The sequence below is a fragment of the Setaria viridis genome, chromosome 7, assembly GCF_005286985.2.
Source record: "Setaria viridis chromosome 7, Setaria_viridis_v4.0, whole genome shotgun sequence".
Taxonomy (NCBI): Eukaryota; Viridiplantae; Streptophyta; class Magnoliopsida; order Poales; family Poaceae; genus Setaria; species Setaria viridis.
The window spans coordinates 33,907,863-34,180,541 of NC_048269.2; the positions used below are offsets into that span (position 1 = coordinate 33,907,863).

Below are 272,679 nucleotides of genomic sequence, written 5' to 3' on the forward strand. Positions count from 1 at the left end.
TAGACTACACTGCTACAAAACTATTACCATAAGCTACCTCTCGTTTGTTAAATATTCGAACACAATATTTATGTAGATATATACTTAATATCTTCATCCAATTGTGATCGATTTTAGTTAGTAATTACTCTATAATATTTTCAACCTCATTTATAATCTTTAACTTTTCACTTTGCACCGCAGGTATGCGCTTGAATTTATTTAATGAACCCTAAGTTTGAGATACAATTTTAGCATAGAAATCTATATTATCATCATTTTATATCCCTATAAATGGTGACACACATCATGCGTATAGACCTTAATTGTTATATCATATACCAATAGTGAAAGATATAGATGATTTAGAATCATATATTGCTGTATATTTTTAATTAAGGTTATTTGATTCAAATGTAGGGTTACCTCATGTTATTTTTAATAATGGCATATGTGGGTAATATAGATGCAAATTTGAGGGGTTACTTTAAGTTTAAACTTTGGTAGGCAATTCAATTGCAAATTAGGGGGTTATTTTAAATATTGTTTATAACAGCATAAGTAGGTAATTTGGATAAAGATTAGGGGGCTACTTTAATTTATTTTATATAATAGCAGAGGTGGGTAATTTATATATAGATTTAGGGGGTTACTTTAGGCTATTTTCATAATGGCATAGGTGGGTAATTTTTTAAAAAACATAGTAGATCCAATGGCTATGATGATTTGAATCTATCGATTGATGGTTGGATGTTTTGCTTTTTTGAGAGAATTTTTAGGATTTCTCTCTTTTTCTAGAGTGTCTACCTAGGAATCCTAGGTGGCTTCACCTGGAAGCTTCAAAAGGAGCCTCCAATTAGTAATAGTAGATGTTTAGTTTTTCTGATTAGCACCTTAACATTCGATGTGATCAGAGCTAAACTTTAACCTAAGATCCAAACACGCCCACATTCGATGTGATCAGACCTAAACTTTAACCTAAGATCCAAACACGCCCTAAGCGAGTACCGTTGCCATGTTCAGCGTAGGGTTCATCAAAAAGAAATAAAAAAAGCTTATATCTCGTAGTGGACACAAGGAGTACCTCGAAATTTGCTTCGATGATTATAAAGGGTTAATTAGATATATGTCATTACAATTTTCGCTTGCCCATTGTCTTCTTCCTTGCCCCTTCTCTCACCTTCATCTCTCCTTTTTTCCCACCGGAGCAGCCACCAAATCCAAGCTCCGCAGCCGCATCTCCTTCGTGCTCCCCGTCACAGAGCGCGACCGCGACGACCGCTCCAGTAGCGACGGTGCCAGCACCGCCTCCCCGTCCCCGTCCCCGTCCCCGCGCAAGGACGCCGACGCCGCCGCGCCCGCCGTGGTCCGCACCACCGCCGCCGAGTTCGTGCGCCGGTACGCGCAGGGTCGGGAGCTCGGCCGCCCCCGCCACGGGGAATGCCGGCGCGTCGCCGGGGCAGGACAGGGCGGCGCACGCGGTGGACGTGCAGCGGGAGGTGGCCATCATGTGCCGCATGTTGGCCCGCGGCGGTGCACTCGCGAGGCAGGGGCGGAGCTCGGCAGATTTGGTGGCGGTGGTTGCAGCCTCCGTCGGAAGAAGACTGGGGATTGGGGAAGAAAGGAAAGAGGAGGGGAAGAGGAAGAAGACAGGGGCAATTTGGTCCGAATGTTTTGAGAAACGAAGGGGGTAAGTAATAGCATATATAAGATAAAGAACGAATTGTGATGATACAGTTACGAATAGGCGAATATAAGACAAAGAACGAATTGTAATGGTACGATTATGAACGAATTGTAATGGTACGGTTATGAATAGCCGAATATAAGATAAAGAACGAATTGTAATGGCACGATTACGAATAGGCGAATAGTAATAACATATCTCCTAGACGCGAAAATTGTAATGGCATATATCCTATTAACCTATTATACAACGATCGAAGAAGTTGTTACTGCTAGCAGTGACTTCAATGTGGAGGACCCAGCCCACTCGTTCAGCAAACAGAGGTACGGGGGCAAAGCCCAAGCCTCCAGCGTTGCTTAATTTCGTGGCCCCGGAAACGCAGTCCCAGCATCAATCACTTTGATCTGTGAATGGCTTTGCCTGCATTCATCTCATGCCCGGTGGTTAGGAGCAAGTAACGACCAATTCTCTACCCTAGCTTTCCTATATCATGTTCATACAGCTAAGAAGACACGAGCAAGACATCAGCTGCACTGTTGCTCTTTCTGATGGCGATGGCGAGACCATGCATGCAGAGTTGCAAACGACGCAGATCATCCAATCCAATGCATGGTGCCAACAAGCGTGAGCACGAGACAACCCGTTTGCATCGCCAGCCATGAGACAAGTTCATTCTGCATGCACCAAGCTCAAGCAAGTTGGGCATCCCATCCCATATACCGAAAGGTGAGTGTGCTGTTCCCCCTTTCCCCATCAGGTCTCCCTCCATTCACTCACAGCCACGTCAATCTCACACTGCATCAGATTCTCCTCGCTCTCATGCACCTTTCGGTTGCCCAGAAAATCGGCAAACCGGACCAAACCTCCACAAACAATTTAACTATTATCACCAAAATTGAAAATTCTTGTATTCCAAATGGGCATTACATTCTCTGCCACCTGTCGATCAAATGCTGCAGAATGCATTCCAAATGAGCTTTAGAATCAGAACAAGCAGTTGTTATGTGCAGGAAAATCTAAAGCAAACATAAGCCCTTCACCATATAATAAAACCACATTATCGAAACATGACAGAGATGAAATATTGGCTGATAATTACTTTTCCATTTCTTTGTCTGCTACCCCTCCTGCTGTTCTACTACAAGGATGAAAAGAAGAGCAAAAGGTGGATGCACAGACCCAAGGAGTGCTGCAACTGCAAGCATACATGACAACAGCAATGGGCAAAATAGGACACAGATGAGGGGTCCCTGCTGAATTGCTCATGTGAGTGCTCCGGTCCCAGCAGTACCCCCTCTCGTCGCGTCACTTTTCCTTGTGCTGTTGTGCAGCTGCAGCACCATGACCGTCTGGCTTTTGTCCACTCCTCTACCTCTCTAGCAGTCTAGCCTCTGTTTTCTTTGGATGTCTGTATGCAGCCATGTCACTTCACTGCAACTGGCTGCCAGGACTACTACACCATCTACGGTTTAATGACCTGTATCATTCTGAGATCCATACTACAAACGAGCATACCGGATGGACCTTTGATCTTTGTTCTTGATACCGGCAGGAGCTACTAAACGACTATTATTTATAGGGCTACTATCATATACTTAGACCTAGAGCTAAAACAACCTAGACTTGTTTCTTTGTTGCTGTTGCTGTTGCTGTTCCCTCCCTGACGATACACCTATTATTTGTTAAAGCTTTCTTCTACCCTTTCCTCCACTTGATGGGGTCATGATAGTCCCTGCAGGCAGCACATCAATAAACAATGACAGGACTATCAGGAGGGGGAGGCTAATTTTATATGCATCATGATTGAGCAGCTGATTGTTACAGCACTCTCATAAAGAAAGACAGGGCAGTTGATACTTACTCCCAGATTAGAGGAAAGGGGACCCCTTTTGCTCTGTATTCACAGGCCAATGGCTTCATGCCCAGGAGCAAACCTGAAGAAAAACAGAGGTAAAACAATCTTTCTTATCACATAAATAGCAATAAGAAAACATCCTGCTGTTAACCTATAACTTCTAAGAAACACCCATGTATAAAATCCGATTTTTTCCCAACCCTACCCATGACCGATGAGGTTGAGTCCATGTATGCATAGCACCTCTATTAATTCGTATGGGTGCTAACTCATAGCACTATGTTTGAAGAGCTAATAGGTTCGCCCAACCTATCTAGACTACCAAGGTTCAACTAATTCGACCACAATGAAATATTTTAGGTTACACAAACCGAAACTACAAATAGAAAGGGACAAGGGTATTACAAAAGATTATGCTTTACTCAAACAGTTATGGACAAGCCAAAACTTACGAACAGTATGAACAAGAGTATGAAAGATTAAATTACTGAATATTTACCTGGGCACCTGAAAGAAGCAGGAGTTGTATGGGGGCAGCTCAAGGGTGGATGTAGGTGGGAAGAGGGATGAAGCCACATGATGAGGGTTGCTGTTGCTGATGTTACCATTTTGACCTGTCGTAGAAGTATCAGTGAAGGCCTTGGTGGGTGATGCAAAGGGGCTCTCAGGCAAAATGTGCTCCACCACGCCACTACAATTCAAACAAACAAGGAACATATCAATCCTGGAAAGATCAAGACCAAACCCAAAGAAAGGGAACAAGTTACAACAAGATACGGCTTAAAAATAGCCATTAGTTTCGTTTCTCCTTTCCCCTACCCTTTACTATGGCTTTTCTTTTCCCCTTTTGTTACTTCCAATCAAGAGAACAAATCATCAGCCACCCTAACAGCCTATATACCTCACCTCCATTAACAATTCGTCAATTCCTTTTAGAGGAGTGTTAGCTTTAGGCCAGAGAATAAATAGATCATAGACAAAAAAAAACATTTTCATTCAACTATCACATATTGCCAAATCTTTGCTAAACTATAACCACGGATAAGTTTCCAACAATTTGTTAGCAGTGGCAAATTTAGAGCAATGACAGATGGCAAAAGTGTGGCATGGCTACGTTTACATTTATCAACCAGCCAAACATGCCCAAAGAAAGGAAAAATTAAGCAGGCCAGCTTTGTTTCTCTATGCTGCCTTTTCTCCATTCCTTTCCCCTAAAAGAAATACCAACTAGCGTACCCATTTGGTAAATATTTAACTCCACAACAACAATCTTACCTTTCTTGGAATGCGCAAGCAACATTGGGTGTTGCTGTCACAGGACCAGATTCCCTCTTCTCTTCCCCAGGGTTGACCACCTGCTTGGGACTGGCATCACCATCCTCTTCCTGCTGCTCCTCGTGCCTGCCTTCTGCATCAGTTGCAGAGACAGCAGCAGCTGCAGGCGCACTCATTGCAAGAATTGTACTGTTCATCTTGCTATCTACAATCATGGATTCAAAGTCACGACCTCTAAACCTGCAAGCACCTCACCAATGCAAGAGAGCCAAGAACTTGTCAGGGTCAAGAAGTAGACCTTGGATGGTGACATCCTCCATATGGACGGCATTGCCATTCCCATTGATGCTGCCTTTGCCATCAGCTTGTCCCAGAGGCACGGGGGAGCCGAGATGGTGACCCCTGCTCTTGAGGTCAAGGAGTTGCAGCCTCACGAACCGGCGTCCCTCGAGCTCAATGGCTTGCTGCAGCTCGGCCGCCTGCTGCTGCTCTTCCAGCTTCCTCCTCAGAAACGCCTCATGGTTAGCAATGTTCCCGTACATCATCCTTGGTCCTAGCAATTGCAAGATCAACAAGTCAAAACACCTGCAATCTGCAACAGAAATGACACATGCATGCAGAAAATGAGAACGGTTACTACTCACCAATCTGCGGCTGCTGCAGATCGAAAGGGTCCCTGGAATCGAGCAATCCAGTGGGCGAGGTGCAGCCAACGAAGTCGCCGTGGTGCGCGTGCTGCAGCTTCCTGCAATCAAACAAAAAAACAAAGCAAAAGAAAAGTTGCTTTAGAGGAACAGAAACCGCCAAGCAACGTGCAATGTAGGATGGATTGGGACGGACGGACCTGAACCTGTCTGGGACCTTTCCCTTCTCCTTGTATGGCTTGACGAGCACGCGCGCGTTGCACACGAAATGCGGGTTGCCCTTGTTGAGGATGATCTTCACCGTCTCCGCGTAGACGAAGGTGACGAAGCCGAACATGCGCTTCTGCTGGTAGGGGATGCGCACGTCCTGCACCGGTCCGTACATGCTGCTCGATCGAAATCAAAGGCAATCGATTTCGTTCATTATTGGTGACAATCCAAACAAAACAGAAGCTATAATAATGGCGGCGTGCTTGGTACCTGAAGTAGTTGGACACGTCCTCCTCGCTGAAGGTGGAGTCGGCCGGGAAGGTCAGGTAGATCTGCCGCGCCGCGGGGCTGCCGATGAGCTCGCCGCGGTCCATCCGAGGCGACCGCACCGGGAACCTGTGCATGTCCTCGCCGCCGAGCAGAATGCCCGCCGCCGCCGCTCTGAAACAGCAACGCCAAATCAGGAAAGGTGGGCACAAGACCCAAACCAAAATGCAATCTTTGCAGGTAAAAATGGCACCTTTGGTGCTCGTGCTGCTGCTGCTGCTGGAGCAGGAAGTTGAGGCTGACGCCTTTGGGCGGCGACGGCGAGAAGGGGAACGCGGACGCCGTGAGCTGCTGCGACCGCGCGGCGGCCAAGGCCTTGGCGCGCATGACCGCCATCTCCCGCTCCGCCGCCACCGCCGCGTCGTCCTCGGGCAGGCCGTGCAGGAACCTGCAGGAGGAGCCGTTCTTGCAGTAGCCGCGCGCGAAGTACATGCACGGCCTCCACGCGCCCACCTCGGCGTCGCTCAGCGAGAAGCTCCGGCGGTGACCGCCGCTCGCCGGCGACCAGCAGTCGTACTCGCCCTCGGGGTAGAACGCGTCGCCGCTGTCGGAGCCCACCTGGTCGGCGGCGAACGGCGACTGATGGTCACCTCCCCCGGGGCTCGGGACGCCGCCCCAGGGCGAGCCAAGCACGGGCGACGGCGGGGACGCGGGCTTGGCGGCGAGCTCGGCGCGGGCGGTGGCGACGAAGGCGTGGAGGAGGTGGTCGGGGCCGAAGGCGAGGCGGATGAGCTCCTTGTCGCTGTTGTCCTGGATGAGGAACAGGCCCATGATCTTGGAGGCGTTGTCGGGGTCTAGCGCGCGCACCCGGTCGAACACCACCTTAGTGGCCTCCCAGGCGTCCATGGCGTCCGCCGCGGGGAGCAGGAGCAGCGCGGCGGTTCTTCCGCTTCTTGAAGGGGGGAGATCGATGGAGACGGACGGGAGGTGAAAAGCAGCGAAGGTGAAAACAGGGAGGGGAGGGGAGCGGGATGTGGGGGCACGGTTGTAAAAAGCTAGCACAGCAGCACAGTGAATTAAATAGGCTGGTTGTGGTTGGGTTGGAGACGGTGCACACCCAAACTGGCCCCTTCGGTTTCCCTCCATCAATGTTTCGGGGAAATTTTTGGTGGGGAGTTTGAATTGAGCGGTTGTTTTGCTTGCGTGACAAGGAGTCAAGGACCCAAGAGATAATATTTTCAAAGAAAAAAAAATACCCCAGGGATACTATACTTTGATTTGAAATTTGGATTGTAAGATGACGCGACATTCAAATTCGAGTGTTAATAGTTGCATACCTAGTTTGATTTTATTCATTTTTTGTGTTATCAATCTTTCAGATGTAAATAAGTAGAGTAGTATTAGTATTGCTCAATCTATAAGTAAAACCACTCCGCGTAAGGAGTTCAAAATTTGAACCATCGATATTCGACGGAGAACTCGAGGAGCGGTGCTTTCAATTTTTTTCCCATGTTTAATAGTCATGATTACCTAACGGTAGCTGTAGTTGGCGTATGCAGTTTCACTTTGAACGGTCTTTTTGTGCGTTACTATTTGTTGGCGTATATGTCTTTACTTGAGCAGTTTTACAGCCCCCTCATGCGAATAGATGCGGTATCCGATGAACACCTCAATAATTAGGATGGTTGGCCAATTTTTTTACAAATTAGAATCCAATGTAGAAAAGACATAGGTGCTATGCTTCATGAATTTAGGTTGCGCTAGTACTCATACTGCAAACAACACATGCGAGGGCTTTTCATGTATTAGTTTTTTTTTAAGACTCGGCTATATGTTCAAAATTGTATATCTTATTTTAGAAGCTCTTTGAGTCAAAGTACTCAAAGGGCCAAGAGATGCTTGATTACGAACTTGGCTTGAATGATCACTAGAGGTTCAAGTTTTGGTGCTAATAGGTGCATAATCTAATTTGATATTAATCAAATTTCCGTGCTACGAGGACTCGAGCAGTTTACCGTCCTATCTTCTCTGCCTTTGCGCGAAACAAGCATGCATGCCATCTTTGCTCTACTGCTACATCATTTTCTCTGCTCCAATCATCAAAACTGAAGTGATAGTAGTATATTACGGCATCGAGTCCTCTTTCTCCCCAGCCATCATCTCGAATTATATTGTTGCAAACTCGTATGCTACACTTGTTTCGTTTGTGTCGTGTACTTGTGTGCATGCTTGCCTGATCTCTTGAGGCATCGCTTTATTTAATCATCATACTGTTACATACTTGGTTGCATACACAACGAGGCCTTTGTTAAACCTGGAACTTCCATTAGTATCACTAATTAGAACTAAAGCAATTAAGCAGGAGTTTTAATCAGGGAAAAAGCAAGCTAGTAACAAAAAATTGCATTGAGCAACAAGCAGCGAGGTCACTGGTGGCTGGTAGGAGCTTTGCTTGCAGTCCCGGGTTGCCTTGCAAGAAACAAAACTGATTTGTCCTTAACTTACCTTCATGCCTCGATCGGCGTCCATGTTTTGGTCCCTTTGCTCGTGTACTATGCTGCAGCACCAGCGCAGCACGTCGATGCATAGGCATAGGCGGCTGAGCTCACAGGAAACAGCACTCGTATGCGTCACACTGCACAGCGTTTACTTCAAAAACTCCCTCAGATGATGATGATTACAAATTACAGGGTGCACTAGCAACGGCGCACGTACGCATGCATGTTGTTGCTAGCTGTTTGCGTGAGTTGTCGCTGCGTGCCAAAACTCCCGTTTCCAAACGCGACAAGAAACGGCTGCATGCATCACTGCAGTCAGGGGAAAAAGGAGAGCTTGTGGGTGAGGGACTACTACCTGTCTACCAAGGATACAACCATACAACATTTGGCCCCGCACTATGCATTGCTAGCTTGCCTTCAGTTTTAATTCCACCTAGCCTCGTGCAGTACATGAATCCAAACACCCATCGACCGAATCGATCGATCGAGTACGTTTTTTGGTTGCTTGGCATCGTGGTCCTAATCTCACTGCATCTATCGTACCATCAAATCCAGCCATGAACTAGCCTCCAATAATGGTTCCTTATGACCTTCCCACAAGCACACTGATGGTGTCTGCTTTGTTTGCACCTAATAAGCTTGTATGAGTGGACAAATTCTTTTATATCGAATAAGTATACATATACATATATTTTTTAGTACATTTTCTTTTAATTTTTAGTATATAAACATGACATGTGACAATTTTTTTTATCCGAGGTTGGCAAACTTAGGTGATTAATTATGCTTCCCAATTCAGGTGTCATTGGAGCCGTACTCTTATAAAAAATTCAAATAATGCAGGTTATATGTGTATACTGTCAAAACTTTGTATATTGGTAACTACTATTAACTAGCTAGGGTAGTTAAAAATTTGAAACAATTGTTAGTGTCACTGAGATCAACAATAAAGCAAGTTGCAGTAAAATGGTGGAGGATGGATAACAAGAGGTGATCGAGATGCTGCATCGTTTTGGCATGCAAACAGCTCCGATGTGCGTGCGTCACTGTGCCATCGATCGCGGTGCACCGGAAACGCGCGTCCGCATGCACACGCGGGCGATCGAGCGAGAGACCTGGCCGTGGCCTGGGGGTGGTTGAGCCGCTCGTGCCTCCACTCCGTCTCGAGACACGACATGGAACGGCTGCGTGTTCTGTGCCAAAAGGTGGATCGGAGGAGCGTTGTGCGACTTTAATTTGAAGCTCTTTTGGAAGAAAGAAACAAACAAAGAAAGAAACAGAAACAGCTAGCATTCTACTCCATCCGTCACAAATTATACATCGTTTTGATTTTATTAGATTCATAAATTTTATTATGTACTTAAATATACTCTATATCTGGTACATTATAATATCTATAAATCTAAAAATATCAAAACGAACTATAATTCGGAATGGAGTGTGTAACATTGTTGAGCTCCTAATATATAATGCATAGGGAGGCTTGATGCGTGCTAATAAGTTGTTAGGGCAGTCCCAATGGGACATTGATGATAGTTTTTATCCCTCTTAATTATCATGCCAACTAAGCAATTTGCTGATGTTGCAGTAGATTTATTATGAACAGAGAGAGAAACCATTTCTTAGAGAGGAAACCAAGTCCTCACGCGTACCGATGGGCCAAGAAATCAGCGAATCTGCATTGGGGAGACCCAAGTAGTTTCTTCTTACTTACTCCCGGATCCTTTGCGCTTGCACCGCTGCTACCCATCACTCGAGCTCCTTTACATGATGCACAGAGGATCTGGTACTAGAAGGGAGAATGATTAGTTGGATTTTTGTTTAGACTCTGGATAAAAAATGTTGCATTGTGAAGGATGATTTCTTGATACAATATCCTGAACCATGAAAACTAGGTTGGTTTCTGTCATTGGGAGTGCCCTTAAACCTATTTAAGCATCCATTTTCATCCCATGTATTAACTAACTTTTACTGTATAAGAAAAGTTGTGGTGGCCCTCGGCAGCAGGCTCTGCTCTATTCTGGTCCTTTCATCGTAGCGCGTGGGAATGCGGGTACACGGCATGTCAGTCTACCTCACATGCATGGTTGGTCGCAAGGTACCAACTTTAATCCGACTAACATCACTGACAGGTGGGACTCCAGGCTCAAGCTCTACGTACGTGAGTGTACTGTCCGTGCGCGTGTGCTTGGGTCAATGGATCCCCGCTCACATGGCAGCAGTCACTCGGCCCTGGCTGGGGTCTCGCCTACTCCTGCATGCATTGCAGTGCACAATATGGCCCCAGTTGGTGGACCCGCCCGATCCGACTTGTCAACTGCTGACACCGGCCTCGGGCCCGCAAGGCAGTGGCATGGAAGACAGGAGTTGTTGGTTCCTCCTGTTCTGTTGAGGAGCAGCCGCAGATACGATGCAGCGCCTTTTCTTTCAGTCGATATCCAATGCTTTAAGTTTTTGCCATCATAAAGAATGATCCGTACTGTAAAACCCCAATAATTGCTCCTTAGGGTGTTTGGATACGAGTTGTTAAACTTTAACAGTGTCACATCAGATGTTCGGATGCTAATTAGGAGAACTAAACATGAGCTAATTATAAAACTAATTGCAGAACCCTGTGCTAATTCGCGAGACGAATCTATTAAGCCTAATTAATCCATCATTAGCAATTGGTTACTGTAGCACCACATTGTCAAATCATGGACTAATTAGGCTTAATAGATTCGTCTCGTGAATTACACTCCATCTGTGCAATTAGTTTTGTAATTAGCCTATGTTTAATACTCCTAATTAGCATCCAAACATCCGATGTGACAGGTGTTAAACTTTAACACATGGTTGCCAAACAGGCCCTAACAATAACTCGTTGCAAAGGTCTCCGAAAACAGATAATTCAATGTTGGAAAAACCTCTCTGAACCTGAATATCCGGTCAAATAACTACTCTCAGCATTTTTTTTTTATCAGTGAGTGTTCATTGATTCTGTTTGGGGCACCAAACAGTTCTTCTCCTACATGCTAGTGGTTGAGTGACAAAGTTAATGGTCCAAAGATCACTTGCGCCTGCTTGATTTGGGTTAATTACAATGTCTGACGCTGCCCGGCCACCAGCAACAACGTTGCCTAACCCTCAACTGGAGATTGTAACGTCCCTCAGGATTATCTGCAAGAAAGAACAATATCTACAAAAGAGTGCTTAGTGTCAGTAATCAACATGTCTCGGTCTCGCGGTTTGCCAACTGGGTGAATTCTACTATCAGTTGTTCTTTTCAACCAACTTCTTGCCACAATCGTTCAGAAGGATTACTGTTTTCTCTTTGGATATTGTTGGTGTGGTAACCCTATTTGCTTACCCTCAAGGTTCGACACTGACATTTCCATGAACAATAAAATATTTCGTGTGATTCTATTCTGTCCAGAACAGCTGGCAAAGTATAAAAAACGACCAAAGTGGGCATTATATAAATTAGTAAAATATGTCAGATAAGGCTCCCTGATTGCTTCTAATGTACCTAAGATTATTTGGGTTCCAGTTACATGTAGCTTTATTTTATAAACTGATAAAAAATGTTCAGAATCTGGCCTCTATATACTATTATCCATGCTATACTTCTACCACTTTATTCTGTTGGGCCCTGCAGGGCGACTGCTCAACGATCTGTCCTCATTATTCATAGTTAATTATTCAGATGTTTTTTTAAGAAACAGGGGGACAAACTTTTGAGATGCTTAAAAAGGGAGTCCAGTAGTCAAGATGCTACCACCTAGACCTGAGCAAATCTCGGGTCGGGTTAGCAAAAAGGTTGGTTTCTTTCGGACCTAAAATCTCCGCCCAAGCCCGTCCATTAACTCTATCGGGCCAAGCCTAATTCGAGCTGAGCTCGGGCTGGGCTGTCCATCATTTTCTTGTGTAAATTTAATTCATTTTATTATTCAGGTCGGACTTGAGCCCGCCCATTTTTTCCGGGGTCGTGAAAATTAACGACACGACAGCCCTAAATGAGTGTCAGGCCAGGCTTAGCCTGCCGGGCTTGGACCACCGGGCTTGGGCCAGACCGTCGGACCGGGCTGAGGCGGACCTATTTTGCTCAGGTCTACTGCCACCCAATTACTATTTCAAAATTTAAGCTGCAAAAAAGTGATGGGAGTCCCCAGGCAATCTTTGTCTCAACATGATGCTGATAATAATCATTCTGCAGACTGCACTAGTTGGTGCTTACTCATTCATTTAAGCCAGCTTAGACCAGGACATTCTTATCCTAATATAGCTAAGCAGGATGTGACCTCCACAATGTGTTCTCGTTGCCAAAGCAGTGTGGACTGGAGGCTAATCATATCATGCATGAGAAGTTATGATTAAGCTGCCCTTGTTCCTGTTTAATAGTAACTTAGCTAATGATTGATATTAGATGCCAGGGTATTTCTGGACCTACTGTCGCTATCAGGTTTGCTGGCCGGTATTGCACAGGCTACACAAGTTATCTGCTCTCTGCAATAAGCTGCTTTTATTGTCGGTACTGCAAAATAGGAAGCAATCATACAAAAAGGATACGGTGATTTCAGTTCAAGGACTGAAATAATTAGCGATATTTGATTATATTTGTTGAATGAACAGTTAACTTCTTCAGCCATGTAGGTGTGCATCTGGTATTGCCGCTAAATTTGTTGTTAAACATTTACGATTGTGATGAAGTTGTGAACATGATTGGATAGCACATCTGTTCCGTCATTTCGTCCAGCGGGTCGATGGGATGTGTGTCATGATAATTGCGTGGAAACAGGAAGGTTAGGCTGGATGCAATCAGAAAAGAAAGGCTGCATGGCCAGCTTTGGCCTACCAACCTGCTTTCTCTTAAAAAAGGGTCAAGCTGATCATACCACAAAACAGCTGCCCTGCCCCTTTCTGGTGCAGATAACATGTAACCTGCCACTTTAGGCATACTAGCATATACTGCAAAGAGAATATTGAGCAGGAAATGCTGGAATTAAGTAATCCGATTATTGGTAGCATGCATTCAGGCATCTATTCCAAACTCGTGGTACGACGCCTGAATACTCCGCGAGTGTGACCGCTGAGCTTGAGCAGGAAAAAGAGACAGAGAGCCTGGAACTTGAGGAATTTGGGAGCATGGTGCCGTGTGGAAAGGAACTGAACTGGGATTGGGAAATCATTTGATGGATGGGAGCATTGGCAGGCATGGCATGGCATGGAATCGTGGCGATCACAGATTGAAGCCCTGACGCCTGCCTGTCCATGCTGCTGTGAGTGACTCAAGCGGGGGCGAGAAATCAGTTGGTGGGCTGCTGTCTGCTTCGGAGAGCGATGGGCGGTCCAGCCTACCAAATCAATTGTAGGCCACCACAGGCCCAAATGTCTTTAACATATAAAGGGCCCAAGTTCGTCTTGCAAGTAGAGGCTTAGGCTAATGGGCCAAGTGAAGTCTGATGGTGAAGCCACTGACTGACTGACAAGAGACATGGATTGTCCTCTCAAAAAAAGAAAAAAGAAAAAGAAAAAGAGAGACATGGATTAACCTTTAGGATGCACCACCTTCTCCGGCCTAATAACCCAGCATATATATTTTTTTACATGGCTATACTTCGCCAAATAATCAGACACACCAACTCTTCACTAACATCTCTTCTGAAATTTGTGTCGTGCTAAGCCAATTCTTGAGAACAGCGTGCTTAATTTGCTCCAAATAATATTGTACAATACTTGATGTGTACTAGTCTACAAAGCGCCTCCCCACCTAGTGTTGATCATAAAGGCCTACGCCCGGCTCCACAGAGCTTTGACACGAGAGCGAAGAAGCAAGCTACTGATAGTGGCCGGCTACTAGCTAGATAGAGCCTAGAGGACATTGCAACGGCTGCAATGGCTTGTTGCGTATAAAGAAAAGCGTGCAGATTTTATCGGATTTGGTGCCCGACAGTCCATCAGGGGGTTACCCACGTGGTAGATTTATAGGCGGGGGATCGTAAGACGAAGAACTCGAATGGTAACACAGGGGTGCAAGGTTTAGACAGTTTCGGGTCTTCGGAGAGTAATACCCTACGTCCTGTGTTCTGGTGGATTGTATTGCTGGTATGGGATGCGAGGGTTAATGTGCGTTACTCTCGGGGGGCGTCCCTAACCGCCTTATATAGGTTGACGACCTAGGGTTACAATCGGATAGGATCTAATCCTACCCGGTTGTTACATGGAAAGCAATCTAAGTCGATTTACAACAAATATCCCGTGATATCCGGGCAGAATCGTTCACTCGGACTCCGGACTTGTGCTCCACGTAGCTTCATGCCTTGGCCCGCATGGTGTGGTCAGACGGATCCACCTATCAGGGCCGACCAGTATCTTGGTCGGTGGGGACTCGTGGGTACCCTTATCCCTCAAGACCCCGAGCAATATGGAGTCGAACAGGAGCTTGACGGATGTGCAACGAAGCTTATAATTAACTCAGTTGAAGTTGCGGTTTCATCATAGTGACTGAGAGGCTGCGCAGTGCTCAAAAACGAAGAAAGAAATTGTATCTTGAGCAAGTGTAGAACTGAGTGCGCGTGGCGCAGGCGACTGCCGAGCTAGAGGATGGTGGGCATCCTATGGGTCGAAGGGAAGCACATGGAAGGCGTCGCAAGACGCACTCCATTAAAGTAGCCCCGAGCATTGAAGCAATTAAAATACACCTATTTAAAACACACCTAAGGAGGCGGTGTACCTTAGGCGAGCACTGATTTGGCGTGTCCCTTGGGGATGGTGGCCCATTGGATCGGATTGTCAAACCTTGAACAGTAAAATCAAAGTTGTCAATTATATGCGAACATAACATATGCTGGTATATAATTCTATATAATGCACATGCAACCTAGTGCAGTGATGGAGTGGGTATACGTGAACATCATTTCAGTTGGATGACAAACATATATAAACTAATATTACTATTTCTGACGTACCTACAGGCTACTTTTGGCACCTCCCGCGTTGCTCAGTGTATCGATTCCGATTTTTGACCTGCTCGGTCCTAAATTATAACCTTTTAAAATATAGATATAAAAAAATTAAAATGACATATAATTTGGAACAAGAAGATACCATCAAAGATTATTTCATTTATTATTAACCGAGCGTGCTTAGTAAAGTCATATAAAATAATCTTTTTCATGAAGAATAGAAAAATTAAAGGGGCCTCCAGTCGCGTGCTCCACGAGAGGTGAGATAACGCCAATCGCATTCGATTGTCCCGTGCGTGCTCGATCGGAATCGGATCGGAGTCACTCCGCGAGCGCCAAACACCCCCATCCCTTTTGAAATTTAATTTGCATTCTCTAACTCTTGAGGAAAGCGTGCTTAATTTGCTCCATAACCGTATTATATGGCATCTTTAGGTACTAGCAGTAACCTTGGGCACTAGCATGCAAAGCTCCTCCAATCAGACCTCGAGGCTGGATGCAATCAGAAAAGAAAGGCTGCACGACCAGCTTTGGCCTACTGAATGAAGAGGAAACATGCAGGAGCAACCAACCTACTTTTATCTTAAAAAGTGTTAGGCTTAGTCCCACATCCCAAATTGATGGGACAGCTCTCACCCATCAAGTTAGTCTTTTGGGCTGAGTTAGATCCAATGTCTTGTTGTTGTGGGCTCTGGTGGTCCTAGTCCTGGTGGAGTGACAGCCCGTGGGTATAGCGAGCTGGGTTAGAAATTCACCGTGGACTCCAACAAGAACCGAAGGTCGGAAAACCTGGAATATCTCCGGGGTTCACATGGTGACGGGGAGCCCAACTCGTGGGTATAGAGAGCTGGGCCAGAAATTCACTGTGGACTCCAACAAGAACCGAAGGTCGGAAAACCTGAAATATCTCCGGGTTCACATGGTGACGGGGAGCCCAACTCGAGGTCTAGGATAACATTTTCTGGGAGATCACATGAGTTGTATACAATGGAGGCAGAGGTCAGGAGTATTTCGAGTTCTGTTGTATATCCACTGAACTTTATATTCCACAAATGGACAAGTCTGGCTTACACGTGCGGGCATGGTGCTCGGAGATAGAAGAACATGATAGACAATGATTGTAATTTTTCGCCTGATTTGCGCATCAATCAACACGTAACTGCCGCCCGAGATAAAAAAAAAATCAACTAACTGATACTTTGAATCTACAATGCATGTGGATATACAGTACGTAATTTACGATCTATATAGAGCGCAACTGATTCTACTTTGTTCTACAGTAGTGCAATATAATGCCAAGAACAGGCCATATCGACCAAATTAACTTTTGTCCCAAAGCTCCTCCTGGATGCAGCTACTATACCTACCACTAATCCTCCAAAACGTACACATCGATCTTGTATATGGTACTTGAGGTCCTAGCTTGCAAATAAAGCCGCCTCTCAATCAATAAAGCCCCACTCCGGCAGACACGGGTGAAGTGAAGCAATAGTAAACCCAAGCTGAAGGTCTTTTTTATGGGGGCTCCTCCACTGTATGGAGTCCCGTGCTACACGATAACGTACACGAGGAGAGAGAGAGAGAACAATAATCGCGCGTTCGTGCATACCGATCGGATCGAATAACATTCGCGTCTGTTTCTGGTGCTCTGGCAGAGAACAATGCTGTCTTTTATATAGTATATATGCTCTAACTCTTGAATACGTGTAGCACCGAGTAATTTTCTCTAAAGACATATTGTATGGTAGTTTAGGGTGTGTTTGGTTGGGCTGTGACTTTTGTAAAAGCTGCTGTGAGCTGTGGAAAAGCAGCTGTGAGAAAGTAACCGTGGGAAAAGCAGAAAACCGTTTGGTTAGAGCAGCTGTGAAATTGTAGGCTGTGTAAGAAATCTCTGTAATGCCTCTAAAGGTCTGTGGGTGTGTTTATATGCAAATTGCTTGTAACAAAATAATGTGTTAGCAGAAAACCGTTTGGTTAGAGCAGTTGTGAAATTGTAGGTTGTGTAAGAAATCTCTGTAATGCCTCTAAAGGTCTGTGGGTGTGTTTATATGCAAATTTCTTGTAACAAATTAATGTGTTCACTAATTCGCATGTAAATGACTATTTTAGAAAGGAAAAAAAATAAATTTTATATGTGAAGCTCAAAATTTGAACTTCAAGCTGTTTAAGACTTAGGCAGAATCTCAGTTAAATAACTAAACTGAAACTGAAACTCAAGTGTTCAGTTCATGATTGGATTTTCAGAGCTCTTGATCTCTGAAACAGTGGATCCTTTGAACAAAGTTCTTATCTATCATTTATAAACATATGTTTCGTCTACACTTTTGTTTATTGGTGCTTGAAGAAATCGTGTTTATTTTACACAATTTTTACTTGAGAAATAGGACATGTTTTTGCATACTGAAGCTCAAACTTACGGTAGTAAGAAACGGCGGCAGCATCGCTGCTCGCCACCGGACCACCGCAGTAATTATCTTAGCGCTGCCACGCGTCGTCGAGCAGCAACGACAGAGCAACCAGGCATGTAAGAGCTAGTAGAAGGGATCACGATGAAGCTCCACATATTTATAGCGCCGCCGCCGTCGTCCTCTCAAGCTCCTCTGTTTCCCGTCAGTACCGCCCGCCACACCTCGCCACCAAATTCACTGCCGTCAAGCCATCTCCACCAAATTCCTCTCAACCATCGTGCCGTGACACCCTCCCAAGCGACCCCAACAACTCCTTGCCCGACGAAATCAGCCATAGTGCTGCCATAATATCTCCCCTATTCCGCTGCCGCCATCAACACCCTAAGGTGAGAACCCCTTTCCCGATCCTCTCCGCTAAGGGTAGCTGCAAGAATGAGTTCGCCAGAGTTCATGGATGCTCGCGCGTGCGCCCGTTGGAGCAGTTCCTGGCTAGGGTGGCCGAAATGCCCAACCCTAGCCAGAGCGCGCCACGGCCATGGCCGCCGATGGGGGTGAGCTCGTTTGAACCATGTGCTGAGGATGAGAGTCACAGGGAAAGATGTGCATGCTCGCATAGATGCTCTAGGGGTAGTTGTTGTCCAGGTTTTGGCCGCAGTTTCGCCGGAGTAGCCGCGCCACCGCCGTGCGCGTGGCGTTGCCGCCACCGCGTCCGCTAGCAACATGAAGTCGCTGTCCCGCGCCAATAATACCACCAGTGGATGTGGTCGGCGACCGGGGGTGGTGGGTAGCGGGTGGTGGGATTGCGCGTGGGGGACAAATAGAACGGGGGAGGAAAAACGAACCGGTACCCGTGGCACGTGGTTAATTTTTTACCTAAAAGCACTTGAAAGCAGGGGGAAATGTGCTACTAGAGCAAAAGCAGCTTTTGAGCAAAAGCAGCTTTTGAGCAAAAGCACCTATATCTTTTAGACTTTTTGGTTAGTTTTTGGACCCTTTGGTACCAGCTTCCAAAGCTCCTACATGCCTAACCTTCAAAAGGCCATACGCCTCGGCTCCAGAGAGTTCTTAGTAGTCACGAGTGAAGTGAGAGACCAGTAGACCACCTGCAGGCTGCAGCGGCAATGGCTCGCCTCGCCGGCCTTGCTGCCCTTCTTCTCCTACTCCACCTTGCCTCTGCCGCCTCTGCAAGTAGTAACGTCCTTCTTGGACGAAAGGGCAGCAGCGTCGCCGCTGGGCAGTCGGCCGCAGCGGAGGAGGAGGAGAAGGCGGCAGCGTCGAGGTTCGCCGTCATCTTCGACGCCGGGAGCACGGGGAGCCGGGTGCACGTCTTCAAGTTCGACAGCAAGCTCGACCTCGTCCCGATAGGCGACGACATCGAGTTCTTCGCCAAGGTATATATACGTTCTCACTTACTACTACTCCTGCAGTCCTGCTTCAGCTTGATGAGCTTCAGAAACAAAATAAGCTCAAACAAGTGAATAACAATTCATCGGTTTTTTTTGTTTCCCACGAACAATGCATCAGAGAATTGCTGAATTGGTATCAGCACGCGTAGTAGTAGCCCAGTAAAAGCTTCCAACTGATTGGTTGGGGACCTTATGCTGCATGTCAGCATGTGGGTACATGCATGCATGGCGGGCTCCCTGATCGAGCATGTGACCTACTGGGTCCTATATGGACCAACTCTATCTCAAAAGCTGGCCCTCAAATTTGGATGGATGCTGGTGTACACTTTGCCAACATAAATTAAAATAAATGGAAAAAAAATTGAGCCCAACATTTTTTCACCTGTCCTTTCTATGTGTATAGCAAAATTACCGACTGGGTTATTATTGATAAACAACTATATATGTAAGCATGTTCGTAATTTGTTGCTCCAGATAAAGCCCGGGCTGAGCTCATATGCTGGGCGACCTCAAGAAGCTGCAAGCTCCATACTCCCCCTCCTTGAGCAGGCTAAGAAGATTGTCCCTACCAGCCTTCAGAAATACACTCCGCTTAAACTTGGGGTAATTTTTTCAGTATCTAATAAGTTTTTGAGTAAAATAAAGTCACGGTATGGCTCCTCCATATAGATCTGTAATTATTCACGTTTTCATGCCTCTCCTCTAGCAGTGAGTAAAGCTAAATATCTTAAACACGTCCTACTACTTAAAAAGTGGTCTGGTTTCATCTCAAACCGAGGTGTTTCTGTCAAAATTGCAGGCAACGGCTGGTCTAAGATTAATTGGAGATAAGAAAGCAGAGGAGATTCTTGAAGCGGTAGATTTCCATCTTACTAGCCAAATTACTATGTCTTATGTGCAATCTAGTCATCTACTCCCTCCGTCCCAAATTACTATTCGTTTTGGCTTTTCTAGATATATACATAGCTTTTGCTAACTTAGATATATGTATGTCTAGGTACATAGTAAAAATTATGTATTTAGAAAAGCTAAAACGAATAGTAATTTGGGACGGAGGGAGTAGATACAAAGTATGTTTCCTTAATTGTCTCTTAATGCAGGTCCAGGATCTTGTCCACACCAAGAGCAAATTTCAGTACAATCCCAAATGGATCACTGTTCTCGAGGGAACTCAAGAAGGATCTTACCTATGGGTATGTGCATCCCATACTTGATGGTATCTCCTATACTTAGTTTTGCAAACTATATATGATGAATGTGGCATGTTGTTGTAGGTTGCTCTGAATTATCTGTTAGGAAAGTTAGGAGGGGACTACTCTAAGACAGTTGGTGTGATTGATTTGGGGGGTGGATCAGTGCAAATGGCCTATGCCATTTCTACAAATGCTGCTGCAAATGCCCCAGCTGTGCCTGATGGGAAGGATCCATACATTACAAAGGAGTACCTCAAGGGGAAGGATTATAACCTCTATGTTCACAGGTTAATCAATCAACATTTCAATAAAAACTTGCTTACATTGCAATTACTTCCTTTTTCAATACATTTTCAGTACAAAATCATTAAACCATTATGAAAGTTTGTTACGAGATTCTCTCTATCAAATCATGAATTAACCATATAAATCTTCCTTGACGTTCACCTCTGCAGTTACTTGTACTATGGCACTTTTGCTTCACGAGTAGAGATCCTGAAGGCAAAGAATGGGCCATTTAGCCGCTGCGTATTGCGTGGGTTTAGTGGTATGCTGGCATGCATAATCAGCTTTGTCCTTGTTCATTAATCCGTTGTTTTAACTAGCATACATATCAATGCTCAATCATGAAATCACTATAATTCATCAAGGTAATTACACCTACAATGGGAAGGAATATGATGCAACAGCCTCACCTGAAGGCGCAGTGTATGATAAGTGCAGAGAAGAGATAATCAAGGCACTAAACTTGAGCGCACCATGTGAAACTAAGAACTGCAGCTTTAACGGCGTGTGGAACGGAGGCGGTGGAGCTGGCCAGGACAATCTCTATGTTGCATCTTTCTTCTTTGACAAGGCAACCCAGGTATCATTTTATATTAGCAATTGTTCTGCATATAAAATTGCACAACTCATTTGTTCAATCTAAGAAAAAAATATGTTGAAAATGGATTATGAAGCCTAATCCAATGATTTGCTTGGAGCATGTCACAGTATGGTTTCATCGAGAGTGAGGCACCCAGTGCAAAGTCCACCCCCGCGGCATTCAAAGTAGCTGCAGAGAAGGTTTGTTCGTTGAGCGTCAAAGAAGTCAAAGCTGCATATCCTAATGCCTTTGATCTGCCATATGCGTGCATGGATCTTCTCTACCAATACACGTTGCTCGTAGATGGCTTCGGTAAGTGCAACATGCATGTGTTACATGTATATCTAGAAAATTTCCTTGTTGGACAACATTCAGGTGTTCATGAATTGAACAAACCAAATGTGGTTTATGCAGGTTTGGATCCAACTAAGGAGATTACTCTGATTAATAGAGTGAAGTATGGAGAGTACTATATTGAGGCTGCTTGGCCTCTGGGTACTGCTATTGAAGCTGTTGCGCCCAAGAAGATGACCCTGCAGGATGCATGATTTAGTAGTCTCTTTCCGGGTCTATACTCTTCCTGGGCATGTGTTGTCTACGTACAACATGGTCGCATCTTTGCTGATATACATGGATTTGGCATTGATCCTATGTAATAATCTCTGGTTAAAACCACTTTTGTGGTGTACTATGTATTTCTGAAATTTTAGTCGAGCTGACGAGGCGACACTTTTATCAGAGGCAGTCCACTAATTCAGCAGCTGGGCCTAATCTTCTTTTATTTCCCCGAGCTTACCTGACAGCCCAATGTCAAGTTGCAGCCCACTATCCATTTCCAAAACCTCGTGATGAATTAAGATATCAGCTATGCCAACGAGTAGTCGTTGCTGTCCAAATTCATTTGTAGTACATAAAAACACAGAAGAAAAGGACTTGTTATAGAAAAGAAGTAAGCATGTTTCGCTCTTCATTTACTGATCAGGATCTTGTAATAAGTCCATGGACAGCTAATAAGCATATATACTAGGCGGACACGGTAGATATACAGGCACAGGCAATTTAATTATATGCATGATTGCAGCTTGCGTTCGTAGTTGCTAGCTGCAGTGAGCTACAACATTTCAGCAGTGTTGTTTCTGACAGTGAAAAAAAGGCCATACGACTTTGCATGCATGTGTCGTGACCTGTGAGTGATGTTTGTATGATATATACAGCATTGTAATTAAGAAAGTCTAACTGGTTGATCTAATCAGTTTGCAGATGATATACAAACTATAGAAAGTGCATGCTGAAATCTGGAGGGAAAGCTCATTATCTGGGGTCAATGTTGTGACTTTTCATGCCAGCTAAACCCTTATATACAAAGACTATAAGTCGATGAAGCAGGTGTTTCAGTCAAGAAAAAGAAAACTATTCGCTTCTTTCTAGGTTCCTAATAATGAGACTAGCTAGTTTAGCAGGTGTTGTGTTCAAGGCACGCACGCACACGCGTGTGGATGCATGGACCATGCTCCATGCATACATCAGCACAATACAATTAGGTGGCCTGAAGACTGAAAAAGTCTGAACTGAAGGAAGAAAGGCAGGCTGCAGAGAGGAACTGAACAAGTCGTCAGGCATCTTCGCTTGGGCTGATGGAAAAGTAAATATGATTGCATTTTGGGCCGCACCGAGATGGATGAAGTGCGGCCTTCATCACTCTGAATATATACAAACGAGCAGGCCTTCTGACTTTTGCAAAATGCGTCTCGCAATCGCAAGAAGGTCCAAATTAGTTTTGGTCAGAAGGCCACACACAGCTAGCTAGCCAGAGAGGGTCGAGATCGATGCTGCCGCGTTCAGAACTGCAAGCAGGTATAGTATTTGCCTGTGGGAGCAGGCAGCTATGGAAACCATCGAATACTACCTATACCGACGACCTCGCTCTCTCATCCAACCCTGCATGCTGCTCCTCCCACACGTAGTAGGTTCCAACAGCAACAACATTTGACTTTTTAAGGTATAATAATAAACTAGTAGCTAGGTGGCAAGTAGGTGGTAGGTGGCCGGCCGGCCTGCTGATGAAACTGATGGATTGTGGATAAGAAGACCCTGGTTGTGTACAGATTACGCACGTGCAGCTACGTACATAGCTTCGGCTTACCTTACTGCGTGTTTGAACAGCCCATAGTGTCCAGGTATCTGCTGATCACCTGCTGTTTTACTACCTCCGTTCTTACATAGATGACACCGTTGACTTTTTTCATTCGTTTGACTATTCGTCTTTTCTACAAATATTTTTACAAATAGATAAATTTACAATAGACATAATGATATATATTTTACTTTAGTTAACTAACTTGTTCAATAGATATTGGTGGTCAAAGTTGGAGTAAAAAGTCAATGGTGTCATCTATTTAAGAACCGAGGGAGTACATTGTATGCAAAGGTACGCACAACACACTCTCGCCAACGCCTTTGTTAATTATTTGCACATGTGTCCCACCATTCATGTGCTCAAAAGGAGGAGGAAAAATGCATTGCTGAAAAGAAGAATAAAATTTCTCATACAATTTCTTTGTGAAGTCTAGGCTCAACAAAAAAAAAACATTATAGACAAATATGTTGGCAAAATAAAATACAACTCTGGACATCAAAGTCAATCACCTTTGCCAACTCTTGCTAGCTATTGGAACCATTCAAAGCACAATTTCAACCTACAAAGAGGCACAAATATATGGTCCTCTCTTGATTTTTTCCCCCGGGGACCAGTAGTACAAACAAGCATAAAATATCAAAACCAAAAACGAATTTAAAATTTGAGTGGGCGCATGGTTTCCACGAGGTGGGCCCCACCCTATGGATCAACCTCACGAGTAGAGCAAAGGACCAGTCAAAAGCCACGAGCTCGCCGCCCGCGATGCCATGCCAGTCCGTCACATATAATTGGCGTCAAGGGCAGGTCGACACGTGATGCGGTAGACGTCGTCGTCTTCATCCGTTCAAAGCCATTCTTTTGCTTTCGTTATCCTCGTTCTTCCCCCCTTGCACACGGGTGCCTTGCGTGGATCCACGCCGATAAGTACGCGCCCAGGGGCAAATTAGTCATCTGCAGGCACTCACTCCATTAGCTAAAGCTCGACAAACTACTCCCCCGCCCAATTGTTTTGTGTCTTTGACGCCGCATACTCTGAAGAACGCATTAGTTTAAAGTAATTACAGTACTTGATACTGATTAACTAGGTGTGAAAAGAGTGCAGTCCCCCGTGCCAGGCTCTCTCGATCGTGCCCCTGTGTACGTCATCCTCATCCACAGTCCACCAATAAAACTGCACGCTCTCTCCATCGAGGAAGAAGACAAGGGCATGGCGTCTATAAAACCGAGGCCCAGTCCCTCCATCTCAAAAATTTCAAGACTCATGCTTGCCTTCTAAGCACGACTAGTTTGTTAGCTGATATCTCATCATCTCCTCCGATCCTTCCTTTGAGCCTCTCTCTCTACAGTAGTCAACATAAGCTCTGTGCTTAGTAGACTGCACACCATTGTTTTATCGCCATGCCGATCGCCAGCAGTAGACTGCCAAATCTTCCAGCTGGGTTCCGGTTCCACCCCACAGATGAGGAGCTCATCGTCCACTACCTCATGAACCAAGCTTCCTCCCTCCCATGCCCTGTCCCCATCATCGCCGAGGTCAACATCTACCAGTGCAACCCGTGGGATCTTCCTGGTAGTTTAATTACACTAGCTGAATTATATTCTGACAGCAGCAACCCAATCATAGTCTATACTAATAAAGTTCAGTTTCTGAACCTAACAAAATTTTCCCCATATATGTTTGCCTTTCGTTTGTTTTCAGCCAAAGCTTTGTTTGGAGAGAACGAGTGGTACTTCTTCAGCCCGAGGGATCGCAAGTACCCGAATGGCGCCCGCCCCAACCGTGCCGCCGGATCAGGCTACTGGAAGGCCACCGGCACCGACAAGGCCATCCTGTCGACTCCGACGAGCGAGAACATCGGAGTGAAGAAGGCCCTTGTGTTCTATGGGGGTAAGCCTCCCAAGGGCACCAAGACAGACTGGATCATGCACGAGTACCGCCTCACAGGAGCCAACAAGACCACGAAACGTAGAGGATCATCCATGAGGGTGAGATTATTAGTTTCCGAATTGTTTTTTTTCCGGTTGCTTGCACGGTTGCGCTAGGCAACTAGCTGACCTATGCAAATCTTCTGAATTTTAATTTGTTTTTGTCTGTTTCAGTTGGACGACTGGGTCCTCTGCAGGATCTACAAGAAGAGCAACAATTTCCAGTTCAGTGATCCGGACCAGGAGGGCTCGACCGTGGAGGAAGAATCCTTGAACAACAACATGAACAGCACAAGTGCAGCCTCGCCCAAGTCTGACGCCAATGATCATAATGATGATCAGTTCCAATTCCAACCGACGACCATGAGCATGAGCAAGTCATACTCGATCACCGATCTCCTCAACACCATCGACTACTCGGCGCTCTCGCAGCTCCTCGATGCCCCAGCTGCAGCTGAGCCACCGCTAATCTACCCAACAACAACACAAACACACCAATCACTTAACTATAACAACAACGTGATGAACAATAACAGCCACTTCAATCTGCCACAAGCAGCAGACGCATGTCCAGATTACGTTGCGCCTAATAACTGCAACGGTCTGAAGAGGAAGCGAGTGATGACCATGGACGGTGCTGAATCCTCCTTCGATGATGGCAGCAGAAAATTACTGAAGCTGCTGCCAAGTGATTCAAGGAGCAGCGGCCACAGCCATTTTGTTGGCAGCACGAGCAGCTACTGCAACCAGCAGCTTGTGGACACGAGTGGCTTTCAGTGCAGCAGCCTGCTGAGCTATCCATTCATCGAGATGCAGTAGCGTCGATCTGTGTGCTACTATTGCAACCAGCGAGATCTTGGTGTGAATTCATACCACGGAAACTTCACTGGGTCAAACAAACAGAGCTGATGGAAAAATTCATACTGGATTGTTCCTGCTTGTGACCGGAAAAATTCAAAATTGCTCAAGCATTTCGTTTTCATTTTCATTTAAAAGGTTGTAAATTAGGGCCAGGTGTACGTACTACTGAAAGTCACGTGTGGATGGGATCAATGAAGAAGCTAAGGATGACCACGTTTCTTGTACTGTGTGTATTTGGCATGTGCTGTTGTTGGTGTCCTTATCCAACTGGAGAGGGTTGGATCACTCCACTTGTTGCTCTATTGGAATATACCTTAGCTGCTTCCTGTTCCTGCTGATGCCATTGTAGCTACGGATGGATCAGAGTGCGTACACCATACGTAGACCGGCACGCACGTCCTTGTGCCGTTGATGATGCTGAACGCGCGCGTGCATGCTAGCTTTGGTGGACCAATGCAATGGCAAAACGTCAGCAGCGGAGCAAGTGATATTCTAATGGCCGCAGGACACCGGAAAGACAACGACGGCGGCGGCGCACGTTGTTCGATCGAATACCACTTCGGTTATTAATTATAAGCATGCATGCACGGTTGGTGATGGTCCACATATGACATGCTCCATCAGCAGTTAGATAAGCCCTGTGTTGATTAATCCTACCCCATTTGGTTAACAAAGTCTCCTCATTGGAGACAGCCATTTTCATTATGCTAGTAGCTTCCAGCTAGCTCTCTTTCACACGATTGATGATTGTAAACATTACCTGCAGGACAAGAAGATAATGCAAACAATGCAGCTATAACTTTTGGAGATGGTCTAACTCTGCAAATGAAACTAATCCATGCTTAGAAGCAATGACGAAGAAATTAAACTAGTTGCAGCAGCATGAGGTCACATGTTAAAAAGAGAGTCTGGGGAGGATAGACTAAAAGAGAGAGGTGATGGCCGATGATAGTAGATAAGACAGGAGGGCTATTAAGGTCCAAATCCGGTTGCTGAAGTCAGGCCCTAAGACATATCGCTCTAATAAGCATGCTGATGACAGCTTTATTTGCTAATTGAACCTTTTTTGGAGCTTACTAGGATCTTTGAATTGCACCTGCTATATGTATGTAATCAAAAGGCTAAATACTAGCTTATCCACTATGACATGCAGGGGCGGTTGATTCCTTTTCTAGAATGAGCTAAGGCACTAGCCACTAATAATTGGTTGCTTAAAGCGATATGAACTGACATCAGTGTTCTGATCCTGAATCAGCTTGGAGTAATCATGATGTTTGGTACTGGTATATCCTTACAGCTTCGCCTTGATGAACCATAAACTGTTAGTTTGGATGGTAACCCGGGCCAAAATTTCATATGGGCCATGAAGCCCATGACGTGCAGTTCCAGGCCACAAATAGGCTGTTTGGGCCGAAAGTTTATTTTCCCTCTCCTAATTTTTTGCAGGAAACTTATATGGCTTCCGGAAGTTTTTTTTCTTATCCAACTTCCACTGTTTGAGATTCGTGCGCCCAATATTATCCGTTGGATGCCTCAACCACGCCCCCTCAACCCTAGCATCTCTGTCCCCGTCGCTGCCCATGGCACCGCTGCCGCCGCTTCGTGCTTGTCGCCGGCCCGCCGCCCACGCCACCGTTGGCCTCACGGCCGCCTCATGCGAGCATGCCGGCCTCGCTGCCGCGCCGCCGACCCCTCGCACGGTGTTGTCGCCGCCTCCCGCGGGTGCGCAGGCCTCGCTCGCCGCTGCCTCCCGCCAGCACGCCGACCTTTGCTGGCGCTGCGTCGTGTGCGGGTGTGGTTGGAGAAGTCCACCGGGAAGAAGGAAAAAAATCACAAAATGTTGATTCTTTTCAAAATGTTGAATCCAGTTTATCAAAATGTTGAAGTAGTAGTAAAAATAACAAAATGTTGATCTATGTTTTAAAAATGTTGAATATGTTATTTTTGAACGTTGATCCATCTGTTACAAAATGTTGAAAATAGTTTGTTAAAATGTTGACCTAAGGTTCTAAATGGGCCTAATGGGCTTTTAAAGATACATTGCTTATCTAGCTAGCGGAAGGGACCCCCAATTTTTTGGTACGTGAAGTCAGGAAAAAGTGTGCCAACTTTCGGCGAACTGTACGGCGGCGGAACCTGTCATCAGTTCATCACAATACCAGCGGTCAGTGAGCCAGATCATCATATCAGCTGGACGGCGCGTGCTCTGCTCTGGAGGCAGCATGCACGCACGTGCGCTAGTAGAGCACGGACAATTGGATGCCAGGCTCTGGAATCCCATCCCATGCATGCTGGCCAGAGACTCTGGCTGGCTGAGACGACCTCACCAATGTCAATTTGGATTGGCCCATGGCATACATGGTGGTGTGAAGGTGAACAGCCGTCAGACGACAATTCAGGGATCTGACCTTCAAATGATCGGATCAACCTGTCATTTTGTATGCGACAGTCATATGTTTGTCAGCAGCTGCCAACTGATTTCATTTCCTCTCAGCTACAAATTAATCACAATCACGTCTTCAGTACCGGATCTTTACTACCGCTTGTGTAATCGGTACTGGTTCAAATAACCGGTACTAAAGGGGGTCCTTTAGTATCGGTTGGGGAGACCAATCGATACTAAATTGGCTGACACGTCGCGCGTGGCCGAGGCCAATTCTTTTTTCGTTTTTGTTTCTTTTCTCATTTTTATTTCTGTTTCTTTATTCTATATTAGTATTTTGTATTCGTTTCCTTTACGTATACTAGTTCTAATACGCAATATATATATAAAGTTATATTTGATCTATAATATTACATTTGAGATAATATTATACATAGACATATTGTGCATACACATATATGAATAATATTACATTGCATCAACTCTCCAAGTTCAATATTTTGGATCAACTATTGAACCCGAGTCCTGACAGTGATGCAGATTTGATCCATCATTATGGAACTCTCCCACTAGATTTACTACCTCGTCCAGAAGAAACACACAGAGTTGTTCTTGAATTGTCCTAATTTTTTCTATCTCAAGGAGTTCTTCCTTCATGTGCATAATCTATGTCATTAGCAAAAGTTATTATATTATATCAATGGATCTGCACAATTAGAACTAATTTGTTGTTAAGAAATTTGTATACGTACTCTAAATTCGTAGTCAGTTATACGCTTGGGACATACAAAGCCATGGATGAACTCACATACGTAGTATCCGCATAAATTATTCCTCAGATTCTGTCTCAAACACTATATATATGGCAAAAGAAGTTATGAAGTATTTGTTGTATTCAAGGAAGTGACACGAGATGTGCAAATTCAATACATACTGGGAATTCAGAGTGGATATGAAGTTGCTCCTTGAATTCGCCTGAGTGATGTTGACGGAAGCGAGCCCATGCTCTGTTAAGCATGTTTATGAGGTCGGTGTATTGATTTCTTAGTCTCCTTAGAGAGTCCAGGATATAGACCATGCTTCGATCAACCACGATAACAAGGCGTATCCATTGGAAGTTGTACATATATGCATAGTGAAAAACTATTTAGTCTTATTTGTAACTACTAGTTCGAAAAATAAAAGAGATGGGAAACATACTCACTTGAAGTTGTACGCTCTTTCCCTAACTCAAATTTCCATTTACCAGCCCCAGGGTGCTTTGGGATGTGATCCTCCCCTCGAAGTTGAGTTGCGGTGAGATTTGTATCTTTGGCGAATAGAAGCAGGTTCTTATCAAACTCCGGAAGCATATGGAGCGGGGCAATCGATTGGTTGGATTGGGTTCCGAGCTGTGGAATACTTGACCCACTTTTCTTCTCCTTCTAAAAAGCCTTTGTTATAGTGCAGTCGTATTCAGATAGCGGTGGTTTCTCTAGCTTTTTCTTTTTCTCCAACTCTATGCATCTATTGAAAGCCCAAAATTTAATCTTATCAAGTGGTGGATCTTTTCTTCACGGGAGGCTTTGGTGCGAAGCGAGCTTTAACCTGAGCATCCACTACTACGTCGAGTTCCGCATCAGTCATATCATAAGGTTTCTTGGGCTCTGGTTGTTTCTCCTTCGGTTTCTTCTGCTTCTTCTTTGTAGGCGCAGTAGGTGGAACTAAAGGCGTCTTGCTCATAATAGGGGGAGGTGGACTCATGCTAGGATCCTGTCAGCTGGTGCAGAGCGTGGACTCATACTAGGATCCCTGTCAGCTAGTGGAGAGGGTGCCCTAGCTAATATTTTATAACAATAATTGACTACGGAATTAATGACTAATATTTATACATTTTGTAACAATAATTGACTACAAAAAGATTACATTACAATTAATAGGCATTTAACAATTTCTAGCACTATTTATATATTTTCTACCACTATTCCACTAATTTATACCACTATTTATATATAGATCAAATTTACAATAAATGACTAAAAAAATAGTAGGCATCATCAAATCTATAACATTTTATGCACATTTTTATAATTTATTGAACAATTTTGTGAATTTTGTAATAGTAAATGACAACAAAAATATTTACAACAAAACGTGGTCACTCACCAACATTTTTCACCTATTTCTAGAAATTTCTAACAATTACAGGATTTTCTAATAACATGGAATAATCAATGTTTTACAATTTACAATTAATAGGTTTTCCAACATTTTTCTATAATTCTAGCTAATTCTAAAAATAATTCTTTATTTTCTAGCTAATTTCTAATAATTTTTCTACAATTTCCACTCATTTGATATGCTGCAGAAATAAAAAAAGAAAAAATTTGACGTCAGCCGGCCGCGGGCTTACGTGAGCAGCCGGATGTTCGAGCCCGCGGCTAGCCTTCGTGCATGAAGGCCGGAAGCGGAGTGTGGGAGGCGCCGGCCGGCGGCGTGTCATGGAGAAGAGGGCTGCCAGCGCGTCGGGGAGAGGAGGGCAGGTGGCGCGTTGGGGAGCTCGAGAGAGGGCGCGTCGGCAGTGTCGTCAGGGAGAAGAGGGGGCTCCGGCGGAGTGGAGGCGTTGGCGTTGTCCGGGAGGAGGCCGGTGGCGCGTCGGGGGGGGGGGGGGGCAGTGCCGTTGTCGAGGAAGGTAGAGCCGGGCTAGGATTTGTCTTTGATTTTATAGAAATCCGTTTCAAACCCTAAGCCTACCATTTCTGTCGACCGCCGCCATCCCAAGCTGCACCAACACCTCCGCTCTACCCCGCTCTTACCTCGCCGGCACCGTCCCCATCTCCAGCCAGGCTCCTCCAACGCGCGCCTGCCTCATTTTACAAACTCTGTGTGTATCCCCTGTACCCCAATCGCGATCAATCCTAACCAATCTAACCACGTTAGCCCCACGGCCATCCCCACCCAAGCAGCAAACCACCACCAGCACGACGAGCTAGCGGTGACCCCATCGTTCAATGTGCCCTTTGCTAGCTCCACCGCCAAATCACCGACCTCCCCACCTAGTGCTCTATAGGCTATAGGACCTGAAAGCCACACAAAAATCCCCCAGATCCCAAATCCAATCCAAAATCCTAACGCTTAACCTAACTGGAGTTCGTGGAGGTGTCCCGACGTCACCTACGACGGAGCAAAAGGAGTCCAGAGCACGAATCACATCATCACCGATGGCAAGGTGAGGAATTCAATGGGCCTGTTCGCTTCAGCTTATAAGCCGGCTGAAAAGCTGAAACGACTGATTTGTTGTGAGAGGAAAATACTGTTGGGTGGCTGATAAGCCGGCTGAATAAGCTGAAGCGAACAGGCCGAATACATTTATCATCAGAAATCAGCCGACCGGTAAATATATGCGCGTTTTTTACAGCAAAGTTTATTATGTTTGTTATGGAAAATGTCAAGTGGCTTACCTCAGAAGCCTCCCGACAGTTAGTAGTCCCCTAGCTGTAAACAGCTGTCACTCACACCTCTGTAAATAAAAAACAAAAATATGAATGCCAAAATAAATTACAATACTATGCTTCTGATGACACCTCTTAATTCTGATTAGATGGCCACATAGGAAAGTAATCAAAACCGAGTGGAGACTGAAGACTTCCTTACTAGGCAAGCCAAAGGAGGCTTGGCTCTTCCAGAGGAAGATGAAGTCTCACCTCTCACGCCACTATAAAACTTGGCTTTTCCTCCTCTCTCTATCTCCTTCCTATTGATTCCCCTACCTTTCTTGTGTTCACAAGCTTCCTCTAACAAGCTTAGCTTCTCTCTCTGCTTCGTTTTCCTCTGAGATCCTGGTTTGTCTCCGGTTCTTACTGAAGCTGCAGTCCATAGCGTTTGCAATTCCAACAAGAGATCGATCATGGTGGAGCGTAGTGTCAAATCAGAGCATGGAGGCGGCTTGTTTCTGCCTCCCGGGTTCAGGTTCCATCCCACAGACGAGGAGGTCATCACAAGCTATCTCCTGGAGAAGTTCTTGAACCCTAGCTTTGACCCACAAGCCATTGGGGAGGTGGACCTCAACAAGTGCGAGCCATGGGATCTCCCAAGTAAGTCTTCTACCTTTTTCGATCCCTTTAATTTTGTTCTTCAGTTGCACCACATACATGTATAGTTGCTGAAAATTAAGATTAATTTGAACTGATTATTAATTGATCGATGTTTTCTCCCATGTTGATCGATAAACAACAGGCAAGGCGAAGATGGGGGAGAAGGAATGGTTCTTCTTCTGCCACAAGGACATGAAATACCCGACGGGGATGCGCACCAACCGCGCCACCAAGGAGGGCTACTGGAAGGCCACCGGCAAGGACAGGGAGATCTTCAAGCCGGCTGCTGCTGCAGGTGCAGGCCGTGAGCTGGTGGGTATGAAGAAGACGCTCGTGTTCTACATGGGCAGGGCTCCAAGGGGATCCAAGACCAACTGGGTGATGCACGAGTTCCGCCTCGAGGGAAAGTCTAGGCACAACAACACCAAACTACGCTTCAATCCTAAGGTATATACATGGTCTACTTGAGTACGTACTTGCTTGTACATGCTGAAAAATAATTTGCAATTTTGCTTCAACTTAGCGTGTCATGAATTAATTAGTTAATATTCGGTGAAATGTTCAGGATGAATGGGTTGTGTGCAAGGTGCACCACAAGAATGGGGAAGCCAAGAAGCCCGCCGAGGAGTACTCTGCCAGCACGCCCAACGTCAGCTCCGTGATTTCAGATGACGCCGGCGAAGGAGATGACTTTCTAGACTCCATGATCAATCCCATGTACTTCAACAACGCCGGCAGCCTGCCCACCAGCACTACGACCGTCAACGCCGCGCCGCCGCAAAACGCGGACTACGCAATTTCTTCTACCGCCGCGGGAGCTACGACGGGCACGACGAGTAGCTTCGTCAACCTTCCTAACTACGGCTTCAACGACACAACAAGCATCAACAACCTGCACCAGGTCGCTCTGGCCAATTCAGCAGCTCCAAGAAGCAGCTTCAGCTCCTCGTGGAACATGCTTCACGCAGACCATAATCAGGCAATGGGAAGCTACAACTTGCATCACCAGGCAATGGTGGCGAAAGCTCTAGGAGGAGTCATCTCTCCAAATTTCGCTGGTGGTTTACCGGAGTCGTCGGTGACAGGAATTCTGCAGCAGAATTCAGTGGGCATGCCGCAGCAGAAGCTACCAGGGAACTACGGGGAATTTTATGCCAATCATCTTAAAAAGTAGTGCTGGTGCTGGTGCCATTGGACCAGCTGCTAAGAATTTAGGTGATCAGATAGTGCGCTACTAAATGGATACTTGTTTAGTGATCGTTTTAGTAGTTTTTGTGGCAGTTTTGTTGGTTGCTTAATTCATTAATTAGGTCGAAAACCTGAGAGATCATGCATGATAGCTGTTTGTTTTAGGTGCTGTGTAAAAAGGATGGTGATTTTGTTTGTTGGTGAGAATTTGTTCCTTGTGTTTGGTGCTGATATTTTTATGCATCGGGACTTAATTGGTTTCTACAGTTTTAATGTCTTTTGTTATTTAACCAATGGAAGAACTTGCTTATCTTTTGTGTACTACTGAATCTCTATATATTTGAAAACCTGCTGGTACTAAATTTTTTTAGAAGGACAGGCAAATTAAAAAGATGGTACTTAATTTGAGATTGGTAGATTATGAAAGAAACTAAAGGCACGTCAGTTTGCCACTAGTAGTTAACTAAAGACGAAGGCTTGTAATCTTTTTTGAAGTAAATGGGCTTGTAATCTTGTCGCCCAAGTCAGGATGGGAGTGGCGACGACCCTCTCGATGTTGATGTACAGCTTGGTGCAAGCTAAGTCTGTCAGAGACGGCGGCCAAGCAGCAGGCACTGCACCGATGGATTTCATCAGGAAATCACGTGCCGCCAGGTCGGTACAGCATGCATTTTGGACGGCGGCGCATGCAGTCCACATGGCATCGTGACGTCACTCTCCATTAGCTTTATTTTCAGAAATGGAGGAGCAACTACGACGGAAAGCGCGTATAGCTAATAGATACCTGCCAGCTGCTGCTGGCCAATGCATGCTCTCAACTGTTCATGTGACTTGAGCAGTTGATCCATCCATATATGCTTGCATGATCTGGAGTCCTGAACGATCGATCGTTTGTCTTCTGGGTATGTAGCTGTATGTGCTGAAATTATAACTGAAGTTTTCGTCCTACCAGCATATCTGGGCAACTTTTGTGCAACAAACTAGCCTGTGCAACTTAATCCCATATCCATATATTTTCACGTAGGATCTTTGTGTACCTTCAGCTTTTGTAAGTACTCCGTGTGTGTGTGTCTCTCTCTCTCCATTATTGATAATTCCTGCTGCCATGGTCTTTCTTACAAGTCATGTTTTGCAGGCCACCGGCATGGTTCCTCACAACCTAACATGCGCTTATCTGGCGTCCTGCGTATGGCCAAAAATGTCGTCGTCAGCACCGACCATACGAAAATCTAGAGCATTGCATGTTGCCTTGAACAAAACAATTTTGCTTTCATCTCTCGATACACGTCATTTTCAGAGCAGTACCATATCAAACCGGTATCAATCAATCATAGACAGCAAGCAAGCATGGGACGATGCATCTCTCAACTGCTGCCGTGTGTGCTACGCAGTGTCAGTGTGTTGCGTATTGAACAAGTGGCAGAAGCTTGGTATGAGATATGAATATATGATATATATGAGGATGTTGGTCAACAAGATAAACAATAGCAAGGAAAAGAGCATGCAAATTAAAAATGCTAACGAAAAAGGCCAGGAAAGACTTTTTCATGCTTCATCCCAGTGCTCCTTGTAGTACCCTTAGTTCGACGTATTTTATTTCCAGTTTTAATGTTTCGTTTTCACCTAATTTGCTAGCTATGAGTCATGCGCACGATTACGTACCTAGCCCAGTAAAACAACGGTTAGCTAATTTCCTCCTTTTTCGTAATCATCACTGAAAAAAAATAATATCTGATCTTTTTAGTTTGCTACAGAACATAGTTGTACAACTTCCATTTCCTGCCATATTTAAGAGGAAAATGACATAAGCATCTTATATATGCAGGTGCTTGACTCCAGCATAAAGGACAAATTGACCCCAGAAAAGACTCGATCACTCGACTCGACCTATTTTCAGAAGCGGATCATTGTTGGGTCAGGTGATCACTTGCGAGATAAGGTTGTACTGACAGTAACCTCACAAGTGAAAGCTACAAAAGTGGCTTTTATTTTATCTGTGTCCTACTCAGCCAAGTAGAAGACTGAAATGGTCTAGTAGTACCTGTTGATTCATTACCAAGTAACGGAACATGGGCCCCACACACGATCCTGGACAGCAACTACAAAGAAATTAAGCAAACATCTTCATCAGGGATAAGGACCAAGCAGATTATCAATGAGCCAGTGCACTGCACATGCATGAACAGAAACAACGCATTGCAGTCTCACCATAGGTGTTGACAGCAACAGACACAATTCACAGTTTCAGTTGAGGCACAAGATGTAAAGTAGACGCGACATATGTTGAAGTACAGTAACTTCGGATCAAATAAATAACAAGATCCCATTTTATTTGATGCACAGTGCCATCTTATTGGTTACCTGAATTTCAGGTTATTCACAGAAAACACTGGAGGCAATGCTATGTCGGGTACGATACAAGCCTCACACATGTATTTGTTTGCAAATAGCTCAGCTAGATCTCCGTAGGCATGACAAGTAATATTACACCAAAATTGAGCACATTGTAAATAACATTTGGCTCATTTACACAAGGCCACTTCAAAAGAGGAAACTAACAATATCCACAAGTGCAGACCAGCAAACATTGGTCGTTCATACTCCTTGTGCCTCATCGAGCTCCCATATCCTGCGTCAAAGTGAGATCAAGATTCCTGGGGAGCTTCAAACCTCAACGGAGTGTCGATTCCCATCATGCACATGAGTCCTGATATCAAGATGATAAGAAGCACTATTCCCTGTGACAGTACACAAGTGTGAGAAAATAATGCAGGTATTCAAGGTACACTGATATGCAAACAATTAATCTACTTTCAGAATAGAACTAAGAAGTAATGAAACTGACTATAAGTAACAACTTACCACAAAAGTTCCTTCAAGAAGAGTTGATTTGACTAGGCACTCTCCATCACATTTGCTCAGGCCAGCTTTAGTAGTAGTATTGGTCTTCTCTGCAAGATGCCTACCTAGAGGCTCCCTGGAAGGGTTCTCCAGTAAACCAGATGGTTGAGAAGCATAAAGAATCGTGTATTTGACCCCCAAATCCTTCAGCATGTAAACTAGCGCGGAAAGCAACTCTCCTGGCATGTCATTGTAGAAATTTAGCTTTCAGCAGTAAATTGAAAGCAAAAGAACAATGATAGTAGCCTTTAACCTAACCTTCTGATTTCGCAGGGTCTAAATTCTGGAAACCACCGCTACAGAAGATGATTAAATCAGTCTGACCGTCTGTGCTAATTTTCCTGTACCTTACCAAGTCCTGCAACATATGTGCAGTCAAAATAGGGAGCAAAAATAGAACAGAAGCAGGACTAGAAAAATATATAATAGCTTACATTGATAGCATCCATGTTGGTATACTTCTCAAGATCTTGACCACCTACAGTACACGTGTCCGTGTAGGTGATATGGTTTCTTTCAAAACCATTGTTACAATTCTCAGCAAAGCCAGATAGCAATGAGTTCTCCAATTTCTCATCATCTGATGTGGAAACATAGGGGAATGCGATGGAAAAATCTGAACTTGTGAAGGAGAGCTGGTAGAAGCATCGTGATTATAAGCAATTGAAAATTTGATGCTTCAGTTAAACAATAACTGAGAGGGAGAAAAAAGAGTGCCCATGATTACCTTCAATGTATCTGCTAAAGCTGGATCAACTTGCTTATCTTTAGATATGTCTGAGGATTGTAGCTAAGGAAAAAAGAACAAGTTTATGGTCAGTGACAACTGAAGCAATGTCTGTCTCAGTAATAACTTCACCATATATAGATTCACATATGGATAATTTACTAGTTTTATAAATTTATGGAATCAACAAACACAATTCTATCAGAAATATTGACTTTTAATCTTCACTTTATGCACAACCACTGCTTCAATTTAAAAAATGTATTTAATTTGAACAATATTTGCACAAGCAGATTACTTAAAACCAGAAGATATTAGATGAGCATTAACTAAGTACCTTTGAGCCAATGAAAACAACGGCAACATCAACATTCTTCTGAGCATCCTCCCTTGAACACTAAGAACAAAATCATGACATTGGGAACTTATTAAACTTGTTTCAATGCAGGAGCTGATAATTTAAGTTGCATGAGAGCTTAAGATTCACCAATGAGGATACTTACAATAAAGTTTGACCAGCCACCTTCCTCAAGTACAGATTTAGCTAAACTCTTTGGAGAGACAGTCTGATAGTGGACTATTTCCTTAGTAGCATCAGAACGGAATCTGGAAGAAAAAGGTCAATGGAATGTAGGTAAATTCTAAGGTAGTGAACTTACATGTGCTTGCCAAAATAATCATTTGAAGCAGCAGCAGCAACAACAACAACATAGCCTTTCAGTCCCAAGCAAGTTGGGGTAGGCTAGAGTTGAAACCCAACAAGAGCCACAAATCAAGGTTCGGGCACATGAATAGCTGTTTTCCAAGCACTCCTATCCAGGGCTAAATCTTTGGGTATATTCCATCCCTTCAAATCTCTTTTCATTGCCTCTTCTCATGTCAATTTTGGTCTTCCTCTGCCTCTCTTCACATTACTGTCACGTCTTAGGGTTCCATTACGCACCGGTACCTCCGGAGGCCTTCATTGGACATGTCCAAACCATTTCAACTGGTGTTGGATAAACTTTTCTACAATTGGTGCTACCCCTAACCTATCACGTATATCCTCATTCCGGACTCGATCCCTTCTCGTATGACCAAAAATCCAACGCAACATACGCATTTCCGCAACACAATAAATATTTAAGGTACAAGAAATATTTAAGATGAGCTAGTAAGTTTGGCTCAAGTCAGCAACTAAGTGGACTGATAAGACACCGAAATTGAACAGGGCATCATTGGATCTAGTCAGCAAGTAACTGAACTTAGGTCACTGAATAATTAGGTACCAGAGTATTGGAAAGAAAAGTATTGCATCCATCGCGTGCATCAGAATCTAGGTGCAGCATGTAACCTAGACAGCAAAGGTTGATTAATGATTGAGATGTATTACTGCATGGATGTAAAATTCCCTGATAAAAGAAACTCCATACTGCTGAAAACTAGTTATTGTTTTGTTTAATGGAATCCATGGCTTCAAGTTCCATTGCAATTAGAGGGCAGAGATGGTACTGAAAAAGTAAGAGCCAAAAGTAACCCAGGCTCATACTCTATGTACCAAAACAAGGGCAGCATACAAATATACAATAGTTTCAAGCACAAACTATACGATGCCACAATGTTCACTGTGTGACATCAAAGACACAAATTTGCCATTAGTTATTCAACTTTTAAAGGGCCACTGAATTTATGAATTCCCCAGGCCTAAAGTCAGAATCCTGAACTTTCAATAGTATGTTGGATGACATGCATTTAAAAAAAAATACACGTAAAAGTCGTCTGACAGAATGTGGTAATGCACAAATCAAGCTGCAGTAAAGAGTAAACTGTTATTTGCTCGGAATGAGATGTGGCATGCTCTTCTATAGCATGGAAATCGACAGATGAAGTCTAAACACATAGCTAATCTAATTATCCCACTCATTGGGCCATCATATTCTTATTTAACACAAGGCAATACTGAACAGACTGCCAATAAAGAAACTCATCCTTGAACAAAGATTAGTAAATTTCATGTGTATGACAATGCTTTGTATACCAAGTCAGAACGGTTTCTACTTCCTAAGTGAAGCATCACAACCATTACCCCCAACATTAACATCACCCATCTTTTACCTAACACGGGATCTCGTGCTAGGGACGGACGCAAAAGATGAATGAGCACAGCGAATTACCCACCCGTAGTTCTTAGGCGCCCAGAGGAACGCCGGTGCCAGCACCGGCGCCGCCGAGGACACCTGCGCTGCGACGAGCAACACCGCCAGCACCGCCCATGCCGCCGCCATCTGATCGAATCGAATCCCCACCGATTGTTAAGTTAGAGGCCAAAAAATTGTGGAAAATTGTTGAAACAAGAATCGATCTGGGCTGTTGAACGCAGAGATCTCGGAAAAATCTTACCTTTGGGCGAGCAGGGATCAGAGATTGGGGATTTGTGCTGCCTGGCTCGGTGGGGTTCCTGTCCTCTAGGTCGCCGTGGCTGCGATCTGAATCGGTATCGCTAATTCTGGAGGTCACAGGAGCCAGCAAGTCGTTAGTAGCTACCACCACGCTTATTGCAGAGACACTGACCTGTGGGCCCAGATAGCAGAGGCTATCTTTATGTATTCAAGTTCGTGTCGTGATAGAGTTAAGCCTCTACGTCACAGCATCCAACTCTCTTCCCCCAACAAAAAGAAAAAAGAAACGAAAATTGGCGAGTTCGTGTGTTTGGCAGATCATCTGGAGCTGATTCTCTACTGGATCTATCAGAAATTTTGCCAAATAATTTTTCAGAGAGAATTGATTTCTGCTCAATCTATCAGAAGTTTTGCCAAATAATTTTTCAGAGAGAAGTGATTTTCTTCTGATTCTGTGAAGCTCTGAAATGAACTAAGAGGATGGGGATAAAAAAATAAATAAATTCTTCTGATTTTAAAAGTTTATATTCAAAAATAAAAAAAATCACTTTCTGTTGGAGAAGCACCTCCTCCTACCTCTACACCGTAAGAAACACACCGTGACACCGAAGCTCGTAGCAGCAGCAGATGACAAATCGGAACGATTGGCTATGAGGCCAGGTGTGGGATTCAGCACAGGACAAACAGCAGCCTCAACTCTTATCTCCCACGATCCACAGAAAGAACTTAATCGAAAGCAACAGAATAATTCATTTGGCAAACAAAACCAAGGCCTCCTCCCCTGCTGACCAGCAGCGCCGGATCTGATGGAAGCCGCAGCGGCTACTACCTCCTCCCTGGTCCTCTTCTCCACTACTCCCAGGAGATCACCAATTTCAAGCTTCGCTTCCCCCTCGTTGCTTCTTCGGCCTCCCTGCAACTACAGCTGCTCCGTCTCCAGTGCCAAGCAGCAGCATCTGGTTTGCCTGGCTGGGCCGTGGCTGAACAGCAAGAAGAGCAGGGTCCTGAGGTGTTCTTCCAGCCTCGCTGACGGCGCATCAACCGTTCGTTCTTCAGTAAGATGGGTTCTTGATCCTGCAGGTTTGCTACACCCTACATCAGTGATTCCTCCATTCCTCTAGTAGGAGTACCTCCAAAGTATGTCGTGTCCTACCGAATTGAATGTGGCATCTGCGATTTACCACTAGTCCGTTGGGGTTCTGAATGTCCTCATATTCTTTACCGACTCTTATCAGATTATTGTTCCTGAAGAGCTAGCGTTATCAGTACTCAACAGCCTGCATTTGCATGCATACCCATTGCTGGAATTGGACTTGGAAATGTGCATGCGTCTCTTTCTTGCCCTTTGTTGCATAATAACAGAACTCAAATGCATTCTGGTCCTTGCATTGTGCATTTCAGGCGACGGCGACTGGCGCCACATCGGCTACAAAGTTGCACGCCCCGGCGCGTTCGAGATAGCCTCCGTACGTGCTGCTTTTGTGCTGCTCACATATCATCATCATCCTCTTTATTTCTGTACCGCGAACAACTGACATTACCACTGTAACCGCAACATGTTTCTACTCACGCGCGTTGACAAAAAGAATCGTTTGTGGTGTCCAGGATGCGGTGACCGTTGGTCGGGTCGCTGACAAGGCTGACATCGTCCTCCCCGTCGCCACAGGTCACTTCTTGCAAATCCAGTCACTGATTCTCATTTCTACATTGTTGTTCTGAAACTGATAAGTAAGCATGGACGAAATTCAGGAATCAGGACCGTACTAAATTGTTTCGCGATCTGATCTTGCATTCCCTGTGCGCGTATAAAAATGCAGTTTCAGGCACGCACGCTCGGCTGGAGAAGAAGGATGGGAGGCTGTTCGTGACGGACCTGGACAGCACCAACGGCACCTACATCAACGAGCGCCGCCTCAACCCTGGCTTCCCCATCCCCATTGACCCCGGCAGCCTCATCATCTTCGGTTTGCGCCGATGACTCACTCCGATTCAGTAATTAAGAGAAGAAAAGTAAGGCTCTTTATTGGTTGTCAACTGTGGAATTTGCATTTTGCATCTATATAATGCAGGTGACATCCACTTGGCGATGTTTCGTGTGAGGAAGATGATAGTTGAGGCGACCAGCGAGACGGACGCAGCACGAGAAGAAACCAAGACCGAGGTAGTTTCAGCTGCAACAAGCTAGGAAGCTCTGATGCGTTCCGAGTGCCCTACGCTACTAGAATGTCCGGAATAAGGATGCTCTATATGTGGCGTTTCCAAAAAGAGCGTCACACACTTTTTTTTTTACGAGATGTGAGTCATATTCAACCTGAAGGGAAGGCACAAGGACAAAGATAACCGATTGTAGTAAAAATCTGCATCCATCTCTCTCTGAGTTAGCTTTTAAAGAAGAGACGATGCACTATCTCTTTCTCCTCACATGCTCTCTCTTCCATGTAAGTACAATGATGCGTTGAGTTCCTATGAGCTAGCTAGCTAATGTGTTTATTGTTTGAAGAGGCCCAATCAAATGCCTGTTAAAATAGAGATGTTGCATCTACAAGAGTAGAGGCAAAGTATGCTTCAACCAACAAGTCAAAGCGCTAAGGTTTGCACAATCATCTCCGGGGCTACCACCAAATCTCGCCTTTGGCTAAGAATTCCGTAAAATCTTTCCCATGCTTGAGTAAGTTTTTCTGTGACTAGGACGAATGTGGCCACCTTCTTAACCTTGCGACAAGCTTCTGAACCATACATATCTAGTCTAGCACAAACGCTCTTCAACAGGCTTCCCAATTTCCTGCAATTTGAGCTATACCAATCATACGCCCTTCCTGTCAATGAAAACGGGAAGAGGTACCATATTTTCCAAGAATATGGCATTCCCTTGTACTTAAAAGTTGAGCAAATGTGGTTTCCGAGGATCGTTGCGAGAAATGCAGTACATTCGAGGTCGAGGAGCAGATAGATGGATAGATTTTCAGAGCTTGTGGCAACACGCTTCTTTGACAAGTGCTTGGCAGAATGAAATGGCCAAAATTTATAGCCAGCAGAGCCAAGACTGATCAACGCAGGTCCCCCAGGAAACAGGTCCCCGAGAGGCTCATGGGCAGTTTTGTCATTTCAGGTAACTGTTAACGGAAGAAGGAATTAATAAATAAATAAATGAGAGAAAATTGCATGAAAAACAATGTGTCTAGGATACAAGTGGTAATCTTACGAAGCCAAATTTACAACAAGGCACCTATTGAAAGTGGTAAAAATCCAACTTCTCGTCACAAATGGGTAAATACACTTTTGTAAACTCTTTGTGCTCGAGTCAGCATCAAAACTACCTTATCAGATCAACGGGTTGTTCTGATGCATACCAGTATTCTCTTACGAGTAGTATGCGGCGCTGTAAAGGTCCTCAGACTAAAGGAGGGTGGGATACTCCCATGGTCTTGGCCTACCAATTGTAGCAGTTGGCCATTGCTCCAATCCAACTCTAAGTAATCCAGTGAAGAGGGGAAGTGTGGCTTCACCATCAGTTTAGGACATTTCTCTATACATATATATGATAGACGATTACCAATTGCAACTTGTCCCACGTGATGGCAACTGTAGTTGCTGCCACATTCTGTTTCCTCCCCACCAGAAACGAACATCCAAAATTCTCCTAAACTAGGCAGATCATTCATCTTCAACTCCATCAGTGAAGGAAATGGACCTCCACTTATGCTCTCAAGAGCAGGCATTCTTCGCAGCTCAAGTTCCTCTAAGCAAGGCAACTCGACAAGACCCTCCAGCTGCTTCAGTTTTGGTAAGTCTGATAGTGTCACCTCGGTCAAACGTGGAAAATGTGAAAGCGCTTGCACGCTCCTGATTCCAACTTGCTTCTGCATCCACCTCATGTACTGACAACCCGCATACCCGATGATTCTTAGAACTCGAATCCCAGATGGTGGTTCCAGACCATCCAATATAGCCAACTCATTGTCTGTGTTCATTGAGTCATCATGACACCTCCCACATTTGGAATGGAAGTCATTACACCTCCAATTTAACGTAAGCATTTGTAAGTTCATCTTTTGCTTCAACCATGCACTGTGTGCATCAGCGGGGCTCATAACATGTGCAACACCTCTAATAGATAGTTTCCCGCTGATCCTAATAATATTACCAATCTCTGAAATTTTTGCAGATGTTTCGCCATCTCCCACAGCAAATAAACCCAACTTTTGTAGTCGTCTGAGCTTTCCAATCCCTACTGGCATGCTACCCAGTCCATTGCATCCATCTAGGTCCAAAATTTGAAGCTTATGCAAGTTGCCGATGCCTTCAGGCAACTCTACAAGTCCATGGCATTCATGAAGGTCCAAACACTCCAGATTTCTCAGTGTTGTGATACTTGATGGCAGCCTCTCAATTTTGGTATAACCTAGTCTCAAGACTCTGAGGTTTGTATTCCTGATTATAGAGTTTGGCAAAACTGTAATCTCCTTGCAGTTGCAAAGATTTATGACTGAAATCATTTGACAATCACCAATAGAATCTGGTAAACACATCAGCTTTACACACTGTGACAGGTTAAGTGTTCTTAACTTCTGCAGCTTACCAATGGATTTAGGCAGCTTGAGAAGATCGCTAAATGTTACATGGAGAGCTTGTAGGCTCCAAATATTTGAAATGGCATCAGGGAGTACTTCACATCTTAGTCTTGAAATCCCTAGATATTTCAGATTTTTCACTTGAAATATGACAGTGGGCAGGATTGCTGCATACAAACGCTCCATGGTGATACTGCGCAAGTGTCTTGCATTCTTCAATGTGTTGCCAAATGTTGTATCGTCACCATTATCAACATATATAGCACGTGCTTTTTCAAAACGATTTTTGGATGGAAATTTTATTTCATGTCCAGTTAAAGAGAAGTATCTGTAGCTCTTTGTTGAACTGGTTTCCTCCTTTGGCACAAAAATGTCCGTGACTGACTGAGCAAGATCATGAACCAAATCATGCATCCTGCATGTCACTCTTCCATTATATTCATTCACATCTTGTAAAAAAAATACTTGCAAAAGAGAACCAAAGTATCTGTGGCCAATATACTCCAAGCAGTGAACACCATCCATCGGAATGATCATATCATGAGCAATCCATATGTCAATCAATTGTTCTTTATCAATCTTGTGACCTTTAGGGAACATTGAACATATTGTGAAGCACTGCTTCAGATGAGATGGCAAATGGAAATAGCTCAACCTCAGGCATGCAAATACTGACACACTATGATCTTCACCCTTAACATCTAACAAATTGTTGTCTCTCATGGCCTGCCACTCTTCTATCCGTTCCCTGCCACGTAGAGCACCTGCAAGAACTTTAATTGCTAGCGGCACTCCAGCACATTTTTTCACAATCTCTTTTCCAATCTGTTCAAATTCAAAATCCCAACCTTTCCTAGGTATTACTAAACATTGTTGGAACAGCTGCCAGCTGTCACCTGGAGACAAGAGTGGCAAGTCAAATTGGTATGTGGATTCAACTGTTACTGCGACTTGTCTACTGCGAGTAGTGAGTAAAATCCCGCTTCCAGAGGCACCATTGTTCAGATATACCATGAGCTCTTTCCACTTAATCCGGCTCTCTGTCCAAACGTCATCCAATACAACGAGAAACCTCTTTCCGGTCAACTTGTCTAAGATTTTGTTGCTCATATACGGCAAGGCATGCTGTCCAGGATCTCTATTGGCTATAGCTTCAAACAGTTTCTTGATGAGATTATTGACATCAAATTCTTGCGAAACATGAACCCATAGTCTAACTTCATAATGCTTCTCTATAATGTTACCATCATTGAAAACTAGTTTAGCCAATGTAGTTTTCCCCGAGCCTCCAAGCCCGATGATGGAAAAAATCCTGATTCTCTGTCGGTCATTAGTCTTTATGAGTTTAGATATTATTTGGTTCTTTTCTTGGTCTCTTCCGAGTACTGATGCCACATCCACGACGGGCAATGATGGGCTGTTCGCAGGAATCTCATTCATATAAGCAGGATGACCAATTGGTGGTAAGCTATTTGCTATTACACTTGAGTCAGTTCTTTGCTTCACAATTGCAGCAAATCTCCTATTAATCGCCTTGATCTTCTTAGCCGCCTTGCAGTGAAAAATAAATGATTTTGGTTGTAGGCACATATAGTTGGACACAATACCACCAGCAGCAGAAGCGTCATGTTTCTCAGCCCTCATCTGGAACTCATCAACAACATCATCAACAGCGTAAGCAAAATCTTTCAACTGTTTGAGCCAGTTAAATGATGCATCAGTCTCCATGGCTTGACATTCTGCCCTTTCCAACCAAGAGTTTATCTCCACAACTCGATCCTGGAGCTCCTGGAGATCTTTCTCCACACCAACTATAGAGCTGTACTTTTTTATTACTGGTGGAGCTAACTTGTTGCCCACAATCTTCAATATTCCAGATACTACAGCAGATATGGCAGCAGCTTCCACACCAGTCATTTCTTTTTTATACCTCTCTTGTGCCAGAAGTTCCTGCAGAATGAATTCATGGTGAGCTGCTAATCTGGACACCAGATAAATAAATAAAGCTGTGCTAAAACTTGGGCTCTGCATGATACAACTACTTCACGGGAGAAGTTCAAGTGCACAAAAAATTCTAACAGAAGTATGAATAGATAGCACCTAACCCAGTATTCATGGGAGAAGTTTCATGCTGGACGATTCATTTGTTTCTTATTTTGCTGCCTTCATGTGTGACCAGTACTGACAACAGTACGATAGAAGTTTTTGTTCAAAAATAATAGTAGTCTGATAGGAGTGTATGAAACAGCAGTTGATATATTAGATGTGTGACCTGGGTAAATAGGTGCTTTAGTACAGCCCTAGCCTTTTGGTCTTCGAGTTGCTGAATTGCTCTTCTGCAAACAATCTAGGCTTCTTGCTCCTGACACTAAAAATGAAGTTGCAGCGAAATATATGTCAGGAAAAATCAGAGAGCAACCTATATGAGATACAAAGAACATGAAAGTGAACCACTTAATGATGCGAACATTAACATACCATGGCCTCCAGAACTAGAAGAAACAAACACAGGAATCTTTTACTGTGATTATATGATTTATGGCTGATGAGTTCTACTGTTTTCAATACCCGAGAGAATATGCAGAACAAAGGGAAATAGTCTTTGCAGAAAATTTGCGGTGAAAGCAGAAAGTATAGTCGTAAGAGGCGACATGGATGAAATGAAATGACTGGAGCAAGGAACACAATAAATAGCATGTTACGTTATTGGTTAGAAATACCTGGAGCTCAGGGATCTGCTGCGTTTGTTCGTGCCATTTCCAGATCCAGATGCAGCTTCCTTTTCTCCTCTGCAATGTATGCAAACCAGAGCTTCTGAAATCTGAGTATGCGGCAGTTGCACAATGCAGGCGCTAACTTAGTTCGAGCCAGCCTAGTAGACCTTGATGGGCAGGGATGAGAGAAATTCAGTGCATCTGTTAGCATGTGAGTTGCGACGCTTCCTTTCTGGAGTTATCAACTGCCAGTAGTCAAGACACGAGGATAATGTTAATGAGTGTACGGCCAAGCGTCCCGAGGGCCACATACTCCTGTTTATTCCAATGGACCAGAACCACTGAATGGAGCAATTCGAATTTGGTCCCTCCTGTTAGAATCAATTCGAGTACTAACGCAATATTATGCTTTCAGACCTTGTCAGTTCGACGAAATGGGTAAATGCAGTGATTTGGACCTTTGTAATTTGTAAATAGTCTGCGATCTCAAGCTACCATCTATCCAGATACAGTAGCGCTCATGTCATGCGTTTAAGCTTGTATACTTGTCGAGTGTTTGACTTTACAACTTGTATTTAAAGGCTTTAAGGGGTAGGATCTTTCAATTCTCCCATAGTAATGTGTTGCCACTGCAAATGTTCACGAGCTGCGCTGTTGTTGGGGACAAGAGTGATTGACCGACTCTGAGTGTCTTTGTCAAGTGCCAATGCAAAAGGTGAAAAGAAAAAAAAAAGAGGATGCTGAGCTAGAAACGTGAAGGAAAAAACCAGAGTACTCACATTGTGCATGCCAGGCAGGGATTGGCCGACGCGGAGAGAAGACGTTCTTATTCATGTAATCATGTCACAAGAAGATGGAGGGAGACAAACGAGCAAGGAACTGTTTAGTATCAGCCAGGGAAGGTGGTGGCGCATTTCGTCGAAAGGGTGGCGCGCACTGCCTGCTGTCGAGTGTTGCCGCGACCACCAGCACAACCCCCGTCCCTTTCCCTCGACGAGGCTCGGCACTCTGCGTTCCTTCGTCTCTTATCGATGAACCATGCTCATGCGTGCTTCAGTGGCCGCACGGGAAAGCCAACAGAAGCGACGATTCAGGACTCTGGTCTGGAAAGCGCTGTGTGCATGTGTCGGACGGGCAAGCTCAACGCAAGTAGCCCCATGAAAAAGTTGCATTCCACATGGGTACTGAAATTTCGAGACCTTCAAGCACCCAACGCAGGACGCTCTTACTTTTTCTACCATGACCCTACTCATTTTCTCTCCCCCCCTCCCAAGTCAGTTTTTCTCGTTGCTTTTCCTCTCTCACAACAGCTAGAGCGCTTGCTTTTTAATCCCAAGCCACTGCACCTTCTGCAGGGCACACTGACGGACTGCAAGCGCCCAAACCGGTTGAGCTGGACTTCTGTGTCAGGCGGGTAAACTTGAGGCTACCAGCCACGTAGGAGCGTTGGGCCTGCTCTTAGAGATGCATCAAGCGCATGGCGGCCGCAGAGAGAAGCTAATAAACGAGAAAATTTAAAAGTTGGGTTGCCGCAAGGAGCCAGCCATGGCTTTCCAGTTTCCATGGGATCAGGCAACGACAAGCTGGCAACATGCTTCGGTAATACGGCGACATCATAGTACATCACTAATTCCCTATTAACAATGTGCACACAAGACACTAATAAATAGCAATGCGATTGCGAGCAGCATACCAAACACGAGGACGAAACAGGGGAGCCATGTGACTCTGTGAGAATACATTTGACTGAAATACTGCCGACTGTACATTAGTCATGTCAATAGGTATCATCCCTACCAATCACAAAAATATGATTCATACCCGAATTGAATTGCAACCATCCACACGCAGCAGTGGGCACGACATAAAAATACAACTTGATTTCCAGAACCACAAACATTTCAACTCAAAACCTAATTGTAATGCTACAGAAATTTGAACCACAAACATTTGAGCTCAAAACATGACACATAATTTTATCTCAACCAACAGCAAAAAAATGCAGCTATATGTTACCAAAATCTAGCTGTAGCCAGACACAGCAGCAATTCGCTTCAAAGGCCCAAACCAACAAGGACACTGGATTCATCAAGCTTACCAAGCAGAGCACATTCATAATAATAATAACAGACACACACCATTGCCAAACATTGCCAAGGAAAGGATATCACTGCAGGGGTGACACAGACAACAACCGGTTTACAAACAACACGCCAATGGGCAGTGTATTCAAATAGTACAATCAAGTGAGCAACTGCACCAACATATCTATAAGGAGGAAACAGTAAGAGGAAGAACGTGCACAAGGAACTCACCCTCACAAGTCGCTAGCCCAAAAATTCTACAGTAAACAAACATATTTTCAAGCCCCCCAAATGTCTGTCTATTCCACGTCCATAACATAAACAGACTTCACTAAACATCAAGAGTCAAATAAGTAACTCAACAGAAGAATAGAATCAGAACGATAGATCATGTTTTGCCACTATAATGCCATATAGACTTGCGGTACAACGATTGGAGAAGCAAATAATTTATCTCATTCAGTAATTAGCTACTAAGCACAGCTACTATCACATTGCTTGAGTGAATTAATGCAAGACAAGCTTCACATCTATCTGACTGGAATACACATTTCCAATGCATTGCGGTAGTTGGGATGGATCAGCCGATCAACAGAAAAACTACCCAACAATGAGCAACCCAAAAGTCATGCGAACAAGTGTCTATCTGACTGGAAGACACATTTCCTATGCATTGTGTAGTTGGGATGGATCGGTCGATCAACGGAAAACTACCCAACAATGAGCAACCTAAAGCAGTCATGCGAACACAAGTGTCTATCTGACTGGAAGACAAATTTCCTATGCATTGTGTAGTTGGGATGGATCAGCCGATCAACAGAAAACTACCCAACAATGAGCAACCTAAGCAGTCACGCGAACACAAGTGTCTACAGTCATACCCCTCCATTCCACAAGTTAAGGCAAGGAAGATAGCTTAACTAATATGGGTGAAACGCATGAAACAGGTGCCCCGTAAAATTGAAATACTAATTTTACATAGCACAAAGAACTTAAACCATATCAGAATCCCTTGACATCGATAATAAGCAAAACCATACTTCAGAGACTATTCAAAATCTCACAATCATATCACAATGTCAAAACGGTTCAACACTAGGCTTAAAAGTCTAAACTTTAAGGTAAAGCAGCAGCTAGATATAGAACCAGATAAGCAGCTCGATTGATAGGAGATGAAGCCAACAACACCGACAACGGTGTGGCAAATTTTGATGCGGCAAGCAATCGCTCAACGGTAGGACTTCTGGAACCTGGCGCGGGCACCACGACCACCGAACTTCTTGGGCTCGCAGCGCCTGGGGTCGGCGACAAGGAGGGTGCGGTCGTAGCGGCCGAAGATGTCCTTGACCTCCTTCTTGGCGGCCTCGTCGACGTACTTCTGGTAGTAGGCGACGAGGGCCTTGGCGATGGCCTGGCGAATGGCGTAGATCTGCGACGTCTTCCCTCCGCCGCGGACGCGGATCCTCATGTCGATGTCCTTGAACCGGGAGCGCCCAGCGAGCAAGATGGGCTCGAAGGCCTTGAGGCGGAGCCCCTCCGGGCGGATCAGCTCGATGGGGGCGCCGTTCACCTTGATCAGCCCGCGCCCCGGCTTGGTGTAGGCCACGGCCACGGCCGTCTTCTTGCGGCCGAAGCACTGGACCGTGCCCGCGGTGGGTCGGGTGAGCACGGTAGACATGGTGGCGGTGGTGACTGCTGGGATCGCAGCGGCGGCGGTAGGGCTTTGGCGGCTTGGGGTGGGGGGCGGCGGAGAGACGGGAGCGAAAGGAGAGAAGGATTATATAGCCTGGAAGCGTTAGGGTTTTGACTGATCGCCGCGGCTCGGAGGATGACATGTGGGTCCGAAACGAATGGTTGGGCCCGTAAGTGAACCTATTGGATTTCTGGGCCTCCTCCGTATAATACTGGGCCTCGGATGCCTCATTTGGTGGGTAAGGCCCAAAGGCGTCGTCTTCTTGCGATAAAAGGCCATGGCGGAAGGAGGAAGAAGCTAGGGTTTCGGCCCTCACGAACACTACTTGATCTTATCCGAGCGAGCCGTCCGGCGCCGCCGCAGCGGCCGGAGTCGCCTCTCCCGTGGCCGTGTTGCCCCCGCTGCCCTCCTGGGCTTGTGGGATGGTGACGCGGCTCGTTGGGGTAAAGAGGCGGCGATGGCGCTGAGGCTGCTGCCGGCGACTCGCGATGACGACTGCCCGCGGTCGGAGCGCGCGCGATGATGGCCGCGCGGGTTCACCCCAACAACATACAGTTCACGAATTTATGTTTTCGGTGGTTTCTTTTCAGATTTCTTTTTTATTGTATTGTAAACTTCAAAACTGTATTATTCTGCCAAAAAAAACTTATGTGTTGTTTGACTTTGTCTTAGGTTTGTACTTAATCGGTTTTATGGCCCAGTTGTATTATATTTTACCTTCACTTTTTTCTTCTATTTATGGTTGACAGGTTACCTTGGTTTCTAAAGAATATTTGCCCTCTGATGTCAATTGCTGTCTTTTAATTTTCTCTTTCGACTTTGGTCATGTTATCAATACCTTGCTGGGCTCAGTTGATTTCTAGGACAATGATGGATGCAAACAGCTAGGAGCCCATGTTCGCATAGTATTAAGCTTGAATACTATCTGCTATTATAGTTTGGATATACCTTAAGTAAGTTCATAGCAATGTGCATGCTTCAACGGTTAGGATATGCACGATAATGTGTTAGGATTGTAAATGTTTTGGCTCACTCGGCAGTCGGTGTCGACATATCAGATGCTTGTAGGTGCAGGACTGTTGATTTACTATCGTGCCACTGCATTGCTTTACAAATTCACATTAATTGTACCATTGTGCATTTTATGACAAGAGCAAGGCTTGAAAATTCGCCTGTTTGTACAGTGTTGTTTCAACAGAAAGCAGACAAATCTGATATTCAGTTCAGCTGTCTGTTTGCATGGTTACCTTAGTATGCTGTCTGGTGAAGATTAGTGGCTTTCAGTTCAGAACAAAGCCCCCTTAATCAAGTGCAAGGATTGGCATGCAAGGGTTTGAATAAAGGTCGTTGCTGGTGTCAGCCAGGAGCAGGGACCAATTGTTTAGAGCAGCTCACTACTTAGCATTTGGTGTTTTTTAGGTTGCTGCTACCCCTGGTGTAATTTTTCAATTTAAGATAAGATTTTCAGTTGGAAAACAGATCACCTTCAAGTTGTATTTCTTCCTAATCTTATAAAATAATGACTCCTGGTTCTTAGGCATTTCGTGAAAAAAGTTATCTCACTATTCTTGGTCTGTCTTACAAGAGTGTCACTTCTCTCATTTATGGTGATTCCCTTTATTCAGTTGCCAAGTTATCCCAATCTTGTTATTACATTATCCATCCACACGAGCTCAATCCAAGTATGTTCGCACTTCTGTTTGGTCTTCTCTGATGCATCAACAGCAATCTGTGCTTGGCTTGGAGCTGCAAGGTGATGATATGCTCTTGAGAATGTTGTAGTTCAACAGAAATATTCTGGCAAATTCAAACACCGTAGTCATGATTCTGATGCTCATGTTAAGGCACTGATGGCTTTTCTGTGAAGCAGAAAGATGACGGTGTTGCTACCGTCAAGAATGAAGTTTGAGTTGAATACATTGAATCTGTGCATTTGCTATTGTCCCAAACCTGCAAAACTATGTCAGGACAAATTGTCCAAATTTCTCAGTGATTCAACCTATTGTATTTCTCAGTGGCAGATTCAGTGTGTCAGTAGGAGCACTGCGCTGTTAACGTGTTCACTGCAAACAAATTGCCTGCTGAAATGAATTGTTGTAAACATGTGTCACCTCTTCAAGATGATGTATCTTGACTTAATATCTGAAGCAGTGCTCGGTTTTCTTTGCATTATCTCTCCTGTTTCTTGTTAAGAGAGGAAAAGAAAGCCGGTATTGCTACGGTACGGACATCCGGAATTTAAAAAAAATCGGACGCCTGTTGCAATAGTTTAGTATCAATGTTGCAACTATTGTTTCTGCATGTTTCACACTAAATGTTGCATGAAACATAGTGCTCATATTGCGGCGGGAGAGTTTGGCGTTGGAGGCCGTGCTCTGAGGACTGGACGGCGACGGCGTCGGCACGTCGGTGCCGGCGGGGAAGGGGGAGCTGGTGCCAACGGGCCAACAGCGCGTGCCGGAGGCGGCGAAGAGAAATTTGATGGAGGCGACAGAGTCGCTGACTGCGATGAGCAGCAGGAGCAGAAGGTTGCGGCCGCGGGGCGCCACGAACATGGGCGGTGGAACCTCCGCTGCTCCCGCCGGCGAGCGCCAACGGCGGCCGAGCAACTTTACAAATTACCCCCTCATTTGGATCGCGATTATTCTCCGCAATCCAAATATTTACATGTAAACCCCTATATTGGATCGCGATTATTATATTTACATAAAACCCCCTATATATTTTTAATTTGGTCCTTCTTCTCCGCCAGCAATCCTCCTCTCCCTTCCTCTCCTGGCCGCCGTCGCCACCGACGGGGACATGTACTTGCGGGAGAGATCTTCGGCCGCAGGACGTAGGCACTTAGCACCTACCTCCTCGTGGCCATCAACTTCCTTTCCGCCGCTCTCATCCATGCTCCAGCTCCGGCAGCACGTGGATGCAACAACCAGGTGGCAGAGCTCCGCAATGCAACGGCGGGATAGATGGGACACACCACTGCGCTCCACCGTGGTTGAGGTCTTGAGGATCTCCGTATGGGACTACGCGATGCATCTCCCTGTAACCCTGTTAGTGGAGGCAAATGTTACTCCTCGTCATTAGATTTGGCAGGTCGAGTTGGTTTAATTTGCATCAACCAAGATTACTTGATATTTGGATGTGCGCTGAACCTATTACTTGGGACTTGTGAAATGATTCAACCGGTAGATGTTTGGAAGATTGCGGCAATCCACAGGAATTAGTCACTGTGTCATCGGAAATTCAAAATGCTCGCTGAAATTAAGCTATATCTTCGCTTCTATATGTTGGAAAACATTCTGCAAGTTGCATTTGCGTTCCTTCGATCAATTAAAGCTATGCGATATTGCTTGAGATCGATTATGTGCCTTTATATCACCTCTTACTCCAGTGTTCATTGAGTAGACATCAGACAAATCGGTTTTCTGTCGTCCTCGCTGTTGAATTGCACGGTCATCTTCGTAAGCTATATCTTGCTTGCAACCTAATTTGTTCTTATGAACCTAATTATAGGGGGTTTTTTTGGCAGTGTGAATTGATATCACACATCTCATGGTCTAACCAAGGGTGCTACTTTCTGACATTGATAGTGATTCCATCTATTTGTTTGCAAGAATTTCTTAACCTTATTAACACCCCTGTTTCACAGCGTTATTTTTCAGAAGCGAAAGTGCGAAACCTTGTATTCACCAGCAACTTCTCAAATAAACGCCGAGAAATTCAACAAATAGACCTCTATCCTGAATTTCTTCATAATAGAGATTGAAATTATAGCACCACCATATGCTGGCCGCAACATGGCAATAGTGACTGAATAAGTTAGAGAAAATAAAATCCGCTACATGAGTACATGACAGAAGAATGTGGTTTGATCCCCAAATGTTCAGAAACAGAAAAACTATGTCTCTCTTTCATGATTACATTGAATACACGTTACAAAAACAAGAAGCCTTTCACCAGCCAGTATACGCTTCAACTGGACTAACAAATCCTAAGTTACACGTATTTCCTAAGGATAACCTAAATACTACAATATATCTGTTTTGTGCAACTGAGAAAACCTGTGAACCTGAGTCAATGATATGTTGGTTAGATATTAATTAGATTACCCAAGAGAGACAAGACAGACACACCCCTTTCTATTTATTTTCCTCTGCCAGATCTTGAAAATCTACTAGATCTATGCACCTTCAGCTGAATTGCTGGCACCCTTCTAGCCAGTGCTTGCCAGATCATCTGGACTGCATCATCCTTCTGGGATGGATACTGATACTCAAAATGTTTATCCACCTCTTTGAGCCTATTCCACATCCTTGTCCATTGTTGCTTGCTTACACCACTAATCAGTCTCATCAGGAAACCCTTTTTAACAGCATCTGACGATCGGACAAAGATGGAGAACTTTGAATAATCCAATACATCCTCGTAAGGTAGCTCAATGTCATCACTGATGATAACAGGGACACAGTGGCTCACTATCGCATCAAACAGACGATTGGAAGAAGGGGTGTCCCCAGCAATGTTTAGGCAAAATTTTGATGAGTGCATTCCTTGGCTGGCTTTGCTGGCCCCATGGTCCTGGACACTTCCAAAGGAAAAATAAACATCCTTTTCGTCTTTGAGCATGTAATATAGCTCCTGTCGTATGCTCCCTCCCTGGGTATGGATGATGCAACACGTTAGCTTATGAAAGTCACCAATTGTCATTAAACTGGTACCATGAAAGTTCTTAAATTCCATAAGGAAATCACAAATAGCTAGCAGCAATCAGAATAGGTTCACATTCTTTTTGTGGCGCAAATAATTTTTTTTCCATAGATACTCCATACTTGGCATATGTAGACCAAACTGGCTGTGGCTGGTATATTCCTGTACTTATATCGTTTGTTAAAACCAAAGGGTTGAAACAGGGGCAAATGCAAATCTTTTAGTCTTTTAATAGCTTGAGAAAACAAACATAAACCAGGAGCCGTGCCGACAAAGATGGAAGATCAAGAGAGCCTTGTGCCCTTGTGTAAACCTCACTGGAGATTATCAAATTACACAAACTTCATCCAGAGGTTCAAGAGTTCAAATAAGGTGATGGATGTAGATTAATAAAGAAAGATCCTGTATGCATAAGTCTAACCACCTTAATGACTTAATGGATGATAAAGATTCTGAAAAAAAAAGCGACAGAACCTATATCCATTTTTGTTCAGAAGAGACATTTGATTTATGGTGACATAATAAGTTTACTTTACTAGTAATTACTACCAGCACAGGCTAGACAAAAATTGTGTCACTTTGTAATAGTAATAACTCGTGCTATCATAACACGTCAATATTTGAACTCACAAATTACATCATGATTCATGAACTTTGAAGAAACAGAATAATTATGAAACTCTGACGAAAAAAAATCACAGTTTTGTGGATTTATCTGGTATAAACTAGCTACATGTGAATACCCCCTTTTAACAATCAGAGCCATGACCCCTACATCATGTAGTCATAAGCTAATTTCAGCCAGTTCCAAATTATGCTATTCTCACTGTACAGCTTGCCAGTTCCTAACGTGATTTATGTTTGACAAGTTTTGCTAGGAGAAAAAAGGAATCTTTAGGACAAAAGACAAGCTTTTGCAACAGTACTGAACTACTACTAGTAGTAAAATGTTCAATTACTTGACAGCTTCATAATGATTACCTCATAGAATAGAACAAACAAAATTAATCGCCAAAAATTGATAATATGTTATGACTGGCACCAAGTAGAAATGTAGTGCATAAGGTTGCTATGCACTGTGCCAGATTAGCAGAGAGCAAGCATCATTACCTCCTTCCTGTAAATGGCTCCTCGGAAGTACAACAATGTCGGCCGGTCATCAAACCCAGCCGAGTCATTGACGAACGTCTTGGCCATGTGCTTGTATGGCGCAATGACATCCTTCTCCAAGCTGGCCACCCTGGGGTGGTACCTCCCGAAGTCTGACAGCACGAAGACCGCCGGCGATAGCGGCCCCCGGGCGTGCAGCAAGCTGTTGGGGTGGTGCGCGACGATGACGTGGTCGGCGCCACCGTACCTCTTCCACTCCGGCCGCGCACTGAGGTACCTGACGAGCTTTTCCTGCAGTGCCTTGTCCCTGGCCACCTTCTCCGGCGGCACGGGCCTGGAGTGGCGGTTGTAGCTGAGGGAGGCGAAGAAGGGGACGAAGACGAGGTCGGCGTCGCGGGAGTCGGCGACCCGCACGGCGGGGCCGCAGGGAGCGGAGGACGAGGAGAGGAGGTCGAGCGTGAGCCAGTACTCGACGCTGTGCTGCTGGTTGAGCCCCCCGGGGTAGCGCGGCGGCGGCGTGGAGAGGTCCGGCCAGACGGAGTCGGGGGAGGGCGGGGACCAGCCGAGGAGGCCGAAGTGGAACTCGGGCGGCATGTCGTACATGAAGACCCTGACGGCAGCACCGGGCGGGTCGCATCCCGCGGCGCCGGAGGACGAGCCCGGGTCGTCAGGGCGGCCGTTCTCGTCAAGGAAAGAGAGTTCCTTGCGGCCGCCGGTGGTGGTGTTGGAGGAGGCGGTGGCGGTCACGGGGACAGCCGCGGCGGAGAAGGCGTGGGGCGGGACGGGGAGGCCGGTGTCGGCGGGGCGCCAGCGCGCGCCGGCGGCGGCGAAGAGGAAGATGGTGGAGGCGACAAGGACGGTGGCGGCGGCGAGCGGGAGGAGGAGGGTGCGGCCGCGGGGCGCCATGGAGGGGCGCGGGTCATCGCTGGGATGGAGATGGAGATGGAGATGGTGGAGGAGGGGGCATGGCGGATTCGATCTGATTCGGAAGTGGAGTCGCTGCAAGCAACTGCGACGAAGCCTGGGAAAGGAAGAGCAAGGGCCGCGGCCGATGCTTGGTGCGTGTGGGCCGTAAGCCCGATGGCCCAAGCATCGAAAGGGAAAAAAATAAGCTAATGAAGGTATAAAGCATCCTCGTAAGAAAAAGATAATGAAGCTAAGCCGAGCAAAATATGTGATCTCATCTCAAAATATAAAGTCCGCATCAGCCCAATTTGCAAAAGGTCTTACGGAAGCTACTAACGTCTGCAGGCTGAGCGGGCTCGTTCATGCTCTTTTTTCAGCCTTGCGAGGAACAATATTTAGCCTGGCCTCGGGCTATTTCTTGCTCTGCCCCTGCATATATTTGCATGTCCAATAATATCATCGATCTGAAGATCCTTGACAATGGGGTCGTGGATCAAGATATGAACAAAGGTGATGAGATTGAAAACCACAAGATAACTAATGTGCGATAACTTCGGAAAAAATATCTGCCATCACAAGGCATATATGCATAGATATCTGGTGGAGTATGTATATATCCTCCCTCGTGAGTTCTATCTAAGAGCAACTCCAATGGATTGAGAAAATCCATCCCTTCCCTATAATCTGACATAAAGAGGATTGGGAGAGAAAAAAATCCTCTAACAGATTGAGAAAACAATCTCATTTCCCTATATTTTTTCCTCAATTGAGAAAAACTAACTCCCTCCCCCCTTCCCTCCCTTTCCCCTCCCTCGGTCTCTCTCCGCCGCACGTTCTTCTCCCGTGTTCGCCGACTATGTTCATCCAACATGGCGCTACCTGTAGGAACGTTTCAGATGGCAGAAGCTAAGTGGGACCCACTTCTTTAGCACAAGCGTTGTTCAAGACCCAAGGGTGCGAGGCCAGCGAGCCAGACGTTTCTGATTTTTTTTTTGACAATTCCTAAGTATTTCTATGATTTCTTTGCGTGGAAGATCACTTAACCTTTAATAATAAATATATAATACCATTGATCAAAATGAGCTCATTCGAATCAGCTCACATAAATAATAAATTGCAGTGCAAGTGTCCGATTGCGGACATCATTAATTATTGAATGAGAAGCATACTAAAAATTTTATTACCAAAAGAAACTGTCGAAACATGCAGATGCTAGGCTTGCCATTTAGGGTATTAGCGATGCACCATATAATTAGTTTGGAGGCAGTAATTCTGTGAGGAATTTTTCGACGGCAACCCATGCATCGTAGACGCCATTGAGGCTGTCGACAACGGCGGTCTCGTTAGCCGAGCACGGCTTCTCCGGCGGCGGTGGGCAGGAGCACTTGCAGCGCGGAGGCTGTTTCCCATCGCCCTGGACGTAGGAATGGATGGCGCCGCGTATGTCCGCCAGGTTGAGCGCCGTCGCCTCCGCCGAGTCGAGCTTTCCCCCGAGCTCCCGCATGGCAGTGTCGCAGTCCGCGATGGGCGAACTGAGCTTAGTCGCCGGGTCGGAACTCGTCAGCTCCCAGGCCACGTGTCTGGCCTCCTTCATCGTCTTGGCCAGCGCCGACAGCTCGTCGGCGCACTTTTGAGGCTCTTTCGTCAGCCCGCAGGACACGTGGAGGATGCCACTGTCCATGGACTTCTCCATCGGCTCTACCTTGGCTTTCTTTTCCTCATCGGTGAGTTGGTCGTCGTCGTCGGACATAGTTTGGAGCAGGTCCGCCATGGCGAGCATGGCGTTGGTGGCCTCCCCCAACTTCTTCACGGCGGCGGCCTCGTCGGGCGAGCAAGGCTCCGGGCAGTCGCACTCGCAAGGGCCGATCGGCCCCTCATTAGAGATGACCAGCGGGTAGAGGTACTCCTTCAGCTGGAAGATCGCATCTCCGCCACCCGCCTCCGCGGCGGCGGCGGCGGCCTTGGACGTGGTGGCGTCGAGGACCTTGGCGCACCCCGAAATGCAGGGGTCGCTCTTGAACTTGCCGGCGGCGAGCTGGGGCCCGGCAATCACTGCTTTCGTCTCGGGCCAAGCTCTTGGACAAGGCTGATAGCTTGACGCTGCACCTCTTGGGCATCAACGTCTTGCTGCAGGATGGATATACCTTGACCGGCTTGGAGGCCGTCGGCGCCGACGACACACGGGCAGAATCGACGACGGCCGTGAAGGTGATGACGGTGACGATCGCCTCTGCTCACTCTGTTTCCTATTTAAACAATGGTTGGAATGATGCGACGAACTGGTCAAATAGTATCCTTATGTTTTTATTACCTTTTAGGAGTGCTATATATATCCGTAATAAGTCGACTCCGGCCATGAACAATAATGCAATGTCCCAGGGTTAAGACTTCACCTGGATTTCTGTAATGGCTTTGGATCATTGTACTCAATTACTAAGTAGTTGTTAGTGTTTCGTTATTGCCAGGTGAATTAAAAAAAACACCGAAATCGTGTTTAGTTGCAAAACAGATTTCTTCTCGTAACGTTCTGGTGCTCTACATGCTCTAAGCAAGCAGCAGAGATATCTTCCATGCAGATTATTGGGGTAGGACACTGTCCCCCCAAGACGGAGGGGCAAACAGTTGAAAACAAGGAAACAAGAAAAGACAGAAATGAAAATGACTTTGGTTAGCAAAAGAGTACTCCCCTTCCATTCATGACGGCTAGGTCTTATTTTTTACACTTTACAACTCGATGCCCCCTATAACTTCATTCGAAGGATATTTGAGGTTATTATGATAACATTATCCCACTTTTATCACACACTTTACAACTGTCATCATTTACAGCGAAGCTGGAAACGGGCTTTCGTAGCGAAGTCCTCTCTAGACTCAACTTCGTGCCCTCCCGCCAAAAGTACTTCGCCTCATGCTAACCCGGCTGCCCGCCAAGTGATCAAGGCCTCTGAGCGCCCAACTTCGGCCATCGCCTCCTGGCTAGGGGTGGTAAAGGGCTCTCTAATTTAGCCTAGCAAATTTAAGGATGGAGTTTAATAAGGATCGGATCATAAATTAATATAATTTTGAACTAAAAATAGATAGGACTAAGTTGGATTATGAAGGAGTTATAAGGACCATGATCCATTACCGCCCCTGCTCCTAGCCCCGTGGCTTCTGATTTATCCCGCGCGAAGTTAAAACTCCGCGCCCGCCGTCCGTTCCTACGAAAACACAAAACCTCCTCGCGGACGAGCCGGGAGAGTTAGAAATCCGTAAGGTTAAGAGGTGCAACACAGATGGAGTGGACTACCGGCGGGGGCTGTGCGGAACAGGTTGCATGCAGTGCAGAGAGAATTACAACACCCTGCAGTCTCAAGTCTGAACTAGTCAGTCGTATGGTACGGTACTACGGTACCTGCTCTAGTTTGGAGCCTGCCTGTGCCTGTCTACAACCAACTCCGATCCATCTGCAAGGCAACCGAATCTAATCTATTCTTAGCTCGTGTGTAACCATCTACGGTATGTATCATCATCGGATAGATCTCTTACCATGCATCTCTTCTAGTAGCTTATTCCCTTGTTCCTTCATCTCGATCGCTCAGGATCCGTCCGTCCAGTCCAGTGTCCAGTCCATCCAGTAAGCTCTCAGGATCGACATGGCCAAGGCCAAGGCGCCGGCGTTGCTCATCTGCTTCCTCTTCCTGCTCGCGCTCGCCTCCGCCGCCGAGGTATGCACTACGCACTAGCTGATGGATCCTTTCCTTTAATTTGGAGGATTCTCCGATCCTCTTCTATAGCTACCATTCACGATCGGCTTGCATATATTTACACACATGTCCATTGTCGATCGGAAAGATCATCGGCAGTAATGGTGTTTTTTCGCTGGTGAAGACCTGAACAGCAAAGGTGATGACACCGACAACCACAAGGTAACCCATGCATCTTTACCATCACAGCAGAGAAACAATGGAATACCTAGTACCTATATATATAGACAGATGGACTTTAACTTGGCTGTGTGCGGTTGCGGAGACCGAAACCTTATCCATTTTCTAAAAAAGAAAGATGGGCTTTAACTGTGTCAGGGCGTGTGTTGTGTGCGTGCAGGGCAACAACGATGGCAAGGGAAATCTCAAGCCTTCTCGTGAGTCATCATGCATGCTTCTCTCTGCTTTTTTTTAGTTTCCGATCTGCTCCTTCAGTCGATAGTTCAGTATTTTGTTGCTATAAATAATCAAACGCATCTTTGTTTGGATTGGTGTGTGAATTATATTGCTGATCGATGAAAGCCTGCTGACTGAAACTATATATGATCGATGCAGAGTGCGGTGGGGGAGTGCAGGCGGAGATGCTCCAAGACGCACCACAAGAAGCCGTGCCTCTTCTTCTGCAACAAGTGCTGCGCCAAGTGCCTCTGCGTGCCTCCGGCACCTACGGCAACAAGGACACCTGCCCCTGCTACAACAACTGGAAGACCAAGAGAGGAGGCCCCAAGTGCCCTTAAACCTAGCTTAGCTAGCTGCTGCTGCAGGATGGAATTTCTTCTTTCCAGGCCTGCCTCTTCTAGGAATAAAAAAAAACTTTTTTGTTTAGTTAGTGCAGGAGGATTTAGGCCATCACTTGGTGGGCTTCGGATAGGTTTGGGCCTATATGATTCTGTCCGTTGTCAGAAAATTGCTAGTCTGATGATGGATGACCAAGCAGGGAGCAGTTTAGACTGAATGAGACGTCTGTCTTTCTTAATCCTTGCCTGCTAGAGTGCTAGTCTCTGACTCCGTGTTTAGTCACTTAATCTTCCCAGGCACGAGGTTGCTTTCTCGTCATTAAAGAGTAAAGACAGATCACTGGCGACTTGCCCAAAAAACCTGCGCACCATCAAATCAATGATTGATCGCTACCATCATTACTTGATTAGTACAGTACATGAGTAACAGTTGACTTGTGAAACAAATCAGGATCAGATGGCATACCATACATGCTACTCCACTCCACTACTGCATATTGCCATAGGCAGGCCAGGCACTAGCTATTGAGCAGAGATGGACGATGCCTTTTGTTTTATCCTTGAAGCTAGCTAGGATAAAACCATACTATGCATTCTGCTAAGCTCCTTCACTCCACTGATTCCATCCGTCTCGTTTCTGACTTTCTGATTCGGTGTACCTGCAGTGGCCAGCATAGCCAGCATCTGTATCTTTCAGTCAGCACATCTGCTTCTCGGTGTCGCTGGTTGCAACGCCCGATTGGACGCGAACCAGAAAAACGACACCATCCTCTCCACGAATGGCAGACACCCTGGCCCTAGCTCCAGTTGACACCTTCCCCTCCGGTCGCTCACCACCTACTTGTATGCATCCATCGATTTGATGCCTGAAGATTCTCAACCAGTCACTAACAGCATATGTCTTCACTACAAGGTTCTGAATTCTGACGATTTTGATTTAGCTTTCTCCACAAAATCACACTGCTGGTCTTCTTACATCTCAAGTTCTCAATAAGTCGCTGTTGCAAAGCTGTTCATCTAATCGTTGCGACAAACGTGCACTCGTCGTGGATCTGTCAAACATTCATAGATGAGGAGAACAGCTAGCTTAGCTCTGACCTCTGATCCAACCAAGTTTGCGGTGCTTGGAGCCAAGCTGGCCGAAAGGAAGAGGACTTGAATTGCACATGACCCCTTCACATGCAGATTCACATCCGTCACCAAGGATGCCAGCCAATTCAGCCAACGCATCAACCACTGTTCCCCACGCCCACATGAAGCATCCACCAACAATTGGTAGGGGACCTTCCTGCCTTCTCATCCGCCTTCCTTTTCTCCCAAATAGTGTCCAGCTTGTTTGATGCTAGCCAAGGTGAGATTTAAACATGATAAGTGGCAGAAGCTGAGTGATTCTTCCACTGATTGATGGCAACTGAAACACTGTACGACTGATCCTCGATTGCAGATTTTGCAGTGGCCTGGAAAACAGACATTCTGCTGGGCAGAGGACAGAGGGAAATGGCAGAGCTGATGAGGCTTCAGTGACAGTGTGTCCCATGTTGGCAGCTTGTTGCATGATTTGATTTGATAGGTGGAGCCTAATATCACATTATCCACCCAGCTAGTAGGACCCCTTCCCTTCTCTGGAAATTCATAAGGTCAAATAAAATGAGCCACTATAATTATAAGGACTAGTACTTGTAATAACTTGGCAATAAATTTTGCCAAATGTACTTGCGTAACTTTTTCAAGATTTTGATCCAGTGCAGCAAGTGGGGTACCAAGGTACTCCTAATATTATGTACCATTTGTTCATTCTTGTTGCTTGTGATGATGAAAGCAGCATTCTATGCTAGTACCTGATATTTAAAGCTACTAACTAAGAAAAAGGATTGAGCTTCATTTTGTTCATCAACTTGCCAAGTGGATATGGTCTTAACTCTTAAGTACTGTAATGCACATCCTGAGAAGATTAGTACAATCTTCAATGCTTATTTTAAGACATAAAGCTAAGAACAAAGATTTGGAACAGCAATTATGACGTGTAGCAAACAATACAATAAACAAACAATTCAACTTTGTACAAGTCCAAGGGCTACAGTTTGGCCATTTTGCCATGTATATTAGTTTCAGTCAATAGAGGGAGCAAAACTATTACTGTATTTGCAGGGATATTAAAGGAATTCAGGTACTAGCATCTAAGTCGACTCTGTTTTCCAGTTATGTCTGTTCCCAAAAAAAATGGATTTGCAGAGTTGTCCATAGGATCCTGAGAAACATTATCATGGTTGTGTGGTGTCGATATTACAAGTACAAAATTGAAAAGTAATGCTTAGACTTACACCTGTACTTAGCATGCGAAAACTTAGCAAATTCAGTTCAAATTTTTCAAGGTTAACTTAGTTGAACCCTTTTTTTTTGTTTCATGACTATGAGATGGTAAATAATGGCATTTCCTACCTGGAATATGTTCCCTTTTCACTCAAAAAAGTAATCAAGCAGATCAAGCAGAGTAGGAATATATACCATCTTTTTGTCAGTACAGCACCGATGCTGTGAATATATGCTCAGAGTCTTTCTTTTTCTAAGAGAACAGAAGATGAATTGTTAGATCACCGGTCCCACCAAGAAGACAATGCAAGTTTGGCTACTGAAAACGACCGTTCTGTATCTTTGTCTCTACGGTCGGAGTCTACTCTACCAGCCTAGTAGATTCTACCACAGTACTATAAATCCTTTTTCCTATTCCCCGAAGAGATTTCTCAACCTTGACAGGCAGATATCATGGTACCTTTCATGTACCCAGCCTTGCTCTGGAACGATCACCAACCTACATTGCATTTCGTTCCTGTCCATTTACCCAGTTTGGAAGAATCTGCCTAAAGTTCCTAGCTACGTCGTCAGCACAGGTATAGACAAATCAGACACACATATCACAAGTTCAAGTATGGGCAAAGTAGGCACAGAATCCGAACTAGGAAGTGTGGTGCCAAATGCCATACCCCACAATGCTGTAGCTGCCTCCAGGAAATGCATTAGACCCCTGCATTCAAGTAAGCTAGATGTTCATATCGCACAGCTATATATAACATCACAACATCATTGACCAATGGTGACCTGATGAATTGGAGGACAGGAGCAATAATTAAACAGTTCAATAGGTCAGATGTCAATCAAAAAGAAAAAAAAACAGAGGGAAGGTGGCAGAAGCAAGTAGCAGATGCAGAAGCCGGAAGAGTCAATTGGAGAGGAGTGCTTCTCTGTCCAACCTCCAATGTGGATCCAAAAAACCCTTCTTTCCATGCCTAATGTTCTTCTCGCGTTCCGTGTTCCTAGTTTGTACCAAGGTCGCTGAATCTCCCAAAGCTGTAACCAAATTGGATGTGCAATTCTCCTTTCTTTTCATGTTCCTTGGTCAAGATGTCAGTGTCAGTGCACGAAAACCTTTCTGGAGGTTAGCAGCAGCTATATGCGAGTCTCAGTCAAGCTGAGACCCATTAGACGTTTTGTCAAGTCAATTCAGATCTAATCTTGTCCACTAATAGACCTACTAAAAATGTTGGTTAGTTGGTCATGCTGGTCTTTGACAAATAATAATATGGGTCACCAAACGGCTACCTTTTAGTGGCTCTCCGGTAGCTCCACCACAAGATAGGATATGTAGCCTTTTCTTAGTCCAAATATGACAGACCTTTCTTAGTCCAAATAAGAGCGTATAATTTGAGGTTTTACTAGTTGAGTCCATATTTCATATGTGTATGATTATGCTAACGGCTAACTAAAGGTATTGTGTTAAGTGCGTTGTGTTACGGTGTGTGTCAAATATATCTTGTATGTTGTGTCTCTTGACTTGTGATGTGCAGGTGTATGATGCAACATGGCGGTCCATGACATGAGGTGAAGATCAAGCAAAAAGTTCATGTCGATGTACTAGGGCTGTGAAGGGTGGACACGAGTAGGCTTGGACTGAGGGACCTGAGGAGTCCGATCAGAGTCACGAGCGATCCACATGGTGCACGGAAGAGCAAGAGTACACTGGGATAAAGACGGCATCAGTCAAGTCAAGCAGGACAGAGGCGACTCGAGTAGGCGGCCTGGAAGTGGGAACGGAAGACTTGGAGGCGTCGAAGCCTTGGCGGAGGCCGGACACGCGTCGACATCGGTGAGTCACATCGTGTGCGGCATGCAAGATGGTTTGACCGATTTGACCTTAAAATCGGGGTGAGTCACGCCTACAAGGTGTGCAAGAGGATTTGACCGGTTTGGCCTCAAAACCGGGGGGCGAGTCCAGTGCAGTCGGACGGCGTCGAGTCGGAGGACACGTGGCACCATCGCGAAGCTTGCGTCGAGGTGAAATGAAGTCGTCAAAGTGTTGGGTCCGTTTGATGTACCGACAAAAAAGTTGGACGGTTTTACCCCTATGGGGTATTTGGGTTGTATGCTTCATGTTAGGGTATTTTGGACATTCGCCAAATACCTATATACATGTGAAGAGGGCTGTTGGGGCAGTCACATCTCTTGGGCTCTTTAGTGATGAGCTTTATCATTTTATTGGTGAGAGTCTTTGGGAGGTGAGATAGAGAGAGACGAGGAATCTTTAATTTGATTTTTTTGCCATCGTGCTTAGGAGTGACCTGTAACCAAATACGGTGGAGTAATCCAAAGATGAAATTCGTGCTCACTTGTTCCATCCTCTCAAGATATGAGATTTCTTTTTCGTATTTTTCAGAGCATTTTCGTGGGAACTGAGATTTCTCTTTTTCGTATTTTTCGGAGTATTTTCGTGGGAATTTTTGTTCTTCATATTTGAGCCTAAATTTCGTGAGATTTGTTGGGAGCTTTTGTTGTTAGGATCCTTGTGAGCAACTTTGGTATGACCTCCTCAGATTCCTCACGGATTTAGCGTGAATTCGAGGTTTGGGAATCGAGGTTTTTCCCGAACCATGTTGTTTGCAGGGCGTTCGGGTTTCTCCAAAATCCGCGATGAATCCTTGAGTTTTTCAAGATCTTCTTCCTATATATATTAGCTCTTGAGTAGGTGCTTCCATGGCTCAAGTTTCGTTTGGATCCGTGGTGAATTGAGGGAGTAATTTGGGTTTCAAGTTGGGCGTTTTTCTCGGTGTTCTTCTGTTCTTGTTTCTGTTCGTGAGCTTCGGGTTCACGCGAAGGCAGAGGCGACGCGCTGCAGCGGCATCCAGCACGCGCGACACGCTCGTGCCAAGGCAGCCCAGCTGGCGGCCAGCGGCCGAGCACCCAGCGACGCACCAGGCCTGCCCAGCGGACAGCCGCAACGACGTGCATCAGGTGAGCAGTTAATCTTGGATGTCCCTTTCTTGCTACAGTCAAACAATCATTACATGCACGTGCTGAGATCGAGTACTAGAATTGGCTGATCATAGTTCTTGGTTAAAGTATTACCTATAGCTCTGATTAGTTTTCAGTTAGTGCTCTGTTTTGCAGGTTAAGATAGCACAATAGCTTTGTTTATATGCATGAACAGTGAGCTAAATAGCTAATCAGTTCTTGGCCGATGCATTGCTTACCTGGTTGTTTCGTGGCAATACGTCAGTAGCTCATCAGTGTTACAATAGCTGCAGCTTAGCTATTTTATATGGATTTTCACATGGATAACTAGAGCTCTTGTCTTAGCCGGTAATTTGTGAGCAGCCCCTTTAAGTTTTTGTCATTGCTTCCACTACGCTTTAAGCTTTTCTAATCGTTTTTAAGGTGAGCTTGTCACGAGTTGACTTGTATCAACTTGACGATTAGAAGCGAGATATGTTTGAGGTGGCAATTGAGATACAAACTTTGTTCACTGAGAGAATTTTCAAAGTCTCCCATTCACCCCTCTGGTCACCCGTCCCGATCCTTCAAAATAATTTAGCACTGCCCACAGAAATAACGACCAGACTAGGCCATCCATAATGTGCCAGCGTACTCACTCATCAGCAAGATGATTTGAAAATGAAGAGGCATAAAAATAATATATCCACGGCGCAAGTTTCCAATTGTTTATGAGAATAGAACCCAATATAAAATGAGTAACAAGTGATTGTGTGCTAAATTATTGCCCATATATGTGATAGAAAAGGTAGTATCAGATTACTACATGACTCCATGATCCATCTGGAAAAATAAGTAAAATAAACAAGGAGTGCACGCATTACTATTGGAAAACAAATGACCGCGCTAAAAACAAGGTAAAGAATTGTTGTAGTGCGTGATTCGCAAAAAGTAGTACCCGATTGTGCTTCGTGACTCATCATCCATCTGGAAAGTAAATTACATGTAAATGAAAGTTAGCGGGAAACACACACACATTGTTATATCATGAAACAGATGCTCACGCCGAGATAACCAATTCTCCGATACGTGACCCTTAAGATTAGTATTGGATTACTCCGTGACTCATCATACATATCTTTATTTAGAAAAGGAAAGAAATTGCGTATAAATTAGCGATATATTAAGCGACAAATGAACAGAAGATTGGGCACATTGCCATCTCGGTATTTTGCAAAACAGAAAGCCACGCCAAGTAAGCCGATTGCTCAAAGGTTGGCCATTAACCCGTGATCTCGTCCACCTAGCTAGTAGCCCCCTTCCCCGTATAAAAAGTCCCACCCCCCAAGCAAGCAGCCGTGATAGCAATAGAGCCCTTTTCTCCTCCTTCCATCTCAAAGTCTCAACATCTTCTTCCCCATCCATCACCACCAAACATCAACGACCACCAAGCTGGCTATGGGGCCTCAGCAAGACCGGCAGTCGTCCTTGGCGAACGGCACGGCGCCGAGGAAGGAGACGAAGGTGGTGCACTACCGGGAGTGCCAGCGGAACCACGCGGCGAGCATCGGCGGGTACGCCGTGGACGGGTGCCGCGAGTTCATGGCGTCGGGCGCGGAGGGCACGGCGGCGGCGCTCCTGTGCGCCGCCTGCGGGTGCCACCGCAGCTTCCACAGGCGCGAGGTGGAGGCCGACTGCGACTGCTCCTCCACCACCTCCGGCTGAAAGCTGAATTCAATCATGAGCTGATGAGCATGTGAGATCGATCGATCATGGGTGTCAAAGGCATTGAAATGATTGGTAGGTGCATTATATTCAGCCGTATGTGCTGGACCGATATTTATTTCCTTTTTCTCTGTCCCTTTTGGTCTTGGATTTTCGGTGAAACTTATATATGTGTTGATCGTTGGTATATGGTGCTTGTAACAGATGTGCATGTATATAGTCGAGTGCTTTCCTTGTTAATTGTTTCCGTATAGAAATTAATGAACACCTTATTATATTTTGTAGATACACCTGTGCTTCTTGTTGCTTGGGACCTATGTACCTGAATCACACTCGAGTTTTGCTTGATGCTTCTTCTTTTTTTCTTGCTTCAAAGTCTGATCATATTTTGACTACGCAAAAGTGCGGGTTGTCAGAGCACCGCACCATGGATCTAGACACCTAGTTGTGCTTTTTTACCTTGAACGGAAAGGAATGAGTCCACTTTGTTTTGTTCAGTTGAACGGGATCACTTGTTTATTGTGCATGCTATCCTCCCACTAGCCTGAATGATACACGGTTCATCATGGTGATGTGTTCATGGGGACTCGGAAGAAGGGCTCTCTGGCCCATGGCTACCCATTTGTCAATTCCATCGGTTCTGTTGCTGTAGATATCATACATCCGGTATCCCTGGCTACTGTTGAAGGCTAATGATCCGGTCGAATCGGAAAAAAGTGGAGTACTGTAGTGCTTGTGCTGGAGACACTTGCCTGTTGCTGTCAAGTAGTGTCAACATTGCCGCCGTATCTTGGCATCATTTTCAGTTGTTTCACCGCGCTGTCGATCAGAGATTGCTGCCTGTATCTCCGATGGAGTACTGTCTGATATTCCTCGAGACGAAATTTCACTATGCATTGATAATTTGCAGCCTAAATTATTGCGACATTAATTCAGAGAGATTCAGATTAAGGCATGGTTCCCTCTGAATCCATCTCTGATATGCGGTGCAGTTACTAATAATTAATATGCACGAGCGGCCGGCAGGGTGGGCCCGCACTGCTCGATCGGATTGCCGTATGCACTCTGTAGTTGCCAGCTCCAGCTAACTATAGTGTGTGCTGTGCTGGGACCCCGGCCGCTGGAGCTGTCCATTACCGGTGGCCCGTGGATGCCCGCCGTCCAAATCTTCTTTTCTTCATTTTACACGGTGAAGTAAGCAAACGGACAATTACTCGCAAACCATAATAGATTCACTTGTGTGTGAAAGTCACCAACATTCAACCTTGCTTAGTGGAGGCTTGTCAATTTCTATAGCAGTCTTCTCAATTTCCCACTTCATTTTTTTTTACCGTATTGAATCTTCCTCACCTACTACTCATGACTTTAAGAGTGTGTTGATCACCTAAAGGTCAGCTGCCGGTCCATTTTTGCCAGATGTGTGCGTATGAGTTCAAGCACAAACTATCTAGAGTTGATTTCCTGCTAAATTTAGTAGGAGCACTGCCAAACAGTTTTTCAGGGAGAAGTGATCCTCTGCTAATTCTATGAAGTGATTCTCTAAAATGAACTAAGAGGTTGGAGGTGAAAAAAGTAGCTTCTTCTGATTCTGTGAAGCGATTCTCTATTCTGATTTTAAGAGTTATTTATGCTAGAGAATCACTTTCAGCCACAGAATCACTTCTCTTAGAGAATCAACTCCCATGAAGAATCAGAATCGGATGAAACTCCACCAAACAGGCCCTAAGTCACTCCTATGGCTCCATGCATGTGCTTTTGCTCTCCGGGTTCAAATTATCAAGCTTTTCAATTTTGCGCCAGGTATCACGAGCACCTTGCATGGCTCAACAGTTTGGTAGCACCATTTCGCTTTAAGTGCATACCGATCATGCGCGCTAGCTCGAGGCAATCAATGGATCTACGTGCATGTACGTGTGGGTGTTCTTGGACCTCACCTCAATGTGTTGCTAGCTCTTATATAGATTGGGGCTGCAAAGGCTGGGTGCTTGATTGGGTGCGATTTTGCAACCTTGGGGTGCAGCACGTGCGTCACATGTCTCCTCCTTTGATGTACACATTCGAGCTCTGGTTACTCTTTTCATGCTGAGTATGTGCTCACTCCTTTTCAATTGTTGTGCACATTTGTACGTGTTATAGTGGTGTTGCCTGCAAATGCATGCATGAGTTATCACAGCAAAATAAGATGCGTGGATGCTACTCTTCAGCCCGCTCATTGTTTAGTGCACTATTTGAAAATTCATTTCTACGGAGCTGATCAAAGCTAAGCAATTCCACCTGTTCCCTCAACCAACCAATCAAGCCGCAAAAACCTTGCAGAAAAAATTGGAGCCCAAAGTGTTTCCAGCTCAAATATTTTGGCCCAAGAAATTAGTTGCCGGTCCAACATTAACTGGGCCAAGCCCATCTCTCGCCAATGTCAGCGTGCAGCCCACAAATGGATGGACCCACATGCGGTTGGATCCCCAAAATCTCAACGCAACTGGCGGCGGGGCTTCCCTCCCAAAACGAAATTCCAAATTCGATCCCCCGCGCGCCCTCACAAAACGCCCAAATCCAAGTGCCAAACCCCTCTCCCTCCCGCCGCTCCGCACCCCAGCCCAGATCCCCATTTCTCAATCCCTCCGCGCCGAGCTCCAATTCCAATTCCCCACACGCCCTCGATCCCGATTGATGCAGCCGCGATGGTGCGCGAGCTGCGCGTCGACTCCTTCTACGCGCGCCTCCGCGCCGCCGCCGCCGCGGCGGGCTCCTCCTCCCCGCTCCTGATCCTCCCCTCCGCCGCCGACGCCGACTCCCTCTGCGCCGTCAGGGCCCTCGCCCACGTCCTCTCCGCCGACTCCATCCGCTTCTCCATCTACCCCGTCGCCTCCGCCGCCAGGGCCAGGGACCTCCTCGCCTCCTTCTCCGCCACCACCGTCCCGCTCTGCTGCGTCCTCGTCAACTGGGGCGCCCACCGCGACCTCCGCGGGATCCTGCCCCACGCTGCCACCGCCTTCGTCGTCGACTCCCACCGCCCCGTCCACCTCCACAACCTCTGCGCCCACAATGACCGCGTGGTGGTGCTATTCACCGCCGACGACGAGCACACCGCGGATCTCTCCTACGACTTCGACCTCTCATCCCTCGCCGACGCCTCCGACCTCGCCGCCGAGGGGGACGCCGACGACCATCTCCGCGTCCCTGACGAGGACGACGAAAACTCCGATGCCTCGGAATCCGACTCCGACGCCGAGGACGGCGGCAGGAGGAAGAGGCGCCGGCTCTCCGACGACGCGGAGGCGGAAGGCGGCGACCCCGTCAGGCTCTTCGCCAAGCTGCGCCGGGAGTACTACCGCCTCGGCACCTTCCACGGCAAGCCGTCGGGGTGCCTCATGTACGACCTCGCCCACGCCCTGCGCAAGAACACCAACGAGCTCCTCTGGCTCGCCTGCGTCGCCCTCACCGACCAGTTCGTCCACGACCGCATCACCAACGAGCGCTACCAGGCCGCCGTCATGGAGCTCGAGCAGCACATCAACGGCTCGGGCAACCTCGACCCCTCCGGCGTCGGTTCCGTCGTCACGCTCAAGGACGGCACCAAGATCCGGGCGCCGGAGGCCTCCCGCATCGCCTACGAGGACGAGCCCAGGCTCATGCTGCTGCGGGAGTGGAGCTTGTTCGACTCCATGCTCTGCTCCTCCTATGTTGCCACTAAGCTCAAGACGTGGAGCGACAATGGTCTCAAGAAGCTCAAGCTGCTATTGGCGAGGATGGGGTTCCCACTTGCAGATTGCCAGAAGAACTTCCAGTACATGAGCATGGAGGTCAAGCGCAAGATGCGGGATGAGTTTGACCGCTTCCTGCCCGAGTACGGGCTCACTGAATTCTACTACCGGAGCTTCCTGAGAGTGCACGGCTACAGGTCCAAGGTTTCTGCTGCAGATGTTGTGTATGGCGTCACAGCTTTGCTCGAATCCCTCAATTCCGAGTCCAAGGACTCAAAGGAGTCTTTGGCTGCTGAGCAGTTTTGGGTTGCTTACTCTGCATTGTCACTGAGCAATGTTGATCAGTTGCGGAAAGGGATGCAGTCTGCAATTGAAATACAGAGGGCAATATTGAGGCAAGGAAGCTCGGCGATTACTAAGACAGGGTTTATACGGAGCGCCAAGAAGTTCCGGTGGGTGAAGCTTGATGACCCTGTGGACACTAACAAGCTTTGCCATCCACAAGCACTTACAAAATTCTGTTTCTTTCTGATGGATGCACTGAAGGAAAGGGGTGCGAGGATGAAGCCACTAATCTGTGCTTGCTTGGCAAAGGAACCTGAGAAGGTGCTGGTTGTCGGGGTATGTGGGAAGCCAAGGCTTGGGGCTGTTCAGGGTAATGCGTTTGGAAATGCATTCAGATCAGCGGCAGAGGAGATTGGCGCAGACTATTTCCACGACATGTTTGAGTCATCATGGATTGTTCTGGATGTTGTTGCTGTCAGTTCTTTCATGATTCGGTTGACTGAGAAGCTATGATCAGATGGCATTTGCTTGTAAAACGCGGGTGATTCTTTCAGGTCCCAAGATGGGAGGGCTCAGGCATGATTCTCCCTGAATAAAGGTGCTTGAGGCCAGCCAGGTGGTAAATGGCATGTATTTTCCGAAATACCAGTCCAGCTGCCATTTCACTAACGTAGTGAAAGCCGCCTGACAAGCATTCTGCTTTGCTAAGTTTGAGCTGCCCAGTGATTGTGACTTTAGAAACTGAGAAGAAGAGGACTTTCCTCAACTCCCCCATTAGAAAATGATAGATCTACAGATTCTAACGTAGAGGGGGAAAAGTATGTTTGTTTACTGTTTTTCTTTATCTGATAGAATGGATGTCTGTACGTATCTTCATAAACATGCTTGTGGACATTTGTTGTATTCAATTCTGTATCACCATTCACCAAGTGTTGAAATTCTTTGTGTTTATAACAAGCTCCTTTATCTAGTGTCTGAGCCTGCTCTGGTTTCCACAAACTACAAAACCATCTTAGGAGCTGATATGTTCTTTTCTGTTACAAATAATGCTGAAGCAAGGAAGTGGTCACTTTATTTTTTTTCAGTCTTGATGGCTGTAAATCTGTACCATATTGTTCATGATATTTGTCGTGCTTCCACAAATTTACACAGTTGATCTTTGTATAAATATATATCGGGTATGTCATCTCGTGGACCAGATAGTTCAGGTAACTTAGCAACTCGGGTTGTACATCCTCAATGCAGTGAACAAGTGCTCGCAAGGAACTAATATGTTTTGTACAGCAAAGAAGGTGCTGTTTTGAAATAAAGTCTTATGATTGCTGTAGAGCTGTAATTGTTGTGTTCATCCACTAGGCTACAAACCAACCCTTCAATCTTTGAATGGATATCCTGAAATTTGACTGATTTGTATCCTACAGGTATAGGCTAATATGTGATGCAGTTTTAGTGAGTGATTTGTATCCTATAGGTATAGGTTAATACATGACATGATTTAGTGATTTTTACATTATATAAGAACTTGAATTTCAACCAGATATCATAAGATTCATGATTCTATGATGAGTATTATAGAAAAGTAGAGCAGAGTTCCATTTTCATATGTGAACTGATGCTAAATTGCTGATGTTATCCAATTCATTTTTAGGATATACTTTATCTGCAGGAAATGTTGGTCATCTCAATTTGATTTTAATCATGAAAATTTGTTAATGATGATAAATGGATTTCTTGTATGAAAATTCTGTTGCTTTTTATGATTGCAGTTTATTATGAACCGGTGAGATATTTTCTTATACAGTATCAGTAATCAAAGTCCGCAGGAGTAAGAAACACTTCCAACTGAATTAACTGTATTTCTGTTTGATCATCTAAGTAACAATCGAAAATTTCCACTCTTTTTTTTCTCCTTCATTCCTGTCAGGCACGTATATTACGTGATGTACCTTGCCATGTATACAAGGATACAATCATGTATACGTTGTACAGTCTTGCATACATGGCAAGGTACAATCACGTACTATACATGCCTAATTTCCATACTATGTGCATGCAGCAATTTTCTAAATTAGTTCTATTGCAATTTATCATATAACTGGTAGCTAATTCATACCCTTATTCTCAAGGAAGATTGATGTAGTACTTTCTGTTACCTACTGAGCATTGTTGAAATAAATAAACTAACAAATCTGAGAACTTTGAATTGGTAGCTGTATCACCATAACCTTATGACATGTTCAGCTTAGTTTGGGTTTCCCTCTTCCTCTTACTGGAAGTGTTTGCTTGTAAGTAGAAAGCTTTTGTTTCTTTGCAGTGATTTTCACTCTTTGCTGCAAGTATACTTCTGCACTATGCAGTGATGATCTAGGATATTTTTACACCGGGTTGTAATGATAAACTGCGAGCTTTATAAATTCTGGCCCTAAGTTGAAGTCCAAATGGTCTTGGAAACCGTTTGAGCTGTGAACGGGGACTGCAGGACAGCCCATTTCTCCTTATTCCCTGCTAATTTCTGGAGATCCAAATCACTAAACCTGAATTTGTCCACATGTTTCAGACAGTGGTGGTCAATGCTGTTGGTTGAGTGGGGATAGCGCCGGCACCCTGTGGTTTCGGACATGGGCATGACTGGTTATGCAACTGCCTCTGGTTTCATTACCATGTTGTTACCAATCCACACGTGTGGCACTCCATCGCTGTGGAGTGGTCCATTGCACCTCTGTTTTCTGTTTTGTAAGTTCCCCTCCTTTCTGGACACCTGCTTGATTTTTGTTGATACCAATAAGAATCGCTTTCATTAGGTTATCTTTCATTAGGTTATCATTATCATTATTATGCATCGGTAGCTTAATATCACACTTTACTAGGCATTTAATCAAAGTGAACTTCTCTGCATTTTTTATTAGTCTTCAATAATTCACCTTCCCTTCAGAGTTCTCCCTTTTAATAAAATACTGCCCACATGGTTTCCATCCTAACAGCTAGCAAGCACAGTTTTCCAATGCCTAACTCGTGTTTTCTTGTACTTAGGTCTGACGATGACGTCCAATGATCCAATCCAATGTTGATCAAGGTTGACGGTTGCTGTATAACTGTTTAACTAGATGTTGATGCATAAACATCGGCTCCATGAACAACTGAATCTTTGATGATGACTTGACATCCACCTATATATTGTGTTCTATTACTCTGTCCTGTCCTCTTTTGGTCGATTTTCTTGTTGAAAAGAGTGTTACGTGTCGTTTCTACTAGATAGCATCAATTTGAATACAAGAAATGAGAATTTTGGACCACATCTTCAACTGAGAGCTTTACCTGTACAGTTTAGTTTACATCAATCAGACATGCTCCTTTCTACTACACAATCCACATCAAACTCGTTGAAAGCAATAGAGACTGCGTGTAATAATAGATTGATTAGGGTATACAAATATATAGGCAGCCCTTAGTGAGGTTTATAGAAACACAACCGACCAAGAGATAAGACTGCCCATCCTAATCCATCCGGACTCGTGATACTATGAAAGCAATAGAGATTGCGTGGAATAATAGATTGATTAGGGTATACAACATGTACGAATATATAGGCAGCCCTTGGTGAGGTTTATAAAAACACATACGACCAAGGGATAAGGGATAAAACTGCCCATCCTAATCCATCTAGGGCACGGCAGGGAGCCGGCCTGGGCTTGGCACACAGCCAGGACCCATGTGCACGCGCAGCACATGTAGCACATACACATCTTCTAACACTCGTTGCCTAGAGTGCCCTTGGGTTTTCATTGTGGTTCGACGACCTATTGACTAGTGTTTTTCTTTAGGTTGGTCATTCTCAATCATGAAAATTGTAAATTGATTGTCCAGTCTGACGATACTTTTGTTCCTGTACGAATTGCGGACAGCTAGTGGTCCTATGCTAATTCCTTACAACCAGCATAATCATGTGCCATGCTTTCCTTCAAATTCTGGTTGATGGGGGCACATACGGCTACTGTAAATAGTCATGATTTGCTAGCACATTCTGCACTCATACGTCCTTATATACCTTGCTTTCTACATGAATATAATTAGATATTAAAGCATCAGGAGAACAGCTTTCACTCATTCAAAAATATATGATCAGTTTACACAAAATGGTTTGCTTGATAAAATTGTGCGAATATTGAGCATTTTGAATTTTCCACAATTCAATAAGCCAAAGAAATATTTGCTCTACTTTATCTTGATCTCAATAAATAAATTAACTAACCAATTTATGTTCACTTTTGCTACTGTTGTGATTTGTGATTATTGTTAGTTGGCAATCATCCATCCCATCCTTTCTTATCTCAATATTTATAATCGATTGATGGTCCTGTGATGACAAATTCATATTATTTTCCCAACTTGCAGTCTGCAGATAGTGCTGCCTGCCGATCTTTATTTTTGGATATGCAGATGGCACTAAGTTGTGCCAAATGGCTTCATCAGCTCTTTGTTCTGTTGGAGCTTGAATCTTGGCACAATACCTGGATAAAATAGCAGGCACTGTGGCATGTTTCATAACCTCTTGAATACCATATCAAGCCTATTAAATGTGCTCTAGTGGGGAAAGCCTGCATTTAATAATTGGTTATGGGACGGTCTCATATATATGCTTATGACGTGTGACAAATAAGCACGATTATGATGACGTAGTCATACTGCTTTGTTGCCTAAATATACATCAATGAATCACATATATTGATTCTCAAACAGAGTGATCCTGTATTGGACAGCTATACAAGTGGAAGATATGCGGTGAACAATTTATGCCTGTGAAGTTCGCTAGTGTAGCCTGTATAATTAGAAAGCTCTAGCTTATCTACAATTCTATTTTATATAAGTGTTCTGTACTAAATGTGTAAATTCAATTCTTAAGCAAGAAATATTTGTTTGCATATTCACTAGTAAAGGTCAGTAGTCTCAAAATATAGGCATTTCTATCATAGCTGATAAAGCTTTCATTTATTTTCTGAATTCTGATAATATCAACCTTTGTATTGTCTACAGTTCTCCTGGTCACTTTGTGGTCCCTCTTAGATATACTTTCTAGAATCTATTCTTCTGAAATTGAAAAAAAAATCTACCAAGAGCTTGGTATTCGTAAAGTTCTCATGACAATATTTGTAACAGGAGTTGTCTTAGTTGAAGGCAATGGCTGTGGTGGTCTTACTCAACAACAACAGAACTGGCTGTCTAAGGTGGTCCTTGACTCCTTGTGGAGTCTGGTTAGTAGTTGGGAGGTAGCTACTAGCTTTGTTGTCATGAACTCATTGATTATACTGTTCAAATGTACTTTCATGTGAACCAAGATATGGACAAGTTAAAGGCTTGTCTAAAGGTGTTTTTTCACAATCTTTTGAACAAATAGCGCAAGTGCAAGGTGTATTTTTGTAAAAGAGAAATAATACTTTCATTTTTCTGCAGCAGTTGTTTCACTTTTAGTCACAGATTTCTGCAGTAGTTCTAGTGTTTTTTAGCAGCAACCTGAGTTAAGTTGTTAAAGGTCATGTGCTTTTGCAATATTCCCTCTTTATATATCACCTATAATTAGATGTAGAGTCAGGCCTGCTGAGTACCTAAAATGCACTGATGGAGATATTTGGACTTTGACTTCTAAAAATTCATAGCATCTGAGCAGAAATAGTTCATTCTTCAGTAAAGAAGCAGGTCACTGCAATTTCTTGAATAGCTGTACATGTTATTTCCCTGGCAGACAAGGTGGTAGTTTTTGTATGGACATATAATTTCCAGGAACTGGAATGCTATTGCCAATTCATTGATATATTAAGGTTCCAGAAGGCACGTTTATTTTGTGTGTTTTTCACTTTGTTCTACTTCTTTCATGACTACATAGTTTTGCAGATGCAGGAAAGGCTAAAAAATATGACCGAGTGCTATCTTCCTTTTCTTTTCTTTGTAAAAAGACTTGCTTATCTTGTTAACAAGTCAATCTTCTGTGACACGCAACATGGTTCACATGTAGATGTGGCTTATGCATAAAATTGACAAAAAGGGAATAAGAGAAACTGTGCAGTGTCTTTGTATGATACATTAAGTAGAAATTAGTTTTTGAAATAATTGTTACACAAAGCTACTTAACTGGCTAGAATCTTTTTGTCCGGTGACAAAAAGCTTACACTTGTTTTCATCAGGTGTAATGCAGGCTCACATAAAAAACCTTGTCACAATCCCATAAATTTGGACTGGAAAGTTTTTTTGAGTTAACTGAAATCCTTACTCATTTAAATATTCATGGGTGACATTGTTCAGGTCGTCAGATCTTTCCTTTTCTTTTGTTACATTATCTGCCTATTAAAGAGCAATTAAAGAACTGATGATGACACTATCCTTATGCTACAGAATGTGTCACTTTCAAACGGCTTGTATTTCTTACTCCTGAGGGAGGGTATCATCTATTAGGGGCCACCCGGTGTTAATGAGATCCAGCTTTGAGTCTATTGCCTTTTGTGCAGAAATAATACCGATGGAAACTTACGTCTGTCAATCGACGATGTCATATGGAATGTGCATCTGGACATAAGACAAACGCAGGCCTCAGAACAAAGACCCATCCTTGCAGAAGTGGTATAGGTCCAGATGAAAAGAACAGTTGATGCTGTAAGGTATAGGTCCACACATAAAGACTCCTTTTTTGACTGGTGATTATGAGCTGTAAGGTAAAACCTTTGCACAAGAGACTTCAGGATTCCTTAGAATCAATATTCAGTGGTCAAGGGTCATGAACTGCCCCTCAGCATGCTGCAATGGTTTTCACATCACTTCAGTTCCAGAACCGAGGATTGATTTTGCCTGTTACGAAAACAGATATATAAACAGCTTTTCGACGAAACCGACAACCTATCTGTATTACTATGCTGCAAGAAGTTTCCTGAAAGGCAGTGGAGCTTCGTCCAGAGGTAACATAAATTGACCTTTCGTACTTAATGCCTACCTGCGGGTTGGTTGTGCTGGCACATTCTTCCATTGGTACGGTTCAATTACACGTGGCCATATGGTCCTGCCTTGGTCCCTCCTATACACTGATGGCTATACTGAGACTGAGATGCAGGCTTCTAATCGATGCTTATTGTGCTCTGAAGATATGTATGTAGTTACTGGATGCTTTTGCATAGATGAGCTAAATGGAATTATCATGGCCTTGCCTTCAATCAAACATACATCATATGCAGATTAATTTTAATTCATGTTTAGTTGGTGTTTCATATTTCCTAGTTTGAATCAGCGCAGAGTGTGCTAGGATTGTTCTTTTCCTGGCTGGATGCAGATGGTCCTCAACCTATTTTTGCCGGGACAGAAGGTTGTCTTCCTTCCATTTGGTTGAAGACTTAATGAAATCAGTTATAGACTATGACTGGACTTAACATTCCTAGTTGTGGTTGGTATAGGACAAAGTTTAAACGGTATATGCTGATATGATCTCTGGTCCAGCTCTACCTGATCCGAGACATGCATATATCTGCACCAAGCAAGCTGGGTCAGTTGTTCTGTACTCAGGTGTGCAACATCGAGATTCTGGCGACAGACTAGGCGTTGTACAGGCAGAACAATCAAAGCTTGAGACATTAATCAGCTTACACTTGCTCTGAGGTTTTGCTCTCATCCAAAGATCAATATACCATTTGAGATTTTCATGTTTTACACTTAATAAACATAAAGAAATATGAAGTTTGCACACTGCCTTTAATTTTGCAGTATTTCTATATTTATCATGTTAGGCTCAGTGTATAATACCAGCGGTGTTGATTTCTGGCAGTTGTCGTTTTTATGTCAGTAGTATGTAATAGCTTGTCTATGTTTTTTGGCCAGCAGTTCTGGTTGCCAGTTGTGCATTGTAGGCCGCTTAAAACTCTTTCTCCTTTGTAATATACTGCACAACAATTTCTTGAAAAATAGATGCAGAGGTTTACGTTTTCTGCAAATGACATAAAAGGGACGTGTACCAGAGAAGGACACGTCAGAACATGCCTTAATCATCGAATACTAACATTCCCTTCTATACTGATGCCAGCATTCTCTGTTCTAGTGTTCTACCTTTGGATTTAATTTGACATGTGACTAACTAGCAACGCATTTCCACTTATGTTGATGATCTTGCATTGCTAGGCACCAAGTATGCCAATATTTTGCACCATGGTAGGGAATGCATGTTATTTTCCATTGAAAGCTATTGCATAAATACTTTAACACTTGTTTAATTTTCCATGGAAGCATTAAAGCATTTGAAAAGAAAAGAAATGATTTGTACTAAATGAATGGGAGGGGATAGGAAAAAAAAGAAAATAAAAAATGGGAGTTGGGTTTTCTTTCTGCACTGAATGTGATCATGGACCATCTGCTTGCTGATGGAGACTTGCAATTACATCAGGGACCACCTCTCTGAAGATTTTTTTTTCTTATTATTTTCCTTGAGTATACTTCTCTTTAGCTTCTATCTAGCAAAATTAAGTCTATACTCCACGCATTCATTCATTTTTTTGTGAGTACTGCCATTCTGCATTTCATATTTCAGGACTGACCAATGCAAATGTCCATGCTTGGCTTGCTTGCTAGACATAGGTAATATTTCACTGTCCCATATATTAAGTCTATTCACATGTTTTTAAAAACAACGGGATAATTCTAATTCTCTATTAATGGACAAATAGAAACCAAGAGTTCAACAAACTGATCTAAGTGCACCTCAATATGTATAAAAGATATATATATATATAACAAATTAATGCGAACCATGTAGTTAATTACATCATGCTGACATGCTTGCATGTCATTTGGTCATCCTTGCTTATTCCTGTTGCTGTCTCTTATTCTTCTGACTTTTGATTGGCAGTGTCAAATCTACCACAGTAACGTGTCACTAACTAGATGACCGTGCCTCACACGGAGTTTGACTACTATGTATGTATTGTTCTTTTCTCATGAATGGATACAATGCAACATATAGTATATCAAGTCTCCTACTGAAAGTAATCTGAACCAATAAATTCTATCTAACTGACGTGTATTTGTCTTCTTTGTTTGATCTTCTAGAACATCATTGGAACTGAGCAGCAGGCGTCGGACAGATCCATGAGGTCGACGACCTGCTCGGCGGCCTCTTCGAACAGCCACTTCTCGATCGGAGACAGCGGCCCCTGCTGGTGGTGTTGCTGCTTGGGCTCGTTGTCGTAACCGCGGTGTCCCATCGTCAACGCCGGCTGCTGCTGCGGCGGTGGCGACGGCGGCAGCGTATTACTGCCGCCCGACATGTGGTTGAACGACAGCAAAGGGTTGATGTCGGTGGCACAGGGCTTGATGTCGGCGGTGGCGTCGTTCTGCGTTGGTGGGGAACTCTTCATGAATCCGTTGAGCAGCTTGGATATGTTGTCCATGCTGGAGGCGTACGACGAGGAGGAGCTGTCACCGTCGGTGGCGGCGAACGGCGAGCGCCGGGCGATGAGCTGGGTGACCTCGGCCGGGTTGCTGCAGGCTGCTGGACGCGCGTAGTTGTAGTCCTTGCTGCCGATTATGTCATGATGGAGATCGACATGATGGCTGGCGCCGGCGGTGGTAGGTATGATGGAAGAAGATTCAGAGGAGGGGGGAGGTGGCGCGAAGATTGCGCCGATGGCTTGGTGCTTCTTGAGCTTCTTCTTGAGGTGGGTGTTCCAGTAGTTCTTGATGTCATTGTCGGTCCGCTGGGGGAGGTACGAAGCTATGGCCGCCCATCTGCATATATTCATGTGTAGGGACTGCGGGTCAATCACCATGCACGCCGCCATGGATGGCCGGATTGAGCAAGATGCGAAGATACCTGTTGCCTAGCAAGGACTGGAGGTGGACGATGATGCCTTCCTCGTGGGGCGTGAAGTTGCCTCGCCGGATGCCGGGGCGGAGGTAGTTGGTCCAGCGGAGGCGGCAGCTCTTGCTGCAGCGCATGAGGCCGGTGTTGATGGGCACGGAGCGCCAGTTGCCGGGGCCGTGCTCCTGGATGTAGGAGACAAGGATGATGTCCTCCTCCGGCGTCCATGGCCCCTTCTTGATCCCCACCTTGTCGCAGCACGGCGGCCTCCCCATCGTCGTGTCTTCCTTCTCTCCGGCCGGCCGGTGCCTGGCTGCCTGCAGTGTGGTACTAGTAGTAGCTTCCCTACTGTTGTCCCATGAAGATGGAGCGTGTGCCGGCCGGTTATATATAGGACAAGAGGTGAATGTGAGTGAGCTCCTTTTCACTTGCTATCATCTAACTAACCTGCTAGCAGCCAGCAACTACCATGTTCTCGCTGATGATCTCTTTTCACTCAGGCAGCTATGTGTGCATGCATGCTTTCCCTTTCTGTCAAGGACATCACATGAATCAGAGAAGTTGACCCAGGCCCACTTCCAATTTAAAGCATGGATTACCTAGAGGAACAGTTTGCTACTGTGTGAAATTTAAAGCTAGACTTTTGCATGTACTCCTCTTACTCGAGGCATTTTGTTCTGCCGTGTAGGAACGACATAGCGGTTGCCAGGACCCAGAAGCTGGATGATAGCTAGGTTCCAACAAAAGGTCTTGTAATTTTCTTTTTTTTTAAAAATGGACAATTGTTTTTGACCTGTAATGATTCTGTCTCTCCATAGATGAAGTACATTGGACTGCTATATGATCTTTAATAGAAATACACATAGGAATTTTACTAGCACAGAGTTGTACAAGTCAGCTAAGCCCCCTTTTAATTAAAAACCTTAGCTAGTTTATCTATATATTATTGTCTGCCTGGACTCTGGATCACAAGTTCACAACAAAAGTCGACCAGGATATGATCGATGAGCTTGTATGCCAGTTGCTAGCTGAGAACGGATAGATATATTAATTGGCCATGCTTGCATGTATGAGTATGACCTGGCCCCTCCTGCCATGGTGTACGGCCCTGCAGTAGCATCTTGTTGTGCTTGTGGGATTTTTAGGTTCCACGTCACGCGTTCCTGCCATTGATGGGCAACCTGTCGCTTCAACCCTATTTATAAACCCACGTGCCCTTTTACTTGATAGTATACCCTCACGCGCGTGATGCAACGCTTTACTCTTTTTCTTCCTTTTTTTTTTGCGCATCAACGCTTCTAGTGATACATGTGCGCAACATTTCAGCCTACAGATCACTGAGCTCATTTATTTGTGCCCGCTCTTTGTGCAGTGCGAGATTATGTCAATATATATATATATATATATATATATATATATATATATATATATATATATATATATGAGATCTTGACCACATGCATGTTCTCATCTTTTCTTTCACCGCTACAAACATTTTATAGGGGGTGGTAACATGTTTATATACACATTTCGCCACCGCGTATGATCTAAGAAACTAAATAGTATTAAGCAAACACATATATTTATGTACTTCTTAAGATTGAAAGCGTAAATGTGGTGTTTTATGATTCATGCCATGCAATTTTTAATTTTTGAAATTGGTAGCTAAAATTGTTGCCACGTAGGTCCAAAACGCCACACATATACAATTTGGACCGAAGAAGTCTATTTCTGATGCAAACATATATATTTGTGCAATTTTTTTTGCATGCAGTACATTATATACCATGCATAACCTTAGAAGTATGTATGTGTGTGTCTCTCTCTCTATATATAAAAGCTAATTCTATGGCCGGGCCAGTCCTCCTCACCACACCCGATCGAACCGGTATTCTGGCAGACCGCGCCATCTGCCGTCGATCCTGCGCGGCTCCGAGCCTCGCATGATGGCTCGACCCGGCTCCGAGCCCGGAGCACCGATTAGCCAAACACCCCATCCCAAAATTCCTCCCAATTCTCATCCCACGCGCACGCAGAATCGCCGTCGAATATCCCGTTTCTCATCTCGCGGTGACCCTGAGGCGGCCCTTCCCCTCTCGCGGCAATAGTGCCCTCTGCCCTCCCGAACCAGCGACACCATCTTGAGTGCCCGGGAGGCGATGAAGTCAGATTCCAGCGGCAGACAGGCCACGGAGACGGAGAGATCCTAACCAGGTCGCGCATGGGAGATCAGGTTACGCCGTTCTCACTGCCCACTTATTAGACTGCCAAACGATTCCGGTAATCTATCTTATTCTGTATATTTAATTCGATTTGATTGCGTAGTAGGAACCTGAAGTCAGATTAGGGATTAGGCTTATGCAAGTTAATCCCCTCTCCCTATCTAAGCAGTTTGATTCAATTGATTCCATCATTGCTAATTTTGTTTTTTCCTTTGCGAAACCTTAAATGCGAATCAGGTTTGGGGACTGATTGGCACCTCCTGCCAAACACCCAAATTATCAAAGTCTCGTTATCTTTTGACTCTTACTGCAGATTGAAATTCGTTTTTTTAGCAGATTTATTAGGCAAACGTGCTTGCGATCTCCAATTAAAGCAAAGAGGTATATCGCAGTAAGCTTGTCACTAGGATTTTGCTTCTCGTAAATTATATACAATACTGAAGTCATCAGTACGTTTTGGGTCATTGCTGAAGCCATTGCTATCACCATGCTATGCTGGATTCTAAAAAATTTGGCATCATTTTATAGTAACTTGATTGTGCCATTCTAGTATATTGATTATGCATGCCATTGTTGTAAATTTGACCATGTAAGTATCAATTTTCGTAATTCTGGTACGAGGGATTCTAATAAACTCGACACTATTTTATACTAACTTGATTATGCCATTGTGGTAAATGATCTTGTGGTTAATTAATGATGCCATTCTTGTAAAATTGGCCAAACCATTAACCTAACCATTCTAGTAAATTGATGATGGCATTGTGGTAAATTCAAACAAGCATGGCTGTCTTATCATTCAATGTCCTCGCTTTTTTCAGAGTAATATTTTTGATTTTTCACCCTTGCAGATTGAAAATTGATTTGTTCAGCAGTCCTGTAGTAAGGAGCTTACGATCCCTATTAACAAAAAGATATCTGCCGTAGCTTCCAATAACTGCAAAGATATTATAGTAGATGTGTTGTTGTAAATTTGTTTTTTCACAAATCCGAGACACAAGACCATACAAAATGGTAGTAGTGTATGAGAATTTTATGGGTATAATTAGCATTGTTTGCTTTTCTAGCTGCTCTAGTTTTCAGTTGTAGTATAGTATATTCAGTATTAAGATCTTTCAGCTGCTCTGTTTTCAGTTGCAAAATAGAGGACCAAGTATCCCTATTGTGTTAGTGCTTGCAAGTTAGTTTCCTTCTACTCGGCTGTTGTCAATTCATTATGCGCTGCATGATTCTTCATATTTTTGCAATTTATCTACCCAGATGTTGATTTATGCCTAATCTGCATGCATATTTGCTCTCAATCATCTAAACACTTATTACAGATGTGAAATGAACATATTTGTTTACTATTCTCCTTGTTATGAAGTTTTTAGGTGATGAGGCCTTGTGGCAAGTTCTGGGCAAGATGCGCTTACTTAAGAGCAGCTAATAGGCATGGTTGATTAATTCTGAGTTCAGTATGCGGCCAACTTGCTGCAACTGAACGAGAGAAGCTCCAAATGATTCTCTAATTCTGATGTACACATATATGTGTCTATAAGTGTGTAATGTTTTCTAAATTATTGTACAGTACTTAAAGCAAGTCGTAGTTGTGCCATATCCTTCTATTAATGTTTTACCGTAATAATCGACACTACTAGGGAATGGATCTCTCGTCCACTCCCTTAGTACCGGTCACATTTAAGCCTGGTACTAACATTAGTACCGTATCTAAATTTAGGAACCCCCGGAGGTCCTTTAGTACCGGGTGGGAGGTCCACCCGATACTAAATGTCACCCATTAGTACCGAGTGGAGGCTCCACTCGGTACTAAAGGCCCTAAGGCACATTAGTACCTGGTGGAGGCTCCACCCGGTACTAAAGGTCCCCACCCGGTACTAAAGAGCTCTCGCACCCTTATCCATCCGTCCGCCTGCAGTGAGGCATAACAGCGTCGCCCTCCGCTATCTCTCTCTCTCACCCGGTTTTAAAGCGGCACAGTAGCACTCATCCTCTAGCTCCTCCTCTGCCTCATCCTCAAGCTCCTCCTCTGCCTCCCCTCCCCTCCCCCCTCCGCTCGCCCCTCACCGGCGGTGAGGAGCAGCAGCGGGGCGAGGTGAGATGGCGGTGGCGGGGCGGGGGCCGGCGGTGGAGTGGCGGGCGGGCGGACGGCGGAGGGGGCTGTGGCGGGGAGAGGGGGGGAGGGCTGGCGGGGGGATTCATTTTTTTTAATTTTTTAATACCTTTTAGTATCGGTTATCTCAACCGGTACTAAAGGACCCCCTTCTAGTACCGAATTGTCAGTATTGGTTGCGGAACCGGTATTAGAAGGGGTTCCCAACCGGTACTAGACATTAGACATTAAATCCACAGTAGTGCGACTATATAGATTCCAGTACATAAGCCATTGTCATGATTCATACGTGTTCCGCTAAAATACTAGATATATTCAAATTAAAACATCTTTTATTAACTAATGTATTATAGTAAACCATCAGATAACTTCTGGTACACTACTAGAGGAGTAGAGTATATCTGATCCACACATTCTCATAAAAAATCTTATTTCTTTACGGAAGGAGTAGAATATTGTCTAAAAAATGAATAATAATATTCTAGTAACTTGATCCACGCATTCTCGTAAAACGGTAAAATAATTCTTTATTTCTTTATAAACTCTGCACGAGGGACTATTTTATAGTAACTTGATTTTGATTATGCTATTGTGGTAAATGATCTTGTGGTTAATTAATGATGCCATTCTCGTAAAATTGGCCAAGCCATTAACCTAACCATTCTAGTAAATTGACGATGGCATTGTGGTAAATTCAAACAAGCATGCCTGTCTTATCATTCAATGTCTCGCTTTTTTCAGAGTAACAATTTTGATTTCTCACCCCTGCAGATTGAAAGTTGATTTGTTCAGCAGTCCTGTAGTAAGGAGCTTACGATCCCTATTATGGTAAAATGATTCTTTATTTCTTTATAGAAAACAGCCAACCCTGGTTTTGTATTCTCGTAACATGCAAGTTCGAAAAAAATTTATCGTAACTTCATGCACGTGTAGACAATTCTCGTAACCTGCATGTATGCTGGACGGAGCAGTTCTGGTAAGAAGAATCTGCTTTGATTATGTAGTAATGACTAATGACTCCCACTCCTCCCAGCACCAATTACGTGATGACTCTCGGCTCCGTAGCTACCGGAGGCTCGGCTCGCTCGTTCGTGTAAGCCCGGATCGGCGGGGAGCTGTGGACCCAGGTGGTAATTACGATTGCTTGGTGGTCTAGCAGCATGCCAAGTGGCCTAGTTCTATGGCCAGCCACAGTATACTCACCCTCTCTCTATACATATACATATACATATACATATACATATACATATACATATACATATACATATACATATACATATACATATACATATATATGAAAAAAGGCCCACTACAATTTAGAAATGATAGAAAATTGAGTGCAATACTCGTGGATATTCAATTCTCACAGGCAGGCTAGAGATCCTTCCCATGAGTTATGGAGTCACAGGGAGTATAGTAGTCATCATCTCGTGTTGTCATTGCTTGTGTGCATCATATCAATTCGGTGGACCCATGGGAGAGAAAATGACTCGCGGCTTAATTGCATGCGCATATATATACATGGAGAAATATAATAATAATAATAATAATAATAATAATAATAATAATAATAATAATAATAATAGTCCTAATATTACATCATACTCATATAGGGCTGCTTCATAATAATTAGGACCACTGTACGGGGGAACAAACTACTAAATGAGGGAAAAGGAGTCTCATGCAATCCTGTGCCGTGTCGTCGACCCATACCATCGACCTGACCTCACATTTTCAAAGCTACTTGCACGCTCTTGTGTTTAATTTCTTCGTTTAATTAGATCGATCATGACACTGTGCCTAAAGCCCTAAACTAATGCTACCAAGCTTGCAAGAGTCAGCCGGGAGCCGGCTGGCATTGCTACTTAGCTTACTCCTATCACAAAGTAAATGCCATTTTAAGCTAACACGTTTAAACTTTGACCGTCAACATATCTTGGAAGATTTCAATTGAAAGTTTAAAAATGCTATGGCTAGATTTGTCTTGAAGAGGTAGTTTCAAAATATTAAAACTTTGCTATTACACTAGCAATTAGTGCCTTGGTGGTCAAATTAAGTATGAATATATTGTATTGTGGAGACAGGAGATCATATTCCACAACAATGAACAAAATATTTTGTACAAAGTTGGTGTAATCGGACGGTCGGTCGGGAACAGATCGATGCATGTGGAATCCTTGTGACGATCTGAGTTAGCGGCGGTGAAATGGGGATTGCTTGGACGATGACGATGGAGATATCTAGATGGTCCCTGCTGCAGGTCGTCAACAGGTCTCTCTACTAATAAAACCATTGGTCCATTGTGGATCTGAGATCTCTCTCTGCATTGTTGCCTACTTGCTCATGTAGTCATGTATGAGTAAAAGCTCTGGACCACCACCCCAGTGATTCACCTTAATGTGTTTGGACGCATCAAAGGTTGGCAACAGTATGACAAGCTGCGCCTTTGAAACGTGACAAATTGGTCCTCTACTAGCTGCTGGTTCTTCCAATGGTGGTTTTCTATTTTGTGAAAATAAGAAAAAACTGATTTATTTAATCTGAATAATTCACAACCAAGTATTTAAATCAGAAAAATATATGAAATTCAACACATCTGTTGTTGCTGCTCTATTTTGAATTATTTGGAATTTATTTGTTCATGGTCCTAATGTTTTACTATCTGTAGTTACATATGCTATTTATTTAAACTGCTGTTTAATATATATATTTAATTTGATGAAACTGCGCGCTGCACGTACGTGTACGTATACGCGCTGCCCCGCCATAAAGCTTGATCAGTCCTGGGATCGATGCATGGAGCCCTGGGAGAGCACGCAACGCAACCGCAAGCAACGGAGAACCAATGCAAGTTGCTGGTCAATCAAACAACAACTCCCGCTTGCATTTTTTTTGTGGTCATGCGTTTGCGCCTTATCTCCAGCTAGCATTTGCTAGCTATTTATTGCATGGATCCCCTCTCTGCTACAATATAAACGTAGCTCTAAAATTTGAATCACGCATGCGTGCGTGCACAGTGACTTGGAAAAATATTGTATGACAAATGTATCGTTCTCGAACGTGCAAAAAATTATAAACTTTGGGTCAAGTTTTCAAGCGCCAAGGCCTTTTGTGATTTTGGCCAACACGAGTTTATGATTCATATGCATAGATAAATATTATTGTATTACTAATCAGACAATATTACATCCACATGTACATTTTCATTTTCCAACCAATCGTTGATTAGGTCTGATAATGGTATACAGAGCTAATTGGACAAGTGTCTGGATGGGAGAAAATGTATGGAAAGAAGCCTGAGAGTGGAGGCGAGGCCCAAATAATAGTAGTCAATGTGTCCAACTCGATCCAGCAAGCTATGGGCTCATTGGGCCTGTGCACAGCAGCTCAACTTAAAGCTGCAGCTTCACACACACACACACACAAAAAAAAAAGAATAATAATAAAGCTCACACGCTAGCCCCTATGAAACAAATACTACCCTATGAATACCATCTCGAGATTAGATGGGCAGACTTTTTTTTTTGTTTTTTTGTGTGTGGGGGTTGGGGGGGGGGGGGGGGGTGTTTCCCCACCTGTAGGCTTTTACACCATCATTTTCAACAGTTTTAGGGAAAAATTAGGATGGGGACAAGCGTTCAGAGTTGTTACATGCTTGGAAACAAAAGGCACCAGGCTTAAGGTATCGACGATCGGCCATCTATTGCTCCAGAGGCAGGGGCGGATCCAGGGTCCAAGTGTAGGGGTGCTCCTTTCCGTCTTCTTCCTCCTTTCCCTCTTTTCCTTCTTTCTCCTCCTCTTTTTCTATGACTAAAATTTGTAGGGAGCTTTGGCGGGACTCCAACCCCTCCTGCCTCACGCTGGATCCGGCCCTGTCCAAAGGTTCGCGCCCTCCTTGCAATCCTTCCAGAAGGTGTTGATACATTGAAGACCAAGTCGTTACGGTGCTTCCACAGGTGCCAGCAAATCAGATGGGCATGTCTTAAAGAGGTCACTATGGGGCACCGGTACTGAGTAAAAGACCCATGAGCCAACAAAGCTAGGAGTACACTCGATTTGTTCATGGAAAAAATTACCTTGACGAGTACTTGAGGCATGAAAATAGTAACATGATGGAAGCGGATATGTTGGTCACGTCCGGTTGGTGTGGCTGCGCTTTGCATGATCATCAATTCTGTAGCGGCGTCATACGATGGACATAGAGTATTACCACGTATTGTTGAAACATTACTAGATGTACAATATTTTCCGAGTTGTCTTTTCAATGAGCGATCGTTACTAGTCTTTAGAATTTTGTTAAATTTTTCTTAAATTGATCGGTGGGTTAAGGCCGTCCCATAGATTTGCACTAAGAAAAAGCTTTTTATTGGAGTTCTTTGATTGAGCGGCAACAGTGTCCGAGAGTAAAAAATTATCGATCTGGTTACGAGCGGTAACAAAAACTAAGCATGCCCATCGTGAAACAAGACTAATCAGAACAATAAACCAAATGATGCTTACAAAAGTGGATTGTAACAATTTTTTCTAACGAGGAGATGTATGGATGAGCAGTAGGACGGCCTATCTGCCCATCTCGCTAATCCATCTTCGACCTGAGTCTGAGATGAGAGAGACCAATAAGCAGGAAGTCAAAGCAAGTTAAACTAGTAGCCCCGGGCCGTCAGGAGGTGGTCCAAGATCATCACTAACATGCTACCACCACCTTACTTGGAGATCCAATTCAATTCAATTCAATCTGTTTGCAAGGATCCAATGATCGAGACGAACAGCACTATATTGCTCCGTATTGGCGTGCACGAAGCAGCTAGTTGCCCCGTATTGCAGTTGCAGACGCCGCAGGAGACAAGGTTTGGGTTTGACCGAGGCGGAGGCACCACCCCCACGTCGTCTCCCTTCTCCTCGTCATCGTCAACCTCCCCGTCCCCCGCAGGCAAAGGCACGATCCACGACGACATCGCCATCGCCTCTTGCTTCCCACAGCCGGCGGTTTCCAAACCACCATCACATTTATTTCTTTTCTTTTTTTTTTAAAAAACGCTCTCTTTCTTTAACCACTTATTTCCCTTTCAGACGACCGTTTCCTTCTTCCTTTCCAGTTTGCATTCAAGATCCATTTGGCAAGCACGCCTCTCCCCGTCCGTCGCCATTGCCATGGCGGTAAACCATTCAAGTGGCAGGAGATCCATGAAACTGAGTCCAATCTAGTAATCAACAGGGGCGATCAACCTACCGGCCGCCTTCTTCCTGTTGCGGTATGTGTATCATCAGATAACTTCTTTTCGTTCTCAATCCCAATTTCTCTTGTCTCGTCCTTTCATTCCTAATTATCTGGTGGGTAGTAGTTCTAGTTAGTTCACTTCATCATTGTTGGACTCGCTTCTCTCTTCATTCTCTCTAACCTTTCTTCCTCTTAGCTTTTCTTTTCTGGTTTTCATGCTTCTATTGCAGTAACAGAGTTAATTTTTCATTTACATCTTCAGTGGATGATACCGATGGCAACCTTTTTTTTTAATTACTTTATTTTTAAAAAAGAAAAACTTTACTCAGTATACCTTGCACATAATAAGGTTGCCATGCTTTTCACTGCTCTATGTTGTAAGGTTTGTTGCTGCCTCCAACTTACCATGCTCTTAAGTTTCCAATGAAATTTGGACCAACAGTTCTTGTCATCTTCTCTCGGAGCCTAAACATCTGTTTCGGATGCTTCCAAAGCCAAAACGGCCACCTTGGAAAATCAATAATGTGGTCTTCCCCATTCTTGGTTTTCGTGTGTGATTGGTCATGACACATCTGATTACTACTTTATTATGAATCAAGGTCATTTGTTCAGCTTTGGTTTCTTCCCGCTGTCTGTATCTGATACAGTTTTTGGAGGTTTCCTGTACTCGGTACTCACTATTCTACCCTTCTTTTTCAAAACTTTCAGCTATTTTCTAGCTTCCGTTGGTTCCTACAGCAACCACTGTCCTTATTTGGATGCTTCCTTTGAATACTTAATGCAGCACTATGCAGTTGTGGACAGCCTTGGTTTATATGTAGGTTAGTTTATTCAGTTCGTGACAACTTTTCCTTTATTACTGGAAGACAGCTTGTCAAATTCCACATTTTCTGAAGCGTCTTTGCTTTCCAACTGTCTGTTCAATTACTTCTCATGCTTCCCAAAGGCTTGCAAGATCTCCAAATTCCCTGCAATGGCCATTTCGATCCACCGAAGAGTTAGTATATAGGTTAGTCGAATATGCCTGTTCTTGTGCGAACAAATGCGACTTCGTCTCATTTTATTGTCCATTGTTTGGTGAGGTTTCCTGTGGTTTGTTTCGTTTTCTCCAGCATCTTATTAAATAATGTTTCTCAAATTCCAGTTATCTTATTGGCATGTCCATGGCAGCAGCAGTTGTATCCCCTCCATTTGGAACTTCCCATAATTCTTTTAAATCTGTTTTGGTCAACTACTACTGTTCCATTGGATTGGATCATCACTCTAACTCTGGACAAATGTCCATCATTATAGATTTTTTCCTTTGAGGCTGGACCAATACATGCTTCATCATCGTCTATACCATATTCTTGGTAAAAAAATTATAATTTGTTCATCCTTGAAATGAGCAAGCAAAAAGCCCTGTTTTGTGCTCTCTATAAATTTTCAAACGTTTTTATGCCATACTTTGTGACAAAATATTTTCTTTTTTATAAATGTTTTTCTGTTCTAGATCATTGTTGTCTGTTCGGTTGGACGTTTTAGTTTGTACATCTATTTTGAGAGGTCTTCTGCAGAAAATTATAGTGTACTGTTTGGTGATGTGATCAGATTCTTATGTCCAGTTATGTTCATACTACTATTCAAGTAAAGTTTCTAAATAAGCTGTTGGTGCCTTTTCACTTTCATGTTTTGGCTTTGAAATTCTTTTGGCATCAGTCTTTGTCCAAAAGAACAAGTCTTGAAACCCTGTGGCTACCTTTGATTTCCTTTTTTGATCACGAGACTTTTCTACATAGTTTCGTGCAACATGAAAACTTCTACGGTTCTACCAACCTAACTCTCTCTAAAAAAATCCTTCTGCAGGCGTTCTATTACCTCTGTTCATTGCTTAATGGTTGATCTGTTTCATTAGCTGTTCATTTGATGCTGGAGGTAGAAACTCTGTGCAGAAATGGAGCAGAAACCCAACAGAAAGAAGGTATCATGTTCTCTCTTCATTCATTCAAGTTTCATAATCTGTGAGAAAAAGTACAAGTCAGTTTATATACCCTCTCCTTTTCAGTTTCTCTTTCCAAAAATTATAAGAGCAAAGGATGGGAATGCCTTGTCAAGGCATAGTGCCGAGTCCTCCATCAACTCCACAGGTTGGTTCTCGAGTTCATAGCATCCTTTTTAACGGCAAAGCAAACCACTTTTTCTCTACATGATGATAGGAGAATACATTTCCTTGTGGGTCTTTGAAAATTGAAGCTTGATGCATACTAGCTTTTCTCATGGCCTTGATTGCTAACTTCAAGTTGGCAAGAGGAAGCATACTAGATTTCTCCTGTTATAAAAATTATTTAACCTAATCAAAGTAAAACGCCATTTACGTTTTTTTCAGTTGATTTGAAAGAGTCCCCAGAGAGGTCATCAGTGGCTTCCCCGTCAGCATCATCCTCATCCTTCTTCAAAAGTCTTTCCGGTATCTACTATGACATCTTACTCCACTAGTGTTTTGCACTTGGTCATTAGTTAGTTTTATTTTCTTCTATGTATTACCATAGTTCTTTTGACCTTGAATTCTAAGCCTGGTTTTCCTTCCCCTTTTCTAACTTCATCTTTCTAAAATAGAAAGTAGAAGTCTAAAATTCAGCGGCTTCAGTTCTCCTCCAACAACTACTAGTACCCATATAGAAGCTTTCAGGTGAGCGTAGTTGTCAGTAAAGTCCCTAATTCTTTAAAGCTCTACTCACTATTTTATGCGATTCAAATGTTTATTGCATTACATGTCACAAATAGCATATTTTCATTAGCTCAAGTTTAGATATTTACTCTGTTCTTGCTCTGATTTTCATAGGGTATTTGCAGCCACATGGAACGTAGCAGGAAAGACTCCGGACAGGGGTCTCAATCTGAATGATTTCCTGCCTTCTGATGACTACTCAGACATTTATGTGTTAGGGTATGCACAAATCTAAACATCACAAATTTGCATTATTGCTATTGTCATATCAGATAGAGATTTACATGTCTTCTACACAATGCATATCTTCAAACATAACACCCTCTGGCACGTTTCCTTTTGAGCTTATATCGTTGTCATTTTCATATCTCCTGCACCACGAGAGATTTGAGCACATTTAATGTTTCGCTCTTTGAGCTTCGTATCATGCAAACCAGTCACAATTTTCTTTTCTTGTGGTTGTCCTGAACAAGATCTTATCCAACAGTTAGCTAGCAACTGACATTGTCAGCTATCTACTCATTAAATTAAACTAATTACATCGTGGAAAATCAGTTACCGTAGTAACTTGATCAACATCCTAATGCAGCAAGCAAAACTGAAATTGTAATCCACGGACTAAATATCATTTACCTAAGTTACTTTGAAGTTGAAATAGTAACACGATAGGAATTTTTTTTTCCCACAATTGCAATGCAGGTTCCAAGAAGTCGTCCCCCTCAACGCCGGCAACGTCCTTGTGATCGAGGACAACGAGCCGGCGTCGAGATGGCTCGCCCTCATCAACCAGGCGCTGAACCGGCCCTCACCAACCTCCGACGCCTACGCCTCCGCCATTTCCGAAGCTGCTGCAGCAAGCCTCTCGTTCAGCCGATCCGTTGACACGACGGCCTCCGCCTCCCCCGTCTCCGCTCTCCAAACGCCCAGCTCCAGCCCGCTCGACCCGTCGCGGTTCCACAAGTCCTCCAACAGAGAGATCCGCCGCGCCGCCATCACCCGCGGCCGCCGGCTCAAGACGTGCACGTGCCCGGCGGAGCGGCCTCGGAGTCGGAGGTCCTACAGGGCGCCGTGCCTGATGGGTTGCGGCAAGAACGCCAACGCCGTCGAGAGCGACACGACGACGTCGGACGAGGACGACGAGGTCACAACCAGCAGCTTTGCGGTGGCCGACGTGAAGAGCCCGGCACCGGCGGCGGTGGCAGCGAGCCGGCGGGAGAGGTACTGCCTGGTTGCCTGCAAGCAGATGGTGGGTCTGTTCGCCACGGTATGGGTGAGGCGAGAGCTGGTGCGGCACGTCGGTCATGTCCGGTTCTCCTGCGTCGGCCGCGGCATCATGGGCTACCTCGGCAACAAGGTCAGCACTCAGCACTCAGCAGGCTCATCCAGTCCATTGCAGCTCAACTGTCTGAAATGGCTTTCCATTGTCATGTCCATCTTCGTCAAGATCAAACATTCAAATGCCATCATGTCTTTGGTTTCAGGGTTGCATCTCTGTGAGCATGTCGCTGCACCAGACGAGCCTGTGCTTCGTGTGCAGCCACCTGGCCTCGGGGGAGAAGGAAGGGGACGAGCTCAGGAGGAACTCAGATGTCGTCGAGATCCTCAAGAACACGCAGTTCCGACGGCTCTGTAAGAGATCAGGCCGCAGGATTCCGGAGAGAATCCTTGACCATGAGTAATTTCTCATACACTACCCAATGTGCATTCACTTCATTTAAAAATTCTGAAATGCGAACTGACAAGTGTCAATGGTTTCAGTCGTGTGATCTGGCTCGGTGATCTGAACTATCGAATCGGCCTGAGCTACTCGGAGGCCAAGAAGCTCGTCGAGGCAAACGACTGGGGTGCTCTCTTCGAGAAGGATCAGGTGACTGACCAAATTCATGACAGTGTAGGGCACATACTCTGTCAGAGTTCTGCAAGTGTTCATTGGGCATTCTGAACTGAACAGCTCAAGACTGAAAGGGAGGGTGGAGTTTTCAGAGGGTGGAACGAGGGCAAGATTTTCTTTGCTCCCACATACAAGTACTCATGGAATTCCGACAACTATGCTGGTGAAGACGTCACGTCGAAGAAGAAGCGAAGAACTCCAGCATGGTAAGGCCTCTCACCACACACATCCTGCATGACAAATGCAATGATCTTGTGACTTCAGAACACGCCTGCAGTTGTTTCAGTTTCAGCATTGTGAGGTTACTAAAATGTTCAGTGCTGGATCAAACAAAAACATTTTGTAGGTGTGACCGGATTCTCTGGTATGGTGAAGGGATAGTGCAACTGTCCTACATCCGTGGGGAGTCGAAATTTTCAGACCATCGTCCCGTCTGCAGTGTGTTCATTGTCGAGGTTGCGGTTCCCAACAACAAACTCATCAAGTTTGCATCAGGTCCCAACATGAAAGTTGGCGTGGAAGAACTCCTATTTGCCCCCTAGCAGATAGCACTACATGGAATGCAGAATTTTGCTCAAGATCATAGTAGAATTTCCCCCTGAAGTGCTTGTTATCTTACTAGGCGTTGTTGACTACTAGTACTGATGAAGTTATGAATATGATTCATAGTAGAATCAAGATTGTCCCATTGGGCTTTGGGTTGGAAATCCAAGGGTTCCCAAGACCATGACAACAGAACTGATACGGATAATAATTAATTTGATTTAGTTTGCGGGAAAATTTAGGAGGCTACTAGCATACTGCAGTCATACGCATCTGTGTACTCTGTTCCATACATGTCAATCAAGAACAAGATGTAAGCATGAAAGGCTCACATTTGGTATCAGATAACTGAAGTAGTATTCAATGTTTCAGTTGGTGTTGACTAAAGAAAAACATCAAATCAAACACAAAAGTGCCAGTTTCATTTCAGAAGATCGACATTGTCCAGAAATAGTTGATTAAACAACTATATTTCAGAGTACGAGAAATCTTCCTCTGAACAAAAATTCAATCCTCATTCCTTTTTCTCGGCATTTGGTACTACAGAAATCACTCTCCCCCGTGAAGCATAAAGCCATCAAGGAATTAGACAGAAGCAAGGGAGAGAGATTTGTTAGGCAATAATAAATAGACTTATAGCTATATCTTTCGAAGAATGGTACAAGGAATCAACCATTTGTAAAAGACTACGAATATTGCCAACACAAGTTCGTCCAAAGAAACTGCCATCATCATGGAGTACAAACTTGTCGAGTTCACTCCAGCAGATAACTAACAACTTGCTATGTAAAAGCATGAAAGATAATCACCTATGCACGAATGGCCATTGTGAGGGAGCGCTTTAAGTTTTTCTAATGGGATGACGCAGTAATACTTTGCGGGCAATTTGTTAGTTTGTGTGCTTCTCTCGCTATATATATCCGCTATGTCAGGTTACCTGTGTTATTGGTTTCAGTACATGGGAGAGAGAGATGTCCGTGCATAGAGAACTAGTGATCCTTAAGAGTCGGCAGGCACCTTTTTTTTTTTCCTTTTTAAGGGAAAGAGGACATGGTAGGTGGGCAACCATTTCTACAGGTTGATTGGTGATACTGACCCGATGCAACGTTAGTCATCGTGGAAAGCATGGTCATATTATTAATGCAGTAATGTACAGCATGTTAACAGTTCGTAGAGTAGATTGCTTAATTTTGCACCGCTCATGTACTTGGTGTTCTATAGCTTGAAACGTTTGCAGATTAACTGAAGCATATGTGGACAATGCAATATCATACGTTCATACTTATCACTGGAATGCAGAATGAGGCTTCTTGCTGCTAAAAGTCCGATTTGGCGCAGGCATCTGAAGGCTGTATAGCTGAAGTGCCTTACTTTCTAGATCAATTTTCATGGGGATAGGATGATAGAATTGTCTACATAAACATTACTATGCCTGAGCCAACAAGCTGTAGCTGATACTGTGTTCCTTAAACCTTTTTTTATTGTATCATTTGATAGAAGCGACTATTCATTCCAACTTTTGCTGGTTCGTAATTGTTATCACTCTAATAATTGAGAAAATGGCAGGTTCTTTTCAAAAGAGAAGGATAGAATCTCACTATCAACTCATAACATCAGCATTAATAGTATAGTTCTTTTCAGATGTCATCCCCCCCCCCTTTTTTTTTTGTTTGTACATTTTGATTGTCCATGTCCTCCTATTCAGTATTGGCCATAGGCAGGAATTGCAAACAAGTAGCGTTAATAAAGATTTGAATTTCTAGAGTTTGCTGGTTGCAGTATTTGATTATTTATTCCAAATTCAAACTCAAATTAGGTAGTTTGTTGCTATTATCACAGTCACAGAAGGCTCAAACCTTAAACAATTTGCGGATTGAAAACGAGCGGTTGAGATCAGACTCACAGGTGACCCTTTCCCCAGCTCCTGTGATCTCCTTCCATCGAGTGAGCCACCGTCCCACGACAGATCGAGCCGATCCTCCGATGGCGAGCGGCGCTTACCCCGTGCGCTCTCCACCTCCCTGGCGGAGGCGGAGGCGCCGGCCAATGGCGCAACCTCGGCGCCGCGTACGCCGCCGTCACATTCCTCCGCCCGCAGGGGCAGTCCCTGGTCCTGTACGCCGCGGGCCCCGACGGCCAGCCGCAGCGCATCGTGTTCGTGTACCCGATCCTCCCCGGCGACGCCTTCGAGCGGCTGGACGGCGCGACGCTGTCCTGGGCGGAGCCCGAGTCCGGGGACGAGTTCGCGCTCTGCTTCCTCGACGACGCCGCGTGCGGGGCCGTCTGCAGCGCCATCGCCCCGGTGGTGAGGACCCCGGCGGTCGACGGCATCGCGGACACGCTGGCGGGGCTCCGCATGGCGATGGAGGAGGGCGCGCCGGCGCCCGGCGGAGGGGACATCGCCGCGCGGGTCAGCATCGGCCTCCCGTGAACTGACAATCGGACATCGTGGTGGAAAAAGCCAACCAGCGGCTGGTTTTCAGCCGCCTGTATAAGCTATACATAATCTATGGGAATCATCGAGTAATGACGCCGCAGTTCTTCTCTCGTCTTTCTTGCTACCTATACGTTTGCAAGATTTTCTTTGGTGTCTGAACTGCAGCTGCAGCTTCATCATGATGAGATGCAAAGAATGGTTGAAACAATCAAAATACCACCAAATTTCTCAAATACCTGTCTGTAACTATTATGACTAGGTCTTTGCAGGTACACGCACAACCACAGGGCATGGATATCAGACAATGGCTTTTCGATAAGCACAACTCTGGATATCAGATGATCAATTTCCGTAAACTAAACAAGTCTCAGCTTTTTCAGCATGAAAAAATTGAGCCCTGAACCGACATTTAAGCCAATGTGGCAATGTCACTTACCAGCATTATACGACAGCACAACAGCAATCACCTGGTTCCTGCAAACCAGATCTGGATGCTAACTACGCCCTTCTCTTGAGAAGATAAATTATATCAGCGACAACTTCCAGCAGAAGTGAATCTTTGCCAGTTCTCCGCACCCTGAATCGCTTGAGAGTCCTAACATCTGCTGTAATCTCCACCTGCCCCAGGAGATGCAATGCATGTGTAAGCTTACACACCAACAATAACCAAAATCAAGTTGACATTGATCTTTGAGATAAAGTGAGATAGTAATAGAGCAAAACTCAGGGCATCAAGTAGGTTCATGAGAAGTTCAGTAAAGTAAATGCCCATTCTTCATGCTCATTGACAGCACAGACATGCAGAACTTATATTTATGTTCGGATTTTTCCCTAACGAAAAAAAATTGAAGAGGTATTCAACCTTAGTTAGCATATACAATGATTAGTTTTCCATTTGACTTGATGATTATGCTGCGGTGATAACTTATAAGCTCCACTGCACACCCCTCAAACAAGGGACCTTAGTTTTCGTCTATCTATGTAGAACTTCAAAGCACGTTAGAAGACAAATAAATTACGAAGAAGAAGAAAAGAGCAGTCTCTAGTAAAATTTTCTGAGTAATGATTCGCCAGAAAAATGTAACTAGAGAAAGCAAAGTAGCAACTCTCTGGTTATATTTAAGACAACAAAATTACTGGCAAAATTAGACACATTGGTACATACTCAAGAGTGATCAGTGTGAGCTATGAACATTTGACAAATAGTTTTAAGAAAATGCTCACCACATGTGCACCAAATAAGGCGATTCATTCCAAGCTCTCTTCATATCAGCAATACACCAATTTCTCAAGGGAAGAGCAAAAAGGCAAAGGCAATTGTCTGACTGTCAGTTGAGTTATTCAGTTCACTCTGAACAAGTATCTTAGAAGTCTAGTGGCATTCCAAACATATTGTTGATCTCCACCATGACATCACGAGTGGTGATTGTGGGCTCAAATAGACCATTCTCATCCCCAAATTTGCAGGAATTGCTCTGACTGGCTTTGTGAGTGTTCTCTTTTAGGTCATCATCAGCTAATATGGAGAAACCGGAAACTGGAGCTGCTTTTCTGTCTGAAACTGCATTGGTTTTTCTCTTTGTCCTCTCACCCTTGAAGTTTAGTGGTCTCCCAAACATGTTGTTTATATCATCCATAGCCTCCTTTAGATTGACAGTTGGATCGACTAATCCATGATGGCATGCATTTTCTACCTTAGACTCATCATCAATAGTGGATCCAACAAACCTATGAATGACTGTGTCTTCTTTAAGCCCAGAACTCGCAGGACGAGGACCTTCATGATATCGTGTTCCTGAATCAGCTTGAACCAGGCAGAGCAAAGTATTATTGTCACGAGTAGGCTGCACACTTCTGGAATTTATAGTTACACCAGCAGTTTTCTCACATTGTTCTTCTTCATCATCTGGCAATATTGCAAATCCTCCAACAAATGGCTTCTGGAAGTCACTTTCGCCTTGATGCCTTGACGAATCACACAATGGTCTTGGAGGAAGCCCGTTATTCTTGTGGTACATGGCATTCTGGACGCTGCCATTAGCCTCATTTTCATCCTCAAAGATTTGAAACCCACATGTTTCCTGATCTAACTTCATGTTTTCTTTCCTAGTGTTCCTATTTTGTCCCGCATTTTGGTCGCTGCCATTAGGACCATCCTCATCAACAAAGATTTCAAACCCACTTGTTTCCTGATTTAACTTCATGTTTGCCTTCCTAGAGTTCCTGTTTTGCTCTGCATTTTGGTCATTGCCATTAGGACCATCCTCGTCAACAAAAATCTCAAACCCTCTTGTTTGCTGACTGAACTTTGGATGCTCTTGCTTCATGCTATTCCTGTGGAGCATCTTTGAACCATTACAGTTAGGTTCATCTTCATCAACAAAGATATCAAATGCACTTGGTTGCTGATTAAAATTTGACTTTTCACGCTTTGATTGTCTCTTGAGCATTGTCTCAGGTTCCACTGGTTCCAAAAACATGCTATTGATGGCATCCATAGCCTCCTTAGTGTTTATAGTTGGTTCAACTAGGCCATGATGGCAGGCATCTTCAGTTTCTGACTTCCCAACCAGTGCAGAGCCTACAAACCGTACAACTACAGTATCATCGCTATTACAACGGGACAAATTCTTGTTTGCTCCTGAGTTGCCTCTGGATAGCATACCAACTTTAGCAGGTCCTAATGGAGGATGACGACCTAATGAAGTATTAGAACTGCTTCCTGACTTCTGAATTGTATTGGATTTCAGTTCTTTACTGTTTCTGCTTTCCCCTGCAACATATTCCAGAAATAAGTAAGGTAACACTGGAACAAATCGTCCATTATATTTGCATATCAATTAAATCAGAAAATGTGTTATGACAAGGAAAGTTTGAGGTAAGGATCAGGAAGAAGTATGCTTCTTTTATTTTGGGAAGAACTAACCAATAAGCTTTTAATAGAAAGAAAAAGTGGCAAATGCAACATTAGTTACACCATGAACTGATTTGTGTACCCTTTTTTCACAGGCCTACCTTCAACTTGGTTCATAGATGTAGCACTAGACTCAGCTTTCGTAGGCATTGTAGCACTTGGACCAGCTTTCCTAGCCATTCTTTCCTGCAGCTAAAGCACATAAATAAAAAAGAGGTGAACAAATCGAACATTGGCCATGGTCTAAACTGAATTGGTACATGAAATGAGAGTCATACTTTATCTTTCCTCCTCTTGTATGATTCCATCCGAAGAATAAACTGTTCATGTGCTTTGTGCAACTCACCGATAGGCTCTGCCAGGCTATTAAACAATTCAGTAAGTAACTAGCTTTATTCTGAAAGGAACTATGCACTGAGATCTATTTCAACATGAAGTGTTACTCGCAATCCTTCTTCCCTACTAATTGTCTCAATGGTTATGTGTTGCATAACCATGCATATTGTTTTAGTGGAGCTGCTCAGGTCGGTCATGAGCCTATCATGCGCATCTAGGAAAAAGATAAGATCCAAAGATCTCTAATTAAATTAAATCAAATATCCTCAGGAACCAAGAATGAGAAAGACATTATTTTTTAAGCTACTACTACTACTAATTTGCAGCAGGTGAACCTGAGATATGCCTAGTTCCAGATGATGAAAGTACAGGCAAGATATAATATTTCTGTAGCTCATAATGTATCAGGTGTAGCTAATGGAAGTTGAGCTCACACAATAATAACGATTATATTAGCAGAAGATTGCATCGTGAGCCTATGAGGTAAGAGCTTACTTCTGGATTCCCAGACGGTACATCTTCTCCGCATCATTGAACCTCTTATGCTTCTCATAATATAGTGCATAAGCCATATAGAATGAAGCTCTCTTAAGGCCTATTCCATTCCTCTCCATCTTCTTGAGCAATGGCTTCGCATCCGCCACATAGTCCATCTACACAATTAAGAAACCCAGTAAGATAATCTCTTACAACAAGGGCTCCAAAGGTAAATGGAGCTTAGCAGCCAGGAACATGGAACGTAACCACGTTCCTCGTTCCGGGATGGGAACATTCCGGGAACGGAAACAATTTAGTGTAAAAACCTTTCATAAGTGTCGCTCCACGTTCCAGGAACGGGAACATGGCTGCTAAGAAATGGAGCTACTGAGCTCAAGAGCCACTACGACGCAATTGACACTACAAGTTTCCAGTGAGCCTATTGTTTTAGTCGAGATTTTTCAGGAAAACATTCACGCCAAGATATGGTGAAATTTACAATATGAACAAACAAAAAGTACTGATATGATATCAACGCATCAGATAGAAATTTCAATCGAGCTGGTGCGGATTCTGGAGTCCACTCCAAAATCCACAAAGCCCCAAATCGAACAAGGTCAGAGTGGAACTGCAATCAACTGCCGTCCTCTCTGAATAGTCCCCAATAGAGTTACATAGCGCATTAGGGTCAGCCGAAACAGGGCAAGAGGCGGAAGAGGACCGAGACGGCTGGTTGCAGCAATCGAAGGGTTAGTACCAGCTGGATCCAGACGCGGAGGTAGCGGGGGTCGTCGCGGTAGCGCAGGTCGTCCTGGAACTCCTGGGCGCACTTCTGGAGGAACCTGGGCAGCTTCTCCCGTAGCGTCGCCGGCGGCAGCGCCCGCTCCATCTTCCGCATCCCCCTAGCGAACAACGGGAAACGGGCGGCGGATCAATCGATCGGTCGACAAAGGGAGCGATGCGGGGAGAGGAGAACAGGAAAGGAAGAAAGGGAGCGGTGGGTGATGGTGGTGCCGTACCGGAGCCATGGGCGGAGGGGGTCGGATCCGGAGTAGCTTCGGATGTCGCCCACCACCGACGAGAGGAGCTCCTTCTCCTGCTCCGCGTCTGCGGCGGCCATGGCTCCGATTGGATTCTGCTGGCGGCGGCCTGCCGACAGTACGTGCAAGGAGGAGACGAGGCGATTCCTATTTCGAATTTTATCTCGCTCCGAACGGCAACGGCCATGGGAGGGGTAGGGCCCACCTGTCATCCCTACAGAACGGCCCACCTACCAGACGCTCATGGGCTCTGTTCCCACGAGACCACTGCAAGGGAAACGTTGATCCTCGTATACCGGCCGCCGGCGACCGCGAAGACGACGGCGAGCACTGGTGCCGATGACGGCGGACACCAGTGTCCCCAGTGTGGCGTGTCTCAGTTTGCCAATTTGCTCGCATCGTCAGCAGCTGAATGAACAAAAATTTCATGGGATCTACAGCACCATCAAACGCTCTGGTCTGCAGCTGTGGTTTCGTCGTTGCCAGCTCCTGCACCAGAGGGGAGCTCTCGTAGCATCGGCTATATATCTCCACCTGATCACCACACAAAATGTTCTTGTGAATTCTCAAACTAGGGTAACCAAATGATAGCTGGAAGCCTGGAACATTATTGATCTTTGGAAAGAAAAAAAGTATTTTTCAGAGTGAGATTGTCCAGAGGCATTGTCATTGAAGCCCTTTCTTCGGGGAGGAAGAGAAGGCAATGGGAAGAAAGAAATACGGTCATCGCCGCCCTAAAGATGAACAGTCCAGATTTGAGCTAATGCCAAAAGGTGCTTCTCAGCAGTAGCAAGAGCAACTGCAGAGGATCCAAGTCTGCGGGCATGTGATGGATGTTGAACAATGTTCCTGTGTAATTTAGCAGGTCTGTCCCCAGCATCAAATGCAAATAACACACAACACTCCAAGCGAATCTAGGCAGGAAACACACAAATGACCATCAAATCAAGGCAGCGGCAATTGATGAAGTTATTTTCCTCAAGTTGAACATAGCAGGCAGTCAGGCATCTATGATGCACAATCAGGTAGAGTTCCTAAACAGAATGAAAGTCAGAGCAGAAATGGAAGCTTGAATTTGGGTATTTCGATTAGCATAATTGGTTAAGCATGTCCAAGTAAATTACTACCACAAATCAAAGTGGGGAAGGCATGGATTTTGAGGCAACGTGAAGTGCAAGAACGCAGAGCGTTTCATCACATGAATAATAGATAGTAGAACACAGAGATGAGTTAACCAGGGATATATCTTCTTCTGAAATGCCAAGTATGGTATGCTAGATGAGATGCCACCGAGGACTTGTGTGAAATCGAATTACATAGAAGACGCCACGCTCGGAGATACCAAGAACACTTGGCTGCCTAGTCAAGGAAGCAGCTTCCCTGCCATGAAGCAGGCGAACTTATTGCTGCGTAAGTACTCGTACGGCACGCCGGAGACCGTGAGCAGGCGCTCCAGCACCTCCTTGACCTGGTCAGGCTCCGCCGTCTCGCACTCGAGCTCGTAGCTGGTCTCATCAAGCTCCAGCACGAGCCCTTCGTCCTCGAGCTCGTAGACGGCGCGGGTGTTCCGGAAGCCGCCGAGGCAGACGAATGGCGCGGCGTCCCCTCCGACGCCGTAGTCGGCGGCGACGAGGCGGACGATCGGTGAGTTGACCCCGCCGAGGCGCGCGGGGTCGGCGGCGCAGGCGAGGGCGATGGCGGGGTCGAGCGGCTCCTCGACCTCCTCGACGCGGCTGACGCCGGCGTCGATCCAGCACCGCGCGGGAGGGGGCGTGGTCGTCGGGGCCGTAGAGGCGGACGCGGAGCGCGGCGCTGGCGGCGGCGAGGGTCCGCGCGGCGGCGTCGAAGAAGAGGTTCCGCTGGGCGTGGGTGCGGCGGAGGCGGGGCGCGAGGAAGGAGGACAGGCGGCGATGGGCGGCGGCGTTGGGGAGGCGGAGCTTGATCTCGACCTCCTGCCTAGCTAGGACGGTCTGTGGGGGTTGGGTGGGGTCGGGGTGGTGAGGCCGATGCGGTGGGCCTTGGAAGGCGCGGCGCCGGGCGGCGGGTGGAGGAGGTGGAGGAGGGGGTTGGAGGAGGAGGTGTGCGGGGCCGGGGCTGGGGGCGGCGTGGTGTAGCCGGGGAGGGTGGTGGGTGTTGGGGTGCTGCCGGCGGCGGCGCGGAGATGGTCTTCCAGCTCGTCGCGGTCGACGGACCGGAGCTCGATGCGGGTGGGGTTGCGCCGCAGCATTTGGGATTTGGATTGGGAATTTGGGATGGAATGGAACGGCGGATGTGAGCGGATATCTGTAGCGCTCCGATGTCTCATTCGATTTTGCTTGCACAATCTCGGTATTCTGCAGCTGTTGCCTGTTGGATTAAATTGTTGAGTTTGCCACTGCAGAACCGCTAGCTGAAATCAACGCTTCATTGCGATCTATTACTATCTGAAATCAACACTATATTGCAGAGGTTTTGACTACCAGCGTTTCCAATACGAAATCAAGAATTCGATTATGAAAAAAAAAACAATGTCCATCAGGTTTCAGGTATCACCAGCACCACCATGTCTGGTTGCTTCTACAGAACGGGATCTTGTTTCAGTCAAATAAATATTTGTTTCTCGGAAAAACTCGGCATCAATTCCGCCTATGTTGTCTCAACATAGCAAGTCTCAAGCTCTAGTAGGGGAGAAGGATTGTGATAGGCTTGACGAGTCAATGTTAAACCTAGCCATTCTAATGGAGATGAAACCCAAGAGCGCGTAACCCTCTTAGCAACGTGCCATATTGGAACCCGGGTATGATGTTAAATGGGCAAGGGCCGGGTCGTCTCCCCCTTGATGACGCACCAAGTCGCGATCTGGGCATGGTGTCAAGTGAGCAAGGATTGGGTCGTTATTTCCTTAGTGGCGCGCTACATCGACACTCGGGCATAGTGAAAAATGAGCAAGGATCTTCACATCTCTCTCGACAGGTGCGAAGGGCAAGGAAGCTAGTCGAACCAACTAGGATTCGTGTAGTTAGTTGGAATGTAGGGTCTCTTATAGGTAAGTGAAGAGAGTTAGTTGACGTAGCGACTAGAAGGCGTGTAAATATCTTATTCGTTCAAGATAAGTTAAGAAAGTTAGTTGACGTAGCGACTAGGAGGCATTTAAATATCTTATGCGTTCAAGAGACTAAATGGAAGGGCCAAAAGGTGAAGGAGGTGGACAATACCGGTTTCAAGCTTTGGTAAACATGGACAGTTGTAAATAGAAAGGGAGTGCGAGTTTTGATTGACAAGAGCCTCAAGGATGGAGTGGTGGACGTGAGAAGGCAAGGGAATAGGATTATCCTAGTTAGCCTTGTCGTTGGTGATATGGTCCCAAACGTAATTAGTGTGTATGCCCCCAAGTAGGCCACGATGAGAGTGTTAAGAGACTTTTCTAGGAAGATTTAGATAGCTTGGTTAGAAACTGTATCTTCTAGCGAGAAGCTTTTCATAGGAGGAGATCTTAATGGGTATGTAGGTACAGCAAGTGCAGGCTTCAAGGCGGTTCATGGAGGTTTTGGGTATGGTAGTAGGAATCAGGAAGGAGAGGAAGTCTCGGACTTTGCAGTAGCTTTTGACTTGATGATAGCGAACACTTTCTTTAGGAAGAGACGGTCCCATTTAGTAACTTTTAGTAATGGCCAACACTATAGCCAGATTGACTTTATCCTCACGAGAAGAGAGGATAAACGAGCATGCTTGGATTGCAAGGTGATACCAAGGGAATACGTTGTTTCTCAACATAAGCTTGTGGTGGCGGACTTTCGTTTTTAGATGCGCGCACGCAGGAATAAACAAGCCAAGATTGTAAGAATAAAGTCGTGAAAACTGAAAGAGGAGACGTCAGATGTCTTCGAGGAAAGAGTAATCAAAGAGGGCCCTTGGAAGGAAGGAGAGGGCGCAAACATGTGGGAGAGGATGGCAAACTGCATTCGGAAGGTGGCCTTGGAAATGTTTGGAGTGACAAGGGGGTAGAGGTGTAGATAAAGATACTTGGTGGTGGAATGAGGAAGTCCAAAGGACTATTAAGGAGAAGAAAGAATGCTATAGGCGCTTGTTCTATGACAGAAGTGTGGAGAACATAGAGAAGTACAAGGAGGCAAAGAAGATCACAAAGCGAGTTGTAAGTGTGGCAAAAGGTAGAACGTATGAGGATCTTTACCAACGATTAGGTACGAAGGAAGGAAAGAAGAACATCTATAAGATGGCTAAGGTTCGTGAGAGAAAGACGAGGAACTTCAACCAAGTTAAGTGCATTAAGGATGAAATGAAGAACATCTTGGTAGAGGAGGATGAGATCAAACATAGATGGCAAGAGTATTTTGACAAATTGTTCAATGGTGAGAACGAGAACACAACCTTGCAGTTGGATAACTCTTTTGATGGCACCAACAGACACTTTGTGCGGAAGATCCAAGAATCTGAGGTCAGAGAGGCATTGAAAAGGATGAAAAGTGGTAAGGTGATGGGCCCGAATGGTATCCCAATTAAAGTGTGAAGATGCTTCGGGGATATAGCCATAGTATGGCTAACCAAGTTGTTCAACCATATTTTTCAGTTGAACAAGATGCCAGAAGAGTGGAGGAGAAGTATATTGGTACCAATATACAAGAATAAGGGCTAATTACCGAGGAATTAAGTTGATGAGCCATACTATAAAGCTATAGGAGAGAGTTATCGAGCATCGTCTGAAAAGGATAACATGGGTCTCTATGAACCAATTTGGTTTCATGCTTGGAAGGTCAACAGACAAGTTATGGAGCGGGAGAAGATGAAGAACCTACACATGGTCGTTGACTTGGAGAAGGCGTATGACAAATACCAAGGAATATTACATGGTGGGCTTTGGACAAATATAAAGTCCAAACAAAGTACGTTGGACTTATTAAGGATATGTACAACAATGTTGTAACTAGAGTCCGAATAAGTGATGGAACATAGATAACTTTCCAATTAGAATAGGACTGCATCAAGGTTTGCTTTGAGTCCCTATCTATTTACCTTAGTGATGGATAAGGTAACAAGGGATATTCAAGGGGATATCCCTTGATGTATATTTGCCTTGGTGATGGATGAGGTAACCAAGAACATTCAAAGGGATATCCCTTGGTGTATGCTCTTCGCGAATGATGTAGTGCTAGTTGATGAAAGTCAAGCAGGAGTAAATAGGAAACTGGAGTTGTGGCGGGAGACTATAGAGTCAAAAGGTTTTAGACACATGAGAAGGAAGATGTCAGTTTGGAAAGCCAACTAGTACTCAGGAAGGATACATTTCGATATTTGGGATCAATGCTACAGCGAGATGGGGATATTAATGAGGATTTTAGTCATAGAATCAAAACGGGATGGATGAAGTGGCGCCAAGCATCAGGAATTTTATACGACAAGAGGGTACCATTGAAGCTAAAAGGCAAGTTTCATAGGACGGCAATTAGATCTGCAATGTTGTATGATGCAAAATGTTGGCCTACAAAAGATGACATGTCCAGCAGATAAGTGTTGCGGAAATGCATATGTTGCGTTGGATTTGTGATCATACGAGAAGGGATCGAGTTCGGAATGAGGATATATGTGATAAGTTAGGGGTAACACCAATTGACGAAAAGCTCATCCAACATCGGCTGAGATGATTTGGACATATCCAATGAAGACCCCCGAAGGCACCGGTGCGTAGTGGAACCCTAAAACGTGAGAGAGGCAGAGAAAGACCAAAATTAACATGAAAAGAGACAATAAAAGCAGATTTAAAAGAATAGAATATACCTAAAAATTTAGCTGTAGATAGGAGTGCTTGAAAAACAACTACTCATGTGCCCGAACTCTAATTTATAGCTCTTGTTATATTTCAACTCTAATCTACCCTAACTTGGGATCAACTTGGGACTGAAACGCTATATTGTTGGGACTGAAACGCTATGTTGTTGTCGTCGTTGGGAAAAACTCGGCATCGCATGTCCCAGTTTGCCAATTTGCTAGCAACGGTATACAGCAGCTGAATGAACAAAAGTGTCCATACGACCTCAACTCCTCGACCAACCCTCTCATCCCACAGAGGACACCACCACTCAAGGATGCTATTACGTACAGCTATCAAACGCTCTGGTACTAACAAGATGGGGGTGGACACTAATCATGCCGTCTTCCTGAACAGGTCTTGGAGGTCGATTATATCAGCAAGAACGCCTGCAGCTGTGGTGTCCTTGCCAGCCCCCGCCCCTTGGATCACCAGAGGGGAGCTCTCGTAGCATCGGCTGTATATCTCCACCTGATCACCGAACAAAACACATTTGTGAAAAATCTCAAACCAGGGACAACCAAATGGTAGCTGGGATATTGACGCTTTGGAACAGACAGCGGTGACAGATGGTAAAACAAAAAATAGAGCAAGTAGGAGAAAGTATGATAGCATACCACATTGTCACTTCCCCTCAATCTACCGAGCGCTGAATCTTTTGGGAGCTCTTTAAGGCCTACCTGGCACCTGCAAAGTAATAGGCCACATAAAGATTGAAAACTAGCCAGGGAGAAACAACATTGGAAGAAGATCCAAATAAGTAAACAAGTGGTACGCAACAAGATTTTGGAACAATTAATGACAACAAGAAACAATGTTGTAGATTCAGGAAAAAAAAATAGGACCCTGATTTATGGTGCCACTGGATATTGCACAGTACTATCACACTACGCTGGATGCATACCCTGTGCTTCCAATCTCGCAGACATAGCGAAGAACATTTCCCCTTGAAGATGCTGCTTTCACTCTTTCTTCCACGCTCCTGTCAAGTTGTACTAAACCACTTTCAAGGAAGTCCTCTGTGGATACTGCATCAGGTCCTAATTCGCTAGGATATAAACTCTCAACCTGAGAGTCAAGAGAAACACAAAAATTGGCTCACTTAGAAATTGCCAAAAACAGAGTGCCTGATTGATTACAATCTCAGGGATTCACTTAACTGTAGGACATTATATTCATGATGCAATTTTGTCTAAAAGAAAGGAACATATAGTAACAAATGATAGTGTTGAAGACATTCAAATTAATAGCTATCATATCACACAGAATCCAGAGAAAAAAAGCTCTCAGGCCATATAAAACTGCACAAGAAACAAACGGCGCCATCAATCAGCTATATAAACAACTTTACAAGTCTGGAAGCTGTTTAGTATACTCTTTCAGACTAGAATATCTGCATAAGATTGGTGTAACAAATTCAGACAATTATATCTAAGATGGCTCCATGTAACCATTCAAATGAATAGGAGGCAGACTATCCACAAGTAACAGGAAGTAACTTTTCCCAGACCTACTTGATTACTGTTAACATGAATAGCCAAAGTAACAGTCACACCCATATAAGTTTCAGCTATAATCAGTAACAGATAAAATATCACCCAGTGTTTAAAAAGCACCATGTTTGTAAAAAAAAACAATGCTATCAAAGTCGAAGCCATAAATCTTGAGAAGTAGCATAGATAGGCATACATTGATATAGTCCATGCTGATTTGTTGCCCCAGAAGCCTAGCCAGGATCAACGCCTGCATGCAAACATAACAAAGATAATCTGAAACATTTGAACCAAACCTCAGCTATCGCTTTCACAAAAAAGTAAGTTTTTATATTGTGATTTAACCATATGCAGATGGCTATATGGAAATTGAAGCTGTGAAGGTATTAAACTCGAATATGAACAAGTGGATAACATGGCCTACTGGAACAGGAGGAGCATTTCGTGATAATGGTTATGTTCATAAGATTTTCCACATCAAATCTTATTAGGACACAAATAAACTCAACACAGCAACAGTTCATGCAATACATACCAGTTCACATAGGAGATGAAAAAAAAAAGCAACAAACAGAACACCACTTATTTAATGGGAAATTGTGAGGTATCTAACCTTTCTAGCCACATCCATTCCACCAAGATCATCACACGGATCTGGTAAAAATAAACACATCAGTAAATGCACATTTCAAGGTGGTAAATGATAAATATTTAAGTTGCGTTCCTTGTGCTTAGATTATTTATATTAGTTATTATCTTTGTTACATACTAATAACTATAGAGATTTTTGTGTGAGCTCCATGTCACAAACAAGAGCTAACTACAAATCAACACATATGAAATCGTAATGCAAAAAAAATAAAATTCAATGATATATTGTAAAACCTGGTTCTGTATAGCCAAGAGACTTGGCTGTTTTAACTTTACTAAATTTCTTTCCATCCTCCAGCTCACTCATCACATACCCAAGTGTACCTACAAACCCATATGAAGGAAAAGTTGTGTTATTTTTATAGAAACAGGGCATCTTTTTTACATAATAGACTAATAACTGCATACCGCTTAGACTGCCAACTATACGAGAAATTGGATCTCCAGATGCAATAACACGGGTTACAGAAGCTATCACTGGCAAACCTGCTCCAACCTGAAAGTAACAATTGCACATATAAATAATCAAGGATCCCAAGCGAAGGTGAAAACACCATAAAGGAGAGAGAGAAAAAGCTAAATAGAAATAGAACCATGCATGGATGATACAAAATTAATTCATACAGTCAAATAGATTTTTGTTTGACCTCCACTTCACAAACAAGAGGTAACTACAAATCAACACATGAAAATTGTAGTGAAAAAAAAATATTTCAATGAGATATGGTAAAACCTGGTTCTGTATAGCCAAGATACTTGGCTTTTTTTACAACTTCACTAAATTTCTTTCCATCCTCCAGCTCACTCATCACATACCCAAGTGTACCTACAAACCCATATGAAGGAAAACTTGTGTTATTTTTTTAAGAAACAGGACATCTTTTTTTACATAATAGACTAATAACTGCATACCGCTTAGACTGCCAACTATACGAGAAACTGGATCTCCAGATGCAATAATACGGGTTGCGGAAGCTATCACAGGCAACCTGCTCCAACCTGAAAGTAACAATTGCACATAAATCACCAAAAGGCCTGTTCGCTTCAGCTTATTCAGCCGGCTTATCAGCCACCAAACAGTGTTTTTCTCTCATAACAAATCAGCCGTTGCAGCTTTTCAGCCGGCTTATAAGCTGAAGCGAACAGGCCCTTAGATCCCTAGCAAAAGTGAAAACACCATAAAGGAGAGAAAAAAATGCTAAATAGAAATAGAACTATGTTATAAGTATGCCCTGACTGTTATCATGTATATATTTGCATAATCTTTTGATTTGAGCAAACAATACTCAACCAACAGACAGCAGTCAATACAGAATTAATTCACTGTGAACATTGAAAGAATGAAATTGCAATGATATAGTTAGCTTGCATCATATACCACAACATTCAATATATTACAGGCAAGGTTCTGGGATAAACCTATAGCTGCTAAACTCTGGTTATATATAGACAGCAGTAGTATGTACAGGCATCAAAATAGGAAAGGGAAAAGAAAACGGAGCCACTGATAGAAGCAAGAGCATACAGTAGATTCAAATCTTATCCGACGGAAGTTGGAGACCAACTTTTGAAAATCCTCCTGCGACAGCAACAAACACATTTGTTAATTAGATAACTGCTCTTTGTTGAATTACAGGACATAATGCGAATTAAGCATCAAGAAAGACTATTTTTAGCAGAAAAAAGGAAGTCAGATAGCATTACATAAGCACCGGTAAGAGGTTTCTTGTTTGCCAATACAATGCAGCATACATGGTCCACGGCATCCTTCAGCAGACTAACAGTGTCATAGGTTGCAGAACAGTCAACTAGTACCAGGCCTGAGAATTGAATAGAGGCGTGACAATAAAATGATAAATGTGGGTACAATACCAAAAATATGATTCAAATATATCAGAGATAAAACAGCAGGATGTAAAGCTTTTTGGTGCCTACAGATTGGAACATAAAAGGCAGAGAGCAAAATATACTGGAGGTAGAGGAAGATGAAGATATGTGTATATGCAGAGCACAGAAAAACCAACCAGTTGTTCTTCCAAGCGTGGTAGCGGCGTCAATGACTTTTCTCCTAGCCTCAGGGTTCTGGAACAGCTGACAGTGCCCTGAAATTGCACATCCAAGCATCTATTATTCTACAACATGCCAAGGAAGGTGAGTAGAATCAAATGGGACAATATCAACCTTGGCCGAGCAGGGCAGACAGGGGAGAGCCGGCGGCCTTGGCGGCGCAGAGCTGGGTGAGGAGCGCATCATCGAGGCCGCTGGAGTGGACATCGTCGGCGACGAGCAGGGAGGAGCTATCAGCGACGCCCACCATACGGACGGCCACGCCCTATCGGCAATAAGCAGGCAGTGAAACAACAGAAAACATCAGCGAATCAGTGACCACCGAATCGATCGGGCATACAGGTGGTCGGACAGGGGGGATAAGAAGAGCGAAACCTGGTTGGCGTGGAGGGGACGGCAGGACACGATGTGGCGGAGGAGGTAGCGGCCTACGCCGCCGCAGCCGAGGAGCACAACGGGGAGCACCGACTTCACCGGCGCCGGCATTTCCACAACTTCGATTCGTCGGGAGGGAATTAAGGGCAGGGGCTAGGAACTGGATGGGCCGCGGCCGGCGCACCTCCACAGGCCGCCGTGTGCTCAGAGCTCGTCTCTCTGGCGTGTGGGCCCAATGAGTGGGCCGTGCTGAGTCAGCGACCACTGGAAGCATGGGACCAGGGTGTCAGTTTCAAAGCCCAGGCCCAACCGGTGGATCGCCGCGAGACAGGCTCGTCCTTTCTTCTTCCTTGCCAGCGGCGGGCGGCGGCAAATGAGCCCTGCACGCCGGCGGACAAGCCTCGACGTGCAGCAATGGGAAATCGAGGAGGGGGAGTAGGTAGCGCAAGAGCATGTAGGACGGTACTGGAACCGCCCCCCCATTCACCTACACAGAGTTCAGCTCGGTTCGTCCCCTCCTCCCATGACCTCTGACCTCGCATTCGATTTTGCTTACCCAATCTGTCTCGGGTTGAATTACAGTATCGATAGTTTTGCTGAAAATCGATTGAATTTTATCTGAAATCAACACTTCAGTGCGAGATCGCAAACGAAACCCTAGCAAAGCGGGGCTAAAAACCTGTAGTTTGCGTAGCCTAATCCATTTGATTCTGCCGAAATCAGTAGTACAGTCAACAAGAAAGATAAACAAGAGCTCAATGGGTCCACATCTTCAACTAATTAAATATGTGCAAATGTACTCACACAATCGGCACAAATGCCCCCAAACCACAACCACTGCTCTGATGGGGACATTAGCATACCCAAAATTGATGCAGAGCCAGTCTTGCCAAACTCATGGTTAGCCAACACAGGCTCACCCATATGTGCCGTCCTGTTGGCAAATGATACATCGCTTCTCTAATCTCTACTGGACGTTCACTGCTGCTGATAATTGATTTCGTTGCTTGGCTTGAGGAGTAAGACATAATCATCAGGATAGGCTAAACTTCTCTCATTTCGTTCTTGAGAGGTCAGGAAATACGTGTGCATCTGCTGAAGGGTCACCGATGCTGACCAAATTTTTTTGAGAGCTGGTTCAAGCATTGCCCCTTGAGCCCACCAGTCTTCTGTTTTCGTCCATGTACCATCTCTTCAATCTCTCTTGAGCAAGCGCCACCTGCAAATAGGAACAATGAATAGTTCAGCATTTTTGAAGATTGCAAATAGCATAGCTAAGCAGAACACTTATCAAACAGTGAGTGAGTCAAGGTAACCTGTTTTTCCCAGTCGGTCTTTAATGTTATGAACAGAAGCACAATAGTTTGGACTAGTGTTCCCAGCAACATGCCAATCCAAATGCCCTACACAACAGGCAACCAAGTGGAGTGAGGAACACAACTTCGCTAAGATGCACCCGACATAATGGTAATACCAAACTGCAGTATGATCGTACCTTTACATGATATCCCACCACATAGCCTAGGACTGCTCCAAGAGGAATGCCAATCAAGTAGTACGATGTAATGTTAACATAGGCAACTACACTTTGCCAGCCAGCACCAACAGCGACACCTGCAGATGATGAAATGACATTTTAGTATCAGTAAAATAAGGTACATTGCACCAATCTCTATCATCCAGTAGAACTGAGAATCATACCTGATAGCACTGGTTGGACACTGTTTAACAATATGGAGAAGGCTAGCAGAGGCGAGAGGTCAGCCACTGCGTCGGCCACTGCTCGACTCTCAGTGAATATGTAGGCAAGGCTTCCACGGAAGAAAAGGAAGAGCACAAATAGCACAAATCCAATCAAGGAAGAAGTGATGACGACATTGTAGATCGCGAACTTGGCCCTTGTTGCACTCCCAGCTCCAAGCTCATTTGCCACCCGCACCCTGAAGATGCATTGCATTAACATCAAGATTGTAGGAAGAAGAACAAAATTTATGAATAAAAATTTAAAGATAAAGTAATTACCCTGTTGCAGCCAGGAAGCCGAGAGAAATCATCATCTCCCAACCGTTGATGTTGAGGCTGCACAGTTCACAAATAGATACCACACTGCTTAGTTATGCCGTTTGTGATCACAAAAGGAACATCATGATAAGCACAATGACATGCAGCTACTATTCTGGTAGTTAACACCAATTACGAGTGGAGAGACCAGAGTATATCTGTGTATGGAAGAAGTATGAATAACAACTACTGAATGGAGCTAGCATAGAGTAATCTGTATATTACCATATTGAAAGGGCATCAAGTGCAATTTCTGCATTCTTCATATACCCTGTGAGGAGCACCAATATGGTGTAGTACCACAATTCCAAACTGAAAGGCCAAGCAGATCAATGAATATCTATTTTTTTCCATTCTGAAACTGCATTATATTATGCATATTGAACCATAAATATGCTGCTTAATTACCAGAGCATGACACCAGAAGACAGCGAGAGCTTGATGATGGAACCGAGGTCAGTGAGAGCAGCAGATGAGAACCCGGTCCACGTGAGAGGGCAACCACCGCAGAAGACAAAGGCAAGCTGCCCAAACACGGGTATCCACATGGCGATGACCATGGAGCCCATGACCCCAGCAAGGCCGAGCTTGAATTTGACGGTCAGGAGCCATGACAGGGCGAGGTGTAGGCCGAGGTTGAGCATGGCGAGGTAGGTGATGATCATGTTCTTGCTCTGTGCCTGGAGGTACATCTGGAGCGTGAAGGACCAGACGTAGGAGAGCATGACGGGGATGTACCAGAGCGAGATGACGCCAGCCACCGCGGAGATCTTGGGGTCCTGGCCCAGGGCGACGAGCAGCGGCTCGGTGAAGAGGTAGACGGGGAGCAGGGCGACGGCACTGGCGAAGAGGATGATCCAGGAGCGCTGCAGGTAGATGCCCAGCATGTGGTACTGCTTGGCGCCGTAGGACTGGCCGCACAGCGTCTCCAGCGCGCTCGCCATGCCCAGCTGAGGTAACGTCCATGAAATTTAAGCTTCAAGGTGTTACATTGGTTGGCATATACAGTTAGATAGCCTAATGTTTTCAGCTGTTAATAATGCTTTTACAGGTTGCTTTCGGCTTGTAGGCGACGACGCCAGGCCACCAGGGCAGACGTTGTTCATCTTGCGTCGCAAAAGAAAGTGTTTGTGCCAGTCAAGAATGAAAGTATAGCAATCAACGGATTGGAGTTGTCCATGCATTTTCTACCATGACTCTGGACACTGACTTCACAATCGGATGATGAATTGATGATGGTCACTGCTGATTGAAGCCTGACGCCTCGCTATTTCGTTGACCAAGAATGAGAAAGAAGAGAGCAACTGGAACACGAGCGTATTGATGATGGCCGTCTCTTTTGCACTGGACGCGCAGAAACTTTCCAAATCTAGAAATCTGATCGACAGGTGGCCTACTGGAATCGGTGCCTGACTCTTTACTCGAATTTAATTGTGGACCCAAAATGCAGATGAAGAGCTTAAAATCGATGGTATCTCGAGCGTGTATGGGCCACAAAACGGCTTGGTTCAAACTTGATGAAAAATTGAATGCTGCTACGGTTGGTACACGAGAAATACTACTCCAGTTTGTAGGTTAGACATGAATACGATGCTCCTCTGATTGATTGTGTCACGTCACTCTCACTCTCTATGGGGCCAGTTTTTGCCAAGAAAAAGTTTGTCCTGGTACTCTCTGGTCCTTGTCAATATGCACTGTGTTATGAATGAAAACGCAGGCAAAAGGAGGCAAACAGAGGACATGCCTTGGTTTAGTAGACTTGAAACTAGGGGTGTTGCAAGAGGTCGTTGTTTTGCAGTAATTTTGGCCTAGATAGTGCTATCTTTTGTGTACCCCTATCTAGTCTAGATAGCAAAACTTCAGTATCATATCTCCTAAGAGTAGGCGTGCTGACACTGCCAGTCGTTTTGCCGTAGGCAGCGGTTTTTATCCTATTGCGACCTTTTACCTGCCCCTGGTAAAATTTGGTTTCTTTTCTCATGGCAAGGGAGTTATATTGCGGGTACAATTTGGCAGATGCACGAACGAGATGAGGTTAGCGCAAGGTGGATTAATTATATTGTGATGAAACAGCAAATAAATATTGCATACAGAGGAATGGTTAGATTACTGACGAGGATGCCGTTGCTGAATCGCATGAGGACGGTGGAGACGAGGGCGTAGGCTGCGAGCTCGGTGGCGCCGATGTGTCCGATGAAGGCCTGGCTGATGACGGTGACGCCGAAGGAGGAGAAGCGGGTGAAGATGGAGGGCCCCGCCACCACCCAAAGCTTCTTGTTCTCCACCCACGCCCGGCGCCCCAGCGGCAAGCGCGCGTCGTCTTCTTCCTCCGCCTCCCGCGCCTTGCTGATGCCTCCATGGTGGTGGTCGAGCAGGGGCACCTTGTTCGCCTCCTCTCCCCTGCTGCTATCAGTAGCCTGCTTGTCCTCCATATCGTACGTCGCGGCACACACACAGAACAGAACGCAGGCGTATATATTATGGGAACTGGGCGAGGATCGTCGGTAGCTGACGAGGACGAGATTGCCCCTTGTAGCACGGCCTTAACAGCGCTGCCCAAGAGGGTACCATGGGTATTATTGTGAGTTGGGTGGCCGCTTGATCTTGTGGCCGCGATTGAAGCACGTACTATATAATACAAGTAGTAGTAGTAGTACAGCTGGTTCTGTTGGTGGCTTCATGGCTTGCTGCATGCCTTGCATAGTTGCGGCGCAGGGCAGTGCCACGTAGGAGTAGCATAGTAGCAGGTGCGGCCGGGGTCCATCCATCAATCGGCCATGCCGTATGTTTTGTCTTTTCATTTGTGCATGCAAGGATGGATGGAGCTCGAACGACGTACGTCGATCGCAACAGCATGCAGAGGCAGCAGCTAGCCCATGCATGAATGAATGCTGCTGATCCCATGGTCAGTGAGCGCACACGATCCACGCCCTGACACCTTACCTTATCGTCAGCCCTATGTTTGCGTTGCATTTATTGCTTGGCGTCGTCAACCTGACATAGGGCGTCATACATTTATAGCTCCGATCCTGCATGCGGCTGGCGTTAATTTCCAAAGTGAAGCTCCAGCGGCGGCCACGCATCTCCATCCATTATCAGCCACCCAGATGCATGCATGCATGGTTGCATAATAGCAAGCTTTACTATTTGACAGACGCTTTTAATTAATCAGAATATATATCATGATATATAATACTACGTGCTAGCTGCCTGCAGATCGGGTCGGACGAGCAAGATGATAGATCGATGCACGTGATACATACATACACACATACATACATAAATGCTTGCATGCCGAATCCAGATCGGTGTACGTGCTTCAGCACCTCTAATAAAAGGGAAATAAAACTAATAAAGCTGCCTCCTTGTCGACAAATAAATCGATGAGGATGGAGCAGCTAGCAAGCGGCCGGCCCCTCAAACGCCAAAAAGATTATTCCATACCTCTCTCTACTGCATGCATGTCTTGATCGTATCCTCCGTAGCACCTCTTCTCTTACTTTGCCCATGCTTCGACACCTTCATAACTCGACTGTAATAATCTAACGCACAGTATTTGTGGTATGGATGGCATGTGCACTGTCTCTTCATGAGCTCGTTAAACGAGGGCTTGTCATGCTTCTTGCCGCCATCTTTCTTGGACGACTGCGAGATTGCCACAACAGTATTGCCTGGCTTGCGCTCATGGTTCTGACTTCCCGAGTAGTTATTTCGGTTGACATTGTTGGGGCGATCACTGTGGTTCTTGTCGTTGCATTGGCCGTTGTTCGGATTGTTATTGTTCTGGCCCTTGTTGCGATTGGACTCGAACCTTTCGATCTCCCTATCTTCTTCATCTGCCCACATCTGTGCCATGATCTTGAGAGATTTGACATCAGCGGGGCGTCTTCTGACAAAGTCTTGAAACATCCGGCGGTCGTGGAGGCCGTTCTGAAAGCAGTCAAAGACGTCACGCTCCATGACAACCACGATTGTGGCCGTTCTAAAAGCAGTGAAAGACGTCATGCTCCGTGACATCCGCAAGGTCTAGTCTTCTTGTTGCTTGACCTGAGACAAATCGATCTTATTGCCAGGACGCTGTATTGCCCCTATGTAGTTGTTGGTGAACGCCACCTTGAGGTCCTTCCACGAGTTGATGGAGTTCTTGTCCAACGATTCAAGCCATGTAAGTGGCGCCGCCTCCATGCAGATGGGGAAGTAGACGACTTTGGTGCCGTCGTTTCCCCCAACTGATTGTACTAACACTGATTAGCACCGGAGCTATTGGATTGGATCTTTCTTGCCATCGTACTTGGTGATGCCCAGAGATTTAAAATTTTTGGATAGAGTTGTCCTCCTCACACGTCTAAAGAAGGTGGGGAATCCATCAGTATCATCCCCTGGGTGTTCGATTTCTTGCTCGCGCTTGCGACGCCATCCATCGATGATGGTACGATCATTGTGGCTGGCGTTGATCTTATCATGAAGGTCTCCTATTGGGCATTCAGGCTATGAGGTAGCCCCACGGTGGCCACAGCCTCCCGAGGATCCTGCCTGACTACCTTCAGCTCCAGCTTGGCTTGGTCTGGCGCCCCCGAGTTGACTTGGTGTGGACGGAGGGCCTCTATGGCTGCTGCCATGTTGACTTTCGCTGGGATGCGGAGCATTGGACTGACTGTATTGGATTTTGCTGATCAAGTTGTTCGTACGCGAGTTCCGCCAGTTCAGCTAACTGTCTAGTGTACCTTGTCTGCCAATTCATGGGAGTGCGGCAGTTGATGTTTTTTGCATGATTCTTGGCAGACACTGATGATGATGATGATGATATATAATGATACAATATATTTTTTTTCCGAAACATGTTATAGACCTATAAATATATGCACGTAATTCTACCTCTATAATCAATTTCGAGTGACTGATCGAGCTGGCTCATCCTAAAGAAGTCAGCTATCAACGGGCAGATTGCCTACCAAAGCTGAGCTACGCTGAATTCTCTGCATGTTGCCATGTAGCTTCTTTGATAATTAGATACTTTGATAATTAGCTCAATTATATTCCGTCGCGGGTCTCCCCTCAACAATGCATGTTAATTAGATAGTGCGCCGAGATGCACGGAGCCTCCTCCTGATCCTCTTATTCTTTTGCTGATTGATACGTGTGTGTGTCCCGCTTTCTCTCTTGACATATGAAAGCTACCGCCACAACGAAGAAAGCAACTTCGTGAGAGCGCCCCCATCTTCAGCTGTGATTGACAATTAATGGAGCTACATGCAGGCGTCGTACACAAGAAAAGAATGGAATCATAGCAGCCGGAGGGGCGTCACACATTGTTGACGCCACTTAGCTTAGCTTCCAGCTGCCAGCTGCTGCAGAGACATGGGACTGCAGATGCTCATCATCGTCATCACGTCGGAGTCGCCGGAGCCCGAACCAGTCGCCGGCGGCGGCGAGCTCCAGGACCAGTTGGCGACGAGGGCGGCCACGGCGTCCGTGGGGGTGTAGAGATCCCACCACACGCGCCGCTCCGGCGCGCCGCACGCCATCTCCTTGCTCAGGCAACCCACCGTCGCCTTGAACGGGCCCACCCCGCAGCACGCCTCCCACGTCTCATCCAACCCTATATGTTTTTTTGTGTGCGCACATCAGCGGTAACAGTTACCACAATGGTTAGAAATTCCATTCTAGCTATTTCTTCTTCAGATAAACCGTCATCACCAAATTCTACACGCAACAACAAACAAGGCACACAAAAAAAAGGCGGCATGCTCTTTTTCCTGGCTAATTGTAGGAAAAAGGGACCAACGCAAGAAATCATGAAAATTCAAACAGTCCTGGTACCTGGACAGTGGACAGTCCAAATGTTGCCAACAGATCAGAAAGCTGAAGGAAGACCTGAATATGCTGAGAGAACTGGAGGAGTGTGGGTTTGGATAATGCAATGCGTTTCTTTTTGTCATTTATCCTCTGATGATGTGGGTTGGTTTCAAGTATGATATGAACTGCAGGTGCACTGAGACATGCATGCATGCTTCCTCGAATTCAGGACTGCTAACTCGCAATTTTGGGACTGATACCTACCTCATCGCAGAATGCTAAAGTCGCTTCTACTAAATCTATGATCAGCCACCTTGACATCTGACCGTTGTTCTGCACAGCAGGTTAGTTGTGCGGAGCGCAATATAGTGCATGCTCATGACGCAGAATATGCAACTCAGTGATCTAGAAAGTTTTTCAGTATTCGATTTGCACTCAATTCGAATTGTTCACTGAACTAAGTGGAAGAAAAGAATAGCCGAAAGTGGAAGCATCTCATCCTTACCGTATCTGCGGGGATTGGAGATGATCTCCATCATCCCCTTGTACACGTCGCAGAACACGACGTCGGCGCCAGGCAGCTGCGGCCGCAGGTCGTCCAGCCTCGCCGCGAGCCTGGCGTTGTACCCCTCGATCAGCTCGTTCGCCTCCTCCACGCACCCTCGCCCGCCGCCCGCCTCCCACATGACGCGCGGCGCGCACCCCAGCGGCGCCACCCCTATCACCGCCACCCTCCTCACCTCCGCCTCGTACAGCTCCTGCAGAGACGACGCGCGGGCACGTCAAAACTAATGGTCGTCTTCGTGAGTTGCAGCTACCTGCAAAGATTTAGGGGGCGGAAGGAATCCATCACGGTACTGCGACGGCGCGGGCGATGCGGTCGGCGAGGAGGCGCCCGAGCCCGCGGCGGCCGTGCTTGGGCGCGGCGGCGTCGGCCTCGGCGGGCCCGCGCGCGAGCAGCCGCGCGTAGGCGTCGGTGCCGAAGGACAGCACGAACACCGCTCCCGCCGCCGCGGCAGCGGAGGGGGCGTCCTGCGGGGTGCCCGTCTCCAGCTGCAGAAGCTGCAGCGTCTCTGTGGCCAGGCGGAGCTGCTGCCCGACGGCGCCCATGCGGAAAATCCCGCGGTCGCCGTACTGCCCGCCGAAGTTGACGCCCCGAGCCGCGGCGGTTGCCGTGCCGTTGAGGGTGTAGATGAGGGGCGGCGGTGGGAGGCCCATCTTGGCCGCGAGGAGGTCGGGCAGGAGGCGGCGGCCGGAGGGGAAGAGGCACGGGCCGGCGGAGGAGAGGGAGGGTGCGGTGAGGTTGAGGGGGAGAATGCTGGACGCGCAGCTCACGGTGGAGTCCCCGAGGACGAAGAGCGCCGTGGCCGGAGAATGAGATGACTCAGCCGCCGCGGCGGCGGCGAAGTGGATTAGGACGAAGAGGAGGAGCGCCATGCCTGGGACGTTGTGGCGCGAACCGGTCGGTAGCTGGCGTTCGCGGCGAGGTTGAAATGGTGCTGCCAACTGGCAAGTGGGGCCTAGTTCTAGTCTCCTCGGTGCCGAAAGAGAAGGTGTCATATGCGATTATTTGTTTCTCTAGGGGCGCACGTAGTAGAATAGCATGTCTCATGGCATATTTGCATGAACAACCCTGCAACGAAAGGAAAATGGCCTTCGGTGCAGATTGCAGAGCCTGCCGTGCGGGTGGGGATCACTCTCTGAATCGACGCCGACGCTCCTCTCCTCTGACCTCGCCACCTTGCCGACTAAAAGGGGAGGAAGAGAAAGCGCGGAGACTGAGGAATTGGGGTCTCAATCGGGCGGTGAACGCTCGCGATTAGCGAGGTAAGCGAATCGCGATCTGATGCAATGCCGCTAGTTCCATTTTTTTTTCTCTAGGAGAAATTTCATGCAAACTGGGTTGGTGGAGGCGACCTGTATTCAGGCTTTTCGCAAGATTTCAACGCGACGATCCCCAGCAGCTTCCTAGCTTCCTTCGAGATGATAAGAAGGGTCTAATTTGCAAATTTGATGTCAAGGAGGTTGCCAGTGTTGGGCCAAATAGCTGCGAGTTGGTGAAAATTGCTTCTCGCGTTTTGAGTAGTTGGGCGTAAATTCTATTGCACTTAGGTGTTCTAATTTGTTCAATACCTGGGGTTAAATTTGCTGGTATTGATCTGTTTCTCTATATTTTTAGGTAACTTTCACTATGAATTTGGTTCATCAAATAGTTCTTTACTGGCAACTGCCTAGTTTTGTGTGCCAGCTGTTGAACTTCTAAATTATTGGATTCTTGTTGGCCAAGCCTTTGTTTAGTTCACCCTAACTCCCAACTTTGACACTATGCAAAAAGAAGATTCTCTATCACATCAAACTTGCGGTACATGCATGGAGTACTAAATGTAGACGAAATTAAAAAATAATTGCACAATTTTGTTGTACTTTACGAGACGAATCTTTTGAGCCTAATTAGTCAATATTTGGACAATAATTCACAAATACAAACGAAACGCTACAGTGTGCTACAGTGCTGTAATAGTAATTTGGCATCTCCAAACTTTGGCAACTAAACAAGACCCAAAGCATATTGGTTAGGCCCTGTTTAGTTCCTCCAAACTCCCAACTTTGACACTATGCAAAAAGAAGATTCCCCATCACATTAAATTTGCGGTACATGCATGGAGTACTAAATGTAGACGAAATCAAAAACTAATTGCACAGTTTTGTTGTACTTTACGAGATGAATCTTTTAAGCCTAATTAGTCAATATTTGGACAATAATTTACAAATACAAACGAAACGCTACAGTGTGCTACAGTGCTACAACAGTGATTTTGCATCTCCAAACTTTGGGCAACTAAACAAAGGCCTTAGTCTGGTCAGCTGGTCAGCTCTCTACCGGTTCGTTGTTTCCAACGTATATTTTCTGATATTGCTCCATTCTCTCTCAGAGCAGGCATGATTCATACATCCAGTTAGTATGGCCTCAAAAGCTATAAAAAGAAGGCCTTGCAGGACTGAAACTGATAACACAAGTGAAAAACGAATGGAGACAACAATATCAAATCCTGTGACAGAACCTCTTCTAGGAAATGGTCCTCATGAAGATAAATCCAAGGTTAGTAAATTTTCATGAAATGCTTGGGTCTGTGACCAACTTCTAGTTCATGTTTTTTCAGTATGCCCTTTCTTTTTATTTGTTTGCAGAGATACGAGCCTGCTACGCGGTCAGGTTTCTGGGATGGGACAAGACAGGAGTGCCTTCGTTGGGCGCATCTTCTATCAATTTTTATTGCTCAATCTGCAAGAAAGATAGGTGATTCCAGAAGAGCTAGATGTTAATTTTATAGTGTCCTCCCTACACATATGTATAGAAGAACATACTCCTACAGTCCTACTTGTTTAATTATTTCATTTTTGGCCATTTATTTATGAGTTATCACTTGGGTGCTGCTGGTAATTCTATTTCTGAAAATATCCACTTAGCTCACATTTTTATTTCTTAATGCTTTGGACACCATAGACAATCCATGTATTGATAAGAAAATGTACAGTGCATTCTATATAAAAGATCCCCTAGATTAAAGATTTGATTATATCCGAACATTTATTTACCATTTGTGTTGAAATTCACCTTTGTCATTCTTTTCTGATTAATATGCTACACTTACATTGTCACCCATGCCATTCCGAAGTACTGTTCTGAAAGACCCACTTCTCTCTATGCAGTAAATGTTCTTTCTGAATTTGGATCTTTGATTGCAAGACTTTTTGGTTGCTCTTCGGCTCCCCAAAGTTCACAAAATGGACAGACAGTTCCACTTAATCTCAGTCCATTACAGGTACAGTGATTGCAAAAGTCCTATTTTCATTTGAACTGCTGTACAACAAAAAGGAAAGGGAATCATTCTATTGAAAGCATGACTCTATGAAATAGTAGTGTGCTATCAGGAGATTTTGTTATTAGTATGAGTATAGATTTGATATTAGTGTAAGTAGAAATTTCTCATATTCCCCTAGTTCATTGGTGATTTGGCGCTTAAGGTCAAAAGTTTCCTTACCTTATTTACAATCATGGATACAAGTGTATCCATTTCATATCTGTTGTTAATTTCTCTTTTCAATTGACTTTCACATTGGATGCTGACATGCATGTGTCTAAAGAAAATCAATGGAATCCTTCTTCCCTTAATATCAACACTTTTAGAGAGCAACTTTTTGCATGTTATTCTTGACTTCCTTCTCGGTTGCTAAAGTAGTGTTTACATTGCTCGACTTTGTTAAGACAATGTTTTCTGGCATTCAACAGTTTCACTTACTTTGCAGGTATAAAGATTGAGATTGTTGAGACAAAAGGTTAGATGTGCCATATGACTGCTCCTCTTTCAAGCATCAGGTTCTCGTTTTGTATGTAGTTTACCTTTATGGTATCTTTTTTTGTTATCAAGTAAATGCTAATTTTTTACCTTAAAACAATGGGATAAATACAATAGATTTGTTATGTTGGTATTCGTGACTCACAAGGTAGTGTGAATCGAAAAGGTAATATCTTTTTTCTGTTACAGGGTGCTCTGAAAGAGCATTGGAGGTTGGCTTATCCTGACCGACAACTTCCTCCTCTAAAATCAGATCTGTGGAAGGAGATGGGCTGGCAAAACTCTGACCCATCAACAGATTTTAGGTTCCAAGTGATGATGTTTCATGATAAATTATCATGCATTATGTTGACACCACTTGAACCAATATGATTTTTATGCTGAACTTGCAGGGCAGGTGGGTTCCTGTCCTTGGAGAATCTAATTTACTTTGCCAGAAATTACCCAGTATGTTTCTTTTCATCCTGAATGCTTACTCTATAAATTGGCTATCAGTGGGTGACTCAGTGGTGTTTAACCTCTGTAGTTGCTTTTACATGGCAGGATTCCTTTCATAGGCTACTGCACAAGGTGGAGGGTAAGACAGCTGAATGGGAGTATCCTTTTGCAGCAGGTGGTGTAAACATATCTTATATGTTAGTTCAAATGCTGGATTTACAATCAGGTGATTTATTGCAATCTTTGCTAAATATTTGGTATTCATTTGGATTCATTTTCCCTCCATGGCTCTACTGCCTTTGGAATTTGGTTCGTAAGCAGGCAATCAACGGAGAACTGAATCTTATCCGTTGTATCTCTTTGTAGGAAAAATGAGTACAAAAGTTGGTGTCCACTTTATTCAACTACTTGAAGATGACGAGGCGGCTTTCGATAACCTTTTCTGTGTAGCATTTCAGGTGCTTGATGCTCAATGGCTCGCAAGGCAAGCAAGTTATATGGAATTTAATGTGAGCATTTTTCACTAAGACAATAATCTATGCATGTTAATGAATTTTTGTTGCATTATCTAGTTTGAGTTGATGATTATTTCAATTTTATAGGAGGTTCTGAAGTCTACACGAGTTCAGTTAGAGAAAGAGCTTACTATGGGGTGCATTTCTAGCGTTCAAGAATTGCCATCATTCAGAATGCTAAAAAGGTAGTCATGTTTGTACTTCGCTGGAAAAGAGATACTTTTACGCTGTCCATAGGTTGTTTAAATTTGTTGTCCATTCCTTTACTGGATGCTTGTATGATGCCTTGAAAGGAAAAATACTTATCAACAAGTTTTGACATCAAGATGTGATACTGGTGTATATTGGTCATAATATAAAGCTCCACTCCATATAATAGGCATATATGATGCCTTGGGGACAAAATACTTAACTTCCTATTATCTTTTATGTGTCTCTGGGTAAACTATCTGCTTTTGAAAAAAATGTCACATGTATTGAACAAAAATTATACAAGGTCTTCTGTCCAGATTAATAATAAAAAAAGAAGCTATGTTCCTTAAGCTGGAGCTATTAGGGTTACTGCCTTGTAAACTCTTGAAACGCACAAATATATGCTGCATTGGCAGCGCTGCCATGCAAAACTGTGATACTACACAACCATTTAAATCACATTTCAGATTCATCAGGATGTGATTAGTTGAATCTAGGCTAAGTGAGACAATCCCTCAAGGTTAGTCAAGCAGCCTGGAGCAAATTCAAAGAATCAAGGAACATTAACACACTTGTCTAATGCCAAGCTAAATGCCATGGGGCTTTCTACAAGTTCAGCTTTGCTGTAGTGGCATTATAGCATTGGACAAATCAAGTATACCCAAGAAAAGACACCTGAAAAGTGAAAACCTCCTTGGATATCTGAGATCCCACAGACATGCACATATAGGTTTCAGGATCAATTGCACACACTGATCATCGTTGGAGGATGTATTCCCTCTTCCATATCTGAAATAACATCCTTCAGCTTACCATCGCCTTCTTCAAACAAACTGAAATCTGCCAGACCTACACCATCCTTGCTGCCTTCATCAACCAAAGAACAACCATCGAACAGGCACCCAATGTTGCTATCAAAGTCTGCATCAGTGAACCACTCATTCAGGTTGATTGAGCTGCCAAAGTTAGATCTTGACATGGTATCCAGCTCATAGTCCATGCAAGGGCTCCATAAGCTCTCTTCAATGCTGTCATCGACTGTGAGGGGCTCTGCATTGTTAGCAGGCTCTGCATTAGCATCAGGCTCTGCATTATCATCAGGTTCTGCATTGTTATCAGGTGTCTTCTCTTCGCTTGAGTCAGACTCTTGGACTGTAGTTTCGCTCTGATCAGGTTGAGGTTCTTGGTTGAGTGCTGGCACCACCTGTGGATCCTGTTGTAGCTGCGCCAGTAACAGCGGGTGGTCCAGGTAGCAGCTAATGTCAAAGTTGGTAACAGCATTGGCACCTCGGTATTCAATGGCTGCAAGATCATAGGCCTTGGCTGCCTCCTCTTGAGTGTCTGCAGGAAGAGAATGATGGTAAGTTTGTCTGAGTGAGTGCATTTTTGCAAGTTTGGATATGATTGCTTGACTAATATCTTCAGAAATTCTAGTGTGAAATTTGTTCAAGTGTCATTGTTCTTAGAGTACAGTGCATCTGGAAAGTAAGGCAAATATTTGCTGACAGATTCTGATGACCATATATTTGTTTGTTTGAGAATACAACATGCAGGAGATGATCATATATTCAACCACTGTTGTCCTTAATAGGATATGCTGAATTGCAGATAATGGCTGTTCACTAATTTGGGTGGCTGCTTCTTTGCACATGTGCCAGTCACTGGACATGTCCAATTTCAGTGCAAGTAGTTAACTTCTGTGTTTTCCTCTATCACTGGCCTTTTATGATGGAAATAGCGGTGAAAGCAAATCTGAGGTCCGGATCTTGAATCTTGATCCAGTTTTGACACAGCCACGCAGGGCATGCTTGATGCACGTGAAGAGATCACTGGCTGCTGGTGCTGAGTCACGCAGGCAAGTGAAAAACAAAAGGCCGGCAGTGCTGATGAATTGAAGATCCCTAGGCACCATCTTATTATTACTGCAACTGGTAGTGGCTGGCAGGTGAGTGGTGACTAATCGTGTCACGTGCTTGTCACATGTGTTTGGAAGCCATGTAGTTTTGGCTACTAATTAGCCAACAGCTTAATTTTTAGGTCAAGTTGGACTACTGGAGGATCAAATTTCTGGGGATTGCTTACATGACAGTATCTTGGTCTTATGGTCTTGATCTTGACAGTCAAGAAAGGGACAATTTTTTTGTGCAGGAAAAGTGCACCAGTATTATGCTCCTATGATCTGATTTGATAGATGATCAGATTCAATTTTTTCTTCCTTTATTTTTTTAGAAAATAGACATAGTAGTTAGGATCACCGGTATCTGAATATAGGACAGTAAGGGGATTGTCTAGTCTGCATTGAAGGGAAACTAAGAAATGCAAGCTATTCAATTGTGCCGAAGTAAGGTTGATGAACCTTCATAAAAATTGGTTAAAAGTAGGTGGCCTTGTTAGTAAGTAGGACAATTCTACAACAAACAAAAGCAGCCCTTGAATGCTGGTATAAGCTAACTTGTTAAAAGAGGTGCAAAGAGCATGAAACTATAAACATTACATCGAGGAATATAGTACACTAGTCCATACCAAATGTTCCCAAGTAGAGGTACTTGTTCCCAAAGACTCGCCCAATCCGTGCCTCCCACCTCCCATTGTGGTGATGCCTGGACCATCAAAACAATAACAATATTAAAATTTCATTTTGTTTAATAACCTATAAACTGAACGAACTCAAGACATGCATCTCTAAACAATGAGGAGAGATAATAAGTGATGCACTGGTTTCAAAACTAAGTGATGCATGCAGTACAGAGCTGGCATTTCTAGGTGCACAATGCTGATGAGTGATGATGAGTCATGCATGCATGACATGGCTGGCATGTGACGTGTCATAGGCCCAGGTGATGCATGGCAGGCACGTTACAGGTGGACCTCATCTCAACATGCCGTGTCAGCCGACTAGAGAACACTACAGCAGAAAGGTTTCTGCCTTTGAGTCAGCCTGATCTCTGGACTGGACCCCATTCTCAGTTCCTTTTTTGGTACTTGAGTTGCACAGTTTTGCAGGTGTGTTTGATGCTGGCTGCTGCATGTTCTAGTTGAAACAGAGTAGTAGTACACTCTATATGCATGATTGTAGCACCTAATAGCTAGTAAGTGACGGGGTTTAATCCAATGGGTGATTAAACCAAGAGGAATGAATAGCAAGTAGTAACCTGGCCACGCCTCTGTACTTGGAGACGCCTCTGGAGAAGCCGCTGCTCCGGCGGCGAAGGGAGGCCAGATACTCCTCCCGCGACACCCCCTCCATCTCAGACATCTCGTTCGAGTAATCCTCCGCCTGCATCAATCAAATCATCATGTTTAGTCGATTTGATTTCATCTAACATAGTTAACATAGTCAGGTACCAACATTAACGGCCAGTTACTGCCCCTGCTTGCTTACAACCACACATTAATGAAGGCTGGTCTTGTCTCCTACTAGTTGTAACAAGCCGACAGGGGTTGTGAGCTCATTGCTCGATTTGACGTCATTCTAAATTAATTACTAGTTGGTGGTGCCTTGTTCATAAATAATTGAGCACAGTATAAGCCATTTTCAGTTCATCCTCTGCCTCTGGGATATTTGGTCAATATAAACAGGAGCTTGCTAACAATATAAACTCTTGACAGATTGGGGACAGTTTTCTTTCTAGGATCATGCAGGAACTTACAGGGAAATTCAGGACTGTTTCAGGACCCCAGTATTTGAGAGCTGCAAGGTCATATGCACGAGCAGCTGCCTCCTCAGTATCATAGGCCCCTGCAGATCATAGACAATTAGTTGATTTTGATTTTCATAGGTGTTTGGATCTTTAGTCCGGACTAAAATTCATGTCACATCGAATATTCGAAGGCTAATTATGAGGATTAAATATGAGCTAATTATAAAACTAATTACACAGATGGATGCTAATTCATGAAACGAATCTATTAAGCCTAATTAATCCATCATTAGCACATGTTTACTGTAGCATCACATTGTCAAATCATGGACTAATTAGTCTCCATCTGTGCAATTAGTTTTGTAATTAGCCTATGTTTAATACTTCTAATTAGTATATAAACATTCGATGTGATATGAATTTTAGGAGGGACTAAAGAAACAAACAGCCCCAAGACAAGGTTGCAGATCACACCATGATCTGGTCCCAAGTAACATGAATCTGGCAAAGACAGCTTAGATATATTTAGTAAAATTGTGGGACTTACCCAAGTAGACTATTGAGTAGGGACACCCAATTCAGCATCAAGCAGTAGTAGATCACAGTCACATGCAGATCACCAGGCAAGGGCCCCCACCAAATATAACAGAAAGAAAGGAGATAAACAAAGCCTGATCAGAATGTCAGCCTTAAGAAATTCGGTGCACTTTTGAAAAAAGCCTTGTACTACTGACAGATGCATCACAGGATCCTTGCAGAGGACAAAGGACCTTAATTGTTTGGGTTTCTATTGGCATCACTGCTCAACCCTCGTATTAGAATTTTTGTTTTCCTTTTGAAAAAAAATAAGATGAAAAGGAGCCAATTTTCAGACAAGAAAGAATATGACAAGAATGCTTGAAATCATTCCCACATCCCTTTCCAAGTTGAGTGTGCATGCATTTGTGATACTAGAAGCAGCAATATACACACCTTGCCTGCCTTTCTTTTTGTTCTGGATGGAGGTGAGGCAATGCTTGTCCCAGAGATGGGCCTCGAACCTGCCTGTCCACCTGTGCCTGTTTACACGCATGCAATGCGACGCGTAAGTTGGTGAGCAGCAGCAGCATTAATTTACAACACTCTCCTTCTCCTTACAACAAGGAGAAGGGGGGGGGGGGGGGGGGGGGGGGGGGGGGAAACAAATTCAACAAACTGAGCACATCAAGATTGCTGACCGTAATACCGATGAACTAACTTTCCTACTTTCTAGCTACCAGAAAACGACCTCTTGTGTTTTCTGAAGAGGATACGCGGTGAGAATAGAAAGAAAGTGACAGTTGGGTTGAACAAAAACAGAGAGCAGTATAGAGCACATGGCAACACTTGGAAGAAGGTCCTGACGATGAGCAGTGAAAACAGGAATTGACAGCTTGCATCCAGAATTCGATGAATGCAACATGCAAGGGGAGATTCGCTTTGGACGCAATCGCAAGCGGAAGACTGATAGTGCAAGCACAAACATTGGATGCCCTCCGCAGCTGTGGGCTGGAGATCAGTCAGATACTGTTTCCACTACTTGTGAAATCTGAATTGCTTTGGACATCCTTTCGGAAAAAAAGAATTGCTTTTGACAAACCTGGCAGCAATGCAGGGTCCGCGGAGAATTGCGACTGGAATCGAAGATAGAAGCAGCGATGGCAATCCAAGAAATCAGGAGATGGGATGGGATAGGGCGGCATGCAGACGGCGAGACGCGTACCTGGTAACTCCCCTGTAGACGGAGCTCCTCTTCCCTGCAGATGCGGCGGTGGCATTGGGATCTTCCTTGCTGTGGCGGTGGCGGACCGCCTCCTTGCGGGGCCTCTTGGACTTGTCGGGCGCGCCGCCCTCGGCCTGAGTCGGCCTCGCCCTCCTCTTGCGCGGAGGAATTGGAATTTCCTCCGTGGAGATGGAGGAGGAGGACGATGAGGAAGGAGGGGAGGAAACAGGGGGCGGAGATGGTCGAGGAGATCTCTCCATGTGTGTGTGTCTCTTCTCTGAGCGGCGGCGTTTCCTAGTAGTACGCCTACTGGCTCCCTCGTCGCTCGCTCCCTGATGAAGAATGATGGTGGTGGCGTTGCCGGTGCAGGTAAATGATTTGCCGGCGAGATGGACGGAGCAGGGGTTTTTATAGAGCACAAGAGGCAGCGGTGGGGTTTTGGTCAAGATCTCCGTGGCTGCTAGTACTACATGACAACCTGTTTGTTTGTCGTCCAGATGGCAGCCGGCGCCGCGCAGGCCCGCATTGCAATGCATTGCAAGCCGTTGGTTTCTCTTCTCTACCTCTACGACGCGTCTCCTGCAGTCCTCTCCTGCTTGATGCGTTCGGCGACACTTGTCGAAGCAGAGCAGAGCAGGGCAAGGCAGCGCTCCCCTGCTTTTGCATTGCATTGCATCGCATTGCAAGAGCCAAGCCACAATCATCACTCAATCCTCTTTCACTTTTCTTGACAAAAGAAGTAAACGCCAAAAGCCCAGTTGCCTCCACGAGCAAATTAAAACGACAACTCATGGCACGCTGCACTGCAACTGCAATGCTCAACTTTTCTTGACAAAGGAAGTAAAAATGCGTCGCTTAACTCGGATCAGAATACTACTAATGAAATCAGTTGCCATCCTGTTTGGTCTACAGGCAGAGAGCGAACTTGGAAACACATGAAATTTGCATCCAGATGTCCGCAGGTGCATCAAAATTCACCCGGGAAGACTTATCCGTCCAAAGTTGGCACGTCAAAAAGAGTGCACTGGGAAATACAATTCTCAGTGAAACTGACACCCACTGACTTAACGGCCTCTCATCGATGATGCGTTTATCATGTGAAACATATGGCTGCCACCATGCGAAAAATGAAACCAAAAGCTCTCCCTCCCGTCCGTGTCCGTGTAGGTGTTCACATCCTCAACTTATGTTTATCTTTATACTAGAAAAAATAATTTTATAATCTTCATGCCACGGAAGAAGGGAGATTGAAAAAAAAAAGTTGCTGGAGATGCGAGGAATTGAACCCCGTGCCTTTAGACATGCATGGATTAATGCTCTACCAATTGAGCTACATCCCCAACTTATAATTATCTTTGCACTTGAAATAATTATAAATTTTTCCATGTCACTGGCCTCTAAACATGCATCTTTTTAATGCTCTACCAATTGAATTACATCCTAACTTTGTGTTTAACTTTGCACTTGAAATAGTTTTAAAATTTTCAAGTCATGGAAGAAGGAAAATTAGAAAGATGTATTTTTTATTGGAGATGTGAGGAATCAAACATTGTGACTCTAAACATACTCCTTCCGTCCCGCAAAGAGTGTCTTTTTTTTTGTTTTAGACTCTACAATTTATCCTATTCTTTTACATCCTAGTAAATATCACCTAATTAAAGAAACACCGACACCAATAAAGAAAAATATATGGAGAAGTGCGTACAGCCAATCAAATGATCAATTGATGTTATTTCTCTTGTTCCAATGCACAAGCATTTATTTAGGATCCATAAAACTAAACAGACAGCACGATTTTTAATCACAATAAGTATTAGTATTAGTTATTAGGGGCAACATAGATATTTCTCATCACTACTAATGTGTCTGAAATGTTTTAAATGGACACTCTTTACGGGACGGAGGGAGTACATATTTTAATGCTCTACCAATTGAGCTACTTCAAGTTATGTTTAGTTTTGCGCTAGAGTTAATTTTATAATCCTTAATCTTGCATTCGTAAAATCATAAGAATCAAACAACAGAACAAGCGTAACTTGTTGTCGAAATAAAGGATGATGCAGCATTCCCAAGCCGGATGGTTCTTCTAGAGCCTGCTGCCTCATGAGCCATGTCTTGGTTGCTCTTGTTGTGTTAAGATCGGAACTCTGCAACTACAAAGGAGCCTGACATTCGTTATTAGTTGTTAAAATCAACATTACAGATATATCGTGCTGATTATTAAGCAGAATTTATTCTTCAAGTCCGGCCTGTTCACATTCATATCATACGGACAGCCGGACGCACCACAATTGCTGAAATCCAAACTGGCCGGCCAGTTTGGATTTCTTGACGAGGCTTGCCTCACCTGGCTGGTCAAGGAGAGCGAGCTGTGTTCTGAGTTTGGAAGGGTTGCCAGCTACATCGATGTTTGTGAAAGCAAGATTTTCCCTTGCTTGCTCGGGCGAGCTGTATCACCTCTCCGCTGCTGGCAAGGCTCTCCTTGCTGGGCGAGGCCAGCTAGCAAACAAGCCAAACGTCCCCTAAATGCAAAACAATTTCAGTTTTCTCAGCTGCAAAAGTCTGAAGAACTCAAAAGCACGTATGCTTGTAAGTGCAGGTAATCAGTCAAGTGTTTTGTTTAGCAGGTAATCACCCTTGTCTTTGAGTAAGAAGTTGTGGCTTATCAGATTCCTGAGCCAAAGACAAGGAAACTCCAAACCTTGTCTCTCATAGCTCTTTATTGTTTCCCATTCCAAAATTCCCAAGGTATCGCTGAACATCACGGCTCATGGGTGAAAGAGAAACAAGAACTTCTGCTCCGTGGAGTGTCGAAGCCATCGAGATCTTCACTGAAGTAGCTTCTAAATTTCAAGTTGCCTTTTGTCTCACTAAAGATAACACCATCAGACACATCAGATCCAGTTATGCTAATTGATCACTAAGTTTGTTTGTCCAATTCCTGGGAGAAGTGAAGGAAGAAAAAAACATAAATGCCATTCTACTGAAATGGCGTGAAAAATTTAAGGTGAGGATATCCTCTAAGTTTAAACATCAGACAGAAGATAAACTAGAGAAGGATGACAGTTACCAATGATATTCTGATTTATGCCCGAAGATATTATGACAATCTATTTATACAAGGGCAGCAGTTTCAGGTGATCCCTAGATATATAAGGTACTATTTGGATCTCATGGGACATCAAAGTAGGAGCAAGATCACAAAAAGAAACCCAAGCCCAACCATGACACCATGTACTACCAAACCAACTCTTTAGGCACACCGTCGCTGGTCCCTTCCTTCGTAGGTCAAAGTAACTTTCAGACGACTTCAGAGGATTAATTAACTACGATGAAGTTTGGAAACCAAAAAATTACAGCCAGTGACGTTGATCCCTAGCCGGGGGATTAATTCTCCTTAGCTTGCTTTGCTCCAACAGAGAAGAACTCGATGATGACCTCGAGGGGCATGCCTTTTGTCTCCGGCACCTTCATGTATACAAATACAAGAGCTAGGATACAAAAAAACAGCATATATCCCGAAGACACCGGCGAGCCCGATGGAGTTTAGCATCACGGGGAGAGTGTATGTCACAATGATGTCACCGATCCAGGAGGTAAAGGCGCAGATGGCTATGCAGATTCCACGAACAGTGGTGGGGAAGATCTCTGCACAAAGAATGTTGGGAATAGGCCCAAACCCCATGACGAAGAAGCAGAAATAGAATATGAGGCTGATCGTGGAGAGTGCAGCATGCACTGTGGTTCCCACATCCACAATGTTGACCATGACCAAGACAACTAGTGCAACTATTAGGATAGCGATTGTCGCAAGGAGAAGAAACCTGAACGAGAAACAAGACAAAAGAATTATTACTCTCGTTACTTACTTCTACCAAAAATGTATTTACGCATAATAAGCAATAGTATATCAAACACAATGTCTAACCTCCTTCCAGACATATCCATGCATGAACCTTATGGCAATGCCAATGCTCGGAAGCATCAATAAGGTTGTCAAGGCGCTGATAAGAATAGATACCAAAGATGAGCTAAGGCCAATGTTAGAAAGAAGAACACCAACACCTGCTAGCTCAAGAATTTTAGGAGTGTAGTAGAGAACACCACTGATGCCAGCAAACTGCATAAAAAACATAAAAGTTAATAATCGAATAGTAACACATTGAATACCAAATTTGAGGGGGGAAAAGTTAAAATAAAACAAAATTATGTCAACAAACATGAAACATCATGCCGAGACTTTAACCTACAACCATATTTGGTAAATGTATTCAGGAATATCCATGTAAATGAATGGGCAGACAAGATCAACATACTGTTTCCATGCTTCTGATAACAACAATGAGCAGTCACATAGCCCACTTACAACAATTCTCCAGTATCTTAATAGAACTAGTCTATCAGTCTGTGCTACCACACTGAGACATTAATATTTGAAATTTATGAAAAAAAAGTCTATAGCCAAAAAAATCAAAATTTCCTACTTTAGCGCACTCTCTCTTTTGTTAAACATTCTAACACAATACCTATATAGGTATGTATTCATCTTCATCAGGGTGTAATAGATTTTAGTTAGCAATTACTCTATATACTTTTTCATTCACATCCATAGTTTTTTCACGTCACATCTTATATCCATGTATTTGACATGTGTTTAATTGAACCCTTACTTCGAGCTATTTGTTTAACATGGAAATTAACATTATCTTCGCTTCTTCCATACATGTATACATGGTCTATATGGTTACGCACACATCATTCATGTATTACTTAATTTAGTATTTTCAATATTAACGATTGGTAATTTAGAATCATATATTTGTGTATTTTGGGATTATTTTTTATACTAACAGATGTAGCTGATTTCAATGTACATTTAGGGGCTACCTTAGGTTATTTTAATAATGACAATGTGGGCAACTTATATGCCTTAATAATGACAATGTGGGCAACTTATATGCAAATTTGAGAGAATATTTTAATTATTTATAACGGTATATGTGGAAACTTTTGATGAAGATTATGGGTTTTATTTTACCTAATAACGGTAGAAGTAGGAAATTTAAATACATATGTAGGGTGTTACTTTACTGTATTTTCATAACGACAGATGTGCATAATTTTTTTAGAAAACATAATAGAACCAATGGCTATGATGATTAGAGTTTACTGATTGATGGATAGGTATTTCTGAATTTTGTTAGAATTTTTAGAATTTATCTATTTTTCTACAGTGTCAGGTAAAGATTAACGTGGAGCCTCCGATTAGTAAGAGTAAGATTGGAACCGTCCACTTAAACAGTTCACCAATATCTTATTTAAAGAATTTTTTATGTGTTTCTTATAGAGAACACCAAGCTGTGGTTCTTTCTAGATTGACTACTACAAGATATCAAAGCTAAGTTCACTCGTGTTAGGACCTAAAGATTTATCGGTAGCACCGGAAGTGTGATAAGTAAAACTATGCTACCCAGATTAGCATCCATCGTATCATTTGGTTTGTTTCCTTCTTCGGAAATAGCAAGAAAATACCATCAGGTTGCTTTCCATAATCGCTAGGCTCCTAACGTTTGCTGGTATAACCGAAAAGTAGGAACTATAACAAGAAAGTTATTAGCAAAAGTGCAGCACCTTCTCTCTCGGTCCATTTCCATGCCAATTGCCATCCTCCACCAATTATGCTACCATGAGGTATTCAATTCCTTCCACACTTGTTGATTGTCATCTCCACCATGATTTGAAGCGTACTCATTGCCTTCCATTTGACTCTCGGCATCCGAGTCAGCTTTAACCTCCTCCTGCTGCTGCTGCTCCTGCTGCTCCATGACACTAAACATGCATGCCAAAGTTGGGAATCAATTGTTAGCTAGCAGGGTCAGAACAAAGTTAATCTATGAACGAGAATCAGTCGAAACATCTTGACTTGGACGGCAACGAGTTACAGATAGAGACATCGTTACCTGCAATGGTGGCATTATCCCAGCCCTGCAGCAAGTTGCCGATGGCGCCCCCCATGGCCGCCGAAATCGATGATCCACGCCTGCTTGCAACAAGATTTATCCCCGATCGGGCTTCTTCTTAAGAGGCGGTGAGGTGGCCGGTGTGGATGTGGACACGAGAGAGATGGCAGCTTTGGTTTATTCCCCTCTCCAACAAGCTTTTTCTGGATAAGAGCGCTTTAATTTGGCCGATGGGCATTTACCTGTCTTACTGGTTGCATGCACGACGACGACGACATGCATGTTGCCAAAATGATGCCAGCAGGAGCCAGGAGCCAGGAGCCTGAGACAACTGTGACCAAGAGATTATTTCTCTGAGCTGCCTAGCTTGTATTGTAATAGTTATTTTTTCATAGCACTTTTCTTCATATTTATAATGGAAGAATGTACAGGTTACATACATTTTACAAGGCTATAAGCCCAACAAGAAGTAAAACTTTAAAGGAAGGTTTGGCTCTATGAACAAGAAAACTTAGCTCTTCCTTGAAAACGTACTTATCATGTGAATTTCATTGATCATTAAACAGAGAACCAACTGTTTTCTATATAAATTGGAGTAATGTAAGAAACTTCAAAAGGATTGAGTTTTCATTCAAGATGAAGGAATAGTAGCCCATATATTTACCATTGCATAGATTAATATACTCTGCCAACCTTTAGCCATGGAAGGGATATTAAATAAAAAATAAATTGGAGATGCGAGGAGATGACGCTCTACCAGTTGAGCTACATCCCCAAATATTGATTGCTTTTGCACAAGAAATATTTTTATAATTTTTTTATACATATGGAACGCATAGATAAATGAAAAGGAAAACTATTTTTTAATGGAGATGCGAGGAGTTGAACCCCGTACCTTTATCATGCATAGATTAACGCTCTACCAGTTGAGCTACATCCCCAAATATTGATTGCTTTTGCACAAGAAATATTTTTATAATTTTTTTATACATATGGAACACATAGATAAATTAAAAGGAAAAACCATTTTTTAATGGAGATGCGAGGAGTTGAACCCCGTACCTTTATCATGCATAGATTAATGCTCTACCAGTTGAGCTACATCCCCAAATATTGATTGCTTTTGCACAAGAAATATTTTTATAATTTTTTTATACATATGGAACGCATAGATAAATAAAAAGGAAAACTATTTTTTAATGGAGATGCGAGGAGTTGAACCCCGTACCTTTATCATGCATAGATTAACGCTCTACCAGTTGAGCTACATCCCCAAATATTGATTGCTTTTGCACAAGAAATATTTTTATAATTTTTTATACATATGGAACACATAGATAAATTAAAAGGAAAAACCATTTTTTAATGGAGATGCGAGGAGTTGAACCTGGACCTTTATCATGCATAGATTAATGCTCTACCAGTTGAGCTACATCCCCAAATATTGATTGCTTTTGCACAACAAATATTTTTATAATTTTTTTTATACATATGGAACACATAGATAAATGAAAAGAAAAAACTATTTTTTAATGGAGATGCGAGGAGTTGAACCCCGTACCTTTATCATGCATAGATTAACACTCTACCAATTGAGCTACATCCCCAAATATTGATTGCTTTTGCACAAGAAATATTTTGATAATTTTTTTATACATATGGAATGCATAGATAAATAAAAAGAAAAAACTATTTTTTAATGGAGATGTGAGGAGTTGAACCCCATACCTTTATCATGCATAGATTAACGCTCTACCAGTTGAGCTACATCCCCAAATATTGATTGCTTTTGCACAAGAAATATTTTTTAAAATTTTTATACATATGGAAGGCATAGATAAATAAAAAGGAAAAAGTATTTTTTTAATGGAGATGTGAGGAGTTAAACCCCGTACCTTTATCATGTATAGATTAACGCTCTACCAGTTGAGTTACACCCCCAGATATTGATTGCTTTTGCACAACAAATATTTATAACTTTTTTATACACATGGAATGCATAGATAAATTAAAAGGAAAAAACCATTTTAATAGAGATGCGAGAAGTTGAACCCCGTACCTTTATAATGCATAGACTAACGCTCTACCAGTTGAGCTACATTTCCAACCTATCTATCAATGAAAGAGCTACATTCCCAACCTATCTATCAATCAAACAATTCTCGCATCAAATTCTGCTCAAACATCATGAACTTCATCTGTGTGACATCTAACAGCTGTTCTTTCTGTAGTGCTAGATGGCGTCAATTATTCCCATGTAAACAAAATAGCACGGCATGACCGTTACGGAAACATGATAAAAGGTCATATCAGTGACCAAAAATTCACATTTGACGAGAAAAAAAGAAACAAATGGACTACACCCACAACACAAATAATTGCACAATACTAACCACTTTACAAGTTACAATGATAATTACTTAACTACATTGGCCAGTGGGCACTATTTACTGTGTTCACTGTCAGAATGTTCTAATGTTACATATAAGAAACCCTCCATATTGCATTCGATTCTGAAAGGTCGCCATATCCTTCAGTATGTCCGGGTTAACTTTCTGGGAGACATAGTCATCAGCAAAATAACTAGACCTTGTCTCTCTTAGCTCTTTATTGTTTCCCATTCCAAAATTCCCAAGGTATTGCCGAACATCACAGTTTTCAACATTTTTTATTGACTCATGGGTGAAAGAGAAACAAGAACTTCTGCTCCGTGGAGTGTCAAAGCCATCAAGATCTTCACTGGAGTTGTTTCTAAATTTCATGTGGCATTTTGTGTTACTAAAGATAACACCATCAGACACATCAGATCCAGTTATGCTAATTGAGCACTGAGTTTGCTTGTCCAATTCCTGAAGTGAAGGAAAAAAACAATAAATGCCATTCTACTGGAATGCCGTGAAAAATTCAAGGTGAGGATATCCTCTGAGTTTATACATCAGACAGAAGATAAACTAGAGAAGGGTGACAATTACTAATGATATTATGATTTATGACAGAAGATATTATGACAATCCATTGATACAAGGCAGCAGTTTCAGGTGATCCCCAGATAAGGTACTATTCGAATCTCATGGGACCTCACTAACAAGCAGCACATTTCATATCCAAATAAATTAATAAGTTGTTTGCATTTTACATTTGTATCTCCACAAAAAGTGAACATATATGTAGCTTCCAAAATAGAATGATGATTTTTTTTGCGGTGCTCCCCATAACACCCTGGAGATCATATCATGAAATAAGGGTGCACAATATATTCCAAGAATAATTCAAATTTTAGTCTCATTACTTCGTTTCAAAAAAAAAATTAGTCTCATTACAGGGTCATACTACTGTGCATTTCCAACAAATGAGAGCATATTAAAAGGAACTCAACGAGCCAACATGAACTACAAACTGCAAGCTAAGAGAAAAATCAATTCACTAACCTCATGATGGCCATGTTGATCAGCTGGAGTGTGGGGTTCTTGAAAGCTCGATCTCCCTTTGTGGAAAAATCTACTATTGCTCTTTGGTTGGACATTTAAAACTGAATTTGGTTGATGGTCCTCAGGTGACGAGAAATCAGTGCTATCCATTGTTGAAATTGAAACACATTCCTCGAAATAATTCAGTGCCTCCTCAGCTAAATGCCTTGACACTTTCAGTCTTTCTATGCTACTCTGTAATCCCAAAGCAGATATAAAGTTAAGATCAAGATTGCATATTATTAACACAAATCTCTAAATTACATGAATGATAAATGGATTGTATTAGTGTCTGGATTAGCAGGTACATTACCTTTCTTCTTGGCCGTTTTTTATGTGTCTCAGTAAAATTTGGAGCTGTTACTATGCCCTTCAGCATTCTACTCAGCTCTTGTTCCCGCTGCTCTTCAACTGCCAAATCTGCCCGAAGCTTTCGAGCACGTTCATGTGACTGCAATAAGAAGTAAAAAGGTTATAATTGATGAGTGATGACTATGTTTAACTAAAGGCACAACACAGTTGGCACAACATGGCACAACAGTTAACAGACCTGCTTGAGCTTTATTGTATATTCTGTAATGTCAGGAGCCAGCTCAGAGGTGTCAGGATCATACTCAAGAGGAGCTTCCAATTGCCCCAGCTGCTGGTTTGCTTCATGGTGCCAAATGTCTGAAACCAGCTCGGAAGCATCTGTATCAAACTCAAGAGGAATTTCCATTAGCTCCCGGTGCTGTTTTGCTGCATTGTTCCTCGCATCAGAGTCCAGTTCAGCAGCATCTGTATCAAAATCAAGAGGGATTTCCACAACATCTTTCTTTCGGTATTCTGTGGCATAATCACTTAAGTCTGAAATAAACTCAGCAGAATCTGGATCGAACTCAGGAGGAATTTCCAGAACTGGATCCACTGGGACAGTTGAATGGTTCTGCTGCCAAATGGCCTGTTGATCAAAGAAGAATAGTAGCATCATGATTCACGGGCAAATTAGAACAATGGAATAAAATATGAATGAAAGGTTTAGACAGAATATAGAAGAGAAAACGGCAAAGTCAAGTTCAAAGCAAAAGCTGGACATAAAGGCAAACTTTTTCCCTTTACAAACAGAAAGCGGGGCTAGCAAAATATTTCTAGAAAACACATTTACAACCTGGCAATATTGTATTGAAAGAGAATGTGAACCCAGAGAAACAAGTGGGCATCATGTCGCATATCAATTATAATTACCAGAAGAAAAAAGGAAAAATGCATATGTGCCACTCCTTAAAGTTGGAAAACATCAATGTTCAAAAGTAATCCTTTCCCTAGTTCATAGTTACACCAATGAATTGCTAGGGGCAATAGCTTCACACGAGTGATTCGCTAGTTCTTACATGCTCAAGATGATGACCTGGTGAAGAAACAACAGTGCTAGATTCTAAACAGGTTGTTTCATCCATTTGTCGAGAACCCTGTGTGCAACAAACATACTTTGAGTCAGTGACATGCTCATGTTGCCTGTAAAACCCATGGCAAGCATGATTTGACCAAAGCACAAAGCTACACAAGCTATTCACATACCACTCCGGTTGTTGACCCCTGAGATGAACAGCTTCCACCGATTCCCCCTTGTTTGCTCTGTGAGGGATTTACTTTGTGAGAATACAAGTTCCTTAAAAAGTACATAGCTACGTACACATAAACCATCTAATCGAAGGTCCAGAAGCAGCGTACATACCTCTGAAATCGAATGCCGACTCCTCCATGACTGCAGTTTCCTTGCCGCATCCCTTGCCTCTGTATCTGTCTGTCAGATGTAGCTTTGATTAATAGGCATCCCCTTGATGTCAGTCAGATTCAGATTGATGGAGATAGAATGTAGATTGAATATCAACTAATCTGCATATCCACACGGCATATACTAGATGATCATGTAGTAGAAAGGAAAACAGAAATTATGCAAATCGTAGTTATGGAAAGCGGGGAATTTTTCTGGGGACAGGTTTTCGGGTGAAATGTGAAGCAGAGACGACTGACCTCAGAGCAGCGGTACGGGCGTACTTCGTCGGCCACCGACCGCGCCCGCGAAGCCCTCCTCCCGCCGACAGCGCCAGCACTGTCCACCGACGGCGCCGAGGCGGTGTCTCGCCGCTGCGGCGCGACGGACACCGACCGCGCTCTCCCGCCGCCGCCGCGTCCCCCAACCTTGAGCGGCTCGCGCCCTCTGTCCCGCGTAGGCGCATCCCCGCCGCCAGCGCCAGTAGCAGACCCCACCGGCTGCTGCGGCGGAGATGGGGATGCCGCGGAGTCGAAGAGCGGGTTGGTTCGGGTGTTGGCGTAGTCCTCCTGCAGGAGGCTGTCGTGGCCGCGGGCGCGGGGCGCGGCGCTGACGCTGCGGGAGCGGGAACGGCGTGGGCACGGGGGCGGGTCGGAGCGGGAGGTGGTGGTGGAGGAGGCGTGGAGGTCGCGGCGCGTGGTGGACCTGAACGCCGACGACGCCATCGGGTACGGTGGTTGATTGGATTGGTAGGACGGCGGGCGGAGGAAACGAAACGGGAGAAGGGTGGAGGGAAATGCGAAAGGGATGGTGCGGCGCGAAGGGGAAGCTGCGAGGACTGGTAATGGCGGGGGTGGGTGGCCATTCACCGGGTACCGTGCCGTGTGCCCGGCCGAGGATGACCAGTGGGGGCGGCCACCGGTGAAGAGAGAGAGAGTTGCCAAAAATAAAATAATTTTGGAGATGCGGGGGATCGAACCCCGTGCCTCTCGCATGCAAAGCGAGCGCTCTACCATTTGAGCTACATCCCCTAGTGCGATTTAAACTCTTAATATAATTTAATTCACTATGTTATTAAAATATTTCATTCTGTTCCGATCTTGATATCTTGTGTTGGCTTACGTATAGTCGTATAGAGTTCCTGCCGATATACAATATACGACTTGTTTTGTGTGCTTGTGAGTGAGGCGAGATTGCCGCTGTATGGCTTCACTTATTTCCTCGATTTGGAGGATTTCATACTTGTCTGTTTGTCCTAATCTTAACCTGGGAATTATGGTCGACTGAACACGTTTGTTCTTGCAACTGCAACTGGTGATAAGAGAAGGAAAAACTAGTGCATCAATGTTCGGTGCTCACAGCTTTTATTTTACTTGTTCCTTATAATTGTTGCTTTCTAGCATCGAATTGTCCGACAACATCCATGCAGGACAAGAAGGAAAAATGTATTCTCTTGTCTGCCGAACTACTTCCTCCGTTCCAAATTATAAGTCATTCCAACTGTCTTGGAGAGTTAAATATTTTTATGTTTGACTAAAATTATAGAGAAAATCACAAAAGTTTATGGCATCGAATAGATATATTATGAAAATATATTTAATGAAGAAACTAATGGTACCTATTTGATATCATGAATGTTAGCACTTTATTGTATAAATTTGGTCAAACTTGAGATGCTTTGACTCTCCAAGAAAGTTGGAATGACTTATAATTTGGAACGAAGGGAGTAGTTTTTTTTATAAGGGTAAATGCTTAACCCGATGCCGTTGCATAAAAGACATATGGTAGCAAGTAAAATAAAAAGATACAGAAACATGGGTCGGGAGTAGCTCATGATTTTGTATCTTTCTGTAATGGAAAGAAATTTCAAAAAAAAATTTAAATTGGAGATGCAAGGAGTTGAACCATGTACCTTTATCATGCATAGATTAACACTCTATTGAGCTACATCCCCAACTTTTGATTGTTTTTCACAACAAATATTTTTATAACCTTTTTGATACACATTGGAGATATAGAGAAATTTAAGCAAAAAATATTTCATTGGAGATGCGAGGAGTTAAACCCCGTACCTTTATCATGCATAGATTAACGCTCTACCAGTTGAGCTACATCCCCAACTTTTGATTGTTTTTTCACAACAAATATTTTTATAACCTTTTTGATACACATTGGAGATATAGAGAAATTTAAGCAAAAAATATTTCATTGGAGATGCAATGAGTTGAACCCCATACCTTTATCATGCATAGATTAATGCTCTACCAGTTGAGCTACATCCCCAACTTTTGATTGTTTCTTCACAATAAATATTTTTATAACCTTTTTGATACACATTGGAGATATAGAGAAATTTAAGCAAAAAATATTTCATTGGCAAGGAGTTGAACCCCGTACCTTTATCATGCATAGATTAACGCTCTACCAGTTGAGCTACATCCCCAACTTTTGATTGTTTTTTCACAATAAATATTTTTATAACCTTTTTGATACACATTGCAGATATAGAGAAATTTAAGCAAAAAATATTTCATTGGAGATGCGAGGAGTTGAACCCCGTACCTTTATCATGCATAGATTAACGCTCTACCAGTTGAGCTACATCCCCAACTTTTGATTGTTTCTTCACAATAAATATTTTTATAACCTTTTTGATACACATTGGAGATATAGAGAAATTTAAGCAAAAAATATTTCATTGGCAAGGAGTTGAACCCCGTACCTTTATCATGCATAGATTAACGCTCTACCAGTTGAGCTACATCCCCAACTTTTGATTGTTTTTTCACAACAAATATTTTTATAACCTTTTTGATACACATTGCAGATATAGAGAAATTTAAGCAAAAAATATTTCATTAGAGATGCGAGGAGTTGAACCCCGTACCTTTATCATGCATAGATTAACGCTCTACCAGTTGAGCTACATCCCCAACTTTTGATTGTTTTTTCACAACAAATATTTTTATAACCTTTTTGATACACATTGCAGATATAGAGAAATTTAAGCAAAAAATATTTCATTGGCAAGGAGTTAAACCCCGTACCTTTATCATGCATAGATTAACGCTCTACCAGTTGAGCTACATCCCCAAGTTTTGATTATTTTTTCACAACAAATATTTTTATAACCTTTTTTATACACATTGGAGATATAGAGAAATTTAAGCAAAAAATATTTCATTGGAGATGCAAGGAGTTGAACCCCGTACCTTTATCATGCATAGATTAACGCTCTACCAGTTGAGCTACATCCCCAACTTTTGATTGTTTTTTCACAACAAATATTTTTATATCTTTCAATGCAGCGAAGAGAATACGCCCCAAAAAAATGCATGGTTGAGAAATTAAATGAAAGAAATTTTTCATTGGAGACAGGCTCTAGCAGTTGAGTTCATCCCCAAATTTTGTTTGCTTTTGTACTTTTTTTTTCGCATGGAAGAGAAACTAATTTTTAGAGATGTAATGGGTTGACCCCTGTAGCTTTATCACCCATAAATTAACCTCTACATATTGAGCTGCATAGATGATAGCGTCGTAGTAGATTCGTTGAGTAAACCCGTTACAATAGAAGCGTATGCAGGTGTGCACGAGCTAAATTAAACTATCCTCCTTGATTTACGGAAACCGTATCATCACGCATACAGGCACGTCACGGTGCAAGACGGGGAACAGAAAGGCCGTGCCTGTGCCATGCGGCCGGATCGCGCAGAAATCAAAGGCTGGGCGCCGGAGAGCCTAGCTCAAGTGCCGTTCCTGGTGCCGGATCGATCTGTTTAATTACCCACGTATTCGATCTCGATCTTTTTTTTTTTGGCAAATTCAGTGAGCATCTTCGCTCCTGCATATGATTGGAGCAAATCGATCCCGGCGTCAGCATGCTTCAACACACAAAACGTAACTTCAGCTTCTCAATCCCCGTGTTGCAGTGTCGTCGCTCGATGATCATCATCTCACGTTCGCAGCGCAGCTGTGGAAGAAGAATTGCCTCTGAGCTCCGATGGACCTCCTATTTGCAGCCCTGGCCCACCTATCAATCCAACGATTCTTGTAACCTTGTGCAGAAAATATCCTCAATAAAGACCGTTGAATTTTTTCTAGAATACGCAGGAGAGCTGCGTATCATTCAATTAAGAGGAAAAAATAGATGTTTAGTTACAACGCGGGCTGGACGCACGCACACGGATTTGAGTTGATAATGATTACATTATTAAACATACACTCCACCTATCTGTTAGCAACTCCAAATTGTTCACCTAGGTGCTATGAAACACCTGCTCCGAAGTTCCAGCCAGCCATCGCCAGGCATCGTGCTCCTGCAGCAAACCAGTTTGCTGCTTCCTCCTGTATCACGGCGAGGAGTTGTTGAGGCGATTGTTCCTGTCTCCTGGCAAAAGTCCTGTTGTTCCGCTCCTTCCATATCACCCAAAAAGACCAGCATGAGAGTGGTGTCGAAGCCTTTAACCCTTTGTCTTGCCAGGCTGCTCCTTTCTGCGTCCACCATTGGAGCAATGATGTATGCAACATTGGCTGTACAGCGGGAATACCAAGCTGCTGGTCTAACTGAAACCAGACCTGCTGGGTATAGCTGCATCGCACAAAGAGATGAGTAGCAGATTCAGATGCTTGGCCGCATAGTGCACACTCATCCGAGTTTTGCAGTCCATGTCGTTTGCGCCGTGCAGCTGTCCAAAGCCGGTCTCTAACAGCCAGCCAGGTGAAGAATTTGACTTTAAGGGGAGCCCAAGCCCGCCAGATGGACTTGTATTCCGGCCATTCCATCGATCCAATGAAGAAAACTCGGTATGCGGAGCTCGTGGAATAGATGCCGGAGCTTTCCCAGCGCCAAGACACACGATCTTCAGTTCCGGGTTGCAACTGAACGTTGGATAGTGCATGCCACAGGTGCACATACTGTGTTAGTGCCGTCACTGTAGCTCGTCCGGCAACGTCTCGTATCCATCTTTTATCAGCAAGGGCCTCGGCAACAGTTCTGTTTCTTCGTATGGTTGGCTGCACCATGTGACAGAGGTCCGGTGCTAGGATGCATGGAGAGAGGTCTTTGAGCCAAACATCCTCCCAGAAGAGTGCAAGGTTACCATCTCCCAGGTCAACACGTATGGACAGTTGGAACATCCTGCGTAGGGTATCATCCTTTTCAAACTCAGCCGAGAGGTGTTTCCATGGTCGAGTGTCGTCAGTTCATTTGAACCACATCCAGCGTAGGCGGAGGGCAAGTGACGCAATCTTGAGATCCGTAATTCCCAAACCGTCAAAATTGAACGGTCTACAGGCGATTGGCCAGGCGACGGAGCAGCTCCCCCCCTGAGCTTTTTCTTTCCCAGCCCAGAGGAATCCCTTTCTTCTCTTATCAATCTGCTGCAGGACCCAATCTGGTACATCTAAGGAGATTATGGTGTGAGTACACACTGATGTCATTACTGACTTGACCATAGTTAGCCTCTATTGTTGGGCGTCCTTAAACCATTGAAAGTAGTTCTATGAGGAAAAAAAAGAGTTTATTGAAGATGCAACAAGTCGAACCCAATGCCTCTACCATGCATCATTTTAGCGCTCTACAATTTGTGAGCTACATCCCCAAGTTATATTTTAGTTTATAGTGCAAAACTATATAAAAACTAACGAGAGTTTTTTTTAACCAACTAACCGAAGATTAACATGCAAGGCTAAAAGATAGAAGCAAATTAAAAGATCTCAGCAAATGGACCGTTATGTCGCATCACATTTAAAGGCAATATTCTGTTATATTTATGCAGAATCCTCAGTCAAATCATTTCATAGAGAAATTAAAAAAAGAAAGTCAGGAGTTTCTTGGAGACGAATCCCATGCCTGCTCTAATAAGCATTGGTTAGCTCTACCAATATAATTGAGCTCCAACCCAATTTTTGTTTAGTTTTTGTCCTTCTCTATCAATACATACATGCCGGGCAGTTAACTGTCGTCCTCTTCAAAAAAAATGTTTAGTTTTGTACTACAACTTATTTTATAATTATTTATCTTCTCTCTTTTAGTAATCCACATGGTTGTCAAAATCTTGATTAATTGTGTCGCATGATTTCAGTACACGATATCTAGATTAAGGCGATCCAATTCTACTATTTTCAAGATCTTATAATTGCAATGTTACTTAAAGACCTATCTAATTTAGAATCTGTGGTTTTTAGTATCCTTGCCTGCGTCTACTTATAAGAATCGACTATGGAATAAAGTTACATGAAATTCTGTCCATCACTTGGTGGATGCGATCAATATATATATTTGAAAGGAGCCCGAGATGGTGATTTTTCATTATAATGTTGTCCGGTGTTTGGTTTGAGAAATTACTTTCATCTAGAATGGAATGTGTCCTCTCATTTGCAGCCGTTTCCAATATATGCTAAACAGCATGTGAAAGCATCGGTTAGAAATGTAGACTAGTAGTGGTAGAGCTGCTCCAAGTGCATGTTAGTTGTGTCGTATGCCATCTACCAGTGTGGTCCAAGAGCAAACTGGCCAAGCAAGAACGAATGTTCCAATGATTGCATGCAGAGGAGCAAAGGGAGGAAGGAGCTCGGCAAGGTCAAATCTGTGGACTAGAGAGACAGATGGTCCTTGGCCAGCACCTCTTCCATGTGGAGACGCACCTGTAGAGACTTGTGGCTGGTTAGTTGGCGATGCATTGTTTACTCGAATTTTATTGTTGGATAATATATATAATGGCAGCTTGCTCGTTTCAAAAAAAAAATTATATATATATAATGGCAGCTTCACTTCAGTGTATGTGTGCAACTTCCCATGAACTGTCAACGGAGTATCAGACCAGTAGCATTGACTGAATTCAGAGCAGAGACACACAGGTAGGGATTCAGCATCAGGAATTAAGCTATATTATAATGGAATTTTGAATATGTGTATTGTCCAAATTTGCTCCAGAGGAACTCCAGAACATACAGCTGCTGCTGCAGTTACAAATTGAGGAGCGAGCATGATGCTATCTGTCTATGATTTGGTTGTGACCTACCTGCCGTACATCTCGCACTTTGCCGATCTGAATCTGAAGCTTGACGTGTTATTGTACGCACAAGCACAACCAAATAAGATTCTCAGCTATCCTAACCGTAGCCCAAGAAGCGAACGTATGATTTTTGATCACATGACAACGGCGCGGCTTAACTGAACTGATAGAGGGAAACTCCTCCAGTTTATACGGCGCCGGCCGGTATGTACAAATATTAGTCAAAGTAAGATGAACACAATTCACATGGTCGGCATTCACGAAATCCGTCTGTACTGCCCACACTAAGCATTTGACCAGATAACCTAACCTGATATAGTAGCATCCATGTTCTCTGCATGTTCCTGACCAGCTACTGATAGTGATAGTGGACGTGGAAGGAGCGTGCTTCTTCCACTCGCAACCATGTTACCTGCCCGGCCGCAATATATGTACAGGCCGCGGTTACTATATAGCACACTGTGCAGGTCCAAGCAGACACCAACACCACTCTTACATTACATCCACGATCATCATCAATCACCCTCGAGATCTACCACTCCTGCCCCTGCTCACAAGTGAAGTGAAGCTGCAGATCGATGAAGGCTGTCATGAGCGCCGTGATCTTGCTCCATCTCCTCTTCCTCCTCATCAGCAGTGCGACTGCTGCAGCATCGCCGGCGACGACTCTGCCTCCGGACGGCCAAGGTTGGGCGGCTGCCAGGAGGTTGCTGCTGCGGCAACCGACAGCGGCCACAGCCACCAACTCCTTCCATGTCAAGGGCGGCGCCCATGAACCAGCTGCGACTGCGGCGGCAACGAAGCCGAACGTGGAGTTCAACGCCAGCACGAGGTCGGCGCCGGGGAGCAAGTTCAACCCCAGGCAGAATTAGTTAGCGCCCTTTAATTTGGGACATCTTGTTCCTCCTCTGATCCTCTCTTGTAGTTGTAGGCTTGGTAGGCAGCTTGCAATCTTTTTCTCCTTTTTTCCTAGGTCAGCCGTGTATCATTCCGATCTTGTAGTAGACACAACTAATATAACCCGAGGTCTCGTACGAGCAGAGAAGGTGGTAATTTCAGTTCAAAATAGTGCTGGATCATAATGAATGAATTATAGGAGATTGTAAGTGTTTTGTTATTGTAAATGATCATAATGCTTTCATTGGAGGGCCCATTTTGTTGGTATTCATCCAGAAGATGGAAGGAATTGGGCAAACAAATAAACTGTCAGTTTCTTACTTTCTTTCCACTCAGAGTTGGCAGCTTGAGATGAATCTGTGCATGGTACTCTCTTCTTCCCCTCATTGTTGTTGCCATGCTCCCTTGTCTTTGGAAGCAAAATAAGGCAAGCTTGGCCTGCATAGCTTACAGCATCAACAAACCAAGGTTAAGCTTAAGCATATCGCAGGGATCCCTACCCCAACTGAACAGACCATATAGGCAACTCATCTAATCACCGTTCCTTCGCTCCAAACTAGCCCTTGTCTTGAGAGCAAGTGATGTGAGAGCCATAATTTTGCACCCAAAAAGGAAGTTATGATTGAAAAAATTAATAATAAATAAATTCAAGCGACGAGATGACAAATATTTGCAGTTCACATCTTACCTATGACTCTATGAGACTATGACCAAGTAAGTTCTACAGCTGTTTCAACCCAAAAACTGTTCTAACAGTGGGCAACTCTTAAGCATCAATGCCAACATCGGTTTCTTTTGCCTCAGGAGATCAAATGCAAAGGAAAAAAAAACAAAGTCTAACTACTTCGTATGACCATGAGGAGTCAACAACTCCTCGGACCAAAAGGAACAACTTAGTTATAGTACATCACAAGCCGCATGCCTATTCTACAGATCTTTCTAATCCGTGACCATTGGTCCTGCTTCGCTTGCAGGACCAGTCACATATAAGCTCGATACTCGGGGGTTATTGTTTAATAATGTACAAAGTTAGCACAAGGTGCTGCCTTTATAGCCTGATGAATGCCATGCCGCCGTTGAATCACTGTTGTTGGGCAGATGGAGATTGCTGCACCTGCACCGGCGGAAAGAACCCAATGCTTGATGATTGAAAGAATCCGGTTGATGTCGGTGATTGCTGCGGTGGCTGCGGAGACTGCTGCTGCTGGGGCTGGTTCTGAGCTGGTGGAGGTGGAGGTGGCCCACTTAGTCCCGGGAAACCTGCCGGCAGCGACAATGGAGGCGGAGGTGGCATAGAGCCAGCCATCATCCCAAAAGGTGCTCCCACTCCGACCATTCCTCCAGTATTTTGAGCAAATTGTTGCAGAAGCGGTGACAATATAGATGGCAGTGGCGGCGGCGGTGGTGGTGGTGGGAATGGACCTGGCGGTGGTGGTCGCGTGCCTCCAAGAGAATTAGAGAAGTAGGCACTGCTCCAATCTGTTGTTGCATCTGTGGCGCTTGCCCAAAAAAGGGAGAATGCCTCTTTTCAATCTGGAAGCCAGGTGGTCCTCCAGAGAGTTCTCCTGAAGGCGATCCACCATTTATGGAAGCGGCTTGCTCAGCAGCAAGAGATGAGATAAGGGAATGAAACGCAGGTGCTGACAAAGATGCAAGCTTATCTGCCATAGCTGCTGCCGTCCTCTTGGACTCGTCACCCACTGCACTGACTGTAGGGGGAAGTGAGGTTGCTGGATTCAGTGGCTGTGACTGGAGGTGTCGACCTTACTCCAGAACCCTGCATCAGAGCAGCTGTGTGCTCTGGTGGAGTAATCATGAGAGGATTAGAAATAGATTGTGTGCCACTTGTGGCAAGGGCACCACCCAGTTGTTGTCTAAGTTGAATGGCACGTTCAGCCTCTGCTCGAGCAATCTGTTTGGATAATTAGATAAAAGATTAGCAAGGTGTCACTTTAACAATGTCATAAAATGGTAAAAGCATGATTACAGTTGCAGAACAGATACTAATATCAAATACGATGATATTTACCAATGTTAAAGAAATTTAACTGTGACCTCACAGATAAATTCCAGCAAGAAAGTTAATTGAGACAGTGATAGGCAACAAGACATGCATTACTCCACAACCTGGGGTACAATTCTCCACTTCAAAGTAAGAGCACAGAGAAGATGATGCTAGGCTAGATATATTGATATGCACGTTGAAGGTCTGTCAGATTTTGCTCCGTGGCATCTAATGTCGGAAGCTTCACCCTGGACGGAGCTGATTGTGAGGCGGGATGATCAGATACAGAGAAGATGATGCTGGAAGCACCGTCGTCGTGTGTATCATCAGCTTCCAACCGGTACAGCTGCTGGCCGGCGGCGAAGTTGCCGAGCAGTTGGTATGAGCTCGGCGAGCCGTCCATGGTCAAGCAGAGGTCATCGGTGCCTGATTCAATGGAAGAGTCGATTTGGATTAGAAATATAAAGATTGCTAATTGATGAGAGGTAATTAAGTCTTGCACGTACATGCTGCGAGCTCCTTTTGGGTTCGGTAGAGGAATTGCAGGACGGCGGCGACGTCGTCCCGGAAGCGGGAGAATGGGTCGTCGTCGTCGTCGCCGCCGCCGAGGTTGAGCTTGCGGAGCTTGCAGAGGCCCTCACCGAGCTCCATCATCGCGCCGCGGTGGTTCTGCACGTACGTATACAGGCCGATCGATCGATCAATAATTGGATCGTTGACATCAAATAAATTCAGAATTCATGGATCGATCAATCATCAATGGGTAGGACCTGGTTGAAGAGGTGGTGGAATCCGACGGCGCACTGGAGGATGCCGTGGAGGAGCGTCCGCGCGGGGTCCTCGGCGTCGTACCAGAGCTCCTCCACCACGTCGTGGCACGCGTGGAACTCGCCGCGGTTGAACAGCGCCACCGCCGCGTCGAACCCACCACCAGGCCCCGCCGACGGGTCCTCGTCATCCTCCTCCTCCTCCTCGTCGGGGCGCTCGCCTCGCGCCGTGAGGAGCCGCCGGCGGCAGCGGAGGTCGGCGTTGCGCGCCCCGCCACCATCACTACCACGGCAACTGCCACGGTGCCGTAGGTAATAGAGCGACACGTTTGCACGAGCCGGGGTGGTGGGCAGCTGTCGCAGGCGGGGTGGCGCCCAGCCGGCGTAGATGGGAGCAACAGAGCCGGAGGGCGCGAGCGCCATGGAAGGCAGGCAAAAGGATCGTTCGGTCTGCGAGCCGTGCACTCGTGTGTGGCCATCATTGGCTGGCACCGGCACTTGGCAGGGAGTGGTCGTCACCTCAAAAGTCAAACGGATCAAACCCAAAATATCTAGCAAGCCGGCCTGTGAAACTTTCGGCCCAAGAGCACCTACGCGGGCCATTCTCCATTACGGTCCAGCCCAGTTACAGACAGGATGCCCAGCCCATTCATGAATGAATGATTTCTTTCCCGGGTTCCTTCCCGTCTCCGCCCGCTCGCTTCCCGCGAAACGCCCAAAAAGTCCATCTCCATCAACCAGAAAAATTCCCTCCCCGGGCGGAGGAGTTCGTTCCCGATTCGCGTCGGATCTAATCCAATCGGGGCAAAACCTAGCAGTACTCGCTCGGGTTCCCTTCCCCGATTCCCGAGCGAGAGCGGGGAGCAAGCAGAGCTCGCGATGGCGCCGCTGTCGTGGCGGCACCACACCCTGCTGCAGGCGCTGCTCACCCGCGGCCCTCTCTCCGAGCGCGACTTCCACGCCGTCTTCGCCGCCGTATCTGGCAGGAACCCCGGTACGCCATCTTCGTCTGCCTGCTCTTCTCCTCACCTCTCTTTACGCGCCGTAGCCCAACAAGTGCTCGACGAATGCTCCTGCGCCATGCCGGTTGGCCCTCGCCGGTAGGCCAGGAGGCCGCGGAAGCCAGCCGCCCCTGGAGCACCGTGTGTGGATGAAAGGGTGCTCTGGGGTGGGGTAAAAGAGTTGTACACATGTGGCTTATGGGCTGAGCAGGGCTGCAGCTGCTTATACAACAAGCCAGCATTTCTATCCTTCCGCATTCCTCGTTCCCCTCCTTCCAGCATACACCAACCCATCACTTAAGCTTTTATTTACGCCTTGGAGTTGCTCGGCTAGATTCCCCCCACTCCCATCTGCTAGGCTATCTTCAGCATGGCGCCTCTGCCCTGGCGGCAGCGGCATCACACCCTGCTGCAGGCACTGCTCTCACGCGGCCCCCTTGCCGAGCATGACTTCCACGCGCTCTTCGCTGCTGTCTGCGACAGGGACCCCGGTATCTACCTAAACCACGCCTCTTGCTAGTTGCTGCTGTCAGAGATCGCCGGAGTAGCAACGCCCGTACGTCGCCGGCAAGCTCCTGCTGCACACACACACACACACACACACACAAACTCACGCGATGTAACTGAACGCCGAGAGAAGTGGATTCAGTTTTGGTGCTGCCCAACTTACAGCGTTTTCTGTGACTCTATTGTTGATATAACGCAACGATTACAACAGCCACGATCGGCTGAAAAGAGCGGTACGATCCCTTGACGAAGCCTGCCATCCCAAGCCTCAGAACCGCAGCGCGTTTGACGCGCTCCCATGCGAAGGTGCACACGTCAGAGCTCCACACATGCACAGCCAACTATCTCGTCCATGCATTCTAACAGAATCAGAAACTAAAGGACTTTGGAAACAAACTTCGTGCACTACATGCACAAGATTTATTCAACAGCTGCACCTTTCCCTCCGTCTCTGGTCTTACTCCATCCTCTTTACATTTGTTCCACCGGATGCTCCTCACAGCTTTCACAATCACAACTTATTACTCCGGTGGTACTAATAAATTTGTTTGGAATGCCGTGTACGTCTACATTCTTTTTGAGAATATGTGTATGTCTCTGTTTGTCTAGTACTACAAATCTTCTCTTTCTCAAGGAAAAGGGTGCTCCTTTGGCCTTGTGCTAATTTTTGGGGCTATGCTGTACAAAACCTGATCTTGCTCATATTCCCTTGGGGTTGGAATCACTTCAAAGTTTTGCTAAAAAAATAACAGTCAGTTCATAGTCACATTATCTAAATGGCCTTCACACATGGGGTTGGAACCATTTTCAGTTCAACTGATGACTTGCTGGCTACTTGGCTGAATCTACCAGTTATAGAAGAGTATATAGACTATGGGTTGCAAGTTTCTCTTAATTCATCTTGCCAAATGTCTAGCCTCCAATCACTTATTTCATATAAGACTTGCAGCCACTCATCAACAACTGTTCAATGATACACTTCTGAAGATCAACAAGGACCTCGCATATTTGCAGTTTGAGTTGCGAGCATGCATCAACCAATATGATGGAACGGTGTATTGTGGAGTGGTTAATAACATTGCTGACGAAGAATCAAAGCTTGGAACAAAGTATTCTGTGCCCCAGATTGCATTCTACAAGGGACTGGTATGTGATAGCTTGTTTTGTATAGCTTAGCACATGTATCGATGTAACTAATGATTCCTGTGGCAGTTAGAAGCAATAGTTCAGGAAGCTGGAAATGATGGGAGCATAACCAGTATTGACGCTCTCAATGTCCGGCTTGACAACCAGGTTTGTTTTACAGTAATTCTGGGAACATGATTTGTTGGCTTTCATTTATTTATTCACCACAGATTGTCTTATATCAACATATATCACCATGTACTAAATGGTCATGTGCTTGGTATAGCTTATAATAGTTACAAATTTACAAGCAGTTAAGCATATAATAGTTTCATATACTATTTTGCAGTTACCACGTCATCAATGGTAGCACCTTGCAGTATTTTCTGTGGCATTGCATGGCATGGACGCATGGCAGCACTATTATATATACTGATGGACAGACCTTAATGTTGATTGCAATATGGTGTGATGAGTTGTTGACTATTCTGTTCCCAGGTCATTATTGTAGATGGTTCACAGGAAAGCTAATCTCGTCTTCCTACTTCCATAAAGAACTTGTCACTGAGCCAGAAAGAGAAAACTCTAGATGAACTGATACGGGATAGTTGGTTGTCATACACCTCCACAGGCAAGATTGGTCTGGGCACCAGATCATTTCTTGATCTCCGAAGCTGGTTCCGTGGTAACGGCATCCCATCATGCATGGTGTGTAACGAAGCTTGTATAAAGGTACTGATGAGTGATGATTCTTTGATTTTCATCAGTTGCCTTGGTCTTGTTTTAAATGTTCCATATAACCTGCTAACTTTTTGATATATTTTCCCAACAGGCATCTAGTTGTCCTAATGAGGAATGCAATGTAAGAATCCATGAATATTGTCTGAGGAAATTTTCACAGCGAAAGGTAGTCGCCTGATTCTAGTTTACACTGTTACTCTTGTTAATGTTAAAGCCATTTCTGGCTTGCTAATTTATCTGCATATGCAGTCTTCAAGAGCCTGTCCTGGTTGTGGTACCGAATGGCCCCGTCAGGATGGTGAAGCCGACGGTGATGATGATGTGAATGAACCTGAGGAGGATCAAGCCCCATCAGCTAAACGTTCCTCGAGAAAGAGGCACAATCAAGTCAAAGCTGAACTGGTGGAAGAAAATGACAACGCAGGCCCATCAACGGCGTTGCCTAGGAGGAGCTCAAGAAGCATTAAAGCCGAAGCAGTCGAGGCTGCTCAAGAGGCGTCTTCTGCAGGAGCTTCGCAGGCAACCAGGACGTCCAAAAGAAGGAAGAAATGATGACGCTGGCTAATGAATGATAGGTACTGAGATTGGCGGCTCTCTTTTGTTATGTAGCCTTAAGATGATGGCGTTACAAACTCCTAGAGCTTATTTAACTTGTGACAGTATATCAATCTAGCTAAAGTGGTGCCATTTTACTTGTTTGGAAGTAGAGAACCTATCTCTATTTGTGCACTCAAGCTTGTTCAAAGAACGGGTTTGCTGCCAAATTACACCTAGCTGTGCCTGATCCCGTCCTAATCCGTTCAAATCTGATCAATTCCCCTTGTATTATTATTGTATCTTCCAAAGAAGACACATTATATTAGATGCTTCTTTGTAAGATTAAGAGAAATCGGTTATAGGTTTCGTAACTGTCTCTGCGCTTCAAATGGAGCTATTGCAGCCGTACCAAGATGATGAACACGCATCACTTGGGGCGACAGCCTGCCTCCCTGGAGTTGCTTGCTTGACGCACTCTGCTTTGCTGATGCAACTAGCTCTAGCTGGAAGAAACACAAAGATGACACCGATCGACCTTAAACTACGCTGAATTGCTGAGTATTCTTATGTCATTCAGGTTTGTGGCTGACAGACAGGATCAGATTGACAATCCCAATTGAAATACATACAGCTGCAGTGCAGGCCGGTTGCAAAAAAGAGTTGAGCCTAGACCAAATCAGTTGAATTGTTCATGAGGGTGACGTCCATGAGGGTGATGTGGTTCGTTCGTGAAACCACTTCTTTCGTTGAATTGTTCATCGCTCTGCTCCCCTCAAAGAAAAAGGAAGAGAAAGAGATAGAGAGAGGAAAAAAAGGAGAAAAAGAAAAGAATCGTTCACTGCTCGCGCCAGCCGAATCGAGCCTTAGGAGTTAAGACATAGACAAACGCAGCATAGGACATAGGGGGACTATGGAGTGCTAGTGCTCATTGTCAGGTCATTATCCATATCTATGAATTTGTGCCGCTTTGGAATAAACGAAAATTCGTGTTGTTACAAGTTTATAACAATATCTGTAATATTGCTACGTACGTGCCACCTGGATAAAGAAAAGATCCTAGCAGATGATGCTAAATTACCTTGTAATGCGACACAGACGCCACGCCATCATGCTGCATGGAGGCAGGGACGACAAACAGCCGCTCCACCACTATGCTTTTCAACAGCATATAAACTATTACTTGCACATCTGGATATGTGATGCTTTGGAATAAATGAAAATTAGCATCATCAATATACATAATTTCTTCTCTTTCTTGAAACAAGATCAAATAGGCTTGTTGTAAAAGGTCGATTATTCTTCCGAAAACGCAAGAGAAGATGACGAGTTGGTGGCAAACGAAAGCAAGAGACAGGCACTACACTACGAGATGACTGACTTGGCTGCACGGTCACGGCGACCCAGCTCAAAATTTCACCACTATCACATTCGCAGCAACCCTCATTGGTCATGACAAAATACAATGATGCAATAATCCTTTCTTTTTTTTCTTCTGTACAGTAACATAAATTTATCTGCAATGTTGATTTTACCATTAACATCTGATGCAACCGACCGAGCATCCTGTATACTGAATTACCGACAGCCTTCTTTTTTTTTATCGAATACGTAAGAGAGTTGCACATCTTTATATTAAGACAGAAAGAGTTTAGAATTACAACGACGCGCTACGCAAGGAGCGCTAACAGAAGGAGTTCTGCTAAGACAGACTATTACAAAACTGAAATAACAACCTAAGACGATATGCTAGGCATAAGAGAACGCAGGTTGATTACTCGTGAACAAGACAACCTAGGTTCACCGCTCCTCCGCTGATCCAGAGTTCTCCTATTGCCTTGATCTTCTGGAGCAGATGGTCCATCTGCAAACGATCACCTCTGAACACACGTGCATTCCTTTCTTTCCATATTTCCCAAGTGACCAATACGATTAAGGTGTCCAAACCTTTTCTCTTTTGCCCAGTCCACAACCTTCTAGCCTAAATCCACCAGTCCTGTAAGATAGTGCTTCCTTGTAGGGAGGGCCATTGTCCACCACTAGCATGTGAGACCTTCAGCCAGACTTCCTTGGTGAATGAACATAGCATGAACAGATGATCATTGGATTCTGGTTCCTGTTCACAGAGCGAGCATGTTGCAACGGCATCTAGATCATGACGATGATGACGACCCGTGGTCCAATGCCTTTGTTTGAAAGCCAACCAAAGGAAGATCTTGACCCTTAATGAGCCCAGGTTTTCCAAATCAGATCATGTCCATGCAGAGTGACAGAACCTTGGTGCAGCATCCTATATGCAGACTTTGCCGTGTACTCGCCCGTGGATGTCCATTTCCAGATCACCTTGTCTTCCACCCCATCCTGGAGTGAGGTCAACTCCAGACGGTTCCAAAGATGCAGGTATTCAATGATTGCTTGAATTGAAAGACCACCTCTAATTTCTTTGATCCAGCAGTTATTATGCAGAGCTTGGCTAACTGTCTGTCTTTGTTGGACCCTCTTGGCCACTGGAGTACATAGGATTGGAGCTCTTGCGGTGATTGATTGTTTGTCTAGCCAGTTATCCGTCCAGAACAGTGCTCTATTTCCATCACCGATTTGGATTACGATGGAGGAGTTAAAGGGATTACGATGGTGGAGTTAAAGAACTGTCTTACTGTTGGATCAACGTGTAGTGGCAACTCTACCCATGCCCGTTCTTGATCTGTGCGTTGGAGCCACAACCATCTGACCTGTAGAGCGTAGCTTGAGAGCTTCAAATCGGTTACTCCAAGACCGCCTAGTTCCTTTGGCCTACAAACTGTCGGCCAAGCTACCATACACTTGCCACGAATGTCACCGTCCCGCCTGGCCCAAAGGAATCGCCTGCAGATTGCATCTATTTCTTTGCACACCCATGATGGTAAATTTTCTTCCATCATTGCATAGATAGGTGCTGACATGAGCACTGAGTTGATCCAGATCAGGCGCCCGCTTCGTGCCATCAGCGGGCCTTGCCATTGCGGCAGCTTTGCAGCTACCGAATTGACCAAGGATTGTAGGTGCGGTTTTGGTACCTTTTTGACACTTAGTGGGAGTCCAAGGTATCTGACTAGAAAATCCATCACCGGGCAACTCATGATCTCCTGGAACGCAGTAAGCTCATCCTCTGCTCCGTGGACTGGAGTGATAGAGCATTTGGACATATTGGTGTGAAGACCGGAGGCTGCCCCGAAGATGTCAAGGATGCATTTGATTGCTCCAGCTTCCTGCGCTAATGGGCAGCAAAACAGGATGACGTCGTTAGCGTAGAAACTGCATTGGAATTTGATCGCCGGCAACTCCAAAGGCTGCAGGACTGTGGCGCTGGCTGCTTCCATGAAGAGCCTGTTGAGCACGTTCATTGCCAAGATGAATAACATCGGGGACAGAGAGTCACCCTACCTGACACCGCGCATGTGATGTATTGTTCTCCCTGGCTAGCTGTTGAGCATAACTCTAGACGAGGAGGAGAACAAAATTGAAATCCACCTGCACCATCTTTGGTTGAATCCTAGTGTTTCCAATAGTTCAAGTAGAAAAGGTCATGAGAGAGTATCAAATGCTTTGGAGATGTCCAATTTAAGGAGAATCTTGGGGATCTTCTTCTTTCTGATGAGAACTGCGGCAGGCTGCACATATTTGAAGTTGTCATGTATGATCCGCTTCTTGATGAACATGTTCTGGTTCTTGGCGATGAGCTGATCAAGGTGCAACGTGAGTCTAGTTGACAACAGCTTGGATACAATCTTTGCAAAACTATGAACCAAGGTGATTAGCCTGTAGTCACCCGGTTCCTCGGTATTAGGTTTCTTCGGTAGGAGCGCAACCAGCGCATTGTTTAGGGGCTCAAGATGCTGACCCTTTTCTTCGGCGGAGGTGTTTACCGTGGCCATGAAGTCGTCCTTGATGACTGACCACGCGGACTGATAGAAGGCGCCAGTAAACCCGTCAGGGTCGGGTGCCTTGTCAACTAGCATCTCTATGATGGCGGCCTATACCTCCTCAGTGGTGAATGCCAGATCAAGATGGTGCAAATCCACCGGGTGTATGCCAAGAGCCTCAAAGTTCACTGAATGCGAAGACCAGCTTTGCAACTCACGGATGAGATTCCTATAAAGTTGGTCAAGGTGTTTTTACAGGTCCGTGATGCTCGCGGGGCATTGCCACCCTCGAGTAACCGCATCGTCATATCCTTCTAGTTTCAGCCAGAAGCACTTGAAGTGGAAATGAGGCTTAGGATGATATGCAGTGTTAGTACATAGGAGCAATGGGAAGTGGTCTGAAGCATTAGATGAAAGCGCTTGCAGGAAGCAATTGGGGAATTGCTCCTCCCAGTCCACTAACACAATCGAGCTTTACGCGCTCGTTGCTCCAAGTGTAAGAGCGACCGTGTAGGTGGAGGTTGAGGAGCTCCAGCACGGCCACTGTGTGGCGGAAATTTCTCAGGCTCCTTCAATTGATCCTTGAGTTATTCTTGTCACTTTCGTCCATGATCAAATTGAAGTCACCAATGATCAACCAACCTCCTGAGTAGGCATCCCTGATTGCCTCCAGCTCTTCTAAGAATAGCAGCTTCTCGTTGTCTTCTTGCGGCCCGTAGACGGATGTAAGCCACCAAGGCGCCGTATTACCCTGGTCCGTGCCCTGATCAACCTGTACTGTTACAAAGAAGCAACCAAGGTGTACATTGGATAGGGCGGCCTCGCCGTGTCTTGCAACAATCAACACACCAACCAAGAGGCTAACTTCGTTTGCTACAAACCCACAAGTTCCGTCCTAGTTTCATCTACTAGGGTGCGCACCATGTTGCGTCTGGCCATTGAATTTAGGCCGGGCATGTTCCGAGATAGGATAGAGCAATTATCCATTGGAACTTAAACAACCACCTGGTGAAGGAGCGGCCTTACAGATCATGCCGCCGCCAAGATCGCCCTGCGACCCCTCAACCTAGCCGTGGTTCTAGCTGACGGGAACAACTCACGTATGGCTGAGAACTCTTTCGGCGCAAGCTTGGCCTTGTAGAGCTCGTTGTGTGCCTTTCTAGCATCGTTGGTGTCGTATATACATCTATGGGTCCACCAGAAGGTTTGGATTATCCTAAATACAGGGCTGGACATCGAGATGTGTCTAACATGAAGGTTACGGTGCAGGACTGCGTAGTCTACGTGGGAAGATAGTAGCTAGTCAAGGATTAGGAAAACTACTCGTAGCAATTAAGGTAGGACTCGCCTAGTCGAAGGCAGCTGGCGGGGCGGGAGAGGCCGTGGGCTGCGGGAGAGGAGGAGCCATACCTCCACGCCGGGCTACGTCGCCAACATCCCTCCCTACAAAGTCCTCATGTCTGTAATGTCTGCCCGACAGCCTTCCTTCAGAGTTCACGACTTCACATAAACTCCAAATATCATACACACCAAAAAGTTTCTCCAGAAATTAAGAAAAAATTTACTCCACTGGTAACCTGCTAGTAATCTGGTGTTCAATGCACCGTCGCTCCTAGTAATTACCAGTAGCCGTTTAGGCGGCATTAACTAACCATGCTCCATGCCTGTGGACAGGCACGATCGCCGCCGTCGCCGGCGGCGATCACCACCACCACCAGAGCGGCTTGACCCTGACCCTGCACCCCCTGTTCACCGCCGCCGCGTTCCCGGCCAGCCTGTCCACGGCCACGTCACACCGCGCCTTCACGTCCACCGTCCACGTCCGCAGCACCTTCCCGAAGCGCAGCCGCACGGGCACCCTCGCCTCCACCGCCAGCGGCACGGCCCCCGCCGCCTCCTCCGCGGCGAGCTGCCTCGCCTGCTCCTGCGTGAGCCGCACGCCCTGGCCCCTCATCGCCGCCGCGAACACCGTCACGTTCCGCGGCGGCTGCCGGAACGCCGGCCACCGCCCCGTGGCGAGCTGCACGCCGGAGTAGGAGACCGTGACGCTCCCGCCGCCGCGGTAGTCGATGCCGACCTTCCTGTTCCGGCCGTTGTCCGCGCGCACGGCGGCGTCGAGCTCGGGGGAGAGGGTTGAGGAGGACGAGAGGGCGGTGAGGTTGTCGAGGCCGCGGATGGAGAGGGAGGCGACGGAGAAGGTGGGCGCGCGGGGGCGGAAGATGAGGTAGACGGCGCCGGCGAAGGCGGCGGCGAGGAGGAGCAGGAGGAGGACGGCGGCGCAGGAGCAGCAGCAGGCGCGGCGGAGGAGGCGGCGCCGCGCCGGGCGCGCGGCGAGCTTCTTGTAGCGGCGCGCGCGGTCCGGGGGCGGGACGTGGAGGACCTGGTCCTTGGGCACCTGGATGATGTACGTGCCGGGGGGCGGCGAGAGCGGGCGCTGCTGGAAGGACGGGTGCAGCTGCAGCGGCGTGGTCTCCGTGGCCGCCGCCGCCGCGCCGGCGTCGGCGGCTGGTTGGTCGGGTCGTCGAGACGGTGGCGCCGGCATGGGGTGGACGCGGTCGGCCATGGAGGGAGGGGAGTTGTTGCGAGCTGAGCTCTCTGCTCTCGCTGACTGAGCCGAGCAGAGGCGGGCAAGGCGACGAAATGGAAATGGAGAACAGAGCACGGGAGCGTGGAGTGAACGTTGGCAGCGTCGTTTATGTAATGTATGCGCGAGGGCGACGAAGCCGCGTTCGTTGGTGGCGACCGACGAGTGGAAAAGAGAGAGCTGCTAGCGCGTTGGATGAAGACGACGAAGAAATAGAAACGAGAGGAAGGAAAGGGACACGAGGGAAACGGTCATCTCACGTTCTTCATACTTCGCTGCTATAAAATATACACTCCTTCTCTTGAGACCAGGTGCTATGGTATTATTTTCTATTATATAGTTTTTTATGCAAGGGGTTGTTGTGATCTGATCATGCGTGATAATGAAGTTTGGAGCTCGAGGATGAAGGAAGGCAGAGTCAGAGAACACAAGGTTCCACACTGTCCTTCCTCCTTTTCCTTTTTCTTTGTGTAAAAAGAACTCTGCTAGAGCTTAGTTTGTGACTGTGAAACATGCATGCTCTGCTTCAAGCCAGTCTCAAGGCGAGTTTCACAGGAATTTCATGAGCATTAAATTCGTTACCACATCAGCAAAATTGCTGACTTGACAAGATCATTACATCCTCATGACACTCAACTAGTATAGTTACCAAAATTTTTAGTCTTGGTAACTGTGCACTAAAACTAGCATTACGCACCCTCTCCTCTTGTCTCCGTAATGCCCGTTTTCATCCCTTTTGTTTTGTAATGCGTGCCAGAGTTTTTTTTTATGAGGGCATATGCATGCGTGCCAGAGGTTTCTCAATGTACTAGTATTTCACACCACAGTTTGCTATGCTATAACATTCCATTTTTCAAAATAAATTAATTACCAGTATTTTATTCTACCCCAGTTGAGATTTAAGGTCATACATGGTCCAACATATACATCTGATAGTATATACTAGTACGTGATAGTGGCCTTTTTGGTCGCCGACGCGCGCGTGCAGCTTTCCCCTTCAATTTGGGAGGCATCTTCTGTAATCTGTATTCACACCAGTTGTTTTTAGAACAAAGACGTACCTCTGTGCTATACATACCTTCTCTTCAGCCGACACATCATGCAAAACTGTTTGATTAGGGTGCTATTCAAACAAAGACGATCGGTGTACTGTTTCAGAAGTAGTTGGTGCAATTTTGCTGTGCCAGCCACAGCCAGTGGTAGGTGTTATCCAGCACTTGCCTTACACGTCTCTATGTTTGAGAATGTTTGAGTCCATTTGGAAGCAGCTTCCTTCTCCTTGGAGCCACTTCAAGGCAATATGATATTTTCAATTTCCAGCAGGCTTACAGGCATCTGTATTATATTTTTCATTCGCACCCCACCCATGGTTCCAAGTAACGGGAGTTTTCTCCTTGATCGAGCCAGTTCAAGGCAATATGCTATTTGAAAGGTTATCTCATTTGCTATCTCAGCTTCAGGTTTTAGAAAATTCCACGCACTAACCAAAGATTGCATGTCATGCATGCATCCTAGCTAAGTTTGCACCACCCACACGAAATGGTCGCTGGCACAAGAAGGGCACGTGCAATGACAAAAACAAGATCTCTGCATGTGTGCTGGTGGTCGATCGCTAGCTGCATGTCTCCACCGAGTGAAGCTAGCTGCCGGTCACGTTGGCCAATTGGCCAAACGAGATGTAAAACCCCAGCAGGAGCAGCCAGCCGCAACACGGAAACTCTATAGACTACAAGCTCAATAATCAATAGGAAATCAAAGGGTTAGTCTGCACTGACATCATGTTCTCATGTTTGTTACATACTCAAAGTCTGTGTACCTGCACGAACAGAAGGAGAACCAAGTTTTGTACCGCACGAGAAATGGTCGCAAACTTCACAAGCAGAACAAAAGCATGTATCTGGATGCATGCATATCTCGACCGAATTTTATATATGTTGACCAATGCAAATTAAACGAGAGATGATAAAACCACCAGCAGCCACAACATGGAAATTCTATAGACAGACAGCTCGATTCGATAATCAAAGGTTAGTGATCATATATCTGCATTGACATTCACTCCTCATCTGCATCACTGATAACCTTCATGCCATATCAGATACAGTGAATGCTAACAAAACCTTTGTTAAAGCCATAATAAACTATTAATACCGTATTGTCGGACAAAAACGTAGCTACAAAATTGTGAGTACACCATCCCTAGCTAGTGGAGAAAGTTTTTCCTTGGCTTCCTTGCGCCCCTAGAGTTCATGCACAGGTGAGGTAGATCCCTTATATTCCCCACCTAGTTTTAGAATCAAATGCTCCAAGATTAATGCATTTTTAAGGATGTATTTTTCTAGCTTGACCTGGCCATCATTACCGCAAAAACCACTTATGCAAACTGTCTTGAGATGATAGTGCGGGAGATCAATAATGTTCTCCAGATCCATGAGATGAAATGTTGGATTTAGGCCCAACATCTGCAATAAAAATTCACACTTTTCATTACTGACAGAGAACTCACATGAGGATTCATTTTTCACTTCCATAAAAACCTCCAATGATACATTAAAAATAAAGGGAAAGAAATAAAGTATGCGCATAGCTCGTTAAAATAAATGCAGCAGGTTCAAATTTGGAACTATGTTCAGACAGATGCTTGTTAAAAGTTTCGCGTCCTGAACATGATTCTCATTAGGGTCTACCTTGTAATTGATCTAGAAGAAAGCTAATATATGAGTGTCCAAGAAAATTAGAAGAAATATAAAAATTGAATAGCTATTTTCATAGAGAAACAGTGTAATTGTGGATCAACTATGGACTAGTTTAGTTGAGATTACTCCACTTGCTAAGGCATACAAATTCATTAATGATGCACATCAGATAACTAGTTTAGTTGAAAAACAGAGAAGTTGGAAGTTTTCTGACAGATCACCCTCTTTGGATTTCCAGAATAGTGACCCATCAACAAATAGGCAAAGTAAAACAAAGGTAGAGGCGTATGACAATCACTCAATAAGAATGAAATGGCGAAACATGTGCAACTACAGCAAGGAAGGCAGGCATCCAACTACATATACATACATACATACATACATACATACATACATACATACATACATACATACATACATACATACATACATACATACATACATACATACATACATATATATATATATATATATATATATATATATATATATATATAAACGAACAATAGAGGGATCGATCCAGAGGATAACTCACCAACAAAAGAAGAAGTGCACGAGGCAGGGGCGTAACAAGGAGAGGCTTTACCGAGACAGAGGCGGAGCGCCCCCTGCTGTACAGCAGGGTAGGGCAGCTGCCGGCGGCGTCTCCGCGACTGGGCGTCGGCGGCGAGGAAGCGCCCGTCAGCCGAGAGCCCGAGACGGCCAGTGAAGAAGACAACAGCTTGGGCAGTCGGGCTGCAGTTGGCCTGGCCCAATAGATAACCGGTAGCCCAACAGGCCAACAGACCCAAAGCCCCCAAAACGTGAAGCGTGTGGAGATTGAAATCAGGAAGATAATTCAAGTATGACATGATCCAGACCGTTGACGCTCCATGGGATGGACAGGATTTCATGATGTGGTAATAGTATCTCTTGGTTTTTCCTTATAAAAATAGTAACTCTTGGATTTACATGATTATTAATCCGCACGGAAAATATATGAAACAAACAAATAGCTTCCCATTACAAAATCTCGCAATCCGCAGATAAAACTTTTGATCCATGCTACTAGAAAACTGCAACTCCTAATATCACCATATTTTGTCAAAAAGAAGAAGAAAAACAAAGCAGTATGAACAGAGTAAGCAAAAGAGGGAGTGTTATGGACATGGACATGTTGATTAATTGTTCTTCAAAGGCCAAAAGATATTTCCCAGGAGATGATGTTGCTGCACCCTGTGATCTGCCCTTCAGTAATAGAAGCTTAAGCCCTTTCAAGTGATTGTTTGATCTCAATCGCTTTGGTACTATCGAATCCGGATGTGTCGTCGCCATTCAGAGCATTGGTCTCCATGACATGCAGTCCTGAGTTTAGCTCCACAGAACCCAGGATTACTTCACCATCTCCAGGAATCTTTATCTTTTCATCATCGTTGCTTAAGTGCACAAAAGCAGAACCGATACCTTCACTAGAATTCGCATCAGGAACTAGCACACCAGAATCAATATCTCCATTATGTTCACCAACCATGAGATCTGGGCTATGAGGCATCTGAGCCGGCGCTTCATCTTCCAGTTGCCTGAACAGTGAGTTCATCTCTTCAACTGAGCATGCTTCTAGAACAGGAAGCTCAGTATCTTCAGTTAACAGCTCCTTTGATTTACATTTGACATTCACAGCCACTGGATTATCAGGAGTCGGATATGAATGGCAATCTTTCTTTGGCAATTCTGAAGTATGCCCATTTTCCACAGGCAATGCTTCACTTGATCTATCTTGGATATGTTCATCATCACAACTGGAGTCAGAAGTAGCACATTCTAATGCTTCTCCGCTGAGCTGAACAAATTGTGAATTCAATTCTTCTACTGATCTTGCTTCAATTGCTGGCATTGCAGATTCTGTGCATAGAGTACCATTCAATTCATGTTCAAGTTTACCTGTCAATGGTTGATCAATACCGGACTCTGAAATGGACTGCACTAGTACTTCCTCCATGCGGCACTTAAATAATGAGTTAACTTCACTGATGGAGTCTGCTTCAACGATATGTTTCTCAGTATTATATTCTTCTGATAGAGAACACAAAAGCAATTGCTCACAACCTGCACAATGTTAACCCTAGTTGAGTAAATATTGCAAATACATAATTTGAATAAAATTTGTAATAATCTGAAAATGAGCCATGTTACCTGCAGAAACTAAATCATTAGCTTTTGATGTGCTGGATATAGATTTTTGGATATAAAATGAATCTGTGCCAATGACGGGATCAGTACTTTTAGTTCCTTCATTTACTTCTAACACGCACACGTCTGAAATAGCTGCACTTAGTATTTTAATCTCATCACCAACATGTGGTTCCAGTGAGCCAAATAACTTGCCATTGTTCAAAGCTTGCTCAGAATTGTTGTATGAGTGATTATCACTGGCATCTTTTTCACTGACTTCAGGCTTCTCCGGCTTTGTGCCATTGTGATGTCGAAGATAGGTAGACTGCTTTAAATACAAGTTCTCATGTTTCCTACGCTGTGTTGATGGAAAGCGCGAGCGAGGAGTCCATGTTTCCTGTAAACGATTGCCATGGTCCACAATTTGGTCAAATGAAATATCAAATGGTTTTCTCCAGGGAAGTAAAACAGATGGTGCTGAATCAGGAATTTTCGGTAACTCTGCTATTTCCTCTGAACCACTTGAAGGATCAAACGGGTTAGGCCTTGGTGTAGAAATGGAGGGAACCTGAACACGGAAGCGCGATGCCTCCTCCATTTTCTGAATTGCATCAGCAGCTTGCATGTCCATTAACCTCCTGTCAAGTTCAAACTTCAGAATATTCTTTGCTTTTCGCCGCTCCATCAAACTCTCCAAGTTCCCATTCTTTTCCGTATCTGAAGAGCTTGGATCCATAAAGTCCTTCCAGAAATTTCCATCAGCTTTCTCCTCTTCTGTTCTATCTTCGTCTGAGCTAAGGTCACCATCCTCCTTTGAGTCATCTTCATCATCATCTGATGAGGAATTCAGGTTGTCTCTAAAGATTGAGGAAGGGTGATCAGTCCCCAAGTTTACAGGAAGGTTTAACTCATCGAGCATTGGAATAATGTCGGTTATTGATGCATCAGAAGAACTATCGCTAAGATCAGATTCAGAATCCGAACAAGGTTCCTGCCTCATAACAGGTTCCCAACATGCGCTCATGAGTTCACCAAACTGATACTGATTGTTCACTTCATAGTGACACCTTTCAGTAGTGGTGCTCTCAAATTGTTTCAGCTCCACCTCCTCGCAGAATTCCTTGACATACTCTTCTCTTTCCACAATAACTTCGTTCTTGCTAAGTACAGAAGTTTCTGCAGAAAGAACAGTATCGGCAGACATATGTATCACATTCTCCTCATCACGGTGACTATCATGCACAAGGATGTCAGAAGTTCTTTCCTCGATGCAGAAAACTGGAGTTTCAAAAATCTTTGCCGCGCGGGTGACAGCAACATTCTGAACCTCCTCAGCTGAACGTTCAGTTACGGAGACTTTGGATTCAGGGGACGATTTTTTCTGGTTCTCCAATGTTTCCTCTTCAATCACTGGAGCACTTGGTTCCCCATAACTCAATAGTGCTCCAAGAAGAAGTGCAGTTAACAGGAACACCGGAGATGAAGACAGAAGGAAAGTAAACAGAGAAGGGCAAAGTTTGTGCAGGAACAGCAACAGAACTCCAATGCCGAGTACTACAGGGTAGTCACAAGCAGATTGGTAGCCAATTCTGATAGAAGGATACACTATTCTCTTGATGTGGAAAATAAGATTGTTACTATCAAATGGCATTTTTGTCTCCATGAATTCAGCCCTGAGATACAAATATAGGCTGGAAATAGAAAGAAAGAAGCAGATTAGTATGGTAACAGTTGGAAAAAACAGATTTAGTCCTTTAAGCATCTAAACTCGTGAAGGAAAATCAACCACATGATATGAGTTGGTCAAATCAGCATCATTGGAGTTACAGATCAAGAGAAACAGGAGAAGTGACAGCTTTCTGATCTTTCTAGCCGGAGAACATCTCATCTTTCAGCTCTGCAGTCTAATAACACCAAAACTAGGTTGTGAAATACTTGATCTCCAGGGTCTAACGTTGTGCGTGAACGAGGAAAGGAACCATCAACAAGATGCTCATAGCACTAAAAATTACGGTTAAAAAGAAGTGAAAGTTGAGGAAATTTGCAGATCAAGCTAACTCTATGAAAAAAAGAGCAGCGTGTATGGCGCAAGAAACAAAATTCATCGCACAAGAAGTGGAAATAACTCTATGAAAAAAGAGCAGCGTGTATGGCGCAAGAAACAAAATTCATCGCACAAGAAGTGGAAACTCACCTCACCTTCCTGGACGAGACGACGGGCGGCGGCGAGGGCCAAGAATCCCTCACAGAGTTGCCTCGCACCAATGCAGTAACAGGTGACGGCCGGGGTTGGTGGATGGGGAAAGCAGCCAAGCAGGGGAGGGATTGAGTGACAGGGAAAGGTGCTGGGAGCCTGGGACTAGGAGAGAGGGAGGGAGGAATAAAGCAAGCAGAGGGAGGGAAGGCACGAAGCTGCAGTCCCTTTTGGTCTGGGATTCCTTGCCCTGGAGAACGGAGGAGCACCGGCCGCCACCTTAAGCACCGGCAAGAAAGCTTTGGCCGCCACGGAAAGGCGACCATGAGTCCATGACCTGAAGGCAATGTTTGTCATGCGACCCTGCAGTGGGGAAAAGGGAAGGCCATCATAGTAGGCTAGCATCAACCCTTGATCCTTAGCTGTCGTGCTCACCTCACCTCATTTCTTCCAAACGAAACAGTCTCCTCTTGGAGAAATGTAGGGCCATCCAGCCAGCCTGACCTGGCTGCTCGTGCAGCTCTGCAGACTGTACTGGTAGTTAAAAGAGCGAGGACCATACCTTACAGCTCCCAAGCTAAAAGCGAGAAGGTTTCGGCATTATTGTGCAGTACTGCTTAAATGGCATCAAGCCAGACCTCTGACCTTCAGCAAGAACGCAGAGTCAATAAGCTGCGGCATTCTTTCAGGTGTGAGTGTGTGACCGAGATGGGCTAGAAGCTCGCAGTTTGATTTTGAGCTCACACCATCAATTTTTTTGCTGTCTGCAAAAAAAGAAAACATGTTAATTTCTGCAACTAAATTTACATATACAGTGGACAACCTTTCTTTTTTTTTTTGCTAACAATTGCCCAGATGGTACGATGATCCTGCAGCATGTGCTGACCTTTTTTTCCTTGTAGGGTAGGGTAATGGTGCAGCGTGCAGCAATGAATGCTGGACAGTGCCTGCTCTGCTCCGCTGGCCCTAGATCAACGATGATAAAACAATGCCACACGGTGGTAAAGAGAAGAAAGGAATATCATTAGAAATTAGTTTACTCCATCCTCTGTGCAATTTCACCCAGAATAGTTGGCATGAGCCTGCTTCTGGCTCAACCGTGGGTGCCTCCAGTATAATTGATACTTGGTGGAGTATAAGCCTGAACCCAGTCTCTCCATTGATACTGATGCAATAGAAACAATCCAGAACCGAATTGCATTGCACGCGTACCAGAAAACACAACTGCCACGAGGCACTGCTTTGGGTTTCTTTTCTCCCTTTTTCACTTGAACAATGATGAGATGTATGCAAAGGACGGACGGACGGACGGAATGAAGTTGCTGTTCTCCGGATGAATCATGGCTGCTGGATCACAATTCGCACAAAGCTTGTCATGAAACGTGACATTGTTTAGTCGTCTCACCTTCTTTTTCTTGTGGCGTAGGGTAATGGTGGGACGTGCAGCAGTGAATCAATCCATGCTTGCCCTGCTCTGCTACTCCTAATCTAAATGATAAACAGTGCCAGCCACACAGTGGTAAAGACAAGAAAATGGGAGGAAAAAATAAATCTTTTATTCATCTGGTGTGCAGTTTCATGGGTCACTCAGTTGGGTAGCACCAAGAATGGTACCATGAGCCTGCATCGGGCTCAATTGCGCCTCCAGCTTAACCTGAACTGAACCCAGCCATTCGATCGAAATTCCTGCAAGAGAAGCAACCCAGAATCAGTTGTCCACACCGGGAAAAACCTGAGCTGAAGTGGGGGATTTTTTTCCCATCTAGGACAGGAAAATTTCAAATTTGGAGCTGAGGGAGGAAGAGCAATCGAGCACTACTCGTCTCCGGCTCTCCGCCGCCGCCGGAGTGCGCCGCCCGGTCCAGATAGCTTTGCTGCAGTACATTTTGCAGAAGAGACATAGGGGCACCCACTTTTGGCACAGATTCTATCATGTCGCCGATACCAGAGAGAGTACGCCGCCTCCCATCCTCTGCATTGCGTACCTCTCTTCCTCTCCTACACATTCTCCATCTCACATGCCGCTTTGGTTTTCATTCACTCTTTCGCTTGGTGCTTCATGTTCTAACTTCTAAGTTTCATTTATCTAAGCCGATAATAGTGTGCCGTGCTTTTTTTTTAACCCTGGGTTTAGGCTTTGCTAGATGTGCATCACCCACATTTTTACCTAAACTGTCCAGCTCTATGGTTAGTACATTATCAAATTTAACTACTTTGCATCAATTGTTCAACTCTATTCTTAGTACATTATGATATCCATACCGAATTTAACCTTTTTCTATCAAATTGTTCTACTCCATGCTTAGTACGTTATGATTTTGATATTAAATTTAACCTTTTGATATCAAATTGTTCTCCTCTATGTTATGGCGCTGATAGCATCTTGATAGTTTTGGAAAAATGCTAGGTATTCAACTATCCACTAATGAAAAACACTTTCAAAAGTTCAAAATGGCTACCGCTTTGTGCCCATGACGGTGCATCATGTGCTAGTTCAAACCTGTTTGTATCTATCTATCGTTCTATCCTGTTTATTGTATCCTCCTGGATTTTCTTTTTATTTTGTTTCCTTTTGATTCAAAAAAGTTGGGTTTAAAACTTTGATTTATTTTCATGTCCTGATGCGTGATGTCTCTATTGCTGCTCAGCTCTTCTGGAGCCAATGATGCTGTCTACTCCAACCGATTGCCGGCCAAACATGTGGGCTTGAAGAGCTCACCGCGGGTGCGCCATGATGCAGATCTTCTCGCTCAAGCTGGCTCATCCTAGTGCTGCCATTGATGGCCCAATTCAGCTGTATGGATTCTTGGCTGTCCAGGATAGCTTGAAGCCACTGCGTAACTACATTTTCAACCGCACCAGGGAGGATCCTTTCATCGTGGGGCAACAGGGCGGCGATTCCGGTTCGTTTATACAAATGACTGGCCCCAAGAGAGGCATTGAGATGAGCACTTCTGTGCTCATTGAGTATGACATGAAGATCAAGAGAGGAGGGAGGCAGGAAGACGATTTGCAGCTCATCGACGGGGCTGCGTGCTTCAGCGAATTGACCTCACTAGACCGTGGCCATTATACACAACGGATTGGGAGGCCACGATACAAGTTGGGGTATCACAAATGCATCATGGCAGTGGCTTAGACCTCTCTCTGAGTTGTTCTGTTAGTCGAATACCCCCCAAAATTGAGCTCTTTCAAGGCGTTATTGCTGAGCCATGTGAGCTAAACAGGTTTGTGGTTGCGGTGGTGAGGGGTTCTGCACTGATTGCTTACTTCACAGCTGACCAGAGAGGTGGCTCGGATCATGCTCATCAATGCTATGCATTCAGAGCTAAAGCTCATGGATATGACGTGCAAGAGTTCAAACTAGATTTTGAAACTATACTGGTGAAGGTGTCTTGGTCAACTTTGGTCCCATTTAGAGTAGCCCATGGCCTTTTGTAATCTAGTGTACGCAGAAAATAATGTTATTTCTGTCGATTTACTACTTGGCAAATGTCCAGCCGTTTCTACTGAGCACATATTTAAGTTCATTTGTTTTCAGTATAGGTTTAATAGTTGAAACATATAAGTCTTCTATTTAGGGTCGATCCCGCAGGCGAAAACGAGCGGACGGACTCGTCCCCCTCCCTCATTGATGCCGTCCTTCTCCGTTGTTCTGGGCGCGGATGGAGAAGGCCAGCTGAAGGCGAGCAACGGCCACCTCGGGGCACGGCCGCCATGGCTGAGCTTCCTGGGCTCGCAGTCAGTCGCCATGGCTGAGCTTCCTGGGCACGAGAGAAGGATAACGATGGTTTTTTTTTCTATTTTCTTTTTTCTTTGCAGAGGAAAGGCATTATGAGACTTACGACTGCGACCCATCAAAAGAAATAGGGACAGAACTCACTCATGATAACGTAAGTCTTGATGCACCCATCAGGAGAACTCAGCAAGATCAGATTCAGAGTCGGACCTGCTGCCAGAATGAGCTCAGAAGTTCAACTGGACATACAGATACTGGTGTTTTGGCTTCAGTATTGGTGCTCTCAAGTCCTTGCAGCTCGACCTTCTCCCAGATTACATTGACAAGCTTCTCTTTCTATAATGACGTCGGCCTCAACACATGTACAAGTTTTTCCACAGAACAGAATAGCCTGACACAGGATATAGCATTTTCTTCAGCACGCTGACCCCATCAGAAACTCTCTTTCTCATGAGGATGGCTTGACTTTCAGATTTCTTCTCTACTTAGCCTCGATAGCAACATTCACCATGGCTCCAACAAAAAGTGCAGTTAACAGAAGCCCCGCAGAGGAAGACATCAGGACCGTGAATAGAGGTGGTCATAGTGTATGTAGGAACAACAACAAAATGCGCTAAGGGGAAACACACAATTCTTGAAGGAAGAAGCAACTTGACCTGATAGCTAGCATCTCATCTATAATCCACATCTTCCCTATACACTTGGCAGTGATTACATTTTACACCAGCAAGTTCATTTACTCGTTTACATGAACACATCAGCAGAAGCATGGAGCCTTCTGTGCCATGAGAAAGGAATCGTGCCTGTAAAAATAGCACCAATCCATATCTACACTAACCACACTCGGAACTCCAAAAAAGTTTTGGGGTCAAATCCATCAACTAGAAATGTATTGTTGTGACTGGACGATCGTTGTCAGCTGCTTGAGGTTAGATAATACATGTCTCGGGCCAAGACTTTCAGCACCAATGTAATTCAAAAGTTGTTCGATATCCTGCCAAGGAAGACAAGCCTGAGGTTAACATCTATATATATGAAGGAAAAAAAAGAACCGATACCAAAAGAACACTTGTGGTTTTCATAATCAAATTGTTGCAGAATTAACCAAATGGAAATTTTCAAATCAGAACAAAGAGAATCCTAGAGATCCGATGCACCATGGTTTGTTCTAGAGAAAGTGCACTGATGCCTGTTGCTAACAATTTCAGGTTCTAAAAACATGGTTATTTGCTTTTGGGTTATTTGTGACTCACAGCCCCATCTCTTGTCTATAACCATGCAAACAACTTCCTGAACTGCCACTATCTGTACTCCCACAATGATTTGTCTAATTTACTTAATCATTTTACTCTAATATGAGCTATTTCTACTCATTCTCCAACTCAAATATCAAAACACATCTATTGTCTTCGTGGATAAGGAAACAATCCACTTCAAGTTGAAGCAGGGCCTCAGTAAATAGAAACAGGCATTTCAAAGTTTCTAGTTTCTATTGACTTAGCAAAAGTATTCCAGATTTGCCAAACAAGGCAACAAGAGAAAACATGCATATTCTTCCTTAGTTACTTCCACTTCATCTGAGTTCTATGACGAAGAAAAGTATTAAAGAATAAGAGTTAATTACATTTAAGTGCTCACTTTGCACTAAATATATGCCAAATTAGCAAGGAGACCCAACCTTGTTTAATAAAAATATTGCATATGCCGATCTTGTTGTCTCCTGGCCATCAAAAAACAGAGGGAATTCCATCGTCCTCATGCTTGTGCTTGGATGTACAGAACTCACAACTGAAGTTATAGATGATGGCTCTACTGCAGGTGCATGATCAAGAACATATGACTGTGAACCTCCAAAGCGCAACGGATATCGAAGAGGAATGTTGAGATAGGATGCAATGAGGGAGACTACCTGTGATTCATAGCAAACCACCAGTTAGTTCTATTGTTGTGAATAGTAGTATAGTACAATTGAAGAATAACCTAATATTTAATATCTCTTTGTTCTGGAGCATCATTATATTATAAACAGATAACATTTCAAAATGCTATAGTAAAGAAAGTAGAAATACCAAATGAATGGTGAATTCAACTTTCAGTAATAATAAATCAAACTAGATTATACATACATGTGCAGCATATCCCAGAACAGTAGATGATTTCTGAAACTCTGTCTTGTCACTGAAGTAGCCAGTCTTTTTCACAGAAAGCTTTGATAACTGTAAACCAAAGATGGCTAAAGGTCTGTTTTGGGAGCCATTTTGAAACCCTGATCCAGCATTTCCTGAAAAAGATATTAGCATTTAAGTTTTGACAAAAACACCATTTCAGAATAAAGATTCTTATGACGGATGCACTAGTAGCAGTAGTTTTAGAGAACTAGTTCTCTATCCCTTGAATCTGACAAAAATATCAAGGTTTCATGTTCCGTGTGCCTCTCCCAACGTCTTATAAAAATATTCAAGCAAACCAGTTAACTAGCAGTGATAGTTCTCTCAAAAATACAATTATCATCAATTTGGGCAATTTGTATTAGCAATTGTATTGTCTTGCAATTAGGAAATCATAGCTTAGTGAATGATCATAATGAACACTTCATGACATTCTTTGTTAGCAACTGTACTGTCTTGCAACTAGGAAATTATAGTTTAGTCCAATGATCATAATGGGCACTTCATGACTTTGTTTGTTAGCAATGTAATCATGTGCTGATATGCCCAAAACTATAGCCATAATTTGGCTATCATTTGGCACTCCCTAATTTTTTTTTAAAAAAAAAGGTCTGCCACAGAACACCAGTAATATGATAATTTTTAATTGTGAAAAATATAGACGTAGGATTTTGTAGCAAGTGTGCATAGGGAATTGCACCCATGAAATTGCAATGAAGAAAATGGCATACTTGTTTTGGTGATGTTGGTGGTAAATCCAGGCTTGTGATCTGGAGATTGTTCATCTAAAGGCCTCACAGGATATATCTGAGCAACTTGTGTTATCATATATTGCTGCCTCATCCGTAACTTCTGTTCCATATTTTTAAGGCGCCCACGGCCATTTTCCCTTGACAGCAACTTATTAGCATCCTATAACCAGAAAATAAAAACTTATGTTAAGTTTGGTGGAATAGAACAGCTGTGTCAAATACAACAAGCAGTACATGTAAGGTATGAATGGATATTATACAAGTTCAGACAGATACATTAACAAATTAGTGATTATACTTGCACAATCGCCTTTTAATTGTACTAAAAAGGTTTATCAAGGAAGCTGCACTGCATATTTCTGTAGCGTTGTGGTTTGGTGCTGACAGTATTCTACTATTGTTACCTTAAACCTCAAAAAGGAAACAAAATGTAAACATTGATTACCTCCAGATTACTGCGTGCTGCACCAATATTTTTGCTTCCCACGGACAATGTTCTGATGCTGATGCAAAGCTGTGCCCTTTGATCCTCTGCATCCTCCGCGATTTTCTTTGTGTGCATCTTCAAATTTGCCAGATGATCGATATGCTCTTGCAGTCTCTGCCTCATTTCAGCCAATTCATTATCCTGCTGGAGAAGCCCCTGTCTAGCCTGTCCACAAACAAAATGAAATTACAAATCTGTTATACATTGATGACAAAATCAAGCATGGGGAAGATGCTATGTGGATGCTGTTCAATGATTCAGTCAGTTTCAGGGCACGCGCCGACAATAATTGGGAATGTGGCTTCCCTCTATTTTTTTTTCACATTTGAGGCACAATCAGAGGTAGCGAAACGAATCCAACCTTCTCAATGAGGACTGAAAAGAAAAGTACAAATGCCCCCGATCCGACCGTTCCACTAGGGATCGAGCAAGGATGGACATCCGAATTGAATCCCAAACTTGGCGATTACCTCTATGGCGGACTCGAGACGCGCGGCGAGATGCGCCTTGCGGTCCCTGGCGGCCTGGAGCGCGGCGGAGAGGCTCCAGAGGCGCGCGAGCTCCTGCTGCAGGTCCTCCCAGTGGATGACCTTGGGATCGTCGACGCCCTCGACCTCGCTGGGAGGCAGGAGCACCCATCCGTCCCCTTCCTCCGGCGGGGGAAGGGGAGGCTCAGGGGCGGCGGACGACGGGCTCGGATCCTCCATCGCCGGCGGTCATGTCCGCGGGTGAGGGTTCGGAGAGAGGAGCGAGCACGGCATGGGTGGGTGGTGGGGGTTCTTGGTGTTGCAGTAAGGCTTGGAGGAGTTGGCCGTCGTCGTCGGGTGGGGGGAGCAGGAGGAGATGCTTCGCCGGTCTGCTCCTTCTCCGGCGGCGGCCTTTTCGGTTCTGGAAAAAAAGGACAAGGTGTCGTCGTTGGTGGTGGGGAAGGCGATTTGGGTTCCATCTCATCATGGGAAAAAGGCCCATGGCCCATTGTCTGGTTTGGGCCGGAGAGTTTGCCTGCTACTAGATTGTTGGGTTGGGCCAAAGTTTCCGTATGCATTTTGTGTTGCGGACGCCCAAAAGAAAAGATGCAGACAACAAATTACTGACAACGTTCAACTTGCAAGAGGCAAGACTGCCAGTGGCATGTGCAGTACACATACACTCTCCTGATTACGTGGCACAGGATGACAGGAAGGAAGCATGGACGACAGAATTATTTAGAGAAGGTGAGCTGGGACTCATTTCAGGTACAGCTTGTGTAGTGTGTAGGTTGGTAGGCAGGAACCGGCCGTTTGACCTTGAGCTCCCGGGCCGTCCTCAGCAAAAGACATTGACCGTGGCATGGCAATGGCGCGGGATCAATCAATGTGCTACTACTGGTAGCAGCTAACGTGTTGGACCATGATAAAAAGGGACACGCGGCATATATGTGTATACTACTGCCAGCTAGATTAATTAAAGTTGACTAACTTTGATAATTAAAAAAATGATCATATGGGTTGATGGAAGCAGCTAGTTTACTTGGGGACTGACGATCGAGTGGTGGTTTGATGGTGTGCTTTGTCAAATTCCAAAAAAGAAAAATCATTGAAAGCCGCAGTCGCATTGCGCGCGTACTTTGACTGACAGTTTGACACGAGGTCAGAGAGGCTACGAGTACAAATGAATACTATATTGAAGCACACTGGCTAGCTATATTGTGGCGTGTGATGGTTCACGATGTAGATCAAGAGGTAGCACAAGGCTTTGCGCTTGTTTCAATAATAATATGGTCAAAGACTTGGATCTCATGCATGTATATGTAATTAACCCGTGAAGTGAATGCATGGGGTGCGTATACTTGAACCCGTCAGAACGCATGCTTTTAAGTTTCAACCCGTGATGATCGATGAGGAGCCTGTATTCTTCGTTAGCAGGCCACGTCAAGGTGGCAGATTTCGATTTTACGAGTTCGTGAACTTAAGTGGAACGACAGGACAAGTTCGTTCTGAGAGCTGTTGGTGTATTTAATTTTTTTATTTTATCAGCCTTCTTTTAAACTAGAAGCATCCGTAGCAGAAGCTGAAGATCAAGTTGTCCCCCACTGCCAGCGTGGGACCAGCAGCGTGCTGTGCTGACGTGGGTGGCGCTGCTGCCGTGCCTTGACTTTTCTACCTCCTACACCGCCCATATAAACCGCCCGCTTCGCCTCATCAGCTCCACCTCCCTCCCGCTCGCCACAAGCCAAATCCTTCAGCCACACACTGCTCCACCAAACCCACCACTCAGCACGGGATGCTCATGACCGCCGCCGTGCACATGGACTCCGCCGCCCGCGGTCTCGGCCCGTCACCCTCCCCTTCCGCCTCGGCGCCGCCGCCATGGCTCCCCGTCCTTGCCGATGACAACAATCGCCACCGCCAGCTCCTCCGCGACTTCGCTCCCACCCCGACGCCCGCCACCGCCGCGCCGCCAAACCACCACCAAAACCTCCGCCCCGCGGGAACGCGCCGCGTGGCCAAGCGGCGCCCGCGCCCGTCGCGGAAGCTGCCCACCACCTACATCGCCGCCAACCCCGCCAGCTTCCGCCGCATGGTGCACCAGGTCACCGGCGCCGACGACCTGCCTATGCCTCCTCCTCCTGCGCCTCCGGAGACGCTCTGCCGACCGGCGCCCTACCGCTCTGGCACTGCATCCGGCGCGATGATGCTGCCGACGCTGGACACGTCGGCGTTCCTGCTCGCCGCGCCCGGAGCGGCGGCGCGGACGGACGCGCCGTGCGCTGGCCCGGCCGCGCCGGCGCCGGCGCCTGCGGTGGATCGGACGGAGGCCGGCGGGGCTAGCAACTACAGCAGCAACAGCAACAGCGGTAGCAGCTAATTACTTCTCCGATTTCTCTCTCCCCCCAAAGGAAGATCTTGTTGCTTTTACTTGGAATGAATGAACAACGCCAACAGGAGAGAGCAACCAATTGTCATGTCTCGCTTCTGTCGTTAATTAGGATGGGTTTCGATCACGATCAGTGCATTCATTATTCAGCTTAATAACAGGGTAATCGAAAATAAAATAAATATTAAAGCGTGAATTGCTGTTATTAATAGCATGTTAAACAGGCTGCTTAGGACCTACGATACGTGGAGACGAAGCTAAACTGATGGAATTGGACAGCGACATGTCAGAGCAAGAGTAGTCAGCACGTCCTTGAGAATTGAATATGAAATGGATCCATCATCTACCGGAAGCTCTGTTCGATGGCGGGAATGATGAGTCTGCTGTCTGTGTTGCCACGCTTAAACGTCATCATCATCAAACGAAATGAAATGCAGGTGGCGACTAGGACTAGGACTACTCTCATAGTCTCATGGGGTGAATGGCCATGCTCTTGCTCTTGCTGTCAGTCTCCTTTCTGCGGCATTATTTTGGCGCATGTAACTATCCACGTACGTACTAATCACGAGTATTGAGGTTGCTGTTCCAGTTTTCCGACCGACTGACCGTAACACAAAAGCGAGCGATGGATGAAGAAGAAAGTCTAAAAAAAAGGCTAAAACTAACCTGATGCTAGCTGCTGCCAAAGGTAAACTATGACAGCAGTCAGCAGTGTACATACTCACAGAGAAGACCAAGGAAAAAGAGCAAGCAAAGCGATCGATGCTTTGGTTGCTGTCTCGGTCGGAGTTCGTACCGACAGCCAGAGACCATGAACTGAACGGATGCCAACCTTACAGTTCCAGCAACTGTGTAGCTCAGGCTCAGCTCGTCTGGTTTTGATTCTTACGTCAACGGGCGCCGGACAGATATAGGGTGTTTGGACACGAGGTGCTAAATTTTTACAGTATCATATCAGATGTTCGGATACTAATTAGGAGCTAATTGTAGAACCTTGTGCTAATTCGCGAGACGAATCTATTAAGCCTAATTAATCCATCATTAGCAAATGGTTACTGTAGCACCACATTGTCAAATCATGGACTAATTAGGCTTAAAAGATTCGTCTCGCCAATTACACTCCATCTGTGCAATTAGTTTTATAACATATATTTAATACTTCTAATTGGTATCTAAACATCCGATGTGATGGATGCTAAACTTAACACCCGGAGCCAGCCGCCAAACAGGCCCATACAGACAGACATACAATCAATCATGGCTTGTCGCAGCATCCACGCCGCTTTCCCCCCCAACAGACAAGCCATTCGCTCCAACGTAACTCTCCTCTGATTCATCTGTCATATCGTCACTCGAAGCATTCTCCTTTGCTGCATGAATGCTTTCCAACGTCAGTTCCACTTGTCTCATTGTTGGGCGGTCCTTGCTCACAAACTTGACGCACATGGCTGCTAGCAGAGAGATATCGACAACTTCCCCGCCCCCCTCCTTCAGAACCTGTGGATCCAATATGCGGACCAATTTGCCTTCTGGCACTGAATTGGAAAAATGGTTTACAAGTCCATCGCCCTCAGGTGATCTATAAGAAACTGGCTTCTTTCTTGTTAGCAACTCTATGAGAATCACACCGAAACTGTAGACGTCGCTCCTGTCAGTAAGGTGTCCTGTACTATAGTACATAGGATCCAAGTATCCAAATGTTCCTTGCACAGTTGTATCCACCCCGGTTTGATCAATCGGAATGTACCTTGAAGCTCCAAAGTCCGACAACTTCACGGTTAAATTAGAATCTAGAAGTATATTCGGAGACTTGACATCCCTATGGATTATTGGCATTGAAACTAGCGAGTGGAGATATGCAAGAGCCCTAGCAGCTTCAACTGCAATCCTCAATCTATCTTTCCATGGCAGTGATATCGGACCATCGACATGAAGATGATCGTAGAGGGTGCCATTGGAAACGAACTCATAAACAAGAAGAGGAACTTCTGTCTCAAGGCAACACCCATGAAGTTTCACGATATTTCTATGGTTTATCTGAGAAAGGATAGCAACCTCATTTATGAACTCATCAATTTCTCTCTGTACCACTATCTTTGACTTCTTAATTGCCACAACATGTAGACTTGATAAAATTCCCTTGTACACTGGGCCATGCGCTCCTCCACCAAGTTCACGAGTTCTATCAAAGTTGTTAGTTGCTTTCTCTAGTTCTTCCAAAGTGACGACAATCATTCTCTCGGCTATGTTTCCGCTTTGACATACCAATTGTTGTAGCAACTGCCCACGGTTTTGCTTGAAGAACCTTTGTCTCATCTTTTTCTTCCTCCGTGTCTTGATTTTACGGATTATAAATGTGGTTCCAATGATTAGAAATGGAAGCATTGCACCACTTCCAACACCTAGGCCAACGATTAGCTCTGAAATGGGTGACACCAAAAAATTGTCAGATTTAATTTTGAAGAATAAATTTAACAATCTTTACGCGTACGTGTTGGACAAGACTGATTTTTGGATTCCCATTATAAAAACCTACAACTATTTTGACAAGAAAACTACAACTTTGTTAATTACCAGGGACCCAACCATCGGCCTTCATGCATATAATAGGTGGGCCCATGATATCATCCGTGGGTCAATGGTAGGAATCCATTTGTCATCATGAAAACTAACTAATTCGATGTCAAATAAGTTTTTTTATCTCAACCCTTTTTACTTGAAAGCAGATGCGAAAAAAAACGATATTAATGGTCAAACGTGTTTGTTGAGACCATGTTGATGTCCTAACTAAACAACAAGAAAGAGATAATGGAGTCAATATAGATTTATATGGTTTTTAAGTTATGGAGATGTAGCATGGACTACTTATTACCTGTATTTTGATGTAGTTCCACGCAACCATTTTGAGTGTATGGGTTGCCTATGGTTCCCTTGGGACACTGGCATAAGTAGGTGCCAGGTAAATTTGTACAATTGCCAAAGCAATTATTTGGAAGCATGCACTCGTTGATATCTAACAAGCAATGATGTTAAAATTTTATTCAGGTCAGGGCAATATATAATCGTGTTGTTGTATTATTAATTTGCACCGATGAAGAAGAAGGGAAAAAAATCAAATATATAAGCTAAAAGAAGTTTTACTACCTTGGCATCCGCGGGTAAGGTAAGGGTTGCCTTGGTAACCACGGTGACAGTTGCATACGTAGCCGGTGGTGTGGTTGTACCTCGGCACTGCGGTGGCCCTGCAGGTGCTGTGGCTGCTGTGGCACGCCCTGCTGCCCAAGTCCCGGGGGCATGTCTTGGAACCAGGGTGTCGTCGTCGTCCCTGCAGCGCGCTGGATCCCACCTCCCAGTCCTGCCGCTTGTAGAACAAGTGGCAGCCCGGCCCTGGCCCTGTGCTTGGCTCCGGGATCGTCTGGCTGGGCCAGGACCCGCTCGAAAGATAAACGGTGGGGGGGTTCAGCGAGATGCGGGTGATGGCGTCGGACGTGTCATTGCCGAACCAGGGGAGCAGCCACGGCGTGAGGCCGGTGGCGACGCAGGCGACCCTGAACCCGTCCAGGTAGCAGCCGGGCTCCATGCCGAAGGGGTAGGGCACGCTCACGCCGCCGCAGACGGTGGTGCAGTTGGGCAGCCCGATCATGTGGCCCTGGCCGCCGCCACCACCCGCTGCGTCAGCCACCGCCACCAAGAGGAGCAGGAGCAGCAAGTAGCAGTGTCGTCTCACAATACCTGAACTCGAGCAGCATGCCTTCAACTTGAAACGTCGCTGATGCTGATACCAACGGCAGTCCATGGCTGCAACGTCTAGATGCATGGTGCCCCATCGGCAATGTTTATGTAGTTCCAGCATGCACGCTACGTCATCACTCAAGTGACGGGCCAACCCATGCAGCCATGCACCTGCACTAGGGGATATGAGGCATTGGTGCCGCCGGAAGGCCTGACATTCGTTTTCCAAAATCCAAACTACTGGCGACTACCACGAGCACCGAAAATCTATCTACTTCCTTGGAGGCAACACTGCCCGGCCATGGCTCCATCACAAGTTCACAACACACCTACAAGGAGGATCCTCCAGGATATAGTATACATAGAAACATGTCATCACCATGATACTATATTCAGTTTCAACTTTGATCAGAACGCTGCCCTCCGGAACCACAATTTACAATCTAACATTTTCCTACACCAGTAACCTGCCTTCATCTCTCCCAGGACCCAATAATCGCTCTGGTCGGCCGCTACATTCCTCACCACCACCTAAATACACTGAAACCCCAAAGATAGTAACAAGGAGAAGGGGATCAGTCAACGATCAAGTAATAAGTGATATCGTAATTGATGGAATATAAAACGACCTACTAATTCTTAAGTTCGAATACAGAAAGAAAATAAACTAATACTGCTCACACAATGCGTTTATAGTGCTGCCAGCCATAAGCCATGGAAGAATGTAATCCGGAACAGCAATATTTTGACCACATCCATCTCTTTGATTTTTAAGACTTTTTGCAAAAGAATAAAAGGTATCTTCTGGCATCAGTCAGGTTCGTATTATAAATTGCTAAAGGTGGAAGCTGAAAGGTCTGACTTTGGAGGTCAAGTTACAACAAGCAGTCACAAGTCATCCACAGTGCTGCTTGCTTCCCTGGGTGGCAGATAAATAGGTCCAGGAATGAAAGCTCATTGTCATGGAATAAAGCAAAGAGAAACAGACCTGGGCTGGCCAAAAGGAAAAGGGAAGAGAAGCTCAGAGGCATACACAATGCTTACTGCCGCCTCCTCTCTTTAACCCTTTCATTTCACTAACTACTATTAAAACACGTCTTATTGGAGTTCAGGATGGGGAGACAAATAGTGAGACGTTTAATCACCACAGTAAAATTGACATAAAATCCGCAATGTGCAATACAGTTTGTGATGCTGCCAATCAAGTCAGACCATACAAAGCCAAGGGAACAACATTTTGACCACGCGCACAGAGGCTTCTATCTAGATGCCAAGGTTAGCCACAAGATGCAAAAGAACAAAAAACATCTTTAGCATCAATCAACGTCATGTTGAATTGCAAAAGGCATAAGAAGTTATCATGGTCTGACACTCTGACTTTTGGGATGACAAGTGACAATAACTTCAGAACAAGTCCACAAGGTTGCTTTCGGGTGGCAGAAAAGATAAGCCAAGGAACAATAACCATTTGTTAAGGGGATTAACATGCGAACCTTATCTCCCTATTTTATTTGATAGTAGGAAAAAAGAAGCAAGAAAAAATTTGATACACAGTCACAGTTCAAACACGTCTTAGTGGAGTCCAGGATGAAAGGACAGCGTATTCCTAAATCTATAAAACACTTTGGTGGATGCTGGTCCGCAATTCCAGCTACTTCCATGATGCATATCATCATATAGTGCACATCAGTTTCAATGTCTGAGAGAAAACATCCGACACGCTCAATTTTAATGACCTATGAGAACATATGCCATACTTGGATTTGAGAAAATCACATGCAACATATATGTCTCATCATAAACAAATCAAACATCATAAACCATAAGTTCCTAAAAGTTAACACATGAAATTGGTAGTGCAAATTGATGTACAGAAGATTTCATTATTATTTTACTCCCTGAATGGAACATGAAATTGAGATGCAGCACCTACCATTAAGTAATCAGGAAAGAGAAATATGTGCGTGCACTATCACAGATATACTGTTCTAGGGAAAATTGCTCGCCCGACAGCCATCTGTAGGAAATGATGAATAACCACACTCAACGAGTCAATAAAAGGACACGTCATACCAACTTTCGTGTTTACTACCTTTTTGTTATAAACAACGGTATGGAGTCAGCAAATAATGTGACTATCACTGCAACAAATTAATCTGAGATAGGCTAATAGTACCTATTTCACAATAACCTCCTTGTGAGCCTTAAATGACAAAATCACATTCCATGCAAGGGCTACAAAATTAGCAGCAAGCACCTGAAAAAAAAGGCAGTAAGTTGGCAAGGGCAATGCACAAAGCATGCTAATAGAAAAACTTGTGAAAATGAGCATCTTCAAAGACCTGAAACTTCTGAGGAACAAAGTAAAAATTCAGAAACTGAAACGGTATCCATAATTGCCAATTTGCCAACACTGATGATAACCACTCCTGTAGATGTCAGAAATGAAAATTAGATAGCCAGGAAAGAGTTTATGCATGCATACCCGGGGGCAAAAGAATATGGAAAGGTTCAGCTCACCTGCTTAAGCTGTGGCACTACAAGAGAGGGCTTTCCCTCCAAGGTGACTAGTAAGCTCATAAAAATGCCGATGAAAATGGGAGAGAAAATGAACTGAGCAGGAGAAGATTGAAAGAGTATCAAAAGAAAATACAATAGTTTTAGAAACAGAGAAACTGAAAGGCACGCAAGAATATTTCATGACTACAGTATATTTCCTTGGGTTTGCAAAGGAGAGAGGGAAAAAAAATGCAAACCTGATCAAGTAAAAGGCGAGCAATGGCACCTGATGCTCCGCTGATTGTCACTAATTTACTCAAATAAAGGTACCTGATATGAAGATTAAATATAAAACAAATAGCAGTGGCAGAGAATGTTGGCTACACTACATACTGATATATTACTTCTGCAGCTCAGAAAAGATTACCAGACATGTAAAGTTGGCCCCACGAGGGCAAGTCCCAAAAATGTGAATACAAATGTTCTCCTTAAATCAAGTGCTGGAACTCGATCAATTACAAGCTGGAACAGAAAGAAAAGTATATTTAGGACTAAACATTTTGGTGTTTATGTAGAAACAATAGCGATATCATAAGTGTAGGATAAAAAGCACTTCAATGAGTCATCAAGGCAAGTTTCCAACCATAACAATTTCATACAAATGAAAATGCTAGGCATGTTTTCCAATCACTTCTGCCACACACTTCTTGCTCCAACCCCCTATGCCATCAATGGATCGAACTTTGTAGGTTATATTCATTTGCCTGGCTGTTCATTTCTTTTGTCTCATTTTCATTTTTGCCATGCATACATTAAAGGTGATTTCACAAAGCTGGTAACAATATCAGTGTTATTACATAGTACAATAGGAATCTATAGCAGTTTGCTTGTCTGAGAATTTTGGTATTTCAAGTTCCATAGGTGAACCTACCCCATCAAAGGCCAGAAGTAATTATATATTACAGTAGCTAACCAAAATAACTTCAGATAATTCAGATACTGTCATGATTGGGAACAAAATTTCAGTTCTACAACCATTTTGCACTGGGAAAAAAATCCGAGCACAATTAGGTTGAAGCAAGTTGGGATTATGATAGAGATTCCAGTGCTTCAATTATATGGACCATAAAATCTGACAGTTTCGAGGTCTCCAAAACAAACAGTAACACAGTAACATAGTAGTACTAAGCTGCCAGAAAGTCATTACGAATTCCATGCTACATTGCATCAGATTGAGCCAAATGCTGCAAAGATACCTGGCAGATGAGGTCCCCGGCCAGTGTTAGGACAGCAGAAGTGACCGCCTTAGTTGCAATCGGGTTCTTATCGAGAGACATCAAGTACCTACAATGCATACATCCCAGTTTGAAATTGGTACACTCGGATTCTGAATTGGGCGTCAGCGAGCCAGCAGCTACAGCCTACAGGCAGGCAGAGCATAAGAAGTACTGAACGCAGAATCAAATTACCATGCCAAGAAGAACCGCCAATCCTTTACGCCAGTAGCGCTTCCTCCAGCGGTGCCTGCAGCCGGAGCGGAATTGCTGCAGCAGGAGGCGGCGTTGAGCTGCTGGAGGCGCCCGGCCTTGCGCGGGTAGGTGGCGGCTGGGGCGGAGAGGGTGGCCGGTCGGGGAGGAGGAAGAGCGAGGCGGCGGGATTGGAGATGAGGTGATGTGGGCCTCGCCGGGACGGGCCGGGGCGCGAGGAGGAGCGCAAGGGCGGACGCCACAGCCATGGCAGCGGCAATGGAGGATGGATCCTGGGGGGTTTTGCTTTTGCCAGGCGTTTCCTCGCTAGGTTTAAGAAGCACATTCCCTCAGCTGCCTTACGTTTTCTTTCACAGAAAGGGGAAAGAATCGTAGGCGTAAACGTTACTGGGCCTTTTCGACCAAAGGCATTATTGCCCTTACAAGGCGTTACTGGGCTCGTTTGGGCTCTTTCTCTGCAAAGCCCATGTATGTGATGGACCTGACCTAACGAGGAGGAAGAGCAGCAGCGCACACCCTGCGTCGGAGGTCTCCAGACTTCACCAGTTGCGGCGGCGCCGGCGCGGCCGCAGTCTCTCCGACGGGGAGGTCCTCGGGCACGAGAGGAGGGAGACGTCGTACATGCGCGGTGACCTGCTGACCAAGACGCGGAAGCTGGTGAAGGGTCTCGCCAAGCCCGCCCCCAAATGGCTCAAGGCCATGGAAGAGTCAGTGCACTCCTACCCTACCCCCGCATCTCCATATCCCTAGCTGTGTATCTGCATTTCCGCCTGCATTTCTCTATTAATCTACCCTTCTCGCCGCGATTGGGTGTCATATCCACACGTAAACTGTGCTGCGCGTAGCTGATTATGTCGACAAAGCACTGCTAGACATCATAGACGATTCATTTGGTTGCTCATCCACGGATCTATGAATTGAATTGTTGTGATTCTGTGATGAAACACGATTGATTTTTAATTACCTACTCTTCAATCACCCAGAACGGCATGGTATTGTGTATTGCTGTGATTTGTGTAGTTCCTACTGCTTTATTATAATTTCTGTTGTCAAAGGGTTTGCATTATTCTGCATCGTGAGGCTAGAAATTTGTAAACTGAAGATGCAGTATATCAATGCATGCTACCTTTCTTTTGTTTGACATATTGCTTGCTGGTCAATTGAAACATGAAATTTGTTCATTAGGGCACCTCCAGTGACATTTCCTCGTGTCGATGGAAAGGTCAAGAAGATTGAGCTGCCAGAGGATGTGTACGTAAAGAAGTTCTTCAAGAAGCATCCAGATTCGCTCTACCACGATGCAATCAAGTAAGTTCCTTCTCATATGATATGCGATTTCCTTATAAAAATTTACTGCTGCAGCACTGTAGTTGAAATAGTATACTGTTCCTTCTCGTGTTTTATGTGGTTTCCTTATAAGAACATACTGCAACACTGTATAATTCAAATGGTACACATGTATTTAAGACTCCAAGTTTTTTAAGGGGAGGACAAAATGTTCGATTGTTTTTCTACTTTTTTGGGATTTTGTTTCCTCACAGAAGTGGTGCTCTTATTTAAATTTATCTCTTTTTGAACATGAATTTTAATACACATCCAATCTTTTCAGGATAAGTGGATTTGATCCACCACCAGCGTGAGTTTTTGCTTGGCGTGTCTTGGAGTTGAAAGAACAAGGAGTCAGTGAAGATTATGTGATGGCTGTAGCAGATGTAATACCCAAGTGCACCACCAAACCCATACCCAAGTGCCATCAAAGAAATACAAGCAGAGGAAAAGAAGTATGTTATGGACTGTTTCTATAACCCAAAGGTAATTGAGATTGCGAATAAGATGAAAGAGGAGAGAGATATGTTGCTTCGAGATAGAGTGGCATCAGGTCGGTGGTAGTCGCATGTATTAGTTGGACTGGTTTACATGGTATTATTGTTATGACATCAGCCAACCGTCATCATAAAAAATAATGGATGTGTAGTTGACATTGATATGACAAACAGGAAATTCATTGTTTTTATATGTATCTTGAGATGGTTGATGTGCTTGGAAATGCAATATTTGTCCATATTTCCTTCTTCATTTATAGCCTGATTTCATGTTATCTTCTTTCTGAAACTGGATTCTTCTGTATTTATCATGCTATTTAGTTAAAAATGTCAAATTCTATGAAATGGCACATGTTTTTCTGCTGACACGACTAATCATGTTTGATCAAATTTTCCTGGCCTACCCCATTGGAAGTTCTATGACTTCAAAAGGGAAAAGGTTTATCTGCAAATAAGTCGAGATGCATTCTGCTCCATTCAAATTTCAGAATGTTCTGCACAGCCGATAAAATAGATGAAATCGGCAATTGCATTGTGACATGTTGGCAGAATGTCTCTTTCCTTTTTCCCTTGTATTTTGTTGATGTTTTTCTCATTGTATGTTGTGATCCATTTTCCGAATTTCCATGTATCCCCATGATGAGCATTTTAGTAATCTGAGCGCCCTTTCAGTTGGTGCTCCCTCCTCATTGCTCTGCTGGGAGGTTGAAGGAACCAGCCTTTCTATGTGCACTGTTGAGATCTGGCGTCCTGAGGGATATGGTTGAATTGTTATTGCTCTTACTGAACATTTTTTATCCTTTTCATCAAGAATGGCATGCCATCTCTTTTTTTTCCCCTTCTTGATTTAGCTGAAATTAGTCTTTTTGTGCTGATCGTTGAAAAAAAATTCATGTTGTATTTGGAATACGCATTATCTTTAACTTTGACCCGCTAAAGGTGTCTTGAAGATATTATCTTCAAATGACCTGTATGTATCTGTTTTGTGAGTGCAACAATGAAATAATTATCAGCAAAGCTACAACTCACTGCGGTATATACACTGTTCCCGTCTATCAGTCTATGTGGGCTGCTGGCTATATATGTAGCTATGGAATATCATGAGCTGCTGGGCGTCGTTGCTGCTGCCACGCATTCCAACAATATCTTCTATCTTGCTTTTTGCTGTATTCTGCATTGTTGATGTTAATGGTCTTCTTCTCGTGATGTTCGATGCTCTGGTATATATTTACGATGTATAATTGTGCTGTATTGGGCAATCTATTTAGAAAGTATCAGTGACTGGTGTCATAGTTTCCATAAGCTCATGTTTACATATTTCAGAATTGAATATATGGTGTTAAAATCATAAAAACTTGCCGGCAGGGTTATAATAAAGCATCAAGAGTACTTAAATTCGATATTGTGGAGTATGTAAAGCATCAGGACATAATTGTGCACTGTCCAACGAAGAAGAAAGCAGTGTCGAATCCGAGGAAGATGACGGAATGAATCCTTAATGTGTACTCCTACTACAGTTGGGCAGGTCCAAATCCGAGGAGGATCCCCCATTCCAGGCCTTCCCCGGCGGTGCGCTGCCCCTGCTCCTCCGACCTCCGCCGCATCTCCTCCATCACCAGGATCACGCACGAGCTCCGCGTGTTGCCGTACTGCCTCATGGCACGATCTCCTGCGACGTCCACGCCAGCTCGAACGCGGCGCGCTCGCCGGCGGCGCCGGGGCTGGTCCCCACGACCACCGCGCCGGCCGCATTCGCCGAAGATGGCCTGCCCGACGAGGTTCCCGACGTGGGACGCCGAGGGACCCCGCAGCGAGAGCGGGATCACCTTGGAGCACACCACCAGGACGCGGGCGCCGGGGTTGTTCTCGGCGAGGTGCTTGGACAGGCGCAGCGCGGCGGCGCCGCCGTGGCAGCCGGCCTGGTACAGCATCACCCGTCATTGATGGCGTTGAGCGCCGCCTCCGCGCCAAGGCGGGGCACGCCCTCGTCGGCGAGCTCCTGCCGGAGGGTAACGGAAGGGGACTTGTACGCCGACCACGGCACGTCCCTTCCGGACGACGCGCTCGCCGGCGTCTTTGCCAGGTTACCGGACACGGCCGACGTCGTGCGCGCCGTGGGGGCGAGCCCACGAGGGCTGCCGCCCTTGGGCCGGCTCGCCCGCCCTCGGCGTCTTCCAGTCAACCGTTGACCGTGACCACGATCTGGGCCGCACGTGCTCCCTCTAGTGGTTCTCTAGGACCAAGGGGTGGACGGTATTTCGAATACCGTCCACCCCCGGTCGGTGGCTCGCCACACGAGGAACTGAGGAAGTACCAGGTCGCGGCGGCGCAGCACCTGCCGGCGTGGTTCACTTCCGAGGACGACGGGGTGGCGGCGGCGGAGACGCCGTTCAAGATGGCGTTCGTCTGCATCGCCGGCCCGTGGGACGCCGCGCGCTCCGACACGCGCTTCAACGAGGTGTTCAACGCTGGGATGGAAGCCGACAGCCGTCTCGCGCTGGAGTTCGCCGTCACCGGCGGGCGCGGGGAAGCTCTGTTTGCCGACGTGAGCTCGCTGGTCGACCGGAGGGACCGGCGGTGCTCGGTGCTGGACCTTCCTCATGTCATCAGCAGCATACAGACTGGAGTGACGAGGTCTGCGTGTTGATCCTAACTCAATGCAAGAAACCAGCTGGTGGAGGGAAAGTGATCATAATAGACGTAATTGTTGGTTCTCCTTGCAAGGCCATGTTTGAAGCCAGCCCAGGTCTCGTTGGATCTGTTGATGATGGCGGTAACATCGAGCAAGGAGCGCAATGAGAGCGAGTGGCAAAGCCTCTGCTGGGGTTCATGTCCATCATTCAGCTCTATCCGTAGCTAGCTAGCTAGAAAATGAAACAGAGTGCACGAATGTCCATCATTGTTTGTGTATAAAATTTAAACGACGTATTCGAACCGTCAACACCTATAGCTTCAATCTTTGTTACTGCAATTCAACAACCTCATGCAGTGATCAGAACAAATTCGCACGGCGTACAGAAGGCTATGTTTTCCCACAAAAAAAAAATGAAAACACTATATCCCGGGTAAAGCTGTCTTGAAGCCTCACATAGTCACATGTGTCATTCCGCTCGCTACAAACGATTCACAGAGCCAGAAAACGAATCTTTACTACTGTATACCTGTAACTATAACGATCCTGAGTTTCTAGACGGGAATAAGAGTTCCCCTTTCTGCGGCAAACATAAGACTAGAGTTTCCATTTTTGTGATATACTCGCGTCACCAGAAATTTTAATCTCACAGGAAAATCCCCCATCTCAGTTGGAGTCAGATAGCAAGACTATTTCTCAGCACCATCCGTTTCTTCTGAACTTCCCTTGAGACTCGTAGACCTCACCGGCAGGATGGTGCGCCTTTCTTTGCCTCCTGGTTTAGCCGATGCGTTTCCGTACCAGATCATTCCGAGAACAGCGAGGACCATCCCGAGGACTACCTGAAGGTTCAGGCCCTCCTTGCCAAAGAAGAGGAACCCAAGGGACAGAACAAGCACGGTCTTCATGTGGCCCAGGACTTGGAAGGATACAGCAGAGAACCGCCCGATGCAGATGAATTGACTCAGATTAACACCGATGGCGATGAAGCATGAGAGTGTGAGGAAAAACTGCACGACCAAGGAAAAGCTATGGTAAAAATGACAGTCAAATGATTCTTATCCAGCAAAAGGATGACAGTTAAAGAAAGCCATAGTTGGTAGAACTTAGTGCTAGCAGACCAAGCAGTACATGGTGGAATTTCAGCCACAGGAACTAATGACACCCTTGAACTATTGTGAAACTTTCTTCATAACATCGACACAACCACCATATAAGTGTTCTAATAAACTTATAAACTATTGGATATGCGGTGTTGTGATTCTCAACCAGCTTAATGAAGGGTAATCACCATTTTATCTCCGATAGATGAGAAGCAGCAGCATAAATTGCCATATGATCAGAGATAGAAACAGTTTTATGAGACTGCCCTTACCAGAGCAAGAGATGAGAAATTGAAGTGATCCACCCTTTTGCCTGTCAACAAGTAATCAACAAATGGTCCCACTAGCAGGAGGGACCCTGCTTGGGCTGGAGCAGTGTGGCCCAGTAGGTTGAATGAATTCAGAGCGTACTTCTTTTGGAGAAAATGAACATACTGCAAAATGAGTAGAAATTACAAAAGAGTCAGAATTGTGCCCCTTTTAATCAGGTGCACGATAGGAATGAATTCCATATGCAGTGCAACTAGAAGAATTACTGAAAATGTTGGGCAGCAAGGGCACTCAAATAGCATAAGAATGCCGAAGTTGTAAATTAAATGAAATCATACTTTTACATTTGGGAAATGGAATTATATGTTGTGCAATGGTATCATGAGAACATGGTATCAATCTAATAGTTCAAACATGGAAAATACCAATACTGGCATGGTGAGTAGCTATATCCTAACGTCTAGGAAAAAAGGAGCTAATTAACTTTGCAGAACTAAGGAGCATCAATGTCACTATAGTTTAATACTTGGTCTTTTGAGAGATTGAAAGCGTGCCAACAAAGAATTACTGAAAATATTGGGCACTTGGGCAGCATGGGCACTCGAATAGTAGAAGAATGCCAAAGTCATGAAATTAAATGAAATCATCTGTCCACTTTAGGGAAATGAGTTATAACTTGTGTAAAGAACAAGCATTGGTATCAGGAGGACATTGTACAGTGAGTATCTATATCCTAATGTCTAGAAAAAAAATTGAGCTATATCAGCAACTGCTGATTATTCATAATTTTGAAGAATTAACAAGCATCACTGTCACTATAGTGCCATATTTTAATACTGTCCTTTAGAAAGGTATGAAGTGTGCCAACTGCCAACGATCTTGCAGCTCATTGCAAACAGAAGCAAACAATCAGTTATGGAAAGCAATCTTACTGGGGAGCTGACATATAAGAAATCAGCATATGAAGGTGATCAAACTTACGTATTGTTGGAAAGCTGTGCTCCAAACAGCTATAACAGCCGCAATCAGACCTCTTGCATTCACACTGACATCAGTAACTGTGCAAACTGCAACTCCTATGAGCACAACCATTATGCTCAGCTTTGTGTCCCGGGAATAATGTACATGATCAAAGACAACCTCCAGAAGACATGAGGCAGGTATCATGCACAGCTTTGCAATCTGAACAAGGGAAAATAATGAATTCAGCTGTTAATAACAATTTAAAGGCACAGAGTTTAGCTACTGAAAAATCCACTAACCTGATAAAAGCCCACAGAGTTCCACATCAAGCTCACATTCATCCCAACAATTGACAAGTTTGAAAATATCACAAATTTAATCAGATCTGCTAGCGGTAAGTGGGAGGGCTGGCTCAGGCCTAACCACCGAAATACTATTGTCATCAATGTGGTAGTCACAAAATGGAGCCCAGTTAATGTTGTGGCTGCAAAAAAATGTAATTAAGGACGTGTCAGGAGATATATTCAAGTTCTTTGTGTACATTTTGTTGAGAAGGTGCAGAATATGCAACTACGTAACATATAGTAAGAAATTACATAATGTTATCATGCTTCCATTACTTCGGTTAAGGCCATTAAGGCACAACAGACACATTGCAAAATACACCAATGAAATCTATAAGAGTGTAGGTTTCAGGTTCAGCAGCAACACCCAATAGTCAGGGCACTTTATAGGTTTGTGTTCAAATTATTCTTCAATAGCTAAGAAAGAAAACACGGTGAACACTCTGGTACATTGGCATTTGAAATCAAAATTTTATTAACAGAAGAGCATACATCATTTGAATTGAAGTATGAATCATTTTCCTTCAAATAAAATTTAGGTAGGAAGTTTTTGTTAGCACTGTTACAAGAATTAGGAGACTGAACTGAAGATGAAAAATAAATCCTCAGTTAAGAACAGACATACCAAAACTGAATCCGTACGTAGCCATTAAAGCTTTGTTGACCATGATGATTCCAACGGATGTAGTAACATTGAAACTCCATGCTGCAAAGTCGAGGGCCGCCTTCTTGTCAGATTTCTTCAGAGAAGTCATATCTACTTGCACGGTTTCAATTCAACGCTTGCTGAATTACAATCTCCAAGAGACTGACACCATCAGATCCAGAATCCAAGCTTGAACTGCAAAAAGTGAAGTGACTAATCATATGTGAGCAAATGTAGCAGGAAATATCACACCAGATGACTATTCACCATACATGGATCAAAGTGTGCTGCGAGCACCAATGTGAAATGTAACCGGAGCAGTTCATCGGGCACGCATAAATATATCTATACAGAGCAATACAGCTTTTGCAAGTAAGTTGGCAGGTTATGACCGGGCCTGAGATTTCTAGCAAAGGTCAAGTGATTACACAAGGATAACAAAAGTTGAATAAACAATAGAAAAAGTTGCTTGTGTTTTCATTGGCAACGTTGATTCACGATACAGGTAACTTGTGGTCTGAGTTTTTGCATTCTCTGAATCACAAGAGCAAGCAATACTCCGCCAGGTAGAATCAACACCCATCTCTAATTCAAATGAACGAGCATTGGCTACCTAGGCATTGTATCAAACACCCACCAGGCAGGAACCCAAAGGAAAGCAAGACGCCCACCACGGCACAAGCAGAGGCCACGCTATGCTATATCAGTATCAGACGGACAGGCAGATAACGACTCGCGATCAGCACGCGCCGTGTCTGGACGGCGTTGGTGAGTACGAAGAGCAGAGCAGGCAGGCGCTAGCGCCGTACTGCCGTGGCGTGGAACACAAGCGCGCGCTTACAGTTCACAGCCAGGCAGCCTCATCGCTGGCCCTCGTCGCCGTTGCCACTCGCCGCAGCTCGCTAGTACCTCCGTCCGGGTGTAGCTCGTCCTCCCTCCATGGACGCAGCACCTCAGGGTCCCAAGCACGCGGCTACGGGCGCGCCGCGCGGACGGCAGAGTCCGGCGGGACACGCGAGAGAGAAAGGGGCTTGTTCATCCAAAAACAACCCCCGAAGAAATGGAAAAAGGAAATCGCCAAGGGGGAGGAGAGGGAGAGTACCTGCGGCGGCCGGATTGCTCCGAAGCCTTGAAGCAATGGATCCCTGGCTCCTCCTCCGGTGTGGTGTTTTGATCTGAGATTTGGGTGGGCGCAGGTGTTGTGTGTTGTCTCGTGTCAGAGAGGGGAGGTTGTGCGTGAGAGCAGAGGCAGAGGCGCCCTTTTATTTTGTTTCTCCTTGTCGCCCCTCTGGTCTCTGCCGAGGGAAGGGAAAAGGCTCCGCTTTGCTTCGTTTCATTTCCTTTTCAGTTTTCCCTGTCCTACTCAGTTCAAACCGACCAATCCCTCGGTTAATTCGCCATGATTTCGTTCTCAAGTAAAGTGACCTGAAAAGAAAATGCCACCATGCCTGTCCGTCCAAATGGCAGCTCCTAGAAATGCCATGTTCTACTATTTTTCAAAAACAGAATTCATGAGACAATTACTGTCTTTTAAGCGATCCAAGCATCCAACGATAACACTGGAGTAATATGTTTGTCATTCTGGAAATTAAAAACAGGCCCTAGCTTATCATTTTTGGGATAGATGTGTTAGTTTCATACCTCTTTAGTAAGGTTCAGCTTTGAATTCATTGTTAGTACTAACAATCAGGTTGCCTAACATTTAGTGTATGTACTTGCCTCCTAAAAAGTACGATGGGAACCCAAATAAAAATCAATTGAAAGTAGCAGAGTACATCCTAAGAACCAAATTGCATGGTACCGTGCACCCTCTGTTAGTTTCAACAAAAAAGAAGTTTCCTAAAGAAAAGAAACAATTATAATGCCTAGGAGAAAAATGGCAAAAAGGTCATCATATGTCCCATACGATGAGCCGATCAAGGAATGCTACTAAACTGGAAATGCGAAATGGATTGTGATGCATGGTCAGTGTGCATACGATTCGGATCAGAAATTAGAATTAATGCACGCTAAGTACGTTGATGCCAGCCAATATTCACATGGCCCTCCTACCAATGATATGGTCTTGATGCAACCTTTTTCCAGATCACAAGCTACCCCATCTCAATCAGATGAACATGACATGCAAGTTATTAATCCAGGTTTATATATATCATATGCAGCATCGAGAGAAACGAAGAGGTTGCTTGCCTTTTGTCTAAACGAGTGTGAAGTGTAGAGCACTTTGCTCCATGTTATACGTACAGTGCTATTGTAGTAGTAAAAAGCTTGCATCTGACTATACTTTTGGTCCAAAAGGAGCTAAACAGGTTGACCAAAGTTAAATTATGCATGGATACCAGCTTTAATCAGACGGCAAAGCTGTATTTGTAATAAGGCAACGCAATTTGAGTCAGGCACGCATACAAGTTGAGAGAATAATATGATTTTATTTGTTGCCTGTGCTTGAGAGAACCCTGAGGGCTGAGGCTAATCACTTGACATTTTTAGCTTTTGCGTCCGAGTTCTTGTGCAATTAATTAGACAGCTGATCAATTGCTCACTCCTGATATTGACCCGTCGCCTGAATTAGCTCTGACGCCTGGCGCTGATGCTTACAAGAACTTTATGATCGTCAGAGAATCTTCTTGGGCTCTTAATTAAATTATTGATTATAAGAACAACTAATATTTTAGTTTGTCGGTGGTGGTACGTACCTTCAGTTGACGTTTGCTTACAAGCTAATAATGTCACGTGATTTGGGCTTCCCTCCCCCTCACTCCTCAGCAGAAAAAGTGAAGAAGCATCAAGCATTTTTTTTTACTTTACAGATTGGGAGTGTTCCTGTGGAGATTTCTGGTAAATGTTCAAGAGTTTGTGTTGTGCACTAGCCAGGACCTGTTTGTACAGCTTGTTTTGAGTTAGAGGTCATACTAGCTGTTCTGAGGAGAGCTCTTAACTTGTTACTGCATCTTGTTCTGAAGCAGATGATGATTTGGATTATGGTTCACATAAAAGCTGAAATTTCACATCATGTGCATGTTATTTCAGGTTTGATCATTATATTAGCTTTCATTATTGTTAATGTACAGTCCACCCATCAGATTGTCTGGGTGGTGTAGTTGGTTATCACGTTAGTCTCACACACTAAAGGTCCCCAGTTCGAACCTGGGCTCAGACAAATGCTTTTTTTTGTTCCTTTCCCTGCTGAAAGAGCTCTGTGTTGAAGAGGAAGACAGAAATTGAGACAGCTGCATAAGGTACGAAATGGAACTCCTCGCTGGAACTTTTCTTTTAGGTCCCTTCATTTTGTAGGTCCCGTTAGGATCCCTTCATTTTAAAGGAATTGGAATCTACTTAATGGAGTAGGCTAATTTATCTTGGAATATGCCATTCCACAACTTTTCAAAGTTTAGATATAAGCATATCTTAAATTCATGGGGTGGGAGATGGAAATTGATTCTATAGATTATGGTTATTAGAATGGAATTCAATTCTTATAGCACACTCTTGGTCTCGCTTCCCTATAGTAAAAGTGCAGTATATAAGTTTCTCTCCCATATTACCAACAATAATATACAACTATATTCCGCATACAATTATATTAGCTTAATTAATTTATGTCTAAATTATGATTATTAGAATGGAATTCAATTCCAATGATTGCCTTATGGATACGATGCATTGGTGCTCTTCTGCTCACACAAGGAGACGAATATATTTACTTGCCCTTCGGCTTTCATGCCTTTAATTGCTCGGGCTGTTGTGTAGATACTCTCACTCAGCATCGACCCTGTGTTCATTAATCAGAGCAGAGTGTGGTATACTGGTATGATTCAATTCAGCGGCTGGTGATTTTGTGCATCCAAAATTCTTGCGCACGGGTCCTAACAAGTGGACCCGCCCAACCATGCCAAACGGGTTAAGGCATGAAGACGCGTGGAGCACATGTCAGGAGACCGAGCGAATCAATTCATCCCGGATATCACGGGATACTTGTTGTAAACCGATTCAGATTGCTTTCCATATAACAACCGGATTAGATCCTATCTAATTATAACCCTAGATCGTCGGCCTATACAAGACGGCCAGGGGCGCTCCCGAGGGTGACTGATTCCACCTCGTTAAATCTTCGCATCTGCGATCACCAATACAATCCACCAGAATACAGGACGTAGGGTATTACTCTCCGGAGGTCCGAAGCTGTCTAAACCCTACGCCCCTATGTTACCATTCGAGTTCTTGGTCTTACGATCTCCCCCGCCTACAAATATACCACCTAGGTAACCCCCTGGTGGACTGCCGGTCACTAAATCCGACAGTTGTCTCGCTAGGTAGGGGTGTCGTGAGATCCTCCCCAACGAGCTCGATAGCATCCTGCCCTGGCATCATCTTCCCCGAGAGCATGAAGGACTTCCTCGCCAACCCGATCTAGCTCCACTTTAGGAGCATGCTGATTATCGTACATACATCTATGGGCCCACCAGAAGATTTGGACAATGGCTGGACACCGAGACGCATCTGACATGGAGACGCAGGACGGCGAGGTCTGTATGGAAAGGCAGAAACTAGTCGAGGATTAGAAAAGTACTCGTTGTAATAAGAGTAGAACTACTCTAGTCGTATCCGACTAATATTTCTGTAACCAACCAACCCGTAACCCTGCCTCCAGCAATATAAGGTGAGGCAGGGACCCCGTCTAAAGTAATTCAATCCAACCAACACATAGGACGTAGAGTATTACACAATCTAGCGATCCGAACCTGTCTAAATCATGTGTCTGCACTTACCTTCGAGTTCCTGATCTCGACGAGCCCCACTAACCAAAACACTACCTCGGACACCCCCCTTGGTAGGTCGCCGAGTCTAAACACCGACACTGGTGAACTCCGACTCTACCGCCTCCATCATTGACTCGGTCTCCACCACCACCTCAGCATCCGTCGGATCTGCGTCGACGGAGCAAGACCTTCACCCGAGGACCATCACGCTGCTTACCCTGCAGGTCGGCGATCTCTCTCTCAGAGAGGATCCCGCACATCCTCGTGGCAACCTACCCACCCACACCCTCCGATCTAATCGCGGGGCTAGATTGCATCAGCAACACCATTGCTGAGTGCATCAACCTCTTCGAGGTGGCACTACACCCTGGAAGGTCGGCGCAGGGCTCTCCCCGCTCCCCTTTTAGCATTAAGAACTCAGTTGCCGTGTTTTTCGAAGAACTCATGCAGTATTTCATGCAGTATTTCCAGATTCAATCTGATGACCTATCCGAACCCACCTAGTTTCCGAACTGCGATGAGTTACATGTCCCTCACTTTGCCCTAACCCTAAACCCTTACGGTAAGGGCAAGAAATGGAATCTCTACGTCACAAGATCAGGAAGACTTCGTTGTCTCTGCCGACGAACCTCCTTGTGATGGTGAAACTTCCTCCTAGGAGGAAGGGCGCAACGAGAGTAATCGAGACCGCAGCAGGCACCGCCAATATGAATGAGCTGAGCAAGTTCGTCAGCCGCCCGCCACCCCCGCAGCGGCCGATGCACCGCCCATCCCGCCAGCACCTAACGGTGCTGTCAACAGTGGCCAGGATGACACTGGAGGTCGATGCGGGCATCCGTTACATGCCCGCAATCTGTAGGCCGAATTAGAACAAGCCGGTCACGACATCTTCGCCAAACCCCAGGCCAACCTGGGGGCTGTCTTTACCGATCTAGAAAACCTCCCAGATTCAGAGCAACTGCAGTGGATCCCGGCACGCCTCCGTGTCGCTAACGCTCAGATCGAGGAAAAGGCCTAGTCCCCAACACGCTCAAGAAGTCGATCATCGCACTCCAAATCTACATCTACCCAACACTCCCAAAGCCAATTTGATCAGAGTAGATCCGATCGTGGCTGAGCCGATCACAGCCGCCGCATGGGAGGTCGGTTGGAGCCCATTCAAGAGGAGGAGGTGGACCAGTCCCAAAGCGATGACCATCATCCCGATGACGACGACCGCCGACTAGATAACCACCACTACGACAACCATCGCCGTGACGGACGAGGAGAGGGCGAACGCCACGGCCAGCCTGGTAGGCAACCTGACCGCGAACTCTGCGACCATCTCCGCGACCTCCGTGGTGACCTCAACAACCGCCACCAGGAGCGGGATGAGGCGGAGCTCCACCGGCGCGTCCAGTACAACAGCGACTTCAGCACTCCAAGGGTCGGCAACTAGCTAAACCGCGATGTGGAGGAGGAGGCCCGCAACCGTCGGGAGGAGGAGCTACGCTGCCACGACAATTACGATCGTCGCTACGGCGCTCTTGGCGATGCCTACAATCCACCCTAGCATGACAACGGCGCACGCCCCAGGCCCCGCCGGTACAATACCGCCTCATGGAAGACGACACATGGATATTGACGGGTTCACCTCGACGGGTTCGCCGCATTCACACCCCGACTAGTTAGCAAATACAGTCCTTGTAAAGAAGAAAATTGGTGAATGGGACCCCGATTGCTACTCGGGAACCCTGCAGGCACCACTTCATGGGACCTTCTACATTTTCCTTCTTTCTTGAGCAGACTACCAATCTGTGTTGCTGTACTAGTGGCGTTGGCGGTTAGGAGGTCCACTGCGATGATGGCGAATTTCTGATCGATAGTCATCAGAGTTATCGGAGTTGAGAGCCTCCATGCAGAAGTTTATATCAAAGGATTGATTGCTAGCGCCAATGACGGTCTTGCATATAGGAAACAACGGATCGACGGGTGCTGCATCGACCTCACTGGAAGTGGCCGCAAATAGGAAGATGACGCTCACACTGCTAAAGGAATAGGGGGATGAGGCCATGTCCACTCTTGGTAGATTGTTGATGCTGCTATGTTACTGGATGGATGATACGAGATGTTTTGTGGAGAATAGTGCACATGTGCTTGTACTGAACGAACGAGTTTTGCATGGCAACAAATTGATGAGAGGAATCCTGATTAGACGAAAGCAAATCCGATTGTGGGGTATGGCATTGATTGTGTGGCAATTGTTTGCTCTCCATTCCTTCCATTGCGGGTGCTGATCATTTATATATCATTTGCTGCTATCTCAATCACGTCTTTATGATATTTGTACCAGTTGCATTAATTGGATCGTTTCCAAAGTGGAGAATGATGGCTTTACGGTTAGAATATCTGTGTTGTCATTTGTATTTTTATTCATTGCATTAATTGTTACAAATTGAACTTTAAGCTTTTTTTTCCAGAGAACAAGCCAAGTATAGACGAGATATCAAATTGTCAACTGTTTATCTTACAGATAAACATTTTCATTCTCGCTTTGTGTAAAAGGGTTAATGTGAAGGTACTATGGCTAGTGGATAAAGACTTATAAGTTGGCTCCACCCTTACTCAACTAAGTGGTACTAAACATGAGCACCTGCGCTCGTAGCCCATCCAAATTTGAGCCGGATGTCACACCTTAATTCTAGGAGTAGTTCCTCTTGTACCATATCATAGGTCATGGGAGCAATATGTTTCATTGCAAAAAAACATGACATCTGGGTAACTAATCACCATGGTCATACTGTACAGGCTACCAAAGGAGATCGGGGAACAGCTATGATTCAGAAGGCGAGCCACAGTGCCTGAATTTTTTTCTCTGATCATAACAGTTAATTTCTTTAAGTTCTCAATTGTGACATTAATTAGCACTTTGTTTCTTCAGGTAATTCAACCTTGTCAGTGAGCCATGATGTGTGAAAGGCACATTCATCTTCCTCATCATCCATGTTTGTTTCATCAATGACTTTACCTGTATATTTGTTTCATCAGGGCTACATCAAATTGTACAAGCACTAAAAAAACTCGATCGTTCCTGATAGTTTTTCAGAGTGGCAAATTGTTTGTTTTCAATTTCGTCCTCATAAACTCCTTTATAGTTTTCAAATTTTTGATCAGTGAGCTGATCGACTTGTCTGGGTGGTGTAGTTGGTTATCACGTTAGTCTCACACACTAAAGGTCCCCAGTTCGAACCTGGGCTCAGACAAATGATTTTTTTTTTGTGCTGTTCTGTTTTTCTTGTCCCTGCTGGTAGTGCTGGAAGAGGTAGCAGAAACGTAACAACGTTACTCAGCCAACTATGCAGCTTTGCTCACATTTTATCACAACGCAATTCCATGCTTATGAGTTATGCCCAATCTAGTGGTCTTTTTTTGTTATTACTTTACAGAGAACGAGTTGGTGCAAGATGTACATGCTACCACATACTTGCATTCCAGTCTGGAAGAACACATTGTAAACTAGAGCATTCCAGTCATGCATTACACAAACTACACACTGCCACAAAAGCTGGGCGCCTCACTGCCTCCTGACGCAGTATTTTAATCTACTGACTACTATCTGTCTCTCCCCGGTTGCCAGCAGCATCCAAAAACCCTTTCAAAACACGTCACTGCTTACACAAGCCCAAATGAGCATTGCAACCTGAAAAGCCAAAGATAGCAGCATTAAGCAACCAAGGCAAGATTGAGCTTGCCAAAATTAACTGTTCAATTTTACCACAATTTCATACATTGACAAATGCATGCATGAACAGTGAAAAGCGTTCTTAACTCTAGTTGTCAACGACTTTTTCCGGTTTTTTTTTACAGTGACCTTTTCCAGATTTTAGCAAAACATATGGTGGTCAATAGCCTTATGTGTGGGAATGACCCACAGTCCTGATAAAGAAAAGTTGTACTGTTTACTTGATGCCAGAAAAATTAGAGCTACTGGTGATGTTTCTGGGAGGGTAGAAACAAAAAAATGTTGGGGTTGAAATGCACGTGCATTGTTCAAATGTTCAGCAAGTACGAAACTGCATTATTAAGCAATCTAAAAGGTGCCATCAAGGATAACAACTACTCATATAAGGTTTTATTCAATAGGTAAATAATACAGTGATCTATCGATCGAGCATCAGAGCAAGATTTATTCAAGTTAGAATGATTATATTGATACATTCTCTGAAAAGAAGACAATCATCATAAAAGAATCACAGAATAGTAAAGAGTTCAGCACAATGGATCAACACAAATTTACAATGTAAGAATACTTTGTTGCACTGTGGCCAGATATGGTAATGTTTTTTACCTGCCTTTAGTACATTAGTTCATGCACTCCCAGCACATCTTCTAGTTTCTTTCAGAAAGAACCTCGGCAATTGGTAGAGCCGCAGAGGCATGGCTTGAGTTTGGAAGAATTTGGAAATTTCCCCTTAATGTCAGGAGGAGCTCCTCTTGTTCCGTAATCGTAGGTCAGTTCAGTCATGGGAGGAATATGTTTCATTGCAAAAAACATTATATGTGGGTAACTGCCATCGTTATGGTCGTACTGCACGGGCTGCCAAAGGAGATTTGGGGAACAGCTATGGTTCAAAAAACGAGCCACATTGCCTGAACTTTTTGCGCTTATGACAATAGGTAATTTCTTTAAGCTCTCGGTTGAGACACTAGCACTTGCATCTTCAAGTAATTCTGCTCCCAGGTTCCATCTTGAAACCTTAGCACTGGGCCATGATGTGCGAAAGGTATATTCATCTTCATCACCATCTATATCCATATTTGTTTCATCAATGACCTTACCAGCATACTCGCAGATGAATGTGCCAGCACGGATGGGATCCCAAGACCGTAGACCCCATCCACAATCCCCAGTCCAAAAGACCTCAAACTTCAGATTAACACCCTTCTGTGTGACCCTGTTTCGACAATTTTGAGAACACTGGCATCTGGAAGAGCACTCATAAAGCATTGGAATATGCTTCACAAGCAGTCCAGAGGCGCTGTAAGGAAGACCACCACCGTTCAGTTGTGAACATGAACAATTAGGATCACCAGGCAAGCACACACTAAGACACTTGCAGCTTTGTAATGGTTTTGTCTTGTTAAGTGGCCTCAGATACTCCACTCCAGTTACATAGTCGAAGTAGCTTGGCCCTTTCTCATCATCAATATCATTAACAAGGCATACAGGTAGGTTCTCAACTTTTGATGATAAATCCAGTAGTATAGCTTTGTCTCTTGTCCCAGGATTTGCTTTCCACTTCTCAGTCATCTTCCAAACTGAAATTCCATCAGGCTGTCCTGGCTCTCTTCTCAGCTTGTACTTGAAAACACTAAAGCCATTCTTTGCTTTGTCCATCCAGGAATCTTCGACCCGATAAAGTCCATCATAAATGTAAATTTTGCCTGAGGTGCAGAAAGGGTCCTGTGCGCTGCGCACAACCCTGACCAGGTTTTTCTTTTTCATGCTGTTCATGAGAGCGAGGTTACCTCTTTCAAGCTTCTGGTCATGCTTCTCCTTGTGCCGACTATTGCCTCCCTGTCCTGTGTACACCAAAATGTTCGTGTCATCATCATCATTCTCATAACCACCAGATGAGATGATGCTGACAGCCAGAGTATCATCTTTTCCAACATGCTTAGTGGAAATGTAATCAATGCCAGCCATCGCAGGTGCATGCAAACCTACAATGCACATTTCAATCCTGAAGAAGAAAATGTCTCCAATTTCAACACCAGGTACAGGTCCTATGGTCTTCAGGTTATTGATCCTCAGGCCATTCCGCATCATGAGAGTACCAGCCTTCAAGTCAGCCCTCCTTCTTGCGTCCTCTTTTTCATCCAGTTGCAGTATACGGCGCCGCAGTGAATCAAACATCATCATGATTTCTTCAACTGATTTATTTGGGTCGCTTGACAAGGATGGACAGGAGGCAAGCTCTGTGTTGAGGCTTCTCCTTGTTGACTTGCACTTGATGTTAGCTTCATTGGAGTACCCAGCCTGATGAGTCCTCTTAGCCTTGGCAGTCCTCAGCGATGTTGGTTTTTTATGATCACAAAAGGGCTTGTAGTCTTCATCTGACGATTCATCTTCGCGTTGTGGCATGGGAAATGCCGCTGAGATTGGAGTAGCCTTCAGAGGAATTGGTGACTTTGGTAAGGGTTGACCAAATGAAGCTGGAGATTGTTCTGGCGAGGTGTGGGGCCTGAACGGCGTAACAAAAACTAGCAGTGGATCAGTTGACTGGGTTGCCACATCATATCCCAGAGGAGCCGGGAACATTGGCGCTAATGACCGCAATGGCTTCATTTCCAAGGGTTGCTCTTGCTCGTAATTTTCTGATTCATCTTGCGAGTTCTCCATGGTGAACTCCTGGTAATTGCACTGAACAATGGTCAATAAAAGTCACTGGACAGTGTATTATTTGTGATAGTGGTAGTGACAAATATAATCAACGAACTGCGATTACCGTGTGGAAAATGTATGCAAGATTGTATACCAATATACTATAGACAAAGTGAGATGGATGTATAAGAAATAAGAAACAGAGGCGACAAACATGAAACAAAATATAAGAGATAACAGAGATGACGAGCAAACAAGGACAAGTGCCAAGATCATAATATCCTGTGAAGTTCAACAATAAACAAATCTAGGAAAAAAAATGCACATTCAGTGATCACTACATGTGTTTCTGAGCAGAGAGGAGTCACAATAGACATATGTATCTAGTATAATTACAGATTTGAGTGGATGGATTCACACAAAGAACAAACGTATCAGTGAGCTACTCCTACACATTCCACCTTTGACATCAATTTTTCTTAAAAATGCAGGTATCAATAAAGAAAGTATGGGGGAAAATACATTTCTGCCACATTGAGGAGATCGTCCAAGCACCAGAAGTACAGAACAAAACTAAATCTTAGGTTATTCGAGATTCGAGGCAACCATTTACACACACCAAAAGAAAACTAACAAATCAAGAGTTGAGCGCTGAGACTAAAACCTGTACAGTAGCAGATTAGCTAGGAAAAATATGAGCTTAGAGTTGTAACCTTGGGGATGTCGTCGGAGGCCCGGAGCAAACAGTACAGGAGTCCTCGGAGCTCACGAAGTCGGAAGTAAAAGGCACCGGGTGTCGCTCCTCGTTCAGGTCGCTTCCCTCAACATATATACACGTATACGAACGCAGTACAGCAACAGCAAAGGCAGTCGTGTCACCGCTCATTAACCTCTGGCTCTCACCGAACAAAAAGTGTATCCACCCTCCACCGCTGGATTTGGATGAACATTGAGATACGCGCCACTGGAGTTTGCTGGAAACAACTGAAATGAGTATACAGTAGTGGGTTGCTAAACTGATGAATGAATCAGCTTTGTAACTGTGCTGTTAACTGTGCATCAGCAGCTCGAGAACATTTCAGTTCAACATCACCTTAAACGCATATATTTCTTAGCATCTGCTTCATCCCATCAGGTTTAGAGAAGTACTAAAAGATCATTGGACACTGGGCATGTCTCTCTATCATCTCACTCTCACCAACGATAGTATGACAGCAAAAAGATAACAAAATTCGTACTACTGCAGAACACAGTTACTCCACTCCATTTGGCCTATGTGATTTCAGCTACCGCTCGGTGAAGCGTTGCATGGTCATCATCTTCACTTCGGCGAAGCGTTTCGCGCAGTTGGACAAGCACGCGGCCTCGCTCCTGCTGAAGCTGCTTCCGATGCTCCCAGTAACGCATTTGTCCCAGCAAGCAAGCGTCAGCTTTGCCACGAGCTCATTTGTCAAGGCCTTCGTTCTCTCCTCCTGCAACACAAGAAACTTTTTTAGTAATTTTATTTCTGTCAGAGCAGCCATCACTATGCCAATTTAGTCGCACAGGTTTTTTTACCAAAGAGATGCTGGAGCTGTATTATAATTGTAAGTGCTACAATATTCGAAGGGTCAAGAGATGCTAATTAACTCTCCGGTATGCAGATAAGAAATGAAACCGAGATAGAAATCAGCTCCTTGAGTCCCAAGCGCAACAAATTAGTTTCCTCCCATTCGATATAAAAAGGCAATGTTAATTTGTCCCTGAAGCATACTTTTAGTAAAGCAGCATCGCCAAAAATCATAATTTTCTCCCCTCAGGTTTGGCTACTTAACTATAAAATGCAGACTTCTATACGATTTGTAATTTAATAATTTCCCACGCACGTTATACAAGATAAAGGACTTTGCAAATTACAACAGCACCTCTGTGTGAGTGTAAATATGCTAATTTTGATGCTATTCACATCTATGCAACTCACACATATTTCACAATGGAACCATCACAGATGCTGACTGAAAATAGTTAATCTCATTCACAGAAACAGTGTGCAGTCAAAATATTTAGATCCTGGACAGACATTCAGTTCTGTTATATTTACAGGCATGCAACATGCCTGCTTGTATAAATTACACATGGACACAAGAATTTAAGAGTGTTTAAATTCAAGCAGCTAGCTTACAAACTAAACTGTTTCTGTGCTACCACGAGGCCACTCTTTTTATGGGCCCATGAGTCATGAGATCAATTTATTATCACGTGGGTCCATGGGTCACTTTTAACTTCCATTCTGACCTAACATGATCGTTAAGTACAGGATACAAGAAAATCAGTTAGGAAGTCCCCTTAGTTTATGTCAGATAGAAACATTTTCTTTCTCTTTTAGGAAAAAATGTGAGTCAATTCAGGCATAGCCAGAATTAGCAGGGAGATAGCTCAGTATATGGTCAGGGCTATATACAGTTTATGCACAAACAATTGGTCAAAATCTGGTACTACCTTCAGTTGTGGAATGGATCTGGGACCCTTTTAAAAATTGAACCATGACACATCACTTATACTAGGCATTGTGCAATGCCACTGGATATGTCACCAGTGACATTACGTTCCTGAATCCTCCTACGGTTTTAGCACCAGTTAAATCTCAATCCTATCTCCCTGCACACCTCTAAACTTCAGGTGCACTCAAGCTCTCAGCTGATAAGATATTTATCTCTATCATTATCCAGGAATTCTAGCACACTATAAATTAAAGCTAAACAATGGAAAAGAGGTAAACACTAGTTCAACAACAGAATTAATGATTCGCGCAACAAGAACTACTAGGTTTAAGCCCAAATTACTTTTGTAAGACAATAACTTTTTCACTGAAATAACATGCTGCGACATTATTTAGATCCAAAATAGGAATGCACTTCTGTTAAATTCACAGGAAGTAACAAAGTGCCTCCCTTGTTTACATTGGAAATTGGATTCAGGATTGTTTTAGCTTCGAACAACTAGTTTATGAAACAAATGTTTCCCTGGATCCATAAGGCCAAACTCCTTTTTAGTTAAATGAAAAAAAAACATCACGAGTCACTAGTTCCATTCAGGTTCTGCCAGAATCCAGACAGCAGGGAGATGTGGTCAGTCGGTCAGGACTGTATAATTTGTACACCCAAACCAGGAATCAGTCAAATCCAGAACCAGCAGCTTGGCTGGCTGCAGTTGTACAATGAATGGATCTGATGACCCTTTTAGCAACTGAACCAAGAGAACCTCCATCATCAAGAGGCGTCACTTGTATTGCGATTCCGAGCGAGTGGAGTGGTACTGGATATATCTCACAAGTGCAGTGCAGACATCACGTTGGTGAACCTTCCTAGGGTTTTAGCAGCAGTTACATTTTCTCTATACTAAACCCCAAATACGCGGGTACTCTCGCTCTCTATTATTATCCAGGAATTATATGAGACCGACGAACAAATCTAAACAATGGAAACGGGGAAAATGCGAATTCCGCGAGGGGATTAATGGTTGGCACAGCAAGAAGTAGTACGTTGAAGCCCAAAGTCACTAAGTTTTCGATCATAGTGGAGCAACACCGTCGACTAGATCAGATCACTAAATCATCTGGGGATCAACGGAGATGCGCCGCTGATGGCTATGGGATTTGGGATGGGTACCAAGAAATCAAAGGTTGTTATTATAGGTCTACTACAAGTAGGTGGAGGGGGCATACCTCTATGAGCGCCTTGAGGCGCGGGTTGTTGAGGGCCGAAGCATCCATGGCTGTCCTCCTTCCTCTCTCGAGCTCTGCCTCTGCTTGGGGGGACTGCTGCCTACAACGAATTTCTTCTTTTGGCAAGAAAGAAAGGAGAAGCGAATGCAGCAGGGGAGGAGGAGGAGCAGAGAGGGAGAGACGGTAGTTGGGCCTGCATATTTGACGGGCTGCATCTGGTCCACTCACCTCCCTCCTACCTACCTACCTACCTAATCGGTTCGTTGTTCGGCCTAATAATCTTAATGGGCCGAGCCTAGACCGGGAACCTGGAATTATACAAGTGGCCAGCCCAACAAGACAAGGAGCTGCGAGTGGCCCGGCTAGCTTTTTGGCGCGAGCGTAGGCGTGCGGTTACGTTTTGCAAGAGGGAAGAACTGAAGGAGGATAGACATGCATCCATTTTATATCTGCTTCCATCTCAAATTATAGGTTATTTTAGTTTTTTCTAAACTCATAGATTTTATTATACGTACAAATATACATTATGTTTATATGCATATTGTTTACATGCATAGCAAAAACTATGAACTTACAAATGTCAAAACAATTTATAATTTAGCATGAAGGAAGTTAGCACGGAGGAAGTAACATTTCTTGCATTGCTTGTACGTGTGAGCGATGGATGATGGATATATGCACATATGTGGCTCACATCACACGCCCTTAATTTGTCGATCTCTTTCGGTTCTGGCGGTTCCATCGTCGTCATTTCTATGCGCCCCCGCGACGCAACACTTAGAAAAAGCATCTCATCGATCGGTCGGTCCACTATCGCCGCCAGTATTATTTGATGTGTCCGAGCAGAGCGCGATCGCGATGCCATGTTGCGTTGCACTACATATATTGCGTGCTGCACCAGGAAATGACACCCATCATCATATCAGACATGCATGATATCAGTAGTAGTGCGACACATCATGTACATATGAGTAGCGCGTGCACATGGTTAACTACTTGTGATCATCCATCCATCCATCCATCCATCCAAGTTGTTCCTTGCGTTTGGAGCTAAGCAATGCAAACCCATGGCGTCACGCATCGCATTTGATTTTATCTGCACACGTACGTACGACGACGTAGCTGCTAGGGGCAGCAAAACGACGCCAAATAATTCAGATATGAATGAATTGAATATGCATGGTAGAGTGCTCCCAACCCGTGCCAAAACATCATTGATTTCATCCTCACCCTCAAGAACACGCGACTACAGCCTTTTCATGCTAGCTCCCTCATATATAGTTCGTACACAGTATTACAGTCTAATCTAGCTAGTATTTATTAAAGACAGGCCTAGCTACAAGACAGCCTTTGCTGTTGAGTGCCCCATCGTGCGCCACATCAAAGGACAGATAACGATGAGATCTGTTTGTCCTTCCTTATTAACAGTTAATAAACTGAATTTGTGCGCCAAATGCTAATATGATATGTTCAGTACCGCGTGCAAAAATCAGTCGGGACTTACCTTTCATTTATCAATACTGATAATGGAAATTGTAGCATTTTATCTCTTTGTAGTATTATCTAGTCTACAGCTAGAGTGTTACCACTTACCACACGTATTTCTATTGATAGAAATAACAAATACATTGGATAGCCCTCAATTGTCTTTGCTTGTACCCTCAGGGCATATGTAACTAACTAGGTAATTAAAAGGTCCTTCATCCATTTCTAATTATAGTTTATTTTAGCTTTGCGATCAAATCAAATTTAGTATTTATAGAAAAAAGTACCAACATCTATAACATCAATCCCTTAAAAATCTATAACATCAAATTAGCTCACGTTTCCATTTCCATGGTCAAATTGATGAAAATAATTTAATATTGCAGACGTTTGTGCATTTTTCATATAAATTTAATCAAAAACTAGATATTTTTGATTTAGAGCAAAGTCAAAGTAAATAAATTTGGAATAGAGGCAATCAATCGATGAAACTTGTTTTAACCGGCATAACTTGGACTAAGACCTAACTTGACTAGGAGTAAGCAAAGAAACCATATACTGTAGAATATATTGGACTTGGCATTTTTATTTAGAATATACATATTGTGCGGTCAGATAAATTGAATATATTGTTATTGTATGTGCAAGCATATACTGTAGAAACATAAACTGGCTTGCTAGTAGTGTGAGTGCGCGCGTAGTTGGGATGGAGGAGAAGCACACACGAGATACACCAAAGATACGGCCACAGCCACATCAAAGGCTCCAAAGTTGTTCCACGACGACGACGACCTTGGTTCGCTCCATGATTTGATTGAGTACGCCGGCAGAAAAAAGAATCCAAATGAGGCGGATAAGGCGACAGTGCCGCTCACCGGTCCCACGTGCCGGCGCCCGCGCGCAGCCAACCGCCGCCGAACGAAGCGCGCTCCGGCAAGCAACTGGCCGCGGCGCGCCCTGACGTCCGCCGTCTCCGGCACCCGATGGGCATCTGAACCGCGGAGGTCTCCACCACACCCCTTGCGTGGCTTCCGTAGTCCGTAGGCACACTTCCCTTCAAAGCCACTGCTTCGTCTTCCTCTACTTAAGCGCACGCCGCCCCGGTTCCTGCCCTGTACTCGCAGCTGGGAGCTCGCCTCTTCTTCCTGAGGAGGTGTTGGATGGTGGATGCATGGTGAGCACTTCGCTAAAGACTCCATTTTTGCTTTACCTACATGCTCTGTGATATTTTTTCCCCTGTTCTTTGGATCAAATTCGAGCTCCTGGTTGTGGGGGCAAGTTGTTTGATGGAATGCCAAAAGAGGAGAATTGGTTAGTCTTTGTCCGCGCGCGCGCGTGTTTTCTTTAAACAAGGAAATGCCCCGCTTTAATTGAAAGCGAATCTCTTTGCTGTTGTCCGATATAAATGAAATGATAAATAATTTCGATGTCCTTCTTTGCCTATTAATAATGATTTAACCGTATGCTTTATCACAGCCTTTTCAATTTTGGATTTCCAGTGTACAGAAGCATATAAAGTGCTCTAGCTTATATAAACATTTTTGTGGACGTTTATCTGTTCTGTACTATATGTACCACTGCTATGCGTTTGCCTTTTGATTGTTCTAATGCTGCTTCAATTCTCTCTAAAATGGAGATGCCATTTGGTAGTAACTTCTGTTTCAGTCTAACTCAACTGACCTGTAATGATACCCTCTTCTCTATTTGTCCAATAGACACACTCGTTGCATTAATTCTTACAAGTGGGGGCCTATGGGTTTCATGGAAGCATCCTCTGCTACAATCTTCTGCCTCTTGCTTCTATCCTGCCTGGGTTCCAGATGTCTGGCATCAGAACTAGTGGCCACCCAAGTAGCAACCCTCAAGGTTGACGCCTCGCCGCAGTCAGCCCGAAAGATACCAGAAACACTATTTGGGATATTTTTCGAGGTGAGACAGTAATTTGTTGGGCTTGTCATGTTTTACCACATATAATCAGAACATCAAAATATACTCCGTGGATTGGCTATACTGTAGGAGATCAATCATGCAGGAGCTGGTGGGATATGGGCAGAGCTTGTTAGTAACAGAGGTACGTCAGTTAGTCTTGATTTCACTGTGTCCCTTTTGGAACGAAATTTCTGTCAAACGATTGGACCGCTTATTTTGCTGTGAATGAGATGCGAAAGAATTATTCCCATTTAATAGCCTAAAGGTGATAGTTTGTCATATTGTCTGCTTAACTCAAATCTGTTCTCCCAGAACATTTTCTTTTATCAAACCTGATTATTCTGAGCATACTATGATTCTCTAAATAATACCAACTTTATTCTGATCATGAGCTGGAAAGAACATAATAGGTTGTTTTCATCATAGACTCTGTCAATTGTTGATGTTCAAGTTCATGGTTTAGCATAAACAGCTTCTGGAATTATGCGTCAGGTTTTGAAGCTGGAGGCCCACATACTCCGTCAAATATTGACCCATGGTCCATCATTGGAGATGACTCTTCTGTATTTGTGGCGACTGATCGTACCTCATGTTTCAGTCGAAACATTGTTGCTCTGAGAATGGAGGTCCTCTGTGATGACTGTCCTACTGGTGGTGTTGGTATTTACAACCCGGGGTTCTGGGGCATGGTATGACTTTATCATATACTGCATGTTCATATCAGTATGAGAAAAACGGATAGTTTCATCAAAACTATTTAGTTAATATCAGTAGTTTGTGCAGCCTAAGGTAGCTATGCTATGTGATCTGTTTTTTTTTCCATAACTTACTGTCAATGCCAATTCCCAATTTCAGTAACAATAGCAATAGCTGTAGGACTAGTGTTAGGAATTACAACCATCAGAGCCCCATGCATTTTCTCTGTACTTTTCAGTAGCGTTGCCTTTTATGTTCTGATGTTAGGAAGATATTCAGTACATGTTCTGTTTCCCAACCTTTTCCACTATTTTCTTTTTTATAATGTTATCATTTCAACCTACAGAATATAGAAGATGGAAAGGCCTACAATCTTGTTATGTACGTTAAATCAGCAGAAACAACAGACTTGGCAGTTTCGCTAACAAGTTCTGATGGTTTGCAAAACCTGGCTTCAGCTACAATAACGTTAGTACCTTTTCTCTCAATATTGGGAGAGGATCAAGAAAAATATTTTGTTATTGACAATACCTGAAAGGATTGCTTTGTTGCAGAGTTTCTGGTACATCAAATTGGACAAAAGTGGAGCAGAAGTTGGTTGCTAAAGGAACCAATAGAACCTCAAGGCTTCAAATAACAACTAACAAGAAAGGAGTTGTATGGTTTGATCAAGTATCACTCATGCCTGAAGACACATACAAGGTAAATTATAGTAATATTCTAGACCTTATAGTGAAAGACACAAATAAGGCCAAGAAAGAAACCTTATAAGATATGAATGATAAATATAAATTAGTAGCGAACCTGTGAGTATGAATCACCAGTCATTTAATTCCACCTAGCAATAAAATCTTTGCCCCTTAAAAAAAACATGGTCAGCAGGTCAAGACTCCCCCTTTCAGTAATCTAATAATCATGTCCCATTTCCATCGATTGGGCTGGGTACCTCGATCATGTGCCACGCCCACTTGGCTGCAACATTTCTACTATGATCTGCACCTCATCATCCTGCAAACCATACTACTGGCCACTTATAACCTTTTATCTCAAGAGAAGAATAGTGTAAAGTGTAAGCTGTGTAGCACCCAGTTTGCTGCTTTGGTTTGTTTGTTGAATGCGACCACCAAATAAATATTTCCAATGGATACCCTCTTTGGCTGAATTTATATGTTGGTTCATCTGTTTAGTGTACTCAATATCTTCAGATTTATTAATCTTGAAAGTGAAATTGATCTGTCTCTGGCTTATGGTCATAATTACTGTGCAAGAGTTTGTCTGAGTATTTATCAACACTGCTCTGCACACACAGGGACATGGTTTCCGGACAGAACTTATATCCATGCTTTCGGATTTGAAACCACGATTCTTGAGATTCCCTGGTATGCGTCATCTTTTCTGATTGAAAATCAGGTTCTTGTTTTTTGGAAATATATGATATATTGATATATGTTTATACATGTTGGGATAATTGACTAGATTTCATCCAACTAATGCAGGAGGCTGCTTCGTAGAAGGTGATTGGTTAAGAAATGCATTCAGGTGGAGAGAATCTATTGGTCCATGGGAAGAGAGGCCTGGACACTTCGGGGATGTTTGGCATTACTGGACTGATGACGGCCTTGGATATTATGAATTTCTTCAGGTACCAGTTTACACTGCTTGATTCATCTGTTCTTTCATATCATTGCCCCTCTAACAATTGACTTTGAAATCTACATCAAAGCTTGCTGAGGACCTGGACACTGCCCCAATCTGGGTATTCAACAATGGTAATTGTTTTCATATTTGTTAAATCTTTTATCACTGTTGGCCTTCTAAACTAATGGAAAGTCTGCTCATAAAACTCAGGAGTTAGCCACAACGATGAAGTTGATACTGCTGCTATTGCTCCATTTGTAAAGGTATGTTTTGAGTTCCAGTTATTTCTCTAGCAGACTAAACATTTTTTGTTATAGAGATATAGGAGTAGTCAATTTTTAATGCGTTGTACTTTATCAGCAATGGGTGCAAATTACCGTTGTATATCAGAATAATATAATTTCATTTTTTATGAGAAAGAAAGCATATCTCAAAATGAAAAATTTATTGCTCAGATCACAATGAGAATAATTGCATATGATCAGTTTTGATAATCTAAAGTTATTCACTTATTCTTGAATGCTGAAAAAGACATTGTGATGGGCTTCATCCTTTACGTTTTATTCAGGCAGTTCACATGCAGATACGATGCTTGGCTTGAGTTGTATATTCGCATTTACCAAGATTGTCTATGCATTAACTTCTTCGTTTTACATGAATAGGGGCTAGCTCAATAAGATACCTTATATCTCCTATAGACTTAGGTAGTTCTAATACTCATGATTGTAGCTTAATTGATATGGAAATGTCTTTTTTTTTTCCTACAGGATGTATTGGACAGTCTAGAATTTGCAAGGGGGAGTGCAAATTCAACATGGGGCTCTGTTCGTGCTGCAATGGGGCACCCTGAACCATTCCCAGTGAAATATGTTGCAATTGGAAATGAAGATTGTGGAAAAAAATTTTACCGCGGTAAATTTATCAACTACATATTTCTTGCATCCTTTGTGGAGTTTAAGTCAAAATGGTCTTGTGCACAAGGGCTTCCTGAATCCCAATGTCCTTTTACTAGCACAGAAAAAGTTGAACATGATTCCCAGTGGTAGTTGACAAGGGAAATACTTCACCTACAATCCTTTTTATTGATGAAACATACTTTTAGCATGTCATGATATTCTCTATTTCTGTTGAACAGGTAATTACCTCAAGTTCTACAATGCTATAAGGCAGGCCTATCCAGATATTCAAATGATTTCAAACTGTGATGGTTCATCTAGACCACTTGATCATCCTGCTGATTTATACGACTTCCATGTAAAGTTCCTGTTGCCAAGTCTATTTATCTCTTTTTTCTCCTGTGTCTTGATTCCAGTGTTCTGTTTAATAATTCATTGTCAAGGTCAATTTTACTTCTCTTAAATTTCAATATCGCTTCTTTTTCTAGGTCTATACCGATTCTAAAACTTTGTTTAACATGAGGAACACCTTTGACAGAACATCTCGTAGTGGACCGAAGGTAAGTCTCAATTTTTACAAGGAAGATTTTTGTGAAATAACTCTTTCATGACCTGTCATTTACATTGATTCAGGACATCCTAACATTTCTCTTGGGGTGTTCTTAGGATACTATAAAAAGGGTCCTGTGTTTCCTATATAAAACTTAGCAAAACCCTGAAATATGCACTCAATAACAACCTGAAGAGTTATAACTTACAACTCCTAGGGCTAATCCAAGCGCAAGAAAGAGGATGACGAATAAGGTTGCAAATTCTTAGGTGCATTCTAATTCTAAAGGACTATAAGAAATATATATGTGGAGCCATAGTCGTGAGTACTGCCATGTGTGGATGTTATTTTCATGTTCAAGAACTTCATTGACTTCATCCTTCATGCCTATTGGCATCGCCATGTCCTGTTCAGACAGCAAACATATTTCTGAATATGATTCAAATGCAGGCTTTTGTGAGTGAGTACGCTGTTTGGAGAAGTGATGCAGGTAGAGGAAGTCTTCTTGCTTCATTGGCAGAAGCTGCTTTCCTTACCGGGCTGGAGATGAACAGGTGCTTTTTCCATTACTGAAATTGTTGGTTCCATGATGACCAGACCTGAGTTGCCATGGATAAATTTTAGATTTGTCCTTTTACTTTAGTCACCATGACCTGATGGACTTCCATCTGCTCTAGCTTCACTACTAAGAAAGCTTTCACTGTGAGTTATTTGACCTTTTGTTGGTTCTTTGCAGTGACATTGTTCATATGGCAAGTTACGCTCCACTGTTTGTAAATGACAACGACAGAACGTTAGTATCCATGGTTTGATGCTTTCTTTGCTTCTGTTCTCCTTTCATCTAACACTGCGGTAAATTGCGTTTGAATAAAACTGTCAGATGGAACCCAGATGCTATCGTCTTCAACTCGTGGCAACATTATGGAACTCCTAGTTACTGGATGCAGACGCTGTTCCGTGAGTCCAGCGGTGCTATGATTCATCCAATTACAGTCAGTTCCAGCTACTCTGGTTCGCTCGCAGCATCTGCAATTACTTGGCAGGATTCAGAGAACAGCTTCCTAAGAGTAAAGGCAAGTAAAATCTATCACATCCATCCTAGCTAGTAGCTACTATCTGGAGGAGCAAAATGTCGTAAATAATCTCGGAAAGCTCCTGTGCTGTGCAGGTTGTAAACTTTGGATCGGATGCTGTTAGCCTCACAATTTCCACAAGTGGACTTCAGGCTAGTGTTAATGCTCTGGGATCAACCTCCACTGTCCTCACATCCGGGAATGTGATGGATGAAAATTCTTTCAGTAACCCAACCAAGGTAATTTGCCCCTTATTTTTTGCTTGCTTGTGTCTGAATGACCATGTGACTCTACGCATGTTTGTGCTCTGTTTTCGGTTGGCCTGTCTGAATCCAAAGCCTGATTGTAAACAACTGTGCAGGTGGCGCCGGTGAAGAGCGAGCTGAGCAACGCTGCAGAGGAGATGCAGGTCACGCTGGCTCCTCACTCCTTCAGCGCGTTCGATCTCGCGCTGGCGCAGTCCAAGCTTGTCGCGGAGATGTGAGATAGTAACACCCATACACGACTGGAGAGTGGTAGATGAGGGATATGCATGGTAACATCTTGATAATGCTTCGTATAGTGTAAGACGATGCAGATACTAAATAAAATCACATCAGGTTTGTTTGCTGCTGGTTGATCTGCTCTCTGCAGAGATTTGCTTTGTTGCATGTCAGATCACGCGGCCGTATTTGCTTTATTTGCTTTATTCGAAAGGAGTAGCTCCAGACTACCAGTACAGCCACATACATTCTTCAGAAAATAAAATGATACATGTTCGCCGCCCTACTAGGAATGCCTTCCTCAGTGATTAATAATGAGCCATGCTGAGCAGCGCAACGGCGAGCTTTGCGAGCTTGAACGCGTCGTCGTTCTCCATGGTCACCGGCGACGCTACCTTGCTCTTCCCGAACCCCTCCTCGCACTCCTTGGCCGCGCTCGCAGCTTCCTCCAGGCACCTCGTAGCCTCGCCGTCCTTCCTGCCCCTGACGGCGGCGGCGCAACCGGGCTGCCTTCTCACCACGCCGCCGTACAGCGCCTGGCACGACCGGAGGCAGCGCGTCGTGGCCTCATCGCCGCCGTCGCGCCCCCGGAGCAGGCCGCCGATCTTGGTCGCCGTGCTGGTGGCGTTGGCCGCGAGGAGGTCGGCGGCGATGGATGAGTAGGTGCGGTAGTTCATGCCGGCGTTGGCGCTCCGGCCGTCAGAGCCGAGTGCCTCCAGACAGTATTGGACGTCGAAGAACGTGCTGCCGCCGCCGACGGTCTTGCATACGGGGAGTATGCTTGGGACTTCAGAGGTTGCCACCTCGGTCGGCTCGGCGTGAGTGCCGGCAAAGAAGATAGCGTAGAGCAAGATGGCACTCGCACTGCTGTAGGAGGAGGTGGCGGCGGCGGCCGTGGCCATTTTCATGGCGGATTCCTTTTGGTCTTGGCAAGGTAGTATGTTGTGTCAGATGGGGATGAGCGGCGCGTAAGGATTTATTCAGAAAAACTGGCTTCATGAATTAATGATGCAATTTATGTGCACACATTTTTATAAACATTGAATATTTGCGACAAAAAGAAATCATACTAGGTGGCAGAAAGGTGTTGACCACTTGGCTACCACGAAACCGCCACGTGTAGTGTAGTAGTATGCCTTTACTAGTCTAACACAAATATATATTGGTCACTTTAAAGTTATTCATTGTATTGTAGCATGCCCATTAAAGAATTGTTATGCAGATTTTATGACATATTATGGGGTTAAGGAATTGAGAAAAAAGTAGCTAAGGAAGATAACTAGCTTGTGCTCAATATCCAATATTAGAAGCAGCATATAAATTTTAATTTTATGCCTGTTGCCATAGGTACAACGTACTTTCCCGTTCCAAATTGTAGGTCGTTTTATCTTTTTTAGTTTCATAAATATTATTATGCATCTAGACATAGATTATATCTAAGTACATAGCAAAAATTATGCACCTAGAAATACCAAAACAATCTACAATCTACAATTTGGGAATATATGCAACATATATCTAGGGAAAAAAAATCCCCAATGTAATCTCACACTCCCACACACATGTATGAGTGCCGCATAGGACTTACGGAGTATGATGATATAGCATGAGAATGGAGAAGAGAGAGAAAAAGTAGATACAATTCGGACTCAATATATTTAGAAAACCGTGTACATTTCTTGCCAATTTTTTTAGTCAGCATACTATATTTTTAAGAGTAAAAAATAAATTAGAAAAAACTTTTGAGGCTCCGCGGGTTCCGGCCGTCGGAGATGCAACATCGTGTATGGGCCTACCATGGGCTGATTGTGCTCGAGGAGAGTAACCAATGAAATGGGCCGTGCATTGACGTCAGGGGGCCTGGTAACCCACCCAAACGGGCCAAATTTGTTGCAACAAATTACACGCGAACATACACATTGTTACTGGGTCTAGGAGACGAGTTTTTCATATTTTCCAATTTTGCGACGTACTACAACAGCTACAAGGTTGGATTAGTTTGGCAGCTGGATTTGTAGCATTTTTTACGCTCTATCTGCGAGCACTCGAACCACAGTGACCTTTCATGCGTGTTCATGTCCAATCTTTTGGGCGGTCAATCTGTAATCAACCATTGAGACTGAATCATTGAAAATTGCTTTTTGTAGGGCAAATAAACCCCCTGTAGTATGTGGTAATATGCTCCTTAAGATCATCTTCCCCTTTTGTTATTATTTCAAAAATCGCTCTTCATTTTTTGGCAATTAATGTTTACCACTAGCAATCAACTTAAAGTTTTTGTTTTACAAGCGCGTGGACCTGTCGCTAAGTAAGTAGTCTTTCCCCTTTTTGGAGGCAAATCAGCGCGTGCAAGTCCAATTATATTAGAAAGGCCTCCTTAAGCTCTGAATATAATGGCCGGGCTGCTGCATACACACGTACTGTACGTATAGACGGATACCAGAGCCCACGGATCGAATCTGTCTTCTTCACTTTGAGATGAAAAAAAATATGTACATAAAAAGCTCCTACGAAGTGAATGAATATCAAGCACCATCGATTTAATACCAAAGAAAAATACCTCAGATTAACCTGTCATGCCAACGTATGAGTGACGGCTAGCATAAAGAAAATGCAGTAGGAGTTGTATAATTCAGGTCGTATTTTTGGTTACTGGTAACAGTACTGGGATTGAACAGAAATGCACACAAGACAAGGCCGGCCCATCCCCATCCCCGCGTAGTGTATGTGGATGCAGCAGATACACCGTACCTTCGCTTGATATATCGATGAGGTAGATCGGATCTGACGGGGCGGAAATCCCCTTGCGCCCGTGATATTCTCGACCGGATAGAACGTAGTAACTCAGCAGATGGAAGAAGCACTGAACAATGCCGGCCTGTTCGGATGGAATGGATCAGCTGGAAATGGTGCATGCAGCTACTATTGTTGGCTCGTTGGAGAGAGAATCAAATTCTGTTCTCAATCGGCTAGCTAGGTATGCACATAGACAATGAGACAAGATAGCAAGGCCATGGCGTGCCGAGGTTGCAAACCAGCCGTTTTTGTTTTGATTCTTGTTATGGTAGTACTTACTACGTCTAGAGATGAGATCGGTGTGGAGGGATGTGCATTATATCACATTACTATTGACGTACTGGCTGATTGATTAGTTTCTTGATAGGAGTTGGTTCCTTAACTGTGTATAATATAATACTAGAACTAAAGAAGAAAAGAGAAAAATACAATTAATCAGCAGTATTATTTCCGTAATGATGTTGGTTTAGATGTCGTAGCCAAAAACAAAATACACAAAATAGCTTTAAGTACATATCCTGTAATTTGCACATGCCACACTAATTGATTATGGTTGCTTGCAAGTCCTAATACAAAATACATGGATGGCAACACGACAGTACCATTTTTGACAGTCGTAGCTTTGTTTCATTAGTTGTTTGTTCATCTTTCTCCCATCTCCATTCGGGTAGGTGCGGTGCAATTGCAATTTGCATTATTGCATTGCTTGCTCGTGTGCGTCAGGACAGGAGTTGGCAGCAGCAGCAGCAGCAGGCCGGTGCACCGATTCAGAAACCACCCGTTGCCATCCCCCTCGAACAATTGGAGTCCTACTCCTAGCTGCAGTTAATTGTAGGACAATGCCATCTGCCATTGCTTGAATTGTATTGTTGGGTGTTGGTACACTACATACTCAGATTAGATTGCCACTGCACTGGTATGGCATCATGACGTAGTGTACATGTGTTCACATCATTCGCAAATACGGTGGAAGATGACACCAACCCTGCGGCCCTACTACACCATTCTGAACATGTTCTTGTCAGTGGCGAGAGACTTGGGATCGGCTGTGCTTTTATCCTTCAGCCCTTGCATGCTCATAGTCATAGAGCGAGCAGAGGGAGTGACCACATGTTGCTGCTGGTGGTGATCCTATAACTAACGTCCCTGACATGCGGGGCCTCGCCCCTGATCAAGACGGCCTCCGCCTCTGCTGTGCTCCCTCCTCCCACTGCTTCCAGCGCCATTTGCCTACTTAAAGCGCCATGCCGTCCTTCCTCAGCGTGAGCGCTGCCGCAGCATTGCACACTCTTGAGCGACCCTCTTCAGGTGACACGCCCTTCGCTTCTCAAATCTCCTTCTCTTTCATTTCCATCGCATGCAGCTTAACTTCTTCGTTGAGCTCAAGCTGTCTGGTGAAAATGCCTAAGAGAAGAGCCTCACTCGCGCCTTCTTAATTTGTTCACTGGGTGATGCTCAAGTTCGTCGCAACTATGTTTATCATATGAGTCCGTTTGGTGGTTTTGTTCTGTTGCTGGCAGTTTTAATTAATTATAATTCCCAAGGAGGTCCTAACCCGGTGGAGTGACATTGATTGTTTTTCTCCTCTGCTTCTTGCTCTTTTACCAATCATGCACTTCATTGCCTCCCCTCCCTTCCGTTTCATCCATTCAAATAATCACAGTTCCTTGTCTGTTCATGTTCTATGCATGGGATTGATATGATAGCCTGATTAAACTAGCGTTTTATTGGCATGCAGAAGTGTGCATATGGGTTCGAAGCACGTCTACTCCTGCAACATCTTCTTCTCCTTCCTCCTCTTCTCCTTGTGCTGCAAAGGCGTTGCCGCAGAATTGGAATGGACGCAGACAGCAACACTTGAAGTTGATGCCTCGTGGAGGCTTGCTAGGAAGATCCCTGAAACATTATTCGGACTATTCTTTGAGGTCAGATATTCCTTCTTGAACTTTGTGTCAGTTCATCTTCATGAATTCTCTATCGATCCATCCGCTTCTACGTTTAATTTGTTGTAGCAAAAGATTTTATGCTTCTGTACATACCGTCTCGTGGGGTTCTTCTCCTTACCACAGTTCGATCTATAGGCTTTAGAAATTGGAGTCCCAGTGAACATGTGAGTTAACCCAGGAGACATAATTAGATTTTCCATATTTTTTTGATTTCGCGATTACGAGGAAGAATGAGTTTGTCATCTGAGGATGTAGGCTTCTAGCATTTGTTCACTCTGCAGTGCACTCATTAACTATAATGATATTTCAGTTCATGTCCATGTCTTCACACATCTTATTTCAAATTTTCTTTCATTCATGAATGCCATGAAAATTTATCTGCGCTTACTTATTAGACCAAGAAGCAGTCAAATTCACGTTGTGCACAGCAGTTTCTTGGTTGATACTGGTTTCAATTTTCACTGCATCTTAATGAAAGGAAAAAAAAATCTGAATATTCCATATAAACCATGCTGGTTTCAGTTATCCTATATCTATCTGTGGTAATTTGATAAGTGAATACTATAGGAGATCAACCATGCTGGAGCTGGTGGAATCTGGGAGGAGCTTGTTAGCAACAGAGGTACTACTATCACTCTTAGCTTTTATTTATGCTTCATGGAAAAATGCTCCGTCAAAGTGACCGGGCGCAGTTGATAAGGTTTCTGACTTTGTTGTTCCAAAGGAAATTAATAGATAGGTTGAAAATCTAGGCAATTAATATGCCAGGGAATGTGTTGAGCTGGCGAGCAACCAACTTGTGCTGTTTATATTTTAGTGCAGCATTGTCAGCGAGATATAACCAAAATGTCCCTTATAACAGTGGTTCATACTTCTTACATGTGGATTGATTTAATGAATAAAAGTAAACAGTAAATCGATCCACTTGTTCAAGTTATGCACATAACATGTCCTATATAAGTACAATTCTAGACAAAGTTCTATTAACAGTGTTATTATCCTCATTTCTGTATGCTGTTTGTTGGTCAACTCAGTTCTGTTACTTAGATAATTCTTAGCATTGCTGCATAACTAAATAAACTGAAGTTCAGTATTGAACCGCAGAAGAATAGAAGAAAAACATTCTATCTTTTTCTTTTATAACTTCTATTAATATATTTGTTATTAGCCTTAACTGACTGGGGCATATTTTGTGATTTAGGTTTTGAAGCAGGAGGGCCCCATACCCCTTCAAACATAGACCCATGGAGCATCATCGGAGATGAGTCTTCCATATATGTGACGACTGATCCTGTCTCCTGTTTCACTAGAAATATTGTTGCTCTAAGAATTGAGGTTCTATGTGACAAGTGCCCAACTGGCGGTGTTGGCGTCTACAACCCGGGATTCTGGGGCATGGTATGAAAAATATTCATCCTAATACATACCTCAACTGACATATCAGCAAGAAACTATATAAGTCTAATCAAAAGAATCTTTTGTAAGCCAATAGGTGACACAGTACAGTGTTGTTCCTTGTACAAAATGTATTTTTTTACAGGTGAAAGTAACAACTTAATGAGTTATCTATTTAGTTTATATTCATGTTGATTTTTCATGGGAAATATAAGCTTTCAGGAGCCTATCAAATGGACGCCCCTTACTTCCTTTGAACTACTGTTACGATTTTTCTCCACTCCATTTCCATTTTCCACTGACCTGTAGTTTTATGAAGATTCTGGCTATTTTATTTTCCAGAACATAGAAGAAGGAAAAACCTATAATCTAGTCATGTACATCAGATCACCAGAATCTGTGGAGTTGACAGCTTCACTCACATGTTCAAGACCTTCAGGTGCATTGCAAAACCTGGCATCAGCATATATACAGTATGTATCTTTTCCCTGATATAGAGAGTATTTTTTTTAGTTTCTTCTTTTTTCTTTGATAACTGATGTAATGTCATATTGACTGTTTCAGAGATATTGACGTGTCAAACTGGACAAGGGTAGAACTGAAACTATTAGCTCAAGAAACATGCAGAACTTCACGACTTGATCTAACAACTTCCAAAAGGGGGGTAATATGGTTTGATCAAGTGTCACTCATGCCCTCAGATACATACAAGGTGCGTATTTCTCTTTTGGCTATTTGCAACCAAAAATGTTTTATTGCACACAGTTCATGAAGATGCAATAAGAACATGTTCATGAAAAAAGGTCCAGTAAGAACTTAGGTTACAACAAATTGTAGGAAAAGATACAGGCTTGCTCTGTTTCTTAATTAGCAGGCATATATTCGATGGGCCCTTTTCATAATATGTGTGCCATATTGCCATCAGAATTGTTCAATCATAATTAACAATCAATCTTGACCAAAATGTTGACCCCAAGACACTTTTCTAACCTATTAGATCAATCAGATAAACTATACTCATTTTTGTAGAATTTTGAAATAAACTGAATCTTACTTGTATAATGCCACACCATCCTTACTACTATGTTTACATTAATTTCTAATTGAATTTTTTACATGTACAGGGCCATGGTTTTCGCAAGGAGCTCATGTATATGCTTTTGGATTTGAAACCACGATTCCTACGTTTCCCTGGTACTTTCTATGTTTTAAATAATCGAAGCTACCTTGCTAGTGAACTTTTCATTCCTTTGCATTAGGAGTAGGCAGAAACTAGAATACAAAAATGTACTGAAACAAGCTTTGATCATACAACTATACCAGGTTTGTCAAAAAATTACTAATGACTCACCTAGAACAATATGATAGAAACAAACTGTATTTTTCTCTGATGAAAAGCTTGTGTTTAAAACAATTCTTTAATTGTTCCCATCTGTTCTTTAGAACACATAAAAGTCAGCAGACTCAAAGTCAAAGATATTTTTCATGGTTGAAGAGTACCCAGTGTCCTAGCTTGTATCAACTTAGTTGAACGAACAGAGAAATTATTGCAGATAGTGTACCCAAGTGACACTGTTTATCTTTTGGTATAGCCGAAAATATGCGCAACACAGTAAAACAGAACATGATTTTTCTCGGTAACAAAACACAGGAATGTAACACTACCTATACCTTTTGAGGAATAAAGTATTCTGAGAAAACATTTCTTGTTACTTCAAGGTCACATCCCTACACATTTCAAGGGAAGTCTTGATTTATTACCAACACATTATAACACATAGATATTTAACACATTAAAGAAAACTTCCTTTATGTCCATACAGTTACAAATAACACATAGATATTTAACACACTCAAGAAAACTTCCTTTATGTCCATACAGTTACAATATTTGTTCATCGTTTTTGATAGGGGGTTGCTTTGTTGAAGGAAACCTGTTAAGAAATGCTTTCAGATGGAAGGAAACTATTGGTCCATGGGAAGAGAGACCTGGACACTATGGAGACGTTTGGAATTACTGGACTGATGATGGACTTGGATATTTTGAGTTTCTCCAGGCAAATGTTGATTTGTTGATTAATGTCGTAAGTTTGCCTCTTTCATTTTCACCATAACTGATTATGTTTTTGTTTCAAAATTTTGACAAAAGCTTTCAGAAGACCTGGGTGCTGCCCCTATCTGGGTCTTTAATGCCGGTAAATATTACTTGAGACTTTATACATTTTCCAGTTTATCTATAATCATCAATAGCATGTCACTAATTCTGGATACTTTATCTTGAAATTTAGGAATCAGCCACAATGAGGGAGTTGACACCAATAGTATTGCACCTTTTGTCAAGGTAATTTTGAACTCCCTAGATCTTTCATTGTTCGGATGACGTAACAGAAAAAAATTCCTTCTTAGTAAACTTGGTGATATTGTCAAAAGGAAATCCTGTAATGACTAATTCCCAGGATTGAATGACATGAGCACATATTTATTTGTGTGCTTGATTAAATGTCTCAAAGCACTCACACTATGTTAACTACTATTTTATAAGGGATGCGATTGACACAATTTTCTACTTTGCTATCCTTAAGGCCACGGACTAAACTTTGATGAAGCCAAATTGTCATAAATTGTTTTTAAAGAAATAAAGACAAGACAGTAACAATTGGCTAGTTGATCATCTATGCCAATGTTCTTTAAATATTTCCTCCTCTCTATTTTCTTGTCTCGTAGTTGCAGCGATTACCACCATGCCAATGTGCATTTCTCAATAATTTAAATCCACAATTTCTGGAAATAATTTCATCCTTCCTTCTTTAGGATGTATTGGATAGTCTTGAGTTTGCCAAGGGGAGTGCAGAATCGAATTGGGGTTCTGTTAGAGCTGCAATGGGACATCGAAAACGTTTTCCACTGAAGTATGTTGCGATTGGGAATGAAGACTGTCAGAAGGAATTTTACCAAGGTAAAGTTTTTAATAAATTAAATAATATATATGCAAATTATAAAGAACGTATTTTTTCGTCACTAACATTGGCTTTTAATTAGCACATTCTGGCACTCGCTTCCTGTTAATCTGCAAACTACTGTTTTTCTTCACCATTTCTCCCCTTCTTTCATCTTTTTCCGGTTATTACTAAGGAACTACTTGATCCTGTGGTACATGTTTTTAAAGTTATGGAGCAATAAAGGATGAAAACAAAACCATAAAAAAATTGGGCAGTTCAATTTACCAGCTTCCTTAGGTCTACAGTAACCTCACTAATTTCTCTGAAGTAATACTGAGCTTCTCAAGAATAACCACTTTGACATGATGTTCTTTAATACTGAACAGGAAACTACCTCAAATTTTATAATGCTATAAGAGAAGCATATCCAGACATTCAAATGATTTCAAACTGTGACGGCTCATCTGAGGCACTTGACCATCCTGCAGATTTGTATGACTTCCATGTAAGCCTATTGCTTTCGAGTCTCATTTTTCCCCATTTACCTTTTCTCTCGTGACTTCATAATGGAGTTTTTCTTGATGTACTTCTATTGACCGTCCTAAAAATATCACCCTTTTTTGCAGATCTATAACAGTTCTACTGATCTTTTCCTCATGAAAAGTAAGTTTGATAGGACATCACGTACAGGACCAAAGGTATAATTTAGTTTATATGGTTTCTGTGGAGAGATTTATTTTGGTAACAGATTTTATAAAAATGGCTCATAAAGGATGCAACTTCTGTAAGACACATTTTTCCATCTTGTTCTGTAATGAGACTTACATCTTTGCTTATTAAAACACGTTAGATATATTGTTAGACTTATCATGTAGATATGCAAATTCCAACAATGATGTGTTGAATCCATTCCTTTCCCTTTTATCTAGTTTCCTTTCCCTTTTTTTTGTACATTTGTTTGTGCCTTTTATTATATTTCTATATAAATAAATACTGCAGTAGGGGTCTCCCATACTGTTTCCGCCCCCCAAAAAAACATGTTCAAGTAGATGAATTTAGCTATCAAGTAGTATAGATACTGTTCATCAGGTCTCAAGAAGCACTATTCAACCTTGTTCTCTTTCTTATTGACATCATCAGATGTCAGACAGGAAGTAAATTGACTATCCTATGTTCATATTCAGGTGTTTGTCAGCGAATATGCAGTTACAGAACAAAAGGATGCTGGTAATGGAAGCCTCCTTGCTTCACTGGCAGAGGCTGCATTCCTCACTGGAGTAGAAAAGAACAGGTGATCTAAAAATTTTCAGAGATTACAGGAGTAGCTCTATAAAGTATTCTTAAATACTGACAGTGAGTAACAAACCATTACTTCTTGTGTGTTAATGAGGGGGCTCTGCGTGATGCTTCTTTGCAGTGACATCGTTCAGATGGCTAGTTATGCGCCACTCTTCGTCAATGACAACGATCCTGGGTTAGTATTGCTGAGCTCCATTCTTTTGTTCGTCTAAGCCTTCTTATTTTGGCAACAACAGTGATTATGTCTGAAACTTTTTATATCAGCTGGAAATGGAACCCAGATGCAATAGTCTTCAACTCCTGGCAACAGTACGGAACTCCCAGTTACTGGATGCAGACATTTTTCCGTGAATCAAGTGGTGCTGTGATCCATCCAATTACAATCGCATCCAGCTACTCTGATTCATTGGCAGCATCCGCAATTACCTGGAGGGACACTGAGAATAGCTTCCTGAGGGTAAAGGTAAAACCAACAGTTTCTAATTTGTTGTAGCCTGCGTGTAATTGATTCAGCTCATTTGACAAGCGCTATAATATTCGCGAAGTTTGGATATCCTTAGATATGGTTATTACTTTGACCTCCAAATCCTTTGTAGATCGTAAACTTCGGGCCTCATGCTGTGAGCCTGACAATAAGTGCACATGGACTCCAAGTTGGTGTTGATACAATGCGATCAAGAGTCACTGTTCTGACATCCAGCAATGTGATGGATGAAAATTCGTTCAGCAACCCAAATAATGTAAGAGGATGAGTGTTTTTTTCCTATTAACCTTTTAGTACAAGCTCTGAAACCGATAGCAATTTGTCAACTAGTATACAGCTCCCATATGGCAGTACGAAAAATTTCTGAACTTTGAAGCCTACACTTAGACTCCGGCATTTGCTTTAGCACTGTCTAAAATCGAGACTGGCAAAACTATGCAGGTGGTGCCGGTTAGCAGAGAGCTGCCGAATGCGGGAGAAGAGATGCAGGCCTTGCTCGCTCCCTACTCCTTCACGTCATTCGACCTGGCTCTGGATCAGCACGAACGTGTGGCGGAAATGTGAAGCAATACATCACAAGTTGCAATAGAGACAGGGTTAACTATATGATGTGTGGGTTCATACTTTGCACAAACTATGGTGTGATCTGTGTTCCTGTATATCTGCTTGCTATCAGGCCCCATGCTATTCTTCTGAGACTGCACGACTGCTGCAGATATGGATTAGTGTTGATGGTGGCAGAACAGAACAGAACAGAATGACTTGTTTTTACTCTGCTTTGGGCTTTGATCAAACCGGATCCTAGTTTCTCAAGGTTTATTAGTACAAGGAGTACAAAGAGTACAAGGTTCCGTGTTATGCTACGGTAGTAAAAACATTAAACGAATGATCATAGATGGATGGGTTTGATGAGTTGCTCGTCTTTTTAATGACGAATGATAATGCTATGAATAGTGGAGGATGCACTATCTCCTCTCAAGTGTAAAAGGTCATTTCTGAACCCATCAAACGGTAGGTTACCCACAAATCTCTCTTGACCTTACGCGATCACCATCTACTATTTAGAGAAATTATGCCCGTCATTAAAAGGCGATCGAGCAACTCATCAACATCTAGAGCTCCGACTCGTCGAATTATTGCCTCTCCACCAATTGCAAGTATAATTGGCAGTGGTGATCAAGTATAACTGGCAATTGCTGAAAAGCTCAAGCTCGACTTGGTGCATGAGTGACCATTCAACAAGGCATATTGCTAGCGAAAACAAGAAAATAAAAGGGCAAGTCCTATCGATGGCAACAGGATACAGCGGTTGTGCGTCATCAGCCAGCCACCATCATGCTGCTTGCACTGATTGATTTCTGTATTATTACTCGTACAAGTCTTTTTTGAGCATGTGAAATTTGCCTAAGAGGACATCAAGCTTTAAGAGCACATGTCGCACTACACTACACGATAGGAAACTACGGCAAAATTTATCGAATATTCTTAACTCTCCGTATGTTTGCTTTAGAGAGCTATATATAAAAATCGACGTCTACTGAAAAACCAAACCGGTAAATTCAACATAAATCAAATGTAATACAGGTCAAATACATCTGGAGACAAATCCGTTAATAGACTCCCTTTCACAAGTTACAATGTTACACCCACGGGATGCAATTCATGCTTTGCATTTCTCCTAGGCGCATATATAGAAACTGCACCTGCTTAACAAAGCAAGGCTGCAGTGCACTATACAAGACATCAACAGTACTTGAAACATTGTCTTCCACCTGTAAGTGAAACATTCAATCTTCCAGGTCGACAGCACTAGTTAAAACATTCAGTCCTGAACTGACAAGACGCCACACTAGTCGCTAGACATCAAAAGGAAACGAACGTGGAATTATCAGCAGGGAACACAAATATCAAGTCATCATAGGTAACTGAAATATCAAGCCTGCTGAAGAAACTTACATTGTAGTTAATGGGAATGAAGTATCAGTGGATATGTACAGCACCAGCCACTGCTCCAGCACTGCATGTGTAGTGGAACCATACGTGAACAAAACAAGTTGGAAGCACAAGCCATGGTTGTCTAACTGAATGTGCAGGATTCCCAGATATCTTACCACAGAAAGCAAGGGTCCTTGCTTAAATTTGTTATGAAAAGCAAAAGCAAGTGGTTTTGCTCCTTCTCCAGGTCCTCTAATGAATCCACTGGATGCGCACAGAGGAATATCATCAAAGAATGGTTAAGGAATAACATTGAAACACAAGTTAATGATCAACATGATGCAGTAAATAGGAAAAGTTTGCTCTTACACTAGTGATAGTGAGACAAGTGGAGATCTCCTCACGTCATATACAGCAACAAGGCCACGGTACATTTCATTTCCATCTTTGAACGACAATGCCAGACGCTCCCCTGAAGCATCCCATGCTAATTTCTCTATGCCTCGGCTAGATGAAGCAATTAAAGCATAAGTGTGTGAATCAAAGTAAGATTCTAGTTTTAGGCTATAAGAATGGTGACCTTCCTAAATACAAAGTCTACTAAACGAAAACATGTGCAGTGCAGTGGTAGTAAAAGGCAGATTCTGAAGATAATTTATGGAAATAAATAGTTGCATGCTTCCGTTAGTTAACAAGTGCTTGTCTTTTCTTGTGATCCTATAAACCTATGCTATATACATTAATAATGGATTCTGAATTAGATAATATGAGAGTGGATTCACTGCATAAAAAATACATGGCAAACAAATTATTAATTAATTGCCAATGAGGTTAGTTGAAATATCATCAGCTCAAATGAGGATGCAGGATGGCAAAATTATGTAGCATGAGGTACACATATCAAGAGCTTATAAGTCTAATGCCTCTGCCGTTACCTTACAATCAGGGAGGAAATTTCTGGAAGTTCAACCGGTAGGAGATGGGCATCTGAAGAAAAGGAACACGGGACAAATTATCAGGATTAATCAGACAAATAGTACAGCGCTAGTTTTAGCAACAAATTTTTTGCAGGGATATCTGCACATACCTAAAGATGGTGGCTTAGATGAAAAGTGAATTGAGCCAAGTGTTGTCGAGTTAGAAAAGGATAACAATGCAACATGGCCTTCTGGATCCCAATTCGCTCCCTGAGAGGAACCAAAGTAGAAATAAGCAAAAACAGGAAACAGACAAACAGTAGAACAAATACCATCCAATTTGTAAGGAGGGTACAATGGATACATTATGTGTTGCTGCCAAGTAGATTGGCCATGAAGCAAGATTATGTATTGCTATAGCTTAGATACAATCCAATCAAACTAAGCTTTATGCAATATTTACAATATTCAAATTACCAAACTAGAGTTAGTCACTATTAACTGCAAACAAGCATCTATATTGTTTCCAAAAGAATTTATCCACCAAATCAACAAATCTCATTTCGCTATTCTTTTTTATAAAATCAAACTATTGTCAGCTGTTGGGACTACAAATCATTCAGAAATTATTGAGAACAAAAAAATATAAGGTTGTTATGGATAAAGAAAATAAACTGTATTTGTATTGAAATCCAAGGTTCATATGCTATTTGAAAATAGGTATTATGTTCCTTACGCATCAGTTAGATGCTAAAGATATCAACTTCAAGATAACTTATATGATAGCCTAACTGATCCCATATAACCTCTAAAGGAACAAGAAATCTATAAAGTGCATTAAGTTGCTTGCTCCTTCACTGAGGAGTATTGTGCTCCAATGTAAAAAAATGTTCAAAAAATAGGTATCTAGGACTGAGTATCTTACTTACAGACACATATCCATTAGATGAAGACCAAGGTTCTGAAGTCCATGTGTTTGTCTCCCAGAAGTGAAAAGTTCCATCACTAATATAAAATGAATTTTGTAAATCTTTGGAAATATTAGTAACTAGAAATGTCAAAATCGAAATGGAAATTGACCATACAATTTAGCAGCTAGAAGGTAATCTCCACTAGGTGACCACCGCAGTAGTGATATATTACTTAATCCACGCCGTATAGGAGTACCCAACCCTGTAGCAAAAGAAGAAGCTTCCAGATATAAGTACACAGTTCTATATCAACTGGGATTTGTTGTCTGAATTTAGAAAAAGATAGCTATGCCTACCTTGAGAAACATCCCAAATTGTAAAAGATGGACTATTGCAGGAGGCAGATGCCAAGTATGTGGAGATTTGTCAAGGAAACTATATATACAAGTGGTTAGTTCTCCCCACAAATAACTACTACTACTTGTAAACTTTCATGTATGCACAGTGGATGTAGACATCAGGAATTCAGCAAAAATTGAATTTTATGCAGTTAGCCCACATTAATATTGAAGTTTAGTTTTAAAACAAGATATATGAAAACAAACGATAGCCTTTGCCAGATGCTTATGAAAATTTATATCAAGGATATCTTCCATCAGGCTTCCAACAAAGTGCACTAACTTGCTCAGCAGAAGAATCACGAAGAACATCCACCAGTATCCACTGATCACCAGAACGGAAGGCACTAAGGGAAGAAGAGGTGACCCCAGCTTTCATGAATGGAGCATTGCCAGGATATGATGCTGACCAGAGGCATATCCCTCCCCTAAAAAGAAAATGATCACCTTAATCTAAAAGTAAAATATGCCAGCAATTATTAAGACATGACAAGAGTGAAGAGCCATGTTAAAGAGCTATATGATCAGGCAGTAGTAATACACACTTGCAGGCAACTGCAATCATCTTGCCACTATTTGGTCTCCACTCAATTGCCTTAACATGGTCACTTGTCAAAATGCACGGCTCTTTAGCATCTGTTAAAAGGGTTGGTCATTATTATGTGCTGCAACTAAGTTGATGTATATAGTTCAGAACATAATACAAGAGAACAAGGTAGGCAGATCTCACCTGAATCCTCAAAGTCATGTACTGTAACCTGGTTCTTCCCGGACACAAATGCTAGACAATGCTTGTGCGGATTCCAACTTATTTTCTGGGTGTCAAATTTTTGTAGCAGATTTGGCTGGTAAAACAGAATGACTATTCATGAGCATGAGTATAATGATTTTCTTAAAAAGAATCACATGGAGGAACTTAGCTAATTCAACAATAAGGAGGCAAATACAGGGTGCTGGATAAAAACTTGAGGCTTTAATTTTGAGATAACTTTGTAATGACAGCAATTTAGAAATTATGATGGAGTGATCAGCAAATCCATTCATAGATCCACAGCTAATGCTAACATTACTATGCGAAAGCTACTGAACCAAGTTACAATCATGTAGGCTCACTGTGGAGAAGTGAGAAACAGGCAATGCATTCAGCCTCTGGGACTGGACATTGACATTCTTAGGGGTGAAAACAGGCCGGGAAAGTTCCCGTCCCGACTGACCCCGTTTACCCATTTTCCCAACTGTTTCCGGATAAGCTGGGAAAAAAAATCAAAATCGGTCGGGAACCGGGAGCTGAGTCCCAGTAACAGGAGCAGAAACAATTTAAGGAATTTCCCGACCGTTTTCTCGGATTCCCGTTTCCACCCGGGAATTCCTGTTTTTATCCCGGTTTTCACCCATTTAGCAAGCTCAAATCTTAGACCAAACACAGCCAAGACTCAACTGCCCCACCCAGTTGCCCACCGCCCCTTCGGTCTGCTTTATAGCTCACATGCGCACACACCGGTGATTCGCTTGGTGAGGTGGGACTAAATGCACCTGCTGGCGGCTGGCCTCTGTGCATTAGAAGAGAGGAGGCAAGGAGCTGACGAGTCATGCATGCGGCCCATCATTCCATGCTTGGCCCAGGAATTCACGCATGGAGCAGCAAGGTTTGGCCCTTTGTTCATTTTTCTTTTCCATTTTCTTTTTTTGGTAGTTCTGTAGTTTTATTTGCATAAATATTCTGACGATTTAAAAATAACATTCCATGTTCTATTATTCTATGGGTGTATGACACATCACAAGTCCATTTAAAATAAAGGATTAATCATATAACTTGGTAATATACGCGTATATTTGCTACGCGGTACTACTATGCACACTGTAGTTGGTAGTACCATATTTGTATCTTTTTGTGTTTAGGTGGTTTGTTGTTCCCGCTAATTATCGATTCCCGACCGTTATCAATATACTTCCGATCGAATTGCTTCGTTTCCGACATCCCGTATATCCGATTTCGCATTCCCGACCGAGTTTTCCCAATTTCGTTCCGTTCCCGCATAAAAATACGAAATCAAAAGTGGTTAGACCTTTTTTCCCGACCGTTTTCATCCCTAGACATTCTTTTACAAGAAGATAAAAAAAAATTCCTGCCAACCTCTTATAATGCACACAGAAATGGTTTAAGTGTGCAAGTCTCTGTGGGTGGACAGAAAGATACTTGGGGCACATTGGAGTAAATAAAGTAGTTCAGATACAGCAATCCAACTCACTTCTTGTGGAGGGAAGATCATCCGTTTGAAGAACTCTGATATGGAGGAAGTCACACTAGCTGCGGGTACATTCTCATTGGACTCAGTTTGCTCAGCAGCAGGGGGCTCGCGGATGGGGGGAAGAGCGTCTGGCTGGAAAGGGATGGGGCTGAAGACCATTCCCTGCAAATGCCAAACCCCAAATTGATAAAAATCCGTCGGTCAGGTAAGCACAATTCGCTTCTCGTAAATATAAGTAAAGGCGAAATTTCTAGGAAAGTGAACTGACAAGGACATCCCCGTATGCTTCCTTGGCGCGGTCGTCGGACAAGGAATCTGCCGCAACTGCGAAAGAGACCAGGGAAGGGTGAGATGAGCACAAATCGCTGATACCAACTGATTCAGAGGTCGTCAAGCAGTAGGAATCGATTAGATGGGGTAGGCACCTAGGTCGCGGTTGATCTCGCAGACAGTGACGGCGCCGGGAGGAGGGAAGCTCGGCATCGTCGACCCGCTTGCTCGTTCCCTCGCGCCTCGCTAGGGTTGGGGACTCCGGGTTCCCAATCCCAGCAAGGAATGGGGATCGAACTCGACCAATAGACGAGGCAACGTCGGGGGTAGAAGCGGAGTGGCGCACGCGGCGGCGGAAGCAGCCGATGGGAGAGAGGGGACGGCGGATGATTGGTGGCGGCGAGGCGAGGCTGCTGGTCTGCTGCTCTGCTGTTGCTTAAACCCCGCTGCGGTAGAGGAGACCCAAAACAGTAACGTATGGGCCCAACGGCGGCCCAAGAGGCAGCCAGGCAAGAGAGAGCTGAGAGCCCAACGCCACTCGGGTAGCTCCCTCTCCCCCCCCAAAAAAAAAAACAAAAAAAAAACAAAACAAAAAGAGAACCCCCTGCTGCTCGCCTCCGACTCCGAGACTCCGAGAGAGCCCAACGCTACCCGCCGCCCATTTCCCGCCCGCCGAATCGCCGATCACTTCCCAGTCTCCCACACACTGCTGCTTCGTCCTGGCCCTTGCCAACTGCTATCTTGAAGCCTGCCGGCACCCTTTCGTCCTCCGTCAGCGTCAGCGTCAGGCAGAGGCACTCTGGAGCTAGCTTCGCCCATCGCTCTGGTTATGCACATGCCATGTTCGATGAAATGCCTAGCAAGGTAATTTCAGGTTTATGTGTTGCTAATTGCTATACTGCATGGAGTCAGCTCCCACTTTCGTACTCGTTTCTGTGAAATCATATGCATAATCCTTCTCTGTGCGCTACTGCCAATGACATGCTCTGCAAATCTGAAGATGTGTTGAACTTTGGCAGGTTGTCATTGCCCTACAGATGCACTTGTGACTCTTGATGCAGCTTCGTATATTCTAAGGATTGGAGTTCTAACATACAAGCAAATGGCATCGATCACATTCAGTCCAGGAAACCTGCATGCCCTCTCTGTGCGGCTGGGAATATTGGGTGGGACTGGGGCATTTCAATATGGTCCCTTCAACTGTGGTGTGCAGCGGCGGTGGAAAAAGCCAGTAGATTCAGCAAGAACCCGTCTGGAGGGCAGAACAAGGGATCATAGGCTGGACAAGCTAATGGTTCAACTGAGGAACTTGAGGCATGCCTTGGCTGTACGTGAGTTGATATCCCAGCAGAGGAATGGATATGCATCTGTCCAACTTCTTTCAAAGTGGAGACATGAGGTCGGGTTGAACATTGAGATCGGCGCTTTCCTCAAGAAATATCCCCACATTTTCCAGATTTACATGCACCCTGTAAAGAGAAACCATTGCTGCAAGATCACACAAAAGATGGCCGACTTGATTGCAGAGGAAGATGCTGTGATCAGGGAGAATGAGGCCGACACAGTGCAGCGCCTGAAGAAACTTCTCATGCTCTCCATGAATGGAACTCTGAATATGCACGCGTTATGGCTTGTAAGGAGGGAACTTGGGCTTCCCGACGATTACAGGTCTTCCATACTACCAAAGCATGGACATGATTTATATCTTGAATCCCCTGATACTCTGTCACTTGTTGCTAGGGATGACGAATTAGCTGTAGCTAAGATTGAAGAATGGAGGAAGAAAGAGTACACTGAAAAATGGCTAGCTGAATCAGAGACAAAATACGCTTTTCCAATCAACTTTCCTACTGGATATAAGATTGAGAAAGGTTTTAGGGAAAAACTCAAGAATTGGCAGAGGCTTCCCTACACCAAACCTTATGAGAAGAATGCTTTGCATCCGATCCACAATGTTGAGCGGCTTGAGAAACGTATTGTTGGTATTCTTCATGAACTTTTAAGTCTGACAGTAGAAAAGATGATACCACTTGAAAGATTGTCGCACTTCAGAAGAGCTTTTAATATGGAAGTAAACTTGCAGGAGCTTCTTCTTAAGTACCCAGGAATTTTCTACATCTCGACAAAGGGAAGTGCACAGACAGTCATTCTGAGGGAGAGATACAGTAAAGGCTGCCTGATTGAGCCTAATCCTGTATACGATGTGCGAAGGAAAATGCTAGATCTGATTTTGTCTGGATGCCGTAACGTTGGTGAACCGGAAAGTGCAGCTTGGCTCACTGAGGAGTATGATGAGGGAAGCTGTCTTGAGTTGCAGAACAACATGTGCCAGGTGGATACTGCAAATACCATACTGGAACTTGAAACTGACAGCGACTCGTACAGAAAGAACCATATTACTGAAGAGGTCCCGCACCAACATTTCTGTGACTCACAAGAACAGAGTGAATAAGCAATTAAGCAGATTTCAACATGTTGGGATAGTATGGGGCACTTGGTTACTGGACGCGGATGGTAGTTGTTCTGTGAAGCATGTGGTGCTGTGATCCACCAATTATTAATTCCAGCTACTCTGATGGAGCATCTGCAATCCCCTGGATAAAAGCTACCTGTGAATGAAGGTAAACCAAATGGACTTCGTGCTGGCCCGTATTTGGTTGTTTCAGTTGGTCTTGTAAAATAGAACTATTTGAATAAACACACTTGCATCAAATGCGACAGATATGATATGAAACTTGCGGTGGGTTATTATAGAACCTCACGTTAGCTTTTGCAGGGACGGCTGCCATGACGGCGTTGTCGCCGGTGCAGGTGACGACCAGGACGCACAACTTACGTGCCGTCTCCGCTTCCACCCCGTCGGCGACACCAATCACCGCAGGAACGACACTAGCCTTCGAAGCCACGGCTCTGTGTATGTGTCATGTGTGTGGTGGTTTGAGCAGCAGGACAGCAAGCTGCGGCGCGTCGACAACTGCGCGCGGCTGAGATGGTGCGTGCGGAGGGGAGCAGCAGCCGGCGGTGCATGGGCAGGGGCAGAGGAGGTGCTGCGTTGGTAATCTCTCGCCAGCGAATGAGTGCCGGGTCGCAAAGTTTCGCTGGCACCTATGCCGCGTCAGGTGGTTGGTTGCAGTGTCTGATGTTTAATCTCTGTCACGTGTCGAATGTTTAGATTAATACAGGTTAATCAATTGCATAAATGAAGGCTAATTCACGAGACGAATCTATTAAGTCTAATTAGTCCATGATTTGATAATGTGATGCTACAGCAAACATGTGCTTAATTATGGATTAATTAGGTTTAATAAATTCATCTCGCGAATTAGCCATGACTTATGCAATTAGTTTTATAATTAGTTCATATTTAGTTCTTCAAATTGGTATCAAACATCCCATCCGAATGTGTTCCGAACTGAAAATTAATTCGTGGATCCAAACATCCTCTATGTCGTGATCGAACTTCATCTTACCATCTAACGGCTGGGAAGATGGGGCGACGTGGCCCAATGTATGCCCGAAATTGTCCGCCGGTTCGTCAACGTAGAAATAAGTGTCTCTGTAAATATATATTTTATCCAGCCACTTGGGCCAGACTCAGACACCTCAGCCCATTAGGCTTTCAACTCAACGACCCAACTACTATGCTCGTCTCTGCACCCTTCTTTATAGCGAGCTCATTGGGCTCCAAGCTCCTCCTATCACACACCGGCAGGCCATCACACCCCGGGAATCCTATCTAACGTCCGGAAGTTTTTTTCTTCCACAATTACCGTTGTTTGAGATTCGTAGAGTAGCTCTCTACCGTTGGATGCAGCCTCCTCCCTCAACCCTAGCACGTGCCGCCGCCCGTGCCTGCTCTCGGTTTCCTCCTCTCTTCCTTCTACAGACACGTCCAAAAAGCTCGGCCCACGGCCCATCAGCGACGCTACAGCCGTCGACATGGGCCCAGACCGGCAGATAACTAAACAGGCTCCTGGACATTTCTTTCTGAAATATACCATTTGTACCGTACATTTCAGTCACTTGTTTAACGTACCGTAATACTTAGCCACCTCAAGAACAATAATAAATAATTACACTAACCAAAAGCTATAGCCGGCATGCTACCTGCCCCATACAACACAAGGATACAAGTCACACATCTCCTCTACCTCTTATCTACTGTGTGGTCACGCTCTTCGCCAGATTCCTTGGTTGATCCACATCGAATCCACGGAGAACTGTCAGATGGTACGCCAGCAACTGAACCAAACATAACAAAATATGTTCAGTCAACAGAATTGCACGTAGCGTAATTAAACATAAAATAACAAAACAAAGCTTAGACAAACCTGTAACGGAATTATGTTGATCACGGGCTGGAGACAGTCTGCAACCCCTGGAACTTCAATAACTCTGCAGGATCCAATTGAGCATACAGCAGATGCATCTCCCTTCGAGCACATCACTATCAGGCGCCCCTTGCGTGAAAGTAGCTGCTGTATTACCGATTGTTGCTTGCTGCAACAGGTGGAGAACTTGTTAGGCAAAACCTTGTTACGAATAATAAAACCAAAAGCTGAACTGGTTCCTTTCCAAAGTGCTCGATTACCTGAAGCATGCATCACGTGTTGCAATGACAATGATGGGAAGGTTTTCATCCACCAGTGCCAGCGGTCCGTGTTTCATCTCACCAGCAAGCATGCCTTCGCTGTGCATCAGCGCAACCTCCTTAACTTTGAGGGCGCCCTCTAGTGCAGTGGCATAGTTATAACCTCTTCCGAACACAAGGAGGGATTCTGAATCGATCAAGGAAGAGGCAAGCTCCTTCATCTCAGCATCAAGTTTGAGAACTTCACTGACACAGCCTACATCGTAGAGTACACACGTTCAGGAGCATCAGTTAAAAACAGCATTTTGCTTGGCAGCATAATAAACTTTGTATCCATTGCAACATACTTGGAAGGCTGGTAAGTCCACTGATGATAGCATTCCTTCTAGCTTGAGTGGATATTTGATCAGATCCAATAGCCAAAGCCATCATCGCCATGGCTACTATTTGACTTGTATATGCCTGCAAGATTGGCAGGTATGTTAGCACATAAGAATTGAGATGGTCAAAAAAATGAGGATAACCATTACAGCAAGAAAATTTTAATAGACCAACCTTGGTACTGGCAACACCAATCTCACAACCAGCATTGATATGAACTCCACAATGTGTTTTTCTCGACAGTGTGCTTCCAACAGTATTTGTTATGCCAACACAAAGGGCTCCGTTTTCTAGTGCATAATCAAGAGCAAGGAGGGTATCTGCTGTCTCCCCTGACTGACTGACAAAAACTGCAGTGTCTTCCCTATAGATGGGACCTTGTCTGTCCAGCAAGTCACTTGCAACCTCCATAGTCACAGGAATACCTATTATCCAATAAAGCAAGAAAAAAGGACTTAAGCTACAGGATCGTTAACTAAATTCTAATCACTTTGAGGAATTCCAAAATTTTCCTCATAAAGGCAATACAGCTGGAGTAATTGATCAGACCTACCTGTCAGTTCTTCCACAAATGTTCTTGCACCTAAGGCAGCATTGTAACTTGTACCACAGCCTATAAAAACCACCCTTCTACAACGCCTAATTGTTTTGAGATGTTCCTTCAGTCCACCTAAAAGAACCTCACCATCCTTTAGCCTACCCCTCATTGTCGTTGTCAAAGAATGTGGCTGTTCATGGATTTCTTTTTGCATGAAGTGATCATAACTTCCTTTCTTTATTTGCTCAACTTCCATCTCAAGAACAGACAATGCTCGTTGCACAGATGCTGGCTTCTCTTTGTGAGGGTCAAACTTGAGGATTGACACACTGCCATCCTGCAATGCTTAAACCAATCAGGCATAATAGAAGGTCGGGAATTATATTTCTAGGATATAACATCATGGTGGCAGGGAATCAAGAATAGCATTTATGATATCAAGGTCTACAAAATCTCAAATTAAAATAGAGGAACCTTCAAAAACAAAAATACCAGCAACTTAAAAACCATAAAATGCATGTAAACTAACAAGCAAGCCTTTAAAGAATACCTTAATATGAACAATTTCATTATCTTCAAGAGCTAAATAGTTCTTTGTATGTTCTACAATAGCACATAGGTCACTGGAGAAGAATAATTCTTTGGGCTTTCCATTTGTTGTCAAGGCTTTGACATCATGAAATGGTTTGCCATTTTGTTGACCACTCAATTCCTGGAAGGCAAGAGAGCATGATTTGTATATTATAAGGAAAGAATTCAAATTCAATAAAGACAATTGTAAGATCCATACAAGTGCAATAACAAAATGTGAATTACAATCATGTAAAAAAACATATTACTGAAAAGGTCACTCATAAATAAAATCAATCTTGAACTACTTAACTGCATGGTTCTTAAGATCGAACAGTGTAGAGATAAACATGTGGCAATTAACAGGTTCATTACTATATTGAGTACAGGGTGGACCTTGTAAAGCATTTACCTTGATGAGAAGATTGTTATAATAAAAGTCAATTCTAGGATACTATTCCATCCAAATAATGGAATAAACATCTTCTTTAATGCTTTATGTTTATTATGATGCTGTTTTCCGTCACATATTTTTGAAGTGGATGATGGCAAGAAAAGGTTAATTTAGTGCCTCACTACAACAGAAAATGAATCTCAGAACAAACATGCAAAAAAAGAAAATTACTTCAGTTTTCTCACATTAAACCTACTCAATATATCAAGGGTATAAGAATGTTATTTCACTTACATTGACACCAAGTATCAGTGTGCTCCCTCGTTTGCATGCAATCAATTCATTTGGATAGTGTGGACTCTTAAAGATAAGTGCGTAGGCTCCTTCCAGCTGCCTCATAACTTCCATAACAACTTGGCTAAATGTCACATCACCTGAGGAAATGAAAAACAACGTAAAGAATTTCTTTAGCGAGAAGTCACAGATGAGTTCAGTCAGCAATTATATATTTGGTAATGCAACAGTAAGTATTCTTCCATGTTTAAGGAACTCTCCTGCCAAGTTTGAAATAGCGTGACGCCTAAGAGTCTCTACATTCTACTAGAAAGTGTTGTGCACAAATAGCATATATGTGTATCAACTATTGCCTTATCTACTTCCTTGAGGACAATATTAATGTTCTAGCCATAGTGCAATGCTCCAAGGAAATAATTTAACAGCCCTGAAAAGAAAACAATTTTAAGAGAAACTACAGACTAAATGGCCCAGATAAATATCAGAGGGTACATCTTTTCTGCTTTTGCTTATGGCAGCAATATTGCAATTTCAAGATAAAAGCGCATTACCTTCTTCATCATGAGATTTATCGAAAACAAACTTTGCTAGTTTAGGGATGACTTCTGTATCTGTATCAGACTCAAAGGTGAAACCATGCCTAGTTAGTGTCTCTTTCAGGACCTGAACAAATAAGTCAAAAGATCAAGTTAGAATTACAATTTACCATGTTATCATACGATGCCATATTAGTGTACAATGGTAAATGATCATATACATTCAAGTTTCAAATGGTTGAGGCTTGAGTGTCATAAATGTCCAATAAATACAAGATGAAATTTAAAATCTAACATTGAGAATTGTGAATCCTCATTTACACAATTAAGACAAAAAAAAATCCAGACTGTGGCGAAACAATCTTCAGGACTAAAAAAGACAGTTCTTGATATTCCATTTGTTAAACAGTAAATAATGTACTGCAGTAACTGTTCCTTAGTACCAGTAATTTTATGAGCTTTTAAACTGATGGGCAGATTCCCTCCTTAAAAAATAGGAAGGAAGATAACGAGACATCCCATGTGGAGGGGCTCAAGGCATAGACTTTCACGTGGGGCGCAAGTTGGTACAGGCACGTGGTTTCAATGATCTGAGTGCACTAACAACTGTAAAGATCATATAGAACAAAACAAACAATACGCAAGGATTCTATCAAACAATGTCACAACAAGTTTATGATGATGCCACTATATGAAACAAACAATACAGTTGTATTATAAAATATCACAACAACAGAGTAAGCAGACCTCATAGTTGGTGATGATGCCATTGTGGACGACCAAGAACTCATCACTGGCACCAGAAGATTGGGGGTGGCTGTTTCTTGGAGCAGGCACACCATGTGTGGCCCATCTGGTGTGGGCAATTCCAGCATGCACATTGAATGCAGCATCTAGGTTCACATCCTTCTCATCGACCTCTGAAGAACACAAACACGAAAGCTGGGGTAAGATTTAGCTTCTGAGCACTCCGATAGTTCATGAATTGCACGTATTTCAGAGTACCAAAAGTGCGATGGAAACTTTGTAGCATGGACTTGGAAGGAAATGAAAAGGGAGGTTTTCAAGTGCCGACTTGCATAAGATATTGACAGATGTCATAAAGAAAGAACTCTGATTGATTCGAATGGCCAACATTTGGAATTTCATAGAACCATGTATAATTCGAGATAATGAGAACAGGGATGCTGAATTTTGGAAGTTGGCGATTCCAGTAGCAAAGAAATGGCAGGTGATAAGATAACAGTAGAAGTGTAGAACTATCTAAAAACACGTCAGCAGGTAACAAAATTCCCCCGAAATTGGATCCGAAACCCGGCCAAAATCGAAGCTTTACAGATGGAAACAGACAACTGAGGCCCAAATAAAACAAGTCGCGAAAATATCCAAGCTTTGCGCCAGGAAGCATTCAGGAACGAGAAGAGAACTGACCGGAGTAGACGGATCGCACGAGGTTCTCGATCTTGCCCTCCTGGCGGAACACAAGCGGCGGCGCCCCGGCGTACGGCGCATCAGGAGGGGAAGCAGAGGAGGAGGAGGCGGGGCGGTCCGCGTCGAGCGCGATCCCGGAGGAGTCGTAGCCGCGGTACTCGAGGCGGCGGAGGCCGTTGAAGAGGACCTCGAGGATGTAGCGGCGCTCCCGCGACACATTGTAGTTGAGGTAGGCGAAGATCCCGCACATCCTGGCCGGGGGGCGGGCCTTCTAGAACCTTCTGCTCCGGTGGAGAGAAAGGTTCTAGGCACTACTGTGGGAGGGGCAAGGAATTGCTGGGCTGGTAGTGGTGATTTTCTTCTGTACAGGCCCGTACGAGAAGGGAAAACGGTTTTGCAGTTCCGGCCGGCCGGAGAAGACGACGAGTACGGACGGGTGGAGGAAGAAGGGAAGAAGCAGCCGCGTCGTTACGATGGCCGACGTGGGGTGGACTCGTACCGAGTCCTACGACTTGCGCCACGTTTGGATTGGCCACACCTTTTTTTTTCTAGAATTTTTTTTCTTATCTTTCTACGAGAAGATAGTGCTTATATTTTTTGGAGATAAAGAGTGCTTATATTAATCTGATATAAGAAATTACAATCAGATTTGAGCAGCTCGATGACACAAGACGGACCCTTTACTCCGTCACACAGCACAATGCACCGTTCACTTTGCTAACTGAGCTAAGTTATAAGCAACTCTATTGTACTATCTTGTAACATAATTTTCTTAAGCTTGGAATCTTTCTTCTTGCTGTACTGTTAAGGTTCAAAAAGAAATTCTTTCTGGATTAGGTCAGTTTATGGAGCATCGGCCGGTGATGGAGTGAAAATCACAGGGGAAGGCAAAGGAATTGACCTGATTTCGCGTCCATTTTCTCCGTGGACGATTTTGCCGTCGAAGGCGAGGCTCTCCTTCAGCAGCGAGCGAGCCTTTTGCTGAGCCAAGCTAGCCTCCAGGGGTGAGATTTTATTAACGGATCGAGTGCCAAGCCTAGGCTAAGGCAGCTAGCTGTCTCTCTCTCTCTCTCTTTCTCAGGCCGTTTTCTCTCGTGTCCTCTCCTGTGAACGAAACGTGCGCAATATATAGTGGTCGCAGTCGCAGCCGAGGGGCGCCATCTGGAAAACGTCACGTCCTCAACTACGATGCCAGCCGCGCTCGGATTTTTGACAGAGCTGAGTCACCCTTGTTCATGTTGGTTTCGAGGATCAAAGACGAGGCTTTTTTTTTTAAGAAACTATTGCTCTTGTATTGTTTTGCGGTCGTCGGTCTCCCCTTCTTCTTCTAATGTAATAAGCAGCTGTCCTACCGGTTCGTTTTTTTATAAAAAACTACGATGCCAGCCGGTCATCAGCCACGAGAACCACGCCATCGGCCATCGCATGGGCGTGCGTGTCATAGTGTCATGCATGTGCAGCAGTTGCAGGATATTTCAAGCTCCATCATTGGTACATAACGTGAAGTTCCGCATGTGCGGATGTGATTCCGGAGTACGCTTATTCGTTCTCTCTCTTTTTTCAAGAGGAAGCAAGTACAAGTTGGTAGGAGTGAAAACGGTAAAAAAAAACATAAGAAAGGAGTTAGCAGAATCATTTTTCTTACCCATACATATGTTATTTCTAAGAAATGATTGGTGAGCCCTAAAACAAAATCGAAATTACAAATCAGAATCGAGAGAATTGATGTCAATTCCAACCAAGAGTTATAGCCACGTACCCCTCACGGAGAGCCTACTACAAAAGGTTACGACGATGGGGAGAACCATTTCGTCATAATCACATGTTCTAAATCCCGCCCGCGCCCATTTTTTTGACACCGCGCCCTTTCTTTTCATTTTTCTACCCGCCAGCAACCGCATGGTGGTGTGTGTGGAAACTAATAATTACCCGCCAGCAACCGTGTGGTTTTTCAATCAATTGTTTCCTTCCAGATCCCCTCAATCACGAATTCCCGCCAGCAACCGCGTGATTTTTTAATCAATTGTTTCCTTCCGGATCCCTTCAATCACGAATTTTTGAATTTCCCGTTTCTTTTTTGAATTGTTTTCTCAACGCGCGTTTCCTTTTTTATCATCATTGTACCTATATAATCTCACGTCCAAGAAGCCACGAGGTCGTCAGGTCTACATTGGTCGCATGGCTTGTTGGTGGCACACCAGGTCATCAAGTCTACATTACCAGGCCGCGAGACGCAGGTGAGTATATAAATGAAATATGGTTTGTCTAATCCGCGCATGCTTCACATATTTTCTCTAAGCCGCGTCGTCATCGCAGATTTGTTACAACGAGCGATCGAATTCTGTTCCAGGACGTTACAAACACCACATCTCGTCGTGCATCTCGCAGCAGTAAGAGGCGATTTGATGATTCCAACAATAATGGTATTAAGATGAAGCTTGTTTTACGTTTCTCTTTCTGTTTCTGTGGTTGAGGTTGTTTGTTTCGTTTAAGATGCAAGCAGTGATGCTATATCTGAGGTGGAACTTAAACGGCAAAAACGACATGAAAGCTATGCAAACTTGCCAGCTGAGGTGAGAGCTGAGAAGAATGTAAAGCGGAGGTAAGATTATGCACATAAAAAAGCTGAGAAACTAGCAGCAGCTGTAAATGCTCGTGGAGATCTTCCACATCAAGGTTCTCATCAGAGCAGTCTGCAGCAATCTGCAGTGATTACACCGGAAGCCAGTTTGATAAAACGAACACGGAATCCAGGTATAATCTGCACTGTTTATATTTCTTAATCATGTTTACTTGCTTAAATCTTGGAATTTCATAATTGCAGGTTGTCCTGCTGTTTCCGGATTAGCAAACGCAACTCCTTCCAGAGCCCCTCAATCACTGTTGTTTTCGGATTGGCAAACCCAACTCTTGATCCAGGTTGTGTGCCAACACCTGATCCAAGTTCTGTATTTTCAAGACTTTTTATGCATTCCATTCTTTTTTGTAAATTGTTTGTCTATCCGTAGTCGCAATGTCTATTGGAACACCATTCCCAAGTTATTTTTTCCGATGTATTTTTTCTTGCAAACAAACTTCCTTAAATCTTGGAATTTCATAATTGTAGGTTGTCCTGCTATTTCCGGATTGGTAAACGCAACTCCTTCCAGAGCCGCTCAATCGTTGATCAATCAACCAATTGTTTCCTTCCACAGCCCCTCAATCACTAATATTTCCGGATTGGCAAACTCAATTCCTCAAGGTTGTGTGCCAACTCCTCTTCTGTATTTTCAAGACTTTTTTATGTATTCCATTCTTGTTTGTAAATTGTTTGTCTGTCTGTAGTCGCAATGTCTACTGGAACACCGTTCTAAGGTTATTTTTTCCGATGTGTTTTTTTCTTGCAAACAAACTTCCTTAAATCATGGAATTTTATATTTGATCAATCAACCAATTGTTTCCTTCTAGAGCCCTTTCCTCCCTCACACAGCACAATGCACCGTTCACTTTGCTAATTGAGCTAGTTATAAGCAACTCTATTGTACTATCTTGTAACATAATTTTCAAGCTTGGAATCTTTCTTCTTGCTGTACTGTTAAGATTCAAAAAGACATTCTTTCTGGATTTTTTCCCCCAAAACTGAACTATAGCTCCATGACAAAAATTACTACATTTACAATTCCATGTAACAGTTAAGATTGAATACGATACATCACAGCTTCAGGATGTACTTAAAATTGAGGATTAAGCCCAGCCTTTGTGGCCCCATCTGCTCTCGAAGGCCTCGCAATGCGGCAGTAGAAGAGGGACAACGAATCTATTAGGATAGGTCTCAGAGGATTCTTGTGGCGTGATAGAATTAATGTTTGATTAGGTCTGATTTCGCGCCCATTTTTTCAGTGGACGATTTTGCCGTCGAAGGCGAGGCTCTCCTCCAGCAGCGACCGAGCTTTTGCTGAGCCAAGCTAGTCTCCAGGGGTGAGATTTTATTAACGGATCAAGTGCCAAGCCTAGGCTAAGGCAGCTAGCTGTCTCTCTCTTTCTCGGGTCGTTTTCTCTCGTGTCCTCTCCTGAACGAAACGTGCGCAATATACGGGGGATGTTTGGAGATAGGGGCTAAACTTTAGCCCTGTCATATCGAATGTTCGGATGCTAATTAGGATGACTAAATATGAGATAATTACAAAACTAATAGCAGAACCTCTATGCTAAATCGCGAGACGAATCTATTAAGTCTAATTAATCCATCATTAGCGAATGGTTACTGTAGCACCACATTGTCAAATTATGGACTAATTAGGTTTAATAGATTCGTCTCGCAATTTAGCCTAAGGGTTGTGCAATTAGTTTTGTAATTAACCAATGTTTAATACTCCTAATTAGTGTCTAAACATCCGATGTGACAGGAACCAAATGTGCCAAACACCCTGGTCGCAGTCGCAGCCGAGGGGCGCCATCTGGAAAACGCCACGTCCTCATCGTATCGCAGTCGCAGCCGAGGGGCGCCATCTGGAAAATGCCACGTCCTCAACTACGATGCCAGCCACTCGGATTTTTGCCGGTGCAAAGCATTTAGCGCTTATGTTGCATAGAATGTGGCTCTCATCCCCTTCTTCTAATTAATATAACATGAATATAACATGGCAGGAGCCGGTTCGTTTTAAAAAAAAAAACTACGATGCCAGCCGGTCCTCAGCCACGAGGGCCACGCCATGGGCCATCGCATGGGCGTGCGTGTCATAGTGTCATGCATGTGCAGCAGTTGCAGGATATTTCAAGCTCCATCATTGGTACATAACGTGAAGTTCCGCATGTGCGGATGTGACTCCGGAGTACGCTTATTCATTCTCTCTCTCTCTTTTTTTAGAGGAAGCAAGTACAAGTTGGTAGGAGTGAAAACGGTAAAAAAAAAACATAAGAAAGGAGTTAGCAGAATCATTTTTCTTACCCATACATATGTTATTTCTAAGAAATGATTTGATGAGCCCTGAAACAAAATCGAAATTATACAAATAGTATTGAAAATAGTCGGAACCAAGTATCCTCCTAAGCTTCAGTCAAGGATTCGACCAAGTGTGTTGACTACGGACTCGTAAGCATAAATATTTGTTAACGAGTAGTCCCTCCGTCACAAATTATACGTTGTTTTAGGACATTTTTAACGGTGCTTGAAGGTTTTAGGAGCCGTCCATCGGTCCAGATCGGATGGTTAAAAAGTAGGAGGAACCTGTTACAAGGAACCAAAATTGTGGACCGGTACCAAATAATCAACCATCTTTTCCTACATCATCACATACAATCAGTTAAACGGATTGTCAATTGAATTATCCTTTCGAGTACTAGATGGGTGCTTCAAATACAGGAAATAAAATGCCTAACACTTGAAAATGATTAACATACTGGTAGATGCATTTGAGGGAATTCGCTTTGGATAAACGAAAAATAAAGTGCTACAATGTAACAGTTGCAAATTAGCTGTGCCGACTGTTTTTTTAGCAAAACTGAAAGACTACAATTACTGCCTACTTATTGAAAACAATATATCTAGCTTAGCTAATGGTTGAGGATCTATTCCTTATTTACTAGTATGATCAAAATAGGATGGTACATTAATGTCACTAGCCATCAAGCAGAAACTAGCATGAACCTAATGGCAGCTTCATCTGCTGATGTTTTCAACTAAATAAACCAAGTACCGTTCAGGGTTTCAGAGGCCAGCCAGCAAACGAGCACTGAATCACACAATGTTGCCCGATAAACTGAAGATGGCTATCTACGTCGCATCTTATCTTACCAATCGATCCCAATAAACTGAAGATCCGGCAAGCAGAGGTGACGGCTCAATGAACCCAGGGAGCTTGATCGTTGCGTACAAGGGAATGGGTGTTGTCGCTCTAGTTGTACGTGTTCAGTGGCAGCCTTAGAAAGATAGCAGCAGGTGCGAATTTGTTGCAGGCTGCCCGTGGAGGCGAAGATGGCGACGTGGTGCGAGCTTCCGGCCGCGCGTATCTCCCGAAGCCGGCCGGCCGCCGGGCCGTCGTCTCCTTGGCCGGGCCAACCCGGATCGCGCGAGAGCTTCTCTAACGACGAAGAGGCGACCGGCGACGAGCCCCAGCAACGCCGCGGGCGGCGCCTGCGTGACAAGGACGGCCGAGTCCCTGGCCGCGGTCCACGCCCGATCTGGGCCGCACGTGGTCGATACAGCGGCTGTTAGGACCGCCCGATCTTCTCTGCTCAATTGCTGTCTCGCCAGGCGCCGTTGCCGTCGCCGTCGCCGTTTTGCATTCTGTGTCCTGTGGTGTGTCGCCGGCGGGTGCACGCTAGGTGTTCGCCCCTTTGCCTGCAAGGGAGCAATGCCCAGTGATGTGCATGAGCCTGCCTGCTTTCCCAACTTCGATCAGTTCCATAATTATACATAGAACACGGTTATCAGCATGCCGCCGTCCATGTTGCTGCGTTGTTGGTTTTCTTGCATGTGTATGTGTTGATTTTGCTTGACTCTGTCTTTGCCCAGGCATCGACATTGTTAACTCGGAGGTTAACGGATCGAAGACACCATCATTGCCCAGGCCACGGCGCGAATGCATGGTGATTGATGCAAGGACATCATCAGTGCTGAACTTTTTTGAACTTCAGTGTACAGGTAGCACAGGTGAATGTCATACGTGCCTGGTCTGTAAATAGTGCTAGGAAGATCTCTTGTTGTTGCTAGGTGAATGTCAAATATGGGGGGTTTAATATTTGATTGTCACAAGTTCTTGGTCTGACGATCTTGTGAGTTTTAACTTCTCCATGGAAAATGTTTTAGCACTTTATTTAGCAGAGTATTTTAGCACATTACTGATGCAGACAACTGACCTTGTTTGTTTATGATCCCCGTTCCACTCGGCAAAGCTGGCCTGGGTTTTCTGAATAAATATCGTGGTTGCCTAACCATTAGCATACTAATGTACAAGTGCAACGACCGTAGGGGCACAATTTTCTGCACAATTCCCCTTCTGCATTTGATCAGAGGGATTCTGCTAAGCTAAACGCCGTCGTAATATTCACTTAGCTTGCACGTTCACCTACTTGATCGGGCCCTCCTCGTAACCAGGATCTCATTTCGGTGTCCATACCTGAACCTTAACGTAGTGTTCAAGGACTGTAGGAATAACAACATATTCGGCACAATTCTGAGCTCTGCATCTTAGGGATTAAAAAAAAACTTCTTGAAGATTAGTAAAAGAACTGAATTTTCCCCTCAAAATGCTAGTCAAAGTATAACTACCTTGTAGATCATGTCAATGTGCAACGACTTACTCTTTTTTTTTATCAGAGCGAGTATTATTGATAGAAAAAGATGATCAAATGTGCATATTAGAGATCATGCCATGTCTAAAATGTCAAGTATATTTGCCGACCAGGGGGATTATTTTGTTGTAACAGCAAGTACAACTAGTAGAGTGGATTGGGCAATCAGAAAGAAAAGAGAACAGCATGATTCAGCTCGAACACCTTTCTGCAAAATCTCCCAAAGCTCTAGCTCATTTCACTCTAGTATTTCGGCTTCCCATGCTGGTCCTATACATTCAAAAACCCACCCTGTTACTGCTCTAACAATCTTCAGTTTACTCCTACAACTGTTGCTGCTGTGTATATCCTAATTAAGAGAAAAAATTGAGGAAATACTGATTCCTAGCCGATTAGATCATGACGATGATCATGCCCGTCGCGTGGGGTCTCGCCAGGATCCAGGAGGGCCTTCCAGGCGGATGTAGTCGTACATGACCCCCAAGAACTCGCCGAAGGCCCTCGTCTGCGTGATGCTGATCCTGTTCTCGCCTTCTTCCAGCAGGTACCCTCTGATGGGGAACTCGAAGCTCCACTGCACGCCGTGGATGCCATGCCGCGCGATGGCGTTGCCGCCGCCGAACTCCGGCGTCGTGAACACCCCGCCCCCCCTCCTCATGCCGCCCCCGTTCACGTGCACCTAATTTCAGAATCGAAACGCGATCGGATCGAGTTCAGTACGTTCGCCAAGGATCAGAATTGTATTGTTACAAGCATGATTATTCAGTGTACAGCAAGGATTATTCGTACCTGCAGTCTGGACATCTGAGCAGCTGCAAGGGCGATGCGCAGCGTGTAGGTGCCGTCCGCGACGACGTGGTCCAGGTTGAACCGTATCTGACGCGTCGTTGGCACGTTGCCATTGCCGACCTTCCTGCAAAATCCGAACATGTACAAGTCTGAATTGAAACATGTAGAAACGAAGAGACGAGCAGCACTGACAGAGAGTTCTTCAGCATCAGTACCTTGTGACATGTGCAAAGAACCAGTCCTTGGAGTGGTTGCTTCGACCGACCGTGAAAACAGGATCGCTGTCAGGGTACAGCTCGGCGTACCTCTCCCACAGACCATACTGCCTGTACCTGTGCAACAGGACCGAATCAGTTTCCCAACTAAAAAGCCTCGTGACATATGCTTCCGTAAGCCATCAAGATCATGAGCTTACATGTCCCTGTGCAGAAACAGCCGGTTGGCGTATCTGGGGTCGACGTCAGGAATGAAGAACTCCGCGGCGGTCCGGTCCGGGACTCCGATCTCCCACAGCGTCGGGCCTGATCTTGGAGGCAAGAACACGAGATCACCGAGGTCGATGGCGCAACCTGGCGTTACGGTCACAGCAGAAGTGTACATGTAGTCTCCAAGAACCCCGGGGACCCATGCGTAGAGGTTGTACACCCCTGCCCGGACATTGCCGATGGTGAAACTGCCGCAGGACGTGGCCGTCGTCCAGAACTGATAACCCTGCACAACAGTACACATCACAGCATCAGGTGTCCATGATCTTGGCTGAGTTGTGCCACGAGTTCAGAACCACTTCGATCAACTTGTAGTCACGGAGCAGACCGGCGCACGTACCTTGCACTCTGTCGCCCAGGAGCCAGGCTGCCCGGGCGCGGCGAGGCCAATGTACGCCATCCCGGCAGGCATGTCGTCGTTCCTCATGAACCTGTCTCTGACCATGAGCCTTCCGGTGACGGAGCCCCTCTCGCCGGCCTTGGCGAAGTCCGGTGATTTAGGGAAGCTGTACGGCCACTTGCTGACTTCGGTTTGCGCCTGCGCCTTGGCATCCTGCCAGAGAGCCCGGAGATCACCGTGTTTCGGGCTCGAGTTGAGGTAGATGAAGACTGGCCCCAACACCTTCTTCCAATACTCGCCGTTGCCAACATTGAGGACAATGTCATCCCCAATGTAATGCGTTCCCAGAAACATCTGAGGAACGCAGAGAGATTACTAAGTTGAAAGTTCTGAATATATATTTTGACTGAAACTGTTGGAGGGAATGGCAGAAAAATTTCTTACGGTGAGGGAGGTGGGTCCAACGTGGGAGGTGAGCTCCCTCTTCATGGGGCCGCCGCTCTTGAACTCGTTGCTTGGGGTGATGACCCAGAAGCCCATGGGGCTAGGGTGATTGCTGCTGATCCATCCATGGACGACGTTGTCCTTGTTGTCCAGCGAGTACTGGTACTTGTCATCCACCTGAACAAAATTCAGAGAGTTGCAGGCTCATGGTTCTGTCTGAAATTTTAACTTGTTCTAGTAGCAATGTAGCATGTCATGCATGCTTCGGTAATTTACCTCTCCCTTGAACTGTGGCTCCTGGGGGTTAACGAGAAGAACAGCCTCCTTGTAGGCCAGTGCAGTACCTCGAGGCTCGTCTCTGTCTGCCGCGCTGGGCATGTATCTTTGTATGTCGTCTGAAATCGCCATGTAGTTGAACCTGAAATACACACATTTGTTGTAGGCCAAAAAAAAAAGTCAGCTCAGTCACGAGAATTCTGTGGCAAGTTCAGAGAAATTGCTGATCAGAGTCTTGTAAAACAAAACGGGTACTACTCACTTGTCCGTGTTAAGTTTGAAAGCGAGCCGAGCCTCTGAGATGTTCATGGCAGGCCAGTTGCTGGCGTGCTCAAAGATGGCGTAGCAGTAGAACCCGGAGCTGCCTTTCAGCACCACAATTCTGAAGAAACAGTTTTTTTCTTGCAAGTTTCAGTGATAATTTGGTAATACTATTTCACAAGGAAGGGGCTAGTAAGGATTAAAAATAGTCAAGTTTGTTGTTTGTGTAATCTGAATAATTAATGACATAATGAAGGTGTCACCTTTTGTCAACGTTTAGTCTAACACTATCTTGGCGTGATGGATTATATATACTCCTGAAAGAAAGCTCCACTTGCTCTGGGCTTGAGGACACGACCTTGAACTCCGTACTATCCAACCTGTACATCAAATGCAGTTAGTTGCTTATAAAACCGAGGCAGTTAGTTGCATCCAAAAGGACCCAAGCAGTTGCCGCACACGCACAAGCACTTTCGTCAGCTGTACTAGGACCATGAGGTCGACTACATTGCAGTGCGTCCTCTGACTTGAAGATTAGTATGTTTGAAAATATTGCTTCTTGGTTGATCCTCTGTTTGCAGCTGCGCAATAATCTCTGACGGTGTTTAAGACTAGCTACCATTGATTCTTCAGAAAAAAGGTTAAGATGGAGCAGCACTTTACAGATTGGATGCATGAGGGTACTTGGTTAATCCCCATCCTTTCGGCGCACATTCATAGAGTACCTCGCTGATTTGCTGGCTACAAAATGTAGCGTCACAATGGCTAGATTGAAAACCTGAATGATCTTTTCTGTCTGACGGTGCTGCCATAAATCCGAGTTGTTGTTGCTAGCTAGGAGCAGGTATTGTGTGTTGTGTCCAGTCAATAGCTTTTAAATTACAGAAAATTTATGGTATGTTGTGAGATGTATTGGTGACCTCCAACATGCAACAACACATAACTTCTTGATGCAATGATAACTGTAGCAACTAGCAATAAACAACGGCATCAATATGAACTAACAGAGCTCCTTTTTTTTCCCCAAAGAAACAAAATAACCAACAGAGCATACATGCAACATGTACTTTGAGAATTATCTAGAGTTGCAGACATGCCGGTGATGAGGACACACCAAGGAGGTGATGGGCGTTAAGAGAAAAGATTATGGGGGTTGATGAGGTGCACTCACATGTCGATCATCCCTCTTGGGTGATCGGAGCCCGGATAGTTCCACACCACATCCCAGTACCTGCATCATCAGAATTTGCATAAACAATCCATGCTTGCCGCCATTAGCGCAACAGCCAACACTCCAGTAGTATGCATGAGATGTACTATGTACTTACCCTCCCGTGTTCTCCTGGCCGGCGAAGTGCAGGAGGCTGCGCTCGCCGTTGTAGCGGACGGCGGTGATGTGGCCCTGCGGCTTGGACAGCGTCACCTGCACCACGCCATTGTCCACAAGCACCTGCATGCAGCTCAGCGATGAGGTAGTAGTAAGGTATTAAGCTGAAAGCAACTTATGGCAACAATAGCTAGCTGACTCTAAATTTAGACCTACTATATGTATTATTAAGTAGTAATTAATTACTAGCTACTAACCCTGGCAAAAGTAAAATTAGTGAGCAGTAAGGAAAGAAACCACTCTTGTATACATGGACAGTAAATCTATACGCTGATTGACTGCCTGCAGGCCTATAGGACGCGCGCACCTGGTGATGGTCGACGCGCAGCGTAACGCCATGGGCTGCGGCGTTGGGCAGTGCGGCCGCGGCGGCGGCGAGGGACGATGATGCTCCGACGGCGGCGACGAGCAGGATGACCGGCAGCAGCAATGACGACCTTGTTGCGCCAGCCGCGGAAGCGGCCATGGTACGGTGCGTCGACTCGATCGGCGTCGCGCGCTCCTCTCGGTCGTCGTCGATTGAAGAAGGATCGGAGAGGTAAGAGATTTGTAGAGGCCAAGCCCGGCCGGCACGCAGACGCCGCGCGCGGGCAGTCGTGGTACGCGGTGCGCTCGCTAGTGCGCCATGAACGGACGATGCATGACTTTGACGACGACGACGTTGGACGGGAAGGTCTCGTAGCTAGCAGCTTGTTTCAAGGATGAGCAGCTAATGAGCCGCCCCCGCCTGCCTGAGCTGACTATTTATATACATGCACGACCAGTCGACCACGAACCGATGGGCCGGCCGGTGACGAGCCGAGGCAGTTGCAACAAGAGCTCAAGTTGCATTGCACGGCCCACTTGCCCGGCACACATATCTTTCGGCTTTTTATAAATTATAAAGGCCGGCGGCGGAGCATGGCTCGATCGATCGGTTACCTCGCCGTTGCAACGAGCAGCTCCCGCCAGAGACGGGGATTTTGGTCCGGACTAAAACTATGTCATATTAAATATTCGGATCGGAAGTTAATTAGGAAGACTAAATATAAGTTAATTATTAAACTAACTAAATAGATGGAGGATAATTCACGAGACGAATCTATTAAACCTAATTAATCTATCATTAGCACATATTTAATGTAGCATCACGTTGTAAATCATGGACTAATTAGTTTAATAGATTCCTCTCGTAAATTAACCTCTATTTGTACAATTGGTTTTGTAATTAATTTATATTTAATACTTCTAATTAGTATCTAAATATTCGATGCCATAGGAATTTTAAGAGCACGCAGAGAAACAAGCGGGCCTGTACTCCCTCCATCAATCCTCCAATATCCGGTCCGGTTGCAACTAGGACTACATCTCTGCTTTGCATCGTCACACAGTCCAGAAAACGGACCCCCGCGAGGCGACTCGGGGGCGATTCCCAAGCCGCCAGAGCCTCACCGCCGCGGCGGCCCCCTCCCCTTCCCTCCCTCCATTTTTCCCCTCCTCGCTCCCTTCATTTTCTCTCCCTCTGTCTCTTCTTCTAGATCTAGATCGAGACCTCGTGGCCGGCGGCGGCGGCGGCAGCGCGGGGACGGGCTGCCCGCGGCCATGGGCGACAGCAGCGGCGCTCGGGACCCCCGGGTGTCCGCTTCTCGTGGCCATGGGCGCCGGCGATGGCACTCATGGCCATGTGCAGCTGCTGCTTGCAGCCTTCGGCGCCGGCGGTGGCGCTTCGTCGATTGCTCGCGCCATGGGTGTCGACGGCGGCTCACGGGGTCGCGGCCCTGGACGACGGTGGCTTGGGGCCCTTCGCGCGGCATCGGCAGTTCACGCCCGGTGGTGCTGCTCGCGGCCTTGGTTTGCGGTGGCTTAAAGCCTGGCGCGGCAGGTGCTTGGCGCCGGGGCTCGCGGCCTTGGCGGCGGCGGCGCCTGGCAGTGATTGTTGCTTGCTGGCGCATGATGAGGGGACGCCCGAGCATGCGTGGTGCTGTCTGGTGGCAGCGGGGACGCCCGCGTACGTCACCAGCGCCCGGCGACAGGGGCCAACGGCTTCTGTGGCACGGCAAGGATGAGATGCAACAGTGGTCATGCACCGGGACTAGCGCAGGGGTGAAAGCCAGCCCGTTCAACGGGCCGATGACGGTGACGCCTTCGGGCGCCGTTACTCTCTTGAAGCGTCGATCGATCTGCCCTTCTCCCGTACCCATCGCTATGCCCTTCTCCCCGCATGATTGGCTCATTCTTCCTAGGTCAAAATCCTGGCAATTTGGTCGGGCGACGCCTCACCAATAGTGTCGCATCCCTCCTTAGAGGTGTCGCTTTGGATGATTGCGCATTCTACTTCTGGCTGCGAGGTACTCTCTTCGTTCCAAATTGTAAGTCAAGAGTCAAAGCATCTCAAGTTTGACTAAAATTATAACGAATAATATAAAGATTTATGATATCAAATAGATATACTATGAAAATATAATTGATAAAGAATCTAATGATACTTAGTTGACATCATAAATATTATTATATTATCATATAAATTTGATCAAACTTGAGATACTTTGACTCTCCAAGATTCTTGGAATGACTTACAATTTGGAACGGAGGGAGTATCTTCCAGAGAAAAAAGAAGAAGAAAAGGAAAAAAAAGAGGTGGCGGCAGCAATGGTGTTGTTCTTCGGTGACATCCTGGTGTGGTGGTCTAGTTGCAGGTGGTCGCTGGTGTTGGTGGTGGTACGGGTGATGTCGGATGGTGTTCTGGTGTTGCAGCCGGTGATGCTGTGGAAGTGTTGAGGCCGCTTGTGGTGGTGCTGAGGAGTTGTGGTGGAGTGATGATATCTGTATGGCTTAGGTCGATACCCCAATCTGACCAGCCGGAGTTGTCTCTCTGAGTTATATTTGAGTTCGGCACGTGTTGATGTTCTAATCCAACCGACCGTTGTTTGTCGAATTTGAGTGAGGTGATGGTGTTGGGTGGCGTGTTCTTCCGCCAGTGTTGTTTTCATTTGTTTTTTTGTTTAATTTAAGCTTCATCTTCTTTTTAATATAATAATCGGCAGCTCACGATTTTAAAAATTCCCCGAAACGGACTGCTGCTACTGTCATGGAATTGCTCAACCGCACACGAGTGTTTATTTCAGAGATCACCTACATCTGCTTCTTTTCTTTTTTTTTTCTCTTATACTACCTTACTGTCCGATCATTTGTTTCTGTAGTTCTCGAGCAACTCTAGGACCATAATCAACATGTTGTTCCGATCCATGGAGCACTCTATGCAACGCATGCTTCCGACTGGCTCAACACACACGGCACGGTTTAGCTCCATGACTTTAAATTTTGATGGTGTGTGTATATATAGGCACCAGCCGATCTCTCATTCAATTATATATGCATGCAGTTTCTTTGCGTCCAAACATATAAGCAATAGTAGTCCAACTTGTCGTTCAGTACTAGTCTACTAGATTGGCATGACTAAGGACCACCAGATGATGTTCCTTGATCCACTGACGTGCTAGTAGCTAGTGGCTACTGCTTTCTTACACATCACGTGCTACATACTCGTCACAACTAATCTCAGTGACAAGTTCCTTCCTAGATGATAGCCTGTCTTTTGACATTGTTAGATTGTTGCTTGAATTGCCTTTTTCATTGGAAAACTTGGCTTTATTGTTAAATTGATCGGATGTCCATTTTATATACTTGTTATTATATGGTGGGGCCTTCCATTATTATTGAGTACACTGTTACTGTGCATGTAATTAGTGGGTAAAACTACAGTTTGAACTTGTTTCCATTTCAAAAAACTTGAAGACTTAAATAACATATGAATATTTTATCCCCAAGAGCAATTTAATTAATAGTTCATCATCAACTTCAGTGGAAATAAATGAACCAATATGAGTACGTAATTATCGATATATGTTCCGAGAGAAACATATAGCACCTTGTTACAATGAAACTAAAAAAAATTATTATCCCAAACTTAAACTCGTAACGATGGCATATTAGCTCATAGGCTGGGAAAAAAAAACAAGGCAATGCTGCCAGTCTTCCTGACATTATTGCCAAAATCTTCATGAATTCACGATGCTGCCTCCTCCATAGCCTTGTTGGCATCTATGGAATGGCACCGGCTACAAGGCCCAAGAACCTTCAGCTCAACGCCCGGGAGGACTTTTGGCTCAACGTATTGCCTTATGTTAAAAAGTGCCCTTTCGGAATCCTGAAGATCCACCATGCGCCGACACCTATCACTTAAGGAGTGCTTCCAGTCATAGCCAGGGGAGGTGTCCAGCAAGATGCATTGGAGCGATGATGCCGCGCTCTTGAGGATGTGGCATGTCAGCTCAACCAGGCCTTGGAAGAGCAGAAGCCGGTGATTGTCGCCTTCCTCAAGCTTCAGAGGCCACCATGGCGGAATTGCAAGATCTCCTCTCTAGATTGCCATGAATCTGAATTCAAGCCAATATCGTACCATCTAAAACCAAATTCAATCTGCATACATAGATGCATCTCCATGTTAAATTTGTTGCTAGTAAAACTTAGGATTGACGGTTCTCAATCTAGTTTCTACCAACAAAACTCATCAAGAAAGTAGGTTCTCGTTATTTGTAATGGCCAAGTAAATAAGTTATTAAATTGTATAGAAGATGAATGTCTAGCAATTAAAATACATGAGGTAGCATATATATAAAAAAGTTTCCTTTGGAGGAGATGATCAAGATTCAAGCGCTTACACGTAAGGTGAAAGTCTCCAAGGCAACACAAGCATCAAGAAAATGAGCCAAAGAAAAGAAGTCGTAGCCTGTGAAAAATTCACCCGTTTGCCAAGGCATATAACAAGATGCTTGAGGTGCTGAAATTTGTAAGAAATTGCTGGTGCCTTCAATTTCTGGAAAAAAATTAACAAGCAAACATCCTCACAATATTGATTATGTTTGGAATGATTCTATCTTGTAGATGTATGCAACATGCACAAATATTTTGTTCTACCTCGTTAACCGTTGATAGTTTCAAGATTTGGCGCAATGGAAGGGACATTGCAACCTACATACTGGATCAAGTCTCGCATGCCCACAACATGCATGAGAAGCTCCTTTGTCTCCAATGAGTCTCCAAGTGAGAAACTCGACAAAGGGCATCCATCGTAGTTAAATGTGGAGAGATTCAGGGCATTGATCTCAATTGTCTGTAACATTGGCACATTTGTAGTTGCACGATCCTGAGCTTGTGTAGAACACGTGGTATCTTCAATGAGGTTATCATGCTGCATTTGGAGAGGTCCAGCCTTTCCAGAGCAAAGCAGCTGGAGAGAAAGAACCCTACTTCATCCCCGGTGATTCTAACATGCATTATGCAGGCACACTGTCGACAAGCTCCTTGAGCAACCAAGCAGCCTAGGACCTTCTGTGGGATGGAAGCCACAGGAGGCGAGGTGAAGAAACTGAATTGAGGTCAAGCTGCTCCCAGCCTCATCACATGACATAAGCGAGCTGGGGAAGTTATATTCAAGTGCATAGCATTTGGGTAACAATACAGCAAGCTTGGTAATTCCAGGCTTGATAAAGGCTCGGAGCCAGCCATCCACAAGGGTTGATGTCAATGTCCTTCTTGGAACAAGTAGAGAGGTTAAGCTCGAGCATCTTCACTCTGATGCCGGAGTGGTTCTCAAGCACATGTTGCGTGGTTGATGAGCAGTGCAGGGCGCGCCGCCATTTGTTTCATCTGCTGCAAAGCGATCGCCGTGTGTACGTCATCGATCGCAATCCGTACGACGTTTGGATCATCAAGTGTACGTGTGTGTGTATGAACATGAATGACGATGAACCAACGGCAGGTAACATAATCGAAGTCACGATCCGATGTGAGTATGTGATGAGGCAAGAAGCTAAACCAAACCGGCCGGAGGCTTGGGCAAAGCACGTACTTGTGTTTGCGTGGCGGCGGCGGAGACGGTGTGGCTGCCAGGAGCATGGGGATGAGGTTTGGATCTCCTCCATGCGCTGCCGCATGATGCCGTGCCGATCCTCGGATCTCCCTGGGAGAGACAGCAAGTTATTAGGCAGGGGTAATTGATTCTTTGCTAGGGCTCCGGAGATAGACACGTCTCCCCGTTTGTTTCCGCTTATAAGCGGCTTATTGGTGGGAATAAATGAGAATCTTGTTCAAGGTTTTGCTTATTTTCACCGATTATCATTTATATGGTAAACCGCTTCAGAAATTTAAATTATAAGAAGCGAAAAACGAGAAGGGAGAAAATCTTCACTTAAAAGTATGACTAGAAGAAGCGTATAAAGGACCATCAACGGCCGCTGATCGCGGCATAGGGCACGAAGAGACGGTGGCAGGAGATGCATCTTGGAGGCCAAGAGGCCCAGACCCAGGCAGAGCTACATACACTGGCTGGCCCAAATAGAGGCCCATTAGTTAGTCCTCCTTGCACTAGTGCTGCAAGCCTGCAATCACCACTACTTTTGTTTAACCTTTCAATTCAAGTAGGTGCCGCAAAGATTTGTTCATATTGGATATTACATTTACATACACAATTTGCGCAGAGTTGCTTGGTAGTATACGTTATATTACCAGCCATGTGGGGAAAAAAGATAATGTTGACGAGATATACCCGGCCGGCTACCACAATATAGCTCGTGGGCAACATGTATACAAGAACTAACGCCAAGACGCGGACCTCATTCGTTGTGATATATATGGTTGAGATTAATTATGATGACCGTTGTCGATTAGTAAATTATACGCGTGCAACTCATGTCATTGAACGAAGGACAAGCATACATGTTAGTTATATATGCATAGCTAGAATATAATGTTTCTTTTTTTTTAATTATCTCCCTTCTTCTTGATAGGTAGTACCTAGCATGTTTTTCAAAAAACTATCATGAAAATATAACCTAAAATAGCCCTAAAATTTCATCTAAATTACCCACCTATATAAAAATAATCAAAATTAACCACCACCTAAATTTGTATCCAAATCACTCACTTACTATGGCATTGTAGAAATAATCTAAAGTAACCTCTTAATTTGGAGCAGTTGTAATCAAATCTAAGTTATTTAATATTCTTATATTATCTGATTTGGACAGCGCAGCGAGCTGTGTGGCCGGTCATCATTCTTGAACCCTATAGTACCTATCAGGCTAATCTCAATGGCATGCCATGTCATCAAATAACAATCAATAGATGGATGAAACACCATCCTACAATGCACAGTTTCAATGTTGATGTTTCATATGTACTCGATGCATTTAATTGTGTAAGACATACAGCGAATGAAAACAGTACATGAAGTTTCATCTTCTCTCTTATTTTAAAATTTTACCATGTCATCAAAATTTGCTTACGTGGCACTCTATTACTATTACTTATGAAACCTCCATCAGGATTGGCCTCATCGGTCGTATTTAGGGCAGGATGAGGACCATGACCAGCAAAGAGCTGTGTGTCGTGGTCGATCGTGTTCTTGTAGATCGGTCGTCGAAGCCACTGCATGATTGGGTCCTTTATTAATCTGTAGTACGCTATGGTAGCAAAAGGCTGTACGTACTGGCCGGCCGGGAATAATGATCAGAGAGGGGTGATTGGATGAAGATATGATTAATAATTAGCGCAATCATCCGTGATGCAAATAATGACACGTGTCGAACGATCCAAGGTAACTAAATAGTCTCGGTCCACCACGCATGCATGGACGGACAGGTGAAGTGGCCTCAGGGCAAGTGTGCATGCATATCGGATCTGCTGACTTGACTACTCAAATTGTGGTGGGGCAGATCGAGCCATATTGTAGTATAGCTCGAGAGAGAGACCTAATAAACCTGAGCAACAAACCTACTCCTTCCGTTCCAAATTATAGTTTATTTTGATTTTTCTAGATTTATAGATGCTGTTATGTATCTGGATATACACTATATCTAGATACATAGCAAAATCTATGAACCTAAAAAGACTAGGGTGTTTGGATAGCAGTGGCTAAATTTTAGCACCTATCACATCGGATGTTTGGACACTAATTAGGAGTATTAAACATAATCTAATTACAAAACTAATTGCACAACCCTAGGCTAAATCGCGAGACGAATCTATTAAGCCTAATTAATCCATCATTAGCGAATGGTTACTGTAGCACTACATTGTCAAATCATGGACTAATTAGGCTTAATAGATTCGTCTCGCGATTTAGCTTAGAGGATGTGCAATTAGTTTTGTAATTAGGCTATGTTTAATACTCTGTCCAAACATCCAATGTGACATGTGCTAAAATTTAGCACATGCCTTCCAAACACCCCTAAAAACGACATATATTTTCAAACGGAGGAAATAGCTAACTTCACGCTAATATTAGCAATTCGTCTACACAAATTTAATTAGGCTCACGTACCTACGTCATGCAACTGAGACGCAACGATCATTAATCTTGGTTTTGCTAGCCGCCTGATTTAATTTGGTCGGCCGGAAAACTCAAAATGGCAGCCCTGCGAGCGTTTTTTTTGTTCGGAAAGCTCAAAATTACACTAAATTATTAAAACTATGCCATCTTAATTTCTTTTCTTTTTTCTTCCTTCATGTGTTAATTTGGTCTTTGATCTGCAACAAAGGTTCTAGCTAGGCTGCATGCACCGTGCTAGAGCTTTTGTTCTTCCCTCTATCTAAAAAAGGAGTTTTGATTTTCTTTTTTAAAAATATAACGGGTGCAAATGCTCCTATACCTGTCGGTAATAATAAGAGGTACATGGACTACCTACCAGTCTACCGTCTTGTTTAGTTCCCCTTTTTTCTAACTTTGGCACTATGTAAAAAGAAGATTTCCCATCACATCAAACTTGTGGTACATGCATGGAGTACTAAATATAGACGAAATCAAAAACTAATTGCACAGTTTTGTTGTACTTTGCGAGATGAATCTTTTGAGCCTAATTAGTCAATATTTGACAATAATTCACAAATACAAACAAAATACTACAGTTGCATATTTATGGTAAAATGCAAACTTTGCTACTATCAATTTAGAAACTAAACAAGGCCTAGAAAGAAAAGAGCGCGCGCGTTAAACCTAGGATTTGATCCTCCTGGTCGCCTTGCAGATTCCCGGTTGGTTTGGCGTCTCGTCTTGCCAAGCATGCATCCAGAGCATGTGGCAGCGGCATGCCCAGAGCATCCGTACCATCGGCCCGGCCCGGGGCAGAGCCGCAGAGGAGACGTCCGGCCGGCGATCTCGATCGCGAATCATCATCAATCACGCTGCACGCCGGCAGAGGCAGTACGACGGCGTGGCATCCCGGCGACTCGTCCGCGGCCCCCGTGGGGCCCACCCCTGACAGCAGGCCAGGGAAGGGGAAGCCCCATGTGGGTGGATGCAGTTGCAGTCGCATATTCCAAACTTCCAAACAACATGCCCTGTCCTCTCCTTGTGTCGTCGTCTTCTTCCCTACCTCTCACGATTGAAATACTATATGATCTCTAAAATAAAATATAGGATAGATATAAAACATGTGTTTAGATGAGGCATGTGAAAAATATAGAAATCTTAAGACACAGAGGAAAGAAAACATGAGGTTGGATCTCATATTTATTTTCCTCCAAAATTCCTATGGAAAAGCACATCCCATAGGATTTTTGAAGAAATTGATAGGATTCAATCCTTTGTTCCAAAAGCTTTCATAGGAGAAATTTTTATAGGAATTGAATCATCCATATTTCCTCTACTTTTCCTCCATTCCAAAAGGGTCTTATCTTCGCCTGCCTCTACTGCTTGCCTGCCGCTATAAAACCAAAGTCCAGCCGGCTTGCTTAGTTGGTATGATACCAGGTCTCTCCCTCCCCTACTTAGAGCTCGTTTGGTAAGGCTTCGGCTTCTCCTAAAGCAGCTCCGGCTTTAGCTCCTCTAGTGGAGCAACTTTTATGGTGTAGATGGAGCCGTTTTGTAAAATATTTGGTAAAATGGCTCCTCGTGTTTTGTCATGAGTTGAGGAAGATGTCAAACGTCAATTAAATCCTGACTATTTTGTATTATGATTTTAATCAATTTACATGGTTTCAATTGAAACGAAAATGATTAATTAAAATAATATAGATTAACTAATTTTTTTTATTTTCATTCAAATTATGTTTTTTCTTTCTCTTTTTTTATTCTTACCCAGAACCACAGGAGGAAGCTATTTGCTTTTTTTCTCTTTGGCACAGCTTCGGCAAAAACGGCTCAGGAGCCGTTCCTGGAGCCCTACCATGGCTCTCAGTTCAGCAGCTGCCTCCTCGGAAGCCTAGCAGCTCTTCCTCGCCCCCAACAGCCGTTTCCCGAGATCTTTTTCAGCGCCGGCTGAGCACAGCGACGGATCCTACTACTCTGCATTTTCTTCGCCTGATCCTGTAAGCTCCTCTGCCTCTTCTCTTCCGTGTCTCCGTTTTTTTATTTCTGTTTCTGGTATGCAGCGATGCGATCTGCTCCTTTCAGCCCAAGTTGGTTGGTTTTTGTTCCAGCCTACGCCTGAAATCCGGCTTTTTGCTGAATGTCCCGTGTACAGTTGCTTCATCCTTTCCAGCAATCTTGATTTCCCCTCTTAACCCGGGGACTCACTTCGATCTTATGTTTCCAGCCACCAGCATGACTACAGAATCGGAGCATATTGAATGAGCTTCTTTAGCCTGCATTGTTCCTGCTAGTTTCTTTTTCCCCCCCACCTTTAAATCCCTTCCTTCCCTGTTTGAGAGGGGCACTGCAAGCTTCATGTTCTTGGGCTGCCCGATTGCTGGTAGAATGGAATTTTGGAATACGCCCAATTTCCCCATGCGCAGCACCTCACATGTGGTGTTATGCTTTTCTGAATGGATGACTGAATATTCAACTCCTATCTTTCCTGCAGCCCCCTCGTGGCTGATTGACAACTATTCTCTTCAGAACCCAAGGAGGGTCTAACTTCCCTTTGACTCCCAAAGTCCCAATTCAACATTCCTGTTCTAGGAAGAAAAATAATAGTTTTTGGATCTCACATAATCTTTTCTACTTAGCCAACCCCACTGATTGGAGCAGTTCACCAATTTTAATTCTGACTTGGCTTCTGGTGGGAAGTAACAAACACACTGAACCAACGGTTGTTCACCAGTCCTGGGTTTGCATTTTTTTTTGAGGAAATCGTGGATTTGCATTTGCCCAAGCCCATTGATAGGATTTACAGATCAGCGATGGTTGATCTCAAAAAAAAAAAAAGATCAGTGATGGTTGGAGAAGAAATGAGATACTAGTCTATCACACGTCCTAAGTAAACTCGTATAATGACTTGTGCTTGGTTAATTTCAGAAGTTTACGCTGTTAGACAAGTATCAGCATGTCATCTTTTTCAACGTGAGCTGTAACAATCTGGGTAAAATTTTCCACAGGACAAGGGTGGCGAAACCACCAGACTGCGAGAAGCTTCCTGATATTTCAGAGGGGGGATAAGGCAGGGAATGAGTACAACCAAGGTGAAGAGATGCGTGGGGAAGTTTGAGCTCGGCCGGACCATAGGCGAAGGTACATTCGCAAAGGTCAGGTTCGCGAAGAACACGGAGACTGGTGAACCGGTGGCCATCAAGATCCTAGATAAGGAGAAGGTCCTCAAGCACAAAATGGTTGAGCAGGTCACTTTCAATCACACACTTTGAATTATTGCTGCATTTTTGTAATGTTTGGTGATATTTTCACATCACGTAGATTGTGGCCCCTTCCTTCAGATTCTGCACCCACCTTGGTGTCTTACTTTTGAATAGCCCATGAGCTTAGCAACTTTGGTCAGCGTTGAATTAATAGCTCCTGCTGGAAGTAATATTTTGTTGATGAAAAAACTACATGGTCGATTGCAGATTAAGCGGGAAATTTCGACGATGAAGTTGATTAAGCATCCCAACGTTGTTCGCATGTATGAGGTACCTTTCTTGATCTTCTAGTTGATCTTACAAGACAAAGTAGTTGATCAGAAAAGAGACAAAGTCAGAAATTCCTAACATAATCATTTAGCATGCCTATTTTCTTTTCACATAAAGCAGGCAATTGCTGATCTTTGACAAATTCAATGTTTTCATTCATCTTTAGGTGATGGGAAGTAAAACAAAGATCTACATTGTGTTAGAATATGCTACCGGTGGTGAGCTCTTTGACAAAATTGTAAGCGATATGGACATCCTTTCCAGTTTATGCAGTTTCTGCCATACCCTCTGCCTACTTTACTGTTTCAATGTCCACAAAGTCAATTTGTCACTGACAATTTTTCATTTACGGTAAACTTTTTGTTTTCCTCATCATAAAGGTTAACCATGGTAGAATGAGGGAAGATGAGGCAAGGAGGTACTTCCAACAATTAATCAATGCGGTTGATTATTGTCATAGTAGGGGTGTGTACCACCGAGATTTAAAAGTGAGCTCATTTATTTTGTGCGCTTTTTTCTGTAATCAAGAATCTATTTCTGAATCTAAACTATGGTACTCGCAGCCTGAAAATTTACTGCTCGATTCACATGGAAACCTGAAGGTCTCTGACTTTGGGCTCAGTGCGCTATCTCAGCAAATCAAGGTAATGACTTCTCGCCTATATGCATCTAAGTTACCAATATACTTGAGTATGAGAGGGTAATTCTTTTAGTCTACAATTAATCATAGCCGTTTATGTTTGAAAATTTTGAGACCCCTCAACATATTTTATGCATGTTTCTTCTCTTCTATCTTGTTCAGGATGATGGATTGCTGCACACAACTTGTGGAACTCCAAACTATGTTGCACCAGAGGTAATGCCAGGAAACTTCACAAACTGAATCAATGATGGATGCTACGGCAATTATCATTTCATTAGGAATGTAATGGTTTAAATATTTCTACCAACTTTGTTTTAGGTCCTTGAAGATCAAGGCTACGATGGTGCAAT

General features: G+C 44.3%; 36 protein-coding genes, 1 long non-coding RNA gene, 3 other non-coding genes and 10 pseudogenes across 50 annotated transcripts in view; 20 read left to right on the forward strand and 30 right to left on the reverse strand.

The window, feature by feature from the left end:
• Positions 1-2,739: 2,739 nt before the first annotated feature.
• LOC117864985 (zinc finger CCCH domain-containing protein 53) lies at positions 2,740-6,977 on the reverse strand. The gene is made up of 9 exons (XM_034749049.2): positions 6,171-6,977; positions 5,921-6,091; positions 5,641-5,826; positions 5,441-5,541; positions 5,095-5,349; positions 4,797-5,001; positions 4,021-4,212; positions 3,528-3,600; positions 2,740-3,398 (listed from the first exon to the last, which is right to left on the reverse strand). Exons 1-8 carry the CDS (start codon positions 6,821-6,823, stop codon positions 3,567-3,569), a joined length of 1,797 nt encoding a protein of 598 aa, XP_034604940.1. The 5' UTR covers positions 6,824-6,977; the 3' UTR covers positions 2,740-3,398; positions 3,528-3,566.
• An 11,815-nt stretch (positions 6,978-18,792) lies between these two features.
• On the forward strand, positions 18,793-21,969 carry LOC117865831 (probable apyrase 3). Its single transcript, XM_034750070.2, has 9 exons — positions 18,793-19,158; positions 19,648-19,776; positions 19,973-20,029; positions 20,274-20,366; positions 20,448-20,653; positions 20,822-20,913; positions 21,017-21,231; positions 21,360-21,543; positions 21,646-21,969. Exons 1-9 carry the CDS (start codon positions 18,889-18,891, stop codon positions 21,777-21,779), a joined length of 1,380 nt encoding a protein of 459 aa, XP_034605961.1. The 5' UTR covers positions 18,793-18,888; the 3' UTR covers positions 21,780-21,969.
• Positions 21,970-24,582: 2,613 nt separating this feature from the next.
• On the forward strand, positions 24,583-26,379 carry LOC117862730 (NAC domain-containing protein 1). Of its 2 annotated transcripts, XM_034746229.2 has the most exons (3): positions 24,587-24,938; positions 25,068-25,354; positions 25,469-26,379. In XM_034746229.2, the coding sequence occupies exons 1-3, from the start codon at positions 24,767-24,769 to the stop codon at positions 26,111-26,113; spliced, it is 1,104 nt and encodes a 367-aa protein (XP_034602120.1). In that variant the 5' UTR covers positions 24,587-24,766; the 3' UTR covers positions 26,114-26,379. The 2 variants fall into 2 exon arrangements, with proteins under 2 accessions (XP_072151216.1, XP_034602120.1); XM_072295115.1 differs by having other exon boundaries at positions 24,583-25,354.
• A 5,810-nt stretch (positions 26,380-32,189) lies between these two features.
• Positions 32,190-34,072, forward strand: LOC117862902 (NAC domain-containing protein 77). The gene is made up of 3 exons (XM_034746452.2): positions 32,190-32,611; positions 32,754-33,058; positions 33,177-34,072. Exons 1-3 carry the CDS (start codon positions 32,425-32,427, stop codon positions 33,783-33,785), a joined length of 1,101 nt encoding a protein of 366 aa, XP_034602343.1. The 5' UTR covers positions 32,190-32,424; the 3' UTR covers positions 33,786-34,072.
• A 2,036-nt stretch (positions 34,073-36,108) lies between these two features.
• Positions 36,109-39,964, reverse strand: LOC117863639 (uncharacterized). The gene is made up of 9 exons (XM_034747441.2): positions 39,807-39,964; positions 39,585-39,691; positions 37,931-38,033; positions 37,765-37,824; positions 37,428-37,490; positions 37,135-37,335; positions 36,959-37,058; positions 36,662-36,879; positions 36,109-36,537 (listed from the first exon to the last, which is right to left on the reverse strand). Exons 2-9 carry the CDS (start codon positions 39,689-39,691, stop codon positions 36,445-36,447), a joined length of 945 nt encoding a protein of 314 aa, XP_034603332.1. The 5' UTR covers positions 39,807-39,964; the 3' UTR covers positions 36,109-36,444.
• A 489-nt stretch (positions 39,965-40,453) lies between these two features.
• LOC117863640 (zeaxanthin epoxidase, chloroplastic) lies at positions 40,454-42,304 on the forward strand. The gene is made up of 5 exons (XM_034747443.2): positions 40,454-40,885; positions 41,207-41,271; positions 41,411-41,471; positions 41,623-41,769; positions 41,875-42,304. Exons 1-5 carry the CDS (start codon positions 40,612-40,614, stop codon positions 41,988-41,990), a joined length of 663 nt encoding a protein of 220 aa, XP_034603334.1. The 5' UTR covers positions 40,454-40,611; the 3' UTR covers positions 41,991-42,304.
• A 617-nt stretch (positions 42,305-42,921) lies between these two features.
• LOC117863638 (disease resistance protein RGA2) lies at positions 42,922-47,385 on the reverse strand. The gene is made up of 3 exons (XM_072294935.1): positions 47,097-47,385; positions 46,649-46,744; positions 42,922-46,326 (listed from the first exon to the last, which is right to left on the reverse strand). The coding sequence occupies exon 3, from the start codon at positions 46,291-46,293 to the stop codon at positions 43,132-43,134; it is 3,162 nt and encodes a 1,053-aa protein (XP_072151036.1). The 5' UTR covers positions 46,294-46,326; positions 46,649-46,744; positions 47,097-47,385; the 3' UTR covers positions 42,922-43,131.
• Positions 47,386-50,199: 2,814 nt separating this feature from the next.
• Positions 50,200-50,939, reverse strand: LOC117863641 (small ribosomal subunit protein uS9). Its single transcript, XM_034747444.2, has one exon. It carries the CDS (start codon positions 50,850-50,852, stop codon positions 50,403-50,405), a length of 450 nt encoding a protein of 149 aa, XP_034603335.1. The 5' UTR covers positions 50,853-50,939; the 3' UTR covers positions 50,200-50,402.
• A 3,779-nt stretch (positions 50,940-54,718) lies between these two features.
• Positions 54,719-57,699, reverse strand: LOC117865804 (probable arabinosyltransferase ARAD1). The gene is made up of 2 exons (XM_034750042.2): positions 56,685-57,699; positions 54,719-55,523 (listed from the first exon to the last, which is right to left on the reverse strand). Exons 1-2 carry the CDS (start codon positions 57,588-57,590, stop codon positions 55,011-55,013), a joined length of 1,419 nt encoding a protein of 472 aa, XP_034605933.1. The 5' UTR covers positions 57,591-57,699; the 3' UTR covers positions 54,719-55,010.
• Positions 57,700-71,606: 13,907 nt separating this feature from the next.
• LOC117862651 (cell division control protein 45 homolog) lies at positions 71,607-74,019 on the forward strand. Its single transcript, XM_034746153.2, has one exon. The coding sequence runs from the start codon at positions 71,742-71,744 to the stop codon at positions 73,560-73,562; it is 1,821 nt and encodes a 606-aa protein (XP_034602044.1). The 5' UTR covers positions 71,607-71,741; the 3' UTR covers positions 73,563-74,019.
• Positions 74,020-81,780: 7,761 nt separating this feature from the next.
• Positions 81,781-83,316, reverse strand: LOC117864509 (MYB transcription factor 69). The gene is made up of 2 exons (XM_034748640.2): positions 82,885-83,316; positions 81,781-82,799 (listed from the first exon to the last, which is right to left on the reverse strand). Exons 1-2 carry the CDS (start codon positions 83,145-83,147, stop codon positions 82,118-82,120), a joined length of 945 nt encoding a protein of 314 aa, XP_034604531.1. The 5' UTR covers positions 83,148-83,316; the 3' UTR covers positions 81,781-82,117.
• Positions 83,317-84,748: 1,432 nt separating this feature from the next.
• LOC117862918 (uncharacterized) lies at positions 84,749-86,691 on the forward strand. Of its 2 annotated transcripts, none has more exons than XR_004642084.2 (2): positions 84,749-85,475; positions 86,461-86,691. It is a non-coding gene; the product is annotated as an uncharacterized lncRNA (long non-coding RNA). The 2 variants fall into 2 exon arrangements; XR_004642085.2 differs by having other exon boundaries at positions 86,468-86,691.
• Positions 86,692-91,984: 5,293 nt separating this feature from the next.
• LOC117863790 (type I inositol polyphosphate 5-phosphatase 10) lies at positions 91,985-97,937 on the forward strand. 4 transcript variants are annotated; one of them, XM_072294849.1, is made up of 12 exons: positions 91,985-92,143; positions 92,304-92,459; positions 94,271-94,385; positions 94,470-94,551; positions 94,791-94,871; positions 95,021-95,093; positions 95,247-95,351; positions 95,832-96,486; positions 96,614-96,807; positions 96,891-96,999; positions 97,084-97,229; positions 97,370-97,937. In XM_072294849.1, exons 3-12 carry the CDS (start codon positions 94,359-94,361, stop codon positions 97,563-97,565), a joined length of 1,668 nt encoding a protein of 555 aa, XP_072150950.1. In that variant the 5' UTR covers positions 91,985-92,143; positions 92,304-92,459; positions 94,271-94,358; the 3' UTR covers positions 97,566-97,937. The 4 variants fall into 4 exon arrangements, with proteins under 4 accessions (XP_072150950.1, XP_072150951.1, XP_034603527.1 ...); XM_072294850.1 differs by lacking the exons at positions 91,985-92,143; positions 92,304-92,459 and adding an exon at positions 92,544-93,095; XM_034747636.2 differs by lacking the exons at positions 91,985-92,143; positions 92,304-92,459 and adding an exon at positions 93,303-93,434.
• Positions 97,938-99,549: 1,612 nt separating this feature from the next.
• Positions 99,550-100,268, forward strand: LOC117863791 (uncharacterized; annotated as a pseudogene).
• On the reverse strand, positions 100,203-105,797 carry LOC117863789 (uncharacterized). The gene is made up of 7 exons (XM_034747634.2): positions 104,750-105,797; positions 104,488-104,632; positions 103,749-103,906; positions 103,196-103,280; positions 103,019-103,109; positions 101,228-102,776; positions 100,203-100,621 (listed from the first exon to the last, which is right to left on the reverse strand). The coding sequence occupies exons 1-6, from the start codon at positions 104,980-104,982 to the stop codon at positions 101,368-101,370; spliced, it is 2,121 nt and encodes a 706-aa protein (XP_034603525.1). The 5' UTR covers positions 104,983-105,797; the 3' UTR covers positions 100,203-100,621; positions 101,228-101,367.
• Positions 105,798-105,942: 145 nt separating this feature from the next.
• LOC117863792 (triphosphate tunnel metalloenzyme 3-like) lies at positions 105,943-107,124 on the reverse strand (annotated as a pseudogene).
• A 1,859-nt stretch (positions 107,125-108,983) lies between these two features.
• LOC140223521 (uncharacterized) lies at positions 108,984-110,502 on the forward strand (annotated as a pseudogene).
• On the reverse strand, positions 110,494-115,669 carry LOC117864405 (uncharacterized). The gene is made up of 12 exons (XM_034748509.2): positions 115,160-115,669; positions 114,899-115,049; positions 114,742-114,819; positions 114,422-114,537; positions 114,243-114,296; positions 113,126-113,213; positions 112,952-113,041; positions 112,680-112,720; positions 112,263-112,316; positions 111,478-111,641; positions 111,191-111,260; positions 110,494-111,044 (listed from the first exon to the last, which is right to left on the reverse strand). The coding sequence occupies exons 1-12, from the start codon at positions 115,268-115,270 to the stop codon at positions 110,910-110,912; spliced, it is 1,152 nt and encodes a 383-aa protein (XP_034604400.1). The 5' UTR covers positions 115,271-115,669; the 3' UTR covers positions 110,494-110,909.
• A 234-nt stretch (positions 115,670-115,903) lies between these two features.
• Positions 115,904-119,699, reverse strand: LOC117864404 (protein DETOXIFICATION 21). Its single transcript, XM_034748508.2, has 8 exons — positions 119,335-119,699; positions 117,629-118,170; positions 117,446-117,532; positions 117,182-117,238; positions 116,861-117,099; positions 116,655-116,773; positions 116,476-116,562; positions 115,904-116,378 (listed from the first exon to the last, which is right to left on the reverse strand). Exons 1-8 carry the CDS (start codon positions 119,650-119,652, stop codon positions 116,298-116,300), a joined length of 1,530 nt encoding a protein of 509 aa, XP_034604399.1. The 5' UTR covers positions 119,653-119,699; the 3' UTR covers positions 115,904-116,297.
• A 2,720-nt stretch (positions 119,700-122,419) lies between these two features.
• LOC117865842 (GDSL esterase/lipase At5g55050) lies at positions 122,420-124,576 on the reverse strand. Its single transcript, XM_034750083.2, has 3 exons — positions 123,875-124,576; positions 123,522-123,774; positions 122,420-122,819 (listed from the first exon to the last, which is right to left on the reverse strand). Exons 1-3 carry the CDS (start codon positions 124,574-124,576, stop codon positions 122,548-122,550), a joined length of 1,227 nt encoding a protein of 408 aa, XP_034605974.1. The 3' UTR covers positions 122,420-122,547.
• LOC117865843 (uncharacterized) lies at positions 124,323-128,648 on the forward strand (annotated as a pseudogene).
• A 547-nt stretch (positions 128,649-129,195) lies between these two features.
• LOC117865841 (uncharacterized) lies at positions 129,196-134,467 on the reverse strand. Its single transcript, XM_034750082.2, has 7 exons — positions 133,902-134,467; positions 133,133-133,218; positions 132,708-132,716; positions 132,170-132,258; positions 131,672-131,796; positions 131,043-131,119; positions 129,196-129,860 (listed from the first exon to the last, which is right to left on the reverse strand). Exons 1-7 carry the CDS (start codon positions 134,435-134,437, stop codon positions 129,259-129,261), a joined length of 1,524 nt encoding a protein of 507 aa, XP_034605973.2. The 5' UTR covers positions 134,438-134,467; the 3' UTR covers positions 129,196-129,258.
• Positions 134,468-136,967: 2,500 nt separating this feature from the next.
• Positions 136,968-139,726, reverse strand: LOC117865523 (monosaccharide-sensing protein 2-like; annotated as a pseudogene).
• Positions 139,727-142,119: 2,393 nt separating this feature from the next.
• On the reverse strand, positions 142,120-146,026 carry LOC117862455 (uncharacterized). Its single transcript, XM_034745935.2, has 8 exons — positions 145,342-146,026; positions 145,043-145,111; positions 144,886-144,942; positions 144,699-144,776; positions 143,879-144,268; positions 143,642-143,779; positions 143,290-143,523; positions 142,120-142,710 (listed from the first exon to the last, which is right to left on the reverse strand). Exons 1-8 carry the CDS (start codon positions 145,804-145,806, stop codon positions 142,324-142,326), a joined length of 1,818 nt encoding a protein of 605 aa, XP_034601826.1. The 5' UTR covers positions 145,807-146,026; the 3' UTR covers positions 142,120-142,323.
• A 13-nt stretch (positions 146,027-146,039) lies between these two features.
• TRNAA-UGC (transfer RNA alanine (anticodon UGC)) lies at positions 146,040-146,112 on the reverse strand. The gene has a single exon. It is a non-coding gene; the product is annotated as a tRNA-Ala (tRNA).
• A 7,648-nt stretch (positions 146,113-153,760) lies between these two features.
• On the reverse strand, positions 153,761-154,975 carry LOC117864931 (uncharacterized; annotated as a pseudogene).
• Positions 154,751-156,255, reverse strand: LOC117865532 (uncharacterized). 2 transcript variants are annotated; one of them, XR_004642552.2, is made up of 4 exons: positions 155,770-156,255; positions 155,506-155,668; positions 155,122-155,425; positions 154,751-154,906 (listed from the first exon to the last, which is right to left on the reverse strand). XR_004642552.2 is itself a non-coding variant. In XM_034749757.2 (3 exons), the coding sequence occupies exons 1-3, from the start codon at positions 156,187-156,189 to the stop codon at positions 155,175-155,177; spliced, it is 834 nt and encodes a 277-aa protein (XP_034605648.1). In that variant the 5' UTR covers positions 156,190-156,254; the 3' UTR covers positions 154,999-155,174. The 2 variants fall into 2 exon arrangements, 1 of the variants encoding a protein (XP_034605648.1); XM_034749757.2 differs by lacking the exon at positions 154,751-154,906 and having other exon boundaries at positions 154,999-155,425; positions 155,770-156,254.
• A 112-nt stretch (positions 156,256-156,367) lies between these two features.
• Positions 156,368-160,043, forward strand: LOC117865533 (uncharacterized; annotated as a pseudogene).
• Positions 160,044-165,033: 4,990 nt separating this feature from the next.
• LOC117865534 (NDR1/HIN1-like protein 13) lies at positions 165,034-166,337 on the reverse strand. The gene has a single exon (XM_034749758.2). The coding sequence runs from the start codon at positions 166,137-166,139 to the stop codon at positions 165,279-165,281; it is 861 nt and encodes a 286-aa protein (XP_034605649.1). The 5' UTR covers positions 166,140-166,337; the 3' UTR covers positions 165,034-165,278.
• Positions 166,338-169,835: 3,498 nt separating this feature from the next.
• Positions 169,836-173,676, reverse strand: LOC117865064 (uncharacterized). Of its 2 annotated transcripts, none has more exons than XM_034749144.2 (3): positions 173,202-173,676; positions 171,029-172,698; positions 169,836-170,941 (listed from the first exon to the last, which is right to left on the reverse strand). In XM_034749144.2, exons 1-3 carry the CDS (start codon positions 173,525-173,527, stop codon positions 170,100-170,102), a joined length of 2,838 nt encoding a protein of 945 aa, XP_034605035.1. In that variant the 5' UTR covers positions 173,528-173,676; the 3' UTR covers positions 169,836-170,099. The 2 variants fall into 2 exon arrangements, with proteins under 2 accessions (XP_034605035.1, XP_034605036.1); XM_034749145.2 differs by having other exon boundaries at positions 173,207-173,347.
• Positions 173,677-175,855: 2,179 nt separating this feature from the next.
• Positions 175,856-176,642, forward strand: LOC117865068 (uncharacterized; annotated as a pseudogene).
• Positions 176,643-177,457: 815 nt separating this feature from the next.
• Positions 177,458-181,256, reverse strand: LOC117865066 (vacuolar protein sorting 38). Its single transcript, XM_034749149.2, has 6 exons — positions 180,818-181,256; positions 180,306-180,512; positions 179,840-180,020; positions 179,067-179,221; positions 178,619-178,849; positions 177,458-177,934 (listed from the first exon to the last, which is right to left on the reverse strand). Exons 1-6 carry the CDS (start codon positions 181,052-181,054, stop codon positions 177,818-177,820), a joined length of 1,128 nt encoding a protein of 375 aa, XP_034605040.1. The 5' UTR covers positions 181,055-181,256; the 3' UTR covers positions 177,458-177,817.
• Positions 181,257-182,249: 993 nt separating this feature from the next.
• LOC117865070 (uncharacterized) lies at positions 182,250-183,747 on the forward strand. The gene has a single exon (XM_072294814.1). It carries the CDS (start codon positions 182,610-182,612, stop codon positions 183,192-183,194), a length of 585 nt encoding a protein of 194 aa, XP_072150915.1. The 5' UTR covers positions 182,250-182,609; the 3' UTR covers positions 183,195-183,747.
• A 598-nt stretch (positions 183,748-184,345) lies between these two features.
• On the reverse strand, positions 184,346-191,219 carry LOC117865065 (protein sym-1). Of its 3 annotated transcripts, XR_004642449.2 has the most exons (9): positions 190,904-191,219; positions 190,691-190,778; positions 189,862-189,956; positions 189,692-189,764; positions 189,456-189,548; positions 189,278-189,364; positions 189,112-189,192; positions 188,869-188,952; positions 187,191-187,475 (listed from the first exon to the last, which is right to left on the reverse strand). XR_004642449.2 is itself a non-coding variant. In XM_034749148.2 (8 exons), exons 1-7 carry the CDS (start codon positions 191,167-191,169, stop codon positions 189,112-189,114), a joined length of 783 nt encoding a protein of 260 aa, XP_034605039.1. In that variant the 5' UTR covers positions 191,170-191,218; the 3' UTR covers positions 187,191-187,475. The 3 variants fall into 3 exon arrangements, 2 of the variants coding, with proteins under 2 accessions (XP_034605037.1, XP_034605039.1); XM_034749148.2 differs by lacking the exon at positions 188,869-188,952 and having other exon boundaries at positions 190,904-191,218; XM_034749146.2 differs by lacking the exons at positions 189,112-189,192; positions 189,278-189,364; positions 189,456-189,548; ... (2 more) ...; positions 190,691-190,778; positions 190,904-191,219 and adding exons at positions 184,346-185,623; positions 186,076-186,216 and having other exon boundaries at positions 186,348-187,475; positions 188,869-188,954.
• A 182-nt stretch (positions 191,220-191,401) lies between these two features.
• On the forward strand, positions 191,402-192,997 carry LOC140223275 (uncharacterized; annotated as a pseudogene).
• Positions 192,998-194,255: 1,258 nt separating this feature from the next.
• Positions 194,256-194,675, reverse strand: LOC140223523 (chalcone synthase 3-like). The gene has a single exon (XM_072295371.1). The coding sequence runs from the start codon at positions 194,673-194,675 to the stop codon at positions 194,256-194,258; it is 420 nt and encodes a 139-aa protein (XP_072151472.1).
• A 951-nt stretch (positions 194,676-195,626) lies between these two features.
• On the reverse strand, positions 195,627-199,988 carry LOC117865067 (UDP-rhamnose/UDP-galactose transporter 5). Its single transcript, XM_034749150.2, has 6 exons — positions 199,805-199,988; positions 198,682-198,897; positions 198,012-198,196; positions 197,731-197,931; positions 196,752-196,913; positions 195,627-196,386 (listed from the first exon to the last, which is right to left on the reverse strand). The coding sequence occupies exons 2-6, from the start codon at positions 198,809-198,811 to the stop codon at positions 196,066-196,068; spliced, it is 999 nt and encodes a 332-aa protein (XP_034605041.1). The 5' UTR covers positions 198,812-198,897; positions 199,805-199,988; the 3' UTR covers positions 195,627-196,065.
• A 1,800-nt stretch (positions 199,989-201,788) lies between these two features.
• TRNAV-CAC (transfer RNA valine (anticodon CAC)) lies at positions 201,789-201,862 on the forward strand. The gene has a single exon. It is a non-coding gene; the product is annotated as a tRNA-Val (tRNA).
• A 4,768-nt stretch (positions 201,863-206,630) lies between these two features.
• Positions 206,631-206,704, forward strand: TRNAV-CAC (transfer RNA valine (anticodon CAC)). Its single transcript has one exon. It is a non-coding gene; the product is annotated as a tRNA-Val (tRNA).
• A 60-nt stretch (positions 206,705-206,764) lies between these two features.
• Positions 206,765-210,753, reverse strand: LOC117865977 (histone-lysine N-methyltransferase, H3 lysine-9 specific SUVH1). Its single transcript, XM_072295151.1, has 3 exons — positions 210,540-210,753; positions 207,790-209,853; positions 206,765-207,141 (listed from the first exon to the last, which is right to left on the reverse strand). The coding sequence occupies exon 2, from the start codon at positions 209,842-209,844 to the stop codon at positions 207,841-207,843; it is 2,004 nt and encodes a 667-aa protein (XP_072151252.1). The 5' UTR covers positions 209,845-209,853; positions 210,540-210,753; the 3' UTR covers positions 206,765-207,141; positions 207,790-207,840.
• A 149-nt stretch (positions 210,754-210,902) lies between these two features.
• LOC117865978 (mitochondrial import inner membrane translocase subunit TIM8) lies at positions 210,903-213,689 on the reverse strand. Its single transcript, XM_034750262.2, has 2 exons — positions 213,530-213,689; positions 210,903-211,298 (listed from the first exon to the last, which is right to left on the reverse strand). Exons 1-2 carry the CDS (start codon positions 213,575-213,577, stop codon positions 211,113-211,115), a joined length of 234 nt encoding a protein of 77 aa, XP_034606153.1. The 5' UTR covers positions 213,578-213,689; the 3' UTR covers positions 210,903-211,112.
• Positions 213,690-215,884: 2,195 nt separating this feature from the next.
• On the forward strand, positions 215,885-222,413 carry LOC117864447 (alpha-L-arabinofuranosidase 1). Its single transcript, XM_034748556.2, has 18 exons — positions 215,885-216,188; positions 216,730-216,943; positions 217,031-217,085; positions 217,436-217,632; positions 217,986-218,107; positions 218,194-218,341; positions 218,949-219,018; positions 219,136-219,281; positions 219,363-219,408; positions 219,488-219,540; positions 220,045-220,189; positions 220,413-220,531; positions 220,662-220,733; positions 221,174-221,277; positions 221,460-221,516; positions 221,604-221,796; positions 221,892-222,035; positions 222,158-222,413. The coding sequence occupies exons 2-18, from the start codon at positions 216,767-216,769 to the stop codon at positions 222,278-222,280; spliced, it is 1,971 nt and encodes a 656-aa protein (XP_034604447.1). The 5' UTR covers positions 215,885-216,188; positions 216,730-216,766; the 3' UTR covers positions 222,281-222,413.
• A 140-nt stretch (positions 222,414-222,553) lies between these two features.
• On the reverse strand, positions 222,554-223,206 carry LOC117864448 (putative invertase inhibitor). The gene has a single exon (XM_034748558.2). The coding sequence runs from the start codon at positions 223,184-223,186 to the stop codon at positions 222,587-222,589; it is 600 nt and encodes a 199-aa protein (XP_034604449.1). The 5' UTR covers positions 223,187-223,206; the 3' UTR covers positions 222,554-222,586.
• A 1,657-nt stretch (positions 223,207-224,863) lies between these two features.
• Positions 224,864-233,950, forward strand: LOC117863455 (alpha-L-arabinofuranosidase 1). Its single transcript, XM_034747157.2, has 18 exons — positions 224,864-226,382; positions 226,813-226,999; positions 227,588-227,642; positions 228,222-228,418; positions 228,758-228,888; positions 228,980-229,127; positions 229,540-229,609; positions 230,327-230,472; positions 230,565-230,610; positions 230,704-230,756; positions 231,227-231,371; positions 231,741-231,859; positions 231,981-232,052; positions 232,539-232,645; positions 232,772-232,828; positions 232,918-233,116; positions 233,250-233,393; positions 233,579-233,950. Exons 2-18 carry the CDS (start codon positions 226,823-226,825, stop codon positions 233,699-233,701), a joined length of 1,989 nt encoding a protein of 662 aa, XP_034603048.1. The 5' UTR covers positions 224,864-226,382; positions 226,813-226,822; the 3' UTR covers positions 233,702-233,950.
• Positions 233,951-234,672: 722 nt separating this feature from the next.
• Positions 234,673-240,225, reverse strand: LOC117863457 (aladin). Its single transcript, XM_072295449.1, has 15 exons — positions 239,973-240,225; positions 239,816-239,871; positions 239,548-239,709; positions 238,029-238,143; positions 237,844-237,934; positions 237,547-237,726; positions 237,257-237,312; positions 237,075-237,162; positions 236,919-236,994; positions 236,160-236,259; positions 236,008-236,059; positions 235,442-235,579; positions 235,249-235,336; positions 235,094-235,154; positions 234,673-234,993 (listed from the first exon to the last, which is right to left on the reverse strand). Exons 1-14 carry the CDS (start codon positions 240,028-240,030, stop codon positions 235,101-235,103), a joined length of 1,314 nt encoding a protein of 437 aa, XP_072151550.1. The 5' UTR covers positions 240,031-240,225; the 3' UTR covers positions 234,673-234,993; positions 235,094-235,100.
• Positions 240,226-240,373: 148 nt separating this feature from the next.
• Positions 240,374-242,407, forward strand: LOC117863456 (protein ROOT PRIMORDIUM DEFECTIVE 1). The gene is made up of 2 exons (XM_034747158.2): positions 240,374-240,681; positions 240,837-242,407. The coding sequence occupies exon 2, from the start codon at positions 240,920-240,922 to the stop codon at positions 242,267-242,269; it is 1,350 nt and encodes a 449-aa protein (XP_034603049.1). The 5' UTR covers positions 240,374-240,681; positions 240,837-240,919; the 3' UTR covers positions 242,270-242,407.
• Positions 242,408-243,775: 1,368 nt separating this feature from the next.
• LOC117863454 (glutamine--fructose-6-phosphate aminotransferase [isomerizing] 1) lies at positions 243,776-249,647 on the reverse strand. Of its 2 annotated transcripts, XM_034747154.2 has the most exons (12): positions 249,454-249,647; positions 248,553-249,353; positions 247,869-248,041; positions 247,137-247,248; positions 246,586-246,725; positions 245,878-246,039; positions 245,343-245,664; positions 244,964-245,214; positions 244,756-244,870; positions 244,409-244,664; positions 244,149-244,317; positions 243,776-244,059 (listed from the first exon to the last, which is right to left on the reverse strand). In XM_034747154.2, exons 2-12 carry the CDS (start codon positions 248,800-248,802, stop codon positions 243,976-243,978), a joined length of 2,034 nt encoding a protein of 677 aa, XP_034603045.1. In that variant the 5' UTR covers positions 248,803-249,353; positions 249,454-249,647; the 3' UTR covers positions 243,776-243,975. The 2 variants fall into 2 exon arrangements, with proteins under 2 accessions (XP_034603045.1, XP_034603046.1); XM_034747155.2 differs by lacking the exon at positions 248,553-249,353.
• Positions 249,648-255,905: 6,258 nt separating this feature from the next.
• LOC117863280 (uncharacterized) lies at positions 255,906-260,524 on the reverse strand. Its single transcript, XM_034746915.2, has 12 exons — positions 260,114-260,524; positions 259,748-259,869; positions 259,591-259,650; positions 258,683-258,799; positions 258,421-258,540; positions 258,159-258,300; positions 257,883-258,059; positions 257,439-257,792; positions 257,029-257,324; positions 256,829-256,945; positions 256,614-256,737; positions 255,906-256,503 (listed from the first exon to the last, which is right to left on the reverse strand). The coding sequence occupies exons 1-12, from the start codon at positions 260,270-260,272 to the stop codon at positions 256,234-256,236; spliced, it is 2,058 nt and encodes a 685-aa protein (XP_034602806.1). The 5' UTR covers positions 260,273-260,524; the 3' UTR covers positions 255,906-256,233.
• A 4,242-nt stretch (positions 260,525-264,766) lies between these two features.
• On the reverse strand, positions 264,767-265,526 carry LOC140223524 (uncharacterized; annotated as a pseudogene).
• A 4,429-nt stretch (positions 265,527-269,955) lies between these two features.
• The window catches only part of LOC117864034 (CBL-interacting protein kinase 32), a 5,392-nt gene continuing 2,668 nt past the window's right edge, over positions 269,956-272,679 (forward strand). The window contains exons 1-8 of the mRNA XM_034748004.2: positions 269,956-270,153; positions 271,162-271,401; positions 271,624-271,686; positions 271,853-271,924; positions 272,067-272,174; positions 272,250-272,330; positions 272,489-272,542; positions 272,648-272,679. The exon at positions 272,648-272,679 is cut by the window's right edge and continues 94 nt beyond it. Of these exons, the coding sequence (XP_034603895.1) occupies positions 271,231-271,401; positions 271,624-271,686; positions 271,853-271,924; positions 272,067-272,174; positions 272,250-272,330; positions 272,489-272,542; positions 272,648-272,679 (581 nt within the window). The 5' untranslated portion in view covers positions 269,956-270,153; positions 271,162-271,230. The remainder of the gene's footprint in view (positions 270,154-271,161; positions 271,402-271,623; positions 271,687-271,852; positions 271,925-272,066; positions 272,175-272,249; positions 272,331-272,488; positions 272,543-272,647) is intronic.

Coding starts and splice junctions, on each gene's coding strand:
- LOC140223523 (XM_072295371.1), bottom strand. CDS start 194,675: ATGCTGTACCAGGCCGGCTGCCACGGCGGCGCCGCCGCGCTGCGCCTG.
- LOC117865070 (XM_072294814.1), top strand. CDS start 182,610: ATGCTCATGACCGCCGCCGTGCACATGGACTCCGCCGCCCGCGGTCTC.
- LOC117863641 (XM_034747444.2), bottom strand. CDS start 50,852: ATGTCTACCGTGCTCACCCGACCCACCGCGGGCACGGTCCAGTGCTTC.
- LOC117862455 (XM_034745935.2), bottom strand. CDS start 145,806: ATGGCGTCGTCGGCGTTCAGGTCCACCACGCGCCGCGACCTCCACGCC. Junction 144,777..144,885: donor AGGGGTCAACAACCGGAGTG/GTATGTGAATAG, acceptor TGTTGCACACAG/GGTTCTCGACAAATGGATGA. Junction 142,711..143,289: donor ATCAACATGGCCATCATGAG/GTTAGTGAATTG, acceptor CCTTCACTTCAG/GAATTGGACAAGCAAACTCA.
- LOC117863457 (XM_072295449.1), bottom strand. CDS start 240,030: ATGCCGAGCTTCCCTCCTCCCGGCGCCGTCACTGTCTGCGAGATCAAC. Junction 236,060..236,159: donor ATCTAAGCCACCATCTTTAG/GTATGTGCAGAT, acceptor CCTTTTCTTCAG/ATGCCCATCTCCTACCGGTT. Junction 235,580..236,007: donor ATTTCCTCCCTGATTGTAAG/GTAACGGCAGAG, acceptor TGCTTCATCTAG/CCGAGGCATAGAGAAATTAG.
- LOC117863790 (XM_072294849.1), top strand. CDS start 94,359: ATGGAGCAGAAACCCAACAGAAAGAAG. Junction 96,808..96,890: donor GAGAGAATCCTTGACCATGA/GTAATTTCTCAT, acceptor CAATGGTTTCAG/TCGTGTGATCTGGCTCGGTG. Junction 97,000..97,083: donor CTCTCTTCGAGAAGGATCAG/GTGACTGACCAA, acceptor TGAACTGAACAG/CTCAAGACTGAAAGGGAGGG.
- LOC117862902 (XM_034746452.2), top strand. CDS start 32,425: ATGGTGGAGCGTAGTGTCAAATCAGAGCATGGAGGCGGCTTGTTTCTG. Junction 32,612..32,753: donor CGAGCCATGGGATCTCCCAA/GTAAGTCTTCTA, acceptor GATAAACAACAG/GCAAGGCGAAGATGGGGGAG. Junction 33,059..33,176: donor AACTACGCTTCAATCCTAAG/GTATATACATGG, acceptor TGAAATGTTCAG/GATGAATGGGTTGTGTGCAA.
- LOC117864448 (XM_034748558.2), bottom strand. CDS start 223,186: ATGAAAATGGCCACGGCCGCCGCCGCCACCTCCTCCTACAGCAGTGCG.
- LOC117865532 (XM_034749757.2), bottom strand. CDS start 156,189: ATGGCGCTCGCGCCCTCCGGCTCTGTTGCTCCCATCTACGCCGGCTGG. Junction 155,669..155,769: donor TCCACCACCTCTTCAACCAG/GTCCTACCCATT, acceptor ACGTACGTGCAG/AACCACCGCGGCGCGATGAT. Junction 155,426..155,505: donor CCAAAAGGAGCTCGCAGCAT/GTACGTGCAAGA, acceptor CCATTGAATCAG/GCACCGATGACCTCTGCTTG.
- LOC117863456 (XM_034747158.2), top strand. CDS start 240,920: ATGGCATCGATCACATTCAGTCCAGGAAACCTGCATGCCCTCTCTGTG.
- LOC117865065 (XM_034749146.2), bottom strand. CDS start 187,056: ATGCTGGAACTACATAAACATTGCCGATGGGGCACCATGCATCTAGAC. Junction 186,217..186,347: donor CCTTACCCGCGGATGCCAAG/GTAGTAAAACTT, acceptor ATTGCTTGTTAG/ATATCAACGAGTGCATGCTT. Junction 185,624..186,075: donor GGAACTACATCAAAATACAG/GTAATAAGTAGT, acceptor CACCCATTTCAG/AGCTAATCGTTGGCCTAGGT.
- LOC117864405 (XM_034748509.2), bottom strand. CDS start 115,270: ATGCCGGCGCCGGTGAAGTCGGTGCTCCCCGTTGTGCTCCTCGGCTGC. Junction 114,820..114,898: donor GTCTGCCCTGCTCGGCCAAG/GTTGATATTGTC, acceptor GTGCAATTTCAG/GGCACTGTCAGCTGTTCCAG. Junction 111,261..111,477: donor TGCGAGATTGGAAGCACAGG/GTATGCATCCAG, acceptor ATTACTTTGCAG/GTGCCAGGTAGGCCTTAAAG.
- LOC117865804 (XM_034750042.2), bottom strand. CDS start 57,590: ATGGCGCCCCGCGGCCGCACCCTCCTCCTCCCGCTCGCCGCCGCCACC. Junction 55,524..56,684: donor GAGCCATTTACAGGAAGGAG/GTAATGATGCTT, acceptor ATCCATACCCAG/GGAGGGAGCATACGACAGGA.
- LOC117865831 (XM_034750070.2), top strand. CDS start 18,889: ATGGCTCGCCTCGCCGGCCTTGCTGCCCTTCTTCTCCTACTCCACCTT. Junction 20,367..20,447: donor AAGAAGGATCTTACCTATGG/GTATGTGCATCC, acceptor ATGTTGTTGTAG/GTTGCTCTGAATTATCTGTT. Junction 21,544..21,645: donor GTTGCTCGTAGATGGCTTCG/GTAAGTGCAACA, acceptor TGGTTTATGCAG/GTTTGGATCCAACTAAGGAG.
- LOC117863454 (XM_034747154.2), bottom strand. CDS start 248,802: ATGTGCGGGATCTTCGCCTACCTCAACTACAATGTGTCGCGGGAGCGC. Junction 248,042..248,552: donor CGTGCGATCCGTCTACTCCG/GTCAGTTCTCTT, acceptor TGTGTTCTTCAG/AGGTCGATGAGAAGGATGTG. Junction 244,665..244,755: donor TGGACTTACCAGCCTTCCAA/GTATGTTGCAAT, acceptor TCTACGATGTAG/GCTGTGTCAGTGAAGTTCTC.
- LOC117865066 (XM_034749149.2), bottom strand. CDS start 181,054: ATGGAGGATCCGAGCCCGTCGTCCGCCGCCCCTGAGCCTCCCCTTCCC. Junction 180,021..180,305: donor CAGCACGCAGTAATCTGGAG/GTAATCAATGTT, acceptor TTCTGGTTATAG/GATGCTAATAAGTTGCTGTC. Junction 178,850..179,066: donor TTCTGGGATATGCTGCACAT/GTATGTATAATC, acceptor TATGAATCACAG/GTAGTCTCCCTCATTGCATC.
- LOC117863455 (XM_034747157.2), top strand. CDS start 226,823: ATGGGTTCGAAGCACGTCTACTCCTGCAACATCTTCTTCTCCTTCCTC. Junction 228,419..228,757: donor ACCCGGGATTCTGGGGCATG/GTATGAAAAATA, acceptor TTTATTTTCCAG/AACATAGAAGAAGGAAAAAC. Junction 228,889..228,979: donor CTGGCATCAGCATATATACA/GTATGTATCTTT, acceptor TGACTGTTTCAG/AGATATTGACGTGTCAAACT.
- LOC117863639 (XM_034747441.2), bottom strand. CDS start 39,691: ATGGCGGCGGCATGGGCGGTGCTGGCGGTGTTGCTCGTCGCAGCGCAG. Junction 37,059..37,134: donor CCAACATGGATGCTATCAAT/GTAAGCTATTAT, acceptor CATATGTTGCAG/GACTTGGTAAGGTACAGGAA. Junction 36,880..36,958: donor AGACCCTGCGAAATCAGAAG/GTTAGGTTAAAG, acceptor ATGACATGCCAG/GAGAGTTGCTTTCCGCGCTA.
- LOC117862730 (XM_072295115.1), top strand. CDS start 24,767: ATGCCGATCGCCAGCAGTAGACTGCCAAATCTTCCAGCTGGGTTCCGG. Junction 25,355..25,468: donor GTAGAGGATCATCCATGAGG/GTGAGATTATTA, acceptor TGTCTGTTTCAG/TTGGACGACTGGGTCCTCTG.
- LOC117862651 (XM_034746153.2), top strand. CDS start 71,742: ATGGTGCGCGAGCTGCGCGTCGACTCCTTCTACGCGCGCCTCCGCGCC.
- LOC117865977 (XM_072295151.1), bottom strand. CDS start 209,844: ATGGAGAACTCGCAAGATGAATCAGAAAATTACGAGCAAGAGCAACCC.
- LOC117865978 (XM_034750262.2), bottom strand. CDS start 213,577: ATGGATGCTTCGGCCCTCAACAACCCGCGCCTCAAGGCGCTCATAGAG. Junction 211,299..213,529: donor GCCTCAAGGCGCTCATAGAG/GTATGCCCCCTC, acceptor CTTGTGTTGCAG/GAGGAGAGAACGAAGGCCTT.
- LOC117863789 (XM_034747634.2), bottom strand. CDS start 104,982: ATGACAGGTGGGCCCTACCCCTCCCATGGCCGTTGCCGTTCGGAGCGA. Junction 103,281..103,748: donor TACCGTCTGGGAATCCAGAA/GTAAGCTCTTAC, acceptor ATTGTTTAATAG/CCTGGCAGAGCCTATCGGTG. Junction 103,110..103,195: donor ACAAGAGGAGGAAAGATAAA/GTATGACTCTCA, acceptor TATGTGCTTTAG/CTGCAGGAAAGAATGGCTAG.
- LOC117865841 (XM_034750082.2), bottom strand. CDS start 134,437: ATGCATTGCAATGCGGGCCTGCGCGGCGCCGGCTGCCATCTGGACGAC. Junction 131,797..132,169: donor AAACAGTCCTGAATTTCCCT/GTAAGTTCCTGC, acceptor TGATTGATGCAG/GCGGAGGATTACTCGAACGA. Junction 131,120..131,671: donor AAGTACAGAGGCGTGGCCAG/GTTACTACTTGC, acceptor TTGATGGTCCAG/GCATCACCACAATGGGAGGT.
- LOC117864447 (XM_034748556.2), top strand. CDS start 216,767: ATGGGTTTCATGGAAGCATCCTCTGCTACAATCTTCTGCCTCTTGCTT. Junction 220,532..220,661: donor CTGATTTATACGACTTCCAT/GTAAAGTTCCTG, acceptor TTCTTTTTCTAG/GTCTATACCGATTCTAAAAC. Junction 221,797..221,891: donor ACAGCTTCCTAAGAGTAAAG/GCAAGTAAAATC, acceptor TGTGCTGTGCAG/GTTGTAAACTTTGGATCGGA.
- LOC117865064 (XM_034749144.2), bottom strand. CDS start 173,527: ATGGTCGCCTTTCCGTGGCGGCCAAAGCTTTCTTGCCGGTGCTTAAGG. Junction 172,699..173,201: donor GTCTCGTCCAGGAAGGTGAG/GTGAGTTTCCAC, acceptor TTCTATTTCCAG/CCTATATTTGTATCTCAGGG. Junction 170,942..171,028: donor TAATGATTTAGTTTCTGCAG/GTAACATGGCTC, acceptor AACATTGTGCAG/GTTGTGAGCAATTGCTTTTG.
- LOC117865534 (XM_034749758.2), bottom strand. CDS start 166,139: ATGGCCGACCGCGTCCACCCCATGCCGGCGCCACCGTCTCGACGACCC.
- LOC117864985 (XM_034749049.2), bottom strand. CDS start 6,823: ATGGACGCCTGGGAGGCCACTAAGGTGGTGTTCGACCGGGTGCGCGCG. Junction 5,542..5,640: donor AAGGTCCCAGACAGGTTCAG/GTCCGTCCGTCC, acceptor GTTTGATTGCAG/GAAGCTGCAGCACGCGCACC. Junction 4,213..4,796: donor GCTTGCGCATTCCAAGAAAG/GTAAGATTGTTG, acceptor TTTGAATTGTAG/TGGCGTGGTGGAGCACATTT.
- LOC117864509 (XM_034748640.2), bottom strand. CDS start 83,147: ATGGGGAGGCCGCCGTGCTGCGACAAGGTGGGGATCAAGAAGGGGCCA. Junction 82,800..82,884: donor CAGTCCTTGCTAGGCAACAG/GTATCTTCGCAT, acceptor GAATATATGCAG/ATGGGCGGCCATAGCTTCGT.
- LOC117864404 (XM_034748508.2), bottom strand. CDS start 119,652: ATGGAGGACAAGCAGGCTACTGATAGCAGCAGGGGAGAGGAGGCGAAC. Junction 118,171..119,334: donor GATTCAGCAACGGCATCCTC/GTCAGTAATCTA, acceptor ACGTTACCTCAG/CTGGGCATGGCGAGCGCGCT. Junction 116,774..116,860: donor TGTCCAACCAGTGCTATCAG/GTATGATTCTCA, acceptor CATCATCTGCAG/GTGTCGCTGTTGGTGCTGGC.
- LOC117863638 (XM_072294935.1), bottom strand. CDS start 46,293: ATGACTGGTGTGGAAGCTGCTGCCATATCTGCTGTAGTATCTGGAATA.
- LOC117865067 (XM_034749150.2), bottom strand. CDS start 198,811: ATGACTTCTCTGAAGAAATCTGACAAGAAGGCGGCCCTCGACTTTGCA. Junction 196,914..197,730: donor GCACAGCTTTCCAACAATAC/GTAAGTTTGATC, acceptor CTCATTTTGCAG/TATGTTCATTTTCTCCAAAA. Junction 196,387..196,751: donor ATTTCTCATCTCTTGCTCTG/GTAAGGGCAGTC, acceptor TTGGTCGTGCAG/TTTTTCCTCACACTCTCATG.
- LOC117863280 (XM_034746915.2), bottom strand. CDS start 260,272: ATGGCCGCTTCCGCGGCTGGCGCAACAAGGTCGTCATTGCTGCTGCCG. Junction 259,651..259,747: donor GGCCAGGAGAACACGGGAGG/GTAAGTACATAG, acceptor CTGATGATGCAG/GTACTGGGATGTGGTGTGGA. Junction 257,325..257,438: donor CCTGGGCGACAGAGTGCAAG/GTACGTGCGCCG, acceptor ACTGTTGTGCAG/GGTTATCAGTTCTGGACGAC.
- LOC117863640 (XM_034747443.2), top strand. CDS start 40,612: ATGGAAGCCGCAGCGGCTACTACCTCCTCCCTGGTCCTCTTCTCCACT. Junction 40,886..41,206: donor ATGGGTTCTTGATCCTGCAG/GTTTGCTACACC, acceptor TGTGCATTTCAG/GCGACGGCGACTGGCGCCAC. Junction 41,472..41,622: donor CGTCCTCCCCGTCGCCACAG/GTCACTTCTTGC, acceptor ATAAAAATGCAG/TTTCAGGCACGCACGCTCGG.
- LOC117865842 (XM_034750083.2), bottom strand. CDS start 124,576: ATGACACCTTCTCTTTCGGCACCGAGGAGACTAGAACTAGGCCCCACT. Junction 123,775..123,874: donor GCATCGCCCGCGCCGTCGCA/GTACCGTGATGG, acceptor TCGTCTCTGCAG/GAGCTGTACGAGGCGGAGGT. Junction 122,820..123,521: donor CTCCAATCCCCGCAGATACG/GTAAGGATGAGA, acceptor AAAAACATATAG/GGTTGGATGAGACGTGGGAG.